Raw genomic sequence first — 267,438 nt, 5'->3', positions numbered from 1 at the left:
TGTTTTTATAACTTAATGGGACTTTTTAGATAATTTTGACTTAATAAAATAAGCCAATTTTTTTTGCTTTTTACTTAATAGAGACATCTGAATTAAGTCAATTACTTTCTAATGTAAAAAATATCCCTACTTTATGATTTATTTTTCATGTCTATCCCAAAACTCACCCATAGATATTTACCCCACATAATAATCTCATCATTATTTTTTCAACCGTCATGAAATCCCTCCTCACTTCGGTATCAACTCCTCAGTATTAAAGATCAAAATTACATGTGACAACTTCGAGATGAAATGACAAATCAAATGTTTCAAGCATCTTATTAGTTTTTTTCTTTCTTATATTATATACGATAAAATTTGAAATTTATGTATTTTATGAATTAAAATTCCAAAATTATTATATATTCACTTGAATATAGTTTTACTTATAAATGTTAAAATATTATGGTATTTAATATATTATTTATTTGACATTCAAATTTAATAAGGATACAAATATAAAAGTACATATTTTCAATTTTTTAAGTTAAAAACAAACAACTTAATAACTATTTTTCGAGATTCAGACGAAAAAATAAACATATTATTCAGATTCAGACATTCAGATCTATTCAAAATTCAGACTAATTCAGGTCTATTCAGATTTCAGACAAAAAAACAAACGCCACCTAACTCACTGAACAGAACTTTTAATTAACCATTGGATTCACATTCTTAAATTCACCTTTTTATATACATAGTCGTGCGCGTGCCTAAGATAAAAAATGTAATAAACCTTTTTTTTCATTTCTTTAAGAGGATATATCCAAATGTTAATTTAATTTTTTCAAGCTCAAATACTATTTTTGGGAGCACATGCTTTGAATTAAATTCAATAGAATCAACAATTTAAAATTCAAGTGATCAAGTCGACATTCAATAATAATAAATTAATAATAGTAAGAGAATATAATATTAACTACTAAATTAGACCCTTTAGTATTATAATTCCTTTTTAATAATTAACAACAACAAAAATGATAATTTTTTTTCTTAAGAGTTAACTTAATTATTAATTTGGACTTACTTAGAGTTATAGATTATAATCCATAATAACATTAATACATACATTTAAAAAATTATGATATTTATCATTTTATTTGTTAAAATAAGGATATCATCTGTTCATTTAATAAATTATAAACATAAAACAATTAGAGTTTTTTAACTAAGAATTAAATGAATTTAAAAAACTTAAACTAATAAAATATATTAAAAGATACAACTTCAAGTTATTTGTAGAATTATAAAATTCTGACTTTACTTTTTTTTAAAAAAAAATTTGACTTTAATATATTTTGACCCACATACTATTAATGACCCACGAGTCGCATGCTAACCCACCAATAAAATATATTTATTACAAATTTTTTTACGTGTCGTAATTTAACTCATATCTAATTGTGCCCTGTTTATAAAAGCGACGTGCCTAAAATTCTCAGCTCAATTTAGCTTGACTGTCATGCGGTGTGCCACATGCCATCCGTCCATTGGCCATCCTAGTTGCACACTAGTTCATTTGCTTGCCACATGTCAGCTCATGATGGAAGGATAGACATTTGTGGGACCCAAAAATGTTTCATACTTTTGGAAATTAGTGTCTCTCGTCGAGGAATGAATCAAGGAACCGCGGTCGTTCACTCGTTCTTAAGATTCTTGGGGTTTTTGTCGTATGTCTTGAAAAATTTGCTTGTACTCGTTCAGCCAGAGTTTGTTTTCTTACCTCAAAAGTCTAAATAACTGTTAATGTACTTAAGGATAAAACTGCCGTAACAACCGTATCACAATTGCACCCAACTGTTAAATTTTCACTTATTTAAGTGGACCCTACTCATTTAAGTGGATTCAACAGTTGATGCAACTGTGACACGGTACCACAGTTGTACTGTAGCCAGACCCTGTACTTAAAATCTAAATGGGTCAGACATAATATATATATATATATATATATATATATATATATATATATATATATATATTAATTTTTTATATTAAAATATAAATGACATATTATTTATTTTTATAAATTAAAGTATTTTAAACATAATTATTTGACATATATATTCTTATAAATTTATTTTTTATTTTTATATAAATATTTAAAAATTATATATAAAGTATAAAAAAACAAACAAATAATTTAAAATTTTAAAATTAAGAATATTTGAAACTTCATACGTTTAACAAGCATGCTCTAGAGTCAAGCTTTACAAATTGACTATTACAGCCGACTGAATCGACTCCAAACATTTTCAAATTTTAGAGATTTAACCAGAGAAAATGCAAACAGATTTATCACTTTATTATCACTTTTTTAGAGGAGTGAGCGGAGTTCAAGCCTTAAAAAAAACTTTAATTACGTGCCTAATTAAGTATCCAATGATGCTCCAAATCTTCAACCAACTTCGATTTAGACCCTTAATCATCATTTGACAATCACGTTTAGGTAAGATATTTATAGCAAATTATCAATAGTATTTTTTTGACTTTTTAATTAATGGAGATTTTTTTTGGGGGTGGGGGGGGGGGGGGTCGCCTATGTAAATCAAAGATAGAAGTACTCAATTAACATCCTTAATTATTATTATTATTATATCATGGTAACTATATCATTATATTACAACAAGTCAACAACACCCAAGATTAGATATGATAATAAATTTTTTAATCAAATTAAAATGATCAGAAGCTATCTTTCAAAAATGGTATTAAAGTAAAATATGAGGAGTCAAAAAGACTACTTTATGGACCGAAAAAAATTAAAAAAGAAAATTAGTGACTTTTAGACTAAAATCAACTTGATGAAATGAAAAACATAAACAAAAGACTGACTTTGAGAGATGAAAGGGTCGTCTGTGAAGTTTCTTTCCCCATTGTCTAATAAGATGAGGTCAGCTGAAATTCTTGAAAAGTTAGTGAAAATTTCATGGTCATGGCACACCGACAAGAACTTTGATTTGGAAAAACAAAAGAAAGTTTTATCTCTTTGGTGTCCCATATACTTTTTATCTCTTGTGTTAAAACAGTAATTAAAAAAAAATACTTTGTTACAAAGTAACCTGCGATGCTTTTAACAAATTAATTAATTAGTTTTAATTTATAAAGGTTTATCTTTAGCAGTGTGTTTTCTATTATTGCATTAAGGGTCCATTTGAGATTGCTTTTTAGAGGTCTGAAAGTTAATTTTAGTGCTTGTTAATTTTTTTTTAAAATTATTTTTACACTAAATACAATTCCACGTCCTCACATATATTATAAAAATCTAAAACTATCCTTATCCAATTAGAAAATAAAATCAATATATTTAAAGATATTATTATTTAAAGAGATTGTTATTATTACCAATGATACTAAGATAACAAAATAAATAAATAAATAAATATTTATTAGAAATTTATGAATAATGATAAAGTTATGAGCTCTTGCACAAATTTATTTTGTACAAATTGATGTGTATAAAATAAATTTATACAAAAGTTAGCTCTATTATCACTAGAAATTTATTTTTTGCACTGAGGTCATGAATTTCAGCTTTGTTTAGTATTGAGATATTATAGCTATTGTGAAAAAAAAACTATAATTATAAAATAAAAATTAATAGCATGTAATAAATCTGAATTTTAAATAATAATTTTAACAAAAATAATAAAGATATCGTATGTTTTTCAATATACAAGTTGTTGGATTAAATCAACTTAACTTTTACACTACAACAGATAATATTTATCAAATACTTTAGTGTTATAACTTTTAATTTATAACTACCTAATCTTAATACCAAATACCTTAACCGTATGATAAAGGTAGTATTTTTTTCAAAAATAAAAATAAAAATAATAACTTAGTTCAAATCCTTAACATTATAATAAAGGTAGCAACCCCCCCCCCCCCCCAAAAAGTAATAATAATAAGTAATTGATAGAAATAATTACCATCTTTTATACACATAAAGCTTTAAGTCCTTCCTAAATAAGTGATTACTAGATGCTTCTTATAGAGGATCTTTTTAAATGTTTTTTTTTAAAGAAAAAAAAAGAAAGTGATGATAAATGAAACTATCTTAATAAAATTATTTTCAATTCATCAAAAATTATTTCTAAATTACAAATTAAATTAACGTATGTGAAGACGCAAAACATTATGAATGCCCAACTGATACATAAAACCTTATAAATGATCATAAACATTTATCAAAAGTCAATTTCGTTATTTTAAATCCATCTTTAGCAATGTCACACTCACACAACATACCTACATATATATATATATATATATCTATTAATTTGTTAATACATGCAACATTACATTAGTACGTTACACACATATCTATATCAAAGTATTAATGCGATCCTTATCAATAGCTATGATTAGCTTCAAAGTGTCAAATTATTATTATTATTATTATTATTATTTCTTCAAAAGGGTACGTATATAAGAGTAGGGCCAAGGAGGAGTGGCAAGGAAATGCCGACGTTTTAATAAGAAACGTCATGGCTTATTTCATTATTAGGAGGACTGGCTTTCAACCACTCGCACATCTCATTACCTACCACAACCCATTTTTATATTAACCCTTTTGCTCACCAAACCCCTCCCCCCTCTTCACTTTTAATATTTTTGTTCTTAAATTTAAAAAAGAAAATTACACACTAGTCATGCACCATTTTAAGTGTTAATTTATGATTCATCACTACTTGTTATCATGTGTATTAATTCTCTAATTCTATTGTTATTATAATGTTGAGAGTGATGAATCGAGTTTATTTATTGATCAATCTAAACATTAACTTGAAAAGAGGAGTGGAGTCTATACTTATAAGGGTAGAAATTGATGGATCTAGTTATGGTGCAAATGTAGCACCGTACCACAGTTACTTTCAGCCATTGAATCTGGTCATGGTGAGAGATTCAATGATTAGGTGCAACTATAACTAAGTCTGAAATTAACTCTAAAAAAAGATTTGACTACATTTAAGTTTTTTTTTTAATTATCAATTGATAAAAGCTAATATAATATATTAACCCTTTTGCTCACCAAACCCCTCCCCCCTCTTCACTTTTAATATTTTTATTCTTAAATTTAAAAAAGAAAATTACACACTAGTCATGCATCATTTTAAGTGTTAATTTATGATTCATCACTACTTGTTATCATGTGTATTAATTCTCTAATTCTATTGTTATTATAATGTTGAGAGTGATGAATCGAGTTTATTTATTGATCAATCTAAACATTAACTTGAAAAGAGGAGTGGAGTCTATACTTATAATGGTAGAAATTGATGGATCTAGTTATGGTGCAAATGTAGCACCGTACCACAGTTGTTTTCAGCCATTGAATCTAATCATGGTGAGAGATTCAATGATTGGGTGCAACTATAGCTAAGTCCGAAATTAACTCTAAAAGAAGATTTGACTATATTTAAGTTTTTTTTTTAATTATCAATTGATAAAAGCTAATATAATATATTAACCCTTTTGCTCACCAAACCCCTCCCCCCTCTTCAATTTTAATATTTTTATTCTTAAATTTAAAAAAGAAAATTACACACTAGTCATGCATCATTTTAAGTGTTAATTTATGATTCATCACTACTTGTTATCATGTGTATTAATTCTCTAATTCTATTGTTATTATAATGTTGAGAGTGATGAATCGAGTTTATTTATTGATCAATCTAAACATTAACTTGAAAAGAGGAGTGGAGTCTATACTTATAAGGGTAGAAATTGATGGATCTAGTTATGGTGCAAATGTAGCACCGTATCACAGTTGTTTTCAGCCATTGAATCTAGTCCAGGTGAGAGATTTAATGATTGGGTGCAACTATAGCTAAGTCCGAAATTAACTCTAAAAAAAGATTTGACTACATTTAAGTTTTTTTTTTTAATTATCAATGATAAAAGCTAATATAATATATTAACCCTTTTGCTCACCAAACCCCTCCCCCCTCTTCACTTTTAATATTTTTATTCTTAAATTTAAAAAAGAAAATTACACACTAGTCATGCATCATTTTAAGTGTTAATTTATGATTCATCACTACTTGTTATCATGTGTATTAATTCTCTAATTCTATTGTTATTATAATGTTGAGAGTGATGAATCGAGTTTATTTATTGATCAATCTAAACATTAACTTGAAAAGAGGAGTGGAGTCTATACTTATAATGGTAGAAATTGATGGATCTAGTTATGGTGCAAATGTAGCACCGTACCACAGTTGTTTTCAGCCATTGAATCTAATCATGGTGAGAGATTCAATGATTGGGTGCAACTATAGCTAAGTCCGAAATTAACTCTAAAAGAAGATTTGACTATATTTAAGTTTTTTTTTAATTATCAATTGATAAAAGCTAATATAATATATTAACCCTTTTGCTCACCAAACCCCTCCCCCCTCTTCAATTTTAATATTTTTATTCTTAAATTTAAAAAAGAAAATTACACACTAGTCATGCATCATTTTAAGTGTTAATTTATGATTCATCACTACTTGTTATCATGTGTATTAATTCTCTAATTCTATTGTTATTATAATGTTGAGAGTGATGAATCGAGTTTATTTATTGATCAATCTAAACATTAACTTGAAAAGAGGAGTGGAGTCTATACTTATAATGGTAGAAATTGATGGATCTAGTTATGGTGCAAATGTAGCACCGTACCACAGTTGTTTTCAGCCATTGAATCTAATCATGGTGAGAGATTCAATGATTGGGTGCAACTATAGCTAAGTCCGAAATTAACTCTAAAAGAAGATTTGACTATATTTAAGTTTTTTTTTTAATTATCAATTGATAAAAGCTAATATAATATATTAACCCTTTTGCTCACCAAACCCCTCCCCCCTCTTCAATTTTAATATTTTTATTCTTAAATTTAAAAAAGAAAATTACACACTAGTCATGCATCATTTTAAGTGTTAATTTATGATTCATCACTACTTGTTATCATGTGTATTAATTCTCTAATTCTATTGTTATTATAATGTTGAGAGTGATGAATCGAGTTTATTTATTGATCAATCTAAACATTAACTTGAAAAGAGGAGTGGAGTCTATACTTATAATGGTAGAAATTGATGGATCTAGTTATGGTGCAAATGTAGCACCGTACCACAGTTGTTTTCAGCCATTGAATCTAATCATGGTGAGAGATTCAATGATTGGGTGCAACTATAGCTAAGTCCGAAATTAACTCTAAAAGAAGATTTGACTATATTTAAGTTTTTTTTTTAATTATCAATTGATAAAAGCTAATATAATATATTAACCCTTTTGCTCACCAAACCCCTCCCCCCTCTTCAATTTTAATATTTTTATTCTTAAATTTAAAAAAGAAAATTACACACTAGTCATGCATCATTTTAAGTGTTAATTTATGATTCATCACTACTTGTTATCATGTGTATTAATTCTCTAATTCTATTGTTATTATAATGTTGAGAGTGATGAATCGAGTTTATTTATTGATCAATCTAAACATTAACTTGAAAAGAGGAGTGGAGTCTATACTTATAATGGTAGAAATTGATGGATCTAGTTATGGTGCAAATGTAGTACCGTACCACAGTTGTTTTCAGCCATTGAATCTAATCATGGTGAGAGATTCAATGATTGGGTGCAACTATAGCTAAGTCCGAAATTAACTCTAAAAGAAGATTTGACTATATTTAAGTTTTTTTTTTAATTATCAATTGATAAAAGCTAATATAATATATTAACCCTTTTGCTCACCAAACCCCTCCCCCCTCTTCAATTTTAATATTTTTATTCTTAAATTTAAAAAAGAAAATTACACACTAGTCATGCATCATTTTAAGTGTTAATTTATGATTCATCACTACTTGTTATCATGTGTATTAATTCTCTAATTCTATTGTTATTATAATGTTGAGAGTGATGAATCGAGTTTATTTATTGATCAATCTAAACATTAACTTGAAAAGAGGAGTGGAGTCTATACTTATAAGGGTAGAAATTGATGGATCTAGTTATGGTGCAAATGTAGCACCGTATCACAGTTGTTTTCAGCCATTGAATCTAGTCCAGGTGAGAGATTTAATGATTGGGTGCAACTATAGCTAAGTCCGAAATTAACTCTAAAAAAAGATTTGACTACATTTAAGTTTTTTTTTAATTATCAATTGATAAAAGCTAATATAATATATTAACCCTTTTGCTCACCAAACCCCTCCCCCCTCTTCAATTTTAATATTTTTATTCTTAAATTTAAAAAAGAAAATTACACACTAGTCATGCATCATTTTAAGTGTTAATTTATGATTCATCACTACTTGTTATCATGTGTATTAATTCTCTAATTCTATTGTTATTATAATGTTGAGAGTGATGAATCGAGTTTATTTATTGATCAATCTAAACATTAACTTGAAAAGAGGAGTGGAGTCTATACTTATAAGGGTAGAAATTGATGGATCTAGTTATGGTGCAAATGTAGCACCGTATCACAGTTGTTTTCAGCCATTGAATCTAGTCCAGGTGAGAGATTTAATGATTGGGTGCAACTATAGCTAAGTCCGAAATTAACTCTAAAAAAAGATTTGACTACATTTAAGTTTTTTTTTAATTATCAATTGATAAAAGCTAATATAATATATTAACCCTTTTGCTCACCAAACCCCTCCCCCCTCTTCAATTTTAATATTTTTATTCTTAAATTTAAAAAAGAAAATTACACACTAGTCATGCATCATTTTAAGTGTTAATTTATGATTCATCACTACTTGTTATCATGTGTATTAATTCTCTAATTCTTTTGTTATTATAATGTTGAGAGTGATGAATCGAGTTTATTTATTGATCAATCTAAACATTAACTTGAAAAGAGGAGTGGAGTCTATACTTATAATGATAGAAATTGATGGAATGATAGAAATTGATGGATCTAGTTATGGTGCAAATGTAGCACCGTACCACAGTTGTTTTCAGCCATTGAATCTAATCATGGTGAGAGATTCAATGATTGGGTGCAACTATAGCTAAGTCCGAAATTAACTCTAAAAGAAGATTTGACTATATTTAAGTTTTTTTTTTTTAATTATCAATTGATAAAAGCTAATATAATAAATTAAACAAAGTGATTTTGACCTCACGTGAATGATTCATATGCCAAAAAGACCTTTTAAAAGTAGGTTGGTTTAAATATTTTCTGATAAATGGTAACTACCCATCAACTAGTTCTTCTGAAGAAAACAAAAGAAAGAGACAATGAATGCACTAAAGTATTTGGTTTTCAGTGATAAAAAAGATACTGTAGTAGTTTTGCCCATAGTATTTTTTGATTATTTAAAATATCTTTTAAGGGTGTTGAATAAAACAATCTCAAATGTGGTTTTTAGTCTATTATTTTGTTGATGTCATTTCATGAAAAAGTGACCTTGACATGTTGTATTTACGTACTTTTACAAGTATTTAGGGAAACATAAGTTTTTTTTTTTTTTTTTTTGCACAGTATGAAAATGACTACATAAAATTTGTAAAGACAAAATGCCACCAACAAATTCAAACTTAATTTGGTTGTTTGGTGAAATAAAGCAAATGGGAAACAGGAACAAAGAATGTAGACAAAGCAGCTTGAGATTAAAAAATTTGAACTTGTCTCGCTCATTTGGTTGGTGAGCAAGCTCTAAATGAGTTTCCTATTAAGCGCATAATGAGTTAAATTCACCTTTCCCATTAAAATATTCTCAAATGATACATCGCGTCAAGCCAATAAAAGGGAAAGAAAATCAAATCCACCAAACTACGACGGCATTAATATATATTTTCTTATTAGTAACAAAGCGCATAAGATTCTAAACAATCACTTTGCTTTTTTTTTTTAAACCTCAAATCAAACTCTTATATCCACGAGACTTCGTGTGACTTAAAGTCTGTTTGGAATTGAGTCGTTATAATTTTTAAATTGTAGTTACTGTAAAAAAAAAATTATAATTATAAAATAAAAATTAATAGTATATAGTAAATATAAATTTTTAATAATAATTATGACAAAATTATTAAATATATGATAGATTTTTTATCATACAAGTGAAAAATTATATCAAGATAATTTTCAAGTTACAGTAGTTAGTGTTTACCAAACATTTTAATACTGTAACTTTTAAGATACAGATGTCCAAACTCAATCTCAAAACGCACCCTTAAATCCTAATTTAAAACTTAAAATGTAATAAAAGTTTACTGCTCTTGGCAAAGCTTGTCGCCTACGTAAAAACTATTGCTATGTTAATGCAAATGCCTGGTTTTCTCTTACAAAGCACAAGCAGTCCTACCACTAACTTATAAAAGAGAATGGAGCTTAGTTAGGTTGTCATGGCGTTTTCTAGAATTGTAAGATGTCATTTAAGGAAATTTGAATTCACATCATAAAAATATAGTTGTAGTTGTTGATTTAATGTCTATTTTTTCGCTTATTGGATTTTTATCTTGTGTGTACGTATTTTTTTTTATCTGATTAGTTAGGAAATATATATGATAAGAATCCAAAATCCTACTTCAAAGCTTAAAATAAAATAAAATTTCATGCTCTTGGCAAAGTTTGGCACCCACACAACAATCATTGCTATGCTAATGCAAATGGCAAGTTTTCTCATAAGAAGCACAAATAGCCCTACCAATAATTTATAAAAGAGAATGGAATCAATTAGGTTTCATTGATGTTTTCTAGAATTGCAAGATACTCATTCAGAGAAATTTGAACTCACAACATAGAAATATTTTAATGTATAATCTTTCTTTTATTGAATTTTTGTCATGTGCGTATATATTTATTTTTATATGATTAGCTAAGAAATATACACGAGAAGAATCCAGTGAATAAACAAGCATATGAGACATTTTATATGCAAGAATTTACACCGCCGTGCTTATCCAAATGATCAAGTTTATGATTATGGATAAGAATCTTCTCATATTAAGTCTCAAATTTTGATGTTGGCAATCAAGCCAGATAGTTTCACTTTGTTTACAATTAAGAAATATAATGACAAGAATCCAATCGACAAGCAAGCAACCAAGACTTCTTAATACAACAATTTGTACCGCCAAACTTGTTCGAATGATCAAGTTTATGATTATGGATAAAGATCCTCTCCTAATTCTTTTCCCTCGTAACCTCTCTTAGTGAAATGAGTGATTAAGATTGAGTTTTAAATTTTTATGTTGACAATCAAGCTGGCTTGTTTCTTTTTATTTATTTATTTATAATTACGCCAACTTTTTTCACTAAATTTAGAATAGAGAGATTAGCAAAGAAAAAAAAAAATAAGGAAAGGATTCTAATCCCACGATTACACCTAAGATCAAGATTAACAAATTTGAATTTTATAAGGTAAGTTAGATTGAGTATAACTTAGATCAAGACCTAAATTCCATAGTTTTGAGAATATTGAGTACGGTCAGGGAGGCAGATTCTTCCAATTTTGGGGCAAAATTCCCCTTATTTGGAAATAAGTTTTCGAACCATGATATCATAGAACCGATTCATGCTGGATCTTATCGACACCCAACATAAATGAAAGGTGCTAAAATGAAGGGAACCATTAACCATACCCAAAAAAAAAAAAGAGTAATAATAAGAAGATCACGTAAACAGCATCTTCCCAACGCTAACTAGCTGGAAACTATTTGTGGCTAAGCAGTAGGAAGCGTCAAGTCATTAATCTAATCAGATTCACCAATTGAGATTTGAGACAATAACACCTAAATCCAAAGTCTAACTGCTGCTAAGTCTAATATTATTATTGTTAGTAATGTTCTCCCAATTAAAAAAATCTCTAAAAGGACAAGAAATATCTCCAAAATTGTTACTGTATAAACATCACCTGAAACAATTGGGAAAAAAAAATAATAGAAATAAACATCCACGAAGTTATTGATACTTTATCTTGTTTTTTCTTCTCATTCCTTCTCCAAGTTCTATTGCATATAAAATACAACAATTGGGTGTGTGTGGATTTAGTATACACATTCTTAATTTCTTACACGTATCAACCACACGTTTTAATCTGAACTCCATCAACCCAACAACAAATAAAATTATTTACCATTTACCCACCAAGAAATTGCCATTGATGAATTCAAAATAAAAATTACAAACAAATTCCGAGAAAAAGGGGGGGAAATTCTAATTAATTTTCCTCTTTTTTTTTTTTTTCCTTTTCGTCTTCTTCTTCTTTGTGCAAATAATAAACATTCAATATTTTTTATTTTTTAATTTTTTTAAATAAAATAGCTAATAATTTTATCGTCATTATTCTCCCCTAGACGGGCTCCATGGGGTCATGTCCATAGGATAGCTCCCCAACACCCTCAAAAACGACGTGAATTCCTGGACCTCCGCCAGCGCATTCTGCGCCCTAACCTCAGCCATCGAGGCTTCGAAATCAATGTAAAACATGTACTCGAAGTGCTTAGCCGTCCCCACATTCGCATCATCAACCAGCCTGATCGGACGGTTCCGGTGCGGCCTCGACTCTATCTTCGTCAAACTTATGTTCCTGAACGCGAACGCCGACAACACCTTAAACAACACACTCGTCCCCTTGTCGTGCGCGAACACGATACTCGTCTTGAACGGCCGATCCGTGCGCGGGATTATCGGCTCACGCGCCAACATCACGAACCGAGTCACGTTGCTCGAATCGTCCTGTATCCCGTCCTCCAGGACTTGCATTCCGTACAATTCCGCGGCGCGTGCGGAGGCTATTGCCGCTGTGTCGCGGAGGTCGTTGGCGGCGATGTACTCGGCCGCTCCGGCCGTGTCGTCGACGGCCTCCCGTGCGACGTTGAGCCCTAGCTTCGTCAGAGTGTGCTCGCACTGGGAGAGCGCCTGCGGATGTGAAATCACGCGCGTGAGGTACTCTTTGCGGACGCCAGGCAAGGCCAAGAGACAGTGGTGAACCGGGAGCTGAACTTCTCCGACGATGTGAAGCCGGTGGCGGAGGAGGAGGTCGTAGTTCCGGTGGATAGATCCGCCTAGCGAGTTTTCAACAGGCAAGACGGCGCGGTCCGCGATCCAGAGCTCGACAGCCTGGAAAGCAACTTCGAACTGGTCGCAAGGAATCGCCTCGCAGTTCGGATAGGCTTTGCCGGCAGCGGCCTCGGAGTAGGCGCCGGGGACGCCCTGGTAGGCGACCCGGAGTTGTGAGCCGTGCATAGGAGCCGGCGAGAGGTCGGTGATTGTCAACGGCTTCTGCGGCGGAAGCTGAGGCTTGTTGTTGCTAGCGGTGGCGGCGGCGCTGTTGGCGTGCTCGATAGGGACGAGGTTGAGGTCAATGGAAGTCTTGTGACCGTTGACAGCGGCGATGTGCTCGGCGGGTTTATCACCGGACTGCTGTTGAGAGACGACGTTGCTGGAGAGGATAGCGCAGGAGCTTTGCCAGTCAGCGCGGCTGTAACCGATGCCGTTTGGGAAGTGAACCGAGTCGGATCTGTACACACATTGAACCCGGTTGAACTGACGACAACGGGAACGAGAACCTCGGGGACGGATAAGGGGAGAAGGAGACGATAGAGTATTCATTTTTTTCTTTTATTTTTATCTTTATTTGAAAAAAAAAAGGGGAAACAAAAAAACCAAACGGAGAAGAATAAGAACAGGAGGTGGTAGGTGGGAGAAAGAAAGATGAAGATTTGAGAGTACGCTTGGTGTTCTCTGAATGGAACGTCAAGCTGAGGGAAAATAGAGAGAGGGAAGGGCATTTATATTGAGGATGGCAATGCGAAAGTGTGCGAGCCAAGGTGGTTCGGTCAATCTCACACCTACCCCCCCCACGCTTTTCTCTCTACACTGTCTGTCACTGTGAGTAATATCTATTTATTTATTTTTATAATTTTATTTTATTTTATTTGATTTTGTTTTTTAAGTGGAAGTTTTATTTTAAAAGAGGAAACTAATTACCACATGCTGAATGAACCTGCATAGGAAGGTAGCCTTAGTGAATAGCAGTAGTACTTGTGTAGGGTTCGCAATGGGACGGGACGGGACGGGGCGGAGTGGGGATGTCTACCCCATTCCTCACCCTATTAAAAGTTTTTGCCTTCATTCCTCAATAAATTTAATGGGTTGAGGATGAGGAATCCTCACGTGGGAAATGATTCCCTCATCCCCACCCCATTCTTCATTTACTTATTTTATAATAAATATAAAAATATGATTTCAGTAAATTAAAAATTATAAACTTAAAATAAAATCATCATCATATTATAAAGTATTTAAATTTTTTAAAAAATCTCTAAAAGTTTGAAACAATATCTTAAACTGATATTAAAAGTGAAAAATATTTAAAGAGAGCAGCACCTTAAAAGAGAAAAGAAAATATAATAATATTTTAAAATTAAAAAATATTGTAGGGTTTTCTTTTACCCATATCATATTTATATTACATAAAAATTAAAAAATATTAATTGACATTATAGTTGATAAAATAAAAATTATTAACATATTTATGTATAATGGGGATTGGGATTGGGAGTGCAATACCAAACCCTACCCCGTTAACAATTTGAGGATTATTTTTCTCCTACTCCCCACTTTATTCCCCAAAACTTATTAAAAATTTTCCCCATTTGGGGTGGGGCTCCATGGAGCCCCAAACCCGTGGAGGATTTTGCCATCCCTATACTTGTGTAGACACTCATGATTTAACAACAAAATAAAATATAGAAAAAGGATAAAAGGTATCCTCCTCTAATTTATCATATATATATAATATAATACAACTTTCAAATAAGAATATTTTATATAAGAATAACTTTTTCTTAGTAATAAAAAAATTTAGTTGGAACCAGTTATAATTAGAAATAAACTTCACATCATAATAGATTATATTTTTTATAGGTTCCGTCTTAATAAACTTACCTTCACATAGTAATAATTTTTCAAAAATATATTTCATTTTACATTAAATAATTAAGGTTGAATAAAATATTTTTCTAAAGTTGCTGGTGACAATGATTTGTTCTTTAAAGCTGCAACTATATCTTTTAATTTACGGGTATGTATTAATTGATCAGTGTAAGCATTTTCTTGTTGAAACTAAAATATTTCTAATTTCTCGAGTATGTTTGTAGGTTCCTGACATGAAACTTTTTGTATTAGTTTTTTTGAAACTATATATCTTTTTTTTATTAATATGTATTCATTGAATTTGACTCACTGACTAATTAATTTATTAATGTCTATACATTTAATTTGACTCACTTATTAATTAATTTATTAATACATGACATAATTTACTTTTATATCACTTGCATTAAGAATAATTAAGAAAAGACAATAATTTTTATACTATACCTGTATTGAGTTATAACCTCTTTATAAGAATAAATTTCCTAGTCTAAATTTGTTAATTGTGATTGCTTGAATGTAAAAGTTTAGGACATCACTTTTATTTATAGCATGTATGAGCCCCATGCAAAATCACATGAACACATCCGCACACCCAGTAGGGATAATTTAGTAAATCTATATTTTCGAAGGATTTTAACTACGAGAAGAAGCTATGTATAGCATGTATGAGCCTCATAAGTTTTTCAGTAAAAAATAAACAAATTAAAAGTGCCCAATGACTTTTTCTGAACTAGTATTGCAATAAGCCTTTAATTACTAAAGCATGCCTGAGCTCTTCGAATAAAATTTTCATGGAGTTAAACGAAGAAAGTTGAACAAGCTATTCTTTTTGCATGTATTTGCTAAATTCTTGAGAATTAGTTTTTGTGTGCATTGTATATTTTTATGATTGAGCAGAATAAATAAAAATATTCAATTTTATTTCACTTAAAGATTTTTTTTTTTTCATTTAAGATAACGATAATGTTCGGAATTCAACAACTGAGCATGAATTATTTTATGAATGCGTAGAATAAATAAAAATATTCAATTTAATTTAACTTAAAGTTTGTTTTTTTTTTTCATTTAAGATAAGAGTAATGTTCAGGATCTCATTAACTGAGTCCAAATTATTATGTGTAGTCATTTATTTATTAGATAGTGAATTGCATGGAATAGGATCCTCCCTTTACTGAGTTTTTAAAGATTTTCTACTATGTGTCGTTTAGTAGTAGTATATGGGTGAGATTTAATTTCTTTTATTTTTTTATTTATTAATAATTAATCATCAATTAAATTATTTGATTAGGACATGATCAGATCAGGAGAGAATTCTGATCCGAATTACATGTGGTGTAAAATTACTATCCTACTATTCAATCAGTTAATGCCATAATAGTTGAGATTCAAGCACTATTCTTTAGGCAAGGAGTAAAATCTATTTTTTAAAAAAAATTAATAAAGAAGTGTATAAAATAAATTTTAAAAGTACAAATATTAGCATGTTACCCCCACCGGAGGTAAATGTATACAACCAAAAATGTCAAAATTCCATCACAGGACGATAGGTATCATCGGAAAAAGCGGTGGGATATTCGTTAAATTATATGTATTGGATCGTGAATAATTTAATTACAGATTCTCGTGTTGCTTAAAACGTGAAGTTGAATTGAATATTTTTTTTTACTTTTTTTTAATGAATGTTTACGCAAATTATTGAGTGAAGATAACAACAATCAGAGAGATTGTTGTGTTACTTAAAACGTCAAGTTCAAATGAATACATATATTTTTTGTTTTTTTTTTAAATAATTTTTACGCAAATTATTGAGAGAAGATAACAATCTGATCTAAGACTATGAGAAGTGTTGAATACATGATAAGATAAATAATTTTCAAAATGGTTTTTGTTAAAAAAAATTCTAGACAATCAATTCAAATATATGTATACACGCGCGCGCGCGCGTGTCTTATTAAAATAAAGGGTAAAGTAAAGACAAATAAAACACACACTCTAATATAGTTTGTTTACCTTGTATTGTATTGGAGTGTATTTTTTTTCTTATCTTTTAGCATGTATCTTACCTTAATAACTTTTGGAATCTCTAGTTGGAAAATTATTATTATTATTATTATTATTATTATTATTATTATATACATTCTCAAGTGCAAGTGATCCTCACTTTTTTTTTCATGCAGACACAATTTTCAACCGTGCGGTTTTAATGCTATTAAACTACACGACTTCATAGTACATTAAAAAATAACTCTATTAAGTCATGGCCTAACAGCCTGTTCGCGTTAAAAAGAATAAAATGCCTGCACATGAGAATGAATATATATAAAGAAGTAACAAAATGACTAGAGATAAATAATTATAGATAAATTAAATCCTTCTATATAAGACTTTTGGACTTTTAGGCTCTATTCTATTTGGCACGGCTTGCTTAATTTGAAATTTTGACTTTAAAAAGTAACTTAATTTTTCATCAATTAGATTCAGTCAATCTAACTGTAGATGGGAGAGAGACGTAAATGCAACTTTTTACCCCATTTTGCATCAGTAAAAATAGAGATACAAAATCTTATACATATTTTTTGTACATAAATTGGTGTGTTACAGACACAAATTTTCTATAGCGAAAAATAAAATAAAATAGAAATAAGTGATAAATGAATTAATTTGAGAAAATCCAAACCTACATAAAACTCGTTTTTAGTACTTTGAGGGATAAACACTTCTAAATACAACCATCCAGTTGCAAAATAATAATATTTTATACTGCCGTATTCACATTGATGCTAATCTAAATACTAACTTTCGGATAAAACTTGAAACTGAAGAATAGGAGCCACTATCCTCAAGTAATACAATTAATTAACCAATTAACTAACTAAGATTTTTCTATGATGCTGTATAACTTTTTAGAGTAATGATACAGCCACAAACTCTTGTACAAACTTATTTTGTACAAACTGATGTGGCATGATAAGATTGGTTGCATTAAATATCACTTGGCCCACATGATTTGTTTTTATTAATTTATATTTTCATTCAACCAATAAATTAATGCCACGTCAGTTTGTACAAAATAAGTTTGTACAAGAGTTTGTGGCTGTATCATTACTCAACTTTTTATAGCATTAATAATGGAGTTGTTATGTACCCTTAGATTTAAATGTTTTAATTATCACATTAATTTTATTTAGTAGATAAATAACCAATTACTTAATAATTAATAGGTAATATTTTAAGCTGGTAGTAATATATAGATTTATAGATATAATTTTATTTTTATTAATTACTTAATTTTTTCTAAATCACCAACAAGATTAAAATTAAATATGCAAATACATATACTAATTTAGATTTGCGCATAATAAATATGAATTATTTAATCTTCAATAGCACCTATTAATACATATCCTTTTTATCATTTCTAATTAGAATAATATAATTTTGGGTTCTTACTTTTATTCATTGGCTATTATTTAAAAAAAAAATGAATTTACTAAGATTGAGTTGAATAGATTGTTGCAATATTTACAACCGAGCAATTTTTTTGTTTTTGGTGTTGAAGAAGAAATAATAATATGGTGATAAATTATATAAGATTGATTTGTGTGAATATTAAAATACATATAATTCTTAAAGAAAAATATAGAAGTTTAGATACACTATACTTGGCTTTTTTTATTCAATAGGCGAACTTCATCAACAGGTATACGTGCAATGTGTGCAGTGCAACTCCAAGGCTCAAGCTTCCATTTTTAATCCGATACTGAATCAACGAACCAAAGTTTTTCCGAGAGTAGACCTCACCAAACTTCTCAAGAGTAATGAGAATGATACCTGACCCTTGCGAGAAATTACAAGAGACTTGCCCCTTTCTTTATTAGCCGGCCCGGACACTAAATGTTACAAACACTATTTTTTAATGATAGTTTGAATAAAATAGAAGAAATTCGCAAGAAATATAAGTTAACTCGAAAAAATTTAAACATTCAAAATAAGTATTGGGTATTCGAGAAATTAATAAAATTACTCCATGACTTCATAAAGTAAGCATGTTCTTACATAATACTCCATAGCCAATATTATGATTTCATAAAGTAAAGTGTTACTACCTCTAACTAATTAGAGAAAAATTATATTGTCAAAATAAATAAATAATAAATTATTATAAGTGATCTTATCGTGGTAGTGAGTTAATATATTATTGATTGGATGATTTTTACATTGACCCGCTACATTATTAAAATTTTATATCTTTTTTTTTTTTTTGGTCAAACTGATAGTACGATGATTTATATTACCTTAAAGGGTACGTCAATAACAGGCGTTCAACTGTGTACCCCCTATAATTTGAGTACTATATGAACAAAATATTAATAAAAATTAATAAAATATGATAATATTACAATACATAGGCGCTAGGGTGCGTACCTCAAGGGCGCAGTAATTACATTCCGTTTGTCATTGGAGTAGAGTTGTTATACTTTAAAAGTTACAGTACTAAAGTGTTTGATAAATACTGACTGCTGTAGTTTAGAATTTATATTGAAATAATTCTTCACTTGTATCATGAAAAATCTGTTATATGTTTAATAATTTTATCAAAATTATTAATTAAAAAATATATATTTATTATAAATTATTAATTTTTATTTTATAGTAATAATTTTTTTTACAATAATTGTAACTTAAAAATCACGCGACCTCAATTTTAAATATGAATTAATAATAATAATAATAATAACAATAAATTTCTGTTTTTATTCCAAAATGATGGACTTGGAGGGCAAATGATTGGCCTGTCTTGTTGGGTATTCTCCCAGAGAGGACAAGAGTTTTATTTATTATAATTAGGTTCCGTGGAGGGGGCGGGGCTACGTGCTGCCTGGGATGGACTTGGGGGAAAATTCAGTTTCATTTACAGATATGTCATTGTACTAATTTTACGAAATTATTATTGACATATTTACAAGTTTGTCATTTCATACTCATTTAAAAACGACCGTATAAATTATTTAATTTAATCCAAACCCCCTAATGGCTAATATTGCCACCTTAATTTTTTTTAATTTAATAACCTACCCCTTTCCCATTTTAAACTAAATAATTTATATCTTAAAATCTAAAATCCAGTAATTATATGATTATAAAAATAAAAAAATGTAGCCAAAGTCAAACAATAATTAAAGCAGATTAGAAATAAACAAGACACAAATTTTAGGTATTAATTATTTCACATACGGCAACCCAAAGAAATTGAAAAAAAGAGTTGCAGTCAATTCCTATACTATTTAAATTAATACTAGACATCTGCCTTCGTCCTGATCGGTTATGTGTTGCCATCATCTCTCCTCCTCCTTGCTCAATAAATAAAATTTCGATCAAGATCTCCATGTTACATTCTTTAAATATTAAAAATAAGATAAGGATCAAAGCTAGCGTGCATAAAAATTTTAAATTATTATACATGTTTATTATTTTCTAATTTTCAACATACCTCAATAAAAAAATTTACCTTGCCTTAGAGGTTGGGGATTTTCCAACTTCAAATATATGGAATTCATTTAATTACATGACGTATTTAAAGAGCTCAATTATTTCTTTTGTGACGTAATCAATTGTTATCTTTAAGTTTTTTAATTCCCCCCCCCCCTCCTTTTTTTTTTAAATTCCCTGGTGGATTGGGGGTTCGAATTTTCAATAGATGAGAAAGTAAATCAAGACCTAGCCTCAGCAACGTCGTCTTCAAAAGTTATAACATTAAAAAAAAAAAAACTTGTACCTCCAAGACTCGGGGAAATGATTAGAAAGACCACTAAATTTTTAATAAAGTACATCAAGACTTTCTTTTGACCATAATACCGTTTAACTCTATAACTCAAAAAAAAAAAAACCCTAAAATTTATAATAAATAGAAATATGTCATTAAAATAAATGTAATAATATATACATTTTAAAATAATTTTAATATTTAAAAAATATTTAATTATTTTATAATCTATTAGACCTATTTCATTATATTAAAGTAATTTTTAATAATAAATATTAAAATAAATAAATTAAAAGTAAAATTAGTTTGAATATCATGTGAACATTAATTTTAATATTATCAATAGGGAGATATTTTGTTAATTATAAAATCTATTTAACCCATTTATTTAAAGTTTTTATAGTAAATAAAAATATATTATTAAAATAGTATAATAATTTAAAATTTTGATATTATTTTAAATATTAAAAATAATTTAATATTTTTAGTCTACTAGATAGATTATATTATTATATTAAATTTGTATTACCTAAAAACCTTTAAAATTAATTTTCTAATTACTATATTAAAATATTATTATGGTAAAAAAAAAAAAGAAATCTTAGCATCTCTTTTTTTTTTTAAATTTAGAGATTTTTGTGACTATTTATCCAAATTTTAAGGTGTGAATGTCCTTTTTCCCAAAAAAAAAATAATAATAACTACAATATTAGTATCTGAAGAAATCTAAAGAAAATCACATGAGCAATCACATTCGGTAAGTGTAAACAGAATCTCACGATCATTTTAAAGTGACAGTCGTTGCACCTAATGTTGTTTCGTCAAATTGTTACCAAATAATACACTATTTAAAATAAGTCAATGGAAAAATAAAAAATGCTCTTTCTTTCTTTTCGATTTTTGTTTCCTGAATAGGCAAAATATATTTATTTCAGTTCAAATAAAAACTTATAACAATTCGAACCAATCTATTGTTTATAGTTTTTTTCATATTTGAAAACACGTATAATTAAGCTTAGATATATACAAAGCAAGAAAACACATATTAATAGGCAAAAATTATAGTGGAATAGGAAACAATAACCACCATTAGTCTATAATAAATCGAAGCAATCATTTTGAACATAATGATACAATGTTTATGTCATAATTATGTAATAATTGCTTCATTTGTCAGATTATTTTTATTCAAACTTTAGTATTTAGTTGTTAAAACATGAGGAAAAGCAAAGTCATGTGTGAAAGAGATGAAACTAAGGAAGATGCCCAACGTTTTCTTTCCCTCTCTTAACTACATATAATGACAAGTGTATCTTTAATATTAGACTCCAAGTGTTTGACTAAAATTGAACGATATTGTCATGGAGTTTCTGCATTTACAGGTTACAATTACAATGCCTCCTCGCCATACAATCGGTTTATATGCAAATGACCAAAAAAGAAAAGAAAAAAAAGATATTTTTTCAAATTGCAATGAGTGGTAGTTTAGTTATGATATAGCTTTTAAAATCATTAATAAAGCAATTATTTACCGATCACATATTTTTTTTTTTGACTTTTTTAAAATACACATATTTTTTTTTTGGGCTGATTTCCACCTGAAGTTACTAAATGTATCATTTTTACTATCGTCTAAACTCTATGAGAGAAATTAACAAGATATTAACAAAATGACTATTTTACCCCCCTTAATGTAAAATTATTATTTCACCCTAATTAAATAAAAAAAATTAAATTAGTTCAATTTTCTTTGCAATTTAGACATTAGATGATAAGTAAAACAAAATAATCTGGAATATTTTTACCTTTTTTTTTTCTCTTTCTACCACGTTTAAATGACGTTGATTTTTGTTGTGCAAACGGAAGTGGAAAAGTGTAAGAAAATGTAACTTCTAGTAGAAATCAACTATAAAAAAATATGATATGTGTATTTTTAAAAAAACCGGAAAGAACAGGTGGTCGGTGGATAATTTTCCTAATTAATATTAAGCATGTTATAGAAATAATCAATTATAACGAGAATCGGGTAGGTGTTGGGTAAATTAAAAGAAATAATCAATTGTGGAACAAAATAATTTTAGTCATTTGTATTCTTACAACAATTGTTAAACACATATAACTACTTTTAAAACTCTCTACACTTTTAAAAATAAAATTTACTAAACATTTAACCGATTCGTTTTGCATCTAATTAATTTTACAACTCTTTTGCAAATATCTCCGCCCTTATCTTAAATGTTATAGTATTACAAAACTGACCCTAAATTATATTGTAGAATTACGTTTCATATATCCTTTATATAGTCCATTTTCCAAAAGCAAAAGGAAACATATTTTTAATTAATTAAAATTTCGATATAGGAGAATATCATTTTCAGATAATGACACCGAAGAACACCCTAACAATGCAAACAGAAGCTTTTAAACATGACCTAAGTTCATAGTTCCTACGTATGTTCCTAATATTATTGATTGAAAAGCATTTTGTGGCAACTGGGAAGATTTTCTAGAAAAAAAAAATATGTTCACAAATAGACAATTGTTGTTTCTTTTCGTGTAAAATAACAAAGAATGGGGACATAAAGTTGAGACGACGTTGGCATAAAGTTGTGAAGGATGTCATTTCTCTTTATAACATCACTTGTCTTCTGAAAATGAAATGTTTCCCTTCCTCAAATATACTGATGCATTAATATCAACCAAATAAAATTACAATAATAATTAAGCTCTTGCCCAAAAACACTTATCAATGGGATAATTTAGAATAAGAGTTTGATATTTTGTTAAGATACTTGACAGCTGTTTGTACAAAAACTTGAAAACACTAATAAATGCTTCCTGGATACAGATAGAGTTATATCTTCTTAAGTCAAGTAATATAAAAATAAAGAATTTATTTGTCGGCTACTTCAAAATACTTGTACCAGATTACTAAAACTAGTATTCTTTAAACCAAATCTTAATTAGTTTGTGTAATGAATTTAATTTGATTTGATAATTATATATACCAAAAGATTAGGCTATTTTCACTTTAAACTAATTATTTAGAAAGGCACAGAAACCCTCAATTTAAAGGGGTCAGAGTTAGATCATTTCATTTGCCTGTGATTTTAATTTTAAATTTTTTAGAGGGTTGCTGGAATTGAAATAGTGAAAATACTAAACTCTTTGTGCTTAAAGAGATTAATAATCCTGCGCTAGTGTAGGGAAAATGATCACAAACCCTTGTTGTTTTTCGAAATAATAATGTAGGACACGACTTTTACATTTTTATTAGGACTGTAACTTAATTTATATAGATGTTCATATTATATATCTTTTCGAAACTTACGAAAATAAGAATGTATATGTATACCTAAATTCTGTTTATTTGGACCTAAAATTAGAGTTTGAAGACTATTAACAAATTTTTAGGCTTGTTAGAGTTTGAAGACTATTATCTAATTTTTAGGCTTGTTTCCGGATTTTTAATTCTATTTATGAACGTGAGAATTACGTGTTTTTTCTCTTTTTTTTTTTAAATTTCAGTCATTAGATTTTTATTATGTATTTTTTTTTTCCTTTCGGTTATTTCGTTTTTTTATGTATAAAAGGGATAACCCCTTCATTTATCAACAATTTTTTTAATCAATAATTATTATCATTTTAAAACTTTTGTTCTTATCTCGTTTCCAATTCGTCAAGTAATCTCTGCGATTACTTCAAATTTTGAAACTTCGAATTCGATTCATGAAGGTCCATAAATTAATTTATTCCTATACTTCATTTCTCCAAAAAAAATCATTCCTCAACTTCCATAATAAGCAGGTTGATTGAGACTTGAGTGGAATTAATTCGGCACTATTTTTTAATCAATTCAAATCCTAACGTTCCCACTAATGTCCCCCAAAACATACAATTTCAACACTTATATTGACAGATGTTATCGTTACGTTAAGAAAACAAGAAAGTGGATGACAATATTGTGAATTGAATCGTTAGTTTGCAGACATATTGTAAACTTGGAAGCCACCCATTTACTTTTTGGTCCATAATCATGACCTAAAATTAAATGATATAATAGAACATATAACATCCTGAATCAGAAATGTTTCAATCACACCCAAAAAGCATCAGTTTATCAATATTTTTTATAATTATTTCTTTCTTCCACCTCCTGTTCTCATAATCCCATTTCATCGATAAAAATGAATAAACAAATAATTATACTGTAACTTCAACTTTATCCCAAGAAGTACTTTAATTTGTAAACTTTGATGAAATTACACGGCACTCGGCAGCGAGGGCAGTAGGTGAGAAAATCAACCCAAACAAGAAGAAAGAAAAAGAAAGAGAGAGAAAGAAAATTTGCTGCCGAATGGCTCAACTACCGCAATTCAGTAATTTGCGCGGGAAATTAATTATGAAAGTTGTTAAAAATTAGAACAACACGTGCACCATTGACTGGGGTATATTTTAATTTGCATGAAGAAGATTCGGTCGAGCAGTAGTTGAATGGGAAAGGTGGCAATTATAGGTCTACACAGAAACGTTGTCTGTTGACACGTTTTTGGCCTTCATGCAAGGTCAATTTTGATTCCGTGTTCTTTGGACAAAATACACTCAACGTACGTAACATGTCATATGTAAGAAGTAAACACCAGTCACGCCCTGCCACATGTCCAGAAACGGAAGAAATTGCCATTATTTTGATTTTGATTTTGATTTGAGTTACGTGTGAATATCGTGATCTGTGTTAAATGAAAGAATAGTTTGCTGCTTTATCTCTATCTGGATGCAATGCCTGTGTAAAAAGGTCAAGCTTTTGATTTCCAATTCAATTCTCCTCTTTCCAATGATTATAAACTTTAGATCTTTCTCTAATTATTTGTCAGGCATTCAATTTTTTGGAATTTCTTTTGGAATATATGATATAACTTTTGGAAGTTTTTTTTTTTTTTTTGAATACTGATTAATCATCATATTACTGCATTACACAGATTTTTACAACTGCTATTATAGTAGATATATTACACTGATATTTACAATTAGAAATACATGATTGGGACTTATATTATTACATTGAATTCTGTGAAGTACATGCCCAGATAAATAATCCCTTACAGAAGAGGGATGTCCATACTCCACTCGTATTGCATGAGGGAGAGAAAATTTTTGAAATATTAAACAAATAAGCACGTTAGCCCCCACAAATACTTTTGTGGGGGCTTGAACCGCTGCTCTCACAATGCTTGTGAGGGCAGCAGCCCACCACTCCGACCAAGGCCGAAGTGGCAACTTTTGGAAGTTTTGAGTTAACTTTCAGTCTCTTTAAATTCACCCTTATGTCTTTTGTTCCTTGGATTCGCTTTATTTTGGTATTATTATGGAAGTGGGAGATACTACGGATAATGCCGTTTTATTCTTGGAGAAGAATTTAAACAAGAAAACTAGATTTTAAATTTTAAATTACCAAAAACTCTGCTATAAGTTTTAAACATCTTAAACTTCACGGATAATAATAATAATAATAATAAACAACTTCACTAGTTTGGTAATGTCCCTTAAAGAAATGTTCAGAGTTCATTATTTAATTTAATTTTCTAAAGCAATGATATAATACAAAAGATAATATGTCATTTATCTATGCTGGAATGGAACTTTCTTAAGAAATTAATTAATTTGCTGCTATGTATAGTCAGCTTAACCGATAAAGCACCTGAATTTAAATTATAAGAGAAATAGAGGTAAAAAAAAACTAATTTGGGTTTTGAAGTAACACACTAATTTTATTGGATATTCATTCATTTTAAAACAAGTCAATAACGATAGTTTTTTTTTCTCTCCTCAAAGAAGAAGTGTTAATGATTAGAAAAAAGAAGATAATTTTTTTTTTAAATCTAACATGTGGGCGGCAACTAGTTGGGTTTGTAAAATACTAAAGAAAGAGAAAGACGAGAGAAATTGTATTGAAAAGGAAGAGAGAGAAAGTGGGCTGGGTAAAGAGAGAGAGTAAAATTTTATCATTTTCTCTTGTCTTTCTCTCATTTTTCTCTCTCTTTAGCCTTGCTTATTTTTTATTACTAAAAACAATATATCTGAGGTTCCAAAAAAAAAAAAGAATCTGACATTATTTATTAGACAAACCATCCAATTAAGACACACTCAAAACAAAAGTTAATATCTACATCTAATACATTGGAACTGTTTTTTTTTTTTCCCGGTCGTTGACATAATATTAGGTATCATTTGTTTTTGTCATTAGAAAATTGATTACACACGAAATCTAACTAGATAATAGTTTTAATAATTTGTTTACTGCCGATTTTGTTTTTCATTTGTGGGAATTGACAAAGTATAATAATATTTCCAAGTTTTCAAATAAAAGTTTCAAAAATATCACAACGAAAAGAATCAAGGTGTTGTGAAATATATATAATGTGGCCTAATTAATGATTTTGTATGTTATTTAGCGTTTAATTAGCACCCTAATGATATAATTAGGGAAGAAATCCCACATGGATTAGCATGTGGGATTAACTTAGGAAAGTGGTGTAAGGACACCTATATTACAGCACAAAGAAAATTATTGTCGTTTTTAAAAATTTGGTATATAATATGTCCGGATATATACTTGCGTATCCCGTGGAGACATCCATATTGCCTAAAATAATTGGCTCTATTATTTTATAGTATAAAGATAACACATTAATTAAATATAACTATAAAATAAATCGACATTTTATTTAACAAAATTTATTTTAAGATAATAATATAGACAACCAGAAAAGACATGAAAGACTACATCATGTGATCGTATTAAAAATCGCTCACAATTTCCAATATAAGTTGAATTAAAATCATAGTCAATGTTTGTATACTTTGCAGATTTTAATAGAACTTTTTTTTTTTTTAATTTAAAGTTGGTTATAAATATCTTGAGAATGAGAATACAAGCACATGGTCAGCTACCTGGATAGTGCAATACAAAATTAAGCAAAATCTTCGTTGGGGTATCAAATATCATGTGGCCACCTCACCGGGAACTTTATTAAATGCAAAATGATAGCTAGCAAATCTCAAATTATTAACAAACTAAATCATTTATTGATTAAGGTGTCGTATATAAAAAATATGTTCAAACTTTGGCTGCTACGCCGAATCTAGCGAGTAGATCGCATGCATGTGCATGATTGATTTTAATTTGCCGGCTAGTTTATCTGACTTTTAAAAGAAATTAATTAGTAGTTTCGAGACCATAATAAATTAAAAACAAAGCATAGAATGTGATTATATATCTTTCTATTGTAATAGAAAAACGTGGTGAATCGTGAAAGATAATGAGGGTCGTCAAGTGTTATTTTGATTAAGGTGTCATATATAAAAAAATGAGTAATGATACAGTAACAAACTCTTGTACAAACTTATTTTGTACAAACTGATATGACATTAATTCATTTGTTGAATGGAAATGAAAATAATAAAAATAAATCATGTGGACCAAGAGATATTTAATTCAACCAATGAATTAATGTCACATCAGTTTGTACAAAATAAATTTGTATAAGTGTTTGTGGCTATATCATTACTCATAAAAAATATGTATGACTAAGTTGTAAGGTGTTGTGCATAAAACAATATGTACGATCATCAAGTTTATTGATTAAGTTGTCGTCTATAAAAAATATGTTCAAACTTTGGTTGCTATGCCGAATCTAGTGGGTAGATCGCATGCACGTGCGTGATTAATTCTAATTTGCCGGTTAGTTTATCCGACTCTTAAAAGAAACTTTAGTAGTTTCAATACCATAATAAACTAAAAACAAAACCTAAAACGTGATTATATATCTCTCTATTGTAATAGAAATACGCGGTGAATCGTCAAAGATAATGAAAATCGTCAAGTGTTATTTTGAATTCAATCACAACAAATACGTATGTTTCATGTGTGTGCATGTGTAAAACTTGGGATTTTATAAAATACAAGTTTTAATAATATAATTTAGTTATTAGTAATTCGATACATAAAACGACAGAAAATCATGAGTTTTTTTTTTGTGTTGCTCGTGTTTTTGTAGCGTATTAAAATTTGTAATTTCCTTTTTATTTGAATCATACAAACATGTTGACCTCGGCATTGGTTAACAGACAGTAACAGCTCATGACTGAGCCCCAAGCATCTAATTTTCAAAGAAACAGCGCGGGAAAAAACAATGGATAAATAAATAACACGTGAAAAATAATCGTAATTGTAAAATTGATGGGCGCATCGCATCGCTGTACTGAAGTTATAACACATGAATGAAAGTGGTCCTTGAAAATTGAAATGAAAGATGAATATATTTTGGACGTGGACGGTGGATCTGCGAGTGAGGCCAACTGGCCGGTGGGCAAAACTGCAGCAGCCACACATTGAAAGACGATGGGATTAAATATTAGTTTGTAAAGATTCTTCTCATAGAGTAAGTTTTTAATAATGGGTTCTTATTTTGTTAAAGTATGGAATAATTTAAATGATAAAAAAAAAAAATACATATTCAGTGTATTCTCTTCTGTAATGTACTGAAATTTATATTTTCTTAGCTGCTAGCTTGTTGTCCCTTTTACTATTGATTCTTCTCAAAGCATAAGCAAACTCACAAAGCATTTGTCTCTCCAAATCAATATAAAATCATTCAAGAATTCAGTCATCGGTCAAGCTCACTTATGTGATTAAATTAATTTTTGAAGAGTGTAAAGTAACCAGTGAAAGCAATTCAGAGACTTTGAAACGACTTGAGAAAGTGCGTTTCGGTGTGTAAACTAAAGCCAAGTGAAACGATGTCAAGGAATGTCGTTTTACTTAAGTGAAACACCTGAGACGCACGTGAATGGATTCGAATGAAAGAAGCCGTTAAAGTCGTTGATGAAGCATGGCTTGCACGTGAGCATCTGGGATTAGTTTCCAAGAAGTTATCAGCAACTGAAAGGAGCTGATTCTGGTGCAGATAGCTGGCTACAATTTATGAGTATAAAAGGGGGGTTACTCCTGGGTTTAAGGGCATGTAATTTCCATGAGATACCATCTGTAATTCTCTGTAATCTTGAGTTCATTCAATAAAAGCCTGAAGTCTTGTTCCTTTGTAGATGTAAGCTAAGTGTTTTAGCTGAACCACGTTAAAACTTTTTCTGTTCTTTATTCTTTAGTTTATTTCGATTCTTTGATTCTTAAACCATTGATTGTTTTGTTCAATAGAAGTTCTTGGTTAAATCTTTTTCAAGTCATCTATAGTCAAGCATCTAGGAATCTGATCTTGGATCTTGGGCAGAAGCTGAAGGTGTTTGAGCAACTGAGTGCCCTTCAGGTTCTACAAAGAGTAACGAAGACACAAAATGTGGGGGAACATTAGGATGCGACAGAACTGTAAACTAAAGCTGTCCAAACGAGAAGAGCTTAAAATAAAGTTGAATTGAGACCGGCGAGGATTAATATTTTAATAGAACGAACTTTGGGGGGTTGTTTGTTTGACTGAAAATTAAGTTATTGCGAAACAATGTCACTTAACCTAACGCTTTCACTGTAAGAGGTCTCAATCAATTAGACTGATCTTTTAGGTTTTATATTTCAGATTAAGCAAAACAAATCCAAAGACTCCCTTTTAAAAAAAAAATTATGTTATGATCTTACCCTTTTTTTATTTTTATAATTATACCCTTTTAATAATATTGAAGACATTAATGAAAAGGATATAAAAATATTGATTTATTAAATTAACCGTAAAAGTAAAATGATAACAAAAAAATTATACTAATTTTTATTTTCTTTTAGGGTAAATTTGGTAAATTAAATTTTTATTTATTTTCATTTATGAACCCCAGATTATTGTAAATTTATTATTGTTAAAGTCAAAAAAAGTAAGGGCACAAGTATATAACATCATTAATAACATATGCGTGTTGTGACATTTTTCAAAATATAAAGGCTAAATGAATACTTAACCCAAAATATGAGAACTAAACAAGCATTTACCCATATATCTCGCTAACGAAGTTGAGCATGAAATAAATTAGGAGGATGCATTTTGATTACAAAACAAAAAAAGACGATTACTTGAACTAAAAAATAAACTCACGAAAATGAAGAAAACTCATTTGAAGCCCATAATCGATAATATCTCTCGCATCTCAACATAAGAATGTGAATCCTATATGATAAAGTAAATAAGTTTTGACTCTTAACTAAGTAGATTATTAGTAACAATAGAAGAATCCACAGTTAGTGCAGACCCAACTTCCTCAGGTAGAACTCTAGGTTAAGGAGTTTCTGCTACCAAAATATTAGTATTTCAGTTACATGATGAAGAGTATAATAATTCAATTTACATTCTTCAGTGTTTTTTTTTTTTTTTCAATTTTCATGTTTTATCAAATGAAGATAAAATTTGACATAGGATGCGTTTGGAATTGAGATTAAACATTTATAGTTTAAAAGTTATAGCACTAAAGTATTCAGTAAACATTAGCTGTTGTAATTTAAAAGTTATGTTGATATAATTTTTACTTATATCATGAAAAATTTATTATGTCTTTAATAATTTTGTCAAAATTATTATTTAAAATTTATATTTATTATAAATTATTAACTTCTATTTTATAGTTATAATATTTTTTTCACAACAGTCAATTGTATCTTAAAAGATAGATCATCTAAATCCCATACAAGACCATATTTCATGATACATACCGCTAACAAAATGACAAAACATAATGAGAAGAAAGATTCTCCTTTTTGGCTAATAGAACGATTCACCAAATGATGATTGTTTTTTTTTTTTTTTGTTTTGGTGAAAAAACATGTGGTACCAACTCAAAAATGGGGTGACATCTCTTTATAAGACCACTTGGCTATTGAAAATGAAATCGTCAATTTGATCTCTTATCTCTACAATCACTCAAGATTTTGCTCCAAATAATTAAACCATTTAATTCAATGAATGATGTGTATTACTAAACCGCGGCATATGATACAAGGTAGTTGTGAAGGATTTCAACACAAATTTGAACCAATTAATTCAAATTCTAATGTCCCCACCAACATACAATGTCAACACGTATGGTGGCATGTTATGATTGCATCAACCAAAAAAAAAAAAAAAATCAAAATAAGAGACAATAAATTGAACTTGATTGTTAATTATTGGTTTACATGTAATATGAACACATTACCAACTAGGGCATATTTTTTGGTTTACCGTCACCTAAAATTATTCGAAGAAAAATGAATTCTTGGCCTAAAAGGGATTAAATAAAGAGCAATCATACATCGTCTAGATAAAGTTTGACATACCCAGCAGCTTCTCATGGCCTAAAAGGGGTTAAATATTTTTTATTCTTATTACTGCCTACATTTTATCTTTATTCTCTGGTTTTATTTCTTTTGCAATAAACAAATGTTTCTAACTTCAACCTTACCCTAAGAAGTACTTTGGTTGGTGAGAAAATTAAACCCCCCCCCCCCCCCCCCCCAACACAAAAAAAAAGAATAATAAAAATAAATAAAATCGGGCCAACAACCAAATTTTCTTGAATTTAGTCAAGAGTGCATATAGGAAATTAGAAATTTCTGGTTTTGTACACCGACAAGATTTAGTCGTGGCTATTAAAAAATTGTCAATGTTAACGTATACGTTTTTGGTGTTCATATTCTGATTATCGATTTCTAAAACTCTTAATATTCTTCGGAGAAAATATACCTTAATCACATCCTGCCACGTGCCCCCAAAAAAAAACCCCATTAAATAATCATCAAATTACGTATAAAAGAAAAACCATCATTAAAAACCGATAAATGAAATTAAAGAAGCAAAGGCAGGGTGTATAATCCACTAATTTCTGTAAAAGAAATCGTATGCAAGTAATCAAGCAAGTGTTGTAATCATTGTAATGAAGGAACGTACGAAGAGACGCGTATTTGTGCAAAACAATAAGAACACAAATTCAGAAGCCAGCTTAGCTAACTAGTTTTTAACTTTAATCAACTTACATTTTGGTGATGCCCCTTAAGAAACGTTCAAGGTTTTTCTTAAGCTAAGTTTCTAATTTATTAAGTGGGCAGTCAATTTGCTGCTATGTGGGTGGTCAACAATCATCAACATCTAAAGCTTGTAACTTCCCAATGAATTTTCATTATATTACAATATTATAAGAATTAATTGATGTAGGACGTTATTTTGAGATTTTAAAATTTTATTATTTTAGGTTTTTTAAATTTTTTTGTTTTATTCAAAGACAATTATGATATGTATTTTAGTCTTTTATTTTTACTAGGGATATTATCATTTTCCCACCAAAGGTATTCTGACACATCATGTCAGTACCATGGTTTGGTAAAACTATCAATTTACCACCAAACATTTAAACTGTTAGTATTTTCCCACCATTCCATTAAAACTCAGTTAATATGTAACAGAAATTTCATAAAAGGTCAATTTTACCCCTGGAGCGTAAAAGACTATGTAATTAACCTTTTATGAATTTTGTAATTAAATCATCATTTGTTTTTCTTCCTTCTTAAAAGACAAAAATTACCCTTTATAAATTTTGTAAAATTGACCGTGTGGTGCTAGGTACTTCATAAATTGATTTAATTTATTTAATTTTTAAAGGACAAATTTATTTATTAAATTGACGAGGTAAAGACAATTTATTCTACTACTAAAACTCAATTTATGAAAGGGCAAAAAAAAAAAAAGAATGTGCAAAAGAAGCAATTTAATCTTTGATATGATGATAATAATTTTACACAAAAAATTAAATAAATAAATTTGTCCTTTAAAATTTAAATAAATTAAATCAATTTATGAATTACCTAATACCACAAGGTCAATTTTACAAATTTTTGTCCTTTAAGAAGGAAGAACAATAAATGATGATTTAATTACAAAATTCATAAAAGGTTAATTACATGGTCTTTTATGCTCCAGGGGTAAAATTGACCTTTTAAGAATTTTCCATTACATATTAACTGAGTTTTAACGGAATGGTGGGAAAATGCTAACAGTTTAAATGTTTGGTGGTAAATTGATAGTTTTACCAAACCGTGGTACTGACATGATATGTCAGAATACCTTTGGTGGAAAAATGATAATATCCCTTTTTATTATGATTGTGATTTAGTTTCTCTTTTTAATTTTTTTTTTGGAAAAATAAGTTTATCCTATTGTTATTGTTTTTATAACTTTTGATTAACAAAAATTCCTCTTTTAAAATTTTTTTAAAAAATTAGAATTTTAAAATAACGTCCAACATCATTAATCTTAAGCGAGACATGTATATATTCATTCAATTTCGAAGTTAATGAATAATGGTACTAGTGGTAGTGGTTGGGTATAAAATTATTTGTGAAATTAATTTAAATACGCAAATATATATACACACACCACTAGCGCACACACACACACACACTAAGTGAATTTTTGCCAATTAGTTGATCTCCATTTGTTAAGAATTTATGGTAACATTTGGAGACCCAAAATAATTTTTTATTTTTTATTTTTAAAAAAATAAAAAATTATTTTGGGTCTCCAAATGTTACCATAGATGGTTCAATAGCAAATGAAGTGTAGCTTATTTTTAAAGATCCCAATATAATAATTATTATGCGGTTAACCGCCTTCATTTTAGCTGAAGTGCATGCGGAATTCGGATGATTATTCCGCAATACACAGCCTTGCAAATTGGAAATTATGTTATACAATCACTTTTCTTTTACCCCCCATTCAAAACTAATCTTCTACGTATTGATGTGACATGATAAAATTAATTAAATTAAATATCTTTTAACATATTTTAAAAAAGTAATGGTATAGCCACAAACTCTTGTACAAACTTATCTTGAACAAATTGATGTAATGTGGTTGAATTAAATATCTTTTAACCCACATGATTTATTTTTATTATTTTATATTTTCATTCAACCAATAAATTAATGTTACATCAGTTTGTATAAAATAAATTTATACAAGAATTTGTGACTGTATCATCACTTATTTTAAAAATGTCAAATGGTACTTTCATTAACTTTCGTTAAAGTTGGTTTGGATTCTGGGACCCAAATTTCTAATAAGGCAATCCCTATCTTACAACTAATGTAAGATACATCTCTCTCACATGAACGGTATATGTGTGGGGTTTACGTACGGTTTATGTGAGAAGTGTATCTTATATTAGTTGTAAGATAGGGGGATCCAATAATAAATAAATAATGATGTGAGAAAAATAAGAGTAAGTTATGGGCATGGCACGTCCCTTTCTTGAAGTTTGTATTATATATTATATACGGGGGTGGTCCTGGAATTGAAAAATACATACAAAACATGGCATTTAAAACGAGGAAGGATCGATGCTGCAACCACACATGGGGTGAATATATGTTGCTGGAATTCTATATACATCTATATATATTAATTATTTTCTAATGAGAATATCCTCGTTTTAAATATTACTAATAAAAAGTCATCAACAAATTGTAATTTTCTATCATTTTCGATCATCACCGGACAAAATACAGGTCATACTCTTAAAAAGTAAAATCAGCGTGACTATATAATATCAAGAGTTTTGATCACATGGACGACATTGCTCTCCCTGATCAGCTCTCATTATATTAGTTCTTTTTTCTCATATAATTTTTGTTAGTCTTTAATCTAATTTTCTTTTAGGGTAAAAAAGATGATGATGATGATGATGATAATCTATCAGTCAGCATTACATAATGTTACCTTGTTAGGGATATATTTCAAAAGAAAAACACAGATCAACAAATTCGAGGACCCAGTTGTTATTACCCGAAGGGTGAGTGTGGTTGAGAGATAATATGGAAAAAACTTAGGATTAGATTGTTTTTATAAATTTTACTTCAATCTTTGGTGCAAACAAAATGAATTATGATAGTTTATAAGCGTCAAGTACAGAATATGAATGTGTTTGTTTGTATGAATTGACTAAGAAAGATGATCAATATATTTTTACTCGGTAAGTATCAATAAAAAAATAGGAACTGGATACTGTTTTGAAGGTATAATTTGAGTTTTTCCCAAGAGAAAATAATGCTCTAATCTTATGGGGAAAAAAAAACTGTATGAATTTTGAGATTATTGCTCACGTTGAATACCATTCCCAATCCAATATAGTTAATGGATAACTGAAATTGAAAGATATATAAATAAAATTGCATTCATAATGCAGATTTCACTCTCACTAAAAGAAGCCGACTGAAAAAATGATGGGAAAAAATATACATGGCAAAGACCGTTTCTCAATGTTTTCTTGATAAGTAAAATGCCACCCTGGGCAATTACAATGACTCAAAATTACATACACGTTTAGAATTTAAGATTACAACAATAAGAGATCCCTATGGATCCTCAATGTACAAAAATAACTCAACTCTATAAGACCTATATAGTCCAAGAAGTCCATCGTGTGAAGAGGGGGAAGGCGGGAAAAAAGGTTCGAAGAAAAATATTTACCGTGCGAGCCTAAGGGACTTACGTGTAGGATTAGAATGCGGCAAGCGGCACAATAATCCCCCAGGAATGGCTATTGATGAGCTTGACAACGTGAAGGTGGTCGAAGCACCAACAAAAAAACACATTTTCTCTCAAAGCCCAACCCATTTTACCCATCTGAAAACCCTACCAACTCTGAACGGCAATTCATAATCTTTGGCAATAGCTGGCTCCCTCCTTGCAGCCTCAGTTTCCGACCACTCATACACCCCACGTTCTTGCCGACTGCCAGGCACTGTATTATCTAAGACAACAGCAAAGAGGAATGCAACGACCACATGCAGTGATAGTAAAGTGTTCATAACATAGTTCACCTGCACATTTTATTAGAATTTGTCATTATGCCACACTCGGAAAACCTTATTTCGGCTAAGAAACAAAAGACCACACTCAAATACTTTAGCTAACCCATTTTATGAGTTCCAGACATGGTGTCTTAATATAAATCCTTTAAAATAAAAGATGGACCATCAAGCATGTGTCAGTTGCTACTGGTAGAAATAGGGTAGTTTCGGCAGCTTTGACCAAAGAATTGAACCATGTTATATTTCTTGAATAAATATGAAATGACCATCTAAAACTTGTGATGGATAAAAGATGTTAATAATCAAATTGAAGTCTTAAAAATAATCTCCAGAAACAATGCTGCAAAAGTTCATTATGTTACTAGTTCCAGAAAGGTCTGAAAGATGCATACCCCTCCATATTTGCTGCGGAAAGGTCCATGAGAAGCCACACTATATGGCTGAAAGTAACTTGGGACAGACAGGTTGGTATTTGGAGAGATGCCATATTGCTGGAAGTAGGCGGGTATGGACAGAGAAAAGAATAAAGATAGCCCAACTATGATAATATTGCGAGAACTTCCAGCTTCACTGTACCGTAGATTAGATAGTCCTAATGCTGCCAGCATTGCCCACATGAAACAGAGGAGACCAGCCACCATGACTTGGGGAATTGACGCAATGAAGCCTCCAACTTTACCTGCACGCAAGCAATCAGCAACACGATTAAAATTTAAAAAAGAATTGGGTTCATAGAAGATAAGGCATGTAACGTAACATGTTACACAATCCTATTGTTGTGTACTTTCCATAAAATTGTGCCTTCTTCAGTGCCAGCATTAGACATTATGGATGCTCCGGGATTTATATGATAACCATTCGAAAAATGGTGGCCAGATTCCATACATGCCAACCTCTACTGCATCCAATGGTGTAGAGAGTTGGCAAGTTGGCAATATTGATTGTTACTTTTTGACTTTGGATCGAAACCATTTGATTACAAGGGATATACAGTTATTTGAACTACACATGCACCACTTACAACAAACTTGGTATGCTGAACACAGCAGATGGCGCAATCAAGTATTCAGTCAGAACAGTAAACATTTGATTTTGTAGTTTTCATTCTCAGTTTCTCACCCAGTGACTTTGGAAAGATGATTGATTGAACTTACCTATGAGAGATAAGACTATCAAAATTCCAGCACCTATTTCAACTGCTCTGCGGCTTCCCATTTTTGTCACAGCGATAGTGTGCACGTTTTCGGTTAAAGTTGTGGACCCTGTTCCTGTTCCCCAAAGGCCAGCCAAGACACTACAAAGACCTTCAAGGCCAATTGCTCTACTAACAACACCAGGGGTTGGAGGTTTAGATGCCACTAGCAGCGATGATGCATGGTACGAGCCAACCTAAGAAGTTAAAAACCCAAGCAAATTAGGACCGCAGTAATCAAGATATTTCGCATCCAAGTATGAAGTTTTTCGTATTTTTAAGACATCAGCATCATCAATTCTTGAGGATTTCAAAGTCAGTTTTGCTAAATTATGTACTCATAAACTTTCAAAAAGTTGTGGCGACGCAAAGACAATGGAAAACTTGGTGTAAAACCCAATCTAACTTTATGATTCATCATCCATCCATCACAGTCAAATATAGATTTTTCATTTGATGTTAATTAAATGCAATCTCCACGAAGAAGTTTTCTGAGGCAATGTCTCTTATATAAGCTATGCTTTTCAATATTGCAAACTAATCAAAATTACACTAGCCAAAAAAAAAAAAAAAACATTGCTTTTGTTTGTATATGCTTTGGACCTTTCGTTAAGGCAATATTAAAAATTTTCTGATTTTCCTTTCTTAATTTTGGGAGGTCAGCAACGTATTACTTCGACTCTATCAATATGAGCCATATCTCAACTAGCACTCTTATACTGTATGAAACTTTAGGACCTTTCAAATATCAAACACAAACATTATTTTTCACACTAGTATAGTGCAAATTACCATCAAAAAGTAGCATTTGCAACCAATTTAAGTTCAAATTGTCAGGATATAAAAATTTTCAATAATATCGTAAGCAATAGAAGAAAGATGAGACAAACCGAATCAACGGATGCAATTACGGACACCACACACATTACAACTGCCATTTTCCAGTGGAAAACAGGAGTTCCCCATTGCAGTGGATAAGGAAACCTAAACCATGGGGAAGACTTCAATGCATGAGAGGAATCAACTCGACATTGCTTCATCCGAGAAACGTGCTTTCTGCAGTGCTCGGATATTATATTGGAGACAGGTACATTTACATCACATTCTTTGTAGTTATAGGCTCCTGTTTCAGTCAAAAGAAAAGCAGCAGCCCAAGTGATTGCCAGACCCAGCGGAACCTGGCAATTCATCAAAGACAGGCCATTAGACTCACAAGACTTGTGCATGAGATGGCCACTACAGAACATATGCTGTAAATAAACTCTGCTTCATAGGTATTGGATGCATAAATTTGCAACCATGAACTTACCGCATAAATGAGAAATATGCGATGACCAATAACAGATATCTTGCGAAGGTACTGTAGAAAGTATGAAAACAAGAATTCAAATTTTAAAACACAATACAAGGTAAAAATATATTATAAACTAAAATTACTAAAAAAACACAATCTAACAGTAGTACTACAAAAGAGATCACATGAAAACCCATTATCGGTAGAAATATTGCAACTGAACTTACCAGAGAAAAAAGAATCACCAACAATATCTGCACTACACCAATCTCAAGGCAGGTACCAACAAGTGGAAAACCATAACTGTAAAAAGAAAGTCCAACGGCAGCAATGGTTGGGGCAACAACCACAGGATTGATCAATCTGAAAAGAACAAGCAGATTAGATTATTCACGTTTTCAAGTGACTGCATAGATAGATATTCTACTAGAGACCTATATACCCATGTTTAATTTTTTTAGCTTAACTGTTATCTTTACTTTTTAGTTACATATTTTGGGTATTTGTATTCCTGTGTTTATCTTGGATTACGCCTATCTGCAACTTCTATGGTTATATTAGATTAGAATTTTATGTTTCTATCTTATAAATGTTTATGCCTAGAAATAGGCATGTGTAGCAAGTGTTAAGTAGACAATGGTAATAAAGGATAATGTTTCTTTTTCCCTTCTCCTCAATCTTAAATGCTCCTTTTTACTTCTTCCTAAGCTTTACTATTTTTTCACTTAATACTTGCAAATCTTCAAAAAGACAAGATGATCTTCAAAAATATATGAATTGGCATCTCGAGAAAAATGGTTGTGTAACCGATTCTTTATCTATAGACTAGCACCATATCAAGGTTGCAGCCACAACCAAAAACTGAGTTATCACCATAAGGAAGTTCAATGAAATGAACTAATCAACTCAGCCTAACACAAATCCCTCAGTAAAGAATAGGAAAATAACATCCAGGTACCCTTCGATTTGCTTCAACATCAGTTTGATCCTTACAAGTTGAAACATCACTTTTAGTCCCAACCATTAGCTACTGCCTAGTTTAAGGGGTATGAATAATGTTGAACTATAAAAAGACGGTATTACCCTAAAAGAACTTTTTCCCAAAAAGTTCTTATTTTAATATAAAATGATAAACTTGTTTTTTTAAATACTTGCAATTTTTTTTCCCAAATAAAGGACACTAAGTATAATCCAAGAAATTTTAAAAAGCCAATTGGTGGATTTACATTATTAGAGTTCAGAGATGTTTAATACCTAAATTGTCTTTTTAACCCCTGTTCTGTTTATATTTAACTGTCATCACCTAACACTAGGGACAATGAGCCAATTGATATAACAAGACCCAGAAGATTCCCCAAATTTTGATGAAGCTGGTACAAGAATGTTCTTGTACAAACATATATTATATCAGCTGAGTACGTAAGGAATAAGTCCACCGAAAATGTCCAATCCTTTGGGTTTTTTCTAACACACCCCAGCCAATCCAGCCCCTTGGACAAGCACAAATTAAATAAATAACTTCCAAGGTCCACTGCAAGAGGGGAAACCAGCAAGGTTGTCCCCTTGATACCACCACACTATTAATGTTCACTGCCACATACTTTAATGAAACAAAAGGAAGAAACCGTGAGATATACAAGAGTACTCAAATATAATTTATTCTAGAGCCAAAGACCATTTTCTCCTCCACACTAGTACTTTCTCCATTCTCCTTTTCAGTACATGAGTAACACATACAATAACATAGCATCAATGATTCATACCAAAATAATCTCATATCCCATCCCATCCCATCCCCCTCATGTTTGGAAACAGCAGTTGAATAAAATGACCCTAAATGAACCAATGTCAAGTATACCTATAAATTCTGATGGGTATATGGGAACATAAAGAAGCATTTCTTTAAAGATTTCCAACAGCATTCCACCCATACCCTTAAAGGAATAGCTACAGCTACTGGCCTGCGACCAGTAGACATAAAATAATTTCAATTTTCAAATATCTTAAAAATGGTTCTTGTCATCATCACTGAATCTCATGCAATAGCATTCTAAATGAGACATATATTATAAAATTATAATTTATCAAATCCTCATTGATAACCAACAAGAATAAATTAAATTCATCTTGTTTAACAACTGAGAAAGCAGGAAAAGAAATTAATAAAAAAATTTAAATGAGAAATGCTAAAAATATACCTCAAAAGCAATGACATCAGTCCACTATATCCAAGAAAAGCTTGAAAAACTGAGCCTATGATAATAGCTCCTTGTAACTCCTTCATAATATGCTTGAAATTCTGCCATGTTAAGTGATTTAACACAACTCTTAAAACAATTTGATAGAAAGGACAAAGCTTGGCTAAAGCCTAATTGTTGTAACATTCATAGTAAATGAGAAACAAACTGAACAGGGAAAAAAAAGGAGGAAAATCCTCTTCTATAAAGCAATACGGTACTATCGTCAGTAACTTTTATTATACTTGAACTTGCTCAAGAATTATTTTAATTATAATTATATTCGCATCTGAGGAAGCTCGAACAAGCAACTAGCACAATTTCAAGATCTAAATTGCTTATAATTCACACCAATTAAAAAATATCCTTCCTTTCCCTTAAACCAATTGTAGCCCAATGATCTTCAGAATGTTTTCAGCAAATCTAATTGCTCCATGGCTCCACATATAGAGGAGATGTACCTTAAGTGTGGCTAATTAGACTTGCAATGATACTACAGAAAATTGCAAATACAAGAGCTGGTATTTGATTGGAAAATATTAGGTCAGATATGCAAATGATGAATCAGATATGCAACTGATGAATCAGTCCTGTATGTAATATGCAGAAGTCAATTAAGCACCTTGAATCTTATGTTTGAGCTCAATGAGGTCATGCAGTTACCATGTAGGATTACACCGTATAGCAAATTAATAAAATAAGCTTTTTAAGATGAAATAAAATATATGAGAATTTGAAGCCTGAGTTCTAGCTCCTGTGGTAAGAAACGGCCTTCCTAAGACTCAGGTCTTGGTTTTGGGCTTCAATGGGTATGCAAGTTAATAAACAAATATATAAATATGTATTAGTAATTTTACAATAAGGGAATCATTTTATCTTATCGGAAGGTTGCATTATCTGTATGTCTGTATAAAAGGAATGATTAAAAACACAAAACCAGAGATGCATACGTTTCCATTCAGACCCTGAAACTCTGGGGAGTTGATTATGGCCAATGCTGGAGCAAGGAAAACAAACGATGAACCTTGTATAAGGGGCAATCTTGACCCAAAAAATGTATGCAGCAATGTAGTCACTCCTGATACAAAAAGCACCGTTGATACCACGTTTGAAGTATCCTCCTACACACATTAAATTCAATCAGTAAAATAGCCACAGCTAAGATATATAAGACTTATGAATTGGGAATAGTAAGAAGCCACTCACATGAGAGCCACCCATGGCAGGAACTATGACGAGTGGAATGAGAATCAATGAACCCAACATTGAAAGATAGTGCTGAAAACCGTATAGACCAATGGGAACTGACACATTCATTCGAAAATACAAAACCCATTTCAAGTCATTATTAAAATCAATAAAATAAAATTCACAGTACTTAACCATCACCATTGAACAATTAAATCACATAAACGTAACATAACCTAATTAAATTGGCCGTTAAACTCAAGAAACTCTTCCCCTCGTACAAACAAAACCCACCAAGAATTAGTGGCATAATCACTAAAAAAACACCATCAACTCGAAATATGATAAAAAACATTAAATTATAATTATAATCGTAAAAGCTCTCACCGAGACCAGGCGTATCTCTAAGCTGATACTTCATATGCGAGTGCCGACTCGTAAACCCATCATCGTCCATTCCATCAACCACCACCATTTCCTCATTCCTCGGCGCCCTCCTCGGCTGCGGCTGCGGATGCTGATTCCTCTCGGTTGGCCCCGCCGGACCCGACCCATTTCCATTTCCATGCCCATTCCCATTCATACTCAATCCCTTATCCGAATCCCTCCGCCTCTTCACCGTCTGATCCTTATTCGTCGGCGCAACCGGCGCTGGCACCTTCTCACCGTCGCCATTAGCCAAAGCCTGCGACGACGCCGGTGCTGGCACTGGTGCAGGAGGAGGAGTTGCCCGTGCCCGACCCGCTTCAAGATCCGGCTGGTTTACAGGTTCCCTAGGCTTAGGTGGCAAGCTAATTTGACCCGAGTCACTGGCATTAGTCTCCCCGGAGAATTTGGGCCGGAACCCAGTTCGTTTAGCCCACGATGAGGGCGGAACCGGAGCAGCATCGGGTGCCGGTGGCCAGGGGCCAGGTTTGGGTCTGGTTTTCGGGTCGGAACTTGACATTTGCAAAAAATGAGGGAGTTTTCTACTCAGCTAGAGGGTTGTCATAGTCGTGTTTATAAGTTAAAAAGCTTGAGAATGGAAGAGTTGAAATTGCAGATCTGAAGTGGGTTTTAGTCCCTAGGGCTAGGGTTTAGAAGAAATGGAAGTGCTTTCAAGTGAGTGAAAGTGCAGTGAGAGTGAGAGAGAGAGAGAGAATGTGGTGGTGATGACTGATGACTGATGACTGATGAAGGAGCCTAAATCCGCGTTTTTGTGTTTTTCAATTTTTCTATTTCTTGTTTTCCGAAATCATGGGATGCTGTAATAATTTTAATAATAATAATTTTTAAATAGTGTATTAAATTTTAAATTTTTATTTTTTTAATACATTGGTATATTACAATTAGAATTCTACTAATATTTACAACAGAGATTAATCGGAACTCTCCTAAATAATTTTATTACAGTACAATCCGAATGTCAACTCTCACTTAAAGTTAAAGGAAGATCTATCCTCCCTATTAATATTAAAGGGAGATTAATTCTACCTCAATATGAAGAGACAAATAAACTCTATTATATAGGAGAGTCAAGTATCAACACTGTGCTAGTGTTGGGGCTCAAACCCATGCGCCCAAGGTTATTGGGTCTATGGGTGTGCCAATGAAATACGAGTTGAGATTTACTTTAGATAAATCTTGACAATTAATTAGTGTCTCGTACAAACTTAGTTTAACTCATAACATGGTTGATTTTATTTAATTCATTGTATTTTCAAATGTCTTAATAATAAAACTTCTTTTTTATTTATAATTGTTGACACCTTTTTTTTTCCTGTTTGGGACAAGGGACTAATAAAAGAAACCTCTTATAATAACCATGGAACTAATGAACTACTAGAAAATATTTTACAAAATTTTATTTCATGAGATGACATTTTAAATTTAAAAACTTTAAGATATCAAAACATTTGAGGTAGCATTTTTATAATATATTGTCTACTATAATAAAATATCAAATCATATTTGGTAAAGACTTTTTTTAAAAAAATTTTCAAGGCACGTGTTGTGATCGGTTATGTGTTTACTTTATAAAATATGAATTTCACACGCTTATACATTGTTGTACACTTTGTAGCAGCTGCTGTGAAGAACTTAAAAGAGTATGAGCATGTTCATTTTCTTTTAGGTGTGTAAAATTTGGAATTGAAATCCAGCTTCTCATCAATTTTAGTTACTTAACTTTTAGTATACTTCAGCTCAAAAAGATTTAAGGAAAAAGAAAATTCAATAATCAATACGCTTTATAGGAGTGATCAGATTACGTGAACTTTACAATTTACAATAAATAAAATGTGGCCAGTGAAATTTTTGCACCTGGCTTTCTGTGAGAAAAGTGAAGCAAGTCAAAAGAATTTGATACTGAACGAAATTGAAGATTGATTGCATTTGCATGGGCCAATGAGAAATAGATTAATTAATTAAGCCTTGCTCCGAGGCTAAGGTTTTGGCAATAAAAAAGGAAACGTGAAAAGGTCACTTTGTAATTTGTATATCTCTTGAAAATGACATGAATTATTTGACCCGAAAAATAAAATATTCACGAACCATTCTGTTTAGTTTCTTCGTGAAGGAACGGTTGATTCATCTTAAGATATGATTATAATTTTGATACATGCTAATCATCTAAAAATTTGCTTAATAATGAAATTTGGATAAGCTTATAATATTCGCACATTTTTTTATTATTATTATGTCAACTACTATGATTTTATTTCGGCTTTGATTAGATCTACTGTTCACATTAAGGGGCTACAAAAACAAATGTTTGGATCAAGCAATGGCCAATGAGACATTGTCAAGCAAATTGATTCACATATAAACAACGCCATGTTTGCTTAATACAGAAGTTTAAATTTATAATTTGTTTGTGAACGTTATTAAATTCCAATGGCCTCATTCGATATCATATTAAAATACAAATGGACCCCCTTTGATTTTGAAATTATGAAAAAAAAAATTCGTTTGAAAAATTTTATCATTGTATCAATTATTGAAATGAAATTATTCTTTTTTTTTTGGTAGAAGTTAGTAAGTATTTGCTTAATTTTAGTATCTATGTTGTTGAAAAAAAATAATAATTCATTATATTAAACCATAGCATGGAACAAGAAGGGGAAGAAATTGATATTGCATGCTATAAATAACACAATAAAAATGATATCACCTTCGCTGCAATTTTAGGTGCCCCATAAATTCACAGCTGATCCGATTGGTACAGGCAAACTAACATAGTAAAATTAAATCATTGATCAATAGGGAAGTTGCACCAAAGTGACCCAACTATTTGTATCAACTTAATCAACGAAATTAATGTCTTAATTAAAATTGCAATTATTTCATGAGAAAAAAGTTAACATTTGTGCAGCTCATAAACTCACTTTGAGGACCCATGTGATCAAATGGAGACTTGAAAAGATAAGACAGCTAATTGCTACCCCATTTCACCAAATGGCATTAAATTCTCGCATCAAGTATCTTACACATTTTTAGCAGTACAACCATTGTAATTAAATGTTACATGTTGAGCTCTCGTGCCTAATTTCTCAACAAATATTTTGGGCTTCTTTTTTTTTTTTTTTTTGTTGGAAAGCATTAATAAGTTAAAGGAAATAAAGTATCGTTTACATTTTAAATTGGAATGAGAATTCTGAAAAGTGAAAATCCTGAGATTATAGAATTAAGAGCGTTGAGTGGGAGTGAGAGTAAATTATTTACTTACACTGGAATGAGAGTATATAATTAAAATCAAAATACAATTTATATGTTTATATAGTCTTAGATTGAGAGTAAATAATTTTAAATTATAATTTTATCCTTATTTAGGCTCTCGTGCCTACGTTCAAGTTTTTATAAAAGACTCGAATTTTTTAATTATAAGTAATCTTAAATTATTACAGACCCGAAAAAAAAAAACTATGTTGTTTTGTAAGTAGTTGTAAAATGTGAAGATTCAAATATGTACAGTAACAATTTGGAAAAAGGGAGAAAAGTAGATTAAATTGACAGTAGCCTATCAGAAGAAAACCCACATGTTTTGTCTTTGTCATCAGGAGCATCCATATAAAATTTCAATTTATCTTCTCAATCATCATATGCCGCCAAGGCTTCCATGTAAAAGGGGAACCGAGGAAGTGCTTGCTTCCTGTAGCTCTAGCGCGGCTGCATGCACTCATCCAATTTTCAGAAACAAGAAGTGAAAAAAGGAAAAAAAAAGGCAGAAAATGGTAGAAAATGGTAGGGTAAGATGAGAGAAACCATGTGAGATTGTGAATTTGTGATGTCCCATGTTGAATTTTGCGGCCTTTGGTGGAACCTAATTGGTCCTATTTTGGAGTCATGTGCAAAAAAAAAAATTAAAAAAACATGTCACTTTCCTAAATAGAAGGGGTGAGTGACTCCATGTGATCATTATTCTGCTAGTGTTTTTAATACTCCACTTGAAAGCGAATTTAATTTGCCTGCCTTTACTACAATCTGGAAGTACTTGGAAATCAAAAATGTTTCAGTGTGATAATCATTATCTTTTTTCCCCTCCTTTTTCTAAAAACTTTTTGCTTTTATTAAAGTTGTACTTATTATTTGATGACCGTAGAGCTTTTATTATATGAATATAGTACAATTTTTATAAAATATGTACCTCTTAAACGTGCATCTGTCTCTGCCCCACTGCTCCTCCATGTGTATGTGCAAACTTTTCAAAAATACGTTATAAATAATATATACGTTAAGGCTTAAGACCAACTTTCCTTGGCACAATAATCCCCAATGTAATCTAATTAATTAATGCTTTTGTTTTTCTTTTTTTCTTTTTTTAAGGATGTTTTTGTTTTAGTGTCCAAATCAAGATCGTGTTAGTGTTTGGATCAAAAGGGTATGCTTGGATTAAAGCTGTTGACGACTTTAGTAGTACTGCGTCGAGGTTCCAATGACTTTGAACAAGGTTATGAGGGTTTGGGGCCAGGGTTCATTGACATTGAGACACTTTTTGGTGAACTATAAGGGTGGTTTTTATTACAATTTTTAGTTTTTATTGTTGTTTGTTTGTGTTCTGTCGCGAGAATTGTGTTATGTTGTGTTATATTATTAGATACTATTAATTTTCTTTTCCCAATTGAAAAGGGAGCTAAAGTGGCTTCCTCAAGTGCTTCATTAGATCTTAATTTATAAAATTTTATTCTTTTTTCAGTTCTTAGAAATTTGTAGTGTTTGTAGTTGTGTATTATTATTAGGCATTGCCCTGATGTATCCTTGTATTTAAGCCGATGTGACATTATGTGTTAGATCATTATTGATCCTTTGACGAAAGGCATACTTTCCTGCTTATTAAAAAAGAAAATTCAAGACCGAGAGAGAAAGTTAATATGACAAATAATAAAGAATTCTACATACAATTTGTCACTAATTTGGAAAACACGATCATTTAAAATAAAAATACTTTCAAAATTTTTATTTATGCTAAAGACAATTACATACGGACACACTCCAATTTTGGCTTAGATGAACAGTTGGGCATGAAGCCGATAACATTGCAACCGACAAATGTGATGATGGGGGTCACCCCATCAGTCCAAAAGCAACATCAATTGAACCACTTTTTCTTTGAATAATAATAATAATAATAATAATAAAAGAAGTGACATAATTTGCTTAGCTGGGTTTGAAGAGAAGGCGAAAGCAACGGCTAATTTTGGCACTCACCATCAAGATCAGAAGATTGCATATGCCAGTTGTGCTGCACTGCACTGCACTGCACTGTCATGCAAAGAAAAATATGATTACGAGGAAGGAATGCACATCTGCACATGTACTACTACTACTCTAAACTAGCCGTTTTTTTTGCCTTTGTGCGAGGCTGAAGAGACAGAAAGGCCAAGTGGGTTGTAACGTAATTGTAAAAATTTGGCCCTACCAAAAAATCTAAATCTCATACTGTGATAGCACAGGCGTTTGATTTTGTTGGATTAATTTGATTTGATGTGCCGATTGGTTTGGCTCGGTTTGGTTGTCGCAAGCTTAAAGATCATCATCACTTAATTGCATGTTTGCATGGGTGGTGGCACAAATTCCTAGGCATGGGGTCGATATGGGGTGCAATTTGCTGATCCCCAATCAACGTGCATCACTGGAGAGAGGAGAAAGGATGCTTGTTGAGCTTTATAACTTTTTATCTTTTTTAAGATTTGGACTATTACATCATAATCTATTGGCTTATCGAGGTTTATCTAAAAACTTAGATCCATATGACATGACTTGACACCATGCATCATTGGAGAGGAGACCGAAAGATTTTGGAACTTTTGTTAAGTTACATGATTATATAAAATTTATCAGTAGTGTAAAATTTTACTTAGCCTTTATATTTTAAGATTAGTGTTCATTTAGTCTTTATATTTTTTAAAATATCTCGAAATATTCTTACCGTTAAAGTATTGATACTCATACTGTTATTTTTTATTTCTTTTGATTTACTTTTATAATATTATTCTTTTATAATAATTTTTTTGTTAGGACATTAATTTTATAATATTATCCTGCTGTTACTTTTTATAGATGACGTGAAGGGAACATCCAGATAACATAATTTCGACTAAATGAGATTTCAAGGTTGATAGTTAATTTTCAAACTACAATCATTTAATTGTAACAAGGTAAAATCTCACGGACGATAATTAACTCCATTTTTTCTCTTATAAATTTTCAACTATAATCAATAAAATGATTTACAATTTTGTTATACAAATGCGAAATTAGTGGGAAAGGAGATCAAGTTAAAGAAATTAGCAATTAATTTGTAATTATAATTATTGCAAACAAGAATTGTTTTGATAACATGGAGATGGTGTGAGTACATGTACTTTTTATTGTTTGGTTTATGAAGTTTTTCTTATCTACGCTTCTTTTATTCCTCTACAGGCGTGCTTATGATTTCCTAAATCGATATCCAATGGGCTGGGTTCTGAATCTTAGCCCACTTTGTTTGAATCAAAACTTCATCGTTTCTGAGCCCAATCATCCCAGCATAGCAGCAAAGCCAAGAAAGATGTTGGGCCAAAATTACCGTTGTTTAAAATTTTAAACAGTGGCATCAAACTTCAATCTTATTGCCACGTGTCGGTCCTTCAGTTGCTCGTTTGGTAGCAAACGATGAAATACTCTTTTGACTAGAAAGAAATAAATCATAACAAATTAACTTAATAATTCATGTATCTAAAGGAATAAAATGTTTTGCTTTTTTAGTTTCAATTGAACAATATTACAAAAAATATGTACTTAGGCCATAGTTTAATGATGACTCAATATTTCAATATAATTTGATGTGGTGGGTTCGAGTTCCCATAGTTATAAACATTAAAGATTATTATTAGTAAAGGTAGATTTCTTAATTGGGGAAAGGACTCTTTTACATTTTATTATATTTTATTTTCTTGAGTGAGAGTAGATCTCCATTTAGATCTAAATTTTTTATAGTTCTTTTTCATTATTGTGATAGTGTATTATTAATTATTTTGGCCGTTTTAACCAAAGAAAGGGTATATTTCCTAACCTATTTTGCTTTGCCACAATCACATGGACTTAATTTTTTTTTTTTTGAAAATTCACACTGATTTTTTTTTTTTAACCACGAAGTATTTTAGGGAGGATCTCAACTGTGGAAAGCACCTTTAAGCTCATACTACAACTTAGATTAGAAGTCTCCGCTTGAACTAAGAGGCACAAATTTTTCTAATAAAGACGACTTTTCTACGATTCAAATTTAAAAATAAACCCAATTAAGCCACTTAAAAGTGACTCTATTGTCAATGAAACCAACACTTTATTGGTGAAATCCACACTGATTTAAGTTAGCATTGAAAAAAATCTAAGTGATATAAAAAAAAAAATCAAAAGAAGAAGCATCAAATAGGAATGTTATTGTCACGTGTCAGCCATTTGGTAGCTCTACAATCTACTGACAACGACAACAACGTTAAAACTGAGCCACATAAAAGAAAAACAAAATCAAATCAACAAAATTAGCGCGAAACAGAGACAATCGCAGCACAAAACAATAAGCAAAAAACATCATTAAAAGCACTTAAAAAAAAGGTAAAATAAAAAAAAAAAAAAATCAAAATGTTGTCATTTCCCGTTGCGCCATCTCTGCTGAACCACAGCCATCTTCTTCATCACAGGCCCTACTTCAGCTTCACCGTCCGATCATCATCATCATCATCGACCGTCCAAGAAGTCGAGGAGTCGTCGTCATCATCAAAGTCGTCGAAATCAACGGCTGATGCCGGAGAGTTGAGCTCGGAACTCTACGTTTCGCCGCCGTTCCCGCAGATTCGGGCGGCGAAGAGAGTGGTGTTGGTGAGGCACGGGCAGAGCACGTGGAATGCGGAGGGAAGAATCCAGGGGAGCTCTGATTTCTCCGTTTTGACCAAGAAAGGCGAGGCTCAGGCTGAGACCTCCAGGCAGATGCTCTTCGATGAGTCCTTTGATGTTTGCTTCTCTAGGTTTGTTTTCTGGAACAAGCACTTTATTTAGAAGCACTTCTAAGTTTGAAAGAGCTTTTGATGAGTGGAATTGTCTGTTAAGAGTCATATATAATTTTGCAACATGTACATATATTTTACTTCATTGAGGTGTATTTTTACCACTCAGCCCCTTGATTCGATCAAAGAGAACGGCAGAAATCATATGGGGCAATCGAAAGGAGGAGATTTTGACCGACTATGACCTGCGAGAAATTGACCTTTATTCTTTCCAGGTAAGTTTTGGCATTGTAATCTTGCAATATTGTACATGCATCCGGCACAATATAGTTAGTAACCGGGTCTGGTATTGCCGTATTGATGGGTTTTCAAGGGTCTTCTGAAGCACGAGGGAAAAGCAAAATTTGGTCCAGCTTATCATCAATGGCAGGTAAATCCCGCAAATTTCAGCATTGATGGTCACTATCCAGTTAGAGAGTTGTGGGCAAGAGCCAGAAACTGCTGGACTAAAATCCTAGCCCATGAAAGCAAGTCGGTTCTTGTGGTTGCTCATAATGCTGTTAATCAGGCTCTTGTTGCCACGGCGATCGGTACTATCTCCTCTTTATTGCCATTTAATGTTTCAAATAATTCCATATTTGAATTATTCAAATATGGAATTATTCATTCCGAGTGGAGTTTTGATCGTACGCTTGCCTTTCTTTCCAACAATCAGGACTAGGAACTGGGTTTTTCAGGATCTTACTTCAGAGCAATTGTGGTGTGAGTGTGTTGGATTTCACTCCATCAGTTGATGGAGGGTCCCCACACATTTGTCTCAATCGTCTAAATCAGGTATATCCTCATGTTTGCCGAACGGAGTCTAATCCCTGACCCTTATAAAAGAAATAAATTAATCACTGAATCTTTTCTAGAATGTTTTTTGGTCATAACAAAAATTGGAAGATTGACCTGTAGTATTGGAAGTAAAGGCTGCTTTGCCTATTTGTTAAATTTAATGATGTCCCTAAAGAGATACTTGAAGTACAATGTCACTGGACTTTTTCTACCTTAAAGCTGGGTTCACTTATAATTCCAAGTCTATTTGGTGAAGATTGAGGGTTCTGTTTTCTGTTTCAATTATGAAATTTTTTTCCATATGTGTATTAGTTAAATGTACTGTTTTTCTCCATTACGTAGGTTGTGAAACAGGTTATGCTGTTCCTTAAACAGTATTAAAATAATGTTGCAGACACCAAATTCACCTGTTGCTGCTGGAAGTTCTGGGGGCAGAAAAGCCAGTAAACGGATTATACTTGTCTGTTATGGATCTACTCAGGGTGATTCAGAGGTAGATAAATAAACAGTGACTTGAATTGTGTTCTTCATTTTTGCTTATGACTTATCCTATTTCATCTTCCGTAGATCAGTTAAACTGATCCAGTTACTTAATTAGATGTAACTGGCCTTGGGATTGACAAATAACACCTGCAACTAACATTTCTCTTTGATTTCTATTTGGGCTTATTGAAAGTTGGGTTGCCACCAAACATGGTTGGTCTATCTTGTCAGCACTATTGGAACATCAAATTGTGCGGATAGAGATATCGAGTGCATTTACCATTGCATCTGGTTGTAGCCCCAAAAAAAAAAAAAATCATACTTTTAGCATTATTGTAAATTATGTCAACTTGCTGTTAAATATGTATCTTAAAATTAGGTACCCATGGGGTAACTTCTGAATTTATTCAGTCTTCAATATTACTTTGTTGCCATTTTGTTTTTATTAAATCCTCCTCATTATTACACAGGCTAGTGTTGCTTATTCTGCAGAGCAGCCAATGAACATGCTTGGGATAATACAGGTATATCATCAGTTTCTTTTGTCTAAGATTGTTAGGTCAATCGGTCTAATGATCTAATTAGTCTATGGATGCTTGAACAGGCACAGAAAACAGCAGAGTTGCTTCTTGACTTGAATGTGAGCTCCATAGTCAGCAGTCCAAAGAATGCTTGTGTTCAGACAGCCGAGGCCATCTCAAGAGTAAGCTCATAGTGTATAGTCTCTCTCTGTGCTTGTGTTTGTGTCTGCTACTCTGAATCTTTTTGGGCTGGGATCAGATTCTAAGTTCTCTATTTCATAGACTCCATTCAGCTGCAGAGGGTGTCATTTCTTGAAATATCTTCCTCAAATTAACTTGCAGCCTTCCTTGTAGGTGCAAGAAGCTGCAGATTGCTTGGGTGCTGATTGTGTGCCACGCTATGTGGAGTTGAAGAAAATGAATGACCTTGATGTAGAAGACATTCTTCAGCAATCGAAGAAGGTAATACATCTGAAATCGATATACAATAATACTTTTACATTATGAACACTATTTGGTTGCCAAAGATTAGGATGAAACTAAAACCAAGTTCATTCTCAGTTGATTACAAGTTTTCCTTGCATACCAAGTTATCTCAAATCTTAATTACTTACAAGGCATAAAATACAAATGACCTGAATTCTATTCTCTCCTCCTAATAGTTGAGCTTGATGTCCTCAAAGCATCTATGCATTGTGTCATTTCTTACCTTGTGAGGCTAATTGAAATTTTTGCTTGTGTTTGTCCAATCATTTCCCTGCCTTTTCCCAGGATACCGTAGGGGTTGCACCTTTTCAGCCTGGTTGGCTGAAAGGATTCGAGGATGAAGTCCTGTCAACATTGTGGAATCAGTCTGGGAAAGTGTGGCAATCACTGTTGACTGAACAATCTGATGAAGCGGAGCCAGAAAAAGTTGTGGTGGTAGTAGGTCACCCTGCAGCACACATAGCATTGATGGGACACTGCCTTAATTTGACCAAAGAATGGATGGGATCATTTCACCTTGATGCAGGTAGTGTCTCTGTTATCGACTTCCCTGATGGGCCCGCCGGAAGAGGTGTTATCCGATGCATAAACTACACTGCTCATTTGGGCAGATGGTCAATTCCCATTACGAGATCAACTGTGGATGATGAAGAGTTTTAAGTTTTGACACACTATATATGTGTAGTTCCAAATTAACTTGAAATCATACGGCAGGTGCCCGATCATGAAGTGTATTAACAATGAGAAATTTGCTGTATAAATGTAAATTTGCCTCTTCAACTGGAGCATTGAAAATCTTGTTATATGATTTAATAGTTATAGCTATTTGCTTGCGTGCTATTGTGAATTTATGATGCTAAAATTACAAATCTATGGGACTAGGGATGGCAATGGGGTGGGGTGGGGGTGGGGAGGCCTACCCCATTCCCCACCCCATTCCCCAATAAATTTAGTGGGGTGGGGATGGAGAATCTCCATATGGGGAATGATTTCCCCATTCCCACCCGATTCCCCATTTATCTGTTTTATAATATGTATAAATATATTATTTTAGTAAGTTAAAATTAGAGACTTAAAATAAAATCATCATCATATTATAAAGTATTTAAATTATTTTTAAAAAAATCTAAAAGTTTAAAATAATATCTTAAAATAATATTAAAAGTGAAAAATATTTAAAGAGTGTATCACCTTAAAAGAGAAAAAAAAATATAACAATGTTTCAGAGTTGAAAAATATTATAAGATTTTCTTTCATTCATATCTTGATTATATTGCATAAAAATTAAAAAAAAATATTAATTGACATTATAATTGATAAAATTAAAATTATTAAACAAGAATTAAAAATATATTTATATTTAATGGGGATTGGGGTGGGGGGGTGGAGAGTACAAAACTAAACCCCACCCCATTAAGAATTTGTGAATTATTTTTCCCCCATTCCTCACTCCATTCCCCAAAAATTATTCAAAATTTTCTCCGTTTGGGGTGGGACTCTATGGGACCCCAAACCCGTAGAGGATTTTGCCATCCTGTATGGGACTTGGGGATACTAGCAAAAATGGTCAAAGTGTTCCCAAAATGGGTTGGGCCCAACAAAATGTGACCCAAAACCTAATGGGCTCAAATGAAAATCTGATCCCACTAAACCGAAGATGAACAATGCACACAGCGTCATCCGCAATCAAATTGTTGGGGGGTTTTACAGAGGTTTTAGGGTTGAATTGAGATCAGAATCAGAAATGGCAGCAGCTACAATAAGTGGAAGATCCTCATCTACATTCGCACGCACAATCTTGAGATCAGCACCGACAAGAGCATCAGCAGCAGCACCTAGAAGGCCGTCTCAAGTCTCAGTCTCAAATGGTTTCGTTCCTTCGAATTTCAGCCTCCGTTGCCCGACCCGATTTCCCCCCGCTCCTTCTCCAATCAGGTAAATATTTTTTTTTAATCTTTTAAGATTTTCTTAGCGGTTCTCTCTCTTACCATGTTGGTTTTTCTATAAAATATGGGATAATTTGGGACGTTTAGATTGGTGCGGCGAGAATTGAGCACTCTTGTTCCTGTCCACAGCGCCATTTCTGCCGCTTGTCTTGTTTCCAGGCTGCCCACTGATGCCAACACTTCCATTCAAGGTTTTATCTCTCCCTCTCCTATGTCGTGTAGTTATGATATTGTACATGGCGCTTGTAATTGGATAGACACTTGCTGGTGTGGCTTCCATTTTGAGGCCAATCACATTTGTTCAACACTGCTACTTGGGGTTCTAGAGACTTTTCAGATTTTCATTTGGAAGAAAGTTGGGCGGTTCAGTTGTTGGTAGTTTACCAGGTTCTAGGATAAGACTTCATTGGTATTATGGTGCAGTGGCTTAAACTGTGAAACAAATCTGAAATAAAAGTTGAAGTATTTTGGTAAATATGACTTTTAAAGTTCATATTTTGACCAAAAATAGCAAGAGTGTTATAGATATTTCTTCAAACAACTAAGGGAGACTTTACAGCTGTAGCTTAAGAAATACTGCTGCTAGATAGCAATACTAAACAGAGCCTAAATCAAGGTATTGACTGTTTGAGCATTATATTAATCTTGTTAAACCATGTAAATTCTGGCATCTTTGTACTTTTTTTTTTTTTGAGAGTATTGTGATCTGTTGCTTCCAGTATAGTTCTTTTTAGATTGTGGAATATATTGTAAGTTATGGTGGAGAAAAAATAACTATTAAAGATCATAAAATTACATTAAAAAACCCTCGGTGTCTGTGAGGAAGTGATAGATTGCTGTGAATATGTTTATGGTGAGGACTAGAACCCTTTTTGGCCCTAGGAAGTATTATTTTCGGAGCAATTAAGTTTTTCACTAGGCAGTTGAAGACTGACTGAGGGTTTTCTCACTGTTATTTTTTATTTGATTGGCTGTTGAAAAGTTGGTGTAATGAAGAAAATTTTCCTGGTGGCTGGTTTGATTATATGAATTTGAGCCATCTGGGATTGAATGGTGTTCTACTTTCTTCTCCTGACATGGTTATGCAGATTACAAAAGAAAAACCAGTTAACTAATGGATATCCTTACCTTCTTGTGGTATGAGGCAATTTCGTTTGTTAGTGGTGCTTAATATTGGTCTTCCCTTTCTTCTTTAATCTATGTATATATTTTAGTTTATTTGTGCCTTGGGCCATGTGGAATTATTTCTGGCAGTCAGGATCTCAAGAGTGCTCTTGCCTCTGTGCATGATCTGCTGCAAGCAGGTGATGAGAAATTAAGTTAAATGACTATGGACTCAAAGAGTTGTTCACCTTGTTTTGACATTATTCATTTTTATGAGCATCAAATTAGTTGAAATTGTATTGAACATTAGTTGAGTTACCTGGAAGGTTTTGGAGCTAAAGTGTCGATTAATTAATATATGTAGTTTGGAGGTTTGTAAAGTAGCTGTTAAAGAATTGTTTATTAGATCATGTAAAGTAGAATGTTTAGAAGAAAACAGCAAATATTTTCTTTACTAGAAGAAAACGGGAAATATTTTCTTTACCTTCTGTATTAGACTATTATCTGTCTGAGATATATTAGTTGCTAATTTTTCCTTTTGTTGCTCGGGGGAAAGCATTTATGATACTAATTTTTTTTCCTTGGCTTATTGACAGGTAGATTTGCTAATTATCTCAGTCCCATCTAAAAGCAAGTGCTCATGGAGAACAATGTTTTACCATTTTAAAATGCTGTTTGGTTGTTTTCAGAATCAAACTCTTGTTTTCCGAGGTCAATTGACGAATATGTTGGTTTACATATCTTTAGCATCTTAGTGAGTCATGAGATACTTCTTGAAATTATCCTATTTGTTTTGTTTTCTGTCAATATTTGATTAGTAAACAAGTTTCCAGAAATATCATTTGAATCATTAGAGAATCAGGCTCAATCGGGAGAAAGAATGATTCTGGGTTTTGTTTATGATTGTACACAAATAAGTCCATTATGGAATAACGGCGTGTCTGCTGCTACTGCAGTTTCAGTATTACAAACTGATCCCAAAATCCTGAATGTGTTAGAGAAATTATTCGTGGTAAATCCTTTTAGGAATCAGATGCTATTTTTGGTAGACGTGTTAGCATAATTAAATGCAAATCTCTGTAGAGTTGGCTAATGTTGGATTTATAAGATCTGAGCAAATAAAGATAGCCCATCAACTTTTTTGGAGCCTAATAGTTTGTCCGAAGATCATACAGGAATATTAAATTTTGTTTGATTCATCATTCTTTATACTGTTACATAAAACATGGAATTTGGAAAACAAGACCAAATGCTGGAACGTGTCAAATTTTCATTCCAGTGTTTTGGATTGGTTTCGGAGAATGCGGGGGTGTTGGGTTATATTTTTGCACAGGCTCAGCTTAAACTTTTAATCCATGATAGAAGTTTTAAAGCTTATTAGCATTGTAATATAATGTTCATGTTGTTTTGAATCATCAAAATGCCTTGTTCTCGGTTGCATTTGAATTTACTCTTATTATGCAGCGACCCATCAAATTGATCTTGTAAAACCTGGCAACTAGAGATTGTAATGGTTGTAAACTATGGAGCTAGTACATTTATGTAATTCTAGCAGTTATGATTTTATGATATGGATATCTGAATGTTGTGAATGGTAGATTCCTTGTAAATAGAGTTCGTTGTAATAAATTTTGTCTCTTTGCATCAAAATATCCTAATTGCAATTGGTAACTAAGAGGTTTCAAGGAATCAGAGGTCTCTACTTGACAGAATCAGTTAGCCATAGAATTTGGTACTTGCTATGAAAATTTGTGTATACTTGAAATGCTTGATGTATCTCATTGTGGATAGTTGCATGGGGGAGGAGGACAAGAAGGCTGTGAAGCTAATCGGAAAATTTTACATTTATGGTGGCATTTCGCTTGAAGTTGGTGATTAGCTGTTGTGTTGCAATTATATTTGTAAATACGAAAGTCATATGATGTTGTTGAGAGGGAGCTATTGACTAGTTTTGTCTCCTAATATTGGGTGGATTTCAATCTTCAGTTTGTACAATTTGTAAGGGTAGCTAGGTGACCATTACTATCTATCTTTGGCAAATTGATTAAATTCAGTAAATGGAAGAAGGCGTATAAACTCTCTCCCCCTCCCCCCTCCCTCTTGGTTTTTCTCTTTTGCTGCTTGTATCGTTGTTTGATGTTTGCATTTTACTGTTCAGAGTGCTTGTGTTTTGAGATAACCCTAGATCTTGAGAAACTTGGAGAAGTAGGTGAAAACATGGAGCTGAAAGTATAATTTAAGAATGACCTTTTAACAGTCTTTACCGGACATTTTTGTGGCTGATGTTTGGACCTTCGACCAAGGTTCAACTCACCATTTCTATGGTACATCTAAAGGTAAGAATTTAGAGTGTGTTGGAAATATCTGAGAACTAGTGAATATACATATTTTCTTAGTAACATGTGATGGGTAAGCTAGGGAAGTATGATATAAGAATCTGAAGCAAGAGACAAACACGGAATTTATGGCGTTGCTTTCCTTAATTAATTTGTGAATTTCTGTCAAACTCTGGACAACTTCCTAGAAGCAACAATAGCTATCTGACTCTCAGTTTGCTGCATTATATAAGATATCTTTGACTTGTTAGAATTAATTATGGTTACGTAGGTCATTGCATTATTATATTGGTTCATCTTAATTAAAGATTAGCTTGGAAAACTAGAATTGCACATGCTATTAGTAGTTGAGATGTCATATTACATTTGATTAATCGTTTTACCTGAAAAATATAATCAGTGTAGGTACTGGGGGTGTCAAGAAGACTCTGCAGGGAGAATTAATTTAATTGCTGAGTACGATTCCATATCCCATTTTTAATGTTATAGTAGCTTCTTGTCATGATCATTAAGTGAAATTTCGTACAAGTCAGCCTTAATATTCCAGCATTTTACCCTTAATTTTAGGGAATTGTTTTGTGTTGAGCAGTACTGTCTAACAAAACGGAGAATCAATTAGTACTTACCAGTTGTCTTACTGTGAACTAGATGATTGTTAGCTTAGCTCTGACTCCATTTTTTTTATTTCTTATTTTAATGAAACTCTCTCTCTCTCTCTTTGGGATTATCTTAGAAAACGTGTTTAGCTTTCCTAACAACCAAACAACCAAAAATCTCTGTGCCCCTTAGAGATATTATAAAATTGTTTAGCATTAGAGCCAAAGCTAGTTCTTGAGTTGAAATTCTAAGATCGAACCACAGTTCCGTAGACATTTTGTTGGTTCAGGTATCGGATGATATCATATTACCCAGGACTATATTTCTCTTCCCTGATCTGATAGCGCTGTTTAGCATACACGACAACCTTGCATCGAAAGTTTTCTGTGCAAAGTGTAGTCATTGTATGAACACACCTTATTATTTTTCTGGAGTGTTTTATTACTTTCTGCAAAATTTCTCTGTTATGATTGAAGTTGATACCTTACGACATCCATTGAGCTCAGCAATTGTTGGACATATAAGCAAATAGAGGCACTTTTTTTTTTTAAAGTTCTTCTGTTTCTCTTTTATCTTGTTCATTTATTTATTTTCAAATTTATGTCGGCTTGCAATATATATTTGTCAACAGAGAAACAGTTGGCTGTGAGGGTTACTCTGACTCGCAAGATGCAACATGCACTACATAATTCTGTGTTCTGAACAAAGCATAGATTCATTCTCCAAAAAATTATAGATAATTGAAAGCCAGTTCATGAGCTGGCTTCAGTGAGGTTTCAAAAGCACTTTTAAGTCCATGGTGGGCAACTGATAACGGTGACAAACATACACAACATGCATTTGTAGATTATTTTTTATATTTTGGGTTAATGAAATTGAAAGATGCTTCTCTGGGTGGCTAAGAATTTCTCGGTATTATGTAAAGCCTAAAGAGAAAAGAATTCCATTCTGGTGGGATTCCTATTCTCTTTTCAGTTGTTTCATTTCACCCCACGTTTAAGTACTTGACGGTTGCCCTTTTGATTTATACACAAAACTCTCTCTTTATTCTTGTAAGTCTTTTACTGAACATGATAACAATAGAATAAGAAAGGAAAAGTTCGGGAATCCACTTTCTCAGCAACCAAACGAGGAATAAGCTTGTATCTTGAACTTGAATTATCCTTAGAAGATGAAAAGATCATTTATTTGCCCATGGATTATCAGTTAATAATTGCCAGATCAAATCAATATGTTGGTAGCTAAAATTTTTTACTCCTACGTATTTGTATGAAAAATATTTTCCCATTTAATATGAGGGAAATTCTAAATTTTAATTTTAATTTTTTTTTAAAGTTGTCCGTCTCACCATAGTTGTATGTTATAATTTCACAAAATTTTCATTACATTTCTGACCTTATTTGTTACACTTCTGAAAGTTTACGTCATACATCTCATATCAAAGATTCAAGCCATAAGACCATAAAAGTAATTATATATGCTTTAACCAGAAACTGAATGCTAGAATCAAGAGATAAGGTCATCGAAACATACAACTGCAGCAAGGCAATTTCTCCTATCTTTTGAATTACTTCAAAGTAGAATCAAAATCATGTCAAATCAAGTGGTTGCACTATTGCAGCTAATCAATCTTACAATTCTCTGCATTTTTCATGAGTAGATTCATTCATTGATGGTGATCAAGACTATCAACTTTGGGGCCATAATGGGGGAACATGCCCTAGACCTCTCTGGGGTCCATAACACAAAAGTATGCCCCCTCACTTGTACCCAAAGGGAAATCATAATGCAACAAGTTGTTTTTGTTTTATGTTTTCTAATTCCTATGACAGATTCCCCCATCGCCATTCATTCCTTAGTCCACCTATATGTATCAATGTATGTGTGTATATATATATATAATCATCCTTAGGTATAGATACTTTTGTCTTTTTCAATACGGATATGTTATCAAGTCGTGATCCTTAGGTATAGATACTTTTGTCTTTTTCAATACGGATATGTTATCAAGTCGTGTAATTTAATAGTATTAAAAATTGACTCTATTAATTCCATAAATTAAAAACATGAATGTATGAAAAAGAAAAAGGTACTTGCACTAAAAAATAATTATATATATTATGAAAAAAAATAAAGGTGTCATAATTATGACTATATATATTACCTTCAATTTTTCGGCTTTCTCAAAACAGTCATAATTATGTCTTATTAACATCCAATGATAATATAATTCCTTCATGCATGCTTAATCACTAATCTTGTCTTCCTCATTAAGCAACTTTAATCCGAATTAGTAGTCTTTTACTCTTTGCTTCACTCCTAACCAACCTAATCTCAAACACGAGATTCTAATTCAATAATTAAAAGAAAATCTGATTCAATCTATGGCATATATGTAAAACGTGGACAATATACATATAAGAGATTTACTTCTAAGGTCTTGTATTCTGTTACTAATCTAGGGTTTTGTTGTGGGCATTTAATTCATTTAGGAGGAATAATTCCCCCCCAGCCCCGCAATCATTTGGCCCGGTGTTTGGGGGGGCGGCTTGGACTTTGGGATGGAGGGAGGGTAGGGACTAATTGACCAAACTTAAGGGGTTCATGGGGCTGGCATTTGATTTTTAATGTTCCTTCTTCCCAACTGCAACCACATGATATTAAGTATTGAAGGATGTAGCAAGTAGACCAGCTCTAATTAAAATAGTCACACTACTTTATTATTGATGCATTTATTTGATATTGTGTTACATTCATACTTCAATTTAGGGTTATAAAAGGGATAAAAAGGGGACAAGATAATGTCTCTCCCTCTCTTTATGTATATGCCTTGCTTGCTTTTAATCGTAGGTGTGTTGGGAGCAGCAGTTGGTGGTCTTGAGGCTAAATTTATTTTTTGTGGGGCCAACGTTCACTATCATAAACATAAAATCATCATTTTTATTGGAAAATCACTCCGCAAAATTTGATTTCATCATCACATATTACCAAGATTTCTTTACATATTTCTTCCTTTGACTGTTCTTACAAACTTTTTTTTTTTAACTCTTACCATTCCCATCAACCCACTTTCTAAACTTAAAAAAATACCTTTTTTTCCCCCAAAGAAACCCATTAAAAAGTCTTAATTGCTTCTAAATCTTATTATATTAAAAATTGATCCACAAAGCCAAGGTAATAACCACGATCATGTCACAACAAGTGCTGTACTCAGACCAAGTCCAACTTTTTTATTTCTTTTGAATTTAGTTAAATGTTACATGTCATAAACTGGCAAAGTTGATTTTTTTTTATAAAAAAAACTTCAAAGTTTCTGCCTCAATCATCTATTCTTGTAAGATGCTGATTTTAAGGTGAGAGAGAATCATTTTTTATTCAGATGAAGTTTGTCAGAAACTTGGATTTCTTTTGCCTTATGAATGAATGAAATTTCCCTTTAAAGAAATTAAAGACAGTTCAAAAGCACCTACCTTGTCCAGCTATTCATTTCCTCTTAATATTAGCAGTATAAGCTAAATTATTAATTCATTTCATTTCTCCAAGCTCATAGATCTCTCTAGCTCTCTCTCTTCTGTAAATTTTTCATCATCCTTCACTTCATTACAATGAGAGACTTAGTTTCTTGTTTTAATGAAAATGCTGTAAATGTTTCTCATTCTTCTTGTTCTAGTTATTCAAGCAATGCTTGCATATCTCCAAGTTTATTGCCTTCAGTTCAAAATGCTGTCACTTGTCTTTACAGAATCATCTTCTCCAACAAAAACCAACTCTTTGTAACTGTCACTTGGTGCAAGAACCCCGCTACAGGGCAAGGCCTAAACATAAACTTTGGTGATGACGCCTCTGCATCATTCAAACTCAACACCAATTCGGGCTTGTTCAGGAAGAAGAAGGGCAGCAGAGTGATTGAGTCCACTATGCCTTCAAAGATTGAAGTGTTTTGGGATCTTTCCAATGCTAGATATGACTCAGGGCCCGAACCTGTTGAAGGGTTTTATGTTCTTGTCATGGTTGATTCAGAAATAGGCCTCATATTAGGCAACTTGAATGAAGATATTGTCACCAAGAAGTTGAAAAATAGCAGCTCTGCTGCAAAAGTGTCACTCGTTTCGCGGCGAGAGCATTGTTCAGGCAATGCCCTTTATTCAACGAAGGCTCAATTTTGTGACACTGGCATTGCACATGACATTTTGATCAGATGTGGGGGTGAAAATGAAGGGCTAAAGCATCCAGTTTTATCTGTTTGTATAGACAAGAAGACGGTGATTCGTGTTAAGAGGCTGCTGTGGAACTTTAGAGGGAATCAGACAATTTTTGTTGACGGATTGCTTGTTGATCTGATGTGGGATGTGCATGATTGGTTCTTTAATCCTGCTTCTGGATACGCCGTCTTCATGTTCAGAACAAGAAGTGGCTTGGATAGCAGGCTATGGCTGGAGGAGAAGTTGATGCAGAAAGAGCAAGAGAGTGTTGAGTTCTCTTTGTCGATCTATGCCTGTAAGAGCCCCTTAAGAAACTGACTTGTTCTTGTTTGTTCTTACTTTTCTTTTTCTTTTTCTTTCTTTCTTTTTTTTTTTGGTTTTTAAGTTCTCTCTTTTTTTTAGGCATATACTTCCTTTGTTCTTGAAAGGAATAAATATAATCTAATTCTTTTGATGATCATATGAGAATAGGAAAATCACTTGGCAGTGAAAGTTTTAGTTTCCAAGATGCAGAAATGTGAATTTGAGATACCGCATTTGATGGACTTTTTTGTATATTGATTTCTTTTTTCTCATTCTTTCTATGCACCAAAGATGTTTGATCTTGAGGGTTATTAAAATTGTGAATAGTGCTTGTTATTGAGGTTCAGAGTCACATTAGGAAAAAGGCAAAAGAAAAAGATACCCAAACAAGCTTTTGATGGTTTTTTAAGTGTATCAATGAAGATTTGCTAAAAGGGTACTTGAAGATATTGAGAGCTATCAATCAAGATTGCTTTTTGGTCTTAAAAGGGAAAAAAATAAAGTTGAGAATCTCCTGATAATGATCAGTAAATTTTGACCATATAATTTCCTATTTTGTTATTTTGTTGTGTGTTTTGCAAGGTTAATGAAATCTTTTTCTCCATTAATATGTCATTATGACTCGGTACTTTTTGTTCAACTAAGCTAATTTGCATGATATGCTCAAGCTTGGCCATAAATGAAAAATCAGAGCACAGTAGGCTAGCTTGAAAGCTTAGAGCAGGGCCAAGGCTAATTCATTTGATTAGTTCATTTCATTATCCAACCAATGCTTGAATTATTGAATGATTGGCTCGACTCAATTGACACCTCTACTGACACAAACGTTGCATCTTCTGTGTTCGGACCATGTCCATGGTCCCCTGCTCTTTCCATTCGAAATTTGGTCCCCAACAAAAGGAAGCTTGAGTGTTGAATGTTAGTACAAAACTCACAGTTTGCAAACAAAGTTTTAGGCATCAAGTACTCACTTTCAGGTCCTGGAATGCACCGTGAAAGGTAAGGCAGTATGAGTTGTCATCTCCCGAAGAAGCACATCATTGATTGCTTGACTCAAATAAAACCATCAGAAATTAACTTTTTAATGCAAGCGTCCACAATTATAAAATGGATTGGCATGCTTGCAGGATGTGTGAGTGGTTGGGTGGATGTTGGGTGCCCAGCAATTGCTGCCACATTTATTAAAATCTTCCCATTTTATTTTGAGTTCCATTAATCTGTGGAGCAGATTTATGTTCTAGGCTCTATCTCTGGACCATGTCTCCATCAATTATCCCAAATTGAAAGCAAGTTCAATTGCTGCTTTCACTACAGCCTTAACTCTCACAAGCCCAGAAATATGGTGCTTATGAACATTAAAAGAAGAGAAATTTAATTGCAATAGCATCATCATGAACTGTAGAATTCCAAATTTTTCTTTGTTGCACTACCTGAAGAGGAATAATACACAAGTTTTGGGTAACCAACCACAAAAATCAAAAGTGATAGGGTATAAATTTCTTTAATTAAGTATTGACTTTGATTCTTGCTTGGGGACTCATGATATCAACTTTTCGATCTGTCAATTCATTTGCTCTTACAATTGATTGATGGGTTTTTTTTGCCCCTTTGATAAGAATTAGAAAAGCGAGAGTTGTGCAACCTTTGAATCTCCCATTTGGGCTTTCTTCTAAATTGCCTTGTGGGTTACTCTGCCTTGCATCCTAAGTTGAGGGAAGTCATTGACTTCAAGTCAAGGGTCACCCATCTTTAATTTTCACGTCAGGACCACTTATCCTCCCTTCCTTCAAAGTAGCCAATAGTTTCTCTTGCCTTTTATCTTGTGACACCTAATTTCCTTTCGGGTATGCCTGCATTATTGTCAATTTTAATATCGTGGGGGTGAAAACATTTGTATCCCTTAATTCTAATAATTTGTCAATAAGTGATCTAAATTTTCCTTTAGTAACAAGTAAGTCCCTAACCAGTAACCCCTGTTGCCACCGCCAAAAAAGACCACGTTACAGAATGAGACAATAACTTAAAGAAAAAGAGAATAAAAAGTTGACAAATAAAAACAAAAATGAAAGGAAGTAGTATTACGAAGCTAAGAAGATATAATTACTAATTAGTGGATTTTGTCTAGTAATCTAAACATGCATTCTTTCTACACTATGCCGTTCATCTTGCCAATTGAGTGAATATTTGTCATGATTTATTATCTAACTTTTGAATTACTTGACACTTAAGAGAATGATTCATTAATCTTGTGATTATGGTGATAATCCTTTGATCAATCTTTTCAACCTTGCTTTTCAATGTTTGTTCCCCTTTGTTATCTCAACCTTTACGAAAATTTCTAGGTCATCAAAATTGATCTTGAACTAACAATTGATTTTCTTGCTCCCCTTCACATCAAATTGGTACATCTCTTGTACCATCCACTCCAAAATTTTCCTCCATAGTGGAAGCTTACCAACTCTCAAGAAGTTGACAAAAATCATACCCAATACCAAAATAAAATAAAATAAAATATCACATAGTGTTTGACTTAAAACATGATTCATTGTCTTTAGGCCATTTTATTTGATAATTTATGTCTCACAATGTGTAGATAATTTTCCATAACTTTTTGAAAATTAATGTCTTCATTGGTAAACCTGTGCTTTTTCGGTAGCAATCATTTAATTGAATAAGTAATTTTTTAACAATTAAATTATGTAATAGTTTGACGTTCAACAGTTTTTAATTTTTAGTACCTATGTTTCTGCAATTTTTCATAATACTCCCTTATCTGTCCCATATTAGATCTTTGATTGAAAAATTCATTCCAGTCACAAAAAAGTCATTTTTTTTTTACAACAAGAGATAAAAGAATTATTATAAAAATTGTTAAAAAACGAAAAAAGAAAAAAAGTGATAAAAACTGTGGGGGAAAAGGCAGCAAGTCTTCCTCTGAATAATTTGTACATGAAAGAACACCGGACATTTTCAGAAAGCAAAGCCTTCCACTGAATTTGGGCCATGATTCAGGACCAAAAGCCTACAAGTATGTAAGTGGGCTTGTCAGTTGTGTAAACTAGTATTGCGAGTTCCGACTTCGGACATTCGTTGCTACTAAACACACCCCATGTATTTCTGAGAACCTCCGATTCATAAATTTTTTAAATAATTTTTTTTTCTGAAAAAGATTCAAGTATTTTTTTTCCTAAGTTTTTCCTCCCCAATCCTATGTGTTCGAATTTGAAATTCTCAAATTACAACACATATTACACGAGACTATAACTGATATTTACAAATTAGATTATTACTTAGACCAATTAAATATATTTTTAAACTGCTACCCTTCAATTTAGAGGACAACAGCCCTAACCACTCAGCCGGCTTTTAAAATTAAAATTTGAAATCTAAGTCTATAAAAAAAAGTGATTTTTAACTATGCCTATCCTACTATATATATATTGGCATCTATCATAGACGCGTAAATCTTATAATAAATGTAAGTGATGACTGAAACACGCTTAACTATGCCTATCCTACTATATATATTAAAATGTACCTCACATTTTGAACACCGTTAGGTAATTAAAAAAGAAAAAATCAACAAAAGTTAATAAAATATAATCACTTGATAGTGCCTATTGCCTAAATTGGAGGACACGAAACCCAAAAATTACATGGTCACAACCTTGAAAAACAAAAATTCCAAGGTAAACGTTTTTAGGTCCACAAGTTGCCGCTTGTCAGGCAGCTGAAGAAAAAGAAGGCAAATATTGTACACGTGAAGTCATAAAATAATGGTACACAGGTGCGCTGCGAGCTGTGCTCAGCTTTTTAATTGAATTATTATTATTACATTGGAGCCTTCCAATTCAACATTCTCTTTATGCCTACAATTATTTGTTTATAGACTGAAAATTTACAGAATGTGCTTCAATTATTGATTTGCTCAAACACCATTGCTGTTCAGCTTTATTATATTTATATTTTGTTTTCTGATCATTATTTTAGACAAAAAAAAAAAAAGAAGAATTAGTAAACAATCTTATAGTGAGGTCAATTCGATTGAAGTCAATTCTTTCCATCAAAGAATTTGGAATTGAGGAGGTTTTATTTTTATTTATTATTAACTTTTTTTTTTTTTGGCCTAATCAGAGTCAAATGGGAGACATCTCAAATCTTCCCATCATTTTCATTTTTCAAGGCCTTTTCCTGAATTTGGATTTTAGCCACCCGAGTTATATGCTTCTCTCTTTTTCACTAATTGTGGATTCTACTATCATAAAAATTTACAATTATTTTTTCCATTAAAAAAAAAATTATACTTAACAGAGGTGGGGTACTAACAACACCACAATATTAAACAAAACTTTAAATCAATCCAAACACAACTCCATTAATTGTCCGAGCTTTCTAGATATGATTATATGAACATACATGCATACGTATGTACATAAATAATCAAGGTGCTTAATCTTAGCAACTATAAGTCTTAATTAACATTATTCTAATCTCTCCTTGCGTTAACAATGGTTCCAAAAGATCATTAACACCGTGAAAGAAAGCACTGGAAAGAGAATATTACCAGCAGGATTCAAGGTTCCACTCAAATTAGAAATGACCTTATCTTCTGCAAATTAAGAAACAGCATGCAAACTAATTAATTATATCTAACATCAAAACCAAAATTTACAAACTTGATAGAAATAATACTTAACAAGAATACAGACTTACTGCATTCTTTTGGATGGCAAATGCACTTCAAGCCAACACCACAGTTGCCATTAGGCTTCTCACACTCTTTACAAACATCTGGTAGATGGTCAGGAATTTCGTCAAATGAAATTCTTGTCCCCAACCCAACTTCTTCTTTGGATTCGACATCATCGTCACCCAAAAATCTTCTGTACGCCCTCTTGTAGTGAGGGATGGTTAGTGTTTTAGTTGTGTTTTGGTTTAAGAAAGGTTCTCTATTTTCAATTTTCCCACAAAAGCTTGCGGGAACCGATTGTGCTATAGAGGTGTTGATTATTAGGAGACTGAATATGAGAAGCAGCTGATGAAAAATGTTCTGCATATTTTCTCGCTTTGATGGTTTTGGATTTCAAACAATGAGAACGAATATATTGATCTTTTGTATTGAAAAGATCGAAAGTATAAGGGAATTTACTTTTTATCTCTTAAATAATGAATTGATGTTACTTTCCGCTCGGGCTCCTTCTTTTGAACTGGCTACTCTCATATTCTCATTTATCCTCATCTTTTTATTATTAGTGATAACTTGGGATGTGCAATAAAGGAATTTTATTGCACCTTTTGCAAGTGCCCTTTTACATTAGAATCTTTGCTTTTTCCACATCCTTTGTTTTAGATTCTGCCTGTTCCCCCCACCTCTTTTTTTTTTTTTTTTTTAATTTCTTGAGATTGCTGAAAACTCATCACTTCACATGAAACCTATCATTGTGTCTGTTTTTGAATTTTCGCAAGTGTTATTTCTAGTTCACATTAGCAAACATAAAGCAAAAAATGCTTAATTATACTTGTACCTTGAATTTTGGTCTCTTGGTGTCTGATTGGAGTGTGAATGATGTTTGTGGTAGACAGAGTTGCTATCATATAAATTACAATAGATTCGGTAGAGAAACAAAGTCAAAGAGTCCTTTCCATGATCATTGAAGGGAGGAAAAGTGATTTCTAGGCTCTAGCATTTACCAAATTCCACAATCAAGCTACATGCATACAACATATGTGTCCATAATACAGCTGGTTGAAATTGCAGAATTAAAGAACTTATAATAAGGCTATATATTGTGACAAACCAAATAGTTACTGATACTGGCAAATAATAATATTAACTCATAGAGATAAGCAAACCAAACATACACACGCATATAGCAGATTAATACTAATCTCACTTAATTATTATCGCCTAGAATTTTGGAGTGTCATGCTGCTGGTGCTTTGCCAAGCACGGTAGGGAAATCAAGCAGGACAATCTTCTCAATAGCAGCTGAAAATGTAGCCGAGAATTCGACGTGGCTGGGATGGCTTGCAAAGGTTGTATAGTCTTCCTTCTTGTTGAATGTCATCAAGAATGCATGTGTGAAGCCTTGCCTAAGCATCTCCTGCCCTTCTACATCTTGGCCCCTGTCATATTAAAATTTCTTTTTGAAGGTTATGGATTTTTCTTTTTGGAGGAAATTAAAAAAAAAAACAAATCTCTCTTTCTTGAACTCTGATGCGAGCATGATTCGATTCTCAGACCTCTTGTACTATCTCGAAAAAATGTAACATCTTCTAGTAAGCAAAAAGGGGATATTAAGATATTGGTTATGTTTACTTACAAGAAATAAAACTAGTAAAATTCAAGCATTTGATTATTGATCAGATTCATTTTTCATGAATATAAGAAAAAAAAAAATGTAACAGCTTGTAGTAAGCAAAATGAGATATTAGGGTATTGCTTATGTTTACTTACAAAGAATAAACCTAGTAAAATTCAAGCATCTTATAATGGATCGGATTCATTTTTCATGAATATAAATAACATCTCTCTTAAACTCTGACGTGAGCAGGATTCAACTCCGAGACCTCTTTTGCTGCTATCTCGAAAGATATAATCTCTTCTTACAAGCAAAAAAACTATTTCCTTATTGTCTAACACTAAAGAATATCTTATGATTATTAAAACGTTAAATGGTTTTTTGAACTCCAAGATAAAAGAAGGTTATATTAAAAGTACTAAACAAGGACTCACCATTCAAAAGATTTGACAGCATCAATCTCTGAAACTAGCTTTTTCATCCCTTTGACAATATCCTCCACAACCACACCTTCCTTGAACTTAACAATCACCAAGTGCTTGAACTCTCCCATTGCTGCCTCTTCACCCTCACCCATATATGCTCTTGATTCTTTGAAACCCTAAAGTGAAAGACTCACGTTTGCCTTGTTTTTATACACACGGAACCGCGTTAAATTATTTGTGTGTCAACTTTCACAGTAGCCTATCTCTATAGTGTCTACTGTCACACACGAGTAGTCACGACCCAATTCACCCCCCTCCTCATGTGAAATAGTAATCATCAGGAAAGACTTACAGTCTCTCCTTTATTGGACAGCATCTGCAGCACACTATTATGGAAAATGCACAGTGCTGTTGCATGGGCCGCACAGTGAAATTGTCTAACATCATTGTCCTATATATCTCTACTTTACCACAAGATTGTGGTCCATAGTGATATTATTTTCACTTTTTTGAATTGTTACCATTCTTTACGATATATTGCAATAAAAGTTTCCTATTTGGGTACACATTTGCAGTTTAATTCAGAGATTTATTGAGTATAATGCAGCCGGAGCATAAATTTACTCCCGTTCCGTATTTTGCAATAAGAGCAAAAAATTCTGAAACTGTTGATAACACCAGTTCTGTCATTTGGCTATAAACCTAATAGTAGTAGTTAGTGACATTTCTTTTGAGATTTGAGATTTTAAGATTTTTTTTTTCTTCCCTCTTTTCGTGTGGCGCAGGAAATGAATAGACCTTTTTTTGCAGTAATGGATTACTTTATTATTTGTTCCCCCCGTGAAATTCAGAAAATTAAAAAGTTATTTAATTATTGCTGAACTTGTTTCCCCCTTGTCGGTCCATGTCCTCCAGGGTGCTCCAATGTTATACGTTAAATCAATTACCACGACCACTCGTTTTGAAGGAATCGTAATCAGAGAGCTTTTTCTTTTCCCTTTCTTGATTGTTTTTAGAGGAAGATGAAAAATTTGAAGAAAAGTAGTTAGGTTACATGTTAAATCAATTAAAATATTGATATAAGATTAATCAGCCTGGTTCCCTTGTACATTATAGTGCATGATTATTGATCAATCTGCCAACTTTTATGACTGGAATTTCGTTTGAGTTTTGTCGTATAGCTTTTAGCAGATCTTGGGTATGGTCTACCCTAAAGATTTGCTAAGATTTCTCCTTGCAAACGAAACAAATGAATCATACAAATTGAGACCATTAATGTAATTTAACTTTAAAGATTTTCCAATAATTAACCAGTTAGGTAAATTAGGGAAGAAAAAAATCATAATTGTTTTCGACGTATAATTCTTGTACATGTATATTCACTCTCATATTAATTGTTAAATTTTTGATGAATTTTTCTTTTAAATTTTTTTCACAGGGTTGCCGACAGGATGGGCAATTGGGCAATCGCCTTGTGCGAGGAATAATATTTGAGTTCACGTCTACTCGTCTGGTAGTAATAATGGTCTGAGTACTAAAGACCAAACAGCTAAACATTCAACAACAAAATAACATAGCTGATTGGGCTATAGCTAGCGGCAGAGTCAAATATTCAAAGCCTGCAGGCTCCATCAATTCACTCTCTACTATACACACTCCTGCTTTTGACTTAGATTCAACCCTAATGGTACTGTTATTATCATACCTTTTTTTTAAATACTAGGATTTAATAGTTTGGATTATTCGGTGAATTGGGCCAAATTATCTAAGGCCCGGCCAGTTCATAAGACATTAGTTGGTAGGGTGTTCAAAATCCAATCCGATCCGCTCAATTCATATGATTCGTAGAAATTCAATCCGTGAATTAATGGATTAAATTGAATTAAAATTTTGGTAATCCACAATTGGTAGATTGGATATGGATCTACTTTTGTAAATCTGCAAAACTCTATGAATCCGCAAAAAAATTAAAAAGTATTTATTTAATTAAAAAATTAAACTTGTAAATATGGTATTAGTACTTATTAGTGAATAAATAAGTTAAAATATAATTACATTAACATTACATTATATCTTATTCGATAATAATATAAAATAAAAAATAATTAAATAAACAAATATAACTTTTTAAATAGTTAATTTTCATGTACTGATCTAAACGAAGGAGATTTTTTTTTTCGTTTTGGTATGTTATATTTTGAAACTTTATATGTATTTTCTAACTTTATTTAAATAATTAATTTATTTAAATCTTATTTAATTTTAAATTCGATCGATAGTAAAATTATTTTTATATTAATTTTTTTATTTAGTTAGTTTGTGGATTGGACATAAATAAAAATTTTCAGTCTGTAAAATGGTGGATTGGAAATGCATTGGGTCAAATATGTGTTCGATCCGTAGATGTCTGGATTAGATTTGAATTAAATATCATCAATCTGTGAATTGGATTGGATTGAAAATTATAATCCACAAAATCGTGAATCAGATATAAATTGATTTCCAATCCGTAAAATCCGATCTGCAAACACCCCTATTGGTTGGTTCTAATTTAAATTCATTTATTATTATTATTATTATTATTTTATCTCTCATAAGATTTGAATTCGAATAGCTATCTTAATAAAGTTGCTTGAAAGCTACCCAATCAAATCCCTAAAAACAGAAAAAAAATGTTTTGCTGGTTTTGATTGGTTTAGTTTAGTCCACCGCGGCACCGCTAAACGGTGATGAAAATCACAGTACGTTGTTCACGTAGAAATTATTCCTAATTTTTATGAAAATGTTATGAGTAAGAGGAAAAAAATAACGATATAAATGCAAATTGCCAAAGCGCATAAATGAACGGTTTTGATGACAGATTTGTTCGAAACAATTTTCTTGCATTTGTCCACTTAATTGATTCAATGAGGAAAAAGAAGAAATTTTTACTATCATTTATTTCAAGGGGATAAATAAGTTGTTTAGATTCTTTCAGTCAATAGTTAGAGTTCAAATTCCTCTCACTGAAAAACATTAAATGGACTCTGATTTTATTTTAATTATGGCTTATTTTTCCCCTGATTAAGTCCAATGATACATAATTATATTATGTATACACACCTTGCCCAATTAACAAAACTGGTCATATGAACATGCATGTATAATAATCGAAACTCAAACACGGCCATCATCCCCATCTTTCGCAACCCCTTCCACAAATCTAGGGTTTTCAACTTGAACAGCTCCAGCTTTGGGACTGATGATTACCCTTCTTCTTCATCATCATCTTCTCTCGCTTTAAGACCGGACCTGAAGCTGCTTTATGTAGTGAACCAAAATAATTTCGACACAGTTTGCCCTTGAAGGAATTTCTCCGAGCAACTTGAAGAAAGATTTTAGCCTGTAATCTTCCTCCGCGGTCTCGCTAGGTAGCTTCTCGAACGAGATGCTTTCTGTAACCTCACCACCGAGTTCTTTCCCGCTTCTCTTGATGCTTAGTGACAAGCTTTTGAAAGATGAGTGCTTTGCATTCTTGTCCTCGATTAGGGATGTTCGCGGATTGAATGTCCATCTATATCCGATCCACGATTTTACGGATTATAAATTTTTAATTCATTGATGAAAGTCAATTCAAATTTAATCTATATATCTGCAGATCGGATGAGAATTTGACCTAATTCAAATCCAATTCACCATTTTATAGATTGGTTTGCGGACTAAAATTTTTTAATTATGTTATAACCACAAACTAACTAAATAAAAAAAATTAATATAAAAATAATTTTACTAGCAATCAAATTTAAAATTAAATAAGATTTAAATAAATTAGTTGTTTAAATAAAGTCAGAAAATAAATTCAAAATTTCAAAATATAACACATTAAATAAAAAAAAATCTCATTTATTTATATCATTACATGAAAATTAACTGCTTAGGAAGCCATATTTTTTTATATAATTATTTTTATTTTATATTATTATCAGATAAAATATAATATGATGTTAATATAATCATATTTTAATTTATTTATTTATTAGTGAGTATGATACTATATTTACAAGTTTTATTTTTTATTAAATAAATATTTTTATTTTTTTATAGATCACAAATTTTTACTAAATATTTAATTTATTAAATGTAAATTTTTAAATTTTTAATTTAATTCAATGCACCTATCTTCGATGTGGCGGCAACAAACAGATGCTTTGTTGGATGCATTGAGCAGCTGCCTCTTACCAGGTGTAAATACCGGCTGGGTTTCGACACAAGGATCGAGATTAGGATCATTATTGTCGTTGCTGTTGTTACAGCTGCCTTGTTGATTTGAGATGCGTTGTTTATCATTCTTTTAGTAAACGATGGGACATCTACCCACCAAACAGATGGATTACATGAAGTTCCACTGCAAGCGTGAAGTTTGTTTATCTTGTTATTTTAAGATGACAAGTCATTCATTTTTTTTTAAAATGAAAGTACGGCATCTCATTCTCATCTATTATAATTTTCAATCATAAGGTGTATGTAGAGCTGGTAAAATTTGACACGACCCGATTACTCGACACAAACACGACATAAATAAATAGGTATGGGTCACCAAATTTAACACGATTATTAAATGGGTTGGGTCCGGGTCAACACGATTTTTTTCCGTATTGGGTTTGGGTTAAAATTCTTGATCCATTTATCCGATCAATGACCCGATTATATTTTTTATTTTAAAATAATTTACATATTCTTATCATTAAAACTCAAATATTAGAGATGATTTTCCTTTTTTTATTCTTTAAAAAGGTAAATATAAACATAATATTTTATTTATAAAATTTTAAATACATTTAGAGCTTCAATAGTGTAAATGTGTAAAAATTGATAGACATATATATCTTATAATATTTCCTTCTGGTATCAGAGCCAAGGGGAGGATAGTGTAAAGCAGTTTATAGTTATGTGTTTAAAGACTTGTGTTTTATTTTGAAGTTTTGTTGTGTGGTGAATTTTTACTGGTAGTAAGTCCCGTCTTAGGATAAGGTCATCCGTTTAGGGCTGTAAAACCATACCTGTAGCCATTCTGACAAAACCATAGATAGACCATAGGTTTTTACCCATGGACCCTATACACTGTAGAACATCATCCTTTTCTAGCTCTTCTTCCGGGAAGACTAGTGATTCAAAGCATGTTGTGAGTTCAGAAGAATTCTTTATTGAGAACTTTGATAAAGCAATTGATTGTTGGGAACTTCCAAAAATTTCTAAAGAAAAGATTTACAAAACAAAAAAGCTTGATTTTTTAAAGAATGATTATATCATAAAAACTGAAGAATGTGATATAACTCTTTCAAATCCTTTTGAAACAATTCACTTGTTTTCTGAGCATTCTTTAAAGAAATTAAGAGAAAATAATTTCAATTATGTTCACATCGGTCTTATTCAAGTCGGAATAAAACCCTTAACCAAAGAAGGCTTGGATACTTCCATCCTTGCTGTCCTAAGAGATGGACGATTCATCTCTTTTGATGATTCTTTGCTAAGTAGCATCGAATCCAGTCTCTGTAAAGGTCCAATCTCATTTGATTGTTATCCAAACATAACAATTTCACTTAAAGACAAAAATATTTTGAAAAGCATGATTTTACAAATCAAAACTCATAATTATAATATGATTGAAGGATCCATCCCAGTTGCCTTAATTTTTAAAATCTCGTATAAGGCAATGATCACTGCATTCAGTACACAACATAAATTCCAGTCAAAAAGAGATGAGACTCTTCTCTTGCAGACTGATTTGTCTAGAGCCAACACTGTCATTCCAAAACCTATTCAATGGAAAGATGTCCATCTTCCAGAAGAATGGATTCTTGAAGGAGCCGCTCCACCAGCGATTCCAAAACAACTTGAGCCCAATACAGAGTTGCAAAATGTGACTCAGTATTCAGATGGAAAAGTCAAATTGTCATTTAGAAGATCTGCTTCAACTAGATTTTCTGATAAAGAGTCATGCTCAAGTATTCCTTCATTAGAAAGGAAATTTACAAAAATCCCTTCTGTTATAAATCTTCCTTTTCAAAGTCAACCTAGGTTTTCAACATCAGATATACCTAGCACTTCTATACGATCTGTTGACTATGCCACTAGTGTTCCTCACCCTATCTACACTAGTAATCAACATGAACAAAGACAGGAAGAGAAGGAACCTTCTCCTCCAACTTCCCCTACGTTTTCTGCTGTTACAGAAAATATTATTAATGTCATTAAAAAGGAATTTGATTTGGATAAAGGTTTTCTGCATAAAGACTTTTATTCTGATTTAAATAAAGAAAAAAGACTTTGGTTTTTCAAACACTTTTTAAATCAAAGAAAAGAAATCCAACAAACTTATTATGAATTTGTAAATCTTCATCAAGTTCATATATTGTTTTTTGATTGGTTCGAAATATATTCTTCTAATAACAACATCTCTTACCCCTTCAAAGAGTCAAACCCTATTACTATTAGGAAGAAAACTACTGAATGGAAACTCTCCGAAAGTAATAGAACTGTCGATTCTGAGCATCCACCCCTCCGGAGCGTAACCGTTGACCACGGCGAACCTCCTATAGAAATCAGAGCTTCACCTTACAAAATCCACAAACCAAATGATACTGATAGTAATTTAAGTAGTATTATTCAACAGAATAATTTCTGTAATACTAACTTAAATACTATAGGAAAACAGTTGACTAGAATAGAAAACCAATTTCAACAGTCAACCATATCTGTTTCTCCTAGTCAAAAGCCTATTCCTTCAAAGTCAGATTCTGATAAAAAGCTTAAGGAACCTATTTTCAAACTCTTTCAGGTTTCGAAAACTAGCCAAAAGCTTGTCCATGAATCAAAATCGGATTTTGCCAAAGCCATTAGAGAACAATTAGATAGGATAGAAGCTGCTTCTTCCTCATCTAGCAAAGTTCAGATAGCCCCTGATACTCCTCAATCTAGCAAGATTGGAGTATTAGAAAAAGATGACCAAACTTCTATTGCCTCTTTTGACTTAGAAGCCTTTACCGAAGAACCTGTTTCTAAAGCCAATAAAATCCATTGGGAACTTGCAATCCCTACTTCCAAATCTCCACCTGATTTGACTATAGACAACAGGCCTAGTGCATTAAATCAAGCTCGTTATAATTCATCCTCTGTCTATGAGTGGAATATAGATGGAATGTCTGAATACAACATCCTAGGTGTATTGCAGCAAATGACCATGGCAGCCAATGCCTATAAAACCCAATCAGAAACTTCTGACAAGGCCATTGCAGAAATCCTAATTGCGGGTTTTACTGGTCAACTTAAAGGATAGTGGGATCATCTTCTCACTAAATTGCAGCAATTAGACATCTTTAATGTCATCCAAACTGATGAGAATGGCGCTCCCATTCTTGACGAATTCAATAACCCAATTCAGGATGCTGTTGCCACCCTGATTTTGACCATTTCCCTTCACTTCATAGGTGACCCTTCTCACCTTAGGGACAAAAACGCCGAGTTATTACACAACTTAAGGTGTAGAAAACTCAGTGATTTCCAAGAGTATAAAACCACTTTCTTTACTAGACTCTTCCTCAGGGATGATGCAAATCATGTAACTTGGAAGGAAAAATTCCTTGCAGGTTTACCCACCCTATTGGGAGAAAAGGTTAGGAATTCCATCAAAGCTCTCTATGACAATCGTATTCCTTATGACGAGCTCACTTATGGTGAACTAGTCAGTTTTGTCAATAAAAAAGGTTTAAAGATCTGTCAAGATTTGAAATTACAGAAACGTCTGAAGCAGGAGCTTAGGAGATCTAAGCAAGAATTAGGCAGTTTCTGTAAGCAATTCAACTATGACCCCTTTAAAGCTTCTACTTCCAAAGACTGTAATGGTAAGTGTTCTTCGAAATCTTACAAGAAACATTACAAGTCTAAGAGCCATAGGAAACCCTTTCATGATTTTAGGAAACTTCCTTATAAGAAACCTTCAAGGCCTTATAAGAAACATAGTTTCTCTAAAAAGAAAGAGTTTAAAGCCAAACCTAAAACCCCATTCAATTTCAAAGATGCTACATGTTTTAAATGTGGCATGAAATGTCATACTGCAAAGTTCTGCAGAATGAACAAAAGACTCCAAGAACTTGACCTCAATGAGGACATCCTTTCCAAAATAGCCCCCCTCCTTATAGAGTCTTCAGACTCTGAGTCTTCCATGTCGGGAGATAGTGACCCCCTCCAAGTAGATGAGTTATTAGATTCAGACACCTCTGCATCTAGCAGCAGCGATTCTGATTCAGACTCCTATTTAAAGAAAATCAATGTTTTGACTAAAGACCAAGAGATTTTTCTTGAACTTGTAAAGCATATTTCAGATCCAAATCTTTAAAAGGATTATCTTGATAAACTTTTGAAAACTATGGATTCAGACAAAGCCGGAACCTCAGCTGAGATTTCTAAGGTTCCAATTATCAAAAAGAATTCTTATGATCTTACTCAAATTTTGGATAAAAAGAAAACAAAAAAGATGGTTCCTAATATCCAAGATCTTCAGAAAGAGATAAAAGAAATCAAATGTGAAATCCGTGATTTAAAGGAAAAACAAAAAAGTGATTCTGAGACTATCCAACTTCTTTTACAAAAACAATTGCAGGATAAGTCAGATAATGAATCTAATCCTGATGATGGTGATGAAATTAAAGTGGAAAACATTGAGTCTGTACCCAATGATTTCTTATTTGTTTTAAAACAAATCACCACAAGAAAGTATTTGATTAAAGTCACTTTAATCTTTTCTGATGATTTTGCAATGGACGCCATTGCCCTTTTTGATACTGGCGCCGATTTAAATTGCATCAGAGAAGAGATCGTCCCCAAAAGATTTCATGAAAAAACAAAAGAAAGACTTTCTGCCGCTAACAATTCAAAATTGAATGTTAGTTCCAAAGTTGAAGCCTCGGTTTATAATAATAAAATTGAATTTAAAACTTCTTTTGTTCTTACAAATGATATACACCATGCTATCATTTTAGGAACCCCTTTTATAAATCTTATAACCCCTTATGCTGTCAATTATGATGGTATATATTTCAAAGCAAAATCCAAAGACCTTGTTTTCTCGTTTATTGAAAAGCCAAAAACTAGGAATCTAAACATTGTCAAAGCTTGTTCTGTTTACCAAAACAAAATCAATGCCATTCTTAAATCCAAACAAGATGATTTATTTTGTTTACAAAAGGATTTAAATTTCCAAAGAGTTGAAAGTCAACTACAAAGTGATTTTATACAAAGAAAAATCCTCGATTTCAAAAGCCTTATTGAAAAAGAAATATGTGCTGATTTACCATCTGCTTTTTGGAATAGGAAACAACATTTGGTGGATTTGCCTTATGAAAATTCTTTTGATGAAAAACAAATACCCACCAAAGCACGTCCAATCCAAATGAACATGGAGTTGGAACAACATTGTAAAGATGAGATTAATGATCTTGAAAATAAAGGACTTATTGTAAAATCCAGATCACCTTGGTCTTGTGCCGCTTTTTATGTCAACAAAAATTCTGAAATTGAAAGAGGCGTTCCTAGACTTGTGATAAATTACAAACCTTTGAATAAAGCTTTAAAATGGATTAGGTACCCAATACCTAATAAAAAAGATTTGCTCCAAAAACTTTGTTCAGCTTTCATTTTTTCAAAATTTGATATGAAGTCTGGTTTTTGGCAAATACAAATCCATCTTAAAGATCGTTACAAAACAGCTTTTACTGTTCCCTTTGGACAATACGAATGGACAGTAATGCCCTTTGGTTTGAAAAATGCACCCTCGGAATTTCAAAGAATCATGAATGACATTTATAATCCCTACTCCGAGTTTTGTATAATTTATATTGATGATGTGTTGATTTTTTCTCAAAGTATTGATCAACACTTCAAACATTTAAAGACTTTTCATCTTGTTACAAAAAAAGCTGGCCTGGCCCTTTCAAGTACAAAGATTTCATTATTTCAAACAAAAGTCAGGTTCCTTGGTCACCATATTTCCAAAGGCACTATTACCCCTATTGAGAGATCACTTTTGTTTGCGGATAAATTCCCAGACAAAATTCTTGACAAAACCCAATTACAAAGATTTCTTGGAAGTTTAAATTATGTTCTTGATTTTTGCCCTAATATCAATAGGATGTCTAAACCTTTGCATGATAGATTGAAAAAGAATCCTGTTGCTTGGTCAGAAGAGCATACTAAAGTTGTTAAATTAATAAAGCAGTCTGTAAAAAATATTCCTTGTTTATTTCTTGCAAATCCTGCATTACCTAAAATTGTTGAAACTGATGCATCTGACATAGGTTATGGAGGTATATTGAAATAAAAAGAAAATGATAAAGAACAGATAGTACAATATGTTTCTGCTCATTGGAATGATTGCCAGAGAAATTATTCTACTATCAAAAAAGAGATTCTTTCTATCGTTTTATGCATATCAAAATTCCAAAGTGATTTATTAAACCAAAAATTTTTACTTAGAATTGATTGCAAAGCTGCAAAACATGTTTTAGAAAAGGATGTTCAAAACATTGCATCAAAACAGATTTTTGCACGATGGCAAGCTATTTTAAGTGTTTTTGATTTTGATATCGAGTTTATTAAAGGTGATAAAAATTCTGTTCCTGATTTTCTAACCAGAGAATTTCTTCAAAACAGATAATGCCGCCAAAGAAGAATAAAGGTAAAGCAGTTCTCAAAGACACTGGTTCCCAAGAACCTTCCAAAGAATCCCTTTCAACCCCTTCCAAAGAAAAATTACTTTCTTCAGCCTTACCCATCAAATCCTGGATTGAACTGGTTGAAGAACATGGCTCCCAATACAAATCTATTTCTTCTGATGACCAAGTAAAGCAATGGATGAGTTCCATTACAAAATCTCCTGAGCTCATGCTCGCCCTTCAAAACCTTTCTCAAAGCCAAATTTCTCCTCAAAAGGAAATTGAAATTACAAAACCCTCTTCCCAAAATGTTGTTGTCTCTGCTGAAAGCTCATCTTCCCAAATTGTGCTTTCTCAGCCAACACCTTCAAAGAAAACCTCCGATTGGTTTGATAAAACCCATTTTCAAAACATTCTTTCTATGGAAGATGGATTTTACCATTCTGATCCTTTTCAAAGTATTTCAAAGTTTTTTCCCAAAGGCTGGTTTTTCAAACCATGGGATTTGACAAAACCCCAGTCTTACTATCAAAGCATTTTGGAAATAACTGAATCAGTTAAATTCAAACATTTCTTTCTTGACAAAGCCCATCCAGAACCGGCTTATTCCACGGCCACAATCCTAAAGGTATTGAGCCCTAACCAGTGGGGTGACCTACTCCACAGTTTCAAAACCTTCCCTTTAAATTTTGAGACCCGTTTACCACATTGTCGGACTTTTTCCTATTGGGATTACCAACAAGCATGGTATAACACCTTTTTTTATCCAAAACCCTAAAAATCTCACTCATGGTTATTTTTCTTCAACACAAAGATAACCGTTCAAAGTCTCCCAAATTGGTTTCATCATTGGTGGAATCTTTTTGGCCCAATTCCACAAATCCTATCGCCAAACGCTACAAATTGCCTAAACCTTTTCAAAGCCCATTATTTACCTTCTGACTCAGAAAAAAGATTTTCCCCTTTTCTTTGCTTTTGTGCAAATTTCTTTCTGCCTTGGGTCTGTTCATGGAACCTCCGTTTCCACACCCAAGATTCCCAAGTCATCCTTCAAAGAACCTTTAGAGTCAAATGGTGGTCAAAATTTGATGAACAGTCCAAATTGACTGTTAGCATGATCAAAGATTGGCTCTCCTCTAAAAGCCTCCTACAACCAACCCTGAAAGCCTCTAAAGCCCAACAGACCTTCCTAACCCAAAAATCCAAAGCCCAGTCTCTTTTGGCAAGCGCCAAAACTGAAGATAAGTATTTCAAAGCCATGGAACAGCTCCTCGCCTCACGATCAAAGTCCTCAGCTGCAGATTCCTCTGAAGATAAAGATGAAGATGTTAATGATGATGAAGAGCCTTTCATTTCTCTCGGAGATGATAATGAAGATGACTGTTTCGGCATTTTCTCTCCGATAAAGCATTGTAAATAATTATTTTTCGGGTGGTCCCCTGGACACAAGTGAGAGCGCACATGTCTCTTCACCCGTATTGTTCGTCAGCCTGTATTTTCGTATTTATACAAAGCATCTACTATTCAAAGATACGATCCAATTGTTACTGTGCAGTGAACAGTGCAGAGTTCCAGATGTTACTGTGCACTTAAAGTCCCCCTACAGTGAACAGTTTAAAGATTTTTGTATATAAACCGAGAGGAAGACTTAGACTCCTCAGGTTTTTCATTTCTCTTCTTCTCTTCATTCTCTCTAAAAACTCTCTCTCTCTCTCTCTAAAGTCCGAAGAGTTCAAAGAAATTTTCGGTTTACACAATAGTTCTATCACAGAGCTTTGGGTGATCAGACTAGTTCTTTATCTTCAATCTTCCCGTCTTTCAATCTTCCCTTCTGGAAAGATTTGAAAATTTGTAAAAGCCAACCAAAGCAAAGATGTATGTTTAAATTTCAGTTCTTTAAATTTTTAAAGTTTAATGTAATTTAAATTCTCGCAATTTACTTTAAAGCAATTTACTTTAAAGCATTTACTTTTCTGCAATTTACTTTATGTAATTTAAATTTCTGCAATTTAATTTCAAAGCATTTTATTTTACAAAGCATGCTTGCAGACTGATCTCTATCAGATCTGCCATATAAACTGTACGTTCCTCTGAGGCAAAGAGACCGGATCTCGATCCTCAGTTGTAAATCTTCTCTTCTTCCTCCATTCCTTCAGAGCACCATTTCCGGGATCCAGATCTGGTACTGTGTATGTACCCAAACCTTTAAAAGAACCTAATCTATATCTGATAATAGCCCAATAAAAAGAATCAACCACGTTTAAAGCAACTTAACTTTATTTGGTAAAATAAAACTGAGTTGGTATATCGGCTGGAAACCCGAACGTGCGGACTATTGATCTGTTCTAAGTCAGATCTGGGTCCAAAGGCTTCACTTTGTGTAGCATCGATCTGGTTTAACAACGCCACGTACCAATTAGTTATTAAAATTTGACCAACCGCGTTCAAATTTGTTTGATCACTGTATGATACAAAGAACTCCATAATCAAAGCTGGTAATTTATTTTAAAATTTGGAAAAGCCGATCCATTAATTGTTTAATTTGAGTTTTTAATATTGATATCCAACGAAAGCACATCCATCCTTCGATCCTATTTCCTTCTGGTATCATATATAATTAAAAGAAAGATATATAATATATATATATATATATAATTAAAACCTCAATAGTGTAAATGTGTAATATATTGGTAGATATGTATATTTTATAATATCAATAAATTATGTATGTATGTATGTATGTACATACGTATGTATGATAGTATGTAAATATTTGATGTAACTTTTATTCAATATATAGATATTAAACGGGTTATTGGGTAACCCGATTATTTTTCCGTGTCGGATTTGGGTCTCAATATTTTGACACGATTATTAAATGGGTCGGATTTGGGTCGACCTAAATTTGACACGACACGAAACTGACACGACACGAACACGACCCGATGACCCGTTTTGCCAGCTCTAGGTGTATGGGCTGGTGCATCATATGGATGACTACTCATTTATATTTTACAATTGAGCGACATGTCATTCATGTCTTTAACCTTTAGATGACCTGTCATCCGTTTTGTAATTGGGTGTTTCAAACAACTTCCAAAAGCTTTAAAAGTGACCATAGTTTATCTTGAATAAAGTCTCTAACATCCCTCCCGCCTTAAGCTTGTGATTTTCACGAGATAGAGTCTTAACTTGAGTGTTTCATATGTAATTGTCCATTTACTGACAAATCATATGTCGATAGCTTCTAAACTCTAGTAACAATAGTTGGTTTGTCAATCCAATTGAAGCACCTATATAACTCCAATCTTTTTCATCCTCCTTTAAACTACAATAAATATTTAAAGTTAAAAGATTGAAAACCTAATTATTGTCTTTATATTGAAACAACATTTTTCTCCTTATATTTTCTTTTAAAAATAATTTCTTTAATTTCATCACTACAACAAAAAGTTCTTGTAAATTCATATTATTTAATTAATAAAATTTCAGACTTTCAAAAACTTATATTTCTCTATCTTTTATTCCATTTCTTCAAACAATAGTTCTTCACCATCTGCAGCTCGCGTCTCATGACAAGATTTCAAATATTCACTGGTAGCTTCTTAAAGGCGAGTTGAGTTCCATGCAGTTTACTCACAAAAAACCTCCTGCAATCATAAGGAATTTTATTGAGCAACTTGAGGAAATATCTTTGCCTGTAATCTTCCTCACTCATTTCACCTGCAGATTTCTTGATTCAAATTGATGATCATTTCTGTTCTTTAATCAGCTTCGCTTGCCTAAGGACAGAGATTGTTCGAAACATCCTCTTGAGCCTTTTGTGCCGTGATGATGATGCATGCTTTTTACTGACCTCATTGAATTTGAGGGTCTCAGTTATGCCTTCGGCATCCATCATCATTGCATTTTGCCATTGTGTGCGCCTCAGGGAAACGTCTACACTACCCCATTATGGATTAAGATTCAGTGCTTAACTTTTTTTTTTTTAAGTACTGAATCAATAATCAAGATTTATTTTGAGTTTTTATTTATTTTTATTTTTCTTATCTAACAACCATTGATTTAATGCTTAATAAAAACTGAACTCGACATTGAATTCTTGTCCCCCATTATTCTAGATATAAGGAAATGTAGTTAATTAAAATATTACATATTTTATTAGTAAAACAATTACTTATAGATTATCTGCGTTTATATTGAGGCCACAGTCACAGAGCAGGAAATATGACAAGAATACACTGGCTGGATTTTGGACGCATCTCCCCCAAGACATATGACACAGCAAATTGTCAACAATATGATTAATTTTAATTTCTCTTCTGGCGATACCTTATTTAGACTTGCTAAATACGATTTGCTGAGTGATATGCCTTCTGTCATCCAGAATATTTTGAAGCCGGCTTTGTCTCAGTTAGTCAGGCTCAGCTATAGTGCTGGTGAAGCAAGACTTGTTAGTTGAAAAACAAATGTAGTTAAATATTGCCATAATTTTGATGTGTGTTAAAATGGTAACAATTCAATCGTATGAAATTAAAATATATATATATAGATTAAAATATCAATTATTTGGCTTCGAAATGTTAGGAAGCTCCGACAACATCGGAAGAGGCAAAAACCCTAGTTTCGCGAGGGTTTTTTCACCGCCGTTACAGGCGACGCGTTCAACCAAAAAAGCTCGGATGAGGGAAGAAGGCACAGATGAGGACAATCCGCCGCTGGTGACTTACAAGGAAACCCTAGTGGGCGATTCACAATATAGGGTGGCTGGGATTGGCGGAAGTGAAGCAGACTGGGAGTTTGAAGAGGGTGATGTGATTGAGAATCATGATGGAGTAATGCCATCTATAAGTTTCTCGGCCAGGATACAAGAGAAACTCATTCAACCATGGAAGAACTCGGTTGTGGTAAAGCTGTTAGGAAGGAATATTGGTTATAAGGCTCTTTGTGCTCGACTGGCTAACATGTGGAAACCTTCTATGAGTTATTCGGTGATTGATTTGGAAAATAACTATTTCTTGGTACGATTTCGCAATGTAGGGGACGCCTTGGATGCTTTGACGAGAGGTCCATGGATCATTTTAGGCCATTATCTAACTGTGCAGCAATGGACGCCTGATTTCGATAGCAAAGTTATGAACTTTGAATATGTCAATGTCTGGATTCGATTACCAAGCTTAGCCATATACTTATACCACCAGAAAACCCTTTCTAAAATTGGCCAATTAGTTGGAGAAGTTATCAAACTTAATGATAATACAGAATTGTCGACAAGAGGTAAATTCGCAAGAATTGCTGTTAGGATTTCTCTTGCAAAACCTCTAGTCTCTGAAGTTGAATTGAATGGAAGGGTTTAAAAGATTGAATATGAAGGGTTACCAATCATTTGTTTTAAGTGTGGCAGATATGGTCACAACAATGGGGATTGTAGTGAGAACATTAACGATGGGCAATTTGGAGGAGAAGAGACTTACAGAAAAGATAGCCAACGAAGAGATGTGCACGCTGCACAGGAGGATGGCAGGTCTAAGGATACCCACTTTGAACCTTTTGGACCTTGGATGGTTGCCTCCAGGAGGGGTCGTAAAATAGCTAGTGGTAAGGAAACTGTAGGGGAGCCAAATCAGAATAGATCGATCCAAGGAAATACTGTATCAAGATTTCAAGTATTAGAACAACTTCATGAGCAGAATCTTAATCGTGCAATCCCAGAACTTAATGATTAGCTCGACACATATCTACAATTCTAAGCTACCACCAGGAAAGCTAACCATGAGACAATACCAACCAAAGCTAAGCCCTCCAAAAGTGCTCTCCAAAGAAAGCAAAAGAAAAAAGCTGCAATTGTTATACAAAATATACCCGAGGCTTTCCCATCAACCAAACCCTTCCAAACAGCTGATATCTCCCATGTACCATCGACTAGCCATAAAAACGATGTAAACAATATAACCCATGCAAACCCTAGCCTCATCCATTGTCTTTTTACCCATGGCAGGTCCACTGGCCATGTTACAACTACCGTTCCAACCACCTTAGACCCAACCAGGCATACTGTGGTGTTTTGCTCACCTCAGCTGAGTACACCTGTATACCATACATTTGCTAATAACACTTTGGTGGATAATGAACTACAAGAAATTCAAAATCCACACTATCCTAATCGAAATGACAGAAGCTGATGTAATTAAAGAAGCCATGTCTGAAGGTGAAGAGTCAATGGTGGAGGAAATGCCCGGAGCATGCATACAACAGGTTCATGGGCAGTAGATATAAAGATCATTTACCTCTATGTATATATTTAATTATGATGATGTCAGTATTGTTTTGGAATGTTCAGGGAGCGACTTCCCATTCTTTTAGACAAACTTTTAAGACCATTATTCAAAGGTATAAGCAGGCTATGGTGGTGGTTATGGAACCGCAAATTAGTGGGCGGAAAGCAGACAACTTCATTAAGGCGAGTGGTTTTGCTCGATCTCATAGAGTGGAAGCAATAGTTTTTTCGTGTAGAATATGGCTGCTATGGAGGGATCAGTTTGATGTAGAGATTACTTTTAATCACAAGCAATTTATTCACCTTAAGCTGCAGCGTAACAATGTGTTGATATCCTGGATTACTACGTTGTATGCTAGTCCAGTTCCGATTATCCGCCGTGAGCTATGGGATCACCTTAATCACCTGGCTACTATCACCAATGATCTTTGGATTGTTGGAGGTGATTTTAACTCGATCATATTTCAAGGAGAAAAGATTGGGGGTCTTCTACGGCAAGCGGTGTTTGCAAAAATTTCAGCAATTGGTTTCATAAAAATAGGCTTCATGACTTGCAGTTTAAGGGCCCCAGATATACATGGTCGCGTGGCTCCCTTTCAAAGCGCCTTGATCGAGTTGTTTGTAATAAGGCTTGGTTTTTACAGAATCCTAATGCCTCGGTTTTACATTTGCCAAAAGTGGCATCCGATCATCGCCCTGTCCTAATTAGATTTGATCAAAGTTCCCGAAATAATAAATCTCCAAAGCTGTTTCGTTTCATGGCTACTTGGTTGACAAATTCGAGATTTACAGACTTTATGAAGACTCATTGGAATAATGAAATGCCTTATTATCGGGTGGCTTCAGAGTTTATCCAACAGGTGCAGCACTGGAATAAAAATAGCTTTGGGAATATTTTCCAAAGGAAGAAGGTTTTGCTGGTAAGGATTGGAGGAGTTCAAAGAGCTCTAGAACGGTGACCTCTCCGAAGTTTATACTGCCTTGAGGCTAAGCTTAAAAGAGAGCTGGAGGAGATTTTGATGCAGGAGGAGTTGTTGTGGTTACAGAAGTCGAGAAGGGATTAAATTTTGTTTGGTGATCGAAATATTGCATATTTCCATAAAAAAAAACAATTACTAGACGACGCCATAACAAGATAGATGTAATTAAGGCAGAGGATGGTCAGTGGCTTTATGACATGGATGCTATCAAACAACAGGCTACCAACTTTTTCTCTAACCTTTACACTTCGAAGCAAGGGGTATATATGCCTTATCAAGTTTGTGGTGCTTTTCCGCGAATTGATGACCCTAGATTGGAATCCCTAGCTACTGAGATTGAGGAAAAAGAAATTCGGCATGCATTTTTCAATATGAGCCCACTTAAGATGCCAGGAGTAGGTGGTCTGCATGCGATTTTTTATCAGACTCAATGGCATATTATGGGTGAGTCATTCTGTAAGGCAATTAATGAGGCTTTTCAAACTCAATCTATTCCTGCTAAGGTTAACAGAACCGTGTTGGTTCTCATTCTAAAGATGGAGCAACCAATTTCTCTTAGGATGTATCGTCCTATCAGCCTCTTTACGGTGACGTATAAAACAATCACAAAGATTATAACTAATAGATTGCAGGAGTTGCTCCCTGATCTGATTGGATCCCATCAAACCATCTTTGTACCTGGCCGCCATATCACTGAAAATATTATAGTTGCACGGGAGATTATCCATTCCATGCGAAGGAAAAAAAGGCGTAAAGGTTTTATGGCAATAAAAGTGGATTTAGAGAAATTATATGATAGGCTGAGCTGGTCTTTTATTCACGAAACTCTTCAGGAGTTGAACTTTCCGACTATGCTTATTAATCTCATCACGGAGTGCATCACTATAGCCACGATGAATGTGCTCTGGAATGGTGAACTTACTTCTGAATTTCGTTCAGAAAGGGGTGTTCGACAAGGTGATCCACTTTCACTGTATATCTTTGTGCTTTGTATCGAACGCCTCAGCCATGGGATTTCTAGATCTATCCAACAGGGTCATTGGAAGCCAATTCGATTAGCAAGAATGAGAACCCCTTTGAGTCATTTATTTTTTGCAGATGATCTTTTGTTGCTATCAGAGGCCTCTAGCCAGCAGGCTATAATTATTAATAAGCTTATAGATTATTTTTTTGCTAGCTCGGGAGCCAAGGTTAATAAATCCAAAACCTTGGTTTATTTTTCTACTAATATATCAGCCATGGAGGCTTCCAGAATTGGCTCTGATCTGGGTTATTCAGTCACTGACAATTTGGGGAAGTATTTGGGGGTCCCTTTATGCCATAATCGGATGTCGAAGCAAACCTACCAAAGTATTATTGATAAAGTTGATCAACGGCTTTCTGGGTGGAATGCTTCACACCTGACCTTAGCGGGACGCATCACGTTGGCGCAATCAGTTTTACAAGCTATTCTTGTATACGTAATGCAAACCACAAACCTGCCAAGAAGTATAAAAATGAAGATTGATCAGTTATGTCGGCGCTTTATTTGGAGTGGTTCAGCTGAGTATTAAAAAATGAGTTTGGTTAATTGGGATATGATTTGCACTCCAAAATGCAAATGGGGTCTCGGTTTTAAGAAGCAGAATATCATGAATCATGCCCTCCTTATGAAGAACACTTGGCAGTTAATCACTGAACCAACGAAGCTTAGTAATCAAGTACTGTTAACTAAGTATGGCGTTCAATTGGATGAGGTTCCTACAAGCCTGTCTACTCGATATGGGTCTCATTTGTGGAAAACAATGGGAAACATTTGGGAGAAAACTCGAGTGGGAATGCAGTGGAACATTGGTGATGGGAAAAATGTTAGGTTTTGGTGGGATTGTTGGGTGACAACTTCGAGCCCTTTGGCGGACTGTGTGACACAACCAATTTTGAATACATTACTTAGCAAGCGGGTAGTTGATTTTATTGATGAAACTGGAAACTAGAAATTGGAATTGGTGTTTGTTTAGCGACTTGGTGCCTAATAACATACTTTTAAAGATCGCTTCAGTTCATCCTCTTAAAGGTTCTCACAGAGTTGACAATTACTTTTGAGGAGTTTCCTTTAATGGAATTTTCTTTGTAAAATCTGCTTATGAGCTTTTAAATGATCCTATTGGCAATGGAGATCGTAATTTTTGGCATTTGGCTTGGAGCTGGAAGGGCCCCCAGAGCATCTGTGTTTTTCTTTGGCTCCTCTTGCATGGTCGATTGAAAACGAGGAAGGAGCTTCATAAGAGACATTTGGTTGTTTCTACTCAATATGATAGATGTGGAGGGCTGGTTGAGGATATTCTTCATACTCTCCGTGACTGTGTTACGGCTAGGAGGGTATGTTCTTATCTCTTGCCTACCCATCATCCCCCTAGCTTTTTTCTTTGCTCTCTTACTGATTGGCTGCAGATTAATTTGATGAGAAATACAAATGACACAAGTCAGGAGTATTAGAGAGTATGTTTTGGAGTAGCAGTGTGGAGATTATGGTTTTGGAGGAATGACGTTCTCTTTAATCATGGCTCATGGGAGAGTGGCTTTATTGCCACATACATAAAGGTTCGAACGCATGAGATTTTACGCTATAGTCACCAACCTTTGCTTGGGAAACAACAGCGAGTGGAGACAATGATAAGGGGGAAAGCTCCTACTAGGCTGTGTATTAGTTTAAATACGGATGGTGCCAGAAAGGGGTCTGGACATGCTGGGGCTAGTGGATTGATTCGAGACTTCAATGGAAATTGGCTCATGGGATTCACTGTTAACCTTGGAATGTGTTCAGTTCTCTCGGCTGGGCTTTGGGGTCTTTTGCATGGCTTGAGAGTGGCTTGGGATCATGGCTTTAGACGTCTTCAAGTGGGAGTGGATAATAAGAGCATAGTGCATCTTTTGGAAAGGGCTCATCCTTCAGCCAACGAAAATGCAATTCTTGTCAAAGTTATTCAGGAATTATTAGCACGTGACTGGATCGTCCACATGGAGCATGTGTACAAAGAGGCAAATAGTGATGCGGACTTCCTTACTTCCTATAGCCTAACTACACCCATAGGCTTGCATGTTCTTCTTTCTCCTCCCCTTGCTATTTTGGTTTACTTTGTAATGATACTTATGAGATTGTACACTCTTGGTTAGTGTAGCCCTTCTTTAATAATATATATATAATATAATATAAAAGGGCACAATTCAATCATATTAAATTATAGAGAACTACCTATTAGTTGAGTGATTCAATCCCTACTATTATTATTAAATATATATAAATAACGATAAAGTTACAAACTTTAAATTAGTGTACAGTAATTTCCATAAATTTCTAATTCTAATATGAATAGAATTCTAATGAATCGTTGAAAATTATAACACATTATACTAATTGGATCAATCAATTGACAATAAAAGTTAACTCAATAGATGAGATTTTCCTTATACTTATGAACGGACCGTAAGTCCATTTCGTAATTTGAAAAAAAGAATTAAAACTAAAAGATTCATGAATGTGTTACAAAATTACAAAGAGCGTTCTTGATGTATCAGTCGATATAATTGAACCTTAGCCATTATTGCTGTTGTTACCATTAACATGCTCCTCCCCTCAAATCAATTGTTTTCATTTTGAAGGGCTCAAGCTTCAAACCGATTCTTCACCCTCTTTCTTCAACCACTTAATATTGATATCTCAAATTTTTTATTTAAATTTCATTCCAAATGATGTATCATTAATTTATTGAGTGGTTGGTAATTTTTTTACAAGACTTAAATGAATTAATTGTATTATATCACAACCAAATTGATGAATATAACACCATTTGAAATAATTGATAAAGCGGGAGTGTAAATTGATATATAATTATAGGTTTGTTGTAGCCTTTGAGGCAGCTCTTTGGTATTTGATTAAGTTCCATGGCATTAAATCTATGTTTGAGTTTTTCTTTTAATTGTAAGTACATATCAATGTAAGCTCCCGCTGTTTTTATTTTATTTTATATTTTTTAATGCATTTGAAAGTAAAAGAAAGTTTGTAAATCATTCTGATGAAAAATATTGTACAATAAATGTACTTTTATATACGCTTAAGAACCATTTTATCTGAGGAAATAAAATATACAGCAACGATATGCATAAAGCAAGCGTTAGAGCTGGTGATGAGCAATGAGGAGGCGTCAAAATCTGTCAACATTAACACCATCAATTGATATCCTTTAATATCATTTTGATGTTCCCTTTTCGCCTTGTCCATTTAATCCTCCTCCGCCGCCGCCTTGTCGGCCGCCTCCTTCAGCTCCTCCTCTTAAATCTAAAGTCTTGATCTTGAACAACTCATTCTTTAGGGTTGTGTCATAAGACTTTCCTGATACACATGTACAAGGAGAGTAGATATATATATATATATATATATATATATAAATTAATCAAACACAACAGATTTTTCATTTTGCAGAACTTTTATTGTTGTAATTTCTATTTCACATAATGAAAGCGTCTTGAAACACTTACCTAAACTTCTTACTAGGAAAGCCTCTAGAATATTGTTTTTCTTGATTCTTTCATTTTGAGTTCTATAATTAGCATGAATTATGTCTCTTCTCAGATGTTGTTGCTGGTGATGATCACAACTTGGTACTTTCTTGAACGTCCTTAAAGCTGTTTGAAACAAGTTTTTCCGAGCTAAAGAGCAAGATGCAAAGTCACAGTGACTCAAAGTGCGAAATGCTGTCACTGCAGCTGCTTGCTTCTTCATAGCTGATGCATCCTGGTTTTGGTAGTCAGACATTCTAATTTGGTCTACCTTCGATCTCCTTTTGAGCTTATATCTCAAATGCGCTCAAATTTTATAGCAGATTGCAGCAAACTTGTCGAAATGCATCCAAGCTAGCTTCTTAAAATGTCAATGTTTGGAGCATTGATATTAGGACGGAGAATTTGATCACTTTATTTGGACTTAAATTATTTGTCTTGTTCCACTTAACAGTACTATTCGTTCATCCCCAAGTTTTTGTTGGTTTGTTATCTACTAAAGTCTTGATAGACAGCTAATGTGTAAACTGCATAAATTAGGGAAACTATCAGCCATTTTTTCTTTAATGTCCGTTAGTGTATACGCATGTCATAGGGATAAACTAGTCATTTACTTATCAAACTGATTAGCTTTGCCTTTTTTTGAAAACATTTTGAAGGAATTATGCATTTTTAACTTCTACTTGGAAAAAAAAAAAATTCAATAGACCGTTCAATTTCCATGACCAAAGAACGAATACTAAAAGTACTACTTTTATTATGAAATTTTGAGAATGGTATAACAAATATTGTAATTTTTGTGAAATGAGGCGATTCTCAATGCAGGAGGCAACAATGTTGTGGTGGGGTTGCTGAAGGATTTTAACTAGGGTTAGTAATGGGATGGGACAAATCGAATTTGTCAATCCTGATCCTATTCCGAATAATAAATTTGGAGAAAAAAGTCTTCCAATCTCGTCCTGATTGGGATCCAAATCTTGATCGAGGTCTCTAATTGTCTCGAATGACATGAATTTTTTGTCATATACTGTAAATTTTGTCACAAATGACATGTCATACAACAACCAACATATCATATGCCTGAGATCAACATGTCATATTAATATTATGAATAGAAATGACTTGTGATGGATATTGACTAACATGTCATGCTTATATAATTCTTTAAATTGACTTGTCATATATTTCTAGAAATCTAGATTTTGAAACACTCGAGATCCTATTTTGGATTTTCAAACATCCTGAATCTCGATCCGAATAGTAAATTAGGATAAAATTTTATCCTGAATCTCGTACTGAATAGGCAGGGATCTGAATTTTAGTTGGAATTTAGGGAGTTTTGCAAATCCTAATTTTAATAATTAAGCAACTATTTTATTCATATAACTCAACACTTATTACACACTTTTGCTTATTACACTAGAGAAGCTTTTGTTTCTATTGCTTGTTGCTTAAATCAAATGGGAGAAGGGGTATTTATAGATGAAGCAAACTAATCACACCCATTCAATCACCATACATTTTAACTACCCAAATTTACTCATCTATGAACGCTACAAATTTTGCCTAACTAAACTTACCACCACAAATTTTATCTAACACTTCTAGCACAAATTTGGCCTCTATTTGGATTAAGTTTAAAATTCAACAACAGCTAACTTCGTGCGGCGGTGCTTTGACTAGGGGGCTAACAATTAAAGTAATTTAGTTCTATTCTTATTTTAAACTTAAAAAAAAACTATGTACTCTAAACTCAGTTCTCAATACAGTAAAACCTCGATAAATGAATGTTCAATAAATTAATAACCTAGCTTAAATAATAAATTCTTCCGGTCCTGACTTGGGCTAATGTACTAAAATAACAATTCTGCTAAATGCATAAGCTAATAATGATTTTTAAATCCTTTAAAGTCCAATGAAAATATAAATTAATAATTGATTAAAATAAAAATATATTAACAACAAACAGCATATAAAATTCATATTATTAATAATTTTTTTCTTGATAACTTACATTTCTCAATTCAAATCTTTTCCAAAATATGCATCTAAAGTTTGTTTTTCATTATTCCTAAAATTAAACTCAGCCTCATCCTTACTTTTTTGAAAAGTATGCACTACATACGACATATATTTTTTTATTTATTGTAGAAAGTAGGTATTTAAAGTTACTATTGCTTGAAAAACCTCATTTGTGGAAACATTTGGTAAACTATAATTATCATCTAGATCATGATCATCATTAGCGGATGTACTCATTACTCCTTAAATAATCTCTTCATCAGTAGGAGATTCCATTGCTGCATCATTTTCACAAGAATAATTCAAAAGATGCTTAATATCCATGTCATTTCTATAGTGTAGACCAGAAATAACTCCTTGTAGTCCATGGATGCCTTCATCTTCACCAACTTGTTGTTCGGTAGCCACACCTTCATCTAATCGAATTTTACAATGTTGAAAACAATTTGCATTGGTTGTATTCTTCACACCAATGTTCCAAGCCGCATTAATAAAATTGATAGCATTCAATACGTTAATTTTTTTTGGATTTGTTGCTCCTATCTTGTAGCCTTTCAAGACACTAGAAAAAAAAAACGACATCGATAATGGATTTACTAATAATCCCAACATCACATGGTTGAATATTTGTGGTTGTATTTGGAGGCAAGAAAAATAATTCAACATTACTCAAGCCTTCAATAACCTTTGGATGGGCAGGACAATTATCTACCAAAAGTAAAATTTTTTTGCCATTCATTCTCTCATCAAACCAATAAACAAATTCTTCAAAAAGTAATCTAGTCATTCATGCTTCTTTGTTAGCTCGATAATGACAATTAAGATTGCTAATGTTTACATTTTTAAAGCATTTAGGATTAGCATACGTACCAATAATCCAAAGTAGTACTTTGTCAGAACCATCACCATTGCAATAAACAACAATAGTAATTCTCTCCTTGTCATTCTTCCGTTCTTTTAATGGCTTTGTAGCAAGTGTATGATTTGCTTCCGAACGATAGAATAAACCAGTTTCATCCATATTGTAGATATCCTTCCATTGAAATTGGTTTAGTTTAGCTTTTATAATTGGTAAAGCAGCTTTAATATTCTCCATAGCTACTGAACCACTTTCACCAAACCTTCAATAAGATTTAATTTGATGTGTTGCCTAAAACTGTTTGAGCCTACCACGTGAGAAGTTAAATTATGGATTAGAGTTGTTATACATTTTCTGCAAAAACTATTTTTCTTTGGTTTGGATTATTTCTACAATCATGTCCACTTTCTCTTTGTTGTGCAAATTTTATTGAACTCCCAAGAGCACGAATCTATTGTAGAATAGATCAATGGTGACAAGTGTCGATCCTATGAGCAGGTAGATTTTAATTGTGTGTAGAATTAATTTTGTAAATGAGTGGTTGGATTTGTGGTGAAAATGATTTGGATTATCCTAAAATTAGAATTTAAATGGCGAGAATAAATTGAATAGAAATCTATTAAAATGACGTACTTGGGTATCTGGATCCGTATCAACATGCATCATGGGCTAAATATTCCTTATTAATACCAATTAAATCATGAGGGGGGAATCCACACCTCATGAACCACACTCTAATTAATATGGTGCTAAGGGCTTATCGTGCCAAATAATAATAACCTTGCACTAGAGAGCCGGTGTAACCAAGGCGGTATCTAGACAAGATTATTATTATTTGTTGACGAGAAGTCAAAACATTCACAAAAACTAGAGGGGAAGAGAAAGTAAATTTACCAAATAAAGCCCATGACACATGTTGAGACTTCACCTTCAACCCAAGTTTGAAAGAAAATTAGCCACTTATAATTGAACTAGGGGCAAAATGAGAATTTATTAAAATACGTAGAAAATACAAGATGGAGAAGGAATTACAGAAAATGGATCCCAAAAATAGATTCAGAGATATCAAATTAAGGGGGGGAGGCCCCCTTTTTATAGATACATTGAGTAAATCATGGCCATCAGATTAAAAACAGTTTGGGCGCTCAGGATTGCGCCACGTCATCAGTCAACAGTACGCGGTTTGACCACGCAGGTAAATAGTAACACGGTTTGACCTGGCTTTGAACAGTAATGCGGTTTGGTTAAAAATAATCCTATGTAATGCATGTACCGTACGCGCAAGTTTTGGTCCACTAATATGCTGCCACGTCATCATCAACAGTTCATAAGAATTTTAGACCAACAGGATCATGACACCTCATCAGTCAATGCCACATCATCGGTCAATGCCACATCATCGATCCGTCTATGTAAACAGTGTCGTGAACAGTAACGTAGACAATACCGTACATGTAAATAGTACCGTACATGTGAACAATGTCATTTTTCCTTTTATGCTCCTCCTAAGGTTTTCGACCGTCCTGAGTTCAAAAGTGATGTCCGTTTTACCGTTTGATCTCTCATTTATTGTTAAATGACTATGATGCCCCTAAAATACACAAAATACTTAATTAAAATAAAACACACATAATTAAATTACAAGAACCTTAAATACATAAAAGTAAGGGTTGTTAGTAAGATTTGAAATGTAAAATGACGATTTTCTCCTTTATAAATATACATTTTCTAACACTCAACACACCCCCCAACCAGCTTATTGCTAGTCCCTAGCAAATAAAGCAAAAACAAAATTCAAGCACAATTTTTTTTTTAAACAATCTTGTTTATTCAATCAGACTAATGATAGCAATCAAATAAAAATATAAGCATTATCTCCAGTCTAAAGCAACATCACACCCACATCAACCATCCACATGAATCAGCCTAGTAGATTGTTATAGCTACTTTCAACAATGACATGTTAAACCCCAAAATCTCACTGGAAGTAGTGACATTTTCACAAAGAAATTAAACCCAATAAAAATAGTCACTCCAATGAATGGTACTTGAGAGAGAAAATAATAAAGAAGTGATATCACATGCTCTCACCAAGATGAAAGAAATGTGCCCTTAGCTTAGAAATAATACGATCTCAAGTCAAATAAAAATGTTAGTCAACTAAATATATTTATTTATTTATTTTTTTTATGCACCACTACATCTTTTTAGCCCATATAACTAGCTTCTACTTCAGACTATAGTTCCCTAAAATCAAGAAGGACTTTTATTAGGATGTAACGTAGGCTAGGGACATGACTAATAAAGAAGGGAAATAAGGAAAATAAAGTGTATGTTTGAGAAAAATGCAGAGAATTTTTTGTTTTGAAAGTTGCAAGGTGGATTTCACCTATTATTGTTATTATTATTTTTTTTTGTTGCTTTTGTTGGGCATAACTTCACTATACAAAATATTTATTTACATTTTTCTCAAACATAAATAGGTGATGGAACTTGTAAGATATTGGGAAATACTCCAAATCTGAGTGGGTTAAGATGATAAGTTTGACAAAGAAAAGTTTTTTTTTTTTTTAAGGCTCAAAAGGGTTAACTATAGATATTTCACAAAAGAGATGGCTAGAAAGGCTCAAACGGATCAAGGATGGCCTTTCCATCATCTTTTAGGGCTCTAAATAATCTTCTATATCTACTAGTTAGATGGGCCTTCAAATCTAGCAACACACTTTTTTTTCTCTCTTTTTTTTAATTATATATATATTTTTTAGGGTTAACTCAAAAGAAATCTAAAGATCGTGTATAAAACTGCTAAGCTGTATAAAGAATGGGCAAAATGGTTACTCTCCAAGAAAAATAATAAGCTCAAAAACTCACTTGGTACTTATTATAACATGTTCATTCCTTCAAGCAACTCATATTTTTCTCCGACATCAACATGTAGAGTAGCAAATATAGTGCAACATCACTTAAGACCAAAGATAATACAAGTACTAAAATTCGAAATGAATCATGTCATCCAATGTTAAAACAAATCACACAATTTTTTTTTAAACAACATTCTACCCCCCAACCTATTCTAAACATGAAAGAAAAATATGTATGCAGAAATGTGAAAATGATGTAGAAAAAATTAATTAAAAAAGTTACATTTAAAATGATAGAAAAATAAATTTTTTTTTTAACTAAGAAGATGCGTTTCTAAAGGCACTGCACTCCATATTCAGCCATCTTCGATTAAAAATATATATTTATAAAGGAGAAATTAAAAAAGAAGAAGAAAAATGAACATCAAAACTTAATAAAGAAAAAGAAAATATCTGAATTTTTTAAATTTTTTTATTTTTTTTTTAAACGATGAAGATGCGTTTCTAGAGTCACTACACTCCATATTCAGCTATCTTCAACATAAAAAGTTATCAACAGTTAGTTTCTACAACAAAAAATTAGTAAAAACTTAACCAAGATTCCACAATTGTCGACTATTCCCTTCCCCCAATCAGAATGAAACATTGTCCTCAATGTTGTAAAGGAAAGAAGTAGAGTTTAGAAGACATCACCTGGGTGGTGCAACACAAAAGAAAATATTTACAGGCGGAGAGGTAAATCTAATTTGTACTTCTTACTGCGGCTACTGTTACCGTCATTATTTGGACGCTCCAACACAAAGATCCATGGGTTTGGCTCCGGTTTATAAGCTTGTAACATATCAAGTAGCTCATTAGCAGTGTGAGCACAAATAAAAAGTTTTTTCGCATTGGAAGGAATGAAGTAATTTTTTATTGCATGGTTAAGAAATACGATGAAGCCATCATAAAAGTTATTGACATTTAACAAACCGATGGGTTTCTGGTGAATGTGCAGATGGGCCCAAGATGCTAGTGTGATAAGTGCCTCTAGTGTTGCAAGATCTCCTGGAAGAAAAATAAAAGCATCAGCATTATTAAGCATTTCAGTTATTCTTTCTTGCATACCTGAGACGACTAACTCTTCTCCAGTCGATGAGTCAGACAAACTGCCCAAAGGTTTTAGGACTCTTGGGATGATGCCTAACACTTGGCTTCCTCTGACAAAAGCAGCTTCTAAGACCAATTTGGATAACCCTCGGTTACCTCCTCCATACACCAAGTGTAATTTTCTCTATGCTATGCTTCGACCAAGATCTATGGCTGCATCAATGAACTCTTTATGTTTGCCATAGGTAAATTCAGAAAGCACATAAATGTTATTGAATTGTTTATTAGGAGTAGCTGCCATTGGAATATTTCTCAAAAATAATTTTTGAGTGCTTAACAAAAAGTCATATTTAAAAATCTTGGTGACAGTGGGTCACAACTGTGTATGAGGTGGCATGTTAGTGTCAAATAACGCGTAAAGCACATGGCTCGCGAGTCAAAAAAGAAACAGTAAAAAGAAAAAGAAATAATGATAAAATAAAATTATTAATTCCAATAATGAAAAAGATAAAATAACAGTGAAATAAAATAACAGTGAAGTAAAATGATATTTACAAGTAGTTGTGACTGTGGCTCACATCTTCCTCTGGTTTTACGTCCAGAAACGGCTTGAACGCCCTCTATGGGTCGAGGATGGGCTTCCCATCCAGTTTTCTTATAAACTGGCAAACAAGGTCGTTTATAGTCAGATTCCCGAGACTATATCGTGCATGCTCTTTCTGGAATAATGGCCATAACTGGAGAATCGCTCCTTGCACATATACACTAGGATGCGTTTCAAGAGACAAAAGGATATCATCCAATGGCTCTTTATTCAAGCCATCCATAATGAATTGAATCTTATCTTCCCTGTTATCAGATACTATTCCTAAAGAACATGGGTTTTTTATCGCAACTCATTCTGGCACACTTATGGCAAGCAACAGAAATTCTTCGAGCTCGTCGTTTTCTTGCATAATTTCCTTTACCACAACCAGGCATGTATGCAATAAATTTTGGAGGTAACTCACATGCCAATCGTACTTTAGCCTCGATTAACCAACGGATGTTCGCAGGTATGTTATTCCTCATGAGCAATCGCATGCGTTCGGACCGAGCTTTATAGATTGTAAGGAGAGCATTCTGAGGAAGTGAAGGGAATCGCTTGTGAAACTTCGCTAGAATCTCGGTTCTGTCCATACCTTCGCCTTAGAATATCAGTTATTATGGGAAACTGAAGTAACTGACTTGATTGTCACGGAGTACCGTTATCCGCCACTTCACCGGGGTAACAAACTAAAGTACACCAACAGAAAAATAAATTAAAACACACAAAGAAAATCAAAATCATCATCTTATTGAATTTACCTCAAGCTCCAACTAGATGTCATAAACACTTCTCTCAATGTCTCTGAGTTGGCTTTCTAAACCCTCAACATAAGATACTAACTCTGGTGGTTGCAGAGCCCAAATACGATGTGTTTTACAAAATTAAATCTGCGTTTTGAGATGAGTTTTAACACGTTGAAGTGGTTTAAGAATATTTAGGAGGAACGGTCTAAGTATGGTACTCATGATTAACAATGATAAGAGAAAGCTTAATGGTAAAACAAACACACTTATGCAAAAATAATTTCAATTAGCAAAAATGACACAACTTAAAAGTAAATTTTAACTCCCAAGTATAAGAGTGTCTTGTTGTATTATAACTCGGTGAGTCCGAGGTCGATCCACAGAGAAAAGATTTAATTAGTTTATTTTATTTTATCTAAAAATTGAAATTAAAACTTGAATATAAACAACTTAATTTAAATGAAACTATAGAATTGAACTAGTTAGGGTTATGGATCCACTCTTAGAAATAAATAAAACTTAATAAATTCTTTTTGCCAATTTGTTTTAGATTTATTACCCAAAAGATTAATTATAAAAATTATTATTATTTTCCCTTTAAATTTATGATGGGTTAAGTATTTATTGTGTCAAAATTTAATTTGTCTACAATAAGTTAAAATACCATTTCACCATGCCTTATATTAAGATCTTAAGAATTTATTGTGCCAAATTCATTTGTTTGTCTACAATAAATCAAAATTTCAAAATATAAAACATGTATAAAATTAAATAGAAAATAATTTAATTTATAAAATTAAACATAGAATTTGATTAAATCATATTTATTTCTTAATAGTTTCACCTTCCTCTAACTAATATTATTTAGTTAAGCATAATTAAAATAAAAAGAAGTAGTAAAATTGAATTACTTATAATTAAAAGAAATAAAAACAACTAAAATGGGAAATAAAACTAATTTTATTAATGAAAATAATTATACAAAATATTAAAAACACACCTGGAAATCAAGATTACAAGGAGATGGAGAGAATTTGAGAAGAAGAGAGTTGTAGAGAGATGATTAAAACATAAAAATTAGGCTCTATTTATAGAAAAATAAATTCATAATCCAGTGCTTTGCGGTTCATCATAGGTTTCATGCATGTGCTCCTCACAACCCTTAGATCAAGATCCAATGGCTGTCAAACTTCAAAAGTCAACATCACACATGGCATCATTTGACTCGTCCGATTTGCCCAAAGAACGGTTGAGATTTGGCGGGTTAATGGGTGGATCGGGTCGACCCGAATACAAATATTCGAATCCTTCAACTTGCTTCACCAACCATTGCCACATGGCACAATCATGGCCATTGAATTATGAACAGTTGAGATTTGGTCAAGATTGCCAGCTATCCCATGCACTCATATCTATTGTAAGCTCATTTCATCATTCAATCAGTGCTCGGTCAACAGGAAAAGTCAATTTGTTTTTACACAAGCCCAATTTTAAGCTGATCTTGACTGATTTTAAGGTTTTCAGACCTCCGGAATCCAAATTTGACCTCTATTTATCTGTTTGGAGCCTCGAAGTACGTGAAATTAATATTTTTCCTAATAAAAATACATAAAATTAAATATAATTAAAACATAATTAATAATTCATAATATATTACATAAACACAAATATAAATTATAACATAAGCATAAAATAACATATTATCGCTTGATAATTAAACAATTTTTAATACTAATAAAAAAATAATAAAAAGAAAGAAAGAAAAATCAAACCACCGAAAAGAAAAAAATCAATTCAAATCTGGTGGGTCACTCAAATTTATTTCGGTGTCTTTTCCATGTGGTTGGTATTCTAGATATGACTTTAATCTTTGACCATTAACTTTAAATGTGACACAATTCTTTGGGTCCTTAATTTCAATTACCCCATGTGGAAAAACAATATGAACAATAAAGGGACCAGACCAACGAGAGCGTAACTTACCTGGAAATAGGTGCAAGCGAGAATTGAATAAAAGCACTTTCTGACATGGAGTGAACGATTTTCTCATAATTTGTTTGTCATGGAAGACTTTCATTCGTTGCTTGTAAATCTTGGCATTTTCGTATGCATCATTGCGAATTTCTTTAAGTTCTACCAGTTGTAATCTTCTTTCTAAGCTAGCTTGCTGCATGTCAAAGTTGAATTTCTTGATGGCCTAATATGCATGATGCTCGAGTTCCACAGGTAGGTGGCAAGCTTTTCCATACACTAGCCTGTAAGGTGACATCCCAATCGGGGTCTTGCAAGCCGTTCTATATGCCCATAATGCATTATCAAGTCTTAATGACCAATCTTTTCTGTCCGGCCTCACCGTCTTTTCTAATATGTGCTTTATTTCTCGATTGGAGATCTCAACTTAACCATTGGTTTGCGGATGATATGGGATCACCACTTTGTGAGTGATTGAATACTTTGTCAAACGAGTTTTGAATGCTTTGTTACAAAAGTGGGCACCACCATCACTGATTATTGCTCGAGGGAATCCAAATCGTGAAATAATATTCCTTTTCAAAAATATTATCACCACCTTGTGATCATTGGTCCTACATGGAATTGCTTCTACCCATTTCGATACGTAGTCAACAACAACCAATATGTATTGATGGCCAAAAGAAGGGGGAAATGGTCCCGTGAAGTCGATACCCCATACGTCAAAAATCTCAACCACTAAAATTGGATTTAGTGGCATCATGTTCCTTCGTGTAATGCTCCCCATTTGTTGACACCTATCACATGAAGAATAGAAAGTGTAAGTGTCTCGAAATATAGTTGGCCAATAGAAACCACATTGTAAAACTTTAGTTGCTGTTTTCTTAGCACTGAAATGGCCTCCACAAGCTTGTTCATGGCATAATGAAAGGATATTATGAATTTCCCTTTCTGGGACACATCGTCTAACAATTTGGTCTGCAAAATACTTGAACAAATACAGGTTATCCCAAAAGAAATTCTTTATTTCTGCAAAAAAATTAGCCTTGTCTTGCTTGGTCCAATGCTCTGGAAGTTGACCTGTAACAAGATAATTCACGATGTCAGCATACCATGATAATACTTCCACACTCATCAATTGTTCATCTGGAAATGACTCATTCAATGTTAATGGCTCTATAATTGTGTCAAAATGGAGACGAGAAAGATGGTCTGCCATAACATTTTTTGTGCTTTTCTTATCTTTAAATTCCAAGTCGAATTCCTGCAAAAGTAGCACCCAACGAATTAGTCTAGCTTTTGCATCTTTCTTTGTGAGAAGATATTTAAGAGCAGCATGATCAGTGAACCCAATTATTTTACAACCAATGAGATAAGATCGAAATTTCTCTAATGTAAACACTACTGCTAGTATTTCTTTTTCAGTAGTTGAATAATTCAACTGTGCATCATTGAATGTCATACTAGCATAATAAATAACATGAGGAATTCGATCAACTCTTTGTCCTAATACTGCTCCTACTGCATAATCAGATGCATCACACATGATATCGAATGGTAAGCTCCAATTTGGGGGCTGGATGATGGGTGATGATGTCAACAATTGCTTTAATTTTTCAAAAGCCACAAGACATGAATCATTCATTAAAGATAAAAGGTACATCCTTAGCAAGTAAATTGCATAAAGGGTCTAGAAACTTTGCTAAAATCTTTAATGGAACATCTATAGAAACCAGCATGTCCAAGGAAAGATCTTACTTCTCTGACTGTTTTGGGTGGAGGAAAATTAGAAATGAGATCCATCTTGGCTTTGTCAACCTCAATACCTTTGCTCGAAATGATGTGACCGAGAACAATACCTTGTTTTACGATAAAATGACACTTCTCCCAATTTAAGACCAAGTTTTTTTTTATACATCTCTGCAGAACTAGTGTTAGATGATGTAAACATTGATCAAATGAGTCACCAAAAACAGAAAAGTCATCCATAAAGACTTCAAGGAATCGTTCAACCATATCAGAAAAAATGCTTAACATGCATTGTTGAAATGTAGCAGGTGCATTACATAATCCAAATGGCATTCTCCTATATGCAAAAGTGCCAAAAGGGCAAGTGAAAGTAGTTTTCTCTTGATCTTTTGGTGCTATGAGGATCTGATTGTATCTTGAGTAGCCATCTAAAAAGCAATAAAATTCATGGCCTGCTAATCTATCAAGCATTTGTTCGATAAATGGTAAAGGAAAATGGTCTTTACGTGTGACAGAATTCAACTTTCTATAATTAATGCATACACGCCATCTTGTAGTCACTCTAGTGGGTATCAATTCATTATCGACATTCGTAACTACTGTGACTCATGACTTTTTAGGGACAACTTGTATATGACAACTTGTAGTCACTCTAGTGGGTATCAATTCATTATCGACATTCGTAACTACTGTGACTCATGACTTTTTAGGGACAACTTGTATATGACTAACCCATGAACTATCAGAAATTGGGTAAATGATACCTGCGTCTAATAGCTTAAGGACTTCAGTTCTAACAACTTCTTTCATGTTAGGATTTAACCGACGTTGCATTTCCCTAGTAGGTTTAGTATTTTCATCAAGGTGAATGTAATGCATGCAGTCTACTGAGTTTATACATTTTATGTCTGCTATGGTCCATCCTAATGCTCCTTTATGCTCTTTTAAAACATCCAACAACTTACCATTTTGTTTGTCATTTAAGAATGATGAGATGATTACTGGTAGAGTACTTTTTCCTCCAAAAAATGCATATTCCAAAGTGTAGGGTAATGGATTAAGCTCGAGTTTCGGTGATGATTCTGATGATGGGATGAGTTTCTTCTCTGATGGTGCTAGTTGTTCAACTCTTAACTTCCATTTATTGGTATCAATGGATGGTGCTGAGTCAAGTAGGGCGTTGACCTTATCAACCGATCTGTCAATATCAAAATCCAAACCAAAGTGAGTTAAACATGTTTGTAAAGGATCATCACTAAGGTTTGAAAGAAAAATATTATTAACTATTGTTTCTATTAAATCCACATCAACAACTCCATCATCTGCATTGTGAGGTTGTTTGGCAATGTTGAAAATGTTTAGCTCCATTGTCATGTTGCCGAAGGACAACTGCATATTTCCAGTCCTGCATTGAATATGAGCATCCGCAGTTGCTAAGAAAGGTCGGCTTAAAATAATGAGGATGTGCTTCCTTGAATAATGTATTGGTTGAGTGTCAATTACAATGAAATCAACAGGAAAATAAAACTTGTCTACCTGGATAAGCATGTCCTCCACAATACCACGAGGTATTTTCGTGGACCGATCTGCAAGCTGTAACACCACTGGAGTTGGGTGTAATTCTCTAAGTCCAAGTTTCAAAAATACTGAGTAAAGCAATAAATTTACACTAGCTCCTAAATCCAACAAAGCATTCTCAATTGTGTGGTTCTCTATACTACATGAGATAGTGGGGGAGCCTGGGTCTTTGCATTTTAGAGGAATTTTATGTTGGAGGATATAACTAACGTTTTCTGTTAAAAATGCCTTCTTTTAAGCATGGATGTTTCTCTTTTTAGTACAAATGTCTTTAAGAAACTTGGCATAAGATGAAACTTGGCATAAGATGAAACTTGCTTTATAGCATCAAGTAAAGGGATGTTAACACTTACCTGTTTGAAGATTTCGAGAATCTCACCTGTGAATTTTCCTTTCTTTCCTTTCACTAACCTCTGAGGAAATGGAGCTTTCGGAACATATTGATTTTCTTCTTTCTCTTCTGATGGTGAGTCCTCAACATTCACAGGTACAATTTAATTTTCTTTTGTCACCGGCATCTCCACTTTGTTGTCGACTTCTTTTCCTTTTCGTAAGGTCATGACTGGTTTGACCTCTCCATGCTGTTGTTATGAACTGGTACTTGCTTCATGTACTCCTTTTAGGATTAGGCACTCGTTGACTTGGAAACTTGTATTTCTCAACAGTCATTGTCAATGTCTGAACTGAAGAAGCAAGCTGTCCCACCATCTTTTCGAGGCTTGAAACTGATTGAGCTTGTGAGTTGAAGCCCGCTCTCAACTCATTTCATAGTCCATCAATGGTGCGGTTCTGTTGCTCAATCGTGGAGTGAGTAACATTCTTGAAATTCTGGAATGCATCCTCCCATGGTCTGGGTTGAGAGTAGTTCTGGTTTTGATTGTATGGTCTAAATGGTGGCTGAGAGGCTTGAGGAACTTGAGGAATTTGTTGCATTGGTAGAGCTAAAGCTGCTAGTCCATTCTGTTGGAATCCTTGAGATTATGAAAAATTGGGGTGGTCTCTCCATCCAGGGTTATATGTGTTAGAGTATGGGTTGTAATTAGATTGTTTTCTCATTACACTTATAACATTGGCTTGATCTGAGTATGAGTCATGGTCATGTGGTTCTGTTGATTTAGCAGTCGATAACGATGCTATTTGTCGAGCGAGACCTTCAACCATCTCCTTGATTTCTTTGATTCCCGAAGTTGACTCGCCAATATGAACCTCATTCACTCCCTTAATTCTTCTAGTATTCCTGAGTGATCGACTCCGTTGTTGGGAATTATCCACTTGTCGCTGGAAGAATTCCTAAATCTCTGATGCACTTTTTGACATTAGCTTTCCTCCACTTGTTGCCATTAGTCATTCTTGCACATTCGGCAATAATCCCTCCAAAAAGTATTGACATTGGTGCCATTTCTCGTACCCATGATGTGGACACTTCAAGAGTAGCTCATTGAATCGCTTCCATGTTTTGAAAAATTGCTCGTCTTCTCTCTGTGTAAACTCTGAAATTTCCCTGCGAATAACATTGGTTTTATGCACTGGCAAATATTTATTCAAAAATTTTGTTCCCATGATGTAATGCTATTAGCAGGCAAAGTATTTAACCATGAACGAGCTCTATCCTTTAAAGAAAATGGGAATAATCTGAGTTTAACATCATCGTCTGAAAAATTCTCATTTAAATGTTTGACAAATAACATGAAAATCATTCAGATGATTATATGAGTCCTCATTTTCTAGGCCATAGAATGTTGGGAGACAATTTAGCACACTAGGTTTTAATTCAAAACTCCTAGCAGCTACATTTGGGTATCTTATGCACGATGTGCTCAAATTATCTAAGGGACTAAAATAGTCCTTAAATGGCCTCTCTTGTAGTTGCAAATCTATTTTATTTTTAACTTGTTTGTGTGTGCGAAGTGATTTTTCTAGTTCAAGGTCTATAGGTTCAAGATTAGGTAATAATGACCTACGACCATGCATGCAAGAAACAGAAAAATAAATGGGAACAAAACAAAATAAAAATAAAGAAGAAGGAGAAATTTTGATACTAACCTTATTGCGCTATTACAACCTTACTATAAAAACACATTAAAACAAATACGTGAAATAAATTAACTAAAAAAAATTACAAGGAAAAAAAAACTTGAAAATTAAATTACAGAATTTTAAAGAAGAGAAAAAGAAAAGAAATACTAACCTTTAAATGCAGATTCACTTTTTTTTTCTTTTTTTTAATAAGAAAAAAAATACAAGAAAACAAATAAAAGAAATTATTCACAAAAATTAATTTTACAAATTAAAATAACTTACCTCCCCGGCAACGGCGCCAAAAACTTATTGTGCAAATTTTATTAAACTCGCAAGTGCACGAATCTATTGTATAATAGATCAATGGTGACGAGTGTCGATCCCACGAGGAGGTGGATTTGAATTGTGTGTAGAATTAATTTTGTAAATAAGTGGTTGGATTTGTGGTGAAAATGATTTGGATTATCCTAAAATTAGAATTTAAATGGCGAGAATAAATTGAATAGAAATCTATTAAAATGACGTACTTGGGTATCTGGATCCGTATCAACATGCATCATGGGCTAAATATTCCTTATTAATACCAATTAAATCATGAGGGGGGAATCCACACCTCATGAACCACACTCTAATCAATATGGTGCTAAGGGCTTATCGTGCCAAATAATAATAACCTTGCACTAGAGAGCCGGTGTAACCAAGGCGGTATCTAGACAAGATTATTATTATTTGTCGACGAGAAGTCAAAACATCCACAAAAACTAGAGGGAAAGAAAAAGTAAATTTACCAAATAAAGCCCATGTCATATGTTGAGACTTCACCTTCGACCCAAGCTTGAAAGAAAATTAGTCACTCATAATTGAACTAGGGGCAAAATGAGAATTTATTAAAATACGTAGAAAATACAAGATGGAGAAGGAATTACAGAAAATGGATCCCAAAAATGGATTCAGAGATATCAAATTAGGGGGGGAGGCCCCCTTTTTATAGATACATTGAGTAAATCGTGGCCATCGGATTAAAAACAATTTGGACGCTCAGGATTGCGCCACGTCATCAGTCAACAGTACGCGGTTTGACCACGCGGGTGAACAGTAACACGGTTTGACCCGGCTTTAAACAGTAACGCGGTTTGGTTGAAAATAATTATGTGTAATGCATGTACCGTACGCGCAAGTTTTGGTCCACTAATATGCTGCCACGTCACCATCAACAGTTCGTAAGAATTTTAGACCAACAGGATCATAACACCTCATCAGTCAATGCCACATCATCGGTCAATGCCACATCATCGATCCGTCTATATGAACAGTGTCGTGAACAGTAACGTAGACAGTACCGTACATGTGAACAGTGTCATTTTTCCTTTTATGCTCCTCCTAAGGTTTTCGACCGTTCTGAGTTCAAAAGTAATGTTTGTTTTGCCGTTTGATCTCTCATTTATTGTTAAATGACTATGATGCCTCTAAAATACACAAAATACTTAATTAAAATAAAACACATATAATTAAATTACAAGAACCTTAAATACATAAAAGTAAGGGTTGTTAGTAAAACTTGAAATGTAAAATAACGATTTTCTCCTTTATAAATATACATTTTCTAACACTCAACACTCTTGATAGTGGAGAAACCATTCATACAATATTTTTTCCAACTCGGGATATTTTGCTGGTTTGTGCCTCTTCACATTCTTATTCTTCATCTCATTTAACAAATATTCAACTGATCTTTTAAGAGTATTTGATATTGTTGACTAGCTTATGGAGATGTGAAATTTTTTATGAACCCATTGTTGCAAATCTTTTTAACTTGAGGAGGGATGCTCATTTTAATATTTGCACAGTGCTTTCCTCATTTGATCAATCAATGTAGATTTTTTAACTCCTTTCAAATGAGAAGCCATGATTCTAATGATTTGATTCTAAAATTAAAAATAATGAATTATGTATTTATAGAGTTTGTGTTCTATGTTCTATGTACTATGTGTAAAATAACAACGGTATCACACAAATCTTGTAGCTATTAAAGCCAAATCTCAAGAATTATTTGTTAACCATATCCCTTCTTGATTGGGCTCATTACTCCATTTCTTCCCTTACACCGAGTATACAAAGCATATTCTATACCAAGTTTAGCATATTTTATAATCATAGCAATTATTATTATTATTATTATTATTATTATTTGTTTCTTTTTACACACTTCTTTTATATACATACCAAGAAAACTCTTCATAAATTAATAAATATTCATTTATCAATAAATTAATAAATTATTCATTTATCGATAAATAAATAACCTTGTTAAAATAATATTTTTTTCAGGTCCCAACAATATTATTTTATAAAAGTTTTACTATAAATTAGTTATTTTGTTCAAACCATTTACTAACTTTATGCTTAGTAACATTTCTTTTGTTTATGCCTTTCAAATTAAATTTACCATTAAATCTCAAATTTCTACTCTTAAATAGCCCCTACTCATACAAATTTCAAACCTTAAAGCAATGAGGCAATCAAAAATTAAACAAAAAAATTACATAGAGACCACCACAATTGTAGACATTTGGGGGAGATTGAGAGAAAACTGCCTCAAGCAAATTGTTTTCTGTTTTATATTCAGTAAAATGTATGTCACGTATTTTCACTTCTGTTTTACGTAATAAATAAAAGTTAGTTTATACTTTACAAGCAAAACTTACACCCAGCAACACAAAATAATTTTACAATCAAATAATACTTAGAACTTATTGGATCCAACACTTGCATTGATGTATATTACATGTAATATACATCAAAGCATTGTCCTAGAAGTTATGGATGAAGAATACATGAGCAGATTTATACCTATCTTATCATACATCGCTGTAACATCAATATCCAAAGCAATAATTTATGTAGCAGAAGCTCCCCCAAAAAAAAAAAAAAAATCAAACCCTGCACTCTGCAGGGGCTATGTCACACTCTAGCGTTAGTTTAACCCTTTAAACTTTTTTTAAAACGAAAAAAGTTATAAATAGTAAGTAGAAACTCTGTTATTACATATCCAAAAAGTTTCTCAACATTTCATTCTAATTAATCGCATTGTACATCGATCAATTACTGTGGGGAGGACGGATATAGCCATAGCCAGCAAAAAATGCCTGTATCATGGTGAGAAAGAGGAGAATAAGAGCGGCCATTGCTGACAAGAACGACCATGGAGAGTCAAAATAAGTGTATTTGAAACCTGCCCATCGAACGTGCCAATCATTTCTGTAATACTCATTCACACCCTCAAACAACTCCGACAAATAATTATTGTGTATATCAAACGCAACGTCCTTCCCCACAACGTTAAAGAATCTTGCAACTTCCTCATCTGTCCCAAAGTAATTCTCGATGACTTTGTGGTCACTCAAGAACCCTGCATCGGCTGGGGTGTTGATCAGGCAACCCATTAGGGTAGCATAGGTCGTGATGTGCTTCGAGCAATGGCGGTAGCATTGCTCGTATGCAACAAAGTTGAGGAACAGAGAGCTTGTGAAATCGTCTATCGTGAATGTGGGGATTTCGAGGACTCCATTTCGGAACCTGACGTCCAAGAAACTGGTGGCTTTCCTTGGCTTGAAGTTGATTCCGGCTAGATGAAGCTTCTTAGCGGAGGGGATCAAATGAAGAAATTGATTGGCCTCTCTTGTCTTTTCTTGGGAACAAGGGATGAAGCTTAATCGAAACAAATCGAGCAAATGCTTCCGTTGAAGATTGTAGTATCCTTCCAGGACTTTAACATCTCTTTGGACCATATAGTTGAAAAATTCCAGTGCCAGTTTGGCTAAAATGGGAGGATTTTGTTCTCTTCTTGAAGACAATACCGTAAGCTCAAACAAAGTCTGAAGAACAAAGTAAGGAATTTGGTTCTCTAGCCTCAGAAGATCGCGAGTAAGAAACGGGAAAACCCACGCCATGCTGAAGATCGGATCATCAAGATCACCGGGTACTAGTCTCCCAACAATGCAGAATAGCTCAATGACAAAGCATCCGTCAAGAACCATCATCTCAACGAGTTCGCGGCTGCTGAACTCAATAGTCTCCGAGTAACACTCCCTGATCTTATCCTCCATCGACGCTATGGCTGCAAACAAGTCCTTCAAATCGACACCGCAGGGCTTTATTCGAAAAAGGAGGGATCTGAGGTATCGCCACTTGTGCTCTTGTATCACCTTGAGATGATCTTTGCCATGGTGGTAAGGTCCCATGGACACTATGTGAGGTTGGTAGGCTTTCTCGTTGATTTCGACCAGGCTTTCGGGAACCCTGAAGATGCAACAAGTCTCCTTGCCGGCTGATTTGTTCAGAAACTTAGGACTCGTGTTGATTTTCGCTTCCATTGAAGCCAACCAATCCCTCTCTTCCTCCATGACTCTGATAACATGATGAGAGCTTCCTCTGTTTTCATGTCTGTATTGATTGCGGAGGATACTCATTTCCCTTTCCATTGGTGAGTTTCCGGGAAGATGCAGCATCATCTAATATCGACTGGCTTGCGATGAGGTATTTTAAAGTAAAGTCAATTCTCATATTCAAGATTCAGAGGCCAACTGGCTTCACATTGATTAGTGTCTAAATTGTTGTAGGGTCCAAAGAATTATTATTGGTTTTTTTTTTGTATTGGAAGACCGATTCAAAGAATATCAGCACATGTCATTTAAAAGTGTTTAGAGCAATGAAAAGCCGTAGATGGCGACAAAATGATTAAAGATACGGATTTTGGAGGGTTGGATTAGTTGCATTTGCACGTCGTTGGTCAAACATACTGATGTCCTAGTTAAGCCTTCTCAGTGCTTTCATTTTTTATTTAAAAATTAAAATTATTGGACTGATTCATAGTTGGGCAAGTCCAGAAAATTCTAGAAAGCCCAAGTAACTCTTTTATCATTCGAGATTTTACAAGAAGCGTCGTTTATGTAGCTATGAACAGATTTAATAGTTGGGCGCTAAAGTACCAGAGAACCTCCAATGCTTATTATAAATACCCGGCACTTGCATAGCAATCAATAACAAGCAGCAATACACAATACACAGCAACCAATCTAGTATCAAAACCTCACATTCTGTAAGCATTTATCAAGAAAAAATGGCGATGATTCCAAGCTTCTTCGGTAGCCAGCATGACAGCATTTTGGATCCCTTCTCTTTCGATGTTTGGAACCCGTTCAAGGACTTTGCTTTCCCCTCACTTTCCTCTCGATTCCCTCGAGAAACCTCAGCTATTGTTAACACTCGCATGGACTGGAAGGAAACCCCAGAAGCTCACGTATTCAAGGTGGATCTTGCAGGTCTTACGAAAGAGGACGTGAAGCTCCAGATTGAAGACGACAGGGTGCTTCAGATAACAGCAGACAGGAATGTTGAGAGGGAAGACAAGAATGAGACATGGCATCGTGTAGAGCGCAGCAGAGGCAAGTTCTTGAGGAGGTTCAGGTTGCCGGAGAATGGGAAGATTGATCAGGTTAGGGCTTCTATTGAGGACGGAGTTCTTACTGTTACAGTTCCTAAGGAAGAAGTGAAAAAACCTGAACTCAAGGCCATTGAAATCTCTGGTTGAAGCAGTATATGTTTATGTACTAAGCATCGTGTTCTATATGTAATACGTGAAAAGACAATATAGATATGTATCAAATAAATTGAAATGAAAAAGTAGTAATAAAATATTGTCAATAGTTTTTTGAAGATTAATTTAAGTCCAATTGCTTTCTTTTATAGATTAAATTTTTTGGAGTACCTAGTTTGGTTGATTTAATGTTTTTGCTAAATGTAATGACCTAACTGCTAAACTATTGATCGTAACAAACAAAAAAGAATATACTTACAGGATTGAGAGAGTGAAACAATGAGAATGAAGAATATATTTATAGGACTGAGGGAGTCAAATGACGAGAATGACAACATTCAAGTTCTATATCTGAACCTGGCATGACATTGAAGATTGCTCTGTAGCTACAGAGGTGTTTTGCTGTTGATGCTGCTGACCTGCTGAGCTGAATCTCTGGGACTTCCTAAGATTATAAATTCGTTTTCGATGCCTGCGACCCTGTTTGTGCTGCTCCCACTCGTATGCACCTCTAAGAACCTTGTCTCCACAAGCCTATGAACCAACATGTCGCAAGCACAAGAATTTGAATTATTGTCAATAGGTTTTCATCTGAAGACCATGTCCTCACTGATAGATAGTAAGGAACACACACCCCCAAGAAACAGATGCATTTTCGAGGTATAGAATTGCATACCTTGCATACATATTGAGTCCACAAATCTCTTTCAGTTGAATTCACCGATGTGCCAATCATACCCGCCAAATTAGGCATCAATCTTTCATCTTCACTAAGGAAAGCTCTAATAGTTTTCACAGCAGGTCCAACCACTTGTGCAGTCCACACTTCATCTGATTTGCCTGGAATATATAATGATTATCGTTATACAGACTAGTTAGTATCTTTACATGCAAAAGAAATTTTTTTTTAAAAGAAACATAGAAGAATCCAGAAGGCATACATGAAATGGATTCTGTTGAATCAACATAATGAATGTCCCATCCAAACAAAGTTTGAAGTCGATTGAGCCTCCTCTTCTGCAAAAGACAGTTTATTACTAGTGCTTTCAGATTGACATACTGCTTCACACTAGAGGTAAATGAATGCCACAAAAAATTTGACTGCAGATCACGAAAAACAAATCTGTTATGTGACAATTGGTATAGAGCAAACAGTTTTCTCTCCTTGAATATGCGCTTATTTAAAAATAATTTTTCCTTTAATATTCACTTGGTGAATACTTCACCAAAAACTTGTAAAAGAGCGCCAGAAAAAAGAAAAAGAAAAGCCATAGAACTCTGAGAAAACCGAAAACTTATCATATGAAGAGGAGGATTGGAAGAAAAACAAGGTTTTCTTCATTTCAGAATTATGAATTTAACGAGGAATTCATAATTTTTGGGAGAATCTTGTTTGCTCATTTGTATTTTTATCTAGTATGTTTCTTTTGTTGATTCCTGAAAAAACCAAAAACATAAAGGCAAAGTCGCAATATTTTCACATACATGACCAATATCAAATAAGATATGATCCATTTAAAAAAAAAAAGAAGAAAAGATATGATCCAATTGTGAAATAAATTTGTTTGGGAAAAAAATCTGTTGAAAAAGCGGAGATGGATATCAGATTGTATATGCTTACTTGACATCGAACAAGTCTTCTGGTGTTTAATTTTACTCGATCAATGGCCTCTTCTAAAAGTACTTTTAGTTGATCATCAGCGGATGACTTAAGTATTGCTCTCATACAGTCTTTCAATGTCTTGTCATCCTTGTTTCTAGAATTCAGAGTTGCATTAGTAGGTCCACTTGTCTTGTTATCTCTGTCCGCAGAATGGTAAATGCTCAGAAAATCCTCAAACTCCCGAACACCTATGGCCTGCCGCAGACCTCTGGTATAATCAGCATTCGCATTGTAAATGTCATACACCTCATCAAGCAATCCAGCATCTATCATGCAGTCAACTCTTTGTTCCACATATCGGTCCAGCACAGGATTTGCGGCGTCAACACATATAAAGCAGCAATTGAATCTAAAATTGTCTACTTGGCCCCAGTTCTGCCCTGCCACATGCAACATATTTAAAAGCATGTCCGTCAAATCAGATTCAACTACAATTCCCAGATAATACTCAGCTTGATTTCAGTGCTCACTAGTTCTACTCCAAATTTCAGAATCAAATGGAAAGTCAGGCATATTAACTCCATTTAGAAACATAAGTTGGAAGCACCTTCAAGTTAAAATAACTTATGATTCAAAAATCATTAGGTTGCAAAAGACCATCAGGGTACCATCAAAGAAAGAAAATGCAAAACAAAAGAATAAAAAAGACAAAAGCCAAATGAGAGGATAAACTGCAAAATGCTGCACTAGACCAATCTGATTAAGTAGAAAAATTACTTGAGAAGCTGGAACATCATCAACATGGCCTGCAGCCCCAAAACTAAGTTCTAGGGCAAAGGTAATTCAAAAAACAATAAATTAAATCATCCCATGATACAATTCATATCTCCTATTTCATAACAGCTTCAAAGATTAAGGTCTAGAAAATAGAGGAATGCACAAATTTGTGGAGACAACCAATTATTATGAGAAAGGAAAACCAACCTCAGTGGCTTTTCCTTGATAAAGTTTGCTAGGGAGAACTCCAGTGCGTGCATACAAGCTAAGGTATTGTTTGATCTGCAAAATCATGCAAAAGAATCTAAAGAGGTCAGAAGGAGAAGAATATTAGGATTCAATCTGGCAAGAGAAAAAACTACAACATCTAAAACTGAAGAGCTCACTTATTGAAGCCCCTACTTTTCTATAGTTATTTGGATGAATTCTGTTTGCTGCAACTGGGTCAAGGTCTTTGAGGAGGTCATAACTGTAGCTAGAACTGTCTCTTGCTAAGTCAGAGTCAGGACCAACCGGCTCATCCCCTGCGAAAAATAAACGATATAAAACAGTATTCAAAGTACAGATACAGGTAAAGTAAAAGAGTTGCTTTATACCAGAAAGGCTGCCAAAGCAGCTTTCATCCATATCTTCTGCTGAATCATCTAGAAGAAATGGACTCACAAGAGCCTGAAAGCAGAGAAGAACATCAACAAAGTTTCACCCTAACAAAAGAAGATTCTACTTAACTACCAACATGCTCCTCTAAAAATAAATTTGCCATGCGTAAAACAGCAGGATAGAATGTAAAATCGGTAAACTTTATGAAGTTGGAAGATAAAAAATTTCCATACCTGAATATAGTAGTTTGTACCCCCAACAATGAATGGTATGTGATCACGTGATAATATCTCACTGATAAGCTGAAAATCAAGTATTCAATTATTTAGAAACTAAGATTTGGAGATCACCAGGAATGAGAGTGTAAGCGATGTAGGCCATCAAAGCACTATATTCCACGCACCTCAACTAAATAAAACAGTCACAGAAATCATACAAACCAAGTGTAATGCTCATTTATGTGGAATCAACTACATCTAGCTACACAAGCCAGAGAAATAATCATAGAAACACACAAAGAGACACACCATAACCAAATTTTACACTTCGAGTAATACATCAACATCACGCGAATTAAACTTGCTTAAGAACAATTGCAGTAACAGAAGAGTATGATGAAATAAACTCACAGGAACAGCAGAATCTCGAAACTCTTTAGCAGTAAATTCCACGTTGGGGCTCACGGTCCCTAGAAGATGGTGTGGCACTCCTACAAAATCACATGACAAACAGAACCCATTTAAACCAAAAACACAACTGAACATCACAATCCACAAAAATGAACATTGAAGAACATAAACAGAGAAAGAAAATGGGGACAAACCCTTTTGGTCTTGAAGGGAGACTTTGTTGGTGAGAACATCAAGGCCCTGATAGACTTGCATAGAGTCAGCGTTGATGATTTCGATTGGGAAGTGAGACGCCAAGTCAACGGCTAGCTTCGATTTGCCCGAACCCGTGGGACCCATTATTATGACTAGATTTGGCTTATTTAGGGCTCTCTGTTTGCATCCGCCATTTTCCATCTTAATTTTCTCTCTCCTTCTCCCTAGCAGTCAGAGGTGGCCAGCGATTTAATTGTTCTGGCATCTAAATTTTGTGTTTTGATTCTTTTGAATCAAAATCAAATAATCAATATTCAATGGTAATAAATCTCCTGACAAAGGGGCAATTTTGTTATTTCTACAACTCTAAACCCTAAATAAATAATTGATAATTTAAACACTAATTAAAATCCCAAATTGATTTCCTTGTCCATTGTCCTTTATTTTGATTTGTTTTTCTACTCTCTTTTGAATTTAATCAATATGTAAATAGAGAGCAAAAGCCAACAATTGAAACAGTTCTAGGAATAAAATAATCTTTAATATGAACGTTAACAAGAGCTTCGGTATTATTGCTTAACCGGCCTACTTCTCTTTTCATTAATTTTAGGAGAATTATCATTACACCACTTTTATTTTGCCATCTGTTCATCTAATTATTATAAAATTTTAATATGTATTTTGTACCATATTTTTTTTCACATTTGTATTAACTAGCCACTTTTACATTAACAATATTAAATAATTTTAATAAAATGATAATTTTATCTCTAAATAAATTAAAAGACCTTTTTATTTTATAAAAAATTTTAAAAAATAAATAATATAATAATAAAAATATCCCTAAATTTAATAAAAATAAATCCCAAAATTAGAATTTTTATTTTTAATATAAAATTATAATTATAAAAATAATTGCAAAATTTTGAGATTTAATAAAAATCCCCTAAATTATTAAAATTTTAGGATTTATTGTTTTAAGAAATAAATTCAGTTATTTTAATAAAATTTTACAAAATTATAATTTTTTAATAAATAAATTCATTTATTTTTATTAAAATTTTGTAAAATTATAATTTTTAATAAAAATAATTATTAAAATTTTGTAAAATCTAAATTTAGTAAAAATCAATTGAGCACCTCTATTTGGGATTTATTTTTTATTAAATTTAGGGATTTTTTTATGATTATAATTTTAATTTTAAAAGTTTTTATAAGATAAAATAGTATTTTAATTTATTTGGGGGTAAAATTATCATTTTATTAAAATTATTTAATAGTGTTAATGCAAAAGTAGTTAGTTGATACAAATGTGAAAAGAAAGATGGTGTAAAGTACGTGTTAAAATTTTATAGTGGTTGGATGAACATAAAGCAAAATAAAGATGGTGCAATGATAATTTCCCTATTAATTAAGGATTTGGATTCAATAATCAATTGATCAGTATTCAACTCTTTATATATTTTTTGTCACACATGTATGTATAGCAATGTATGATTAAGATTTATTTAGTTTTATGTTTCTTATTAAATAATTACTAATTGTATCTTTTTAAGAAGTTAGTAAAAAAATCTACTGATCACTAAATCCAAATCCATTAATTATAATGTTCAATAGAGATAGCTATATTATAGGCATTTACATATTTTAAAATATAAAACAACATGTTTAACATAAATTTGAGGCCCTTAATAAATAATGGGGTCTTGGCAAAGTTGTGTAAGCGAAGAGTTAATCCTGAGAAAGATTAAATTAATTAATTGTTTAAAATTTTTCTTTTCTAAATAATATTAATTTTTTGTAAATAATAATTTTTAGAAAATGGTGGATTCACACAATTCGTGAGGTGAAAATATTCCCACCCTTTGTGAATATAATCTGTTGGGTTTATATGTTTTTTTCTTTCCATTTTTTCTCCTTTGTCTTGCTATGTAAAAATTATCATTGGCAACAAAAATAATAATAATATTTACGTTTGTGCTTTTGACAAGCTCAACCAACCTGCTAGTGCAATTATCATGAATGCTGTGTCTGTGAGAGATGATTTTTTGTTATAAATATACTAGGTCACGTATTGCATGCCATAGTTTTGGGTGGGCGAAGATTATTATTTTTTCTATTCCATTTTTTTTCTTCTTCATAATTTTTTGGAAAACCTCTAAATAGCCGGCCATGCTCATTATCGAGATCTACATTTTAATGTTTGAGGATGTATTTATTGAAATATTGAAGGGAATTAAAATAGTGTGGGAAATAGTAGATTGTTAGATTAGTATCGGTTTGACGGTTAGATTTGTGTATAAGAGCTTTTAGAGGATGTACTTTATCCTCCGTATTTTGAACATGTAATCATGAATATCTTCGACTGATTTATGTCCTTTAACAAAGATTTAATGAATGATGGCTATTTTGAGACTGTTGATAGCATAATGATTGGGTGTATCATTATTGCATTTGAAATTATGATTGGAATTACCAATGGCTCAACTAGCGAAGAAACACGATTCAGAGGAAAAACAAGAAAGTTTGGATGAATGGGCTCGCCTCATCTTTGCTAAATTTGTTCACATTATACCAACCGACAAGTTTATTGGTGTTTTTGTGAAGGATCTTGTGACTGAACTTAAAGCTAAGTGTTGATATCTAATGTAGAGTAGGAATTTATATTATTTTAGGATTAATTTCCTTATTAATTAAGGTTTAGGATTTTTATTTTTTTTTTAGTTTATAACTTTATTTTCCTTTTTGTTCATGGTTTAGGATATTTACTACTAATATAAATATCCTTCTCTTGTAGCCTTTGAAAGCAAATTTTGATTTTCAATAATCAAATGGAGATTCCAAATATTAACAACCCAATAATTTTTATTTCAAACATTACAATCTAATAATTTTTATTAAAGAAGAATACAACATGCCAGCAAAACATTTACACATTGTCGACCAATTTACAATCCTTAATATCTAGAACATATAACCATGAATATCATCGACCAATTTATGACCTGCAACAAAGATTTAATGAATGATGGCTATTTTCAGAATGTTGATAGCGTAATGATGTATCATTACTGAATTCAGAGCTGGTAAAATAGGTCATCAGATCGTGTTCGTGTCGTGTTAGTTTCATGTCGTGTTAGTTTCATGTAGTGTCAAATTTAGGTCGACCCAAACCCGACCTATTTAATAATTGTGTCAAAATATTGAGACCTAAACCCGATACGGAAAAATAATCGGGTTATCCAATAACCCGCTTAATATCTATATATTAAACAAAATTTACATCAAACATTTACACATTGTCGTGCATACATAAATACATACATAATTTATCGATATTATAAAATGTACAAATCTATCAAAATATTACACAATTACACTATTGAAATTATATATATATATATATATAAAATATTATATTATATTATATATCGATATTATAAAATAAATATGTCCAACAATATTTTACACATTTACATTATTGAAGCTTTAAATGTATATAAAATTTTATAAATAAAATATTGTGTTTATATTCATCTTTTCAAAAATAAAAATAAAAGAGATGATCATCTCTAATATTTGAGTTTTAATAACAAGAGCCTACAAATTATTTTGAAATAGAAAATATTATCGGGTCATTGATCGGGTAAATGGGTCAAGAACTTTAACCCTAACCCGACACAAAAAAAATCGTGTCGATCCGGACCCAACTCATTTAATAATCGTGTTAAATTCAAAGACCTATATCTATTTATTTATGTCATGTTCGTATCAGATAATCGGATCGTGTCAAGTTTTGCCAGCTCTAAAGTCTGAATTTGATATTATGGTTCTGGAATTACCAATGGCTCAACGGTTTGGAGAAAAAATAAGTAGTTTTGATGAATGGGCTCGGCCCATATATCTCACATTATACCAATCGACAAGTTTATTGATGCTTTTGTGGAGGATCTTGTGACTGAACTTAAGCTGAGTATTGATATCTCAAAAATTCTGAAAGCATTAGCTTATCACTATGTTATATGCACTTCAAAGAATGTGATTGCACTGGTTGGATTTAGGTCAAGTATGCTGGCAGCTTCTGCTGTTTTGGTAACTTTCAAGATACCAGTAGAGAAGCAGTATTTTGCATATCTTTGAACTTTGTACGTTTGATTCCAACTAACTAGCTTAGAGCTTGTAATGAATGTGTCGAGTATCTTTTTTGCATAGGTTTCAACTTTGTATATTGATTCCAGCTAACTAGCTTGAAGCTTGTAATGAATGTGCTGCTTATCTTTTCGATAGGATGCATATTGCTGATATGAACCACTTTATCGTTCGGTTAACAAAAAAAAATAAAAAACAACAAAAGTTGTCAGGGTAAATTACAGTTTAACTCAATATCCTCTGTGATATGAATCAATAATATAGGGATTAGGGATGGTAAAGTTACGAAATGACCGCTCGCACAATATTTTAATTTCTATTAGTTTAGCCATCACATTTTCTATTTAACTATATAATCAAATGGAGATTCCAAATATTGCAATCCAGTAATTTTTTTTCTTTTTTAAACATTACAATCTAATAAATTTTAGTATTAAACAAAAATATAATATACCAGCAAGACTTATGAGAAGACTGTAACAAAATCAATTCAACCAAGTTTTGTGCCTCATCATTTAAGAATTTTATAGTATCGTATATTACTGTTTGCTATTTTAGTTTAAAGGGAGGTTTAGTAAAGTGGTAGTTTTGGTGGCCGTCATCGATATATATGATGAAACCAAGAGAAATTCATTCAAAATAGAAGGAAACAATTAAAAAAAAGTAATTTCATGGTGAATCCAAAATTGAGTCCAACATTTCGTTGTTTTGCATTATCGATTGATACGTCAAATTTTAAATTCTATGGTATTTTGTTGTGTAAAAATTTCATGCATAATGGCTCTCTAATTTATTTTACAAAGCCACTTTAGGTTAGCATTTCGTAATTGGAGTTGTCTTGATTTTTTTCTTTTATTTTGCACATTTCTATTTACGTATTTACTGTTATATGTCAAACAAACCCTGACTTATTATACAGTGGAGAATCCACATTTCTATCTTCTAATTCACTGTTAATCAAATTTTTCATCATCACGATCGAAGGTGACTAGGACGGCAGGAGAGAAAGAAATCTAAGTGCATATAGCATGTTACATTTATTTTATTTTATTTTTTCTTACTAATATTACACAACACTTTCACAATAGTTCACATCTTTATTTAAAATCTTTATTTTTTCAATGGACTGGGCAAGTCAATAAAAAAACGATAAAGTAATAATAATAATAATAATAATAATAATTAGTGTTCAACTTAACCTTTCTAAATTGGACCTACTGGATGGTAATTTGAGTGGGTGCGTGGAACTTGCGTCTAATTTAAATAAAGAGCGGAGCTATTGGTGCCCCTTCAAACTCCTAATAGAGTACCTTTTATTTGTATTTACAAATGTAACCCAAAATTGAATCAGTTGTTGGCTATTGGCTGTTTTTGATGTTAAAACATTTTAAAGCTTTCACTTCCAATATTCAGATCAATATCGAACATTGAAAAATAAATAAATAAATAAATATTAGAATAAGAATTTAACAACGAAAGGAAGATATTAATAACAAACTTGAGGATTATTCAGATTAAAAGAGAATTTTGAAAGGAGAAAGAGAAGCTAAAATTAAGAAACCATTGTTGCATTACTATTCCATCTTTTTTAAGGGACTGTTAATCAGCATATGATGATTTTGAAAATATTTTGTAAAGAATCTTATTTTGTTGGGTTTATAAGAAGGGGTAAATGGGGAATGAAAAGGGCATTTTTATAAGTGATCAAAATTTTGTAAGGATTAAGGAGAGGTGTCAATACCTCCAATCTAAATAAATTGAGTCAAAATTTGATAAATCTAGATTCAACTTTTTTATATTAAAAGAATCATAGTATCAAGATTCATAATCAACCCATTTAATAAACAAACAAACGAATCAATTTGTTTAACTTAAATTTTATTTTCAATTTAACTTAAAGCAATATATAATATCACTTGAATATTATATAGAATTTTTTATTTTTTAACAAAAATAATTCTAATTTTTGGAAATTATTAAAAGACATAAGTAATTTGTTAAACAAATCATTGAACTCGAATAATTTATTTATTAAACGAGACTCATTTATTTTATTAAATGAGACTCATTTATTAATTGAATCAATGCTTTTATACCCAAATCCGTTTATTTTAAATCAAATGATGTACCAATTCAGACTTAAATTTCTACGGCCACAGGCCTGTGCTCCAGGAAGACAAATATATGTGTAGCTATCACTTTATATTAAAAAAAGATAAAGAAAAAGACTGAAGATTATAAAATTCTAATATTCATGATCACTTCACATTAAAATTACTACCTCTATGGCCCGCGCACCAAGAAGTTAAATTTATGCAGCTATCACTTTACATTATAAAAGAAATTTAGAGATTATAAAATTACTAATGTTCATTATGACTTTACATTATAAAAGAAAATTTTCATATTATTTCATAATTAATTATTGATAAAAATACGAATGTTAAATGTCAATCACCATCAACAATTGACAACAGCTGTCCGTGGACAATCACCAAACTCCATCTACGTAATGCTAAGACATTTGAGTTAGGAAAAAAAGAGACTTAGATCTTAAAGGTTTGAGAAATAATCATGTAAATCTTTAAGTTTTTAATAAAGGATAACATATTTTCTTTTAATTATAATATACTTAGTAGATAGTAATTTAAAAAATTAATTTTAAATTTTTTAATAAATATAAATATAATTTAAATGGTTAAATTTATCTTGTAAACTAATAATATTAGAATATTTTTTAATATATAAAATAAATTCTTAAAATGTAAATTATTATATTTATGTTAATAAAATATTTGTATTTATTATAAAAATTTTAAATAAATCTTTGGGCTAAATAGATTTCACAATTAATAAAATATATGTAATGTATTAGTGGCATTAAAATTATTTTCTATAATATCAAAAATAATTTAAATTTTTGCGTATTTATTTTAATGTTATGTTTCTATTTATTATAAAATTTAATTTAAGTATTTAACTTAATATAATATAAGATTTTAAAGTGTTAAAATATTTTTCTAAATATTGAAATTATTTTAAAATGTATACATTGTTACACTTATTTTAATATTATGCATATTTATTATAAAACATTGGAGTCAAATTTTTTGAGTTAATAGAATCAAAGGGTATTATAGTTAAAAGGGGGTCTTGATATTTTTTATTGAAAACTTAGGATCTACATGACTATTTCTCAAACCTTGGGGATGTAGGTATTCTTTTCACTTATAGTTATTGGGCGTAAATTTAACAATGATTGAAACAGATAAATATCCTCTCCTGATCTGAGTTATCATGAGCTTTTAAAGATCTTGTGCCATGTGTCTTTAAATGATAGTGTATGAGTATGATTTAACTTTTGCTTTTTCTTTATTTATTAACTATCAATCACTCACCTGTATTTTTTATTAGGAGGATATCAGATTATAAGATAATTCTAATCCGAAACTTTTATTCATAAAAAAATAATAATTAAATTTTTGCCTCTAAAACTCTAAGTTCTCTCCAGTTGATTGGTCCAATTATCCATCAAGCAATTGATCATCCATTTACTAGTTAATAAATGATTATCTATTTATTATCATAAGGGTTTGACTATATTGGAGTTGATCTAAGGTAGAGCATCCCTTCACAACCACATGATCAAAGTTATAATGAGTTTTTTTTTTATTTATCACTTTACGTGTGTGACTAAGATTCGTGTTTCACCATAAATCTGTTCCAACATAGCCATAGCTTTATTTTTTTTTTTGTTTTGACCACGAGGTATCCTGGGGAGGGCCCCAACTGTGGGAGATACCTTTAAGCCCGTACCACAACCCAGACTAGGGAGGGCCCCAACTGTGGGAGACACCTTTAAGCCCGTACCACAACCCAGACTAGAAGTCTCCGCTCGAACCGAGAGGCACAGGTTCTCCCAACAAAGGCAACTTCCCAGCGACTCGAACTGGGGAGCAAATAAAGAGTGACTCGAACTGGGGAGCAAATAAAGAGTGGAAAAAAGAGTGGAAAAAAAAAGTTGTTTCCTAAATTACAAGACGATAGCTGTAAACTCTACATCCACACTAGAGAAACACCACGAAGACACGAACATGTTGAAATCATATAGGCAATAATGTTGTTTGGAAACTTTGTTTTTGCAAATCAAATTATGAGCTAAGCTCTAACTAGGTGCCTTGACAAGCTGCAGCAACTTCTCCACCACATTGATCTCTTCGTCATCTCCTTTCTTCTTTATGCTCTCACTCAATTCTTTAGCTTTTCTTTTTATTTGCTGCCCTTCTTCTTGCTCCACAACTTGTTTAATAACCCTTGCGAGGTCCTTTTTTCTAACCCGTTGATTGATCTCCTCTCTCGGTACCTCCAACCCCACACCTATATCAGCAACCATCTTGGCATTAAATAGCTGATCGAGCACCATCGGCACCGCTATGATTGGTACCCCATACATTATTCCCTCAACGGTAGAACCCCAACCACAGTGACTCACAAATCCCCCTATGCTTCCATGCCCTAAAATTTTAGCCTGCGGAGCCCAACCTTGCACTACCATCCCCTTATTATTTCCTTGAATCTCCTTAGAAAAGCTTTGAGGAAGTGCCTCCTCGATAGTAAATTTTCCTTCAGAATGAAATCTCACAACCCATATAAAACTAACCTCACTGAGCAATAACCCACTAGCTATCTCATTCATTTCTTCCTGGGAAAGAAAGTACTCACTGCCAAATGATACATACACAACTGAAGAAGGCTCCTTTCTGCTCAGCCAGTCCATGATCTTTGTATCATCATTATTGTCTGTGTATACAGGTTCTTGAACTAGAGGCCCAACCGGGATAGTTTCTTTTTTTGTTATATAAGAAAAGTAATCCAGATACTTGGATTCGATATCTCTTGAGGTTTTGATCAAGACTAGCTTGCAAGACAGATCAACAGCTTCTAAGAACCTGTCCTTATTTTCGGTGCCGTTCACAATACGATGCTTGAACTGGGTCATTTTCTGGATTTCTGACTCAGGCAGATCAAATTCTGGGAAAGGGAATTTCAAGCTGGAATTAAGAAGAAAAAAAGAAAAGCTTGCAGCAGCAGTGGTTAAGAACGCAACAGCAGCAATGTCATGCTGATAAGCTGCCTCAGCGGCCCATGGTTGGAATAAATCATAAATTACTAGGGTTGGTTTAAGGGTCTCCAGAACATTGCAAAATGAAGGTTTGGCAGCATCAAATGCTGCTATGAGAGTGGGGATAAGACGGCGGGGAATGTTTTTGGTGGTGTGATTATATGGATCATGAAGTTCAGGAAATGTACAAGGAAGTTGGAGGTCTGTAAGTTGTATTGAAGCTGCAAAATTTTCTCGAAGACCTTGACTGATGGATTGTAGATTGATGGAAGTAGAGCAGAAATATATGTGAAAGTTCTGTTGCGAGAGCTTCTTGGCAAGCGCAAGATATGGAGTTATGTGGCCATGAGCTAGCCATGGTAACATCAGAATACTTGGCTTCTCGTTTTGGTGTTTGGTTTCCATGATGTTTCTAGATTTGTGTTTGTAAGTTGCATATTCTCAGAAATATAGTATATAATTACTTATGTAGAAGAAAGTGGAAACAAATGATTTAATTTCATTGGGTAAAAGATGAGAGAGGTAGCAGACACTAATTTCAAACCCTGATAATTGAGATTTGTCATGACCTGGACTTACTGTTACATAAGCGGATGTGGAGCTGGCAAAACGGGTCATCGGGTCGTGTTCGTGTCGTGTCAAATTTAGGTCGACCCAAATCCGACCCATTTAATAATCGTGTCAAAATATTGAGACCCAAACCCGACACAGAAAAATAATCAGGTTACCCAATAACCCGCTTAATATCTGTATATTAAACAAAAGTTATATCAAATATTTACATTTTGTCATACATATGTATGCACGTACATACATACATCTATACATGCATACATAATTTATCAATATTATAAAATATACACATCTACTAAAATATTACACACACTATTGAGGTTTTAATTATATATATGTAAATAATATTATATATCAATATTATAAAATATACATGTCTACCAATATTTTATACATTTACACTATTAAAGCTCTAAATGTATTTAAAATTTTATAAATAAAATATTGTGTTTATATTCATCATTTTAAAGAATAAAAAAAAATCATCCTAATATTTGAGTTTTGATGACTAGAATCTATAAATTATTTTAAAATAGAAAATATAATCGGGTCATTGATCGGGTAAATGGGTCAAGAATTTTAAAACCTAACTCGACACGGAAAAAAATCGTATTGACCCAAACCCGACCCATTTAATAATCGTATTAAATTCGACAACTCATACCCATTTATTGGTGTCGTATTCGTGTCGGGTAGTCGGGTCGTGTCAAATTTTAACAGCTCTAGCTCTACTTTTACAAACTCAAAAAAAAAAAAAAATCAGAACCCATTTACTAAAAAACTCAACACAACATTATAATTTACAAAATGACATTCACGTGTACGAAGAGAAGAGAACATTGAAGAACACAGAGACGGAAAGAGAAAGGAGAAAAACCCTTATTGGTCTTGAAGGCAGACTATGTTGGTGAGAGCATCAGGGCCTTAATGGACTTGCCTAAAATCAGCGTTGGCGATTTCGACAGGGAGGTGCGACGCCAAGTCAATGGCTAGCTTCCATTTGCCAGAACCCGTGGGACCCATTGTTATTACTAGATTTGGTTTATTTGGGGCTCTCTGTTTGCTTCCCCCAATTTCCATCTTAATTTTGTTTTTCCTTCTCCCTCGCGCTCGCAGCACCGCTGACGGGCGTTTTAATTGTAATAGTGGCTTTAGCAACTAGATTTTGTGATTTTTTTGAATCAAATCAAATAATCTGCTGACACAGAGGTAATTTTGTTATTTCAACAACTCTAAACCCTAAATAAATAATTGATCATTTAAATAAAATAAACACCAATTAAAATAATTTGCACCCACTTTGAATAATTAATTATAAAAAATTCACACACTTTAATAATATCAAATTAGGATTAAATTTGAACAATCAACTATAACTAAATTCCAGTTAATATGATATACTGAACTTTTATTAAACAAAAAATTTTCATATTCGTGATAACTCACGAAATTTAATGCCATACATATATGATATTTGTCTGATGAAATTTATTGACGGTGAAAATAATCAGGGGCGGCTCAACCGTTTATGATACCTCAGTGAATTGTATTATCATCTTTTAATTCAATCAAAACTTAGTCCATTAATAATATCTTCACTGAAGTTCACATCTTTTACTGCTTATGCCAGATTTATTAACACTTCCTTTTTTAAAAAAATTGCACTCTATGTGTAAATGACTATTTTTTCAAATTTTGAGGGCATATGTGTCTTTTTCTCTTAGAGTTATTGGGTACAAATACAGTAATGATTGAGACTTTCATTCAAAAAAATAATAATAATTGAAGTTTCTGCCTCAATTAAACGCTAAGTTTTCTCCAATTGATTGGCCCAATTACCCTTTAGGACAATTGGCCATCCGTTCACTATTTATTATATAATCATGGATATTGTTATAATTGGTTAATAAAGAGTGAATAAAAAAATAAATAATTAAGAAAGGTGGCACTCTATGAGTACCCAAAGCTTTTCCTAAATTACAAGACGGTAAGCTCTATGGTCCACACTAGAGAATGGCTGGCTATACACATCACGAAGACACGAACATGTTGAAATCATATAGGCAATATTGTTGTTTGGAGACTTTGTTTTTGCAAATCAAATTATGAGCTAAGCTCTAACTATGTACCTTGACAAGCTGCAGCAACTTCTCTACCACAGTGATCTCTTCATCACCCCCTATGCTTCCATGCCCTAAAATTTTAGCCTGCGGAGCCCAATCTTGCACTACCATCCCCTTATTATTTGCTTCAATCTCCTCACCAAAGCCTTAAGGCAGTGCCTCCTCGATAGTCAATTTTCCTTCAGAATGAAATCTCACAACCCATATAAAACTAACCTCGCTGAGCAATAACCCACTAGCTATATCATTCATTTCTTCCTTGGAAAGGAAGTACTCACTGCCAAATGATACGTACACAACTGAAGAAGACTCCTTTCTGCTCAGCCAATCCATGATTATTGTATCATTAAAATTGTCTGTGTATATAGGTTTTTGAACTAGAGGCCTAACTGGAATAGTTAATTTCCTTTTTTATTAAAGAAGAAAAATAATCCAAATACTTGGATTCTATCTCTCTTGAGGTTTTGATCAAGACTAGCTTGCAAGACAGATCAATAGCTTTTAAGAACCTGTCCTTATTTTCGGTGCCGTTCACAATACGATGCTTGAACTGGGTCATTTTCTGGATATCTGACTCAGACAGATCAAATTCTGGGAAAGGGAATTTCAAGCTGGAATTGTGAAGGAAAAAAAGAAAAGCTTGCTGCAGCAGTGGTTAAGAACGCAAGAGCAGCAATGTCATGCTGATAAGCTGCCTCAGCGGCCCATGGTTGGAATAAATCATAAATTACTAGGGTTGGTTTAAGGGTCTCCAGAACATTGCAAAATGAAGGTTTGGCAGCATCAAATGCTGCTATGAGAGTGGGGATAAGACGGCGGGGAATGTTTTTGGTGGTGTGATTATATGGATCATGAAGTTCAGGAAATGTACAAGGAAGTTGGAGGTCTGTAAGTTGTATTGAAGCTGCAAAATTTTCTCGAAGACCTTGACTGATGGATTGTAGATTGATGGAAGTAGAGCAGAAATATATGTGAAAGTTCTGTTGCGAGAGCTTCTTGGCAAGCGCAAGATATGGAGTTATGTGGCCATGAGCTAGCCATGGTAACATCAGAATACTTGGCTTCTCGTTTTGGTGTTTGGTTTCCATGATGTTTCTAGATTTGTGTTTGTAAGTTGCAATCCTAAGAAAACATAGTATATAATTATGTATGTAGAAGAAAGTGGAAAACAAATACTTTAATTTCATTGGGATCGCAGATGAGAGTCGTAGCCGACATTAATTTCAAACTCTGAGAATTGGGATTTGGCACAACGTGCACTTACTGTTTCAGAAGATGATGTGCCACTACTTTACAAAATCAGGAAAAAAAAAATTACAGAACCCATTTAGTCAAAAACTCAAACACAACATTACAATTAACAAAATGACATCCAAGCGTACGAAGAGAAAGAAGCCACAGTCCCGCTCTCAAGTGTGATGAAGGAACAAATTTATATATATAGTATTTAGTTAGATTTGAATTTCAACGGGTGCATGAATTAATAAAATGAAAAAAGAACGAAGGAAAGAAGAAAAATCCTTTTGATCTTGAAGGGAGACTTTGTTGGTGAGAAAATAATATTCTTTAAACGGTTAAGATAAAAGTTACATGGAGTTTTATTTTGTGTTAAAGAAAAATTCAATAAATAGTAGACCCAACCCATAATTATTTGTTCAACCTACGGATTCATCTCTCCAAAATAATACAAAATATTTTCTCTCTTCAATTCTCTTTGCACTTTACATTTGATTTCCTTTGTCAAAAGTTTTTGTTTCAATCAAAACAGAAATCGAACTGAACCACGTTACCAATAGTTGAATGAAACTCTCTTAAAATTTCTAACTTTTTAAATTGTACTAGCTTGTTGAAGTTCCAATAATATTCCCGGCTTACTTGTTTTAAAAGCAATTAGGCAGGGGAGTATTTCTGAAGCAACAATGTTTAAAGAATTAATATTTGTCAAAAAAAAATTATATTTTATACTCACTAATGATATATATTCTTGCAATATTGTAATCATTATTGGAGTGATCTATCATGATCCTTGTAGATAAACATTACATGATTCAGATATTGATGCATGTGTATTAATCCCACAAATCACTTCATCCTTAATTAAAAGGACTACAAAACAAGCCATCACAAGAACTATTCACCTTAAGATTTAAGAAATTCAAGTTGAATTAACATTAGTTGATTAAATGACAGAGGATTAAGCTGTCTTACAAGCAGGTTATCGTATTAGATATAGGTTATTCAAAAACTAGAAGGGAGGACAAGGTAAAGAGGAAAGACATGAAGATAGAATATTAAATAAGTGTGAATTCACTACATATTAAATTTTTTTAACAAAAGTTTGAAATACCTTTAAAAAAATTACAAGGGTAAAATAAATTCCATGTCGTTCTAATCAATAAAATGATGGTGGGTTCACTATACTGGCGAGAATACATATTGGCACGCCACTACAAGAAAAATAATTTTTTTTTTTTACCAACGTTACTAATTGCAGGAAAAATTTAGTAAAACATATTATTATTTTCGATTGCAAAGATTAGTTCATCCCTAAAAGAATAAAGTAATGTGCTACATTTTCAACGGGGAAAAACGGTTAAAAATAACTTAATAATTAATCGCTAATACTTTTTTTTTGTGGGAAATTATTGGCATCAATTCCACTTTCAATGAAAGGAAGTTATGGTAAAAAATGAAACAATTTTTCAATAGCTTTATCAAATTTGTTGGAAATAAATGATTATTTATGACCACACCGTTTCGCAATTGATAATAGAAGTTTAATTTTGACCAAATATGAAACTGATTGAAAATAAGTAGTGAAATTTTGAAATGTTTGGCAGTAAGCACTTATATCACTATTGTTTGCAAAGGTAAGAATTTTGTAATCGAAAATACCGTATCTTTTTTTGACCAAATATCAAGGTCGTCAAAAGTGATCGAGCAAGATAATTCATTAGGTGGTACAATTTGAGTTATGACATTTTCAACCTACTAAATTTGTGGTAGAAATAAAATACTATTTTCGATGACTTTTAACCATTATAAAAAAATACATTAATATTTACAGCTACACCAAATAATTGATCGAAATAGTATGAAATTAATAAGATTAGCTTAAGGGGAAAATATTGGGCCAATACTATTATTTATTAGTATTAAATATGAAAAAAAAATCAAATGTATTTTATTAGACTTGAGCTCTTGATCAATTGCTTTCATTGTCAAATACTAACCAATTATGCTATCTTTAGAAGATGTAATAGTAATAAAAATTTAAGGGAAATTATTAGCCATATACCCTTAAATGACACCAGTATCAAACGTGCTACAATATTTTTTAAGTGTATCACTCGTATACACTAAGTTGACAAAACACTTCTGCCGTTCACCAATCCGTTAACTGCCGTTTGCGATCGCTAACATCATAAGGGTAATCTAGTCTTTTTTTAAAAAACGACATGTCATCCCATTTACCTAATAAAAAACGACATGTCATATAATATATTTTGATAAAAATGACATGTCATCCCATTTATCGGATAATTGTTAATAATTGCTAAAAAAAAAAGCTACTTTACAACCGAATCTACTCTTCCAAAATTTAACCTAAATTATTGAAGATCTACTCCTCCAAGCTCAAACTTGAATTTTTTATGGTATAATATGTATAATTGTAAATAATAGGTTGTTAATAATTTTTTATGGTATAAGATGAATATTTTTTATGGATAATTATTAATAATACGTACCATTAATGATTCATATTTTTTAATAAAAAATGTATTGTTAATAACAAAATAATAAAAAAAATTGTGTATTGAAAATTTACATTAATTTTCAAGGTAAATTTGTTTTTTTACCTCATTTTGAGTTTAAAGGGTAAAATAGTCATTTTGCTCAAATTCTGTTAAGTTCTTAACGGTAATAAACGGAAAGGTGGATGCCAGAACTCTTTTGTCAACTTAGGGTATACGAGTGATATAAGCGAAAAGTGTTGTAGCACGTTTGATACTGGTGTCATTTAAAGGTATATGGCTGATAATTTTCTAAAATTTAAAGTATATATTTTTGTATGTATTGTATGTGATCTCCCACATCTTTAATTTTTGTTCAAAAGTAATGATAGCATGAGTACAAGAAGCCAATTGCATCAAATAGATCTTCGTTATTTTTTCTATAAATTGACCTTATATATGGTGAAGTAATTAACTTAATTACGAATATAATTTTCACAATCATAATATACTTAAATACCCACTAAGACATATATGATATACATTAATATTGCTATTTTATTTATATTGTTTTTATCACTCAAATAGCTTTTATATAATATTTAATTTGTCCAATTTACTTTTAAATATAAAATAAATATTGGAATAAAAATTTGAGCTTAATGTTAAGAATGAGAGTATAAGAAATGGCCGGACCATGATCTTGGGCCATTCGATATATGTTAATGTACAATATTATAGATTTGAGTTATATATATACATACACATAAGAATTGGATTTTAGTATATAGTCTCAATGCAACTGAATATGATTAATAAGAAATGTTAACATGAAATTTGTAATTTTGTTTCATGTTGTTAGCATTCATGTTTAATATTTCATATTAGATATTGGACATATAATAGCATATATATTGATATATGAAATTTGCTTCAAAGAAGGAACATGCAATGAAGGGTATCACATGATTTATATAATATTATTAGTTATGTTATATCTAACAAAACTATGCTATATCTTGTAATTACATGATTAGCAACTTTTGCTAATATTTAAGGAGTTACATTAATTGTCTACCCATAAAGTTTACCATTTAAAGTTTTAGGATATTATTATACTTAATTAAGAGAGAGCATATAATATAGTTATAAGATTATGTTATATCAAATTAATTTTGTGATACACACTCGACTATTCATATGACTAATTAAATAAATAAGCTGAAGAATAAATTACAATAAATGTAAACTACCTTAAAAAAGTATAAATTACTTTAATCTTAAAATCTAGATAAGATTGACTATATTAAAATCTAGATAAGGTTAACTGTATGTATATCAATTAGACTAAATCAACTTTCGTGTGATCTTAGAAATTTGACTTAACAGTTGGATGGAACTAGACAAGAATGAGCTGAATTTAATGGACCTCTTTTTGCCTTTAAACTGAGAACATATAAATTCAATTTGATTAAAAACATAGATTAGACTAACTAAAATTTGATTAGACTAAACTTTTATATCTAATTTGACTTGAAATCAAAAGCCTGATCATGTTAAAAAAAAAAAAAGCCTTATCCTAACTAGTAAAATAAATCAAATTAAAAGAAGAAGATCATAGCAAAAACAAAAAATGCACCTACCACAAAAAAAAAAAAACACACTGTGATAAGGCTTATTGTCAAAATTCGTAAATTGTTTTATTAAAAAAAAAAAGAGCTTGCCGCCACACCTAAGCTACACTTGAGTTTTCTTTATGCAATATCACATTTGAGAAGAGAAAAATTACCTTGTGTAGATAGAATGCCAAAGCCATTGTGTGCTCTTGCCAATTGAAACCCAATCCCAGGGAAGTTAAGCAGCAGTTTAGTTTTACTCTACACGGATAACTCAGTCCATTAATATCTTCATTCTTTTATCTTAATAAACCCTAAGATCTATTATTACTAAATTCAAGAATTTATCTTTTCAGGTATCTCAATTTCGTGAGTTAATTATTACTTTACATTCTATTAAAATATTACAATATTAAAAAATAAATATTAAGTAAATTGGCTTACTTTTTCCTCCATCAATACATACTAATCAGGACCCTATACCCCATTAAGGTACGCACTTTTTTCTTTTTTTAATGTTTTCATACGTCTAGGGTTTCTTATATATATAATTATTTTTGGCTTTACGTCTTGATAAGCATTTCATTTATGTAAAATTCTTGAATCTTTTAGTAACTATAATTGAAGTACATTTCAATCGACTATATTGTGAATTTTTCAGTAACCATCATTGACGTATACTTCAATGACTGTATTGTTAATATTTTAATAACCATCACTTCAATGATGGTATTATGAATTTTTAATAACCGTCGTTGAAGTATACTTAATGATTGTATTATGAATTTTTTAGTAACTTCTATGACTATCAACTTGACTATCAGTATTATTTTTATTTTTATATTCTTCAAATTAATAATTTTTATTAGCATTTCTTCAATTGTACTTCAATTGATTGTATTGTGAATTTTAAGGTTTAGAGTTTGTGAATTCTAAGGTTTTAAGATTTAGGGTTTGATTATATACAAAATACTTATTTGACGAAAATAAAAAATAAAAATAATATTGATAGTGAACTTGATAATCATATAAGTTACTAAAAGATTCATAATACAATCGTTGGAGTATACTTCAACGATGGTTACTGAAAATTCATAATACAATCATTAAAGTACACTTCAATGATGATTATTGAAATATTCACAATACAGTCATTGAAGTATACTTCAATGATGGTTGCTAAAAAATTCACAATATAGTCAATTGAAATATACTTCAATTATGGTTATTAAAAAATTCAGAATACAAAATTATGATACAACTAATGATGATAAAATTCAAAACAAATTGGGATGAAGAAGAATGCGTGAGATAAATAAACTTTTTTTGGAATAAGGAGATAATCAAGTTAAGTGAGCAAGAGCTAAGGACCGATGAGAACATATTGATTTTTTCATTTTATTTCAAACCAACTCTACTTATATATCTATGAACCTCAATCCCAAGATCCATATTAATTAAACAAGAGGTTGCCTTAAGGATACAAGCTACAGTGGAGTCATCATAATCAAGAAACCTCCTCCACTAATAATCTAAAAGCCTCAAGAGTATCAAAGTAGAACATGTTATGAACATAAGAAATTAAATCTTCCTCGTACATCCCATCAATTACACGTCTCAATCCTTCCACATCCCCTCATTTTGCATAAAAATCTTTTGGACTATTCTCCTAAAATAAGTAATCCTCAAATTCCATCTTAACCATATAATGATGAACCTATTGAATAAAATCCAAGTCCTCCAAGTTTGCACAACCAGTTATTGTAATGAACATCATGACAGTAAAAGAAACAAAAATTCTTCATGTTTTCAATGAAACTTCATGTCAACCCTGCAACTGAAAGCGGTCAATAAACTTTCTTGTAGCTAGCTTGTAGTTTGGAGACCCTTTTGGTGGGAGATAAGAGCTGCCAACCTCAAAGATAAACATTCTCAACTTTTTTTTTGCTTGCAGCCAGTTAGAATGGAAACTACTGGTTGATAGGTGAGATCCTAGCCCACTCCATTTGAGTGAATCTTTCTCTACAAATTTCTTTACTCTCTTTGCAAGGTTCTTTGATTGACCATATTCATTAACTAGACATACAGGCATTCCTTTAAAACTTGGAAATGTATCTAATTTCGAATCCCTTTATATAAGCTTGATTGAAATGTTTTAGGATATCTTTTTCAGGACCTCCAATCGGATATCTGACCACAAATCCAACAGGTACATATTTTTCTTTCACTTTGGGCATCTCTTTTTCTATGCCTTCTTCTTTGAGGAAGGTAGAATCAATTTCAATGGCTTGATACCAACTCCAGTAAATATCTCATCGACATATAGTGTAAGTTATTTATTTTTTTATAACAAAAAAATTTTTCTTCAAATCAATTTCAAGAACCACAATACTCTTATAGAGCAAAGGCGAATATTGTCCCATTTATAGTTGTGTAACCCCATCAAAGGCAGAAGTTTGATATCCAGTTGATTGGTATCGAACAGAGATCTAGCATTGTTCACCGATGAAAACAATCCAGCAATGACAACCAGTGAATAATATGAATTAATTAAAATAAAAAAATTCAATAACTATAATTGAAGTACACTTCAATTGACTATATTGTGAATGTTTTAATAACCATAATTGAAGTGTACTTTAATGATTGTATTATGAATTTTCAAAAACCATCGTTGAAGTATACTTCAATTATTGTATTATGAATTAGTAACTTCGATGACTATCAAGTTCACTATTAATATTATTTTCTTAAAATTAGTATTTTTTATATAACCAAACCCTAAACCTTAAAACTCTAAAACTCAAAAAGCCTAAACCTTAAAACTCACAGTATACAGTCAATTGAAAAAAAAAATTAACAAAAAATACTAATTTGAAGAAAATAAAAAATAAAAAAATATTGATAGTCAACTTGATAATCATTAAATTTACTAAAAGATTCATGATATAATCATTGAAGTATACTTCAACGATGGTTACTGAAAATTCATGATATAATCAATGAAGTACATTGCAATGATGGTTAATGAAATATTCACAATACTTGCACTGAAGTATACATTGAAGTATACGTCAATGATTGATACTGAAAAAATCACAATATAGTCAATTTAAGTGTATTTTAATTATAGTTACTGATTTTTTTTATTTCAGTTAATTTATATTTTTCAATGGTTGTCCTCACTTGATTGTTTTCATCAGTGAACAATACCAGACCTCTATTGGATACCAATCAGTTGTATATCAAACTCCAGCCTTTGATAGTGTTATAGTGATTTAAACGGGAAAATATTCTCATTTGCTCTATAAAAGTGTTGTGGTTCTTCAAATTGAGTTTGAAAGAAATTTTTTTGTTACAAAAAAGTACATCACTTGCACTAGATGTCGGTGAAATATTTACTGGAGTTGGCATCAGGCATTGAAGCTGATTCTACATTTTTTAACATTCTTCAAGGAAAACATAGAAGAAGAGATGCCTAAAATCAAAGCAAAATATAAACTTGTTGGATTTGTGGTCGGATATCTAGTGAAAATCAAAATATGACCTGATGCCAACTCTAGTGAAAATCTCACCGACATACAGTGTAAGTTATGTACTTGTTTGTAACAAAAAATCTTTCTTCCAAGTTCAATTTCAAGAACCACAATATTCTTATAAAGCAAAGGAGAATATTGTCCCATTTATAATAGTGTAACCCCATCAAAGGTTGAAGTTTAATATCTAGTTTATTGGTATCCAATAAAGATATGGCATTGTTCACCGATGAAAGCAATTCAACAAGGACAACCAGTGAAGAATATGAATTAAAGACACAATATCACAAGTGATTTTTTTATTTCAATTAATTTATATTCTTCACTAGTTGTTTTTCATCAGTGAACAATGCAAGACCTCTATTGAATATTAATCAGCTGTATATTAAACTCCTGCCTTTCATAGGGTTACAGTGATTTAAACAGAAAATATACTCTTTTACTCTATAAAAGTATTGTGGTTCTTGAAATTGAGTTTGAATGATTTTTGTTTTTGTTCCAAGCAAGTACATGACTTGCACTAGATGTCAGTGAGACGTTTCTGGAGTTTGCATCATGGCATCGAAGTTGATTCTACCTTCTTGAAGAAGTTGATCCATCCTGTTAATTTTGTTTAAAAATCTTAACCCATAAATTATTTTTAAAACTACGTGTGAAAGTAACTAAAATAATTACCGTATGCTCTGGAAATTGTATCAACCATCACCAGTTGTTAGACTAGTATCTTGTCTTCATAATTAAGTAGACGACTTGCAAAGTCCACTGCCTCATTTTGACCATGCAGATGATACATATATATTTCAATCGGCATCACGCTACCAAACTCGCTCTGAAGTTAATCCATTCCGTAACTGTTTCCGATTACAACCAACTTGTCTTTCGAGCCCTCCCATGCTGAAAACTCTTGAAAATTAATATTTACATCGAAGGAACAACAAATGATGTAAATTTGGGGTTTTACATCATTTTCAACCCTGTCAAAAAAGGTCGAATAATCCTCTCTTTCAAATCCATCTAAGGCATCACATGATTCATGAGGCCAAGTGAATTTGTTCTCCGAGCGACTTATGTTTTTAATTGTTCTATGCGATCCACCAGTACACATGCTCCATATTACTTGGAGCCAATGCACAAATAAATTATTTTAACATGTTCTTCAACTTTAGGATCGTTTTACAACCTGCGCCTAAAACCCTTGTTCCTAATGATTTTTCATGTCCTGTAACATTGACCACTCATCCTCTTTTGTCTCTTTAAAATTCAATGCATCATTTCTAGTCACTAGATCAAACCCAAATCTTCTTCCAATTACACTGAGAAAAAAAATCAAACTGATTTCAAAATTAAAAAAAAAAAATTGTGCTAATAACTCAATTCTTACATTTCAAACCCAAATCTTCTTACAATACATATTAATGCACTATGAATTTTTATAAATATATCATAAAACAAAAAATGAAAAATATTAACAACTTGTCGAAGGCACCATCTTCCTTCTTTTTATTTCTAAATTTTTCTTTCAATAAATGGCTTACTTTATCGAAAGCTTTCTTCATTTTTTATAGACAATATTTCAAAAACATATTTCCCAGAAGCAAAAAAAACGAGGAGAAAAAAAGGTAGTGTTGGTGAATGTAGAACTGATGAGAAGAAAGAAACATTTGTGGGAAGTAAAAGCTGGGACAGATAGGTCTCTCTGAAAATGGATTTTGACGGAAAAATTTATATGGCAGGTAACTGTTAAAAACAAGTAAATATAATCAATGAAGTACACTTTAATGATGGTTACTGAAATATTCACAATACTTGCACTGAAGTATACATTGAAGTATACGTCAACGATGGATACTGAAAAAATCACAATATAGTCAATTTATGTGTACTTCAATTATGGTTACTGAAACTTTTTTAAAGCTTGATAATTTATATTCTTCACTGGTTGTCCTTAATGGATTGTTTTCATCAGTGAACAATGCTAGACCTCTATTGGATACCAATCGACGGGATATCAAACTCCAGCCTTTGAAAGGGTTACAGTGATTTAAACGGGAAAATATTCTTTTTTGCTCTATTAAAGTATTGTGGTTCTTGATATTGAGTTTGGAAGAAAACTTTTTTGTTACAAACAACTACATGACTTGCACTAGATGTCGATGAGATGTTTATTGGAGTTGGCATCAGGGCATCGAAGCTGATTCTCCCTTCTTCAAGGAAAACATAGAAGAAGAGATGCCCAAAATCAAAGCAAAATATGAACATGTTGTATTTGTGGTCGAATATCCTGAAGAAGATACCCAAAATATTTCAGTCAAGCTCGTGTAAAGGAATTCTTTTATAAATTAGATACGTTTCTAAATTTTAAAGGAATGTCTATATGTTTGGTTAATGAATTTTTTTTTTTTTTGGGCAAGAGCTAGAATTTTTACAATTTGTGTCACACTAGAATTGAGTGATTTTATTTTTATTATAAAGCACCATAGGGTTAGATGAAACACCCTTATTTGTAGATTAAAGTAAAAATGGAAATCAAAACATTTGAATAAAGATATAGACCAAAACCTCCAAGCTAAAAAAAGAAATAGCCAATAAAAGAAAAATAACAAGCAAATAAAAGAAACGAAATATAAACAAAAGAATAGCATAAGACAAAGTCTAACAAAAAAAACCATATGAAGATAAACTAATGCCTAAAGTGTCGCTTGTGATACTTTTGTCTAATGACTAATTTGAAGTCATGCTTTGAGCCAAAGGCACGTGGGTTAGCAACACCAAAGTTGGGGCTAAGATCATGCCCCCTAGTACCCATAGGCTCAGATAAAAAGTATTTATCAACTATAGCATTCCCTCTAGAACTAAAATCCTCATTAGAATGAGAAGAAATCTTCATAGAGTAGGAATTGAAACTAATAACCATTTTACTAATATCATACCACAAAACCCATGGATACCCTATGAACTGAGTGAGGTTGAACCAAAGAATTCGCGTGCTTCACATTTCTCACTACTGTTCATCAGCAATGATGTCATCTCTCTGATATTGCTTAATTATGAGAAATAAAAGCTTTTCATGTACTTTACATACTTTTGAATGATATTAAAACTTGTATCTGTATAGGTTTTAACTTTGGACATTGATTCCAACTAACTAGCTTGGAGCTTATAATGAATGTGCTACGGATATTTTATATGGGATGCATATTGTTGATACTAATGACTTTACCCTTTAGTTGACACTTAAAAAATTAAAAACAATAGTCATGGTAGATTGCAGTTTAACTCAATTTCATTTCGTGATATGATTCAATAATGTAGGGATGGTAAAGTTACAAAATAATCTCTCACACAACATTTTAATTTATATTGTTTTAGCCATCGCACTTTATCTTTAAATACATAATCAAATAGAGATTCCAAATATTAACAATGCAATAATTTTTATTATTAAAGAAGAATACAACATACCAACAAAACTTATGAGACGGTTGTAACAAGATCAGTCCAAGGTAAGGAGCATCCAACGCAAAGCGGCCTTTCATTCTCTTGTTTCGTCGTGGCACACCCCCCCCCCTCCCCCACAAGCACCCCGTCATTTAAGAATTTTGTTGTATTGTACATTACTCTCTGCTATTTTAGTTTAAAGGGAAGTTCTATTTTAGATTAAAGGAAGGTTTAATGAAGTGGTAGATGTGGTGGCCGTCATCGAAGTATACAATGAAACCTGGAGAAATTCATTCAAAATAGAAGGAAACAATGTGGAAAAAAAAAGTATTTTCATGGGGAACCCAATATTGAGTCGAACATTTTGTTGTTGTGGATTAAACCACTTTAGAGAGTTGTCTTCAGTTTTTCTTTCATTTACACATTTTTTGATTTACCTACTTGCTGTTATATGTCATACAAACCCTGGCTTATTATGTAGAGGAGAATCCACTTAGTTTAGTTCTAATTCAGTGTTAATCAAATTTTTTGTCACGATCGAAGGACAGTGGGAGAGAAAGAAATCTAAGTGCAGTAGCATGTTACATTTATTTTATTTTATTTTTTCTTAATAATACACAACACTTTATCAATAGTTCACTTCTTTATTTTTAAATCTTTATTTTTTTCAATGAAATGGGCAAGTCAATAATAATAATAATAATAATAATAATAATAATAATAATTAGAGTTCAAATTAACCTTTCTAAATTAGACTCACTGGGTGGTAATTTGGGTCAATGAGTGGAACTTGTGTCTTTAAATAAAGAGCGGAGATATTGGCACCACTCCAAACTCTCGATGAAACACCTTTTATTTGTGTTTACAAATTAAACCCTAAATTGAATTACATCCATTCCTCTTGTATCTTTTGCAATTTTCATTCGTATGGTGAAAACATAGTTGTTGGCTATTGGCTATTATAGATATCAAAATATTTTAAGGCTTTCACTTCCAATATTCAAATCAATATCAAACATTGGAAAATAAATAAATAAAAGATTAGAATGAGAATTTAACAACGGAATGGAGACACTATTAACAAAGTTGAGGACTATTCAAATTGAAAGGAGAAAGAGAAGTTAAAATTAAGAAACCATGATTGCATTACCATTCCATCTTTTTTAGGGGACTGTTAATCCAACTTGTGATGATTATAAAAATATTTTGTTATGAGAAGGGTTAATTGTGGAATAAAAAAGGATATTTTGGAAGTGATCGATATTTTCAATTAGTTCTATTGGTGTATTTAATAAAGATGTTTTGTAAGGATAATAAAGATGTATTTAAATAATTGGAGTCAAAATTTGATAAATTTATGTTCGACCTTTTTATTAAACGAATCATAATAATAAACTCATTTAGTAAATAAACAAACAAGTTAATTTATTTAACTTAAATTTTATTTTTAATTTAACTTAAAACAATATATAATATCACTTGAATATTATATAATATTTAATATTACTTTTCTTCTTCTTTTTATCAATCAATTACAAAATTACCTTTAGAGGTAAATAAAAATAATTTTGATTTTGAAATTATAAAACTAAATAAGTAATTTCTTAAACGAATCATTGAACTCGAATAATCCATTGATTAATTGAATCAATATTTTCATACCCGTATCTGTTTATTTCTAATCAAATCATGTGCCAATTCAGACCTAAATTACTATCAGTAAGGCCCGGGCCCGAAGAAGTCAAATCTATGTAGCCCTCACTTAATGTAAAATAGGATCATACCGGAGATTATAAAATTAATAATGTACATCATCACTTTGCATTAAAATTACTAGCTATGGGGCCCGCGCACGAAGAAGTTGGGTTTGTGTAGCTATCACTTTAGATTATAAAAAATTATGGGAGACTATAAAATTATTAATGTTCATCATCACTTTACATTATAATTATTAATAAAAATAAGAATGTTAAATATCAATCACCATCAGAGAAATTGACGACCATCATGGGCCCCTCCCTGTGACAATCACTTCTGAGTAATCGCCAAGACATTTGGAGTAAGGAACATTTCTAAAGTTTACAAAAATAATCATGTATTTTCTCGCAATTTTAAATTTTAATAAAAGACACTAATTTTTTTAAACTTAATATCTTTTAAAATGGCAATTAAAAATTAAAAATTGAGTTTAAAATTTTTAGTAAATATAAATATAATTTAAGTAGTTTAATTTGTCTAGTAAACCAATAATATTAAAATATTTTTAATATATAAAATAAAATTTAAAATATAAATTATTATATTTATTTTAATAATATATTTTTAATTATTATAAAAATTTTAAATAAATATTTGGGTTAAATAGATTTTATAATTAATAAAATATATCTCATGTATTAATAATATTAAAATTATTTTATATGATATTGAAAATAATTTAAATTTTTATGCATTTATTTTAATATTATGTTTCTGTTTCTTATAAAATTTAATTTAATATAATATAAGATTGTAAAGTGTTAAAATATTTTTCTAAATATTGAAATTATTTTAAAATATATATACTGTTACATTTATTTTAATATTATATTTTTATTTATTATAAAATTTTAGAGCCAATTTTTTTTAAGTTAGTAGAATCAAAGAGTATTATGGTTAAAAATAAGATCTTAATGTCTTTTATTAAAAACTTGGGGTCCCCGTGACTATTTTTCTAAATTTTGAGAATGTACGTCTCTTTTTCTCTTAGAATTATTGGGCATAAATACAACAATAATTGAAAGTTTCATTCACCAAAAAAATAATAATTGAAGTTTCTGCCTCAACAAAATGCTAAGTTTTACCATCCATTCACTATTTATTATATGATGATGTATATTCTTAGGTTATGTTTGGGAGGTAGGATAAAGTATAGGATTGGATTAATTTTGGAACTAATTATTTATCTTATCTTTGGCAAGCTTCACTTTGGATTAGATCAAGGGACTAAATTTGAATTTAATCATAAGATCATCGGATTAGTAATCTCAATTAAAACATGGGTTTAGTTAGGATTAACTTAAAAATAATTGTCTATTTAATTAATTATTACTTGAAAATCTAATGAATATTTAATTTAATAATCACTATATTAAAATTAATCATGAAAATTAATAAATCAGTAATTGGTTGCTCTTATATAATTTGCTAACTTTGTGATAAAATAAAATCTATTTAAAATATTGAATAAAAATTAAATCAAATGTTTAAATAGTTTTTAATTTAATTTAATTTAATGTAATTTAATTTATATTTTTTTATTATAATTATGATTACCCAATAACTAATTTTCTGCATATTTAATCTTAATTAATTGTCATTTAAATTAATATTAATAATTATTTTATTATTAAATATTTACAAATAGTTCATATTTATATTTAAATGTCAAATTAAATGCTATTTAATTTCATTAAAAAATAATTTAATATAATCCAATCCAATATTGTACCAAACATAAGACAGTTTATATAATCCAATCTAATCCAATTAAATTTAATCCAGTCCAATCTTGATAATTAATCTAATCCAATCATGCGTGCCAAACGTAACCATATAATTAGTTGATAAAGAGTGAATTACAAAAAAAAAAAAGTAGCACTCCAGGAGCACCCATAACATTTCCTAAATTAGAAGACGGTTGATATATGCTCTATGATCTACATTAGAGAATGGTTGGCTATACACACCACGAAGAAACGAACATACATAAGCCGTTCAAATCATATGGGCAGTATTGTTGTTTGGAAACTTTGCTTTTCCTAATCAAATTATAAGCTAAGCCCCAACTAGATACCTTGACGAGCTGCATCAACTTTTCTACCACATTGATTGCTTTACCATCTCCTTTCTTCTTCATGCTCTCACTCAGTTCTTTAGGTTTTTTTCTTATTTGTTGCCCTTCTTCTTGCACCACAACTTGTTTAATAACCCTTGCCAACTCCTCTTTTCTAACCCTTTGATCGATCTCCTCTCTTGGCACCTCCATGCCCACACCTATATCTGCAACTATCTTGGCATTTAATAGCTGATCAAGCACCATCGGCACCACTATGATTGGTACCCTAGACACTATTCCCTCAACAGTAGAACCCCAACCACAGTGACTCACAAATCCCCCATGCTTCCATGCCCTAAATTTTTAGCCTGCGGAGCACAACCTTGCACCACCATCTCCTTAATATAATCAACATGCATTGTCTAGAAAAGTCCTAGTGCCTTAGCATACCACCCATTCAGAGAAAGCCCAGAAATTACCAAGATCACGAAGACCCATCTTCTTGAAGCCCATTCTTCATGTACACTTAACAATGAGCTCCCAGCAACCAAATCCAGCCACTTAATCCCATCAAGAAACAACAGCATCACCAAGATTCCCGCAATGCATACATATTCACCAATGCTCACAACCTCATCAATCATATCTTGTCTTTTCAAAACAAGTGCGCAAATTCCACACCCAAAACTCAATTCTTTCGCCTCACCTCAATTCACACACGCAAAATAATAGAGTAAACAAACGTAACAGGCCGCACAAACACATTATATAACATATCAATAAACAACATCAATGTCACATGAATTAGAGTATGGCACATACAAGCAAATATTCTCAACAATCAGTAAATCTAAAATCATGATTAAAATTAGTAATTTGATGTCAAATATCTCTAAAACCTTATATTAAACAAAGTTGCGAATGTAAAAAAACTGTTATCTGCTAGAAAATACAAGTCATTTAACAATATAATTGATTTATCAGAATCACTATTTGCTATATTCGAAACTAGCATTCTTGTTCAGTAAGGTCCCAGCAAAAGCATAGAAGAACGTTGCGGCAATGAACACATACAAAGAAATATAAATAATTCCTATTCATAGTGAAACTTTATGTCAACCCTGCAGCTCGAAGATGTTCTTGAGGATGCAAATGTCTCCTTGCTTCAAGTATGAGATTCTTCATCGCTAAGTGTTGGATAGTCAGTGCTATCAAATATGAGAACTTGGAAAATTGAATTGTTCTCATATTCGAAAACTAGGAAATTACGAAGGGAGATTGAATTATCCGCTATAAAATCCAGCCAGCCATCATCAAACCAAACCGGTCTCCTTTCTTTCTTCAAGCTCACTTGCCAAACACAACCATTAGGAAGTTTAATTTAAGCCACATCAGAAAGTTCTCTAATCTTTCTCACAATCTTTTTTAAAATTCTCTACATTTATAAAAAATGAAGTCAAAAAAGAAAACTTAAGAAAAAAAATGAAGTATACCAGTTTCTTCTGTCAAATTCATAGTTGGCACCACCTTTCTAGATGGGCAGTGACAAACCATTAACATTTTTCAAAATGGCCACCCAAATTAAAGTCCAAGTAGGTGCCGCCCAAGAAAAGAGAAAAAAGGGAAACTTTGACACATAAGAATGAATAATGAAGAAGATGCTGCAAATGGTGGTTGGCACGCCAAAATGGAAGAAAGAAAATATTAAAGTAATAGCCAATTTTGGCTATATAAACGAAGCTCCCCATTTTCGTTTCTGTATCTAATTTTGTGAGAAAGAAATGAGAGAGCTTGAGTGATTTTTTTTAAGAACTTAAAATTATAAAATTCTTGTGAGTAATTAGTGAGTGAGAGAATTTGGTGTATTTGGATATTGAGTTGTGAGATAAAATATTTCAATACTTATATACTCTACATCACTAGTAAAATATTTTTCTTCTATCTTCGCCCGTGGACGTAAGTTAAAAGCCGAACCACGTAATTTTCGGTTGTCCTCTTTTATGCTTGTTCTTTATTTTCTTCCAATTTCATTTTAGTTGTGGTCCTTCTTCATCCACCAATTTTCAAATAGTAGTATCAGAGCTATTGGTTGTATTTTTGGAGTCAGTATATTATTCACGTATACGGTACTGTTCACGTATACGATACTATTCACGTATACTGAACTATTCATATATACAGCACTGTTCACGAGAAACGGTAGGAGCGATCTAAGAATTTTGTATTGCAAAGTAGGAAATAGTGGTGTGAGTAGAGTAACTGTGTGGTTTTGTACATGTCTAGGAAAGTTATGTCACAAAGGCGATAAGAGCCTAAGGAGTTTGAGTTTTAAGTGGAACCATTGTGACCCCTCCAGTCTTTCTTGAAAACTTTCCTGGTGTGCATATTCACATATACTCGCAACTATTTGAGGTGATACACTAGTTTGTGCACAATATTTATCAACAAAATTACGGCAAAGTACGAAATTGAGAAGTTTAATGGAAATAATTTTTCGTTGTGGAAAATGAATATGAAAGCTGTATTCAGGCAAAATAATTGCTTTGCAGCAATTGAAGAAAGGCCCATGGAGATAACTGATGACAAGTGGAATGAGATAGATGGCAATGTCATTTCTGATCTACACTTGGCACTTGCGGATGAAGTATTATCTAGTGCGGTAGAGAAAAATACAATAAAGGAATATATGATACTCTCACAAAATTGTACGAGGCCAAGTCGCTGCACAACAAGATTTTCTTAAAAAGACTCTATACTCTTCGAATGACGGAATCTACGTCGATGACCGACCACATCAACACCTTCAAAACTTTATTTTCACAACTCACAACGTTAGGTCATAATATAGAGGAAAATGAACGTGCAAAGCTTCTACTTCAAAGTCTACCAGATTCGTATGATCAACTCATCATCAACCTGATGAACAACAATCTAGCGGACAGTCTGGTTTTCAGCGATGTTGCAGCCTCTATATTAAATGAGGAAAGGAGGCGAAAAAATAAGGAAAACAGACAAGTCATACCTCCTCAATTGTGCGAATTGTACCATCAAACATTTTTATTTGATAGTCATGGGTACAAAACTCATGTGGAGAATAGAATTATGAAGATTGTTAAAAGCGCGCTTGTATTGATGAAGGCAGAAAAGATCGATACTAATATATTCATGCTTAAAGGAGAAACACTACAAGAGACTGATGCGTGTGTCGCATCAAATGGAGAAGAGTCAACGATTATGTGGCATTTCAAACTTGGTCACATATTAGAACAATGTTTGAAGATTCTCTCTCAGTAAAAATTGCTTCTGAGGCTCAAATCGGTAAGCTTACCATTTTGCGAGCATTGTGCTACAAGTAAGCAACATAGATTAAAGTTTAGTAGATCTATTGCTAGAAGCAAATGCATTCTAGACTTGGTTCACTCTGATGTTTCGGAATCACCAGACATATCCATGAGAGGTACGAAGTACATGGTGACTTTCGTTGATGATTATTCCAGAAGATATTGGGTGTATCCAATCAAGAAAAAGTCATATATATTGTCAGTGTTTAAAGAATACAAAGCGCTGGTGGAACTTGAATCCGGTAAAAGGATCAAGTGCTTGAGGACAAATAATGGTTTAGAGTATATAGACGGTGAGTTTCTTACTTTCTGTAAGCAAGAAGGTATTCAGAGGTAATTCACGGTGGCATACACTCCTCAACAAAATGGAGCGGCGGAGCGGATGAATATGACTCTTACGGAAAGGATAAGAGTTATATTGAGGACTGATGGTCTACTCAATTCATTCTCGGCAGAAACAGGCAAAACTGCCTGTTATATAGTAAATCGGTTGCCATCCACAGCAATTAGATTAAAGACAGCGATGGAGATGTGGACTGGAAAGCCAACTGATTACTCCTACCTACATGCATTTGGATGTCTTGTGTACGTGATGTATAATGCCCAAGAAATAGCAAAGTTGGATCAAAAATCTAGAAAATGTATCTTTTTGGGATATGCTGATGGAGTAAAGAGGTATCGTTTGTGGGACCTCACTGCCCACAAGATCATCATCAGTAAAGATATTATCTTTGTAGAAGATCAACTACAAAATAGAGATAGGGATGATAGCACTATAAAAGAAAAATTAGAGACTGTACCGGTATATCTGAAAAATAATCTGGAAAAAGAAGATTCAGATTCTTCTGAAGCAACACTAGAGCACGAGGAACAAGAACCAGTTGAGTCCGAGGCTCCAGAAGTTCGTCGGTCAACTCGTAAGAGACGACGGCCAACGTGGCACTCAGAGTATGTCACAGAGATCAATGTTCATATTGTCTTCTAACAGAGGATGAAAAGCCATCAACTCTCCATGAAGCTTTAAATAGCTCAGATGTTGCTTTGTAGATGACAGCAATGCATGAAGAAATTGAAGCTTTACACAAGAACAAGACATGGAAACTTGTACTACTACCACATAGAAGAAAAGTCATTGGTAACAAATGGATCTACAAGATCAAACGTAATGGCAACAACCAAATGGAGCAATATCGTGCAAGATGGTGGTCAAATGATATATTCAGAAAGAATGCATTGACTTCAACGAAATATTTTCTCCGGTGGTTCGACTCACAATAGTCAGAATAGTCTTGGCAATATGTGCTACATTTGACCCACATCTAGAGCAGCTAGATGTGAAAACTGCATTTTTTCATTGAGAACTTGAAGAAGAAATTTATATGCTCCAACCAAAAGATTTTGCCAAAAAAAGAAAGGAGAATTTAGTTTGCAGGTTGAACAAATCTCTATACGGCCTCAAACAGGCGCCGATGTGTTGGTATAAGAGATTTGATTCCTTCATCATGAGTCTTGGATACAACAGACTCAGTTTAGACTATTGAGCACATTACAAGAGGTTTAAAGATAATGATTTCATCATTTTATTTTTGTAAGTGGATGACATGTTGGTAGCAGGCCCCAACAAAGATCAAGTCCAAGAATTGAAGGCACCGTTGGCTAGGGAATTTCAAATAAAGGACTTGGGACCAACAAAAAACATTTTAAGGATGCAAATTCACCAAAACAGAAACAATAGGAAGATTTGGATTTCTTAGAAGAACTACTTGAAGAAAATCTTACGACGTTTCAACATGCACGATTGTAAGTCAATTTCTACCCGACTTCTTATTAATTTCAAATTATACTCAAGTATGTGTCCTAGCAATGAAGCAGAGAGGAAGGAGATATATCGAGTACTGTATGCATCAATCAGCAGTGGGAAGTTTGATGTTCGTTATGATATGTACTAGACTGGATATTGCACAAGTAGTGGGAGCAATTAGTCGATACATGGTGAATCCTAGTGGAGAGAATTGGATAGATATAAAGAGAATTCTGATATATATCAGAGGAATCTCAGATGTTGCATTATGTTATGGAGGATCAGAATTTATTGTCAGGGACTATGTGGATTCAGATTTTGCAGGAGATCTTAATAAAATGAAATCCACTACTGGCTATATGTTTACACTTGCAGGAGAAGTTATAAGCTGGGTTTCAAAATGGTAGACCGTTGTGGCCTTATCTACAACAGAAGCAGAGTACATGGCAACTACACAAGCTTGCAAGGAAGCTATTTGGATACAAAAGTTATTGGAGAAGCTCGAGCACAAACAACATAAAATTCATGTGTTTTGTGACAGTTAGAGTGTCTTGCATATTGTAAAGAATCCAGTTTTTCATTCCAGGACAAAGCACATAGGGATACAATATTACTTCGTTCGTGAAGTAGTGGAAAACGGAAATGTGAATTTGCAGAAAATCCATACCAATGAGAACTTAGTAGACGTTTTGACCAAGCCAATCAATACTGACAAGTTTGTCTGGAGTAGATTCTCTTGTGGCCTAGCAGAAACGTAGGCAACATGATTATGGCGAAGTAGAAATGATGGTGTGGAGATTGATTGATTCTCAATCTAATCTCCAAGTGAGAGAATGTCAAAGTCATGGTTAGCACCACCTTTCTAGATGGGCGGTGCCAAACCATTAACATTTTTCAAAATGGTCACCCAAATTGAAGTTCAAGGAGGTGCCGCCCAAGGAAAGAAAAAAAAAAGGGAAACTTTGACAAATAAGAATGAAGAATGAAGAAGATGCTGCAAATGGTGGTTGGCACGCCAAAATGGAAGAAAGAAAATATTAAAATAATATTTAATTTTGGCTATATAAAGGAAGCTCCCTATTTTGGTTTCTGCATCTAATTTTGTGAGAAAGAAATAAGAGAGCTTGAGCGATTTTTTTTAAGAACTCAAAATTATAAAGTTCTTGTGAGTAATTAGTGAGTGAAAGAATTGGGTGTATTGGAATATTGGATTGTGAGATAAAATATTTCAATACTTGTATACTCCACATCACTAGTAAAATATTTTTCTTCTGTCTTCGCCCGTAGACGTAGGCTAAAAGCCGAACCACGTAATTTTCTGTTGTCCTCTTTTGTACTTATTCTTTATTTTCTTCCAATTTCATTTTAGTTGTGGCTCTACTTCACCCACCAATTTCCTAACATCTTCTCTGTAGACAGGAGGAAGAGTGCGTGGAATCTTGGAGGAGTCTCTGGCGAAGAACTTGGCGAAATGGCCTGACATCTACTGCAATAATCCATTTATTCCCTTAGTTATCTAAGCTACAGGAGCATCTAAAGTTTTGTTTCAAGTTATGTAAGCCTGCATGGGGTTTTCTTCTTTTTAAAAGCAAGAGTTAATACAATCAACAACCAGCATTTTGAGTTCCCATAAGTCGAACTGTAGAAGTGCAGTTGCGACAGCTTTGGGTAATGGTTCTGCAGTTCTGCTTCTAAACTCTGTTTCCATTTCGTCTACTCCGCTGATACCCTTTCGTCCGATATTTCTCTCCTGTCGTGCCGTGTTTCCTTTTTCCTTTTTAAAGCTTTGCCTTTTGAAAAAGAAGTCAACTTTCAATTTACCTCAATTGGTGAAAAAAGAGATGTACGTGTCATTTTACACCAGCTGTCTCTCTTGTAATTTGTTAACGCAAGTGTTTGGAGATCAATCATCAAACTCACCACCCACTAGCAGACACAATTAGTTCATTAATTAAAAAAATAATAATTAAATATTAGTTCCAAGTTCTTCATTTGTGGGAATAATTGAAGTTCCAATTCTAAATTAATTATTTACCTAGAGGCTAGCTTGAGCATATGTTTCATCAACCACTTTGTAAAGGATGTTTATTTTATTTTTGCCATCAAGGGATTTGAAGTTCCAATTCTAAACTTCTGCAAATTAATTAATTAGTCTAAGAAAATTTCAAATAATTTTTTAGGTCAATAAAAAATATCACATATGATAACACGTTGACATAGAATAGCTTTATTTAGATCAATTTATATTAAGTTAGGAGAAAGAAAAATCAATCCTTGCCTTTTGGGTTGCGACAGATTGGTTGTAACTTCATTACATAGATGATATGTCATACCGTTAGTTATATAGGATTTGTGTGATTTGCGATTTATATTTGCCATATCCTATGATTTTTACCCTGAGTAAAATTTATATGGTACGTCGTTTGTAAAGTTATTATATATATGACATTTCATACAATTTTATATGACACCGTTTAAGGCAGTAGATAATTTATCCTATGTCATCTTAGGAGATGGTTTTGTGGTGAGACTGTGTTACGAAGAGAAGGGGATTTTGGTCTTCGCAAAGAAACACTTTGAACAATAATACTCATAAATTTGACAATCTACTTTCTCCCACCAACATGCACTTGCACTACTAGTGTCTGTTTCAAGTTTATGAGCAAAAAGTAAATATTTTACCATCTAAACACGACTGATTAAAGCTATTTCTGATTCGGCAAGAAACTTGACTCGTGCATCACTCAAGCATCAACAAATTATGAACCAACGCTTTCTTTTTAGAACTCGTGCGAGAAGAATAAGAAAATTGCAAACTAGCTAAAAGTGCTTCTTGTCTGCTTCAATTTTTAGGCTCTCTGAAAGTAATAAGCACTTTGTGCATATAGAGATAGATCAAAATCAGATCAAAATCCTAGAAGATGGATTAATTTGATCATAGCATCACAAAAACATTTCGGAACACTCACAAACAAACAATAAGATGCCAAAGAAAATTGATAAAGTGTAACTCTATCCAATAATCAGTAATAGATATATATAGCTCAAGAAGTAGTCATCTACAAGAAACTAAAAAAAAAAAAAAGAAATAAAGAAAAAATCATAACTGGTATAAAACTAAATCTATAATAGCATAAATGTTAAGACCATAACGAATGCTAAGATCCCAAGCGAGGGGCTTGAGGAATAAGAGGAGAATAAGAGGAAGAGTGAGAAGAATAGCTGGGATCTAATTGAATGATAAAACTGCATCACCCTTGTGAAAGATTCTGCGTAGTAACCTCGCCCAAACCTTGGTAGCCACAGGCCAAGTCATCCTGATTCTTTATATGGTAGTACATATTAAACGCATACGAAGCATTCCCATTAGCATCCAAGTTATTTCAAGAAGAGCTGCATCCAATTGCTGTGCAATCTGACCAGGTGCAAGCATAATTTATGTTATCGACAACTTTGCTCATATCCTTGGCACCCGGAATAAGCACACACCATTGGCTTGGCATATACTTCACACCACTTACACCTATAAGCATTTTGTTTTCACCCTGACTGAAGATCCATCGCGCATTTTGTTCTCAACCAAGAGTCCTGAGAATAAGAACAACTATTGCAGCTGTGATATCAATCAAGCATGTTCCTTGTAAAGTAAACTAGAAGTACAACCATAATACAGCATTTCTATCTTATAATAATAAGCACTTTCAAAGACAAGCCTGGAATCTTGTTCCTTTCACCACTGACAAGAAAGGTTTTCTTAAACAATAAAAAGTTCCAAGTCCATTCTTCAACAATCGTTTCTTATGATAACACTGTGAAACAAGAATCGGATACTTCATTCAACCTTAAGAGTAAGGAGTATCTAGTTAACAACATTCCTTTTACTTATGTGTAACATTTCCCAACACATAGAAAATGTAACACCCTAGGCGAATCCCACATCGGCAAAGCACGGGAGAGATGCTGGGTTGATAAGGGGTGATCCACACCTTAATTGGCAAGACGCGTTTTGGGGTGTATGGGCGCCCCAAGAACAAATCCGTGCGGGCCTTGTTAAGGCCCAAAGTGGACAATATCTTGCCAGGTCTGGGTTGGGTCATGACATTGTGGTATCAGAGCGGCTCCGCATGTCCTCTTGAGCGATGGTGGGGCAAACCTCAGCGAGGACACTGAGTCCCCAAGGGGGGGTGTATGTAACACCCTAGGCGAATCCCACATCGGCAAAGCACGGGAGAGATGCTGGGTTGATAAGGGGTGATCCACACCTTAATTGGCAAGACGTGTTTTGGGGTGTATGGGCGCCCAAAGAACAAATCCGTGCGGGCCTTGTTAAGGCCCAAAGCAGACAATATCTTGCCAGGTCTGGGTTGGGTCATGACATTGCACGCGTCTTGCCAATTAAGGTGTGGATCACCCCTTATCAACCCAGCATCTCTCCCGTGCTTTGCCGATGTGGGATTCGCCTAGGGTGTTACATACACCCCCCCTTGGGGACTCAGCGTCCTCGCTGAGGTTTGCCCCACCATCGTTCAAGAGGACACGCGGAGCCGCTCTGATACCACAATGTCATGACCCAACCCAGACCTGGCAAGATATTGTCCACTTTGGGCCTTAACAAGGCCCGCACGGATTTGTTCTTGGGGCGCCCATACACCCCAAAACGCGTCTTGCCAATTAAGGTGTGGATCACCCCTTATCAACCCAGCATCTCTTCCGTGCTTTGCCAATGTGGGATTCGCCTAGGGTGTTACAGAAAATTTCCTGATTAGTGTTTAACACACAAAACAAAATAACAACCTTTCCCGTTAGCATTCAGTTTTCCCTTAAAAAAGCATAGATAAATCCTTGGTTGAGGTCTAGCAAATCAGTCAGAGATGACAAGTCACAATATGAAAAGGACATAAGCAAAATAACCAGACGGCTGAGTAAAGAAACTCCTCATGTATTTCACTCTTTTAAATTACTCCAACAACCAGCAAATCGGCTTGGCGAGAAGAGTTAAACCTTCAACAATCCATCAAAAATACCCCTAAATTTAATAAAAAATAAATCCCAAACAAAGGTGAGCAGCTATTTTTATTTAATTTAGATTTTACAAAATTTATAATTATTTTTATTAAAAAATTATAATTTTACAAAATTTTAATAAAAATGACTGAATTTATTTATTAAAAATTATAATTTTGTAAAATTTTATTAAAATAACTGAATTTATTTATTAAAAAATAAATCCCAAAATTTTAATAATTTAGGGGATTTTTATTAAATCCCGATATTTTGAAATTATTTTTATAATTATAATTTTTATTTAGATAAAAATGACTGAATTTATTTATTAAAAATTATAATTTTGCAAAATGTTATTAAAATAACTGAATTTATTTATTAAAAAATAAATCCCAAAATTTTAATAATTTAGGGGATTTTTATTAAATCCCAAAATTTTGTAATTATTTTTATAATTATAATTTTTATTTAGATTTTTATTGAAAATAAAAATTCCAATTTTGAGATTTATTTTTTATTAAATTTAGGGGTATTTTTTTATTTTTCAAAGTTTTTGTAAAGTAAAATGGTCTTTTAATTTATTTAGGGGTAAAATTATCATTTCATTTAAATTATTTAACGGTATTATTTAAAAAGTAGCTAGTTGATACAAAATTAAAAAAAATAGTACATAAAATATGTTAAAATTTTTTAATGATTGGATGAATATAAGACAAAAAAATATATATAGTAATAATTTCTCAAAAAAAAAACTCAGGATAGAAAGGGCATCAGTACAGCATGGAGATAGAGTGTAGAAGCAGCGCTACAGCACCATTATCAAAGTTGTCGCAGCAGGAGGTTTGACTCCTAGGGACTCGAAATGATGGTGGTTGGTTGGATTGAGTCCTGTTTTTATAAAGAAGAAAATCTCGGCTTTCATAACTTGTTTAAATAAGGCTTTAGATGCTTCAATGGCTTCTAGACCGGAGAATCCTCCGAGTTCTACAATTAGAGACAACAGACTGGTATTCGATATATTTAAACAAGTTATAAACCTTATCCATTTTTCTTTATTTAGGGAAAATCGCTATTTCGATCAGTTTCACCAAATGATCGTGTACTTTGCGTAAGTTCATGGAAATTTTAGTGACCACTCCTCTAATTTCAATTATTCTCACAATTTTACTTGAATATCATATTTCATTTAATTACACAAAATTTATAGGAATGTTTTCATAATTTTATTAAGTAGTAATTTCAAGCCAAACAAAAAACAATTTCAATATCTAATTAATTTAAAGACTCAATGCAAAACTCAAAATTGCTAAAATATTACTTAAACCATACCCTTAATGTTATAAGATAATTCGATTATCATGTAATCAAACTAATTTCAAAATTTATTTTGAAAGCATGCGATCAAATATAGTCTCTACTGTGAGATTGCTTTATTGTAATGTATGATCATAGAAGAGTAGCAGAAGATATATAATTCTCCATGGTAAAATATAAATAACAGCCTTCAATTTCTCATGATATATTTTGTTGTCTTACTAGCTTGTAAAACCATATGTAAATGCTGAAAATTGAACTATTATATGAAATATCACATGATATATCTCATTTGACCTTAGATTAATGGTGAAAAGAGAGATGTCATGTGGGCTACACCAGCTTTCTCTCTGGTTAATTTATTGTGTCAAGATCTCGGATCTATCATGAGAAATTGAAGGCTATTATTTATATTTTACCAAGGAGAATTATATATCTTCTGGTACTCTTCTATGACCATACATTATAATAAAGCAATTTCGCATCTATCATGTGGGCTACACTAGCTTTCTCTCTTGCTAATTTATTGCGTTAAGATCTTGTATCTATCAGTTAACTTTTCTTGGAACAATCTCCCAACCAAACCTATTATTATTGATTTGTTCCTGTGGGAAGGCACACCTTAATGATTATGATGAGGTATTTAGTATAAATCTTTTGGTTCATTGCACCCCGCACGGTCTCCAGACCATCATTCATTCCTAGTTCCATGGATAGGCACAGGCACATTACAAGGCGTTATAAGGTAGGACTGCCCTGGAGGCAATGTTGACCTTTGAATCCCTTTAAAAAGTTTGATCTACGTTGGACAGTGTTCATAAAAATATAACGATTGATTGGATAAATGCCCAAATTTTAGGGAACAAAAGAAAATTATTTCCCAACGCAATGTTAATAAACAAGTACCACTCAAGCTAGCACATTGAAAAATGAAAATAATGTGACACGATGTTGTGTCAAATTATTAATGAATCTTTATGAGGCTCGATCTACAATTACAAGGTCCCCAATTCAATTTTGAGCTGTCATAAGTTGGCCACGTCTTTAGCCTTATCTTTCACCTCTAATGTGTTTGGATTATCTTTCTTCTTTAACGAAAATAGAAACTATTGCAATCGGGCTTCTAGTTCAACAACCTACATTGACAGACATATGTATTTATGTGCGGTGGATTTCATTGACACACGCAAATTCAATTGTTATGCTTCCGTTTTCTCTTTTTGTGATGATAATAAGAAAATGAAATACATTTCATCAATTAAGCAAGTAGTGAACTTTCATAATCTGAATATTGAACAAACCTGGTGACGATGACATACTAATTTATGAGTATTTTGTTTGATCCTAAATCAACAAACTCTGCATATATCAAAATTAAAGACCAACAAAAGTACATAAAGAAAGAAAATCACAACATGTACCAAAACATACAACAAAATTCTAATTACATCACACAAGTAAATCATCATATTAGCACAATTTACTGTAGAAGTTCGACATTTTTGCTGAGTTCCTCCAGCTTCTTCATCCTCATTTTCTCACTTTCACTCACCAGCTGTTCATTCAAAGAGCAAAAAAGGCGAAACAAAATAATCATAAAAGGACTTTTATCAGAAATAAGAAACTGTAGTGTTGATATAAGATTAAGTGGTTAATTACCTCCATTAATTTGCTGACCAATTGAGCCTTTTCCTTATTCTTGTCATTAAAAGCTTCAAGAGCTTCTTTGTATTCCCTCTCCTATATACAATGATAAGAGAAAAACAAAAAAAAATTGGGTCAACAGCTAATTAAAGAATAAAAATATAACCACACTAATACATTTACATAAACACTCTCAAGTGCGGACATCTATACATTGTAAAATTTGAATTTTAGCTATTAAATAATTAAATATACTATATATGGACAATGTTTTGTTTGGTTAAATATTGAAGAAGAGACAAGTTATGATAGTAAAATTATACAAGGAAACTGTGAATTTTCTGATTTTAAGAGGCCTTTAATGAGATAGACAGCATAAAATTCCACCCATAAACATAAACAAAAACAAATTAACAGCATATTCTAACTTTTTTATGGTATACTTGAATCTTGAATCACAATTAATGGAATTGTTCAATTAATAATAATTGTCGTGATGCAAACAATGTTATATAAAGAAAAATAAGCTGTAAAATTTTCACCTTTCTTTGGCAGCTGAGACCCAGTGGCTTTAACTCTTTATTAATTGTATCGATCTTCTTTCTTACAACTGAAACATCCTTTCTCAATGGATCAGCCAAAGTTTCAAGCTCCTGATGAAAATCAAAATATTTTCTTAATTATATTTCAAGAAACAAAGACACATATACATGAATAAGAGATCGACGAAGAAACAAATCAATCAAATTACTTCTCTAATCTCAGACAGGCGCTTGGTAGCTTCTTCGACGCGGCCAAGCTGAGCAAAAACTTTGTCTCTAACTTCAACCTTCTTCCTCTCAATCTCCTCTTCCTTAGCTCTAAACAAAGCCAATGCTGATCTTGACATGTCTTCTTCTTTTTCATCCTTAGTTGGACTCCCATTGCAGCTAACAAGCCCCGGGTTCTTCACTTTTTGCACTTGTAATTGTTGCTGTGTAGCCATTGCTGCCATAGCTAGCTCAATGCTTCAAACAAAATTAAAGAAGCCCTTTGATTAATTCTCTTTTGTGTTTATAGATTATCAATCTAGCTAGCTTTCTTTCTTTAGTTTGCAACTTTTTCTTTTAGAACTAGAATGATGGCTCTCTTTCTCCAGTATGGTAGGTGGAATTTATAAAAACCAAAACTGGCTTTAAAGGTATGAAAACAAACTTCCTTACTGTTTACAACCCAACAAATGCTAATTATAATTAAAATAAAACTAATTGTTGAAACTACTAAAGTGCCCTTGTCGCTTTATCATCATGAAAGTTAGGAGATGATTTCTCCTTTACTGAATGAATTAGACTTATTGCCAGGAATCCTAATGATCTTTTTTTTTTTTTTGGGCCAACTTTTACTTTAATTGACACCATTATACTTTTTTGTTTTTTGTATTGAAATTTAAGTTTAGCTCTGCTTAGTTAGCAGTAAATAGAATTTAATTATTACTAATTCTTCTATGTAGGATCTCCTTTACTTTTTAGAATAGTTTATTGATCTTTTGGTGAGGTTGATATTTTCTTAAGTTGGTACATTGGCAAATTCTTCTAACTACTGCACTATGCAACTCACTTTACTTGGGTATTATTTCCTTGTGATACAAAATTAATCGCATATGGTATAAAATATAACATAACTTTATACATCACTCAATAAATAAACTTTAGTGTACTTGTAAAGAATTGTGTGTTTGCATATATTTATATAATTTCCTTCATCGTGGGTTGCAGTACAATTTGATTTCAGTTATTGGTAGCAGAGTCCTGAATTGTATTGGTAACTTTTCTTTTTCTATTAAGAGAGTGGTGCTTGGGGCAGAAGTTTTGTTTATGTGGAGTGGATGATGGTAAGGGCTCACCTACACTACACATGACATGAATTAATGGGAGCCTTAGTGGGCAAGATAGAGTTGGAGACTCGGTGGCTCTATTACATTTATAATATCATTGCTCTTCCAGCTTGGCCTTGTAACAAAGAATCTTCACTTTTAATCTTTCGAGTTGTTTTATCCTTTTTTTTCCCCCCAATATCTTGTTTTAGTAGTCAATTATTGCTTCTATTCTGTGATAACCCACTTGGATGTTTGTTTGGTCATAAAATACCCTATCTGCAATTGTTATTTTTTTCCTCATATTACTGGGTTTCTATCTTTTATTGTTTGGATTTTTTTTCCCTTTTCTGAATTCTGAATATTTGTCCAAGGTATAATTTTATCTTATATTTGTTTCATGAATTGGAACAAGATCTTTGCTTTGATGTTCCCATACAGAGTACTATATATACTTCCGATATTTAAATCCTATAATTATATTTGAGATATAATAAGAAACTTTTATGATTAATCCAATCCTTTTGTTTCTCAATTCAATTGCTTGTGGACCATATGACAGATTTGTCACCAGCCCCCACATTGATTCTGTATTCACAATATCTTTTAAAAGCTAGCCAAACTTGCAATTCTCATAGTGACATGCAATTCCTTAAATAAAACTCAACAGAGTATGATCAGAATACAAATTGCAATAAGCTTTTAAATATGAATGGGCAAAAGGGTTGCCAGTTATATAGATGCATGTAGAAGAAAATTTTGAATGTTAGCTTTTGTTTGGCTGGGGTATCATGGAATCTGGACAGTTCAAGCCAGCAAGCTCTTCATGTGTGTTTCAATTGCACTAAGTATCTAGAAAGATTAATTATAATTAATTCTTTGTAGTAGAATAAATTTTATAACGAGTAAGACTCGTTACGTCTTCCTCGAGTTCCATAATCAACTTTATTTTATTTTAATAAATCTTTGTATAATTAAGTTTTGTAAAGTATAAATAAAAAATAGAAACCATCCTGCTGATGATGCTGTTCTAAGGTGGAATGCGGTCAAGCCAGCAGCCTAAATTTGCGTTTAAATTGGGCCCCTTTTATTTCTTTTTCTCTCCCTGATAAGCTATAGGAGCAGACACCATTTTACTTTCTGTCTATGCCCTGAACAATTACACACACACACACACATATATATATATAGATGTATGTTTCCCACATTTGGCCTTCCCAAAAAACACATCATGACACTAATTACTTGCCAAGTGAATTATTAAAGTTACTCGAAGTCTTAACAACTTTATTAAGTATGAGCTACCAGTTTTATATCATCATCTGTATTCTATAATATGAGAAATTTTAAAATATATCAGAGATATCATGTCAGTCATCACATAAAATAATACTCATAAAAGTAACTTCCAAAACCCTATCTCATAAAACCATATTACCATCTCTTACTTTATCCTTAATTAAAACTAAAAAGATGGCCAATAGCGACCACCTACTTTTAATTTTTTTTTTTTTTTATCAACACTACAATGAGGGATCTTTAATCTACATTGCACTGATTTTAACAGTTGCAACACACTTGCATACAGACACAGTTACTTCTTGCTTCTTCTCTACTCTTAGAATGATATAATTTTACTATTTAACTAAATTGGATAAACTCATTTCACACATTTTAAAATACAGATTTTATATTTTAAATTGTATCATTATATTTAGACAATAACGTGCAAAATCTTTACAAGAAAAGAAGTTAGACAATAACGTGCAAATCTTCACAAGAGAAGAAGTCTCTACATATAAAGTGAGTTTATGATACAAATAAGATTGATGAAGATACATAACAAGGATATTATTTTGATTTTAGCTCCAAAAGAACAATTATACGATATAATGATTGGTTCATAGTTGTTTTAAGAAGGCAAATTTGACTCGTTTAGAGATTTAATTTGCTTCTTAATTAATGTAATTGCTAATTAATAAGAGAATCGATAATGTGATATCACGGATTATTATATTCCATTTTTTATTTTATTTTTAATCTGGTCATTTTTCAAAATTAATTATTTCTTCTGGAAAATAAAAATATAAAAAAATTTCAATTTTCCTTTTCAAGCACATAATTTATACCTAATTATCCTTTAAATTCGGATGACATTTCCCTTTCAAAAATAATTTTAAAAACGACTAACGAACCATTTTGTCCTACCTTCGCGCTTGCCGGGTAGGCGCTTGCCGGGTAGCGGATACACCGTGACAAGGACAAGTTACTCGTATAAAATTACTCGGGTGAAAATTCTCTGTCTCAGATCAAAATCCAATGACGTGTCGATATGTTATTTATAATAAAAACAAAAACTATGCATTCATCCACATACGAGATGCCACGTTTCAAGGAATTCGAGGCTCCGCTGCATTTAACTATGCACAATCTCTAAACATACTAAAGCGTACAGAAGAAGCGAAGCCCAAGCCCTAAAAGCTAAAACCCTACAAGAACAAAAGAAAGCCGTTTCCATTTTCTTGCACAACAAATCAAACATTCAAAACTCCAATATATAAATCTTAATTTCCTTAAGCACTTTTTTTTTAAAGTTTTTTTAACTGGTTTTTAAATTTTTGATAACAGAGAAAATACTCTCACAAGCGTGGTTACTGATGAGAGAGCAAAGGCCGAGAAATCGGGACCGAGAAACTGAAGAAAATCGGACGCAACGACATTTCCGTCCGGTTCGGAATGAACCGGAACGACATAGACCGGCTAATACGACCCGGTATTATAACGATGGTAAATTTCGGTACGTGGGGAAACTGTCACGGGTGAATGAGACGTGCGCGAGAAAAGAGTCAGCTTCCATGAAGTTCGAGTGGGCCAATCTCTTGCCCGATAGACCCGATATATCGGGTTTCGGTTTTACTCCCGATAGAGACCGTTGCAGAATCAATAGTGAAAATTACAATGTGGGTTTTGGCAGAAACCCATATTCAATGTGCCCCGCTGGGCCTAATGGCGCTGTGACATCAGCAAAAGGATTATATAAACAAGAAGAAGAAGAGAAGTTTGCTTTCGAATCAAAGGCTTGTGTTACAACTGAGCCTCTGGTCAGTTTAAAGAATGATCATAATGTGATGTACAATGATGGGTACTCAGTTTCGAAATCCTCTGCAATGATGAACTGTAACTCTAGGCGGGCTTATTATCATGGTGAGTATGATATTGTTAGTACCAATGTTGCTAGTAATCAAGATAATTATAGGCTTCAAAAGAAGTTTAGAGCTAGCATTGTAGATTCTATTGTGGAGAAACTTGAAGGGAGTTATAGTTCTCGCAAGGGATTGGACCATGACGATGGTTTAGATGATCAGTATGATAGTTTTTGTAGAAACAATGCTAGTGATCAAGATTGTTATATGCCTCAAAATAGTTTTAAAGCTAGCATTTCAGATCCGATTGTGGAGAAAATTGAAGGTAGTTATAGTTCAAACAAGGTATTGGACCATTATGGTGGTTTAGATAATCAGAAACTTGATGTTGGTAATGAATTGCGTGTAAAGGAGCAATATAGGGAATGTTCTGATTCTAGGAGTTCGTATGTTAGCAGAGGGTCACAAGCAATGGAGCAAGATGGAGAATGCTCAGGGTCTAGAGGCTTGCATGTTGAATGTGGATCAGAAGTGAATTTGGATTGTGGAGGTTTGCAAGTGGAAAAAGATCACGGTTTTGGAAGAGATGGTTGCCTTAGGTTGGAAATGTCAAGTCATGATAATGTCGTGCATGAGAATGTGGATAGATCAAAGCAGATGTTGATAGAAGAGGTTTCAAGCATTGAGGAGTCATCAAGAAATTTGCTTGAAAGAGGACGTATTGTGGATTTGTCAATGATTACTCATAATTCAGGACATCAAAACATTTTGTACGAGAATGAAGATAGATTTCAACCAATGTTGGTAGCCACTGAGGAGCCATCAAAAAGTATATTTCAAAAAGGACGTGTTGTAGATTTGTCAATGATTACTCAAAGGGCAAAACAAAATATATCATTCGGTTGGATTTCCTCTGATAAGGTTCATAATTCCAGAAATGTAGATGAACAATGGACTTCTGAAGATGCTGGAAAATTGGGGGATACAAAAAGTTTGGGATTCAGGAAAACAGTTGATGAGACTGCAAGTCAAGACCCGTTGCCATCTCCGTTCTTGCCAGGATATATGCTAGAGCATTTAAGTGAAGAACCTGTAAGATCTTCTAAAATTGATATTAAGAAGCGTCTAGGGCCTCGTCCAAACATACAAGAGAGATTAGGTCCTGTCCGAAGTGTAAAGAAGCGTTTGGGGCATTCAAGTTTGTTAACCAAACCTTCTTGTCAAATGACTGAGAAGCTTTTGAGAACTGCTCAGAACAGTCATATGTTGATGCCTCAGGTTAAAGGTCAAAAAGAAAACAAGCCCCGTAGAAGTTATTTGGATGATTTGCATGGAGGTGATTCATTTGAAGTTAAGATGAAAAGTTATAAGGACTCACTTGCACACTCAGATGAGCAGTTTGAACAACTTGTCCATAATGCATTTATGAAGTTTGTTAAAGAATTGAATGAGAACCAAGCTCAAAAAAGGAAATTCACAGAGCTAGGAACAAGTACTTTAAAATGCAGCGTTTGTGGCAGGTCTGTGATATACTTTTATGTTTCAAAGAGGGGTAGCTAAATCTATCCCCGTTTTTCAATTCCAACTTAGTTTTTTCACTTTCTTCTGCAATCAATACATAGATTATGCTGTAGCTTGATGGGCAATTTACTTTTGGTTGGAATTTTAATCAGTCAAGACGAAGCTATGATCATAGGGTAAAATGCAACTAAAACCCTACCATGCATATTTTAGAAGAGATAGAGAATGAGAAGCATATGGAAGTGGAAAAGAGAATACCTGGGTTCATCTTGTAATTTAGGAGTGAAGCATAGTATTTGTCACCTGTCAGTGTTCATCAGTTTATTATTGTATCTGTTCCTGCTTAACACTATTAGGAATAAATCCATCCACTATAAGAATGCTTTCTTCTGCCAAGTCTTGGCACTGGTCTTCCATTTATGTTTTGATTTTTTTCTCATTAAATATAGGATTAGAAAGACTCCTCAGTAACTGATATGCCAGATAAATCTCTGTAGAGATCGGTAGTGATTATTGGTTCAGAGATATGTTTCTAGTTTCTAAATAACTAATGGAATATGGAGCAGATCATTGTCTCATTCTCATTGCAAATTAGTTGAATTGATGCTACAGCAGCTTTCCCTGATTTGGTGTAATTGTTTAATAACTGGTTCTTTTACATATTGAATCAGCTTCTCAAAAGAGTTTGTGGACACATTGAGTTTGGCAAACCATGCCTTCATGACTAAGACAGCAGACCTCAGAGCAGAGCACTTGGGTTTTCACAGAGCACTTTGTTTTCTAATGGGATGGAATTATGCAGCAAACCCCAAAGGTGGATGGAATCAACAGATATTGCCTGATTCTGAAGCCTGGGCTCTGAAGCAGGATCTCATTATATGGCCACCAGTCGTTTTCATCCATAACAGTTCCACAGGGAATCCTAATCCCCATAAGCGAAAGATTTTAAGCATTGAAGAGCTCATGTCTATCATCAGAGGTAAGTTATCCTTTACACTAGTGATCATTCCCTCTGTGTTCTGATAATTTATGAAGCACTCTGATTCTGTTTCATCATCTAAACATGTTTTCTCATCAAAATTTTAGTCTTCAATGAGTATTCTCGTGCTGAATTAAATGATTTCACCTGTTTTTGACATTTCTAGCATCAGGAAATTTTGAAACTCTTTTTAACTTTTTAGAACTTGGAAGGACACGTATCCAGGGTTCCTTTCTAAAGGGAGTGGACTTCTCGTTTGGCAGGTTTCTCAAAAATCTGTTGTTTCAGAATGACTTGATGCACTTATATCTGACCTGACGAAGCTCCTTCTTTGATTCCTTTGTCTCCTACAAGATGTTCTTGCAATACACAATCTGCTTTCTATGTCCTCCGTTCTTTCTTTCCATTTAACCGGTCCAATTCTCATAATAGGTATGGGATTTGGTCAAACAATCACCAAGGTGTGCCGTGGGAAAGCTACAAATCAAAGTATAATGGTGGTGAACTTCCATGGAACATTTTCTGGGTTACAAGAAGCAGAGAATCTCCACAAGCTTTATGCTGAGAACAAGCATGGGAGAGCCGAGATCCAGAAAATCACTTCCCAAAGCAACTATAGTATTTACAAATCATGGCAAGCAGATAAGTTTCAAAGTGTTCTGTATGGCTACTTAGGGATTGCAGAGGACCTGGATAAACTTAATTTTGAGGCCAAGGGTCGATGTTTTGTGAAGAGCAAGAAGGAGATTCACGCCATTGCAAATGCCGTTTAGATAGTGACTGTTGAGAGTAGGACCTCTTCATACTAGGAATATTAATAAAATGGCCCAAAAGCTAGTTTTGCCAGATTTTTCAGTCCAAATCCCAGAGGCCGAACCTCACATTTTGTAAACGCCTCTTTTAGGAGCTAATGAAATGGTGGACTTGCTCATCTTTTGGAATGTTAGCAAATACTTCTAAATGTTTATTCTAATTTTTGTTATCATAATTGGACAAACGAGCATTTCCCTCCTTGCAAATAAGAATTACATGACACCCTGGAGAAGCCTAAATGACAATCAACATATTTGATTATGTAGATGGCTTGCAAAATGATTCCAAATCGACTTCAAAGTGTCAGTATTCTTCGAGGATGAACAAGCTGTTTGATACGAGGGAAAGAAAAAGCAGCCGCAGATTTACAAGATTTAAAATTTGAAGTATTATTAGTGGTGGATATCTTTTTCAAAACGTCCTAAAGTTGGCTGGCGAGTAAGTTATGGACAGCGACCTTAAGTGTGAGCCATAAATGCAATTAAGATTATAAATAACAAGATTATACTATCATCTAAGCTGCAAATTTAATGATGTTTGCAAGTTAGAAAGTCACGCATGCTCAACTGATTGTCAATACTATCAGTCCTCCAAGAGTTAAGCTACATCAAATGCAAAAAAGAAAGCAAGACGAAGTACTCAAATCAATCCCCACTTGCGCAGCCCTTACAGCCACAATGCACACACTCAACATGTTTCTCTTCCCTCAGGTGCTTGGGAACTCTGCACACACATGTTGTGCCAAAGTTGTGATCCCTTGGCTGTATGCATCGTAGGCAGCAGAGTCGTTCATATCCGGGCTGCATTTCAAATGAAGTATATCAGGGAGAAATATATTTCTATTGAAATAGATTAAAGAGGCTTCACTAAAGGTAATTCAACTAGATGGTATCTAATTAGTATATTCACAAATCATTGAGGTCTAAAGCTATATATATGTTAAGAACTGAATAATATATTTGTTAAAACCCATGTCCCAGAAAAGCTAAAAAGTGCACTAGCAGAGTGAGTTACGCAGATGAACAAGTCAGATATCAGGACTGTTTAATTTTGGATTTCAAAATTGTCTCAATCATGGAGAAGCTTGAAATTCTGAACCAAAGAAGAAAGAAAATCACTAAACGGTGAATAAGTAAGAAACTCCTTTGCATAATTTATTCATAAAAGAACTGCAAGTATGAACCTTTTTCCACTTAGCGATTAAGTTGCTGTCACCATATCCTTGATCCAAGCAGAACTCGTACAATTCCTTGGAAATCTCATTCCTTTTGTAATAAAGGTCAAATATGTACTGGCTCCTCTGATGCGCAATTTTGAAGATGGGCCACAGTGTTTCACACTTTCTCTTGCCATCATGTGGATCATTTTCAGCTGACAAGCAGAAATCAGAAAATTCTTAATTTTTTTTTTCAAAGTGAGATAAAAAATGAGTAGGGGTCACTGCAGTGTTAGTTTCTGCTTCTCTGAACTAACAAAACATAAAAATTTACTTATGTTATAGATGAATTGAGACGTCCGGCCAGCCATACATTGGAAGGGTTATTAAAATTTAAAAACAGGGAGAAATCTTTCTTTTCAAGAGCAATGGTGGTCAAATAACAAAGTCAATGGAAAGGGAGAAACAAACAATGCATGAATTTCACTTCCAGTTGAAACCAACCCACAAAAAAATAGCTTAGTTTATTAAACTTCTCTTCTGGATGGGAATCAACATAATACTTAGATAAAAATTAGCACAGTTGGAAGGCCTCTTGTAAACAAAAATTTAAAGACAAAAACAGCAGTTAGATTAATTAAGAACCAAACTCATATGTAATATGTTTAGATTATTTACATTTACTCTTTTAAAAACATAGCCAGAAGAAAGTATTATGAGAGAGTTTAATAAAAGAAAGAGGACATTTCATCAGAATCAGTACCCAACCTTCTCTCATCTTAGCCTCCATCTCACGAAGCGTAGGCGCAATCAACTCCCACCCATCTGGATACTTGGTACGGTTTGTCCTCACTTTAGGCATTTTGCAACCTGTAGCTTGATCAAATCAACCGACTGAATCTACAGGCTAAAAGGCACAGAGTTTCAAGAGCCTCCTCCAACTTACACATCCAAGTGACCTAACTTATAAATAGATCTGCATGCAACTCAGCAATGGAAATGCAAGTGTTACATCAATCTGGTTCGACAAGAACATTCATTCTCACCAATGCGGGCACATGGGTAGCAAAAGAAAACAAACAACATAGTTTTGGCCAGACAATTTGGCAGACAAGGACTTCATTTCACTAAATATGTGAATGTTATTTGCTTTTACGGCTTTTTCTAAGGAACTTCCATAAAAAGATTTTCCAAATAAATGCATTTAAAGCCATTAGTCAAAGTAGGTATCAAAAGAATAGGTGACTTCATCATCACTTGTTCAAATGTACAGCACCTTATTGTTCTAAAGATTGAGTCTACAAACTAATGTGACATAGTTCATTACAAAGCAGATGAAACTAACTAGGGCACAGAATCGATTAATGTCATTATAAATCTTCCCTTAACTGACTGCTCCTCCATATCCTTCCGTTCTGCAATTATAAGACAAACCTAACTTAAATTGAAGGAAAAAGAAAAATCTCTTCATTGAACCAACCTAGTTGATAGTTGGGTCTAGTGATCGTATGAATTTAACGGCATCCCTAAAATAGCTTATTACAACTTCAAAACTTCAAAAAGAAAAAAAAAAAACAGAAAGAAAAAAGCCGAGAGGAAGAAGCATAATGCATACCAATTTGTTGCTCGATTTGCCCTTTTGCTTCTTCCTAGTGTAGATATGAAGAATGAGCTGCAACTTACACGCGGTGGGCTAATTTACTCATTTTATAAGGGGCTGTATCCTGTAAGCTAGCAAAATCCTTAATCATGCTACAGCTGCAACAGTCCAACGTACACCTTTTGCTTTTGCTTTTGCTTTTGCCGTTATGGGTACACTTTTGGGGTTGGAGTGGCAAATTAAGGGCTTGGCTTTTTCAAGCCCATGCCTCAGGCCGTTAGAAAAGAAATGTAAAGGCTGAGCTTAGACCGGGTTCACTACAGGTTTGGGTTGGATTTGAACGAGTTTAGACTTTTACTTATTTTTTAATTTTTTAAAAATTATTGTAAACTAAAAAAAATTAAAAATAATCAAGTTGTTATAATTAACAATGAATTAAAATAAATAAATATTTTAAAATAAAATAATAAAATAAAGTAAATAAAAATTTAGAGATTTAATTTTTTTGTACTGGATTCTCTAATTCAAACACTCTTAACTAATTAATACTTAAAAGAGAGTTTAGTATTATAACTAAGTTTTTTTATTCATTATTGATATATAAATTAGGAATTTGAGCTTAATTTTTTATATTTTTTATAATTTTTAAATTTAAATTTATTATTCTAATTTATAATTTTTTTAAATAGAGGACTTGGACTTAAACTAAGTTTTTTTTTTCTTAAGCCCTTGTCCAGACCCTCATGCGCGAAACTTGAGCCAAAGTTCGTGGGAATGGACCGAGCTGGCTCAGACTTTTTGTCATCCCTATTTCGAGTTCAACTATGGTTATTATTATTTTTATTTTTTTATAACTCTATTTAAAGTTTTTGATAAAATATTTATTAGAACTGTGCTCACCCCTTTACCTTTAAACAAAATAAAGGGTAAAAGCTCGTTTAGTCCTTATATTTTGAAGTTAGTATCCGTTTAGTCCCTATATTTTTAAAAATACCTCAAACCATCCCTACCATTAAATTATTGACACTCTTACCCTTATCTTTTGTTCATTTTAACTTATTTTCACAATATTACCCTATTATAATAAATTTTTTAGACATTATTAAAAAGAAAAAAAATAAATTACTAGTTTAACACCAAAAATAAAATAAAATAAAAATATATATTAATTTTTGTGGAACACTCTCTTGAGTTAAAATATTAATTTTTTAAAAAAAAATTGATAATGTAATTTTTTACAATATTAATTTTTTTGGAAGTTTTTAGACATGTGTGAGCTTCCAAAAAAATTAATATATACCTTTTTTGTTTTTATTTTATTTTTGAGTTTAATTTAATAATTTATTTTTTTTATTAATATTCAAAAAAGAAATATTATTGTAAGAGTGTAATATTGTAAAAACAAGTTAAAAAGAATAAAAAATAATGGCATGAGTGTCAATATTTAACAGTAGGAACGTTTTAAAGTGTTTTTAAAAATATAAGGACTAAATGTGCACTAACCTCATAATATAACGACTAAACAAACTTTTACCCCAAAATAAAGTATATAAGCCCATGAGAGGAAATTGAGCACGGTGGTAGTTTGATTTTGAAAATTACTCATTTGCGCAATGAATTACACCTTTGTTGCTTACGACCAAGACAGCTTTTTGCTTATGGAACATATCGAGAGTGAGATTACATGGGGTCATAAGGACGTTCGTTTCATATTAATTTTAATTTTCACCCACAAGTCTCACACATTCTATGGAGTTGAATGCTTGATAGGAATCTTTCAATGACCTTCCGCAAGTCTTTTAACTAGAGAAGCAAATCTTGATTTATAACAATTCTATTGACTACGATACTTCAAGGGCAAGGCCAACAGACATCACACTACATATTGTCAATGATTATTCATTTGAATGGCCATCAAATGATCAAACAGAAACTACAGAATCATACTTCTATGAACATTCTTTTCTTCAAATTAGGAATTCTCCAAAACTTTTACAGTTTCCTGGAGACAGCCGTGTGAGGCTAGTTACATAAAGTAGACCCTTGCGGTGGTTTAAAAGACTTCAAGCAAGCATAATAAAAAATTAGGAAGAAAGCAAATTAAGTAAACTAAGCGAGCTAGCTCAAACCAAGACTTCCTTTCCCAGGATCAGAAACCAGTCTGAAAAACAATGCACCAATCATAAGGTTTCAACTTCCATTTCGTTGCAATTATTAAAACATAGTAGAGATCAATTTCAGAAGACACTTGTCCAAAGTATAAGGACGATGAATTCTTTGAAATATGAGCAGGAAATACAAAAATCCCATTAACAGAAAAAAAAAAAAAGAGAGAGCAAGCTTCCTCATTCTTTCTTCCCAATCCCGTGCGACATGTTATAGATCCCTCGTCCCTGAATAACACAATATGTAAATTCAGTTACATCACCACAGATAGAGAGAAAGTAATTCCATTCAAATTTTCTTGATATATTATAGCACAAAGAAGCACACTCACAATTAGATACAATGAACTGGCAGCCAAAGCAATTGGAATGGCGACAGAGGTGATCTTGTCCATTGGCCCTTTCAAGTAGGTGTGTTTATGGATGCTTTGAAAATGCTTCTGCTTCTCCAAGAGCTTCTCCCGTGGCCTAAAGGGTACCTCAGTCTCCGACATTCTACAATAAAGAGTAAGATACCAATAAATATTGTCTGGCCAAAGCAAATTCCTGAATCTCTCTAACAAACCAATTAATCATGCTCTTTCTAACTGAAAAGGCAAGCATGTGATCCTTTATTTTTTTTTTGGTGGGGGGGGGAGGGGGGGGGGGCCGGGGCACATAGAACAGCATCCCAAAAAAAAAAAAGATTACAAACTAAAAAACAAAAGTATATACTAAGATATATCAAGAAAAATGGTAAAGAACTGCTATCTGTACAAGGCTGAGAAAGGGACGCCCCTTTCATGCAAGCTTCAGTATGAAGGATACAATTTAATAAAAACTACCAAATTCTGATCTCAATTACGTGCGTGTACATTGAAGTTTCAACAAAATGATACTGTACTCCAAAATGATCCAATAAGTACAATTTCCAATTCAAAAAATAGTGATCCCATTGAAAAAAAAAAAAATTCTACATCTGTCGTCTACATCCCAGGCTTGCAACAAGTCAATTTTTACTGAATAGCCTAAATCACAAGAACTTCTCACAACTAGTCTAGCCCTAATTTTTCTACATTCAAAAATATATTAACGTGAGGACTATGAACCCTAATTTTACGATTCAACGGTTGAACAAACTGAAAAGAATAGTAATCAAAGGATTATCACACCCTAATTTTGATGAATTTCGAAACAAGCTTTTATCTTAAGCTGAAAACTCAGCAATCACCTTATCAAGATCGAATCAAAAAGAAAAAAAAAAGATTTAAATCGCTTCAACAAATATAATTAAAAAATATATAATCGATTCCACTAGATCTAAGATGCTTAAACGGGGGAGAAGAAGGACTTACGTGAAAAAATGGAAGATTTCGGGCGATAAAATGTACGAACGAGATATCGGTAGCCGAGTCTATCAGCGAGAAGAAACTACCAGAATGTGCAAATGAAGAAGAGTTGAGAAGGCTTGAAATTTCTCTAGGGATTTTGTTTCTCTACGGTTTCTAGGCTTACAGTTCACTACGGTGAACGTTAATTACTTGCCACGTGGTGGGGTCAGAGAATATTTTGATCGGTCCATGGGCTGTGGCTAAACACACCGGCCCAGTCTATCTTCGAACGACATCGTAAATAAAAGAAGTGATTCAGTACGGACGAGCGTATGCACACCTCTCCATCCCTCTCTCCTCTGCAAATTCAAGTGTTCAACAATGGCGCAATTTTCAACGTCGTAGCCATATTATCCACTTATCCTCTATTGGCCGATCGCTAGAATGCGCTCCAAGGACAAAATCTCCTACTTTTACGACGGTACCATTCTGTTAATCTTTTTCGTGTATATTAATTAATTTAATTTCCGTTTCTTTTCTTTTCTTTTTTTTTGATAGAATTACAACCGCTGCTATATTCTATTTAGCGCAATTAATCACTGAACCAAAATTCGGCTCATCTCACTACTGAAACTAAAGGCCTAGCTTAGTTCAAGTTTAGCTTTTTTAACTATTCAGGTCCTTTGCCTCCCCCCCCCCCCCACAACAACACCTTTCTCTAACCAAATACTAGTTAATAAAGTTGTTTAATTTAATTTTCTTTTTCTTTATGATAATTGAATAATTTGAATGTAAAGCGTGGTAGCTGGTAACTGGCATGTAAAAAGACAAAAGAACAAAAAAAAAAAAAAAAAAATTGGGTTGCATTGATGTGTGCCTTTAGGTCACGCACTAAATAATTATTCAAGTAAATAATCTAATATCTTTTAAAAACATTAGATTTAATTATGTCGAGTATTTTTTGCAAATCTAGAGATTAGTGTTCTTTCTTAATGTGTGCTCCGCTCCCAGGCACACGTTAGCACCATCCAATTTAATATGAGTCACTATTCAGTAGTCTTCTATTAAGAACAAGGTGCTAAGGAAGATGTTCTGGATAAGACATACCAATTTTTCTTGTTTATGGATGTTGAGTATGGCAATTAGTTACTTATTGTTCTTTTTTTTTTCTCTTTTTTGGTTGAATTTTAATAGATTCTTGCTTATATTTAAGTGTGGATGTTGCAGGAGATGTGGGCAGTGTGTATTTTGGGCCTAACCATCCAATGAAACCGCATCGGCTCTGTATGACACACCATCTGGTTCTCTCCTATGATCTTCACAAGAAGATGGAAATATATGTTAGTTGGTTGTTTAGTTTTGTTTCATTAGCATAACTTGTAATTATGCAAGACATAAAAAAAAAAAATTTTAGGGCTTTGTTGTATAATGCAGCGGCCACATAAGGCATACCCAGTGGAGCTTGCACAGTTCCATTCGGCTGATTATGTTGAATTTTTACATCGGATTACACCGGACACTCAACATTTATTCCGACAAGAATTAACTAAATGTATGGCCTATTTAGCCAAATCTTACCTTATTTTCTTTTTCATTCTTTTTAATCATTTATTGCTACTTCTAATATTGTAATGAATATTTTCCTCTTGAAGGGAATAACCTACTCTCAATATAAAATCAAGTATTCTATTAGATGGAAAATCTTGAAAAAATTTGCTCCGTTCTTTAGAAATTGGCTGCCCATCTACTTTGGAGCCAATATTTACTTGTTTAAGGTGGTGTGAGCAGAATGAAGGGAAGATAGTTACTTGATCAGATGTTTATTGTTTGATAGTTATCATAGCTTTGCCATGGTCTGTTACTGAAGTTAATTTGATGGTGCGTGATTTGCTTTTTCAATCTAGTTCACAATCATTAACTTTTCCTTGTAGCTGCCTCTTTTTAGCACAAGTAATTGAATTGGTTAAAATGAGAAATAAATTTGATATGACATCAGTCTATGATCTGTTTGGTTTAGTGCTTTTCTTTTATAGCTGAACTTATTTAGTCTTGAGTTTTGTTTTCCAACTTATGCTTGGGTTCTTTTGGTTGTAAATTTAACTGAGCGATGCTTGAGTACTTTTGGTTGCAACTTTAACTCATTTATTTTTACTTTCCTCAGATAATCTTGGAGAAGATTGCCCAGTCTTTGAAAACTTGTTTGAATTTTGTCAAATTTATGCTGGTGGAACAATAGGTAATTTAAAAGGTTCATAGAGCTGCTGTTGAGTTTGGCTTTTCGTCTCCATTATCCATTAATTTTGGCTTTTCGTCTTCATTCTCCATTCTTAACTACTGGTTTTCCTTTGCATACAGATGCTGCACGTAGATTAAACAATCAGCTCTGTGATATTGCTATAAATTGGGCTGGTGGCTTACACCATGCTAAGAAGTGCGAAGCATCCGGTTTTTGTTACATTAATGATTTGGTTTTGGGGATCCTGGAGCTCTTGAAATATCATGCTCGTGTGTTGTATATTGATATCGACGTGCATCATGGTGATGGAGTTGAAGAAGCCTTTTATTTCACTGACAGGTAGTATAATTTTTTTATCGTTCAATGAATTATAACTACTATGGGATGTAAAGTGATGAGATATCCAATTATTTAAAGCAATCAAGATAAATACTATCTGCAGCTCACTGCTGATTGCATTAGGCTACTTCAAACTTGCAGATACAACCTGACAAAATATTTGATTCTGGTGACATACCCAGATGTAAAGTATGTTTCTCATGATAGATAACTGAACATGTTATGGAGTTAATATAAATTAAATGTATGTGGAGTTCTAATGATAATGTAAATAGTTTCTGTAAGTTTAATTTAAGTTGGTATTTGCAGCTTATGATCAGCTGTTGGGATGTTCTGACTATAGCTTCAAACAAAAAATATCCTAGATACATGAGTCAAGTTTTTGCTATTTTTGAAATTTATTATTCAAACATGCTAATTAACAAATCAAGCCAGATTTTTCAAACCATGAAGTACTCTTAAAAGCCTATCTTCTTTATCGGTTGAATAGGTTTTCCCCGTGGCACAATATTGTTTTAATCATATTTTGCTGTTGCTTTTGAAAGAACCTCTTATATATTTCTAAATTTTTTAGGTCTCTAGAAGGCTGGCTGTGGTAAATCCATTAAATGGACTGATAATTACATAGTGCTGACCAAATAGATTAAAGAAACACAACTGACATTCTGAAAATGGTCGTAGAAATGCATAGATTATGCTACTCAATATGGTTGTTGTTCTATTCAACTCAAATTAACATGGTGAATTTCAAAATGCAGGGTGATGACTGTTAGTTTTCACAAGTTTGGGGATCTGTTCTTTCCTGGAACTGGTGATGTTAAGGTACTTATTAATGTCTTCCTTTGTTTTCTGTATTTGTATCTTTTAGATGCCAATACCACTGCTTCTCAAAAAAAAAAAAGATGCCAATACCACTGACCTCAGTCCAGGTGCATTGGTAATTATTTTGCTTTTTATGTCAATTTTCAGTGAACTGCTGAATGTATGAATACTTCTTTTGTCTGTTACTGCTTTGCAGTATTCAATGTTTTGTCACATTGTTTATGTCTTTTACTTTAAATTTCTATTGCTCTAGGTTTTTTCAGTAACATGAATATGTCTACATTTATTTTCTTTGTTGTTTGGGAACGTCTTTATTAGTTATTGCCATTTTCTTGCCAAAGTTGAAATTGGATTGATAAATAAGAATCATTCTCAATTTCTCATTGAAGGAAATAGGAGAAAGAGAAGGCAAGTTTTACGCTATAAATGTCCCGCTCAAGGATGGAATTGATGACACTAGCTTCACTCGACTTTTCAAGACAGTAAGTTCTGGTCCCAAACATCTAATGGCTGGATAACTTTCTTTTTTGGCTTAATGGTGTCTAAGTGTAAACTTTTTCCTTGGAAATATCTGTTTTGTAGATTATTTCCAAGGTTGTTGAAACATATGCACCAGGTGCCATAGTTCTTCAATGCGGAGCAGATTCTCTTGCTGGGGATCGCTTGGGCTGCTTCAATCTCTCCATTGATGGTGCATAATCTTTGTAATTGAGACTTTTGTTCTCCCCCTTAATTTAATGCATTTTTTGGAGCTTGTTTGGTGTTCTTTTGTTGAAGACTTGAAGATATCTGCTTGGTCTTGAGTTATTGGCTATGCGTCAATCATTGATGTTAAATTGTTGATATTAGTGTTTCCTTTCTTATGATTTTGCGAGGCTTTCACAGGTCATGCTGAATGTGTTCGATTTGTCAAGAAATTCAATCTACCCTTACTGGTATGTTTTTATTTGTTCAAGTTGTACATGCAGTTCATTAGTGTCACAAATTTAATGTAGAGAGGAACATTTCCCTGCAGGTCACTGGAGGTGGCGGATACACTAAAGAAAATGTTGCTCGGTGTTGGACTGTTGAAACAGGAGTTCTTTTAGATACAGAGCTTCCCAATGGTATGCCAATTTAATCTTTTGCCTCAATTGAATATTTCAGTTTCATTTATTCTGAATTACATTTTCTAACTTTTACGTTAATTTGCTGTTTCTTGCAGAAATTCCAGAAAATGAATATATCAAGTATTTTGCCCCCGAGTGTTCATTGAGAATTCCAAATGGACACATAGTATGTAGTTTCAAAGAAATTGATAAATTTATTCTCTTCAATAAACAAATTCTTTATTTTATTTTTTACATTTAATCAGCTAGGTTAGATACATTCAAGTTGAGCCTAGCAAGAGCTAATCAACATGGTCTATCATGTGAAATTTATGGTCTTTATGATATTGACCCTACAACCTTCCTGCGGATGGTCTGCAACCTTCCTGATGATGTACTTCCATTTTCTTTGATTGAGCAGGAGAATTTGAATAGCAAATCATATCTTAGCACGATTAAAATGCAAGTACTAGAAAATCTTCGTTCCATACAACATGCTCCAAGTGTTCAGATGCAAGAGGTTAGTAATATGACAATAGTTGTCAAACAAATCCAGTAATCAGTGAGCCTAATAATGTTTGTAATAGCTGACTGATTATTTATATATTGTTACTTTTGCTTGGTTTTTCTACACATCATGCGAAGTTCCTTTCCTCTTGTACAAATTACAGAATTTTTGTGTTACATCCTTGCTAACCATCTAGCATTCACATCACTCATGGCTCATTCAATTGCTTTTTACTCATTATTGAATTTTTGTGTTACATTCTTGCTAACGATCTGGCATTCACATCACTCCTGACTCATTCAGTTGCTTTTTACTCATCATTCATCAATTTGTTGGCTGTCTTCTGATTAGCTGTGACCCAGCAATAAGTTTTCCTGGTTATGGATTACTTTCTGTCTTTGTTGCATCTGAAATGATGATCCATTCTTCACAAAATTTATGATGGGGTAAAGTTGTATTCAATTAACAGCAATTTTATATCCTTAAGATCCAGTTGTTATTATGGATTACTCATGTTAAATAATATGAGATGTCTAGAATAATGAAACATCTATGTTTGATCAGGATGGCCTAAAACTTTGAACTCCTCTTGATTTGGATGGCAACTTAGAGGTTATTACATGCCTGCTAATATGTGGTTTTCAGTTTATCATTCTCTGGCTGCTGATAGCAGTAATTCATGAGTTTCAGGTTCCACCCGACTTCTATATTCCTGAATTTGATGAAGATGAGCAGAACCCTGATGAACGAATGGATCGTAAGTTGAATCCCTGAATTTTGCTCTGTTGTTCCTGTTGCCTACACACTAACTCTTTCTCATATGATCTTTAAAATTTCTTTTTCATCATGTGATTCTTTGTTTTCCTAACTAAAGTAATTGTCTTTTCAGAGCACACTCAAGACAAGCAAATCCAGCGTGATGATGAATTCTACGAAGGAGACAATGATAATGATCACATGGACGTTGGGTAACGCAACGGAGCAATTTTTTTCCCCTTTGGAGGGCAGATTCGAGTTAAGTGTTGTAATTAAATTTGAATTGATGGCTAGCACCTGGATAATTAGGAAAAAGTTATCAATGATGCATCTGTTCATATTGTTTCACCTTAAAATCTTTTGTTTTTGACTGAATTGTAGAAGTATTTTGTATTCTACCCATTGTTTTAGGCAGGATAACGATACAAGTTCAACAAAATTGAGCATGTTGCCATCTTGATATTGAAAAGAATTGGTTAAATTATCTACTAGGAATCTGCAACCATTGAATTCAATTATCCTCGTGGCTTCTTGTGTTTCCGTTGCAATATCTATTTTCGAAAGCACAACAATGGAGTAGTTATTCTGTGATTATTGACATGGAAAACTTTATTTTCCTTTTTCAACTTTTGTACACCCATGTAAAAGCAAATGCTTTATAAGCATCTACTTGCTTTTATTTATTAGTTCCTGATTCTGTTTTACAACAGTCATGTATTACAAGTATTGCTATACAAAGCGCATGTTTATACTTTTCAATCTGATCAAACTTTCAGAAGTGTAGCTAGGAGTTTCAATGGAGCGGGAGGGCATTGTACATTACCGTGTTTGGATGATTGATATGTCCTTATTCATTAGCCCGCATATGGAGTCACTATCATGAATTAGTAAAATTACTTATTTAACCATCTCGTCATTCAATAAATGAGTGTCATAGTACTTGACAATGAACTTTCTTAAGAAATTATAAGGGAGGCTGATGCTACAATATTTACTCTTCAACAGTGGCAAACAAGTAGCAGCCTCCGCTGATTCGTTTGCTCGCCATGTAAAAGTGATAATGATGTGCGGCAACTGGTATCAACGGACATGATGAGCAAAGCTTGTTCTAGATCTTTAGCGGCTGGCTGTTCAATCAACATGATTATGTACTCCGGTCTCCATAAATGATGCATGACAAGGCAGTGTGATAGGCCCATCAACCTGTAACCCAAACTCCTCTTCAGACTAACGCTTTGTCATAGGCCCATCAACCTGTAACCCAAACTCCTCTTCAGACTAACGCCTTGTCATAGGCCCATCAACCTGTAACCCAAACTCCTCTCCAGACTAACTGCAATAGGCCAATAGTTGTCTTAAAATCACTTTTTGAAGATACATCTGTTTAATTGTGATTTGAACAAGAGTAATTCAAAAAATATAAAAAAATTAGAAGAATATAAAAGTCAATTTAGGAAATGGGAATTTTTATTCCAACCTTCCATGAAATGAGATTCTCATTCTTTATTCTTAAATTGTGTGGAATCCACATATTTTATTTTTATTTTTAATTATATTTTGTCAAGTAAATATATATTTTATTCCTATTTCTTAATTCTCATCCCCTAAATTCTCAAGTAAACAAACCATAAAGGAATCAAGAAGCGCTTTTGATCAGCCGTGTACACTACAAAATGGCCCTCACGGGCTTCATTTCTGGTTACTGAAACTGAACTTCCCATCCTTTTCATCACAGCAAAATTTTCCCATTTCCTATAACAAATCATGCTGGAAAAGCAGGACTTTCGCGCAAAATAAAATGCAAAGGGGTATATACACACATATATATATATAACAGTTGAGGCCTGCGGCACTTCATTGTTGTAGTTGTTTCTAGGGAATCACTTGCAATTACATTAACTAAGCACTTTTGTCTTATGACCAATCAATGTTGTACTTGCTGTCTCATGGCAGCCATTAATTGTCCTACTGGAGTAAAACAAAAAGGTAGAGGTGAAAAAACAAGAAGGAAACAACCAAGTTACACGAGTAGAATGATGAAGTGATTCAAGTGACTATGCTCTGTAGCAAGATCAAACACTTTGAATACAACTATGAGAACACTTACAGTACATTGCAACTTAGTACTAATAGTACCAGCTTGAAAATGACAGCATATCTAGTTTAATCAAGGTGGCTTTTAGAGAATCCATGAACTAACATAAGCATATTGTTGGAGACTTAAATTCAACATAAAGAATATCTTTTGAATTTCGCCGTTTCTTCTCAGTCCATCCACAGACATATTTAATTTGTTGCAGAATTGACATTACTTAACATTTGCTTTTGTAGTACTACATCAAAATTGTAACATCTTTACGGATCCGCCTATGTTACCACTGTGGTAAGGTACCACACTTTTTGTCTCCATCCTAAACTGTCGTTGGATGTAAACTGAATGAATCTAACGGTCGAAAAAGAAAAATGGGTAAAGGCCTATTGCCGGTTGTTGAAAGATAATTTAATAATTAAACAAAGGAAAAAATGTTAAATAAGTGTCCACCAGAGGCCTTCATCAAAAGATTTTTCACACCCCAAGAAGGAATTAAGATCATCAAAATCTTTTCCTCCCCCAGAAAATCCGATAATTGAATTCTTTTTCACCCCCAAAAATGACGATCAATTTCCCCTAGAAATTGCTATTGTGAAGTTTAAAGTCTTGGTGTCTCCCGATAAAGGCAGAAACGATGCAAGTAAAATTCACGGCGGATACATGACAACGAGAACCAACTGGAAAAGATATTGGGTGGTTGTGGAAGTTTAGCAATTAGACACATCAATTTGCCTTAGAACAGAGTCAATTTCTGACATGCACTTGATCTATTGTTGTGCCACTGGAACGGAGGAAGCAGGTAATTAAAAAGAAAAAAATGTTTATTTTTGTTTGCAACAGTATGGCAATGGTAATTTGCTTAGGAGTGTCGATCATGTTTATTTGTTAGAATAAGTGAAGGCATTAGTAACAAGTACTGCTTGTTTAATTTGATTGCAATAAGCACTACGTTGAAGGAGGAGAGGGAAATAATTCCTTGGAGAAGATTTTGTAGAATGATTGGGCTATTATCTTGCAATAAACTTTGAAGGTACATATTTCTTTCTTTTTGTAATGGTTAAATGTAACCATATCGGTGATTCAATTAACCTTGCTTGGTTATTATTTTTATTTTGTTTTGTTTTTTGTGTTATCTGCTGGTGGCCAATTATGTATGGATGACATTGGGGTTATGAATTGTTAATTTAGTTTTGTGAATGGGCTGCACGTAGCTGAGGAAAAAAATGAGTTGCTTGGCTATAAAAGCAAGCATGTTCATGCGCTTTGGGAATGTACCCCCTTGAAATGCTTTGTATACTTGGTAAAATAGGCTATATATCTGTTGCAGAAAATGAATAAATTTTCATGTTGACCATGTTCTTTATGGGCCATGAGTTGATGTTCATGATTGTTTTATATTGTAGGACTGATCAGTGGGGTTCTGTTAAGAGAAAGTCAGGCTCTACCAGGTAGTCACCTTATGGCTCAACATTTTTTTCATAATGTTCCCATCACATGAGTCTGTTTGGACAAGTTCTGCCTGCTCAACATGTAGTGTCTCCGAAGTCTATCTTACTGTTTGTGTGTGAGGTGTTGCCCTCTCCATTAGTAGCAAGGAGCCAAGGACAGGGTTGTTTGCAGGTGTTCTTAAATTAAGCATGCATTTGGAACATGTAAAAAAGAGTGCCTTTCTCATGGCATGCAGAGGAAAACACCCATGAGAAGAATTTAGCAGTAAACATATTATAAAGGGCATCTGATTTTGTTCTTGGATGATGATATGGTTCTCAGTTGTTTTTATAATTATATTCATAATAGTCTGAATTCATTTTTGAGTTTCACTTTTATGGATTGTTAAAATCTGGCAACAAGACATGTAGTAGTTGAAAGAAGAAATGGCAATAATTTCAATAATTTATTTAATCCTGTTGTTAGCTCTATTGTGAAATGGTTAATGGTATTCAGGGACCTCTCGATTAATTTATAGATAGATTCAGATGGTTTCATAGCAATGTAAAAAGTTTGCTAAATTCTCGAAATACAATCTGGATTCCCAAGATTATTAAGAAATCTTCACCGAAATTAATGGGAAGCTACCTTAGAATCAGCGGAGAACTATCTAAAATCTATGTAAAAACTAATTAATTTATAGTGGTTCAAAATCCAAACTTTTGTTTTTTTGTTCGAGAAGTTAGAGCAATTAGGCCAAGGTCAATTAAGAAACCGCTAGCTATTTCTTGTGATTTATTGATTAAGTGAATGTTCAGCGACTTTCAACCTTATGTTGGATTACCTGTCTAGGCTGCCAAATAAAACGGGTGATTACAGTATCCCATTTTGTCTTCAAAATGCTTAGAAAGTTTTATCTTTTGAGGCCTTAATTTCTTCCTGATTTGATGTGTATACATACTCCTGGAATTAACGAACATTCAGGGCCAGGATCCTTCACAATCTCAGGAGCAATTTTGTCGTCCTTGGCTCCATTTCTAATAAAATCAAGAAAACATAACGGGGTAGTTAATTTGGTGGCAAATTAGATCACGTTTGTGTGTCCCAAATTCGAACTTCTATTCCTCAAATGTAATTATGATCCGCAAGTCATTTTCTATGGTCCAGGACGTATTTGTTTAACTAATTTTTTTTTGGTTTTTTTTATAAGCCACGAGGAGTTTTGCATGGAAACCATTAATTCAGTATCAAAAACCCTGCCAGCTGCCACTTAAGAGATTATTTACTTACTTTCATTGCAGAAGTAACGTTGTTGCGTGCATGCTTCAACATTATGTTGTTGGTTACTTAAGTTTGTTTTTATAGCAACCAATAGGTTTCAGGATTGGGGCTCCTGAGGAATATCTGAACCAGTAACAAAATATTTGAAAATGGCTTCTTCTTTACTTGACAAGCGAAATACTTAAATTCGAAACTATAATTTTGTTGGTTGATCGATAATCTATTTTGCCCCTTTTGGTTTTCAGCGATTGCTTTTAATATTTAAGTTATTTTTTTTATTTCTTGCCTTGTAATTCACTATCTCTTTTATCTTCTACTAAAGTTACTAAATACAGATTTTTATCTCTGTGTTACTGTGCAGGCTTGTGATAGCAATACGGATGACCCAGATGAACTCAACATCAACCTTTTAAACCTTGGTTTTGTCTTTCATTATAATATTTTGTTATATGTATAACTTAATTTCGGATGGACCTTTGTTTATCTTTAGATTGGGGAAAGATTGTGATACTTTCCTCAATACTCGTATGATTGTTCATTACCTAAGTGTTTTGGTATCCACCGACACCACCACCTCACTTTTAATTACTGTAATGTGCATTAATTAACAAGCATTTACAATTTCTCTACGGCATGTGTGCTTTAACTTGATAATATTTGCTCTATCTGTCTGGAGTTTACTGCTATAACTATGGCTTAGGCAATCCACAGCTGACAAATAGGTGATTTGTGACCATTTTAAGAGGCCGAGGTCTTTTACTTCCTGCTATTACCATAAAATATCATTTGCACTCGGCATAATGTGATATTAATCTTTACAAATGTTGAAAATTGAGCATTTTATTGTGAACAAGAGTGCTGGAAAAAGCAACCTGAAACTTCTTGTTAATTGAAGTGGAATCGCGTTTCAAGTTTCTTACTTTCAATTTACCATCTTTCCATTTATCTTACAGAACGCGGGCTTACTGAAATTGCATTCATCACTATCGTATAATTTATGTCATAAAAGGCACAAATAAGTAATATTCATTACTTTTGGCAAAAAAAAAAGTAATATTCATTACTGCAATAGGCACAAAATTCATCAGCCACTACTACCAGAAAGCTCTTTCCCTTTGCTTGGCATTGCCATGAACATTAAGCAAAAGATTAAAGTGTTTTGTTTTCTTTAATGCACGGCAATGGCTGTTTGCATCATCAAATGCCATGCAATATTTAAATCCAACCTACACAGGCAAAATCCTATTTTCATGCTTGGTTCCATCACTTATGATGGCCCATGATACCAGCTCCTCGTTTTACTTCGTTATATTAGTCAAGTGGTCATATATCTCCTCAGCGGACGACATTGTGAATTGTGGCTTCGCCTTCCTTACAATACAAACTTGTAAATGATAAAGAAAGCATGAGATGGTCGCAAGAGCTGTGATAACTCCATACATCCTTATCAAGACTTCGTAAGATAAATCTCATCTGCTATGTTATTGTATTATCTAGTAAATTATGCATTCGTTCTATGGTCTTGTATAAACTGATACAGCCACTAAGTATAATTCGATAAAACTAAACAAAATAATATATGCACCTTCAAATTGGCAGCACCTTTGGCGCAATTTAATGAACCTCACTGACAGGGCAATACCTTATTGTGTCCCATTTCTAGCAAGCAAATGTAGATCACCAAAAGAAAAAATTCAAAATATAATTTCAACATGAGAGGGGATATTTAATACTTGAATCTCAAAACTTGAAGTTCATTACTCACAATTCTGTCATGTTTGCCACAATTTCCACAATGTCCTATTCTCATTCTGTAACATAAATTACTTTAATAATTAATAACAATCCAAATATAAATTCCAAACTAAAAAAAAAAACACAGAAAACTTATGCCCAAATTGCTGTCATGCAGAATAAGTTTAATTTCATGTAACGATATCACCTCTGAAACCAACTAACAGTTATACCACTCGTGGCTGATCTCCTCAAACAACTAAAGATTTATGATTACATAGCAAGTATAATCACAGGAAGTAGATAATCATTGTAATTCATATCAAGTATTTAAAGCATAAATCGGCATATAAACTATTTGGTAGTACCTTAATCAATGAAAATGGATTAATATTAAAATCAATCTTACCAAATTCTACTAGTAATGATACACACAATAAACATTCTCCCCTGTCCAAGCATCCAAATCAAAGAAGTTCATCCCATAAGCCCATGTGCATGTCTTTGGGTTAAACTTTGCCTCAATTAAAGGATGCGGGAAATTCATGTACTTTCAATATCTATGAAATGAACCAGAATAAGTCTCTACTGTTCCATTCATTTTTCCATCCACATCAATCTTCTAAAACCCTGTTAGGGCATTTGTACCTCAATATCATCATCCAACAATAAAATCCTATGCAATTTTCATTACATCTCAGGCAAACAAAAACTCAAATGATTAAATATCGACAAGTATTTAGGATTCTTAAGGTTCATATTACTACCATCTTTCTTAGCATTCTTAGTGTAGTTCTGAAAGTAAAACCTTTGCAAATGAGCACACTAGTTGTGGCACTTACCGTAGCGACATGTGACGAATTCAAAAACTTATAATCCTCCATAGCCATTGCGTCTATACGTGTCCCATTTTAATCTTTTAATTTACACATAATCTGTATTGCCCCGACATTCATTTTCTCAGTCGCAAAATACATGGGCACCAAAAAAAAAATTACCATTATGATAAATTTTGGGATACTCAAATTCTGCAGCCGTGGGCTTCCCTTCATCGTTATACTTCACTGGATGAACAATGCGCTCTTCCATCAGCCTCAGAGTTGAACAGTGCTCCTTCCCTTTCGAAAACATTCAACTGTTAATTGCAAGTTAAAAAAATTACTCTTAACTTCTGAATCTTGAATTAATTATCAAAAGACTTTTTGCCCGCCGTAATTATTTGGCGAGTCAATTTGTTTCTTTCCTTAACTTCCTTTTCGAACAGTCTCCATATCGGTTTGGTCAACTCTAAGAGAATCGCACTCCATTACAGTCCGATAGGTGATTTAATAATAAGACCCGTGCACATTATTTCAAAGATCAGCAGAGATTCTAACCTGCTTTGGATTTTCAAGGTTGAGTTTACGACCGGCACCGCCACCGCTCGGTCATTAGCGGCTTCCTTCCTAATTTAGTCCCACTCGTAGATTAAAAGAAATGATTTCAGTGCCAATACGGATCTCGAATGGATGCGATTCCATGCGACCTTGAATTCAAACCCTACTGGATATTTGGAGCTAACGAAACGCCCTTTCTTTATGCAATTTTCATCGCTTAATAAAAATGAAAAAAAAGGCTCCCACGGTTGTAAGTTGCAGCTTCAAATCGCTATAAATTTATGTAAGCCGTTAGATTGAACTCATTTTAAATCCAACGAAGGTGCTGAAAGAGGACAAAAAGTGTGGTACCTTACCACAGTGGTAACATAGGCAGACCCCATCTTTACACCATGTCTAGAGTTGATATCTTCAAACTTCAATAGGTATAAACCAGTGTTTGTAACTTGTAAGCAACAAAGTGACAGAAATGTCAACCAAATTGCAACTCTTGTATCTGCCCATTTCTTTCTGAGAGACCAATCTTTCAATAAGGGACGCTGATCAGGTGGACACTGTCACCTGTGCCCCAATTTTGGACCTACAAAAAAAAGGAGAATCAATTCTATCTTTAAATGTAAATTAGTTAAATGTATGGGGCCAAATGTTAGTAACCCTACATCTAATAACCCAAGATTGGGCATACAGTTTGTGGCCCCAATTGCAATATCCATTATGCTTAGCCCAATCGTGAATCTTCGCTTGTTTGGATCCCGAGAAATGTCTTTATACTACAAAGCCATCCAAATTTTCTAGGAGAGGAAAAGATAAACGAAACCTCCAAATCATTTACTAATTGAAAAAAGGTGAGTACTATAGCTATTCAACATCTTCAAGCATATTTTCTATAGTTATTCAACATCTTAGTTTGTAGTTTGACTTTCATCTTGCGTGACTTTCATCTTGTGTGACTTTCATCTAATTTCTTTTGAAGAAAAAAAGATTGATTTTTTGTTTAATTTACTGAAAACAGTTTCATTAACAGCATCTGGGTTTGTTTAGTGTGATTAAGTGAAATTGTTTCGATGGTTTCTGGATGTTTTGCAATTGATTGATTACTGTCAAGCAATTTATTTGTGTGTTTGTGTATGTGTTTGTATTTGTGCTTTACTAGGTTGGGAGGTTATCATCTTTGGAGGTGCAAGTTGAAGTTTTTTTTTCACTGAAATTTAATTTAAATAAGACGAATGACTGCTGCTGGGGAAGCAGTTCTTCAGGTTTTATCGGGGGCTTCACCACATGTTAATTCATTTGATCGGTGTCTCAACATTTCGAGTTCAGGTGTTTCGTTTAAGTTTAATGTAAAGTATGCAAAGAATAAAGGGACTGGCTACGCAGAGTTGCATAATGGTTTAAAAAGCCGCTGGAGGGTCTGTGTGTTTCATGGTGTAGATTGTGATTCACATGGAAAGACGGGTTGTAACAGGTTGAAGTCTGGCTGTTGCAAATGCCGACGAATTGAAAGTATTGATGGTTTAACTGTTGATAATGGAAGACAACCATCATTTCCTAATAAAAGTGAATCTAATGAGCCGAATGTTCAAGATTTCAAGTTGGATCGGCAGCTGAAAAATGGAAAAGCAGGTATTTCATCGAATGATAAGTTGAATGCTTCGGGGTCAATAACAAATACAGTCCATAAGGTTTGGGCAAAGTCAGTTGAGGACGAAGCATGGGATTTACTTAGAGAGTCTATTGTGTACTATTGTGGAAATCCTGTTGGAACAATTGCTGCCAATGACCCAAATGATTCTACCATTCTAAATTATGATCAAGTCTTTATCCGTGATTTCATACCTTCTGGGATAGCTTTCCTTTTGAAGGGAGAATATGATATTGTACGGAATTTCATCCTTCACACCCTCCAGTTGCAGGTAATATACAGCTTAGATGTCAAATTACCATTTCAACCAGTTGCCTGATACATTTAGATAAGTATGAATGAGTATATTTTTCCTCTTCGCCTTTGTTTCCATAAATTCAGGTTTAGGACTGGAATTTCTTTCTCGTAATGAAAACCACTCATCCTGATCAGTTACTGTGTTATACTAGAAAATGCCTATATGCCGTGTTCTAGAAATATTTGTACTGATAGAATTGATCTTTTGATATATTAGGTTCTGAGCCCATTCTTAAAGCGTCATTTGAGATATATTTATGAAACCTTTTATGTGGACGTTTGTCCCAAATAGATATTATAAAATAGATATGTTGATTTGTCTCAAATAGTTATTATATACATTGGTGTTTAAGGGATTTGGTTTAGGATTTCACCTGACTTATCTGCTCACATTGATTGGTACAAATGCTGGTGCATCCTGTCCTCGAATTCAAATTCATGTTTATGCTTCCATGGATCTTACTACCTGAGATTTATGTTGGAAGCAAGAATGTCATTTCTTGTATCACTTTGTTGCATTCATACTACCTTGGCTCTTATTCTTCCATGTAATTAAATAACATGTATTGCAATGATAGAGCTGGGAGAAAACCATGGATTGCCACAGTCCTGGTCAAGGACTGATGCCTGCGAGTTTCAAGGTGCGCACTGTTCCACTTGATGGTGATGATTCTGCAACTGAAGAAGTTTTAGATCCGGATTTTGGTGAAGCTGCAATTGGCCGTGTTGCACCTGTCGATTCTGGTTAGGAATTTTTAATAGTAAATGAATTTACAACTATTTTTTTTGGAATTGCTGTCGCACCAAGGAGTTTCTGTACAATTTCTGATTTTACTTCCAGGACTGTGGTGGATTATATTGTTGCGAGCATATGGAAAATGCTCTGGGGATCTTTCAGTACAAGAGAGAGTTGATGTACAAACTGGGATTAAAATGATTTTGAAGCTTTGCCTTGCCGATGGTTTTGATATGTTTCCAACTTTATTGGTAACGGATGGTTCATGCATGATAGATCGTCGCATGGGAATTCATGGCCATCCTTTGGAGATTCAGGTTAAACTTCTTTATGTTTCGAACTGTTTAGTGGCTCGTTTCATTATGCTTTCTCAGTTCCTTAGTTCCTTTCTGCTACAAGTTTCTGGTGCATGGATAGTGGCAACCTTCTACCTTCATTTTATGAAAAGTTATGCCACTAATTGTTGTGATATCTTGTAGGCACTTTTTTATTCAGCATTACTCTCTGCACGTGAGATGCTTACACCAGAGGATGGATCAGCTGACCTTATTAGAGCTCTGAACAACCGTCTAGTTGCTTTGTCATTCCATATCAGGGAATATTATTGGATTGATATGAAAAAACTTAATGAAATCTACCGGTACAAGACAGAGGAATACTCATATGATGCAGTTAATAAGTTCAATATCTATCCAGATCAAATTCCTCCATGGCTGGTGGAATTTATGCCACATATAGGAGGCTATTTGATTGGGAATCTGCAGCCAGCCCACATGGATTTTCGTTTCTTTTCTCTGGGAAACCTGTGGTCTGTCGTAAGCAGTCTTGCAACGGTGGATCAGTCACATGCCATATTGGATCTTATTGAAGCAAAATGGGCAGAGTTAGTAGCAGATATGCCCCTCAAAATATGTTATCCTGCTCTTGAAGGCCAGGAATGGAGAATTATTACAGGCAGTGATCCCAAGAACACGTACTGTCACTATTTTAATTGTCATGATGTTATTTTTATTTTTTTGACTTCTGCATTTTCTAATTACCTGATCCTGCCACCTAATCTTGACTTCATATTTTGTTACAGTCCCTGGTCTTATCACAATGGAGGTTCTTGGCCAACTCTGCTCTGGCAGGTTAGTTACTATGGTATTTATGAGTTTCACTAAAAAATAATTCATTAAGCTTCCTTTGGAATTTCAAAATTGTTTTACTAAATTAACATCGATATCGTGGTGTTGTCCTCAGCTCACTGTGGCTTGCATAAAGATGAATAGAGTAGAGATTGCTGAAAAAGCTGTCAAACTTGCTGAGAGACATATATCTGGAGACAAGTGGCCTGAATATTACGATACCAAGCGAGGAAGATTCATTGGGAAACAGTCACGGTTATATCAGACTTGGTCAATTGCAGGGTATCTTGTGGCAAAGCTCCTGCTGGACAACCCTGCTGCAGCAAAGGTCCTTGTAACTGAGGAAGATTCAGAGCTTGTAAATGCCTTCTCTTGCATGATCAGTGCCAGTCCACGGAGGAGGAAACGTGGTCGGAAAAAGCAGACCTTCATAGTATGAGTTTAGACTGTGAAGCTATGATGGCTCCGGCTGAGAATTTTGTTCTTGCTGCATTTTGGAATTGGGAGAGTAGGCCTGTCTTACTTTGGGAGACATAGTCCGCGGCAGTATATGTCCCTTTGGTAAACAAAGTCCACGGCAGTATATGTCCATATGGTTGGTTGTAAAATAGTTATCTTTTGGCGAATACTATTTCTGTGAAATTGATATAGTTACTGTGTGTTACCTGAAAGTAGCATGGCTTCACTTCGGGGTTTTTAATTAAATATGCCTTAAAAGTAGGGTATTTAGTTAAATATACCACATGTTTGAAAATTATCTAGATATACATTTTTATGTGGTATATTGTCTAAAATATCCCTAAAGAAAAATATAAAAAACACACAACTCACAACACTCTTTACTTCTTATTCTTTTTAACTCCACACAACAAAAACTCACACCACACTCAAAATCACCCACAAACAGCTAATGCACTGAGATTTTGTTTGCAGTGGGTTGTATTATTCATCCCATGAATAAGTTATTTGAAACTTTTTTTTTAATTTTGTGTTATCTATTTAATTTGTTGACATTATATTATTTTTAGGGTTTTGTTTGGTTTGTGATAAACACTAAAGTAACTCATATTTTCATTACATTTGCATCATACGACTGTTATTTGATGGATTTTATAACTACATTCATTAAAACCTGAAGTTGTTGTCAATTTTTTTTTTTTGCACCTGACATACACAACAGCGGTCGTGTATGTATGTATTTACACGACTGTAGTCGTGAAAATGTGCAAAAAAATCCAATTATTATGACACCTTATCATTCTATTGGTTCAAAAAATATATTTTTTTCACTATATATATCATTTTACTATTACTGGACTATAATCGTGTGTGTTAATAAGTTACACGACTACTAGCGTGTACATATGAACTTACATATTATAATTGTGTATATATGTAAAATGTTCCAATTATTATGAGATTCTAACATTTTTTTAAGAAGAAATATGTCATCTGATTATTTACTGGGCCATGTATTTTTGCAACTTACATGACTTCTGTCATGTATTTATGAATTTACATGATAACAATCATGCAAGTTTGAAAGATATAGTAGTTGTTATGACACCCAGCATTCTGTTAGTACAAAGATTACAATTATTTTTTATTAAATATATTATCTGACTGTTTACAGAACTATAGTTGTGTATTTTAGCAAGTTACACAACTATTGTCGTGTAAACTATCAATTACACGACGTCAGTCGTGTAAATAGGCAGACAGATCCACACTTCGTTATAAATCTTGTTTGATTTTATTTTTGTATTTTGTTGTATAATCAATTGTTGTATTATTACAGGAAATGACTTCAGTACACGTGCCTATTATGTTTTGTGGTGAATTGATTGAGCAAAACGGCCATTATAGATTTAATGGTACGGAGGCAAGAGGGATCATGGTGCCCCGTTCTACAACGTATGCACAATTAATAGAAAAAGTATCTCGGATTATTTGTATTGATATTTCTGAATTTGACATTGAAATGAAGTTCAAGCTTAAAACATTTGATCCAATGCCGCCCGTCCCAATTATGAATGATGATGATGTAGATTATTTTCTAGAGGAAACAATTATGTTATTTGATAGGCAACCGGACTACAGTTAGTTTCATTTATTTGAAGTTTGATATGTTAAAGTCTATATTGATTGTGTCATCAATATAATGAATGTTTTAGGAGAGTTTTTATTCTATGCACATACCCGAGTACAATCGTATATTTTGGCTGTTACAGAACTGGTCATGTTTATTTCTAAATACCCGACTGCAGTCGTGTATCTGTGCAAATACCCGACTGCAGTTGTGTATTTTCTCACATAGAACTTGTCATATTTATTTCTAAATATCCGACTGCAGTCGTGTATCTGTGCAAATACCCGACTGTAATCGTGTATTTTCTTACAGCGTATTCCTTGTGCATATATGGCAATCATGTTATATCACATAGATTGTACAAATTATCTTATCTATCATTAATATAATTAATAAAGAAATCAAATATATTAATGATGTCAAGTTATCTTTAATGACATCAAATATCAACAACATCCTCATCATAATTATTACATCTCATAGTCTAAAAAATGACAAAGTACTTATTCAACAACTCAATAAGCGATTAATAAATTAATTTAGTTTTGTTACCATAAAAGCATGGGGGAAACCATGCACACTATACGTTGCTCCCTTGTATTTAGAATCTGCAATTGACTTCTTCTGAGGCTTCGCCACACGCTCTGCAACGCCTTTTCTCAAACTATCAATGGTCATCTTGAAAGAAATGCGTCCCCAGGAAAATTCATTAAACTCGGTAAAATTATCCACAAGGAGTACATTAGTTTCATTTATATGATTTCTATTCTCCTTTCCAAGTGACACGGACTCAACAAAATACAACATGGCCAGCTTGACTCCTTTCATGTCATCATTTGACTTAGCCCGCAAGAACTTTGTATGAAGTTCTTTTGTTGTGATTGCACAATTTTCATCTAGGAACTCATCAATTATTCTTTAATCATCGTCATTATTTTCAGTATCGGGCTCATACAATGGACTACAATCTAAGCCTGTCACCAAGGCAAACTCCTCCAATGAAAATCGAATATTTTTTCGTCCGATCCTAAACGACATTGCATTTTCATCTGATTTCACCTCTCTCAATAATATGCTATGGAGTAACTGAGCAGAAAACTTTAACTCTTTCACATCCAAAAAATGACCGAAACAAGAGCACCTGAAAATATTTACACGACTCCAGGGTAAAAGTCAGGTAAAAAAATTCTTTACACAACTGCAATGGAGACTAGATTATAATAACAACTAGAAAAAGGAAATTGAGCTGCAAATCACAACCATAGACTACACATAGTAGAATACAATTAATTAAACGAAATCAATAAAAAAATATAAACAAATTAATTGGATCTTCACGTAATTCAGCATGACAGTCCATCGTGCATAGGCATCTTTGTGTAGATGTTACTTGCAAATCAACATAAGTGACTTATTGGTATTCACCACCCAGATTTGTTTTCAAAGCAAAACATGGAATGAAGGCATAATTGTCAAATGCACTAACCTACAACTTCAACTGATGAATTAGTTCACCCTTCTGCGACTCAAGTTGTCTAGCCAAACTGCTAACTCTCACTACTTTCTCCTTTAGATCCCTTATTTCTGCAGCCTTCTCTCTACACTCAATTCTTTATCTCGTAATGAGCATCTAATACCAACAGAAAAAATAACATTAAGTTAAATTCAATATAACATCAGACATATGCTAAAAAAGAATTAAACTCATTTATTTATCTCTCATAAACTCAAATTGAATAATAACAGCCGCAACAACAGCAAAATATTTATGATAATTATGATTCTAATTGCAATCAAACTCAGTGTAACAATACAACAACACGACATCTTTAGATTATACTGTCTATTGGACTGAGTAGCTAGAGACATTAAGCTTTTGGCACAAGACTTTGTACACAATTCAATACTAGCTGCAAATGGTTTTTTCCAGGAAAATCAATAACTTACGCTTTAAAAGTTTCAAATTTTATTTTACATTAAAACAAAAAATTTGACTTTCTAAAAGTACCTGGAGGATGAGATGCTGAAGGAGAGTGGGGGAATTGCAGTTACTGGTTTGCAGAGAAGCGGCGTCGTTTTACTTGTTTTGCCGCGTTTCGGCGAGAGTGTAGAAGAGTTGTTGTAAAATGGAGGAGGAGACGCTGAAGGAGAGTAGGGGAATTGCAGCTACTGGTTTGCACATAAGCGGCGTCGTTAGACTTGTTTTGTTGCGTTTTAGCGAGAGTGTAGAAGAATTGTTGTAAAATGGCAGGGATTTGTAAAATGGAGGAGAAATCCATAAGAACGGGCTGAAGGCGACGCTGCTCATGAGAGAGAATTGGGGGTTTTGTTACACGATTAGTTGTGGTAGTTTGGTTGATTTAGGTTTTTCATTAGGGTAATTTCATAGCTGCATATTAGAAAAGACATATACGAGGAATTTTTTAGTATGGAGTGTTTTTAGATAAGGGTAATTTTTAAAACCCTCCCCTGAGGTTTGAGCTTGTTGCAAGTAGATGGCGAGAATTTGTTTATTTGTAAAAAACCCCCTACCGTCAGTTAACTTTAACATTGACCGTTAGTTGACTATGCAAAGACAATATTACCCTTAACAATAATTTGTAAACGGAAATAACTAAAAAAAAATTAAAATTGTTGGCGCGAAAAACAAAAATCCTATTTTTTGACAATTTTATCCTTGTCAATTCTAAAAATTTACAATATCATAGGTAAAGATTATAACTATTTCATTTTCAAGTTTTTAATTTTATCTTTTTTATAGAAACTTTAAGAAAATATCAATAATTTAAAGAGGATTTTTTAAATTTTTAATTTTATCTTTCTTGTAGGAACTTTAAGAAAATATCAATAATTTAAAGAGGGTAAAATAGTCAATAATTTTAATTTTTTTTTAGTTATTTCTGTCTACAAATTATTGTTAAGGGTAATATTATCTTTACATAGTCAACTAACGGTCAATATTAAAGTTAACTGACGGTAGGGGATTTTTTACAAATAAATAAATTCTCGCCACCTACTTGCAACAAACCCAAACCTCAGGGGAGGTTTTTAAAAATTACCCTTTTAAATAAATACCCTATTTTTGGGTATACCACGGACAAATCCCTGCTTCACCAACTTATAATTTTCCTTTTGGATTTAAAACTTGTTTTTATCTATTTCCTCCTGTAAATTGTTGTATGGACCTTATTAACGACAAAACATTCATAACGAGGATCCTTTATATTCTTCATTTTAACAAATAAAAGCACATCTATATTCCAAATTCATAAGATGCAAAATGATCGCACACTGCAATAATTTAAGACACAAAATGACATCTATATTCCAAATTCATGAGAAGCAAAATGATGTCCAAAAATGAAATGCCGACTTAGAGAGGGCAAGAATTTCACAGCAAAGCTATGAAGGCTATTGAGAGTTAAGATGAAGATAAAAGGTGGATATACTGTACATGATACACTTTACATAGAATAAGACAAAATGTCTTGCCCCCAACCCCAGGAATAGACGCCATCTCTTAACCAGGAGTTAAGAATTAACAATGTCATTGTTCTCCGCTAAGATGCTGTCCAACAGTGACTCACAGGCATCTTCAAGTAAATCTAAAACCTGTCGCAGAAAGAGATGGTGTCAATAATGGATACTGCATCTCACATATGCTTTTATGCTGGTTAAATCACAGAAAATGTTGAGCAGACCCAAAGAAAATAATTATGGAGGATAAATGCATCTCTCATTAGCAATAAATAAATCACATCGTGAATTCCCGTGCCAACGTTGGTGAACAAACATGTCCTGAAAATGTCTTCAGAAAAAAGCTTCAAGCATCTTTAAAAAGTAAATTTAGTTAAGCAATTAGAAGAAACAAGTATTTGTCCTGCAATCACTAATTGATTGCATCACAATTATGAAACATATCATCATAATCAATCTTATGGTGATATGTAAGTTCTTCTGCTCCTTAATATGGACAAAAAGGAACACAAAGAAACTGTTTGTGTAGTCTCACTTTTCATGTTTTCACTATCAAAATACACTTATATTACCTTCTCAAAACCTTGAGGTCCACCATAGTAAGGATCTGGGACTTCGGTTTCATCATGTTTCTTACAATAAGAGCACATTAATCTGACCTGCATTACTCATACAGACACGTAAGATTAAAGATTTGATAACACAAACCACAGTCTACCAAACTCCACAGGTATATTAAGAAACCTTTTTATGTGCTTCTTCCGGGAGCTGCTCTCTAAATTTCCACCTATTAAAAGCCTCCAATATATCCTCTACACAACGTAAATAAACAGAGAACCATCCAAATCAAATAAGCCAAAAATGTTCAAAAAGAAAAGACAACTGAGAAACATAATGCACGAATAAACTCTCAATACTGTTATACGTCTGTTTTGCTTGTCCATTGCAAGTATAAGATCAAAATCTTTAAAATCAGAAGGCCTGATTGGTCTCGAAATAGATGTAATCTCAATCCCCCGCCTCTTAGAGGCTGCCCTCATTCTTGAGTCTGCCGGATTTCCCTTCAATAACAACAGAAACAATAAATCAGGGAGAAAGATTCGTTGTGTTTGTAACTGTGGTGCTTTTACTGAATATTTTAAGAGCACTGCAGCTAAAATATTCAGTAAGCATCCACGTTTGCTTAGCAGCTAACGCTAAGCCAAGATACCGACAAACACTGTATACTCATTTATAATTCAACAGCCACTGAAATCAAAAGCCACGACACTTCAATCCCAAGCATTCCGTCATTGTCTTGAAACTATTTATCCTAAAAGTTTAAACTTTAACATAGGCTCTTAAATATAAGACCTCTTGATCACCGTACACTAATAAAAAGATTTTTCCAGAAAAGAACTATAAAACTTAGAGATACCTCATGATAATCAATGGTGCCAGCAGAGTCAATATTGAACTTGGAATCAATGCCTCTCTTTTTGACAATATCTCTAAACACGCCCTCGGCAGCTGGGCTTCTACAGATGTTACCTAAGCACACAAACAAAACAGAGAAGGGTTTGGTGGTCGCTGCAGAAGAAGCCATCGATGCTTTTATCAAACACCCAGATGAAGAAACGCTAATGGGCTTGTAAATTAGGTGAAGGTCTGTGAGAAATTTTGTGTTATGCAGAGATGGCCAGTTTCGGGGTGGCGGAAGAAGAGTGAAAATTTGGGATTTTAGAGAGAGACGATGCGAGTAATGGCAAATTCGTAATTTTGCGAGAGATGGCAGTGCGGCGCTTGTAGCGTGCGGTGACGCCCGCATCCTTAGGTATGCGTGGAGGCAGTTTTGGGCTTTGGACCAAAATGTGTGAACGTTTTTGGGTTTGTAGTTTAATATATTTGGCTTAAACTTCAAACCTCCCCCTCATTTTCTAAAAAATATTAATGTACCATCAAAATTTCAAATATTATCATTAAAGCCCATCAATACTATGCACACACTGATACACATCTGGTAAAAGGCAAAAGCTTTAAAACTCCACAAGGATGGTGAATAGCAGCAAGACAAAACAGAATGAACTCCAGATTTTGGGACTAATCTAGTATATATATGATACTCTTAACTTGCCGTGAATTCTCTTACATTTACACTATACGCTATGTATCATCAGTTACAACAACAATGACAAATCTCACTATCTGAAAAGGAAAAGCAAACTTCTGCCTTTACCATATATCATGCGAGTTTTAACTAAAACATCTCAAACTCCACATGCTCATCTGCCGCACCTTTCGACTCCTCACATTTGGTGCTCTCTTTTTTCTGTGAACCAATTACAGCATCACAGGACCTAGGCAGTTCTGGCGGTACTGCACAACGTATGAGAGCCCAGTTAAGGCCTTCAAAGAAAGGGTGTTGTTTGATCTCAGCAGCTCCTTTCACAGCTCCAAGGCGATTGTCAGGCTCCTTTACTAACAGCCCTCTGATCAAATCTCTTGCATGAAAACTAACTACTGGGTAACCTGGAAATCTAAGGCTCTGTGATACCACATTGGATAGTGTTTCGTCGTTTCCAGATCCCTTGAAAGGGGTCCTACCATATAATAGCTCAAACAGAAAGATACCAAATGTCCACCAATCAACAGAACTCCCATGACCTTCACCCTTGATGATTTCTGGAGCCAGGTATTCATGCGTTCCAACAAAAGAATTCGACCGGGCACCGGTTGGTTCCACTACAAGCTGCGGCATTGGGCTAACCTGAGCAGCTAGATCTGATTTAATCTTCCGAGATTTTGCAGCAACTGAAAGTAGCCTAGGAGTAAAGCATGAGACTTGCCATGATGGATGGAGGCAAAAGGGCTCAATGCAGCTAGCTTCTGAGCATGGACTAGAAGCCTTTTTTGGTGGTGGCTCCTCAACAGGTGAAGATGATTTCACAACCATAGGATTAACGGCACATCGGAGTGACAAGTCAAAATCTGAAAGCATGATGTGACCATCTTCCCGAACAAGGATATTTTCTGGTTTTAGATCTCGATATACTACTCCAAGCATGTGTAAGTATTCCAATGCTAGGAGGACTTCAGCAACATAAAACCTGCAGATATAGAACACAAAATTAGAACTGAAAAGATCATTAATGAATGATGATGCAATGAAAATTTGGGAGGATCAATCAAGAGCGGATCCTCCAAGTTGTTATAATCAGATGCAATAGCTTGGTTGGTTCATTTATACAGGTCTCATCATCTCAGGCTCAGGGACAAAGAATCGAAGGATCACTTCCTAAATAAACTATGCAATGTCCACCATAAGTTATGGCTGTTAAGCCTCATAACAGAGCCATAGATTGAGAGCTGACATTACATGCACCTCAAGAATAGGACAGAAAAACATGCAAATGAATAGGATACTGCAGGACCAAAAACAGCACTAGTTAAGAAGACAGAAGAAGAGTGGTAGCTAACTTATAAAATAACCTGAAATAAGATATATTATAGGAAAATGGTATGGATGCATCTATTTGTCAAGAATGTTGTATAAAATTTCCAGAAGGCAAGCCTAAAAAATATATACATGCCTGGCTGCTTGTTCAGAGAAAAATCTGCTGGGTTGCTTCTGCCTTAGCACATGTAAATCTCCACCTGGACAATACTCCATAACCAAGCACGAGAATTTCTCTGTTGTGAAATGAGCAAATAGTGTAGGAAGAAAGGGATGATCCAACATTTGCATTATCTCTCTTTCAGTTTGGGCCCTGGGCATTTTCTTTCTGCCCACCAAAAAGTCATTGTCCATCACTTTCAAAGCAAATAAGCAGCTCGTACCAATTAGCTCAGCAAGATAAACTGTCCCAATGTCCCCACAGCCAAGCTTCTTGTGGAGTTTAAAATGCCTCATACCCATGCATCCATGCTGCTTCTGAACACAGCGAATGGCATCCCACCTCAAGTCATTAGACATGTGAGGCCTACTACCACCACGACTAGACCCACTAAGAATGCTATCCTCACTAATGCTTGTGCTGCTACTATATTCGCCGATGCTACTCTTTGAGCTTTGCGAGAATTCACCCTTTTCTCTTGATCTTGATCTCTCATCAACTTTTGTAACTATAGCTTTATTTCTGTTACCACAATTCAAACTAAAACCTGGTTTGCTTGAACTTGAGTCTCCAACACTAGAATTAACATCAGTGCTCATATTTGTACCGCTGGGAGCCAGAGAAGTTTTCATATTTTCTTTCCTTTCATTGTTCACAGTACAGTTGTGCATATGGACATCCAAATAGCTTGTACTAGGACCTGGATCATTACTAGCACTTAAATCACATGGAGTACAACTGCTGGAGGCAGAAGTTGAATCCTGCTTTACCTTTCTCCTGACAAAGCCCTTGCTTCGGAAAACTGGTTTGACTAGACGCTGACTATTGCTGCCACATTTGGTCAGTCTGCTACCATTGCTGGAACTGGACAAAGAAGAACCAGGGTGCAACTTGCTTTTTTGCCCCTTATCTGACACGGGAGAATTGACAAGAACCTCCACGGAGGAAGGAGCTATTATTTCCACCTCCTCGACCTCACGAGTAAAGGGAACTGATGAAGACTCAGGAGAATTTAGATTGTGATGTTCTGCCTTTGGTTTCTCCTCAAACTCTGTAACCAAAGGAACAACCTGATCCAATGACGGTAATTTGCTTGGTATTGCCTTTGGTTTTGTCACAATATCCAAGGGGGGAGAATGGTGAGCAGCATGCTTTGAAGACTCTGCCCTCGGCACTTGCTGGGACTCGTGCACCTTCTCAGAAGAATTCGATGTTATATTTTCTGGTACAAGAGATATTTCAACCAAATTCCCTTTACCTTCATTTAGGGGAATGCCAGATTCATTGGCCTCAACTACCACAGCCCTATACAGACGTTTGATAGTCCCTGCTTCTGACGACCTTGAAGAACCTGATGGCTTTGATAACCGCTTCATAGCAGCCATCTCTGCTGCCTGAGATATGCATAATCCTCTCAATGCCTGCTTCAAATTCACAGGTTCTGAGATTCCAATCCCTAAAGCTTGAGATGAACTGACTCTAATTGGTCTTTTCAAAGCACTCTTTCGCAACGCATCCAAATTCTTAGCTGAGGTTTTAACATCAATCGCCTCAAAAAGACGATTGATATCATCCTCTATAGAATACTTATTGGCTGATTTTGGCAAAGAATGCTTTTTAGCTTTCTCATTTCTTTTCGATGCAAATTCTAATTCTTCAATTGATTCGACAATTTCACAAGTACTGGAAGGTCCATCCATCTTCAATAAATTCAATCAAACACTACAAAAGAGAAATGTGGCTGGGCAAACTTGGACTATCCCATCTCTGAAGAAGCAATTCAAGATAGAGGAGCACAGAATAGAGAGGGAAAGCTATATATCCAGTAAATTTCTCTTTAATCATACAAATTCCAAAATCTGAATGGCCCGTGAGTATTGCTTTACCAATTTCAAACTCAAGCATTCCAATCCTGCCATGGTTGCTGCAATTTCAGATAGGTAACTGTAAGCAATGAAACAAACTCATCTATAGTAACGCAGATACTAACTCAATAATGCTGTAAAGAGAATTGTACAAATCGTTCACTCATCTCCAAAAATCTTTCTAAAAATATTGAGGTTAAACATGACTTTTACTAATTAGATTCAAACATGGGATAAAAAGTTTGAAAATATCTGATTCATTACCAAGTAGAAACCATAATGAGCATTAATTAGAACTCAACCGCTTGCTTCATATTGATTAATTAAATATACAGTCCCAAGAAACAACTGAATTACGCCTTTTTCTTTTTAAACCCATGTTAAAATTTCCTCCAAAATCTCAATTTTCCCATGTTCTTCAAAGTCACAAATTTCACAAACATTTTTTTTTTAAGTTTAATAAGCAATATACTGAATTTAAAAACATACACATACAAAATTTCCTCCCACCACCTGGTCTTTCTATACAATATATATCTCGGAACCATCCAGATCTATCTAAACAATCAAACAAATGCTCAAATGGAAAGAAATTTTTTTTCAAAAATTATTTATTTAGATCAAAAAAAGCAACCATCCTATCTTAAATCAGCTAAAATAAATGATCCATCAGGGCAACTCTATTCCACAATGGTTTGAAGAATTATTACTTTTATAGCTAATTTCAAAAACTATAATATTTTTAGCAGGATAATTTAAATTTCATTCAAATGACCAATTGCTTACACAGACGAAAAGGCAAGATATTCCTTTTCCTACGATTAAAAACATAAAGAATAGAGAATTAAGACCACAAATACTAAAGTTGAGCAAAATCATAAAAACTTGTAACTTGCACCAAAAAATAACTTTTTTTTTTTTGGGGTTACGTGAATCATCTAAACAAATTACAGAACATAAAACAAAAAGCTCAACTCTTTAAAGCGAACAAAGGGTACCTGCAGCAACAGGATCAACTGAGAGCCGTTGGAAAAAGCTGAACCAAAGATGATTATCAAATACCCAGAAAGCCAATTAAGAAATTACTGTTGGTGAAGAAAGAAAGAGAGAATTTTTTTCAGAAACAAAAAATAAAAAATTATAATATTAGGTTTTAGGGTTAGGCCACGAGAGAGGAGAGGTTGAAGAGTGAATGAAGATAGAGAGAGAGCGCAAAGCAAACTAAACTGAGATGAAAAATCACGAGAAGTATGAGGTATTCAACCCTCTGCTAAGTGCTCGTACTAGTAGTTGTATGCACTATGCAAATGCAAGTAAAGCAAAGCAAAAGCAAAATTTCCAAGTTTCTTTTTTATTTATTTATTTATGTATTTTTAAGCTTTCACTGAAATGGCGGAAAAATTCTGAAAAAGAGATCGCTTTGCAATTAATGTACAAACAATACAGTACAGTTTGATTCTTGTGTTCTAAGTATCAAACCGGATTTTGTATTTTATAACTTCTTCCTTTTTCTTTCAAAATTCTTTTTTCCTTTTTTTTATTAATTCTCCCCTCAACCTAAGGGAAATTAAAGTACTAACAACACTTATAAGAAAACTACTAAGTTTTGACACTAAGGTGGCGTTTGTTTTTTAACTTAATGACTTAATGTGACTTAACTTAATTAATTAAGTTAATTAGAGGTGTTTGTTTTTATAACTTAATGAGACTTTTTAGATAATTTTGACTTAATAAAATAAGCTAATTTTTTTGACTTTTTACTTAATGGAGAAATTTGAATTAAGTCAATTACTTACTAATGTCAAAAATATCCATGTTTTATAATTTATTTTTCATGTATATCCCAAAACTCACCCATAGACATTTACTCCACATAAAAATATCATTGTTTTTTCTTTCTTATAGTATATACGATAAAATCTATGGTATTTTATATATTAAAATTTCAAAATAATTATGTATTCACTTGAATATAGTTTTACATATAAATGTTAAAATATTGTGGTATTTAATATATTATTTATTTGACATTCAAATTTAATAAGGATACAAATGTAAAAGTACATATTTTCAACTTTTTCAATTAAAAAAACAAACAACTTAATACTTATTTTTCGAGATTTAGACGAAAAAACAAACATATTATTCAGATTCAGACATTCAGATTTATTCAGAATTCAGACTAATTCAGGTCTATTCAGATTTCAGACAAAAAAACAAACGCCGCCTAAGGTAGTGTTTACTTTTTTACTTAAAATCTGAATAGACCTGAATTAATCTGAATTTTAAATAAATTTAAATGTCTGAATCTGAATAATATGTTTGTTTTTTCGTCTGAATCTCATAAAATAATTATTAAGTTGTTTGTTTTTTTAACTTAAAAAACTAAAAATATGTACTTTTACATTTGTATCCTTATTAAATTTGAATGTCAAATAAATAATATATTAAATATCACAATATTTTAATATTTATAAGTAAAACTATATTCAAGTGAATATATAATGATTTTAGAATTTCAATATATAAAATACCATAAATTTTATCGTATATAATATAAGAAAAAAAACTAATAAAATGCTTAAAACGGTTGATTTGTCATTCCATCTCGAAGTTGTCGCATGTAATTTTGATTTTCAATAATTGAGGATTTGATACCAAAGTGAGGAGGGATTCCATGACGGCTAAAAAAATAATGATGAGATTATTATGTGGGGTAAATGTCTATGGGTGAGTTTTGAGATAGATATAAAAAATAAATTATAAAGTAGGGATATTTTTGACATTAGAAAGTAATTCACTTAATTCAGATGTCTCCATTAAGTAAAAAGCTAAAAAAATTGGTTCATTTTATTAAGTCAAAATTATCTAAAAAATCTCATTAAGTTATAAAAACAAACACCTATAATTAACTTAATTAACCTATAATTAACTTAATTAATTAAGTTAAGTCACTTTAAGTCATTAAGTTAAAAAACAAATGTCACCTAATTTTTTTTGTTTGTAGTAGAACTCAAAATTGTGCCTCTCAATTTTTAAAATGTATATTCTCTCTCTATTATTCTTTCAAAATATATTTACCAAATTTACTAACTCATTAATTAGGTTGGTGAGGCAGAAATCTTCTCATTTCATTTTAAGGTCGTAAAAAGAGTTCAAGTAATTTCATAAATATAAAAGTTTATTTATTTACATATCTTTTATAGTTTTAGACATTTAAATTAAATTTTAATATGTCCGACTAGATTTCGACAAATAGAGGATTGGGCTTTAGGTTCTCGGGAGATTATATTGAATTATATTATTGATATTTATATTAAGCTCTCTAATGTAACATTGGGGAAAATTATTATTATTATTAACAAACCACCTTTTCAAAAATCAAAATCTCTTAACAAGTTATTGATTATTCGAATTTTTTGTTTTAGATATTTAGATTGTGTCGTTATGTTACAAAATTGATTTCCATCATTTCACACAATTTTTTTTATTATATCATTAATGTTCTATAAATAAAACAATTACAGTTATATCAAAAATCTGCCAAAACTTATTTTCATATATCTCATTTGATGTTGACAATTTATTTTAAAATATAATATGTGTAGTTTTAAATAAGGAGAAATTCTAATTTTTATAACTCTTGAAGCTTACAAATTAACTTCTATCTAAACACATTTTAGATTTAATTTGTAAAACGTGGAACATACACAAACAAGCTTTTTTTGGCGCAACTTAATTAAGTGAAACTATAGACTCAATCATCTAATTTGATTGGGATCACTTTGAATTGATATTGGCTTAGTAGAGAGAATTAACAGTTACTTGTCCCAATAATTCTTGTTTTTGATTGACTTCAATGTATTAAACGACAGTGTTAGTAGATGGGGAGGATAATCAATCTTTCAAATCATCATTCATTAACCCACTCCCCATACGCCATACCAACAAAAAGTGAAAAAGAAATAAAGTGGATTGTTGAAAGATCACATGGACACTTTATTTCTTTGGGATTTTAATCTCACCTCAAAAAATTTAAGTTATTTTGCTTCCGATCCAAACTTGGATACCTTTTCCTTGTATGTTTTTTTTTAATTATTTGTTCATGCAAAATTTGGTCTACCTAGCTGGGGCCTACTAGGAATATCTATGAAGCAATTATAATCTTCCCGTCAAAAACACCCACCAAATCTGTAGCTTCTTCCATTGATGTAAAAGAAGACTAGGGGGCCAACTTGATTACCCTTTTTTCTAGTCAATTGGGGTTGCATTACATGTTATGTTGATTTAAAAAAAAAATAAAAATTAAAGGGTTTTAAAGTGCATTTTATTATACATTTATCATGAGACAACAAATAATTTTACAACAACAACAACAAAACACTTATTTTGAGGGATAAAAACTGAGATCCATTTCGTTCGATTTAACTCTCGAATAAATTAATTGATTCTCAAGAATTTAAACTGGATACTATAAGATAAATTACACCACACCGACTAATCATGTAACTTCTGTTCCAACCCTGATTTCATCTCTAAGTTTTTGAGTGAAACAAGTCATTAATTGACATGATATGAGAACAAAAATCTTGTGTTTCATGTCCTACGCGTTGGATTTATTAATTGATGTACTAAGAAAGGTTTGGTTGTTTGCGGAACAACACATCACGTCCTGCCTCTAAACAAAGCAAAGAAAGTACATGTCATTTGCCCAAAAAATAAAAAAATAAAAACCATGCTGATTGCCCAATCTCCTTAACCACTTATCCTAGGTAGGCCATTATTTCAAATGGAGTTACATCAAACCTAAATTAATTGCCTTTATAAGCACAAATTTATGACTGTTTGTTAAGAAATTGTTTGCCAGTTTGGGCCAAACAAATTAAATTAAATCATCTCTAGCTAGTAATTTAGGATTTTGTCAATCTTGGGTTTCTAATTTTTCTAAATATTACCTTTTAGGTCCTTACTTTTTTTTTTTTCGTCCATGGGATTTGAGTGTCGTTTTTATCAATTCTTATTAAAAATTATGATTTTCTTTTTGTTCCCATTAAATTTCTGGTTAAATAATAAAAAAATACACCCGGTACTTAATTTTCCAAAAATGATTAGATAAGTGTATATAGCATTGATTCCACTAATTGAAAAATTATGTCTTATTTACAAGATATGATCACTTATAATTTGTTTAAAAATTAGAAATAAGTTTCGCTTTCCACTAAAAGTTCCTCCCTTATTATAAACATTACGAAATTGACAAACAAAAGTTAAAGACATGTGAATAAAAAAGCTTAGAATGTTAGTAAAAATAAAATAAAACAAAATAAAATAAATTTTAAAGTACAAAAGAAATTGGCATAATGTCCTTAACCCACCTTCCACTTGTTGCTAAACAAATAAATTGAAATTTAAGTCATGATACCTCAACAAGAAAGAGACTTTGATTTTACTTGTAACAATGATAACAAACAAGAAAATACTACTAATAAAGGGAGAGAGATGTGTGCTTTATGGGTTAAATTAGAATGTTGAATGCGCAAAATTTTGTTACTTTTACTTTGTTAGGTGGGGAGTCTTGTTGTTTTAACCATCATCATGATTAGTTCTTTGACGATTAATTTTAGGGTTTGAACGAGGAGCCAGCGGCAAATTTTTTAATGAAAAATCGTAATCACTTTTTGTCCTTTTGGATGGTGACTAATTACAACCATCAATCTTGTGATGATCCTACAGAGCAAAGGAAGGGAACAGTAAAAGAAATTAATTTATTAAGTAAAAGAACAAAAGAAAAAAGTTTGGAGTTCATAAAATTATCATTGGAAACAATTTTGTAAATCATATATAAGAGTTTAATATTGAAATTCTAACTAAACAATGTAACAACTCAAGAAGAGAGATGAATTGAGGTTTTAAAAAGTTTTAATAACAACGCCGACAATTATAACAAGAAGTATGTTGGGAAAAAAAAGGTGAAGGATAGGGAGCAAACAAGCATGATAAATTATTTACATGGTTCAGCAAATCGGCTCACGCCCACGTCTTCAAGTAATTGAAGCACAACTTATTTTTTAAGTGGTTCAATAGATATCCGGTTGGTTAATTAATGTGTCAAGCAGGTGTAAAAAGTAATTGATGTGGTTCAATAAGTAGTTGAAGCACAACTTATTTATTCATTGATATTAATTTGTCTTTAATGGTTAATTACACAATGGTGTGTTTTAATATGATAAAGTGTTAGTAAAATATTTGTGTTCATAACAAATTTTATGTTACAAATAGCTACCCACCCTTTTCAAAATGATATTGAATCTGCTCTTATGTATTCTTAACCATACTAGTTGCAAAAGTATATAAACTGATTTTGATGCTTCATTTTCTTTTTCTTTTTCTTTTTTTTTTTCCTTTTTTTCCTTGCAAATAAACTATTATAGCTAGAATCTGCAGAAACAAATTAAACTGATAAAATGAAACTCATGATACCTAAAATAGAAATCAACAAATTGAATTACTATAGCTTTCTATGAGCTAAATATAAATTAATGTCTATGTGAACACGACACTACGTGAAGGGCAATAATTATATCTAACATCATTTTGGGTCCAATTTGTAAGTCAATAAAAGTCACTATTATCTCTAGTAGCTAGTGCCACAACTTTGAGATGGATCTAATTTTTATACAAAGTGTTTTTTTTTTTAATATCATTTGTGGTAACTAATATTATAATTGCTTTTATTTCATTTCACAATCACAATATCTAGCTGGCTGAATGAAAAGTTAGACTAGCTAACATAAACAAAATAATTATTTTAACTGTTGCAGTCTTGCTGATAGAGCATGCCTATTTACTTTAATTTAAAAGTGTTCTTGGTTAATTTTCTAGAAAGATTAGTGATTATATATAAATCCAATTAACTAAGAAACATTCAACTTTTGGTTCACTACCGATGGCCATTTTGAGAGCAAGTAGATGGGCTTGAGAAATTGGATAATGAACATAGCATTTGACTTCTTCTTTTTTTTTTCCACCCAAATGCTTACAAGTGTGTTTGAAATTTACAGAAGTTCGGCCATAAAGGTTACATCACATTCAACTATCTACTTAATATTCAACTGTCTTTTTTCTTAATTAATTATTTGTTCCGCACAAGAAAAAAATTATTTTACATATTCTACACTGCTACTTGACTCAACTGATAAAGTCTCTTGAAATAGTAGATGAAGTCTAGAGTCCATAACTCACTCACATGAAATGAGAAGGAATGTTTAGTTTGTTAGACCCTTAATTCAACATTAGGTTTATATGTGAATAATTATGTATTGTAAACTGTAATATAAGGTTAAATCTAATTAAAAGTGACATGTTAAAATTTTCGATTAATATATCTCATAGGGTGTAGGTCTTTAATGTATACAAAATTAAACGATAATTCTTACTTTTAAGATATTGAAATAGAAATATCAAATGATAATAAGAAAGTTATCTATATAAATGGTTATGATCCACAAGTTACGCGTACACATTTTATTCTCTTTTGACATTTCATTATTAAAGAAAATATACAGAGAAAGTTAAAAAATTCTTTATGTTTTGATTTAGACGATAAACCACACGATCTTATAAAGTAATTAAGTATTGTAAATTTAAGTATACTTTTATATATTTAATTATTAATTTTTGGTGATATAATATAAATATTCATGTAATAATTTTTACCAATGAATTATTTTTTAAGCAATAATTATCTTATATGTAAGATACATCCTCACATATGAATATTATATGTATGAGATTTACGTACTGTTCATATATAAAGGTGTATTTTATATTAAATATAAGGAAGGGGATCCTATTTTCTAACATAGTTTCATTTCGCCCACACAATCTATATTGTTTTTTTTTTAAAACAAAAGCTATATTATGTTTGTCCTTGATAGACCTTCCGAAAATGTTAACACGTCATCAATGCCATGAATGCACGTCATGGCTAAAAATATTTTCTCTGAGGCTATAAAACAGTACATGTACTGAAGCTGAGTGCATGGCTGACAGCAAATCTATTATAGCTACGTGACAATTTTTGTGTCTTTGTTGTAATAACCATTAACCACCCGAAAGTGATTCACATGATCAAATTTACTACAAACTTGAATGCACAATTATGTGTCATTTTCATTGACATATGTGATGTATAAATTAAATATGAAAGCAATGTGAAAAGAAAATAAAAAAAAAGTAGGCAGACAAATGGGTTTTTGTCTCTTAGCTTGCGTGTTTAACTAGCGTAGACAAATTGATGCACAAAATGATAGTAAAATGAGCCCAGTCCAAGTGTGACCAAATTAAATGGGATGAGATCGACTTGTTTATTTGACATGGACTCGTCCCGTTCTCTAATCCACAATTAGATTTTTGGTCTCTTTGTGTATGTTTTGCATCGTTGTATTTATTATTCAATCAACGAAATTGACGCGAACCCATGCGTGACACGATGTCGTTTGATTGGAGTGGCGGTGGTACTGGTGGTGTCGAATATGGTGGCTGGTTCGACATAGTAGTGGTGGTGGTGTTTGCGGTTGTTTTATCTTGTTAGCAACATTTCCCCCCCCCCCCCCGCCCCGGGGGGCATTTCTAGGAACGGTTATGAATAAATAAATAAATAATCATTGTTTTCAATTAAGTGAAGGTTTTCTTACTAAGGATGATAATGGAAGAGATATGAATTGGATATATATTGTTTTGTATCCAGATCCGTAATAAAAATTAAGATTCGTATCTGCTCCAGATCCGTCATGAATCTATATTTTTCGCTCCATATCTAGATCCGAAATAAAAAATAAAGATCTATATCTGCTCTAAATCCAAAAAGAAAAATTCAAATTCAAATATATTCTACATCCATTATGAATTCTAAATCTCAATAATAAGAGATCATATTTTTTTAAAAAGAAAATTTAAGACTAAAATGCATTGGTAACAATTAAATTATATATTTTGTATAAAAAATCTAATAAGTATTGTAACTTCTACTTTTACACCAAAATATACAAATAACAAAGATAATAAAATATAGATCAAAAGTAATTGCAAGAATAAGATCATTATAATATTCTAATGTCTCCTTTACCATCTTGATATCAACTGCACACCATCATCATTTTAATATCATTAAATAATAACATATAAGTTAAAAATGATTTATTATATTTAGTGCTTTATTATTTTTATTATGATCATATATTAACTAAATATATTATTAACATAATTATTTTATAGTTGATAGCCACCATTGATTAGTGATTATACAAAATAAATAAGATTATGAGAAAATGATAGAAAAATAAACTCAAGTCTATGGATTTTCCTAACAATTAAAGAACTTATTCAAGCATTCAAATGAAGTGGAGAAGAGAAAGTAGACTAAAGAGGAAAAAAGAGACTAAATTATAGAGTGAAAAACTTAAAAAAATGAGGGCATGCTATCTTAATTTTATTTTACACTTAATAAATTTTTGTCTTATTATCAATTAAGTACCTTTAAGTTTTAATATTCTTAAATACATGCTAATGAATAAATTTTATCATCATTTATAATTACATAATTGTTAAGAATTTTTTTAAATAAAATTATATTAAATGGTGAGTGGACATGGATTTAGATCTAGATATTAAGATAAATAAGAATTTGCTTCAGATCCGCCTTAGATCCATGCATCGATATCCAAATCCGATCCAAATCCATTTTAATCCGACACAAATCCGATCCAATTGGATTTGGATCACATGGATCTTGGATTAGATCTGATCCATTGCCATCTTTATTTCTTACCAGTGCACTGATCAAGGTTTACTTTTAAAATTAAGAAAATTATCAATCGTATATCTTTAGTATACTTCGTTATTAAATTTACTATAACACTTTCAGAGTATATCAGTCATCCACACTAAATTGACAAAATGTATCTGTCATCCACTAAGCCATTAGTTGTCGTTTAAATATAATGACATCAGAGGGGTAATCTGGTCTTTTCATATAATACAAATAATAATTTAAGGGTATATAATTGATAATAAGAGATTTTAAGAGTATATAAGTGATAATTTTTAAGGGTAAATCGTCAATCCGCTATAGTTTCGTTAACTTTCAAACGGCAACTAACGGTTTAGTGGTCGGCAGATAACTTTTGTCAATTGAGGATGGATGATTAATACTTCCTTAAAGTGTTGTAGTATTTTTTTATAAAAGCACAAATTTAGGGTATACGAATGATGATTTCCCTTAAAATTATAAGATTATTTGCTCCCGCACTAGAAAGATTTGAACCGTGAAAACGATAATTGAGGATGTATATTTTTGAGTTTGATTCACACGTGCTGAAAAACCGATTCAAAGTTGTAGAATGGAACAAAATCAATTTTACTAATCAATTTTCATTTTCAGTTTTTAGTTTTTGTACTTTGTAAGATCAATATTGAAACCGATCAATTTATAAAACTTTAAACCAAATCGAACCAATTCGGACAAAATGCCACCTCCTACCTATCGATAACCCCAACTAATGAGTGGTTTTCTCTTCTATTTCTGTTTTTATTTAAAACAAAAAAAAGAAAGAAATGTTATATATGCAAAGCTGGGATGCAAAAATCTGTGCTCTTACCTAGTCTAATTATATTGTTATATAATTCTTGATCTTGATTGGCAAGTAAAGTGCTTTCGTTGATTACCTTAAAGAATGGGATTAACATAAGATAGGCCTCTTAAACGCGTTGTGTTTGCTACTTTGCTTAAAAAATGGTCCCGTTTTAACGCGTCAATCAGCAAGCATTAGGCAACAAGCATCTCCCTTCACTCGTATCGTTCCAAATCCTCCAAGACAAATATTTGCCATTTAATTTCATGGAAAAAAAAATCTTCTAGAATCTCAATCAACTTTATTCTTCCTTTGTCCGTAAAATATGATGAAAGTTCTTATTTATTTATCATTTAGTAGTCTTACAAATAGATTAATTATTATTCCCCCCCCCAAAAAAAAGAGATTTTTGAGTGATGATAACATAATAATAGCAGTTGTTAGAATGATGCCACTCATTCTCCTAAATTGTTAGCACGATTATCGTTATCGAATAGGAGAAGTTGCAATAACATCGGAATCCCATATTTTTTGTTTTCTCAACGAAGGATATGATTTCTCTACTTGTTTCAAATAAGTCCTTGATTCCAACTTAAATCACCAAATTACTCTTGCTATATTGCGTTTGTACTAAAATAAAAGATACTACGAGTTAAGAGCTATATTCACTTCATAATTACTATTTTAGTTTAAGGCGATACTGTTTATTAGTTCGTCTTTTTATTTAATAGATCAATACTATCACATTACTTGATATGAATAAAATTGATATATAATTTAAGAATAGAGATAACAAATAGTTAGTTTATTCTTTATAAACAAAATAATTATTTTACCACTCATAAATATAGTGATGGAAAATTGGCATGCCTAAGATTTTCATCCGAGAACTGACCTAACAGTAAATAAAAAAATTTAGTGTCTGATTAATTTTTTTAGTATAAATTAAATTAATTTCAATAAAAGGAACTCTTATCTCTAAGATTCGTGCAATAATGAAAAGAATCCGGCCATTCCGACTAAAAGAGTGTAATATTAAATGTACGGTGTAATAAAACTATTGGTAATCCAAGGGTTTCAATTCATGTTAGAGACAATTTGATACGAATAGACAAATTATGTCCTTATTTGGAATAAATATAAATCATTATGGATCCGTGTGTGAATAAGAAATAAATGGCCATGTCCACCTATCAATGTAAAACGGCCCACCAGCTCATCAAAATTCCATGATCGAACCTTTCATCTGACCCATACCCGGCCTATCACGTCTCCTTCAAAAACCAAAACACTCTCGCTCGTTCTTTCCCTTCACGTAACTCTCTCTGGCTCTTCACTCTCTTTCTCTCTCTGCAGTTCAATGGAGCCATGGCTCGACGACTTAGCCGACGATTTACAGAGCGTGAGTTTCACGTCCACGAACACGACCGCCACAACGATCAACCGCAGCACAAGCTCGGGCTCCTTCGACGCCACCGCCTCACTCACCCCGGCTCCCTCCGCTCACAGCTCCTTCTCCTCCAAACCCAAATCCACCACTACAACAACTCACTCTCTCTCATTCTCCGACATCCGCTTCTCCCTCCGCATCGGCTCCGGCGACATCGGCTCCGTCTACTTAACCGAGCTCAAAAACCAAGACAGCAAAAGCATTAACAACTACTCTCTCTTCGCTGCTAAAGTGATGGACAAAAAAGAACTCGCTTCGAGAAGCAAAGAAGGCAGAGCAAGGACTGAGCGGGAAATTCTGGAACTGTTGGACCATCCATTTTTGCCCACGCTTTACGCCAGTATAGACTCGCAGAAGTGGCTCTGTTTGTTAACGGAGTTCTGCCCCGGCGGTGACCTCCACGTCCTCCGTCAACGCCAGCCTAATAAACGGTTCGATGAAGCCGCCGTCAGGTGCGTTGTCCGCACGTTCGATCTTAATTAATTAATTTTCTTCTTTATTTATTTGTTTGATTTGCATTATAGTTCAATTCAAAATAAATAAATAAATAACTGTAAATAGGAAACAGTAATAAATAATTGATTGACTATTAAGTGACGACGGTGATGGATCGGGTAAGCACTTGGCTAGTGTCAGATGCGGGGCCCACTAACTGGGTTTGAACGTGTGTACCTTGTGTTTGAACTTTCAAGTACATCGGATCATTTTGCTTCGGTAGATTTCGCCATTTCGGGTGTTGTACTGTATCTATGTATAGTTAGGGAAATGGTCAACTGCGAGTGAGCCCTTCTTTTAAGCTCGTTTAGGTTTTAAGTCAAAACTCTCACACTCTTAGGATTGTTTTTGACTCTTTTTTTTTTTTTTTTGGTTTAGAAAGAACAGAGGAGTGTTCGTCCCAAAAAAAAAAAGAGGACAGTGTAAAATGACATTTTTGCCATTTTGCGAATGCTTAATACAGATTTAGGAAAATCCAGCTCAAACTATGTACTGGCAATTTATAATGTAGGAAAATCTGTTAAGGAGTGCCAGCTTACTAGATCGTACATTGCGTAATCGACGATGTACAACAATATGTTGCTGATATATATTAATGGAAATGAATTAATATCATCTGATTTTAGTCCTAGATAGTGTATTGTTGATGGCAGATGTGGTTGGAAGTGTAGGAAATATGTAGAGGTGGCAAAAATATCCGCCCGGTCTGGACCCGGACCGTACCCGGGCATTGTGGGTCGGGTATTACCCAGTCTGGGTATGAAGCCGAGTCGGTCTTGGACATCACTTGATAAACCCGGAATCCGGATTTTATTAAAAAAATATTATAAAATATATATTATTTTAAATATTTATATTTATTTGACTCATTTATTATATATATATATATAATTTTAAACACTTAAAGTTTATATTTTCATGTCAAATTTTATTGAAATAAATTTAAAACTTATAAAATTAGCAAAAAAATAAAAATATATACACATATAATATTAAAAAATATAAAATTCGGGTATCCGGATTAAAACCCGGCCCAGACCTTGACCCGGACCGGTTGCATCCGGGTAGGGTCCGGTCATTGCAATACCCGGACCCGGCCCGGGGTTTTGCCATCCCTAGAAATATGTCAATAATTGTTGTTGATTAGGCGGACCCATGGATAGATGAAATCGTTCATGCGGCGCCATAAAAAAAGTTGGTTCTGATTTTAAATTGGGGGATGCTATTGTTCATGATTAAGAAAAATGATTGATACTAATTTTAGTTATTATGTAGAGGATCATCATTAGTGAGTGGTATCTAGTATGAATACATTAATTTGAACAAAGATTATTCGTAAACTGCAGAAGTAGCTTCTCTTTCAACTAATGTTTTTAAGTTTTTAAAGAGAACAGGCCCTACTCTGTCTTTGGCTCTTTGCTTTAAATTGTTGGGTTGTTGATTGGAAGGAACCGTGAGACTTGACAATTATGATCTGATGTAAGTATATTAATGTTATAAATATTATAACAAATACGAATCCTGGAGTAGTTTAATACCTTTGTATGATATTTCTCACATCACCTTTTATTACCACAACATCACTAGAGTATATTTTTATATCATGTGTGATGTAGGATTCTTTAGCTTCACCTTCTTAAGTTTAACTATAAGCAAATCAGCAGAACTAAAAAAAAAATGATCTTGATTAATTAGGTGGTAGATCTAGTTGGTGTTTTTGATGCCACTCCATATGGTCCAAATATCTAAAGTCAAATATTTTGGATTCTGTTATCTTTCGCTGGATTTATGGGTGGATTTAAGGTCAATTTGCCTCTCAATGGTGGCCCCTATTTTCATTTGTTGGCCCACTTTTCCATATTTTAAAGTCTAACCCACCTATATACCATAAAAAACATTTAATCCTTGGGGACACAAACTCTGATCCTTTACCCCTAAAGTTATTTTATGTCACATTTTTTCTTCCCAAGCAAATTTTAAAATAGAGATACATGGAAAGTTCCATGGTTACCTCACGTGTCAACATACCCAGCACATACATGCACAACAATTAAAAAGAAAACAAGAAAAGAGGGAGGAAACCTTGATCATGCGAATCCCATCTGTGAACGAGACTTCGGGAGGAATTATAACATAATCATATGTAACAGAGTTGACAAAAGAACCTTTAGCTTTGTTAAGCAATAGATAAAAAAATAATTAACTGATATCAGTCTAGATATGATTGGCACAGTGTCTTATACTGTTATATATTTATATATCTCATGTCTTGTTGTGGTACCTTCTCACATTGAATGTATTGGTTATTTTGATAGTGGTAACAATATTATGTGGCCGAGTCTAGGCTATTCTTGAGTTCACAAGTGCTCCATTTTAAGTATGAATGTTTCTTTATTTCGACCTAATTGTGGGGTATCTGGAATAATAGGTAGACAAGAGATTAAGCAATGGAAATATGCTCCAATGTAAGGACACAGGGAACGAAAGTTTAATTCATTTACTTCTGTAGTCCTAAGCTGAGAATATTTCTTTTCTTTTGTATATTGTTTATTATTGCATACGCAGATACTAAGGGAGTAAGAGATCTTAGCAGAAGTAAGGCAAGTCGAGACATGTAGGTCCGCTAGCTGCGTGCATTATGTTGTAGGAACTAGAAGCAAAATAATTTATTGTGTTAAGCATCTTTTAAGGATGTGAAAAATAATAAATTTAGCTCTTTCAATAATTGATAATCTTAGTAGGTCCACATAATATAGTCTCACTCATTGTGATATCCTAATATTTTTTGCTACACGCTCGATTGAACTAATCAATTTTATAATGGATGGGTCACTTGTTCATTTATAATGTATAATAGAAGTGTTCATCTCTTGTTTCCAGATTCTACGCATCGGAGGTGGTGATAGCGCTAGAATACCTTCACATGTTGGGAATTGTCTACCGTGATCTGAAGCCAGAAAATGTGCTAGTTCGATCAGACGGACACATTATGCTAACGGACTTTGATCTGTCGTTAAAATGTGATGATTCTGCATCAAATGCTCAGATTATTTCTGATCAAAACCCACCAATTGCGGTCCTACAAAATGAGTATCTAGTTGATCATCCTCCATTCACATCCGCTTCATGCATTATTCCTAATTGCATTGTCCCTGCCGTGTCATGTTTTCGACCAAAGCGCAAGCGGAAAAAGAAGACGGGCCAGCATAGTGGGCCTGAATTTGTAGTCGAACCTGTTGATGTCCGGTCCATGTCATTTGTTGGGACCCACGAGTATTTGGCGCCGGAGATTGTGTCCGGTGAGGGTCATGGAAGTCCTGTGGATTGGTGGACACTAGGGATATTTTTATTCGAACTATTTTATGGGGTGACACCCTTTAGGGGTGTGGACCACGAGCTAACTCTAGCTAACATCGTCGCTCGAGCCCTCGAGTTCCCAAAGGAACCGGCCGTGCCAGCCACGGCTAAGGACCTGATCTCACAATTATTGGCCAAGGATCCAGAAAGGCGATTAGGGTCCACAAAGGGTGCGTCGGCAATCAAGCACCATCCATTTTTTCAAGGGGTCAATTGGGCATTGTTGAGATGCACGACCCCACCATTTGTTCCCCCTCCATTCAATAGAGAACTTGTATCGGATGAAAGCTGTCCTGAGACCCCAGTTGAATATTATTAATGAAGTAAAAAGAACGGAAAAATGGTTGTTAATAAAGAAGTTCCACCAAGATATTTTTGAAGATCATAAAGTTTGTTTTCCCTACAAAATATCTATACCTCATTCAAGTGCTTTGAAATAGCAACAGCACTCTCCATATATAACAAATATTTTTAATTTTTTATGATGAAAATGTTACAATTCTCGTTTCAACCATCTCTGAAAATGTCATAGCAAGATCAATGTTAAAACTTAATAATCAAAATAATATCAAGGTCGATGCTAGCGTCAGGTAAGGCGGCGGTGGCTGCTGTTGTTTGTTTCTGGCCTGGCTTCTATTTTTGTGTTGGCTCGAGAAGGTCCTAGCTTGCAACCCCCACCATGTGAATTGGGCTCGAGAAGGTGCTAGCTTGCAACCCCCACCATGTGAATTGTTTAGCATTTAGGGAAAATGTGGGGCTGGCAATGAGGTTTCTTTAGTTGTTCTTCTGTCCCTTTTTTCCTTTCGTTGAGAATGTCACATGATATAGTGCTTGCAATTGTTATCTTGTATTTTTGTGATCATTTACCAAAATGTGTACCAATTCTCATTCTCTCCACACAAATAGCTAGCTGTATTGCCATGCCCTAAGGGACTATTTGAGTGGTTTTCCTAAGAAAATAGATGCTAAAAAATTAATTTAGTGAATAACTTGGTTATTGACACAGCCCAGCATAAAAGAGAATTTAGGGGTTGATGGGACAAATTTACGGGTAAAAATAGCATTTAGAAGAAATATGAGCCCAAACCTTTAACTTGGGCTGAAAATGGGTTCGTCATACGTTTTTCCTCGCCAGAAGCTGCGCTTGAAAAAAGAGCTGACTTTCAGAGGGTTTTTTATTTAAATATGCCCATTTCTCCTTAAATACTAAATCTATACCTCATTATATACATATATCTCATGAAAATATAAAAAGTCAAAAATAATCTAAAAAATTATTTATTTATATTTTCTTCATCTCTCATGACTTTTACATAATAACACGATCAAGTCGAGTATACTCGATTTTTTACCTGACTTAATCAAAAGGAAAATTTTTATTGCAATTTAAGTTGAATATTCTCAACCAGTTACTAAATTTCAATAAAAAATCGAGATTTTTTGCTGAATGAATAATAGATAAGGTTAAATTAAAGTTGAATATTTTTGACTCTTTACTCAACTACTTAAAAAAGTTGAGAATTTTTTAGATAATTTTTTATTTTAATTAAAGTTGAGTATTCTCGACTATTTATCCGATTAACATGAAAAATTAAGAATTTATGTTAAATTATTAATTGTGTATGATTTGGTTGAAGTTGAGTATTTTTTATGAGTAATGATACAGCCACAAACTCTTGTACAAACTTATTTTGTACAAACTGACGTGGCATTAATTCATTGGTTGAATGAAAATATAAATTAATAAAAACAAATCATGTGGGTCAAGTGATGTTTAATTCAACCAATCTTATCATGCCACATCAGTTTGTATAAAATAAGTTTGTACAAGAGTTTGTGGCTGTATCATTACTCATTTTTTATTATTTATCCGACTTTAAGGAGTTGGGTTTAGTTTTTTGTGGATTTAGTTATGATTATTTTTGTATTTTACTAATTTTTTTATAGTATATATGTGTAAAATTTAAGAGTGTTATAATTTTAGGTTTATATAGGGTGTTTTGAAGGAAATGAGGTATATCCCACGCAATTCTCCCCTTTCAAAACCAGGACGCCGTGGGGTGAGTGAAGGACTTTGAAGTTTCTAAGTTTACAAAGCTTCAAGCTCCAAATTTCGCTCTCCAAATCTCTACTTTCTTATCGAAAACCCTAGACTTTGACGACCATAATGGAGGAGCAGCCACAAAACGGCAACGCAAACGCCATTGCAGAAGCAGCGGACGACGACGTAGAGCCAATAGTCGGGCCCACGCCCGCCCCTCGGGCCCGGGCCAAGCGCCCGCTCCAGTTCGAGAAAGCCTATCTCGAAGCGCTCCCCTCCGCTAACATGTATGCTTATACGGCTTCATAATAATAATAATAGTTCCTTTTGTGTCATGTGTTTCGGGGTTTAGGGTTTCTATGTGATGAAACATTTATTGTTCATGATATATTGTTTTACAGGTACGAGAAAAGTTACATGCATCGTGATGTAGTCACACATGTTGCTGTCTCCGCTGCTGAATTTTTTATTACTGGAAGTGTTGATGGTAAAACTTTTACATATTGTTTCTCTTTTTTTTTTCTTGCTAATATGGCTTTGTTGTTTTCTTCTTTTGCATGTAAGGGTGATCTAAAGCTACTTCAACAAGTTAGTAATATGAGATTGGGATAACTAATGTTAAATCCGTATATTGTTGAGCTTCACTTAACTGGATGTTGTAAGATACTCGAATTTGAAGGAGTTGTTCAATCTGGTGTTATAGAGATCGTCTGTCAAAGCTAGTCATCCAGGAACTGTAAATTGTGACACTATCAGTTGCTAATTTTCTGTAATGCCAAATAGTGATAAGTTTCCATTTCTTTACCATGATGTTGATGCTTGCAAATGATCGAAAAATTTTGTCGCTGAAACCTGTCTATTGTGTTCTCTCGATTAGATTCGATAGATGATTAAATTAATCATCATATTTAGGTTCACTTAATTACTTTTTGTTTCTTGTCTATTCTTTTTTAAACCAGGGCATTTGAAATTTTGGAAAAAAAAGGCGATTGGCATTGAGTTTGCAAAGCATTTTAAAGCCCACGTTGGTCCTATTGAAGGCCTAGCGGTGAGCTTTTCAACCTTATATGCATACATGCATACCATTTTATATTTTTCAAGTTGGTCCTTAATTTAATTGTTATTGGCATTGGTATATAATGATTGTGTTAGACTTTGTATATTACTGAATTAATTTTCTATTGTTGTGGGCTTGTTGGTCTCTTTGGGTTTTGCCACTCGATAGAAGTTGAGAACAAATTTTTGGTAGTTTAGTTGGAATTCATACAATGTTGCCCAATGTCCCTCCTAGATTAGAAGTGTGAAACCTAATTTTGCCACTTAGGCATCCCCAATAAAAGTGAAATCTTATAGCAAATTGGAAATACGACAATATATACCAGTTTCGATTTTCCAAGTATGTGCACATTCTCCAACATCTACAACGTGGGTGATGGTGCTCTCCTCTGCAGTGTTTTTTTCTAAAAAAATGAATAGAGAAAGAAACTAAGAATTTACTTTTAGAAACTGTGTCCTATCAAAGAAATGCATCTGTATTGTAAGGTTCTTTCTTCAGGAAGTTGCAGAAATGGTTTAGTCATATTATTGTTTTCCACTTAGTTTATACCAAGTGTGTTATCTACTAATGATGTGTCCATCACTATTGGAATATATGAAAGCCGTTGCCATCAGTATTACCGTCACCACTCTGTGTACTGCAATTACTTTTACATTCATGAAGGGTGGGATTGCAATTGTTGGTACTGCTTAATCATCATTGCTGCCGTGAATTGTCTACTTAGAATACTCATTGCCAGCACGGTCAGCTTTGCTTTATACTACATGTTTCTGTGATGCTATCAAGTTGCTGGAACCTTAACTGGCACTCTGCTCTAGGTAGTATCGCAACGCTGCCTGAGACTGCTAGCTGTATTTGTTCTTCTATAATTTCTATGCCTTTTCATGTCCTCCATAGTGCAATCATTTGCAATGATGCCATTATTGTTATCTTTTCTCTATGTTTTCCACCTTTCCTACCATTGACATAGCCTTTGCCAAATTTGTGGTTAGGCATCTGCTTCAGTTTTTGTGTATTACGTAGTTAAGGCAGCTTTTGCATTAGTTTGTTGAGTTTTCATGGTATTTTATGCTATTCTGTATTGCTACCTTTTTTTTTTTTTTCAACTTGTTATTGCTGTCATCAACCGTGACTTGGATTCAGTAATGCAGGTTAGTGTTGATGGTTTGCTTTGCTGTTCAATTTCAAATGATAAGTCTGTGAAGATATATGATGTCGTTAACTATGACATGATGCTTATGATTCGTCTGCCATTTATTCCTGGTGCTGTTGAATGGGTCTACAAACAAGGGGATGTCAAAGCTGGGCTTGCCATTAGTGATAGAAACTCCTCATTTGTCCATATTTATGATGCTAGAGCCGACTCGAATGAACCTCTCATCTCCAAGAAGGTACCTTAGCCACTTTGGAAGTTGCATGCTTATGAAAGTTTTTCCAGATTTTTATGTTCTTTTTTTCTTATTCACAGGCTAATACGTTGTCCTGTCTCTCTCTCTTTTAATCTTATTAATGTTTTTTCTGTTGTTACCTTGTGTTTTCCAGGTACACATGGGGCCCGTAAAAGTTATGAGGTACAACCCTGTTTTTGACACTGTGATATCTGCTGATGACAAGGGCATCATCGAGTATTGGAGCCCTCATACCCTGCAGTTCCCAGAAAGCGAGTATGTGCTAGTGGACATGCCAAGTAATCATTACTATGATAATTTACCAGAGATCTATAGAATTTTGATAAGTATTTAATTTTTTTCATTGGTGTCCATTGATTTAGTTTCCTGGTCAGTGCATGTTCACCTACACTCAATTTATTACCTTTTTTTTTTTTGGTTCGGAAAGCAACCATTTTTATCAAATATTTTGTAGCCATTTGATGCCTTATACTATTGTTTTTTCATGTGTGTTTGTTATGTAACATGGCTAAAGATCCTGTACATCACTTTGGAATTAGTTTTGGCATTGTTATGTTGACTGTTTCAACGTTGGATGTTCTTTATTTAGCTTAAGTTTTTAATTCCTATGGTTTTCTGGTACATGCAGGGTGAGCTTCAGATTAAAAAGTGATACTAATCTCTTCGAAATTCTCAAATCTAAAACTACTGTTTCTGCTATTGAGGTACTATATATCTCTGAGAAGATTATGTTAGCTGTTAATTCTATAACTAATTTGTCTTGACACTAATGAATATTATCCTAGTGTTAATGTGCTATGCTCAATCATTTTTGTGAGTTTGAGGGTTTTGTGGTTGTTAAAGGTTTAATACTGAAAATTGCTGTATATTTTTCAGGTGAGCCCAGATGGTAAGCAGTTTTCCATTACATCACCTGATCGTAGAATACGTGTATTTTGGTTTAGAACTGGTAAACTAAGACGAGTTTATGACGAATCACTTGAGGTAAAATCAGTTTTATATGAAATCTTATTTTTAACATTTTATCTTTTGAACTCCATGAAGGTGATGAACTAATAGCTTGTTCTGATTAGGTGGCCCAAGATCTTCAAAGAAGTGATGCCCCCTTATACCGGCTGGAAGCTATTGATTTTGGGCGAAGAATGGCTGTTGAGAAGGAAATTGAGAAAACAGAAACTGCCCCACCATCAAATGCAATTTTTGACGAAAGCTCTAATTTCCTTATATATGCAACTCTCCTAGGGATAAAGGTAATATATCACGTTGTTATTTTTCGATTGTAAGATTCTTTCTGTTTGAAAATTCATTGTCTTATCATCTTTAAGCATTTTTTCCCCCCTTTTCTTTTTGTTTTCTGTGATATTCTTACTTTTTTCCTGTCCTTTTATTTTACTTCTTATAGATTGTAAATTTGCACACGAATAAAGTGTCTCGAATCCTTGGGAAAGTGGAAAACAATGATAGATTTTTGAGAATTGCTCTGTATCAAGGTGATCGAAGCAGTAAAAAGGTTAGAAAAATTCCAGCAGCTGCAGCAAATGCCAATGAGAGCAAAGAGCCATTTTCAGATCCTACTTTACTTTGTTGTGCTTTCAAGAGGCATAGGATCTATTTATTCAGGTAACAAAATAGTCTACTGAACTTTACTATTAATTTCTTTGTTGTTTTAATTATTGTAATTAATATTTCTTCTTCTTGCATGTGTATACTAGTGATGGCCTTTAATATTGCTGTTCAACTGCATGATTTTCCATGATTAACTAGGGTTTGTTAGCCAGGAATTGAAAGAGAGATTATTAAGAATTTTAGGAATTAAAAGAGAAATTCTGAAGGATTATTCGAAATGTGTTGCATTTGACTAACTATGTATGCTCCCTATAGTCGGAGAGAACCGGAGGAGCCTGAAGATGCTACGAAGGGAAGGGACATCTTCAATGAAAAGCCACCTCCTGATGAACTTTTGGCTGTGTCGGATATAGGAAATTCAGTGACAACATCTCTTCCTGACAATGTGGTGAGTTTTCTTTTTATTCATCTATTTTTGTGAGGCAATCACGGACAATTTGTCTTGTCACTAGCACAAACATTTAGTTCTCCATCCTAGACTACAGTTCCATGCTTACAAAGTTGGGATAAAATCTATTATCTATGGGATAAATGATTTTGGGTGTCACCTCAGGGCAAAATGTTGGAATTTAAGCTTGGTCTGATGCTTCCCAAGGTATTTGAACCCAAGCTGCCACTCAAGCTAATTCTGGGTTCCATCCTTTCTTTCTGGTTCAGGATCTTTTTATCTTGTTTTGCTGAACAGGCTAGATCCCCTTGCATGCTATTGCATTCTGAAATACTTGCTCTTGCATGCCTATTGTAATAAGTTGATTGTCAGTTTTCATATATAACTATTTCTTTCTTCAACCTTTTGATTTGTTGTTTCTTTTATGGATCTGGTCCTCAAAATCGTTTGTTATACGGATAGAATATCTGCTGCTGTTTAGTGTATTCTACAGCACTGCTCTTTTTAGGCTATGGCAGACCAAATGTGTTTCTTATTTCCTTTCTTGTAGGGGTCTCCTTAGCTTGCAACACATTTACTCATACTTTTTTTTATTATCCATCTGTTTTACCAGATTTTGCATACGACAATGGGTGACATTCATATGAAACTTTATCCAGAAGAATGTCCGAAAACTGTGGAGAACTTTACAACACACTGCCGGAATGAGTATTACAATAATCTCATTTTTCACCGGGTCATTAAAGGCTTCATGATTCAGACTGGAGATCCTTTGGGAGATGGCACTGGTGGACAATCTATCTGGGGAAGGGAATTTGAGGATGAGTTTCACAAAAGGTAATAATTTTTGTTTATTAAAATGCTGAAGCATGGCATTATTGGCTCGCACATCTTTATTTTTTTTCTTAGTACTTCTGTCAATACTTTGAAAAAGCTTCTTTCTATAACTAATAATAATATATTCAAAATTGTTAGAGGCACTCATGAATTTGCTGCAAGACAAGTGGAGAAACATGTTCTTTGCTTGACAATTTTAATATGTTCTTTGCTTCTAAGACTACTGCTAAACTACAATCTGGCATGTTTCACTTGCTATTCTATCTTGCTTGACAAACTGCTGCTTGTGATTGGCTGGTTGGCTATTAATGTACATGACTCACTTTAAATTGTAAAACTTCTGTATCTGCAGTTTAAGACATGACAGGCCGTTCACAGTTTCAATGGCAAATGCTGGCCCAAATACAAATGGGTCTCAGTTCTTTATCACCACTGTTGCAACTCCGTGGCTGGACAATAAGCACACAGTTTTTGGTAGAGTTATAAAAGGAATGGATGTTGTCCAGGTATTTTTTGTGTACTTTCTTGAGGGGCTTTTATAATAGTATGCTGCAAGGCATTGGCTTTACTGACTAGGATATTAGTATTGGGCAACAACCTTCTGTATAAGTCCTTGTAGTTGGATTTGGCGAATGTCCAACAATTCTTTGGGTTTTGATCCTGCAAGTCTAGAGCAATTGCAGACAATTCCTTTACATGATATTTATGCAGGTGCCAACATTTATTTATTTATTTTTATCTTTTGACATTGCTGACAGGCTATTGAGAAAGTGAAGACGGACAAGAATGACAAGCCATATCAAGACGTAAAGATTTTAAATGTGACCGTCCCCAAGTCTTAGACACTCCCAGAGGCGTACAAATGGTTGATTGGAATTCCTCATTAATAAGTATTGATGACAAAATCATTTTTCAGGCAAGTCTTTTTGTTTGTTTTCACTAGACAATCAACGTTATCCTCCTAGAAACTAATTGGGGTGAAAGAGAAATGGAACAGATTCTCTCGAACAGCTAGAAGAAAGAAAGAGAAAACAGCAGCATTTGCAGTGTAAAGTGTAGACATCGTTCAGGAGTGATAACAGTTCAAAAGTGAGTTCTCAAGACATTTCTAAAACTCTGCTCTTGTTAGGTATATGTACCATAGCCACTGCAATTTAACTTTCTGCCTTCTGTAGTTGGTGACACCTTATGTCACATTCTATTGCTGGAGCAATATGTTGTTTTCGTTAAAATAGATTTTTTGAGTCAAGTTTGTGTTTATAATTTTGCAATTCCTTGCCCGAGAAGATGAGAAAACATGGGCATTAGCTAACGCACTTCCAGGAAATGAGCCTGGGGTGGAACCAAGATCGGGATTCAACGAGGGATAGAATGAAAAGGCTATAAGCTTAAGGCGGACATTATCGGATATCTATAAACTAATAGGGCAAAGTGTAAGATTTGAAAGATAGCCAAATTTAATCAGGACGCTTATTTTCTCCGAATTTTTTCATCTTGGCCCCCAAGTAACAACTTAGGCGATGTTTGTTTTTTAATTTGAAGTCTGAATTTAATTTTTTTCAGACATTTATTTATTTTAAGCTTTTTTAACTTATTACTTATTGTTAGATAATTTTATCTGAATAAAAAAAATAAAAAAGTCTATTTTTATCTAAGTCTGAAGTTTAAATAGAAAATTTTAATTTCAAATATCAAAAATACCCTTAACAATTCATGTATTTTTAATATTATGTATAAATTTTATATTTTATATTATTTTTGAAGTTATTTTTTTAATTGCTTTAAATTTTAATTCATATGATAACATTAATTAAATTAAAATATTGAACAAATCAAATTATGTCCATTGTAATGAATCAAAAATAAAATAATAGTGTTGACTTTATAATAAAATTTAATGTTATAACTACATCTTTCATTAAAAAATTAAATTAAGACCAACAATGATAGTATTTTTTTTTAATGTTACTAAACTAATCAACTTGTGAAAATTATAAATTGTAAAAAATAAATATATGCATCACTTAAAAGGATATTTATGTTAAACTATTAATTTTTAAGTTTTTCTCTTTAGATGTTGAAATAGAAAAAATAAACATGTCATTTAGACATTTTCATTCAGACCTATTTAGACTTTAGCTAAATTCAGGCCTATTCAGATTTTAGATAAAAAAAATAAACGCAATCTTAATTTCGACTCTTACCTATGACAGTCGATCGCTGGATCAATTAGCAGAAAGTTAAAGCTGAAGAGCAGAAAATTCAAGTCAGATAAATTATTGGTAACAAAATATAAGTTGAAATACAACTTATGTATTCCAATTGCACATTTCAATCTTTTCGTTTTCACCTTCAGCTTTTCACAGTAGTGTGTTTTACATGTTTCAATTGTAGGGTTATTTTATAATGTTGTTATGTTATGATTTTAATATTGTAATTAAAAATAAATTGTGTAAATAAAACATACGACATGTAAATATAACATGAAATTTGTAAATCAAATATTACACAAAACATAAAATTTTTAAGTGGAATATAAAACTTGTAAATAGAAAATAAAATGAGTAAATTAACATAAGTGTAATAAATTGATGTATTTAAATGAACAAAACAAAAATTTATAGATGTAATATAAAACTTGTAGATTAATAATATGTATAAAATAAAACATAAATTGTGTAAATAATATAAATGGAAAGTAAAATAAGTTAATCAACATTAAGTATAAAATAAAATATAAATGATATAAATGGAATATAAGACTTGTAAATGAAAGGTAAAATTAAATTAATATAAGAGTGGTAAATAAAACAAAAATTGATCAATGTAACACAAAACTTATGAATCAATATTAAATGTAAAATAAAATATAAATTAAGTAAATAAAATAAAAAAATTTATAAATAGAAGGTAAAATAAGTAAATTAACATAGGAGTGGTAAAATGATATATTATTACTAAGTAAAATAAAAACTTATAGATGTCACATAAAACTTGTAAATTAACATTAAGAGTAGAATAAAAAATAAATTATATTAATGAAACAGAAAACTTGTAAATATAATGTAAAATAAGTAAATATTATAAAAATTATTGAAAAAACTAAAAACTTACAAACATAAAGTAAAACTCATTATAAGAATGATTGCATTATATATTTATGTTTTTATTTCTAAATTGAATAATGATAATTTTTTTTTTTGGATTTATGTAACACATATGAAAAAAATATGTGAAATTTTATTGAGAATAAAACTTATTCTCAAAATCGAATTTTGAAAAACTTTTTTCTTCTTATTTTTTAAAATTATCTGTAAAATAAGTGATTTTGCATCATTCTAAACCTCCTCAATAGTAACTCCAAATAGTATTTTAATATAAGTAAGAACCGAATTTTGAAGCTACATAAAGTATGTATAAAACTAAAAAGTATATTCAATTTTATTAACATTTCAATATGTCTAGTAATATAAGAATATCTTTGTATCTTGATTTGGCTTGATCTGCACACAAAAAAAAAAAATAATAATAATAATAACAATAATAATAATTTTGCTTAATTGACCTTTATAGTAAATAAAGACTATGATAGAAAATGGATAAAAAAAAGAAGTTTATAAATCTCTATTATGAATATAGAATTTATGGTTAAATCAATTCAATAAAACTTATTCCATTTGTTTTTGTTGCAATTTTTTTTTTAATTGATGAGTAATTCTGTTCTTTACTTAAATAGATTAAATAAATCAAGTATTTTTTAAACTAAATTTAATATTGATTAACATGTTTTATGTCATTTTTGTGATTGTTTGTTTTGTTTGCAATTTTAAAACACTAATTTACTACTCTTATATTAATTTACTTGTTTTACCTTTCATTTACTTATCTCGTGTGTAATTTACAAAATTTATATTTATAATAGCATTGATACCATAATTTTAATCATGGTATCATAAATTTTTTCTTTAATTTTAATTAAACAATAAGTAATGCGGCATCTTTTATTGAGCGGTTGGTGATTTCTGTATTAGTTATCATTCATCATTTTACCTTCCATTTTCATATTTTGGAAACCACATCAATTTGGATTTTCCTTTTAATTAAACTTTAAAGAAAATATGGTAATAACAAGTATTATTGAGGTTTCTTTTCCTTTTAATTTCTTTCAACCTAAATAGTTAGTTAATAAGGTAATCATTTTTGTTAAACTTAGGATTAGAGACCATCCATCCAAATCATCAAGTGGCAAAACCTTTTGGCGCAAGAGCGCGTGCAGTAAGCACGAATCACACTGCGCGTGGAATTTGCTTTTGCCCTACCTGTAAAATGTAACTGCCGTTTTAACACCTTTCCACGTATAAGGCAAAATGGCAACTCTCATGCCAAACTGAGACGAGGGTGCCAGAGGGGATTTGATTATCCCAATAATACAAAACAAAATAAAACTTGCAACTTTAACGCTCACTCTTTTACTTGCTGACAAAATATTTTTCAAAGCACTTATTATTCTTTGCCACCTCAGTCTCACATACACGTCATTCAGTTGCCAGATGTTGCGTATGCATGCATGAGTTACACTCCTGAGCCTTTCCTTTCTTCTTTATAAGAAGCTCTCCCTGTGATTTCCATTTCCTCATCACCGATAATTTCTCTTTGAAACAAGAAAAAGAAAATGGTGGGTACCAGCCTTCAGCAAGAGTTGAACAACTTTGTTCGCTCCCTGCGTGAGCAGGTGAAACTCTTGCTCTTGTTCTCAGATGTGCATGTTGGGTTGTTACTTGTTGATTAAGATACTTGATTGTGTATCTTAGGATACACGTTAAGCAACAAGACTCTCGACCCAAGAAAAAAGGGGCAAATAAAATGCATGACAAAAATAATATTTGTTCTTATTTTGATTTTGGTCATGTACGATTTATATTAACTAGATTTTTCATATAATTTTTAAATTTTTGTTGAAAAGAGTCTTTCTCAACGTGTGTACTTTAACGAATATTTTTTAATAAATATTGTTGTGTAGTTGTCTCAGTGTCATTTTGAGGTCTTTTTTATAGTGATTTTATGGTGTTAATTATAACATGCATATATTTGTAAGGAAGATGTATAACAAATTTGATTTTTTTTTTTTTTTATATTGTTAGTGTATCTGTTGAAGCCTTGATGATCATATTGCATGTCCTTTTTATGCGGTCATTAAGTTTGTAATTGGACTTCTGATGCTTATCAAGTACAAGCTATATAGTTTCTCTTGATTCTGATCATCTGTTTGGGTGATGATGATTTGTATAAATCATGGTTAATGTAGTTCATCTGAAGAGGAAAACTAATAAAACTAACTATGATTTTGTAAGTGATATTTCTTGCATTTGAAACTTGGATAGAAGAAATCTCTTGGATTAATTACTTTCTTTCAGCGGTAAAAGTTAAGTACTGTTTGTAAAGCAAAAATCAATCCTATACACTGTCAAAGAATCATCATTCTCATTATTTCTTGCTGCTTGTAGGGTATACTGGACCATAATTTCGATACCTTGAGCAGAATTCAAAACGATCAGAGTCCTCTGTTTGTTACAGAAGTGATCAATTTGTTCACAAGGGATGCTGAAAATGCCATAACACAAGCTCGTGATTCCCTGTATTTTTCAGACCTCATTCTACTTCAGTCAGAATCTTAATCAATTTTAGAAAATATTTCCATAGATTTTCTCAATAATTTGTGTGTTTGATGTATCATCATCAGGCAAGAACCTTCAGTGGACTATGACAAGTTGATAGCTGCGGTCCATCAACTCAGGGGAGCCAGCTCGAGGTAAGATTTTCTGTTTGCCATCTGAGCTTGTATAAGAATCTAATATGTGTCCATACCAAGTTTGCTTGCAATTACTTAAGAAATTTACACTCTAGCTATACGTGCATGGCATTTGATATAAATCCGGAAAAGTAGGAAGTGATCATGATTTTCCACACATGGTATGTGCTAATGCATCCGGAACACTTGGAAGCAACCGTTGGCTGAGCTAAAAGTTTGTATTTGTACGTATATGCATGGAACTAATTATTACCTGGAACGTTCGTTACGACAGCATCAGCATTTTGTCAAGATATTTATTATTGATTGACGCGCGTTCTTGTGGCGCGTGGTATGCATTCACTCATTTGAAGTAATTATTTATAATTAGATCTCTTGAAATGCATTTTGTTTGAGATCTTTTTGCTTTAATGATCCTCTGGCTTTAATTAATATTGATCAGCTTCACTAAACCTTTGTTTGTCTGCCTCTAGACAGTGTTCTTTAATACTGATTTGTGGGCGTGCATGTGGCATGTGGTGTAAATTCACAACTGTCCGGAGCAATTACTTATAACTAGTCCTCTTGATAGTCAATTAGTTTCAGATCTTTTTGCTTTAACTTGATCTTCTGAAGTTAGTTTATTTGACATCACTTGTAAATAGTCTTTTGTTCTTTGGCTCTATCCAGAGCAGTATTCTTTGATGAACTGAGTTAGCTAAAGATATAATCATCTCTCAGTAAGCAATTAATGGTTTTCTGGTGTTTCATTTCTTATTGTTATGTCTTGAACAAGTTTTATTACTTCATTCCTCATAAGCAAAATTATTGTTTGGAAATTTTGGCTCAACATTGGTTGATTGCAAATAAGGATGCCATTTAATAACTGTGATTAAAAGAAATATTATTTCCTGAAAGTGCTCAGCATAAAGATTCATGAATACAGGTTACAATATAAACTGAAATGATAAGATCTTTGGCAAGAAGGAAACTTAGTCTAGCTTTAAAAGTAGAGTAGACTCTTCAAACAGATTCTCTTTATAGAAACCTCAAATTGATAGGTCATGTCTCATCCATAAAGAATAATTACTGATTATCGTTTCATTCTGATGCGCTGGATATGATTATATATACTCTTCTGCCATTTTGCCACTCAATTTTTGCTCATCTCATGGATTCTTTTCTGTTTAGTCCCATCATCTTAAACAAGAATAAATTGAACCTCCTAAATGATTGTTGCATTTGAAACTACAGCATTGGTGGTTGTCGCGTGGCCCTTGCTTGCCGTGAACTTCGCTCTGCCATTGATGACAAGGACAAGGAAAGGTAGGAAGTGCCCTTCTCTCATCGCCAAGAAAATAAGTTACATTAGCATGTGCTTTCATAATATACTGTCTCTCTTTGTGTATGAATGTATGTTTTGTGACTTTTCACTTTGGTGTGTGAACTTTTGATTTTGTCTCTTTTTTTATTCTCTTAAGAGTTCAAAGTGTTACTAATATATATTGTGCATTGTTTTTCCTGGAACCTAATCTGTTCAAAGTTTCATTTCCTTGGACAAAAACCATCTTTATTAAGTTTCATTTAAATCAGTGGAATCAGTACTCACAAAGGATCTGTCCTTGCAATAAATGAATTGCCATGTAATGTCAGTTACATAAGTAATGATACTATATATGTGCGAAGATGTGCCTTGTTAATACCTTTAACTGTACTAGGCCAAGTGTTAGTCATGTTTTACACATTAAATTTTTTACAATTTTTGATAATTTGGTGTCAAAACAAAAAGACTGACCTTAGTTCAGTATCTGAGTCCTGTCAATCTTCATAGTGTGTCATATCCAGATTTAACAGTTTGTTATGGTTTATAATTTTTTGCTCAAATTAGGAAACCATTCCTGAATTTCTTCTACGAATATGTAGTTGAAAATCCAATGCTCAGTAGAATGAATAAAGAAAAATAATTGCACATCAAACCATAAATACTTTATGGAATAAGCGTGCATCACAAAATGATGAAAAGAGACTAAACTCTATGCACCAGTAGATAGAAACTCACAAACATGGAAGAAGCAAAACATGTACAGTGAACAGTGATATTTTTGTCGATGAGATGGATCTATTTATTTCTTAATCTTTGTAGAACATTCAAGAAGAGAGGTATAAAGTCTCGGGTATAATGTACGAAATCCTAGCAATAAGAAAAGAGAGGAAAAATCAAAATTAGTTTCATAGTTTGCAAGGAGTGGAAGTGTAACCAAAATGTTGTTTTGTGATTCTCAATAAAGTTACCATTATCTTGATTGGTCCTTGTCTATATTTCCTTGGTACCAAATGTATTAAAATCCAGATGGGCGGCTGCTTTGTTCTTGGCAAAGCCCTTAGGTCTCTAGGAAGGTCATGAAGCATTGGTATGTGCATCTTCAGGTTTCTTGGTACATGGAGTATTCTACTGCATTGTATTAATCTAAAGTTTTGCCTCTTACACATAATATGTACACACACATTGATGCATGTATACATGTATTTTATTGTTTATGTATTTTTGCATGATGTATCACTTGTTTCATTAAATCTGGATATGTAAATTTGCATATGAATATGAGGGCCACTTCTGTTCTCGGGTAAGCAGATATAATCAAGAAAATTTTCTGTAACTAAATATCTTAATTCCAGAATGATTGCCTCATGTATTTCTTTCTTCCTTTAGCCCTATTAATGACATCTTTTGAGAGATTAATAATGGCATTAGTCTTGAATTTAGCTGTATTAATCTATTTTCCTCTGTCTTCCCGTTTCTCTTCAAACTTGCCCTTTTTTCCATTTATTTTTTTTCACAAACTGCTGAGTACCTTTTGAGTGTCAAGTACTCTTTCTATAGCTCACAAATTTTTTCTCACAATCGTTTTCTACTGGATGTGTATTCTTCTAGGTGTAATGAAATTCTCCAAAGGATTGTGGAGGAGTACCAAACTTTGCATGTGAATCTTGCACACATTCTCAATGTAATATTTATTCTCTCTCTCTCTCTCTCTCTCTCTCTCTCCTCATTTTGCTACTTGATTTCACCTTCATCATTGAAGTAACCATATACATAGTCTTACAATTTCATTTCATCTTATTTGAACCCAGCTTGGGAGGCAAATCCTGGCACTTCAGAGGGGACAACACCAAGCATAGAGAGCTGGCTTGGTGTCTTTGCTGCTGGTGGTTCCTCAGCTGAACATCTAAATGGCTGCTTATCATATAGCTTGTGTTAAATAAAGTTCACCAGAAACTAAACTTGGTGCTCGTTTGAAACTATTTCGAGTTGGTGTCCTGTTTTATGCTGTGTTTGAACATCGGTGTTGCTTTCTTGTTTGTTGTTTTTGAACCTAATAACCTGTTTTATGTTGTGTTTGAACACCAGTGTCGCTTCTTATTTGCTGTTTTTGAACTTAATGAATAATTGTTGTTTGTTCTATGGTTGCATGCTTGGGATTTTATAGAATTGGATGTCATTCCTTTATAATGTGCCTTATCTTGCATTATGCATACATCATAATGCAAGGTAGCATTTGTGCCATAACATCTAGCTAGGTGAGTTAAGTAATACAATATTTTATATATGCATGCAAAATTGCTAAAATTCCTTCAAGTTAGATTAGATTAAGCCAGTTTTCAGTTATATTATTACTGAATGGCCTGAATGATAAGTTGCCAGTGGTCAAGCGCGAACAGAGTTAGTCCTTCATTCATATCTGTCTGTGTAGTAAGTCCACATGCTGCGACATAAAAGGTGTCACTAATTACATGGGCATCAACGTTAAGCTCAATTTATGCAAGAGCCTCTTCCTTTGTAAGTGAAGACTGGCTTAGCTCATTGCTTAGCTCTGTGGCTTGGATGACTCACTCTAAAAGACTTGTCATAGCTCCAAGGCATATTTGCTGGTTATGTGATTTGTTTAGGCTTTGCCGCATAAATGATGCTTGATCCACTTGCTTGAGGAGCTAGTCTTGATTCACACAGTAATTAAGGAACAATAAGATTTTGTTTATAAACATTACACATAATTCATTGACCATTTAGAGTTTTTATAGGCATGAGATCGAGCAATAGCAGAGCAATTTCACACGACTAGCAACAGGTGCCTGGCGGCCAAGGCCTCCGTTTAGTATTATCACGCACAATGCAAGCCTAACCACAAGCACAAATAATCTAGACATTTACCATCCACATTTATGATGCATTCCGCTATGCATCAATCCTCCATCCACATTTGCCTGGCGGCCAAGGCCTCCGTTTAGTATTATCATGCACAATGCAAAGCCTAACCACAAGCACAAATAATCTAGACATTATCCACATTTATGATGCATTCCGCTACGCATCAATCCTCCATCCACATTTGCAGTATTTAGGGTAAACTTTTACTTTTAAAATTTCTAGTTACCGACCTAAAAAGGAAGAAAATTTTCTGAGATAGGATGCATAGTAGAGCTCCGGGTAAATGAAGAAACAAAAACAAAACAAAATGGTAAAAATCTCCTTGTGGCCTGAATGAAATCAACTGTCTCCTTCATTGTATGACACCTTGCATAATGTAAGCAATATTTGCCCCTAAAAGTACGTGTTAGGTAGAATAAATACCAAATTAGCACTTTGTGTAGTCAAATTTCAACACTCCTAACATTTAATCCTCTTTAAGAGAACTCTTTAGGAAGATTTCAAAATTTAAACTATAGCTGTAATCATTACAAGTACACCAATATAAGTCTCAGGAAAACAGAGACACACACCTAACTTCAGCAGTAGTTGAATCAAACCCCAAAAAACCATTCACAAATATATGGATAATCAAAAGAAAATTAAGCAATAAAAGAACTACATAATTTCTTAAATAGATTGACTACCAAAATGATTCCAACATAGTATAGATCATTAAGATTTTAGGATAATAAAAATGAATTTGAACAGAAATGTTGATTTCACCTCATTAACTAAACAAAACTTCCAAGAGTTCAAACAATCTCTAAAATGGGAAAACCATATCCAACTACAAACCAAAAACTTGTAACATTCAAATAAAAACACTAATGACCAAATATAATAATCCTTCATACAGAAAAAGCAACATTGAGAGCTTAGTCGAAAAGGCTGAAACCCATGTCCTGCAGAAAAATCAAAGTACAAGTCAGCCAAAATACACAAAACAAAACGATAGCATACATTTGGATATAATTTCACAACACAAAACTTACATCATCAGATTCTTCCTTCTCCTCGACCTTCTCCTCTTTCTTAGCCTCAGCGGCAGGAGCAGCAGCACCACCTGCAGCAGGTGCTGATGCAGCAACAGCAACACCACCACCTGATGGCACTGATGCCAACTTCTCCCTTCCGGATGCAATTAGCTCGGTAATATCCTTGCCCTTGACTTCTGACAAGAGAAACTCTATTCTCTCATCATCAGCTTCAGCTCCAACTGCAAAACCAAACACCCAAGAAAACATTTAACACCACATCAAGCCCCCCTCACTACCCCTTCCACAAATAAACCAAACTCCAATTTGTTTTCAATGGCTCAAGCCTCAACATTATAAGTTTTACAGCTTAGTGTTCTCATAAACAAAATAAAAAACTCAAGAGTAAAAAATTTGAAATTGCCTCTTTTTTCCCTTCATGATTTACAAATATGTCAACATTGTTTTGTCAGTAAAATCATGAACTACAAAGAATACAACATTTTAACTATCTCTATCCAATAACGTGCTTACAGCATTTTAACTATCTCTATCCAATAACGTGCTTACAACTCATTATTGAAGCTTCCATTAGCAACAAATTCACTAATGCTAATTTAAGACTACAAACACATTAATCTCATGCTTCAGAACATAAAATTATCAATGCCTGATTAAATTAAAAAAGAATAATCTTTTTGAAAAATATTAAAAATTAACGATCCGGGTTGTACGGACAAGGACAGAATACCTGATCCAAGAATGTTCTTCAAGTCATCGGCCGATGGTTTGGCGTTGCCACCCAAAACGGCGAGCAAGTAAGCAGCGATCACCTTCATTTCTGCTAAAACGACACAAAACAAAACAATCACGTCAAATCAGTGTTAATGAATGAAATTGATAGGAAGAGAGAAACAGAGAAGGGCAATTTACTTGCTTATAGCAGAGAGGTGAGACGATAAAGATCGACTTTTTCAACAACAAGAGCGTGTGAGAGTTACTCCTAGGGTTTGCTTAAAGAGATTTTGGCGATGCAAAAAGGATTATAAATAGCTAGGGTTTTTGGTTTGTGAGAGTAGGGCGGAACTGAATTAATCCTGGCCGTTGGTTAGTATTTTACTATTTTCTCCCTCTGCTAAGTTGTTTTGGTGTTTGGTTGCAAGGGTATTTATGAAAGCCGATTTAAGTTCAAGAACCCTTCGCAGTTGCATTAGTACAAGGGGCGTTTGGTGCCGGGATATTAATAGCACTCGTAAATTCGACTAAACTTATCCATTAAAATCTGCTCGTTGCGAGAAATTTTATAATTGTAGATGAGTTTGAAATCATAAATTAAAATTTATTAAGTTGTGGGTGGGTTTACTATATGTCAAATATTTGATGGATATCTACATGAGTATCCGTCAGTCAATATTTTTTAAAATTTTAATTAAAAAAATTAAACCTAAAAATTTATCGAATAAATTTAAATGTATAAATTAGTATTCTTTAACTTAATGCATGGATTATTATAATTTTGTGCATTAAGTTATAAACTTAATGCACGTATTATTATAATTTTGTTTTTCGGATTAGTTTTAGATATAAATATTAATCTTAGTTATTATTGTAGAAATCATGTTGGATGAGTGCTAATAGTGACAAATGAAATGAAGATCTAATTGCCTATTTGGTTTGTCTTATTTAGTGATTATAAATGCTTATTTAATCTTAAAAACTTTTATCATAATTTTTATTGTTGTTTTGTTGTTTTTTTAATAGAGATTTTGAAAATTAAGTAAGTTATTTTGCCTCTACTAGTAAAAGCTCAAGTTTTGACATTTGGGGAGTAGAGATTGAATTTTGTTTTTAAATGTTAAAATATCTTCTACTTATTTGATAGTCTTATTTTATTCTTTTCATAACATAACTTTAAAAAACTTATCTATTAAAATAATTTTATAATTTTTTTTATAAAAGTTCTCATTTACAATAAAAAAATATTTTTTGGGTAAAAGTTCTATTTATAAAAGTTTTACTAACAAAAGCTCTACTTGAAAAACTCTATCAAACAGAGCTTAACTCTTGGAGCTTGCGTTGAATGAGAATATGAGATGATATTGTTACTGGTGTAGTGGTGCTACTTTTGCATAATTGTGTTGATACCTTTGGATGCTAGTTTGTGACTTTTTCTTTTTTCTTTTTTAAATCAAAAGCACTTTTGAGTTTTGATGGACTTGTATATTTCATACTTAAATTTGAAAGTTAATGTTGGATTGATGTTGAAATTTTAATTTTCTACTTACTTTAATTAAATTTAGAATCAAGTATTTTATGTGGAATTTTAGATTATTGTTATAAATTTACATATTGAATATTTGTGGCTCTAAATATGAAAACCGCAAAATATCCGTCGGGTACCATTGCATGTTTAGTAATCATCAAAACCCCTAGTGGGCTGGTATTCTTGAAAAAAATTAAAACTCGCAATAGGTTACATGTGAATATAGTAATTCAAATTTTGTGCGGGTGCAGGTTTGGTATTGACAACTTGTAGCAGGCAATGCCCATTGCTATCTCTAGTTTGGTGCGGCAAAATGTTGTACAAAATTATAAGATAATTGGGCGTGTCGTTTTATAATTTCAGCATATGGATGACATTTAGTACATATTTTTATTTTGAAGTAAGACTTATTTGACATGTCTTTTATAAATTCATCATATGGAGAATATGTTGTTTGTACTTTTAACACACAGATGAAATTTCATACATGTTTTAGAGTGCAACTTGTGTGAGTTGTTATTTATAATTTAATTTTTATATGTAATTTTAAAATTATATAAGCTTATAAATAATAGCGTAACTATTTTAACTTAAATTATTGATATAAATTTGTATACCTTCATGCATCTTAAGTTGAAGTCCAATCCATAAAATATGAAATCAAATAAATTAATAAATAAATAGGCTTCTAACATTCACAGAGAGACTTAGACTATTAACCTCAAAGATGAAGCAAAAAGAATGTTTAAATGACTTAGCTGAGAAAATATTGATAATTATGATGATTATTATTTAATATAGTCATATTAATTACATGCAGATTACATCCCAAGATATATATATATATATATATATATATATATATATATATATATACTATTATTTTCACATTTTCTTTTAGTAGACCTTTTGACACCCCTCAATATATTTTTTTAATTGAAATTACTTAAACAACCTAACATAAATAAATTCATTTATTGTTTCAATAGAAATTCAATTAAACACTTAGATGAATTATTCTTTTAACAAAATTTTTTGCATCAACCCCATTTCATTATTTATATTTTAAAATTTATTTGTAAAATATTTTTATTTTAAGAAAATTACAAGAGTTTACAGTTATGAATACATAAATTATATAATAAAAAGAAAAATTTAAAATAAATCTAATATTTAATAGGATTGGCTCAGACTTATTGAGCTTTCGGCCCATCCCTCCACATTAGGGTTTGACAAGAGCTTAAGAAAAAAAATCAGGCCAAGTCCGACTCTCGAACTTAAAAAAAAGTATAAGTTAGAATAATAAATTAAAATTTAAAAAATAATAAAAATTGAAAAAGAAAACTAAGATTCCTACTTCATAGATCAATAATAATTAAAAAAAAAATTATAATATTAAACTCTCTGTTAAGCATTAATTAATTAAGATGTTGTTAATTATAACAATTTATTAATTATTAATTCATTTTAAATTTATAATAACTAAAAAAAATTAAAAACATAGTGAAAGCCCGCATCCAGACCAAACCCATAATGAGCCTGACCTTTATGCTTTCTTTAGAATGTGTTTTGATTTGGGCTTAAAAAAGCTCTGCCGAAACGCGCATTCCTAACTTAATATATGTTACCAATTGATTGAGGGTACCTTAAGAAATAACATTCACAAGGGCTGTTTAAATCTCCACTCGTAGGGAACTTAATATTGGGCCAAAGTCAGTATTGATAAGCCAATGGCCGGTTTCTCCAGAAAAGTGAAAGGGGTAATTATGTCATCAAATCCTTCTAAAAACATAAAGAAAAAAAAGCGCGGGAAAATGCCCTATCTCTCCACCCAGTAAGGCGGCAACAGTCTTGAGTATCATCAGATCACAAAAGGGTTTTCTGAAATCAGAAACCAAGCCCCAAAATTACAACAATGGACAGGCGAAGATGGGATCGTCAAGACGGGAGACGCACGAAGAAGCAGAAGCTAATACGCAGCGCCGAAGAGGAGCTAGAGGCGAAGCTTGGTTATGATCTATTCTCCGAAGGCGACAAACGACTTGGCTGGCTTCTCACTTTCGCTTCGGTAACTCAATTTCTCATTTTCCTTAATATATTGGATTTGATTTTTATTTTTTTATTTTATTTTTGTAAATATATGGTATAACGTATAAGAAATCTCAATAAATGCGTTCGGTTGGGCTCTTAAACTATTAGCTCCTCATTTCACTCAATTTCATTTTCGTTTTCGATCGAGCTCATTTAATTATTCATTGGGGGTGTCAATTATGATCTGTTAGATGTAGAAATGTGTAAGGGATTGGAAATCTGAACTTCATGGAATGTTTTATATAATATGTCAAAATATCATTTGCTTACGAATGAAGTTCAAGTGCCATTATTTCCAATTGTTAATTTTGGATTATGTTTTGCAGTCTTCTTTGGAGGATGAAGACACCCGCAAAGTGTATAGTTGCATTGATCTTTATTTTGTTTCTCAGGTGAACTCTTATTGTTACACTGGAAAGCAACAATTGTTTGATGAAACTTTTTGAAATTTTCTATTCAGTCTTTAATAGATATGGAATCATTTAAATAAATTATTTAATTATTGCAGGATGGTTCAACTTTCAAGTCAAAGTACAAGTTCCGTCCTTATTTTTATGCAGCCACAAAGGTCTAGTCATGTATTTATATGTTTTTATTTTGACTGGCTCCAGTTTCAAAAATGGTACTGATAACTGATAAGTCCATGAATGATCTAATCATTACAGGAAAAAATGGAAATGGATGTTGAGGCATATCTGAGGAGACGATATGAAAGCCAGATTGCTGATATTGAAATCTTGGAGAAAGAGGACCTTGATCTGGTGAGTGACTTTATGTTGAACGGTTCAACTTCGCAAGCTTTATCCCTCTTTCATTGTTTGAAGTCTCAGCATGGTGCACCTTGGTTTTGGAATGTTTGTACTTTGGGGTTGGGTGGGAAGGAGAGGGGTCTTTGGCATCTCGGTATTAGTTGTGAAGCTTCAATATGCCACAGCTAGGTTTTCAAACTTTCGGAGGCTTTCTAGTCGTGAATTCTCTATTTTTCTTTTCTAACTTCAGCATTGACCTTAGTGAACATATTGTTCTTTTTGCTCTTTTCTTTTAGGAAAAGACTGAATAGACTATAATGTTTGTTATAAAATAGTCCTTTCCAATTGTCCTTTTCATTTTGGGTTTGTCTAGATTGTTTAATCAAGTGTCCTTGCATTCACTGGAATAATATGTTTTCTCATGCTTTATACATGAGCTGCTTTGAATGAATGTGTCTGATTGTTTTGCTTGTTCATGGACAGAAAAATCATTTATCTGGTTTGCACAAATCCTACCTAAAAATATCTTTTGATACTGTTCAACAATTAATGGATGTCAAGAAAGATCTATTGCAAGTTGTTGAAAGAAACCAGGCAAAGTTTGATGCTGCAGAAGCATATGAGTCCATTTTGACAGGAAAACGGTAAAGCTTTGTAGTCCAGTTTTGTGTATGGTTTGCACAAGCAGTATGTCATCTGGAAAACATTTTCCCCCCCTTTTAGTTGTTTAGCATAGCATTGACTGTTGGCATCTCATTTCAAATGGTAATCACTTCTGCAGTTCTGAGTCTATTTTTGATGATTTGAATTACAGAGAACAAAGACCTCAAGACTTTTTAGATTGCATTGTTGATCTCCGGGAGTATGACGTTCCTTACCATATCCGCTTTGCCATTGACAATGGTAACTTCTCAATTTTTCCTGTGGGTTTTGTTGTTATAATGTTGTTACTGTTGAAGTCAAGCATAAACTTGCATTCTTTTTTGACGCAAAGAATTTATGCATTTTAGATGTGCGCTGTGGGCAATGGTATGATGTTAGTGTATCTAGTACTGGTCCTCTGCTTGAGAAGAGGGTTGATCTTCTGCAACGTGCTGAAGTTCATGTTTGTGCTTTTGATATTGAGACCACAAAGCTTCCTTTGAAATTTCCGGATGCAGATTATGATATAATAATGATGATATCGTACATGCTTGATGGACAAGGTTACTTGATCATTAACAGAGAGGTACATGTAGTTTACCTTTTTCAAGAATAGCACTCTGGTTTTCTCTATTCTTAGTACTTTTTTGGGCCTGCTTTATCCTGCCGTTGCATTGCGTTGGTTGAGCACTTCCAATAAGTGAAAAAGATCTATGTATTTGTTATGTTTCATGGATTTCTTTTGTTGAATGTTTCCAGTTACAAGTTCCGCTTGTTGGAGATATATGTGATTTAGTTGCTTTAGAATTGCCAATTAGTAAACTAAAATTATCTGGTCTTAGTGAGAACATGGGGAGAGACGACTAGCTAGAAGTCAATCTTAATGATGAAAGAACTGGACCTGAGGATATAATGGTTTGTACAGAAAAGACCTCTAACCAAAGTTTTAGACTGCTCTTTTTCTTCGCAAAATTCCTTCATTTTTTTAAGGAAAGAAATTGGTTCATAATAATTGATGGAAGGCAGTACTTTTGAGTCACACTTTTTCCCATCTTTCTGAAGCAGTAATTTGTGATTAATGTTTTTGTTTGGCAAATCTGCAAGTATCGGAATTAAGTACTGTGACAAGATGGTGTTAGCAGACTTCATTCTCTCCTATGGCATTTTGTGTTCTTGCATTACTCTTATTTGTAACTGCAATTTGTGTATTGATAGATTTATTTACCCATTAACTTAAGTTGTTGCTGACTTATCTCTAATTCAACTATCTTCAGTGTGTGGGGGAGGATATAGAGGATTTAGAGTATACTCCGAAACCTGAATTTGAAGGGTATTTCAAAGTGACAAATGTGAACAATGAGGTAATTTAAGATTCTTCAATTTCGTTGCATGTAGTATTTTCAGGATGCTAAGGCACATGCTTTCTCACATAAGATGATCTGGTGTTTCTTGCAGATAGAACTTCTTAGACTGTGGTTTGCCCACATGCAAGAGGTGAAGCCCGGTATTTATGTTACTTATAATGGTGATTACTTTGACTGGCCATTCCTGGAAACTAGAGCAGCACATCATGGGTTTAAAATGAGTGAAGTATGTAGCCTATCCTTATTATTCACGTTTACTTGAACAATGTAATGACATTGACTATTTGCTTATTTTCATTATTGAAACTGGAAGCAGTTTATATGTCTGCATGCGTTTGTTCTTTGTCTCAGTTTACGGCTTTCTTACCTGACAGTGTATCTCATTTTATGCTTTTTAATTAAATAGGTCTACAAACAGGTTACACAGAATTTCTCCTGAGTTAACATAGAACAAGCTTGAAATGCCCATGATTGTTATGATTTTACCCACCAGTTGATCAACCCTGTTTGGTATTTGATGCACTGGTATCCATATATGAAAGTTAATTTCTCATTTAGTTAAACTTTTCTTGCTATAAAATAGTTTCAAAGTTATTATCCATTTTATGCATTAAATTGTTCTCAATAACTAGTTACTTATGATACATGATGTAATATAATATGCCACATTGATGGTGAATAGTTCAAAGTTTAAGAAAATCCTGGTCTTCCAACTAAAGCTTTATGAACTTCTTTTTTTTTGTTTGGTTGCTGGACACACAGGTAATAAACTTCCAACTTCTGGGCTATGGTGTTTGTTTTCATCTGTGTTTATAGCTTATTAAGAAAAAGACAAATCTAGCTCTTTATAACCCTAGATGATTTTCGGCAGTTGACAATCTTGGCTTCTTGATATTGGAAGCATTCTTATTTTGGTGCCGGTTAAGAATTTATTCATTTTTTAGTTGATATTACATATTTAACTTTTGTTGCTCAAATATTCTTTCCTCCTTCATTTTGTTCTTTCAGGAACTAGGTTTTCAATGTGACAAAAACCAGGGTGAATGTCGTGCAAAATTTGCTTGTCATCTGGACTGTTTTGCATGGGTCAAACGTGATAGTTATCTTCCTCAGGGGAGCCAAGGCCTCAAGGTAATAACCATCAATTTGGGTTCATTTTTAGTTCTTGGTTGAGTTTGTGTTTATTGGAAATCACTGTTATAAATTCTTTGGTTTTCCATGAGTGAGCTTGCAACTGTTTTACATGTTTACCTTTGAGTATTGGTTTTCATTTTTCCCATTGTCTTGGAATCTTTTACTTTTCATTTTCTGAGGGTCGAGGCTTTTGAAGGATTTAATATTAATTGATATAAACACTCATTTTTTTAAGGCTACGCTTGTTTTATTATGAATGCAAGTAACTTGAGACTTTTTTTAATTTTTTTTTGATGGAAAAGTTGACATGATACTTTCTTTTGATTATATGTCAGGCTGTTACAAAGGCAAAGTTGGGTTATGATCCCTTGGAGGTGAATCCGGAGGATATGGTTCGCTTTGCAAAGGAAAAACCTCAGGTACATGGCATCTAAAATGACCTACTTGATGTTTACCTATTTCTTTCTACTTGTCATAAGTAGCAGACACTAGTGTAGATCTTAGAGAATGTCTTTAACACGATCTTAATATGGTAGGGCGGGATAAAGGATGTTTTGCTTGTATTAATTGCCACTATTTGTTTGTAGGAACTTGAAAAATGTGTAGTATTTATGCTGGGTTCTTTAATATTAAAGGATCTTATAAAGTTCTAATTATAAACTTGCAGTGCTAAATTCATGTATATTTTCCTTTTCTCTTGGAAGTTGCCACCACCCTCCTCCATTTTGTTTTTCATTTTTTTGTGTTTGGTTGGGGGTCGGGGGGAGTGGTTTGTGATGGTGGTGGTTGTATTTCCTGTCTGCACTTTTGTCAAGCAAAAAGGTTCTCAGTAATTTATTGGTTTTGGTAATTTCTAATGTTCAATATTGCTATCTTAGGGAGGCTGTTCCTGAAGGCATTAGTATTTTGCGTACTTTTCAGGCTTTCTGAAGGAGGCTGTGCCTGGAGACATTTGTATGTGCTTACTCTCTAGGCTATAAAAAGCATTGACGAATCATCAATGCCAAAATTCTAAGCTTACATACAGGCTTAGAATATAATAGTATTGAAACTCTAATGAGCCCCTTCAGGTTGAAGAATTTACACTAATTGACATTTCGCATGCACCTGAAGACACAATGTCACAAATGGATCCACAACATATTGATAACTCTGTGCCATATCTTAATGAATTGACTGAAGGATTCCAATTCAAGTTCTTTTGCTCATCTTGCTATCATACCATGTTGAAGCACCACTATATTCATAATTTTAAACTTATGGGAAGGACATAATATTACTATTTGAATTCTAACCATGAAAAATTGATGATTTATTCCTGTCAATATAAAGCATCACCATTAGATTAAATATTAGTTTTTTTTTACAATTGTCTATTGTTGTATTCTGTATGTGAAAACATTTCTGATGCTGCTTTTATTTTGTTGACAGATGATGGCCTCCTATTCTGTTTCTGATGCTGTAGCAACTTATTACTTGTATATGACCTATGTTCATCCCTTCATTTTCTCTCTTGCAACTATAATTCCCATGTCTCCAGATGAGGTTTTGCGCAAAGGTAGTGGGACCCTTTGTGAAATGCTTCTTATGGTCCAGGTGTGTTATTGTGCTCACACTGAAGCTTTTGGGAAGCTTGCTTCCATTTGTGGGTTACTTCAATTTTGCATTTGCTACAGGCATACAAGGCAAATGTCATCTGCCCTAACAAACATCAATCTGATCCAGAGAAGTTCTACAGGAATCACCTTCTTGAAAGTGAAACATATATAGGTGGTCATGTGGAATGCCTTGAAAGTGGTGTTTTTAGATCAGATCTTCCGACTAGCTTTAAGCTTGATCCATCTGCCTATGAGGCAAGTCATCTCCATCGGTCTTATTTCTTACTACTTTGTCTAAATCTTTCATTCCATCTGTCTTATGAACCATTCTCAGAGCTGGACAGTTGGTGCAATAGTTAATGTGGCCTGATCTTATGTATTGGATGAATTGACCTATGAAAAGTTGAAATTTTCTCTTTTCGTTATGGAATTTAATGGGTCACACAGTTTGTCCAGAAGATTTATTCTGTTTCAATCAGTTTATCTTGACATCAACCAACATATAAGAAGCTAAATTGGTCATTTTCCTGAGAATTTGTTCTTTATAATGTGATGAACCTGTCCATCAGATAAAATGTCAAGTGATGGAAAGTAAAAGTTTCTTTCTTTTACTAAGATTAATTATTCATTGATCAAAATACTTAATTTTCTTTCATAAACTCTAATGTTAGATTGGAAACCAAGTGGAGGGCTTCTTTCATTACAACCTCAATATTCCATATAACTTGGTCAGATTCTAGAGTGTTCTGAACTAAATTTAGTACAGGCAAAACAGATTGCTGGAATGATAGCTCAATAGGCTCAATTTATGAGCTCTTCTATTGATTTGAGTTACTTAGGTTGATTACCCCATATCTTCAAGTATCTTAAAATATCTTTCATTTGTATCAAAAGTAACACAGGGATGCATCACAAAGTATTAGCCTGTGCGGACCTTGCCTATTCATTAAGTTCAAGGCAATGCTTTGTCACTGTCAAAGAGAACATTATGCGTGCAGTGTGGAAATATCATCAATTCTCTTCGTATGGCATAATTGACTTGTTTCAGCTAAAGATTAGTCTTAAGTGATTCTGCTAGATCATGTAAAGCAAACAATTTTTTTTTTCATCATCAAGTCTAACAAGATTGACAGCTTACAAATACATTTGACAATAGGGATAAATCTTAATTCTGGAAAAGAGTTGTCGTCCTTAGAAAATTAATTTTACTGTCTGAAAGCTATTCATTTAATATCACTTTCTGATAGAAATACAAGTTCAGATTTATGAGATAAAATTGTGATTTTAGAGATTTTTAAGGTCAAAACTGAAAGCATCAGATTGTGTTTAAAGTTATTGCCCAACTATTGGCGTGCATGTAACACTTAAGACCAATGAATGGGACATAATGAATACCAACCACATTTTTACCAACTGTATTTCTGTTAGCATTTAGTCACATGAAGTTTTAGAAATGAAAGGTCAAAATTCATGAAGAAACTTAAAATTTGTAATGTGATTCATCATTTGCGAAGCAACCGCAAAAACTTTATCATTTGTTTCAAAAGGTAACTTTCCATCTCTTGTAGGTGGAAAGATCTTGAGATAAATTTTGATGTTAGTTTCTCATATTCGTCAGTGATGCCTACCTACATCTTACATTAATTTTACTGTTATTCAGGTGTGTTATGTCCAGTTTTGGATCTATTGCATTGTTACTGAAATACGAATCATTTCATGTCGACTTTTTAGTTTTGTCAATGTATTTGACTGACTTTTGAGTACTTTTAATTTCCAGCAATTACTCAACAACCTTGATCGAGATTTGCAATATGCTATAAAAGTAGAGGGTAAGATGGACCTGGAATCAGTCTCCAACTACGATGAAGTGAAGAATGCTATCATGGAAAAGGTGCTGGTATTCAGTTCAAGTCAATAAATTGTTACCATTCTAATGCCTTGATCAGTCTCAAGGAAGTTCTCTCAAATATATATATGCATCCATTATATGACTTGTTTCTGTATATTAAATGTTAATTTTCTTGATTGTTTGCATTGTGAAGGTGAAGAAACAGATTTTAACTATGATTCTGTTTTTGTGGTCTTGTATTTATGGGTGATTTAAGCCATAGGGTGTTTTCTACCAGGATCTTCATTATCTGTCAGGCAAATTTTTGTACTTTTATATTTCCAGACAGTCTGCAAATACTCCTGTTTGATGGTTTTCAAACATTCTTCAGAGCTTGCATTAGTTGCTTGGTATTTTTGATATGCTATTTAATTATTTATTTACCTGGATTTTAATACTGAAGTATGAACATTCTGTGACATTTGTTGGAAATAATAGTTCTTTTTGTAATAAAAAATAATATGTGTGCAGCTTCTGAGGTTGCAAGAAGAACCTATACGTGAAGAATGCCCCCTCATTTATCATCTGGATGTGGCTGCAATGTACCCAAACATTATTTTGACGAACCGGCTCCAGGTATGCTGTTTCTTCACTTTCTCTCAGTGCTTTTGGTGCACTGAAAATCATGATTTCTACTTTTCCGAAGATCTATTATTTTCTCTATGATTTATGGTTGCAATTCACTTTTACTATGATAACTTGTTTCTTCATTCAAGTGTAGCTCACAGTTTCTAAAGCAATAATCAATTTCTTACCCTTTCATGAAGTAATTTTTCAATTTATATTTACTAACATTTCTTGCTCAATTCCAGCCACCATCAATAGTTACAGATGAGGTCTGCACCGCATGTGATTTTAACCGTCCAGGCAAAACTTGTCTTCGAAAGCTTGAATGGGTTTGGCGCGGAGAGATATTTATGGGAAAAAGAAGGTTCGTTTATTTCCTTAAGAAACTCTCTCTGGTTCGCTTTTATTGAAGCAAAAATCAAATTAAGAATAGTGCATTCAAATCTATTGCAAAATCTCAGTGATTATTATCATCTGAAGAAGCAAATTGAATCTGAGTTTGTTGATGGCACCAACGGTCATTTGTCAAAATCCTTCCTTGATCTGCCTAAGATGGAGCAACAATCAAGACTAAAAGATCGGCTAAAGAAATACTGTCAGAAGGTATGTTATATCTGCTATTGAATCTTTGCCTAATTGATACTTTTAATACTAAAGTTTTCCTTCTGTAGGCATATAAGCGAGTGCTTGACAAGCCCGTAACTGAACTTCGAGAAGCAGGGATCTGCATGCGTGAAAACTCGTTTTATGTGGACACTGTTCGCAGGTGAGAAGTTTAAATTTAGGTAATAGTATATTTTACAAGCTAAATTTTCTTTTTGCCCTGAAGCCCAAAGTAAAGCTAGCAAATGAAGTCTACCCCATAAACAGTTAACACCTTACCCAGCTAAGCTTTTAAAAATGCTGCTTTCTTTTGGGGGAAATTTTTCAGGTCAGAATATACTGTTAGTCTTGGCATTGAGTTTAAGGATCTGCCCAGCCTCTCCCCCCCCACCCCCCCACCTTCTCTCTGTTTTTAATAAAGCTGTTCTTGTGGATGGGTTGTTCACTTTTTTTCAATCTCCCAGTTTAGCAGGGGGAAAAAAAGAATAGTTAAGCATCTATTCCTTTTTAAAATGACTGGTTTTATAATGATGTTTTCTGATCTTAACTGCAGACAATGTATGCTTGTTTAAAATGCCAACCTGGATATTAATTTAATGAGAATTGACAGGGGAATTTTGATTATTTTATTTTTAGTTTCTTTTCTATTCTAAATGGCTGATCTTTCTTTTTGCATGGTTCAAGCTTCCGAGATAGAAGGTATGAATACAAAGGACTAAATAAGGTTTGGAAGGGGAAGTTATCAGAAGCAAAGGCAAGCGGAAATTCCATTAAGATACAGGAAGCACAAGTATGACAGCACTTTTTTTTTTCTTTTGAATACATGCAAGTATTTCAGAATTATTTTTCTATATCTTTTTGGTTTTGCCTCTGAAACATGCAGGATATGGTAGTGCTATATGATTCCTTACAACTTGCCCACAAGTGTATCCTTAATTCCTTCTATGGATATGTTATGCGCAAGTGAGTTAGTGACCCTCATTTGGTTCTGAAACCTTAAATTATGATGGTTCTGTTGTTTGCTTAGCAGTTAGTAGTATGTTCAAACTGGTCTTTTTACATGTTCTTTAACCAGGGGTGCTAGATGGTACTCTATGGAAATGGCTGGTGTAGTTACGTATACTGGCGCAAAAATCATTCAAAATGCTCGCTTGCTCATTGAAAAGATTGGAAAACCTCTTGAACTAGATACAGATGGGATCTGGTGCGTGCTCCCTGGATCCTTTCCTGAGAACTTTACCTTCAAAACAAAGTAAGCTTTTGCTATTTGCTATCTACATATTGATTATGGTCAGTACTGAATTGTGTATGTTAATGCAGTCATTTGTATTATTATATGATATATTTATGGGCATTACTTCCAAGATATTCTGTTCTGGTTATGGCCTACTTTTCTTACAATATCTGAATACATCGACCATTATTTGTGACTATCTGTATCAGAGACTTGAAGAAGAAGCTGACTATTTCATATCCATGTGTAATGCTTAATGTTGATGTTGCAAGAAACAACACAAATGATCAATATCAGGTAAGCTTGGACCTTCTCTTATATCTCTATCTATAATTTATTTATGTCTGGATTTATTTTGAACCATTTTGATGCTGAAATTTTAAAATTCTGAGAAGACTTTGTTTGGCTATGCAACTGCTGCAGTGCTGAGTTTTAACCCATTAATTTTGAACAGACACTTGTAGATCCTGTCAGTAAAACTTATGAAACTCATAGTGAATGCTCAATTGAATTTGAAGTGGATGGACCGTACAAGGTACAATAAGTTGTTGATTTGAACTTTTGGTTTGCTTTTTGTGCTATTCAGATTCATTGATTATTATGTCATGCAGGCAATGATCCTTCCTGCTTCTAAGGAAGAGGGGATTTTGATTAAGAAGCGATATGCTGTTTTTAATGATGATGGAACCCTTGCTGAACTAAAAGGTTTTGAAATTAAGCGCAGAGGTGAGCTGAAGCTCATTAAAGTTTTCCAGGTATCTTTTTCAGTCTAACATGCCATGTCTGGTAATATGTAGATGTTTTCCTGATTGTTTGAGTTGTTATGTGGTACATGAAATATTTCTTATGACTGCAGGCTGAACTTTTCGATAAGTTTCTCCACGGGTCAACCATAGAGGAGTGCTACTCAGCTGTTGCTGCTGTGGCAAATCGTTGGCTTGATCTTCTTGACGTATGTGAAGCATATAATTGCGTTTCATCATCAGAATCTCTTTCTTTGAAGTATTGCATCGATGTTCCTTAAGGATTTTTCTTATTTTCACTGTTTCCATACTTTCCTTCTTAGTTAGTAATGTTGATGGTTGCATGGTTGATTGAAGAATTAAAAATGGGGATGATGGAGCCATCTTTTGTTGTTTTTTCAAACTTTCAGAATCAGGGAAAGGATATTGCAGATAGTGAGTTGATTGATTACATATCAGAGTCGAGCACAATGAGCAAATCCTTGGCAGACTATGGTGAACAGAAGTCGTGTGCAGTGACAACTGCAAGACGTCTCTCTGATTTTCTTGGTGATACAATGGTTAAAGATAAAGGACTGCGTTGTCAATATATAGTTGCATGCGAACCACAGGTATGTCCTCCCTTTTTGCTCAGGGAATTCATGAATCATGAACATCTTCATACTTGGAATGTGTACCAGTCTTTCAAGTCATAATGGATGTGAGATCGAGTTAATAATATGAAAGGAAGCAAATTAATAGAATAAATTTTATACAAAATGATATTGAAGAAATAAAAGACTATGGTGCATAAATTAGTCTTTGAGTTGAAAAATGTCAACTTCCAAAATTTTTTTCGCTGAACTGGTCACAATCTTAAGTATTTTAGATATTGATTATGTTCCTTGACAATTCTTGACATAAGATCACCAGTAGTACTGCATCAGGGAAGGGAGATTGTCTGTAGTTGCTATGTCCATAGTCATAGTACTTGCACAGACTGTAGGTTTTGTTTTATGCGCCATACAGTGGAGCTACCTGGTGATGATGCAGTTGGCAATGTTAAATTGGCGTATCTTTGTGAATTATTTGGTGGTCAAATATGAATAACTTGTGAATAAGTGTAGCGCCTTCTATTTCCTTTCTCTGATCCTTCTGAACTTCAGGCACTGTCGGCCACTTTGTCAAGAATCGCTGCCCTTGTTTCATCAGAAACATGATTAAAATGCAACCAATTCCCTTTCTGATGGCGTTAGATTTATCGTCAAATCATTTACTACCATAACAGTTAGTGTATTGTTCTACTTTCCAAGTTAAAACTAAGTTGTCTGTTGCCACTCCACCTGCTCTTGTTTTTCTATCATATTCTTAGACACCTTGCCTTTATCCTCTCAAGGTCAACCAGTTGATTGAGGAAGCTCTTCTGTTTATCAATGATCAAAGCAAATAGTTGCTTTCAGAATTAATTTTTCCCACCATTCCCCAAAAAAAAAAAAAGAATTAATTTTCCCAAAATATTTTTCCAGGGAATTTTTACATAGATTTTATTTTTATTTCCAATGAGGAAGGAGTACAAGTTTAATTGGGAAAAAAAAAAGCAAAACACATGCCAATTCTTATGCTTTATATCATAAGTATGGGCCATGTAGTAGTGAAATTGCTTTGTATTCTTGTTACAATAGTTGATGATGTCCTTTAAAATTGTTGACGTTTCATCATTACCAAATCCACCACCTTCCTAGTTGAACCAGAAAGTTGCCATGCCTTCGTTTCAAACGTCATTTTGCTTGATTTTCTTTCATTTGAGGCTGCTAGTATATGTTCCAAGTTCCCCAAAACTGTGTTTTTAGAGGTAAGAGACTCCCTTTTCCTTATTCTTTTTATTTTTTTTTTAACTTTTTGTTTTTCCAGTTAAGGATCAGCTGGTTTTCAGATATAATGCCTTACTGTTATTGGTTTTACTTGTCATTTAACAAAGAGAGGTGGTGTTCTACAGGACCTTTCACTGTCTTTCTGTTGTCATAACGCACTTGGTATCTTATGCATAATTTTCAAAAATATTTTGTCTCTCATGGTTGTTGTGGTAACAATGTTGTTTCAATTTCAATGTGATCAGGGAACACCTGTGAGTGAGCGTGCTGTTCCTGTTGCAATATTTGAAACTGATGCTGGTAAATTTTGTTATTGATTATTTGGATTGCTTATTGTGCTCCTGTTATACTGAGGAGATACTATATTTAATTTTGCAGAGATAATGAAGTTTTATTTACGCAAGTGGTGCAAGACTTCATCAGATGTTGGTATCCGATCCATTGTTGACTGGTCCTATTATAAACAACGCCTTAGCTCAGCAATTCAAAAAATTATTACTATTCCTGCTGCTATGCAAAAGGTTCTTATGCTTCTTTAATGATGTTTTCTGCTAATCTATCCCCTTTTCAGCCATTTTCAGCCATCTGAAATTGATTTGGATTTTTCAGGTTTCAAATCCTGTTCCTAGGGTAGTTCACCCTGATTGGCTGTATAAAAAGGTTCGTGAGAAGGAAGACAAATTTCGTCAAAGGAAATTAGTTGATATATTCAGTTCTTTGAAGAAGGATGATTTTTTAAACAAGACTTGTAATGCTGAAACCAATTTGATGGATGAGAATGTTGAAGATTTGGAAGACTTTCCAAAAAAGAGAAGAAATTCTGTAAATGGACCTAGACCAATTGTTCGTTGTTTTGAAGTCAATAATGAGCAAAAGACAGTCAAGACAACGGATCAAGTAGATTCTTTGCGACAACAACTTGAACCTAGTGAAGTTTCGGATCAGCAACCTTCATCACAAAATGCCATTGATACTGAAAATATTGACAGAATTGTAGATTATAAAGGTTGGCTTGAGTTAAAGAAACGAAAATGGAAAGACAATCTTGATAGAAGGAAGAAGCAAAAGTACATTTTCTCCTTAACCTACAATGAATATCACTTTTTGGTGTTAAAGAGTACCGTACTTAGGAAAAAATGTTATTCATTCTTGCAGGTTGGGCAGTCTGAGGGCTTCACACCAAGCTAATGGTGTTTCTGAGTCACTGGGTGACATGATAAACCATAAGGAAGCTCAGAGAAGAACTGGTGTCGGTTCATATTTTAGAAGACAAGAAACAGCCATGACCCGCTGCCATTGGCAGGTATTGAAGCTTCCTTTCTTGCTGTATATCTAGCTTGACTGATTAGTTTGTGACCACTTAACATTATCTTTTTGTGGTTCAGATAATACAGCTAGTTCCAAGTTCACAGAGTGGTGTATTTCTTGCCTGGGTAGTTGTTGAAGGAATCATGGTTAGGATTCCTATAACTGTTCCACGATTGTTTTACCTCAACTCTAAAGATCCTATAGTAGAAAAGTTTCCTGGTAGGCGTGTCAACAAGACCCTTCCCCATGGAAGGCGTAGCTTTAACTTAATTGAGGTAAATCTAGTGATTTTTCTCTTTAAGTTATAGTTGTGTGTCCCTTTACACCTTTGCTCATGGGAAAGTTCTTTTTGAGATTTCACTTATCCTTTTGTACTGAATTTTGATTAGGTTATGATTGATGAAGATCAATTTAGGAAAGAAAGCAAGAAACTCGCTGCTCTCCTCGCAGACCCTGAAGTGGAGGTCAGCATACTGAAATATATATTTTTATTCTATTGTCGACTTATGCTGATTTGTAACGTGACCAGTTGTTATTTGCTCCATGATCTTCCCAATACAATGCAATGGGCTTGTATGGCTGCATGGCGTCAGACTTTGCTATAATTACAGAATAAATACAAATACCAGTTCTTTTTTTTTGATATCCAAGCGGTTAGTTTGTGTTGATATCTGATTGATCAGAATGCTACTTTTTGTTCAGGGGATATACGAAACGAAGGTGCCGCCAGAGTTTAACGCTATCCTTCAGATTGGTTGCGTCTGTAAAGTGGATAAATCAACTAAGAAACGAAATACTCAGGATGGCTGGAACCTGAGTGAGCTGCATATGAAGACTACAGCAGAGTGTCCTTATCTAGAGCAATCAGTCTCTTTCTTTTACCTTTATCATAGGTAATCATCATACCATGTGAGGATGTGACTTCATGATTCATAGGGGTTGCTTCGGTTGTTCAAGACCACAGCTTTCATAAAAAACTTTGCATATTGGATCTGTTTGACTTTTCAAATGTTACCTTTCCAGTTATAGCACTATGATAACCTTTTGACCTTTTCCATCAAATATTTTCCATGAAGATTTGAAATATAAAATGAAGCAACTCAGATTACATCTTTTTAAGTTAGTGGAAGGGACCCAACAATAGTTTTTAATCTCTAATACACCTTTTCACATGCAGTGTACATGGATACACAACTCCAAACATAGCAGAAACAACTTATAATAGGGTTCAAGTGGAAAAATCGGGTGATTGGAATGCAAAACCACTTGGTTAAAATTGGCTTTGATTGCAGTTTACATTACCCTTCACCCAATAGTTTAAGGTTATTGGTAAAAGTCTAACGATAGTATGTAGGAACAATCCATAATTGTGAGATGATTCGAATAGGTAACAATAGATACCAGCTTTGTGATGTTTTAGCATTCTTAGATTACTATTATACATCTTTGTGATATACTATCATTAAAACATAGAGAAAAAGCAGCTGTTAATGCTGCTTTTTGAAAGAGATGGTGTTATTTGACTCTGTACATACATTCATAAGTTCTCTTTCTCTTCTGTTTATTAGCTTTCTTGTCTTCATTACAAACCACTTCAATACTTTTTTTTTTCTTTTTTTGTTTCTTTTTTTGTTTCTTCAGCATTTCTGATGTACGTGCAATATACATTGGATATTTTCCTACATCAAGAACAGTAACTGTTGTGGTGGTTAGTCCCCATCAGCATAGGGAATTATCACCTTCTATCCTTGAAAAACAATTTCGAGAAGCTTGTCGGACTTTGTCCACTGAACTTCCTCCAGGCGTTCGCATTACTTTCAAGGTGAATTTTTCATTTTAACTGGATATAGGCTTACCATTTTCTTTTCTACTTGGGTTTCCTATCTTTGTTCTTTTTAAAAAATGGATAATTTCAGGTGGAGTACGTAGGATATGTCAAGGATGCTGAAAAGATTCTACAAAGAGCTATAAGCGAATACAGGTTTTACATTGGATCACTTCTTTACGGAAAATTAGGTTTTTAAGGTGTAATTTTATTTTATTCCATAGCTTTTAACAGTGTAGTTTCAAAGGTTCCAAAATATAATTTCAGAAGTATACAGGTACAATAAATGTATGTAGTATATAATATTTGTGCCTTCATTCTTGGAGAGAATTTGTGAGGGTGTCCAACATTGTCGTGCTACACCCAAAGAAAGAAACCAGTTAATGCCTTTATTATGTGCTTGTTTTTGGAGACTTAGGATATGATCTAGTGGTTATGATTCTGTGTTCAGTTTTCATTTTTTCATTATGCTGTTATATTAGCATGGTTCGCTGTTGACCAGTGGTTTTGAGGATGGATTATGTCATTTGTTTGGGATTCTTGAACTGCTAGGAAGTTGTAACGTATTTATGTATCCTTGACTTCAAGTGCCATTTTGAGCCTTCCAACTTCTGGCCTTTTCAATTTTCTTATTAATTGAGATGTTAGACAACATTTTCTGCAATCATCTTCTGGTTATATTTCAATCTTATTTATTTTCACAAGAGCTACTGAATTTGCTTAAAATATTATATTTGATGACAGACATGAACATTATGGACCTACAGTTGCTGTTATTGAATGCCCAAACTCTCATTCATTGAGGTTAGGTCTACGTGTTCTCAATGATTTTCCATGTGTAAGCATCCCTCCCAATGCTCGTGACAGTAAATATCAGGTAGAAAAATTGTGGACTAAACTTTACTTTGCATGCATATGCTGATTATGAATATTGTCTTTATCCATGCATCTGGAAATTAAATTTTATTCTCTATACAGGTACTTGGGTGGCAGCAAAATGCTGCAAAAATTGGAATGCAACGTTGTGCTGCATCATCACAGTGGTTCAATGAGAGAATTTCCCTAGCCAGATATGCTCATGTAATAATCTTTATATTCCCTGGGACCATGACTATATAACAAAGTGTTTGTTAATATGAATATAAGCTTATTAAATTTTTTGGTTCAGGTACCATTGGGAAATTTCGAACCTGACTGGCTTATGTTTACAGCAGATGTGTTCTTTTCTAGAGCATTACACGATCAGCAACAGGTTTTTCTATGAGAATGTTTCGTATGATTTAATCTAATATCTACAGATCTTTGAATGTTTACCTTCTTTTTCTATTTGGTTACTGGTTGAGACTACTATTTGAATTTTTTTTTCCTAAAGCCTTCTATTTTCTCTTCTCCGAGTTCTTTTAAGGATTTTTTTTGCTATTATTCCCATAATTCCTTCCTAAGAACATGAAATTCGATTCTCACAGATTCTTTGGATATCTGATGATGGCGTTCCAGATTTAGGAGGCACTAGTGAAGAAGATGAATGTTTTGCTGATGAGGTTGTTTTAAACAAATGTCTGTGTATATTTGTTTTTGGATGTACTTGGTGGTTGAACTTTTATAAAGTCCTCATATTAGATTGTGCTGTCCCCAGGAATAAAATTTCTTTGTTCTGGCCTGTCACTCTGTTTCATTTTTAAATTGAAAACTTTTGTCCCCCTGGAACTTTACTTGGTGAACTAATTAGTATTTGCTTTGAAATAGGTCCATCAACCTGTTCTTACATATCCTGGAGCATATAGAAAAGTTTCTGTGGAGCTGAAGGTTGACAAATATTTTTTTTCCTTCTTTTCCTTCCCTTTTGCTTTTGTTCTTCTGGGTCAGTGGTAGTGGTTTTATGCTGGTAATGTGGTTTGTTTAATTGAGCTGTTGAACAGAAGCATTGGTTAATATGTCTCTTTTGTTTTGACAGATTCATCATCTCTCTGTCAATGCACTTCTCAAAAGCAACCAAGTGAATGAAATGGAAGGAGGTGGTTTGTTTGGATTTGACCAGGATATGAATTCTGGACCTTACAATAACGAACTTTGTGGCTTTGATGAGACTACCTCATCTGCACCTGCATTTCGTGTCCTGAAACAACTCATCCAGAGGTGCCTAACGGATGCAGTTACTTCTGGAAACGTATTTGCTGATGCCATACTGCAACATCTATATCGTTGGCTTTGCAGGTTAGCGTTTCTTAAAATGTTGTATGGAACCCTGTTCTTCATTTGCATGTGTAATTCGAGGTTTCCCTTCTACTTTGCAGCCCCCATTCAAAACTTCATGATCCAGTACTTCACCGCATACTTCACAAGGTAAATGTTGTATGGGTGCCTGAAGTCTAACGTCATGAAAAATGTTCAATAATTTAAAGAAATGCACTGTCTCTGAAATGGGTTCTTTGTTTAATTTCTTGTTTAAACCATTTTAATCCTTGCGTGATTTTTTTTTTGGTTAGTTGAGCAACTTATCGTAATAAATAAGGTTCTTTACTCAAAAATAGTTCATCAAAATTATGTTATTATTATATTGCCACATGATTTCATAACTTAAAATATTTCTTTCTGTTTTCCCTTTTGAATTCTTTTATTAACCATCATAGGTCATGCAAAAGGTGTTTGCAATGTTGTTGGCTGAGTTTCGCAAATTAGGTGCCGCAATAATATTTGCAAATTTCTCGAAGGTAATTATAGACACAGGAAAATTCGATCTGTCTGCCGCTAAAGCTTATTGTGATAGCTTGCTGAAAGCTCTGCAAACTAGGTAGATCTTGTACCAGAATTTGTTAGATCGTTTCAAATTTTTTTTTCTTTTCTGTAATTTCATTTTTGCCTCTTTGCAGAGAACTGTTCGAGTGGATTGAGCTTGAGCCAGTGCACTTTTGGCATTCCTTGCTTTTTATGGATCAGGTTTGATCACTAGTTCCTCCTATATAATTATTCTCTGCCCTGCGGGGTAGTTGTAATCATTTATTTTTTCTTGCTAACCTGTTGTTTCTTTTGCTGGTGGTTAGTTCGCAGACGTTTTTTGAACTTTCAATTAATGATTATTTGCTTTTCCCATGATAGTATAACTATGGTGGAATCCCTGCTCGAGCTGACGAAAGTTTAGATGATGACTCACAAGTGGATATTGTTTCAAGTTGGAATATTGCTGAATACTTGCCCAAGGAAATTCAAGTGAGTCGCCCTTTCACAGTTTGTCTCGGCCGATAGACATGCCGAGCTTCATTACCATTGTCGTGTCATCAATTATTTTACAATGTTACTGTATGAATTTTTTTGGGTATTCATCTTCTTCAATGTTACTGTTAACATATTGCACTGTGTGTGAATTTTTTTCTCTTTTCAACAATCCTTTGGGCTTTCTGCAGGATCATTTTGTTTTAGTTGTCTCCGAGTTTATGTATATTCCTTGGAAGCATGCACAAAAGCTAGCAGCAAGTAGAGCATCTTTGCAAGAGGGCAGCTCATGCACTCCTTCAATCACTGTTGCAGCTGCAGAGAACTTTGAGTCACACATAGTGCAATATGTTAAAGGGGAGGTATAAATAAGGGATCCAGTTACTAAACATTGCATGACTTTTTGGTTCCTAAATCCCTCGTTCTAAATTTGATTGGTCTGAATTTTGAATATGTTTTACAGATCAGCTCTTATTTCACTGGAAAACTTCTAAGTATTGTTCGTGATGCTATTCATCATATGAAGAAAATGAACAATGATCAGCATAACTCACCTGGGGTTATGCAAACTGCTGCAAACATCCACAAAGTTGATGCTCCATTGGAGTTCATTAAGCATGTTTGTGCTGCTTTTGCTCTCGACCAAAATGTTCAGCATGATGTTCTGGTAGTACTTGCACATCATTTACACATAGATACTACCTCCTAGTCATTGCACAATAACTAAGTTCGCATAAGCAAAGAAATTCTATGGATAGGTCTATTATCCAGTAATTTGTGTTACAGTTTCTATTTGTTTTTCCTTTTTTTTTTCTCCCTTCTGATCCTATCAGATCTTTTATATCTATATCTAACTCCTTTTTGTGTTTTATTCTCCTCTAAAGGAAATTTTACCTGTTGTCTAGCTAATAACTCTTTTCGTAGAATTATTTTTCCCTTCAAAATATTTATCTTCTTTCAATCCATGAGTACTTTTATGGATTCTTATCATCTGTAAAATTTGTTTTCTACGAATGTGCTCAACTTATGGTGACTGGAAATGTCACATAGCCTTGTCTTGTTAATTGACTCCTTTAACTCTACTAACAAGGCACTACATAATTGTGCCACATGTGCACGTGTACTGACTGGATTCTCTTCTGCCATCTTTAATCTGTATTTGATGATATTCTGGACTTCCATGATTTTTGTTGCAAGACGCATGTGCATTTGTTAATTAATTTGACTAAAAGAATTTTGTTTTCCTTTGTTTCAGATATCCAGTCTATACCGTAAATTATCTTTTATTTGTGAGCTTCACAAACTTATAGCTGTTTTTACTGGGTTACAGGTGATGAGAAAGAACCTCTTGAAATATGTTCGTGTAAGGGAGTTTGCTCCAGAAGCTGAGTTTCGTGATCCCTGCCCTTCTTTTATCTTACCGAACGTCATTTGCAGGTTTTGGCAACTGATATCCTATATTTTGACAGAGCATAAGTATTTGATACTTACTATAATTCTTATTAGAACTTATATTTCTTAAATAGACCAACACTATGGCTAGTGGCAATTGCATGAGTATAGGCTTTGAGAGGAATGTTGTTGGTTAATAGCAATTGTTTAGGTAGAATAGGTATTTGTTAGATCCAATGGTTTGAATATTCATTTTTGGACATGAAATAAAGAAATTTATGCTAAAGAGAAGAGATATACAAAAAGGTAAATGAGAAATCCACTTAAAAGATGCCCTAGAAGATCAGAAAAAAGATTTACAGAATTGTGTACTGATCAGCTATCCTACGTGAAAGTGTTGGGTCTATGAGACTATCATTTGAAAACAAGTAAAATGCAACTGAGAATTTCACTTGGTTGACCCAAAACGCCCCCCAAATTTAGATGTATGGAGAGGAAGAATCTTGAAGCTTCTTAGTAACGGAGATACTAGTTGGATTTAGACTACCTTGAGATACAATTACAGGATGTCTTACCAAGGCTGATTCTTTTACCTACTATGGAATGCTGATTCCTAGGTATTCTTACCACCATTTACAATACAAGCTAGTGAAACTAATATTTTCTTCACTTGAATTTGAGTTCTTTGATCCAAATATTAGGTTTAACTGTTCTTTGGCAAACTTATTTTGATTCCCAGTTTTTTTCTTTTTGCCAGCTACTGCAATGACTGTCGAGACTTGGACTTGTGCCGTGACATGGCTTTACTGGCTCAGGATTGGCATTGTGCCATGCCACAGTGTGGCCAGCCTTATGACCGTGAGGTGATGGAGAATGCTCTTCTTCAAATTGTTCGTCAGAGAGAGCGGCTCTACCATCTACAGGATCTGGTATGCATTAGGTGCAACCAGGTGAAAGCTGCTCATTTAGCTGAACAATGTGCGTGTGCTGGTTCATTTAGGTGCAAGGAAGACGCGTCTGATTTCCGCAGCAAAATGCAGATTTTCTTAAACATAGCTAATCGACAGGGTTTTCAACTCCTCCAGGAATGTACCTCATGGATTTTAGAAGTTCAGTAGCTGTTGACCTGTGGCTCTTCACATTCATAAATCTGACAATGTTACACTTTCCTGACTACTTATTTCAACCCTGCTGTCTTGAGCTCCAGCACTGTACATAACGGTAAGAACGTAACACCAAACAGATTTAGATGGAGAACGATGACAAGCATTCAGAGAAGGGGGCAAATTCAGGGAGGTGGTTAAAGAAAAAATCACAGTTGAATGTTACCCAGGGGAATTTGGTGATAGATCAAGATTACTAGGTCCCATTACACCCTTTCACCTTCAGTGGCTGTAGAAGATAAGAATAGCCTACTGGCTGGGATTTTATGCTATTTCAACAATCACATTTTTGGTTAAAAAAATCCAGTAGTGGCCAATATATTATTGTATACTGTGTATATAGCTCTCAGTTTTTCTTTCATGATCAATAATTTTTAATTAAATTGCATCATTATTGTGTATAAATACCTTAAATACACCCCATTTGCATCATGCACCTAAGCTTTGACAACACAAAAATCTTAGCCGGCTGTACCCTCCCAATTGGTCTTTGTAATCGAATTTGTAAAGTACAATTGTCTACATAACCTACTAAGCATTTATGAAAATTTTTAAGTGTACTTTTGCTATGGATACCAACTACATGGTAAAATGCCAGGGATATTGTTACAATTTAAGAACAAAAGATTGAAACTACATGCAAAACAGAGGCGTCAATTCCAACTGGCTATATCCAGTAATATTGAATGCTTGGTATATCATCTTGTTCCAGGCAGCTGCTGGAGTTATTTTTAATTTTAACCAAAAATGAAGCCATATAATGCAGTAACTATATTCACCAAAAGAACCACTTTTTTGTAGCTGAAGAAGCTTTTACTGGTTCATCTTTTTTTCTTTTGTCAATTCCGTCCTTTAAGGATTCCAGCCTTTGCCTGTGTAAAAGAAAAAAAAAAGGCAATTCGTACATGGTTGAGTAGGATAGTCTATGAATGGCGAGAACCTAAGCATTATCAATTGTTCAACAATTAGAAGAGCCATCAAGAAGAAATAGCAGCTATGATTTATACAAACATTACTTTATATCAGTAAGATGACCATGTAAACTCCATCTCTGACGAAATCCTTCAATTCCTTCAATTCCACTAGCAAGAATCAAACGCCTACAAGTGATTAGAGGAAATGATAGGAGTCATTTCCAGAGGTGAACCGTAATTAGACCACCATTAAGGACACTTAAATGAGTCAAGAAATGACCTCTCCAATGATGTGACTTCTGATTCAAGTTGAGTAGCTCTTTCCTTTGCTCGATCTAAAGGCATTGATAATCCCAACTTGCGCTCACTATCTTGAAGCCGTTGCCGCAGTTCCTTATCCTGCAACTCATTTGAGCAGAAGATATTGATACTTCAATAGCAAATACTGACATACACGTCAAATAAAGTTCAATTGAATTTTAAGCAATTGAAGGAAAGAAACACAAAAAATCTAAATATCTAACCCTCTTTTCGGAACATTCTCGATACAAAGCAATCTCTTCCTGACAGAATGGTTCAATATCATTGACTTGCAAGCCTGCAACATAAAAAAAAGTCTCACTTTCAAAAGTGTACTTTAAATTAATTTATATGGAACCTGAATGTTGAACCCCTGAGGTGTTAGCTGTACATCTCATACACTTCACAGCATTCAATGGCTATGTGACTGATTGTTCAATCTTTAACTATATTCCATCATCACACACACCCAAATCAGGCATATTAGTTTGCAGTCATTGAAAAATCATGTAAATTGTTCACCTTCTGCATAAAACTTTCAAGAATCTGGTAATTATCGATACAGTTTTTTTGGGGCCTAATAGAAAAGGAACTTGGTTTTTTCCAATTTGAATTTTGTAAACAGTAGTATGGCTCGAACCACTACAAGAATGACTCTCTCCCAACACTAATAAACACAATACAATTTGAAAGCTAAATTTGATAAGAGTAAAATCTACAGACAATGAAAAAAAAAAAAGAGGGACTTACACAAGAATAGATTTCTCAAAATCCCATCACATAAATCAACACCTTCAAGCACATGAGAAGCAATTTCTGATGGGATGAGAGGAGACGGTGGCCCCATCATTAGATCATCACCCACAAGTATAGTTTCTTCCATAGTTGGCTGTGAATCAACTGAAGTTCACAAAAGGCAACAACAAAATCATGAATAAAATTAAAGTATAGCCTCAAAACGTTGCTTTCACATGCAATGTTCATAAGGATGGACATAAGGGAATATAGACCGAGGCATAAACTTCAAGTCATAAACTCAAATATAAACTTTGGTGCATATCACAGATTATAACATAAGATCTTGAAAACTATAATTGAAGCCAAATTCATTGAACAAGAAAATTACAATTTTTTCATTGATAACTATAAAAGAAATGTAGCAGTTTCCACATACCATCCATGACTGCTTCTGCTTAATAAAACTCTTTACCGGTGACTGTCAAAAGCTTTAATCTGCAACAAAGAAAGTAGTAGAATAAGTACGAATGAACTGGAATCATCGAAGTTCATGACATCAATTCAAAACAAGCATCACTACAAAAACGCGAAGCAAGTAACTACAATGCGTTTTGATTGACCAAACAGAAAGACACTTTTTTTTGAGGCATTTCATCGAACAGGCTATAGACATCGTTAAAATTGCTATGGTTGCACCAACCCCAAAAGTGTTCTTTTATTTTTTTATCGTTCATAATTTAGATAAGGCAAAAGAATGGCATTATAAGCTGCGAATGAGAGATAAAACCAAATTTTAATTGCTAAATTGATTGAAGAGAGGTTACCAAGTGCAGGGGCGTTTGTACCAGTGAATGATCGGTGGGACACAGTAGATAGAGCTCTCCCTCTCTATATGATAATTCCAATTAAGTCAGTTAACAATTTTAAAATAGAAAATAAAATTATTTAGTTAACACTTTTAACTATAGTTGCTTTTTTGTTTTCTCCTTTTTTATGCATGTCTTTCGTCAATTTTTTTTTTTTTTTGGACTTATATAATATCATTTGACAGTTTTTATGGCGGTAATGTATTGCTAAAATAGCCCTAGTGCCCACTCAGCCAAATGACGGGGGGGTTTTTTTTTTTTATTTATATATGACAAAATCATGTACAGTTTATATAAATATGATAATTTTTACTCAATTAAATTTGTATAATATTTTGGTGATCTTTAATCTAAAATGCTCTTATCATCTTCAACAAAAGTATGTACCCAACACTATAATGCGCCCTGCACTCTAAGTTATCAAACACTTACTAAAATCATCACATTCCCTCAATAAATTCAAACATCTCCAAAAAATTCTTCAACACATTCTTTACACATCAAATTTGCCGCTGTAGGAAGCTGCATGCTTTTGAAAGAAGCTCCATTGTCTTGAATATTTATCATAAGGATTAATTTTGATGTTTACTTAAAATTACAAGTATTGGTTGTTGTTATTTAGCCTTTCTTTGGTAAAATGTGATCGATTATACTTAAACATACATGTTATTTATCATTCTCTCGAACACATTTGTGGCGTTTGATCTGTAATAGTTGAGTTCGTTTATCATGGTTATCGTTTTCGTGACTTCTTTACTTCTAGACTTATGCACGTGTAGGTAAGTCTATAAATCTAGAAGTTTAGAAGAACTTTTAACAGCTTATTTTTGTTAATATTCTTACTCTGTCATCACATGATTTTTATGTAAATGGATATGGTACGTGTTATTGTCTTGTATAATGGTGAATGGATTAATCAAAGTAATGAATACAAGTTCAATGCCTTAGCCACAAAAGGAATAATGGTGCATCATTCCTCTACATATTCGCAATTGCTTGAAAAGATTGCTTAGACTATTGGAATTGGCATTCCAGAGTATGAAATTATTATGAAGTTCAAATGCAATTCAACAGATCCGGTGCCACATGTGGAAATTATCTTAGATGATGATGTGCAATTCTTTTTACATGAGAATCTTAGTGGTCTTGCTTATAGAACACCTCTTTGTGTCATATATCAATGTAGATTAACTACTCCAATATTGCAAGCAAATATGAGTGAAGAGGATAACCAATATTTGAACAATTCATGGGAGGAAAGTCAAGCCTAACCAACATATAGGCCATCAACATATTCTAATGAAGCTGTAGAAACTAATAGAGAAGGTGAGATCAATCTTAAATATTTTTCTCCTAAATTTAATTTACCACAAAAAAATGTACCTAATACAGAGCCCGTGGATGAGCATGCGATTGAACCAACCGCTAACAATACTTATATACCTAGAAGCAAAATTAGTTTACTTGCAAGCAGCAACACCGCAAGTACTAATGATGCATATCAATGTATCGACAACATTATGAGTAACGAAGTTGTTAGTGACAGTGATGATTTTATGGTAAATGAGGTGTTTGCATCAAAAGAGGAGTTGTAAGCAAGGCTCTGTAAGTTTGCTTTATAAAACCACTTTTAGTTTAAAACAATTAAGTCTGGGAAGAATTTTTTTATTGGTACTTGTTTTGATAACATCTATCATTGGGGCATTCACGCTACAAAAATGAAGGATTTAAGTTACTTTCAAATTCGGAAGTATCAGAATATGCATAAATGTTCTTTTAGTGTAGATCAAAGAGATCATCGACAAGCATTTGCAAAATTGATTGTGCATACAATTCAATATAAATTTGAAGGCACCTCATCAGCATACAAAGCAGAGGAGATCAGGAGAGACTTCCAAAAACATTTCGGTTATGATATTAGTTATCACAAAACATAAAGGGCAAGAGAGCATGCAATGACACTTGCAAGGGGTTCACCAACAACATCGTACAAGTTACTTCCAGCATATTTGAAGATGGTTGAAAAGAAAAATGTTGGTTCTCGTACTTTCATTGAGTCTGATGGTTCAAATCACTTTAAGTATCTATTTATGGTTATTGGTAGTTGCCTAAGAGGGTTCAGTTCAGCTATTAGACTAGTAATTGCAATCGATGACACATTTTTAAAAGGAAAATATAAAGGAACCATGTTTGTGGCTTCATGTATGAATGGTAACAATAAAATATATCCACCTGCATTTGGTATTGGTGATAGCGAGAATGATGCATCATGAGAGTGATTTTTAATAAAACTTAGAGATTCAATTGGCAATGTTACAAATTTGGTTTTTATTTCATATCGTAATGGAAGCATAAAAAAGGGTGTTGCCACGGTATTTCCATATGCAAGCTACAATATTTGTATGTATCATCTCGGCCAAAATTTAAGGTCGAACTTCAAGGAAGTTGATATACACAAAATCTTTGTACATGCTGCAAAGTTATTTTGTGTTTTTTAATTCGACATTGTCATAACTGAGATAAAGAGGATTAATGCAGACATTGCTCAGTACCTGTTTAAAGTTGGGTATGATAAGTGGTCTCGTACTCACTTTGATAGAAGATGTTATCGCATAATGACCACTAATATTGTAGAATGTTTGAATGGTGTGTTGAACGAGGC

The 267,438-nt window shown here is 33.1% G+C and overlaps 26 protein-coding genes, 1 long non-coding RNA gene and 1 pseudogene across 43 annotated transcripts; 13 read left to right on the top strand and 15 right to left on the bottom strand.

Moving 5' to 3' along the window:
• Positions 1–12,108: 12,108 nt before the first annotated feature.
• Positions 12,109–13,757, bottom strand: LOC102618210 (arogenate dehydratase 3-like). Its single transcript, XM_006471346.4, has one exon. It carries the CDS (start codon positions 13,592–13,594, stop codon positions 12,323–12,325), a length of 1,272 nt encoding a protein of 423 aa, XP_006471409.1. The 5' UTR covers positions 13,595–13,757; the 3' UTR covers positions 12,109–12,322.
• A 22,184-nt stretch (positions 13,758–35,941) lies between these two features.
• LOC102617930 (nucleobase-ascorbate transporter 12) lies at positions 35,942–43,605 on the bottom strand. Its single transcript, XM_006471345.4, has 10 exons — positions 42,818–43,605; positions 42,449–42,546; positions 42,193–42,363; positions 41,204–41,304; positions 39,233–39,368; positions 39,021–39,071; positions 38,602–38,889; positions 37,674–37,908; positions 36,912–37,198; positions 35,942–36,528 (listed from the first exon to the last, which is right to left on the bottom strand). Exons 1-10 carry the CDS (start codon positions 43,374–43,376, stop codon positions 36,307–36,309), a joined length of 2,148 nt encoding a protein of 715 aa, XP_006471408.1. The 5' UTR covers positions 43,377–43,605; the 3' UTR covers positions 35,942–36,306.
• Positions 43,606–50,434: 6,829 nt separating this feature from the next.
• On the top strand, positions 50,435–54,052 carry LOC102617647 (probable 2-carboxy-D-arabinitol-1-phosphatase). The gene is made up of 9 exons (XM_006471344.4): positions 50,435–50,913; positions 51,062–51,167; positions 51,266–51,482; positions 51,608–51,726; positions 52,124–52,222; positions 52,683–52,736; positions 52,817–52,915; positions 53,088–53,195; positions 53,505–54,052. Exons 1-9 carry the CDS (start codon positions 50,531–50,533, stop codon positions 53,877–53,879), a joined length of 1,560 nt encoding a protein of 519 aa, XP_006471407.1. The 5' UTR covers positions 50,435–50,530; the 3' UTR covers positions 53,880–54,052.
• Positions 54,053–54,888: 836 nt separating this feature from the next.
• Positions 54,889–58,384, top strand: LOC102617161 (uncharacterized). Of its 2 annotated transcripts, none has more exons than XM_006471343.4 (3): positions 54,889–55,154; positions 55,253–55,356; positions 58,061–58,384. In XM_006471343.4, exons 1-3 carry the CDS (start codon positions 54,964–54,966, stop codon positions 58,090–58,092), a joined length of 327 nt encoding a protein of 108 aa, XP_006471406.2. In that variant the 5' UTR covers positions 54,889–54,963; the 3' UTR covers positions 58,093–58,384. The 2 variants fall into 2 exon arrangements, with proteins under 2 accessions (XP_006471406.2, XP_006471405.2); XM_006471342.4 differs by lacking the exon at positions 58,061–58,384 and adding an exon at positions 56,866–57,127 and having other exon boundaries at positions 54,892–55,154.
• A 3,974-nt stretch (positions 58,385–62,358) lies between these two features.
• Positions 62,359–63,742, top strand: LOC102616852 (uncharacterized). The gene has a single exon (XM_015528188.3). It carries the CDS (start codon positions 62,808–62,810, stop codon positions 63,720–63,722), a length of 915 nt encoding a protein of 304 aa, XP_015383674.1. The 5' UTR covers positions 62,359–62,807; the 3' UTR covers positions 63,723–63,742.
• A 4,301-nt stretch (positions 63,743–68,043) lies between these two features.
• Positions 68,044–68,895, bottom strand: LOC102616366 (uncharacterized). The gene is made up of 2 exons (XM_006471339.4): positions 68,421–68,895; positions 68,044–68,316 (listed from the first exon to the last, which is right to left on the bottom strand). The coding sequence occupies exons 1-2, from the start codon at positions 68,761–68,763 to the stop codon at positions 68,210–68,212; spliced, it is 450 nt and encodes a 149-aa protein (XP_006471402.1). The 5' UTR covers positions 68,764–68,895; the 3' UTR covers positions 68,044–68,209.
• Positions 68,896–69,358: 463 nt separating this feature from the next.
• Positions 69,359–70,727, bottom strand: LOC102615980 (hypothetical protein). The gene is made up of 2 exons (XM_052431726.1): positions 70,444–70,727; positions 69,359–69,833 (listed from the first exon to the last, which is right to left on the bottom strand). Exons 1-2 carry the CDS (start codon positions 70,584–70,586, stop codon positions 69,632–69,634), a joined length of 345 nt encoding a protein of 114 aa, XP_052287686.1. The 5' UTR covers positions 70,587–70,727; the 3' UTR covers positions 69,359–69,631.
• A 14,975-nt stretch (positions 70,728–85,702) lies between these two features.
• On the top strand, positions 85,703–86,848 carry LOC107176124 (uncharacterized). Its single transcript, XM_052432794.1, has 2 exons — positions 85,703–86,473; positions 86,519–86,848. The coding sequence occupies exons 1-2, from the start codon at positions 85,703–85,705 to the stop codon at positions 86,846–86,848; spliced, it is 1,101 nt and encodes a 366-aa protein (XP_052288754.1).
• A 442-nt stretch (positions 86,849–87,290) lies between these two features.
• LOC107176123 (uncharacterized) lies at positions 87,291–88,358 on the top strand. Its single transcript, XM_015528185.1, has 3 exons — positions 87,291–87,377; positions 87,463–87,900; positions 87,957–88,358. Exons 1-3 carry the CDS (start codon positions 87,291–87,293, stop codon positions 88,356–88,358), a joined length of 927 nt encoding a protein of 308 aa, XP_015383671.1.
• Positions 88,359–111,369: 23,011 nt separating this feature from the next.
• Positions 111,370–113,042, bottom strand: LOC102615681 (UPF0481 protein At3g47200-like). The gene has a single exon (XM_006471337.4). It carries the CDS (start codon positions 112,904–112,906, stop codon positions 111,494–111,496), a length of 1,413 nt encoding a protein of 470 aa, XP_006471400.1. The 5' UTR covers positions 112,907–113,042; the 3' UTR covers positions 111,370–111,493.
• A 338-nt stretch (positions 113,043–113,380) lies between these two features.
• On the bottom strand, positions 113,381–118,275 carry LOC102615106 (tRNA dimethylallyltransferase 2). 3 transcript variants are annotated; one of them, XR_369960.4, is made up of 11 exons: positions 117,795–118,273; positions 117,601–117,680; positions 117,205–117,273; positions 116,968–117,040; positions 116,774–116,895; positions 116,579–116,653; positions 115,613–116,029; positions 114,933–115,008; positions 114,668–114,831; positions 114,251–114,525; positions 113,381–113,932 (listed from the first exon to the last, which is right to left on the bottom strand). XR_369960.4 is itself a non-coding variant. In XM_052432052.1 (11 exons), exons 1-11 carry the CDS (start codon positions 117,994–117,996, stop codon positions 113,886–113,888), a joined length of 1,440 nt encoding a protein of 479 aa, XP_052288012.1. In that variant the 5' UTR covers positions 117,997–118,275; the 3' UTR covers positions 113,381–113,885. The 3 variants fall into 3 exon arrangements, 2 of the variants coding, with proteins under 2 accessions (XP_052288012.1, XP_015383682.1); XM_052432052.1 differs by having other exon boundaries at positions 114,411–114,525; positions 117,795–118,275; XM_015528196.3 differs by having other exon boundaries at positions 114,349–114,525; positions 117,795–118,272.
• Positions 118,276–126,019: 7,744 nt separating this feature from the next.
• On the bottom strand, positions 126,020–127,519 carry LOC102623228 (flavanone 7-O-glucoside 2''-O-beta-L-rhamnosyltransferase-like). Its single transcript, XM_006471356.3, has one exon. The coding sequence runs from the start codon at positions 127,469–127,471 to the stop codon at positions 126,110–126,112; it is 1,362 nt and encodes a 453-aa protein (XP_006471419.2). The 5' UTR covers positions 127,472–127,519; the 3' UTR covers positions 126,020–126,109.
• A 1,896-nt stretch (positions 127,520–129,415) lies between these two features.
• On the bottom strand, positions 129,416–130,977 carry LOC102622932 (flavanone 7-O-glucoside 2''-O-beta-L-rhamnosyltransferase-like; annotated as a pseudogene).
• Positions 130,978–152,158: 21,181 nt separating this feature from the next.
• On the top strand, positions 152,159–152,865 carry LOC107176127 (uncharacterized). Its single transcript, XR_008051185.1, has 2 exons — positions 152,159–152,355; positions 152,465–152,865. It is a non-coding gene; the product is annotated as an uncharacterized LOC107176127 (long non-coding RNA).
• A 5,747-nt stretch (positions 152,866–158,612) lies between these two features.
• On the bottom strand, positions 158,613–160,197 carry LOC102614802 (uncharacterized). Its single transcript, XM_006471334.4, has 4 exons — positions 159,759–160,197; positions 159,550–159,660; positions 159,023–159,103; positions 158,613–158,918 (listed from the first exon to the last, which is right to left on the bottom strand). The coding sequence occupies exons 1-4, from the start codon at positions 159,999–160,001 to the stop codon at positions 158,844–158,846; spliced, it is 510 nt and encodes a 169-aa protein (XP_006471397.1). The 5' UTR covers positions 160,002–160,197; the 3' UTR covers positions 158,613–158,843.
• A 3,103-nt stretch (positions 160,198–163,300) lies between these two features.
• On the top strand, positions 163,301–167,438 carry LOC102614131 (uncharacterized). Of its 3 annotated transcripts, none has more exons than XM_006471331.4 (3): positions 163,301–165,522; positions 166,195–166,502; positions 166,935–167,438. In XM_006471331.4, the coding sequence occupies exons 1-3, from the start codon at positions 163,517–163,519 to the stop codon at positions 167,273–167,275; spliced, it is 2,655 nt and encodes an 884-aa protein (XP_006471394.1). In that variant the 5' UTR covers positions 163,301–163,516; the 3' UTR covers positions 167,276–167,438. The 3 variants fall into 3 exon arrangements, with proteins under 3 accessions (XP_006471394.1, XP_006471396.1, XP_006471395.1); XM_006471333.4 differs by having other exon boundaries at positions 166,766–167,077; XM_006471332.4 differs by having other exon boundaries at positions 166,705–167,077.
• Positions 167,439–167,872: 434 nt separating this feature from the next.
• LOC102613430 (protein BUD31 homolog 2) lies at positions 167,873–170,250 on the bottom strand. Of its 2 annotated transcripts, none has more exons than XM_006471328.4 (4): positions 170,087–170,250; positions 169,240–169,447; positions 168,499–168,686; positions 167,873–168,115 (listed from the first exon to the last, which is right to left on the bottom strand). In XM_006471328.4, exons 2-4 carry the CDS (start codon positions 169,331–169,333, stop codon positions 167,960–167,962), a joined length of 438 nt encoding a protein of 145 aa, XP_006471391.1. In that variant the 5' UTR covers positions 169,334–169,447; positions 170,087–170,250; the 3' UTR covers positions 167,873–167,959. The 2 variants fall into 2 exon arrangements, with proteins under 2 accessions (XP_006471391.1, XP_006471392.1); XM_006471329.4 differs by having other exon boundaries at positions 169,240–169,378; positions 170,087–170,232.
• Positions 170,251–172,233: 1,983 nt separating this feature from the next.
• Positions 172,234–173,736, bottom strand: LOC102612945 (hypothetical protein). Its single transcript, XM_006471326.4, has 3 exons — positions 173,571–173,736; positions 172,569–172,731; positions 172,234–172,464 (listed from the first exon to the last, which is right to left on the bottom strand). Exons 2-3 carry the CDS (start codon positions 172,728–172,730, stop codon positions 172,417–172,419), a joined length of 210 nt encoding a protein of 69 aa, XP_006471389.1. The 5' UTR covers position 172,731; positions 173,571–173,736; the 3' UTR covers positions 172,234–172,416.
• A 115-nt stretch (positions 173,737–173,851) lies between these two features.
• On the top strand, positions 173,852–180,607 carry LOC102612639 (histone deacetylase 9). Of its 5 annotated transcripts, XR_008050985.1 has the most exons (16): positions 173,852–174,027; positions 174,774–174,886; positions 174,981–175,098; positions 175,708–175,782; positions 175,902–176,121; positions 176,880–176,943; positions 177,333–177,425; positions 177,526–177,634; positions 177,829–177,878; positions 177,959–178,049; positions 178,148–178,218; positions 178,453–178,551; positions 179,230–179,296; positions 179,429–179,553; positions 180,072–180,182; positions 180,301–180,607. XR_008050985.1 is itself a non-coding variant. In XM_052432201.1 (15 exons), exons 1-14 carry the CDS (start codon positions 173,991–173,993, stop codon positions 179,509–179,511), a joined length of 1,290 nt encoding a protein of 429 aa, XP_052288161.1. In that variant the 5' UTR covers positions 173,852–173,990; the 3' UTR covers positions 179,512–179,553; positions 180,072–180,263. The 5 variants fall into 5 exon arrangements, 4 of the variants coding, with proteins under 4 accessions (XP_052288161.1, XP_052288160.1, XP_052288159.1 ...); XM_052432201.1 differs by lacking the exon at positions 180,301–180,607 and having other exon boundaries at positions 180,072–180,263; XM_052432200.1 differs by lacking the exons at positions 180,072–180,182; positions 180,301–180,607 and adding an exon at positions 179,707–179,779.
• Positions 180,608–187,885: 7,278 nt separating this feature from the next.
• LOC102611270 (alkaline/neutral invertase E, chloroplastic-like) lies at positions 187,886–191,679 on the top strand. The gene is made up of 7 exons (XM_006471319.4): positions 187,886–188,051; positions 188,360–189,119; positions 189,724–189,889; positions 189,987–190,198; positions 190,361–190,854; positions 190,963–191,011; positions 191,124–191,679. The coding sequence occupies exons 2-7, from the start codon at positions 188,433–188,435 to the stop codon at positions 191,445–191,447; spliced, it is 1,932 nt and encodes a 643-aa protein (XP_006471382.1). The 5' UTR covers positions 187,886–188,051; positions 188,360–188,432; the 3' UTR covers positions 191,448–191,679.
• Positions 191,680–196,397: 4,718 nt separating this feature from the next.
• On the bottom strand, positions 196,398–198,430 carry LOC102610965 (uncharacterized). Its single transcript, XM_006471318.4, has 5 exons — positions 197,992–198,430; positions 197,500–197,635; positions 197,319–197,386; positions 197,147–197,233; positions 196,398–196,709 (listed from the first exon to the last, which is right to left on the bottom strand). The coding sequence occupies exons 1-5, from the start codon at positions 198,379–198,381 to the stop codon at positions 196,629–196,631; spliced, it is 762 nt and encodes a 253-aa protein (XP_006471381.1). The 5' UTR covers positions 198,382–198,430; the 3' UTR covers positions 196,398–196,628.
• A 145-nt stretch (positions 198,431–198,575) lies between these two features.
• LOC102610663 (serine/threonine-protein kinase D6PKL1-like) lies at positions 198,576–203,599 on the bottom strand. The gene is made up of 3 exons (XM_006471317.4): positions 203,031–203,599; positions 200,144–202,091; positions 198,576–199,660 (listed from the first exon to the last, which is right to left on the bottom strand). The coding sequence occupies exons 2-3, from the start codon at positions 201,865–201,867 to the stop codon at positions 198,811–198,813; spliced, it is 2,574 nt and encodes an 857-aa protein (XP_006471380.1). The 5' UTR covers positions 201,868–202,091; positions 203,031–203,599; the 3' UTR covers positions 198,576–198,810.
• A 10,288-nt stretch (positions 203,600–213,887) lies between these two features.
• On the top strand, positions 213,888–218,345 carry LOC102610364 (serine/threonine-protein kinase D6PKL2). The gene is made up of 2 exons (XM_006471316.4): positions 213,888–214,565; positions 217,489–218,345. Exons 1-2 carry the CDS (start codon positions 214,024–214,026, stop codon positions 218,282–218,284), a joined length of 1,338 nt encoding a protein of 445 aa, XP_006471379.1. The 5' UTR covers positions 213,888–214,023; the 3' UTR covers positions 218,285–218,345.
• Positions 218,346–219,970: 1,625 nt separating this feature from the next.
• Positions 219,971–226,572, top strand: LOC102609935 (peptidyl-prolyl cis-trans isomerase CYP71). 3 transcript variants are annotated; one of them, XR_008051045.1, is made up of 14 exons: positions 219,971–220,293; positions 220,408–220,493; positions 220,966–221,054; positions 222,215–222,458; positions 222,610–222,727; positions 223,101–223,176; positions 223,349–223,456; positions 223,546–223,722; positions 223,875–224,092; positions 224,354–224,486; positions 225,100–225,323; positions 225,676–225,829; positions 226,082–226,239; positions 226,321–226,572. XR_008051045.1 is itself a non-coding variant. In XM_052432217.1 (13 exons), the coding sequence occupies exons 1-13, from the start codon at positions 220,133–220,135 to the stop codon at positions 226,163–226,165; spliced, it is 1,872 nt and encodes a 623-aa protein (XP_052288177.1). In that variant the 5' UTR covers positions 219,971–220,132; the 3' UTR covers positions 226,166–226,572. The 3 variants fall into 3 exon arrangements, 2 of the variants coding, with proteins under 2 accessions (XP_052288177.1, XP_052288178.1); XM_052432217.1 differs by having other exon boundaries at positions 226,082–226,572; XM_052432218.1 differs by lacking the exon at positions 219,971–220,293 and having other exon boundaries at positions 220,475–220,493; positions 222,207–222,458; positions 226,082–226,572.
• Positions 226,573–229,887: 3,315 nt separating this feature from the next.
• Positions 229,888–234,574, top strand: LOC102609634 (histidine-containing phosphotransfer protein 5). Its single transcript, XM_006471314.3, has 6 exons — positions 229,888–230,055; positions 230,828–230,958; positions 231,064–231,132; positions 232,366–232,437; positions 234,044–234,116; positions 234,244–234,574. The coding sequence occupies exons 1-6, from the start codon at positions 229,996–229,998 to the stop codon at positions 234,289–234,291; spliced, it is 453 nt and encodes a 150-aa protein (XP_006471377.1). The 5' UTR covers positions 229,888–229,995; the 3' UTR covers positions 234,292–234,574.
• Positions 234,575–236,009: 1,435 nt separating this feature from the next.
• Positions 236,010–237,435, bottom strand: LOC102608780 (60S acidic ribosomal protein P2A-like). 3 transcript variants are annotated; one of them, XM_006471310.4, is made up of 4 exons: positions 237,268–237,435; positions 237,086–237,175; positions 236,353–236,576; positions 236,010–236,262 (listed from the first exon to the last, which is right to left on the bottom strand). In XM_006471310.4, the coding sequence occupies exons 2-4, from the start codon at positions 237,171–237,173 to the stop codon at positions 236,236–236,238; spliced, it is 339 nt and encodes a 112-aa protein (XP_006471373.1). In that variant the 5' UTR covers positions 237,174–237,175; positions 237,268–237,435; the 3' UTR covers positions 236,010–236,235. The 3 variants fall into 3 exon arrangements, with proteins under 3 accessions (XP_006471373.1, XP_006471375.1, XP_006471374.1); XM_006471312.4 differs by having other exon boundaries at positions 237,272–237,430; XM_006471311.4 differs by having other exon boundaries at positions 237,086–237,178; positions 237,268–237,427.
• Positions 237,436–240,358: 2,923 nt separating this feature from the next.
• On the top strand, positions 240,359–262,296 carry LOC102608212 (DNA polymerase epsilon catalytic subunit A-like). 3 transcript variants are annotated; one of them, XM_025096780.2, is made up of 49 exons: positions 240,371–240,665; positions 241,015–241,080; positions 241,197–241,256; positions 241,354–241,449; positions 241,921–242,081; positions 242,252–242,340; positions 242,448–242,665; positions 243,354–243,440; positions 243,535–243,669; positions 244,452–244,574; positions 244,913–244,996; positions 246,009–246,173; positions 246,254–246,430; positions 247,953–248,066; positions 248,535–248,639; positions 248,876–248,994; positions 249,092–249,233; positions 249,302–249,396; positions 249,918–250,023; positions 250,117–250,196; positions 250,309–250,485; positions 250,677–250,764; positions 250,922–251,002; positions 251,079–251,222; positions 251,324–251,419; positions 251,621–251,821; positions 253,306–253,360; positions 253,439–253,581; positions 253,670–254,127; positions 254,216–254,363; positions 254,446–254,643; positions 254,758–254,832; positions 255,071–255,261; positions 256,010–256,190; positions 256,285–256,349; positions 256,938–257,070; positions 257,172–257,273; positions 257,362–257,445; positions 257,660–257,734; positions 257,940–257,999; positions 258,148–258,407; positions 258,488–258,536; positions 258,905–258,984; positions 259,064–259,130; positions 259,290–259,400; positions 259,595–259,765; positions 259,867–260,070; positions 260,734–260,840; positions 261,553–262,296. In XM_025096780.2, exons 1-49 carry the CDS (start codon positions 240,513–240,515, stop codon positions 261,911–261,913), a joined length of 6,540 nt encoding a protein of 2,179 aa, XP_024952548.1. In that variant the 5' UTR covers positions 240,371–240,512; the 3' UTR covers positions 261,914–262,296. The 3 variants fall into 3 exon arrangements, 2 of the variants coding, with proteins under 2 accessions (XP_024952548.1, XP_006471371.1); XM_006471308.3 differs by having other exon boundaries at positions 240,372–240,665; positions 258,824–258,984; XR_003064584.2 differs by lacking the exons at positions 259,595–259,765; positions 259,867–260,070; positions 260,734–260,840; positions 261,553–262,296 and having other exon boundaries at positions 240,359–240,665; positions 258,915–258,984; positions 259,290–259,369.
• A 200-nt stretch (positions 262,297–262,496) lies between these two features.
• On the bottom strand, positions 262,497–264,960 carry LOC102608492 (hypothetical protein). Its single transcript, XM_006471309.4, has 7 exons — positions 264,735–264,960; positions 264,347–264,405; positions 263,923–264,072; positions 263,397–263,470; positions 263,153–263,271; positions 262,975–263,058; positions 262,497–262,830 (listed from the first exon to the last, which is right to left on the bottom strand). The coding sequence occupies exons 2-7, from the start codon at positions 264,351–264,353 to the stop codon at positions 262,734–262,736; spliced, it is 531 nt and encodes a 176-aa protein (XP_006471372.1). The 5' UTR covers positions 264,354–264,405; positions 264,735–264,960; the 3' UTR covers positions 262,497–262,733.
• Positions 264,961–267,438: the final 2,478 nt, after the last annotated feature.

Source organism: Citrus sinensis, chromosome 8 (genome assembly GCF_022201045.2).
Source record: "Citrus sinensis cultivar Valencia sweet orange chromosome 8, DVS_A1.0, whole genome shotgun sequence".
Taxonomy (NCBI): domain Eukaryota; kingdom Viridiplantae; phylum Streptophyta; class Magnoliopsida; order Sapindales; family Rutaceae; genus Citrus; species Citrus sinensis.
The sequence above is the reverse complement of the archived record's forward strand: the minus strand, read 5'-3'. Positions and strand labels throughout refer to the sequence as shown.

Coding starts and splice junctions, on each gene's coding strand:
- LOC102617647 (XM_006471344.4), top strand. CDS start 50,531: ATGTTGTCATTTCCCGTTGCGCCATCTCTGCTGAACCACAGCCATCTT. Junction 51,483..51,607: donor TCTTGTTGCCACGGCGATCG/GTACTATCTCCT, acceptor TCCAACAATCAG/GACTAGGAACTGGGTTTTTC. Junction 52,737..52,816: donor ACATGCTTGGGATAATACAG/GTATATCATCAG, acceptor ATGCTTGAACAG/GCACAGAAAACAGCAGAGTT.
- LOC102609634 (XM_006471314.3), top strand. CDS start 229,996: ATGGTGGGTACCAGCCTTCAGCAAGAGTTGAACAACTTTGTTCGCTCC. Junction 230,056..230,827: donor TTCGCTCCCTGCGTGAGCAG/GTGAAACTCTTG, acceptor TGCTGCTTGTAG/GGTATACTGGACCATAATTT. Junction 230,959..231,063: donor ACACAAGCTCGTGATTCCCT/GTATTTTTCAGA, acceptor TATCATCATCAG/GCAAGAACCTTCAGTGGACT.
- LOC102612639 (XM_052432201.1), top strand. CDS start 173,991: ATGCGCTCCAAGGACAAAATCTCCTACTTTTACGACG. Junction 177,635..177,828: donor CTTCAATCTCTCCATTGATG/GTGCATAATCTT, acceptor AGGCTTTCACAG/GTCATGCTGAATGTGTTCGA. Junction 178,050..178,147: donor AGATACAGAGCTTCCCAATG/GTATGCCAATTT, acceptor TGTTTCTTGCAG/AAATTCCAGAAAATGAATAT.
- LOC102615980 (XM_052431726.1), bottom strand. CDS start 70,586: ATGGGTGAGGGTGAAGAGGCAGCAATGGGAGAGTTCAAGCACTTGGTG. Junction 69,834..70,443: donor GCTGTCAAATCTTTTGAATG/GTGAGTCCTTGT, acceptor TTAATATGACAG/GGGCCAAGATGTAGAAGGGC.
- LOC102610364 (XM_006471316.4), top strand. CDS start 214,024: ATGGAGCCATGGCTCGACGACTTAGCCGACGATTTACAGAGCGTGAGT. Junction 214,566..217,488: donor TTCGATGAAGCCGCCGTCAG/GTGCGTTGTCCG, acceptor TCTTGTTTCCAG/ATTCTACGCATCGGAGGTGG.
- LOC102616366 (XM_006471339.4), bottom strand. CDS start 68,763: ATGCAGAACATTTTTCATCAGCTGCTTCTCATATTCAGTCTCCTAATA. Junction 68,317..68,420: donor TTGCCATCCAAAAGAATGCA/GTAAGTCTGTAT, acceptor CTTAATTTGCAG/AAGATAAGGTCATTTCTAAT.
- LOC102617161 (XM_006471343.4), top strand. CDS start 54,964: ATGGCAGCAGCTACAATAAGTGGAAGATCCTCATCTACATTCGCACGC. Junction 55,155..55,252: donor CCCGCTCCTTCTCCAATCAG/GTAAATATTTTT, acceptor TGGGACGTTTAG/ATTGGTGCGGCGAGAATTGA. Junction 55,357..58,060: donor TGCCAACACTTCCATTCAAG/GTTTTATCTCTC, acceptor CATTGTGGATAG/TTGCATGGGGGAGGAGGACA.
- LOC102608212 (XM_006471308.3), top strand. CDS start 240,513: ATGGACAGGCGAAGATGGGATCGTCAAGACGGGAGACGCACGAAGAAG. Junction 253,582..253,669: donor TTCCTGCTGCTATGCAAAAG/GTTCTTATGCTT, acceptor TGGATTTTTCAG/GTTTCAAATCCTGTTCCTAG. Junction 255,262..256,009: donor TTCTTTTACCTTTATCATAG/GTAATCATCATA, acceptor TTGTTTCTTCAG/CATTTCTGATGTACGTGCAA.
- LOC102611270 (XM_006471319.4), top strand. CDS start 188,433: ATGACTGCTGCTGGGGAAGCAGTTCTTCAGGTTTTATCGGGGGCTTCA. Junction 190,199..190,360: donor GCCATCCTTTGGAGATTCAG/GTTAAACTTCTT, acceptor GATATCTTGTAG/GCACTTTTTTATTCAGCATT. Junction 191,012..191,123: donor GGCCAACTCTGCTCTGGCAG/GTTAGTTACTAT, acceptor TGTTGTCCTCAG/CTCACTGTGGCTTGCATAAA.
- LOC102608780 (XM_006471310.4), bottom strand. CDS start 237,173: ATGAAGGTGATCGCTGCTTACTTGCTCGCCGTTTTGGGTGGCAACGCC. Junction 236,577..237,085: donor GAAGAACATTCTTGGATCAG/GTATTCTGTCCT, acceptor TTGGTTTTGCAG/TTGGAGCTGAAGCTGATGAT. Junction 236,263..236,352: donor AGAAGGAAGAATCTGATGAT/GTAAGTTTTGTG, acceptor ATTTTTCTGCAG/GACATGGGTTTCAGCCTTTT.
- LOC102613430 (XM_006471328.4), bottom strand. CDS start 169,333: ATGCCTAAAGTGAGGACAAACCGTACCAAGTATCCAGATGGGTGGGAG. Junction 168,687..169,239: donor GGAGGCTAAGATGAGAGAAG/GTTGGGTACTGA, acceptor TCTGCTTGTCAG/CTGAAAATGATCCACATGAT. Junction 168,116..168,498: donor TAATCGCTAAGTGGAAAAAG/GTTCATACTTGC, acceptor TTTGAAATGCAG/CCCGGATATGAACGACTCTG.
- LOC102609935 (XM_052432217.1), top strand. CDS start 220,133: ATGGAGGAGCAGCCACAAAACGGCAACGCAAACGCCATTGCAGAAGCA. Junction 223,177..223,348: donor CTACTGTTTCTGCTATTGAG/GTACTATATATC, acceptor TATATTTTTCAG/GTGAGCCCAGATGGTAAGCA. Junction 224,093..224,353: donor CATAGGATCTATTTATTCAG/GTAACAAAATAG, acceptor TGCTCCCTATAG/TCGGAGAGAACCGGAGGAGC.
- LOC102614802 (XM_006471334.4), bottom strand. CDS start 160,001: ATGGCAGCAATGGCTACACAGCAACAATTACAAGTGCAAAAAGTGAAG. Junction 159,661..159,758: donor GCCTGTCTGAGATTAGAGAA/GTAATTTGATTG, acceptor GATTTTCATCAG/GAGCTTGAAACTTTGGCTGA. Junction 158,919..159,022: donor TGGTCAGCAAATTAATGGAG/GTAATTAACCAC, acceptor TTGAATGAACAG/CTGGTGAGTGAAAGTGAGAA.
- LOC102615106 (XM_015528196.3), bottom strand. CDS start 117,996: ATGGAAAATGGCGGATGCAAACAGAGAGCCCTAAATAAGCCAAATCTA. Junction 115,009..115,612: donor GAAGACTTGTTCGATGTCAA/GTAAGCATATAC, acceptor TGTCTTTTGCAG/AAGAGGAGGCTCAATCGACT. Junction 114,832..114,932: donor TTCAACAGAATCCATTTCAT/GTATGCCTTCTG, acceptor TATATATTCCAG/GCAAATCAGATGAAGTGTGG.
- LOC102612945 (XM_006471326.4), bottom strand. CDS start 172,730: ATGTCGGAGACTGAGGTACCCTTTAGGCCACGGGAGAAGCTCTTGGAG. Junction 172,465..172,568: donor CCAGTTCATTGTATCTAATT/GTGAGTGTGCTT, acceptor TGTGTTATTCAG/GGACGAGGGATCTATAACAT.
- LOC107176123 (XM_015528185.1), top strand. CDS start 87,291: ATGACAGAAGCTGATGTAATTAAAGAAGCCATGTCTGAAGGTGAAGAG. Junction 87,378..87,462: donor CCGGAGCATGCATACAACAG/GTTCATGGGCAG, acceptor TGGAATGTTCAG/GGAGCGACTTCCCATTCTTT. Junction 87,901..87,956: donor GGGGTCTTCTACGGCAAGCG/GTGTTTGCAAAA, acceptor CATGACTTGCAG/TTTAAGGGCCCCAGATATAC.
- LOC102623228 (XM_006471356.3), bottom strand. CDS start 127,471: ATGGAAACCAAACACCAAAACGAGAAGCCAAGTATTCTGATGTTACCA.
- LOC102618210 (XM_006471346.4), bottom strand. CDS start 13,594: ATGAATACTCTATCGTCTCCTTCTCCCCTTATCCGTCCCCGAGGTTCT.
- LOC102608492 (XM_006471309.4), bottom strand. Junction 263,471..263,922: donor TTTGAGAAATCTATTCTTGT/GTAAGTCCCTCT, acceptor TTTATGTTGCAG/GCTTGCAAGTCAATGATATT. Junction 263,059..263,152: donor GAAGTCACATCATTGGAGAG/GTCATTTCTTGA, acceptor AATCACTTGTAG/GCGTTTGATTCTTGCTAGTG.
- LOC102614131 (XM_006471331.4), top strand. CDS start 163,517: ATGAGAGAGCAAAGGCCGAGAAATCGGGACCGAGAAACTGAAGAAAAT. Junction 165,523..166,194: donor AAATGCAGCGTTTGTGGCAG/GTCTGTGATATA, acceptor ATATTGAATCAG/CTTCTCAAAAGAGTTTGTGG. Junction 166,503..166,934: donor GCTCATGTCTATCATCAGAG/GTAAGTTATCCT, acceptor TTCTCATAATAG/GTATGGGATTTGGTCAAACA.
- LOC102615681 (XM_006471337.4), bottom strand. CDS start 112,906: ATGATGCTGCATCTTCCCGGAAACTCACCAATGGAAAGGGAAATGAGT.
- LOC102617930 (XM_006471345.4), bottom strand. CDS start 43,376: ATGTCAAGTTCCGACCCGAAAACCAGACCCAAACCTGGCCCCTGGCCA. Junction 39,369..41,203: donor CTGATGTCATTGCTTTTGAG/GTATATTTTTAG, acceptor TGTTCTTTTCAG/ATTGATCAATCCTGTGGTTG. Junction 36,529..36,911: donor TCCGCAGCAAATATGGAGGG/GTATGCATCTTT, acceptor TAAAATGTGCAG/GTGAACTATGTTATGAACAC.
- LOC107176124 (XM_052432794.1), top strand. CDS start 85,703: ATGTTAGGAAGCTCCGACAACATCGGAAGAGGCAAAAACCCTAGTTTC. Junction 86,474..86,518: donor AAGTTGAATTGAATGGAAGG/GTTTAAAAGATT, acceptor ATTTGTTTTAAG/TGTGGCAGATATGGTCACAA.
- LOC102610965 (XM_006471318.4), bottom strand. CDS start 198,381: ATGCGGGCGTCACCGCACGCTACAAGCGCCGCACTGCCATCTCTCGCA. Junction 197,636..197,991: donor GCACCATTGATTATCATGAG/GTATCTCTAAGT, acceptor TTGTTATTGAAG/GGAAATCCGGCAGACTCAAG. Junction 197,387..197,499: donor AATGGACAAGCAAAACAGAC/GTATAACAGTAT, acceptor TACGTTGTGTAG/AGGATATATTGGAGGCTTTT.
- LOC102616852 (XM_015528188.3), top strand. CDS start 62,808: ATGAGAGACTTAGTTTCTTGTTTTAATGAAAATGCTGTAAATGTTTCT.
- LOC102610663 (XM_006471317.4), bottom strand. CDS start 201,867: ATGGATGGACCTTCCAGTACTTGTGAAATTGTCGAATCAATTGAAGAA. Junction 199,661..200,143: donor TTCTCTGAACAAGCAGCCAG/GCATGTATATAT, acceptor CTATATCTGCAG/GTTTTATGTTGCTGAAGTCC.